Source organism: Neopsephotus bourkii, unplaced genomic scaffold (genome assembly GCF_033783945.1).
Source record: "Neopsephotus bourkii isolate Nb327-2 ecotype Australia unplaced genomic scaffold, CSIRO-AGI_Nbou_v1 NB_1468, whole genome shotgun sequence".
NCBI lineage: Eukaryota > Metazoa > Chordata > Aves > Psittaciformes > Psittacidae > Neopsephotus > Neopsephotus bourkii.
Window position 1 is genome coordinate 74405 of NW_026901945.1, and position 263632 is coordinate 338036.

At 57.2% G+C, this 263632-nt stretch overlaps 12 protein-coding genes, 2 long non-coding RNA genes and 1 pseudogene across 26 annotated transcripts; 4 read left to right on the forward strand and 11 right to left on the reverse strand.

The window, feature by feature from the left end:
* Positions 1–11760: 11760 nt before the first annotated feature.
* LOC133220704 (growth factor receptor-bound protein 14-like) lies at positions 11761–22325 on the reverse strand (annotated as a pseudogene).
* Positions 22326–23859: 1534 nt separating this feature from the next.
* LOC133220668 (uncharacterized) lies at positions 23860–26210 on the reverse strand. Its single transcript, XR_009727773.1, has 2 exons — positions 25466–26210; positions 23860–24674 (listed from the first exon to the last, which is right to left on the reverse strand). It is a non-coding gene; the product is annotated as an uncharacterized LOC133220668 (long non-coding RNA).
* A 4813-nt stretch (positions 26211–31023) lies between these two features.
* Positions 31024–35663, reverse strand: LOC133220669 (uncharacterized). Its single transcript, XR_009727774.1, has 3 exons — positions 32947–35663; positions 32514–32641; positions 31024–31315 (listed from the first exon to the last, which is right to left on the reverse strand). It is a non-coding gene; the product is annotated as an uncharacterized LOC133220669 (long non-coding RNA).
* A 3991-nt stretch (positions 35664–39654) lies between these two features.
* HDAC8 (histone deacetylase 8) lies at positions 39655–100074 on the reverse strand. Of its 2 annotated transcripts, XM_061368986.1 has the most exons (12): positions 100070–100074; positions 54174–54251; positions 53677–53729; positions 52551–52681; positions 50487–50628; positions 47634–47746; positions 46496–46573; positions 45966–46074; positions 44095–44267; positions 42983–43077; positions 41204–41309; positions 39655–39942 (listed from the first exon to the last, which is right to left on the reverse strand). In XM_061368986.1, the coding sequence occupies exons 2-12, from the start codon at positions 54249–54251 to the stop codon at positions 39920–39922; spliced, it is 1101 nt and encodes a 366-aa protein (XP_061224970.1). In that variant the 5' UTR covers positions 100070–100074; the 3' UTR covers positions 39655–39919. The 2 variants fall into 2 exon arrangements, with proteins under 2 accessions (XP_061224970.1, XP_061224971.1); XM_061368987.1 differs by lacking the exon at positions 100070–100074 and having other exon boundaries at positions 54217–54266.
* Positions 56364–76805, reverse strand: PHKA1 (phosphorylase kinase regulatory subunit alpha 1). Of its 2 annotated transcripts, none has more exons than XM_061368930.1 (32): positions 76642–76805; positions 76317–76475; positions 75731–75778; positions 75035–75203; positions 74576–74658; positions 74377–74457; positions 73874–73972; positions 73612–73758; positions 73240–73293; positions 71493–71615; positions 71295–71390; positions 70555–70662; positions 70276–70354; positions 69711–69845; positions 68585–68694; positions 67837–67981; positions 67534–67612; positions 67022–67101; positions 64923–65099; positions 64485–64579; positions 64141–64280; positions 63846–64002; positions 63600–63679; positions 63328–63406; positions 63111–63240; positions 62649–62750; positions 62337–62467; positions 60857–60901; positions 60477–60647; positions 59314–59367; positions 58979–59179; positions 56364–58766 (listed from the first exon to the last, which is right to left on the reverse strand). In XM_061368930.1, the coding sequence occupies exons 1-32, from the start codon at positions 76717–76719 to the stop codon at positions 58593–58595; spliced, it is 3609 nt and encodes a 1202-aa protein (XP_061224914.1). In that variant the 5' UTR covers positions 76720–76805; the 3' UTR covers positions 56364–58592. The 2 variants fall into 2 exon arrangements, with proteins under 2 accessions (XP_061224914.1, XP_061224915.1); XM_061368931.1 differs by having other exon boundaries at positions 62337–62452; positions 66926–67101.
* On the reverse strand, positions 80301–82544 carry BMP15 (bone morphogenetic protein 15). Its single transcript, XM_061368925.1, has 2 exons — positions 82065–82544; positions 80301–81622 (listed from the first exon to the last, which is right to left on the reverse strand). The coding sequence occupies exons 1-2, from the start codon at positions 82375–82377 to the stop codon at positions 80847–80849; spliced, it is 1089 nt and encodes a 362-aa protein (XP_061224909.1). The 5' UTR covers positions 82378–82544; the 3' UTR covers positions 80301–80846.
* On the forward strand, positions 85671–96820 carry SHROOM4 (shroom family member 4). 5 transcript variants are annotated; one of them, XM_061368933.1, is made up of 10 exons: positions 85673–85896; positions 89205–89356; positions 90475–90606; positions 91132–93118; positions 93635–93696; positions 94101–94694; positions 94955–95377; positions 95453–95636; positions 96013–96285; positions 96361–96820. In XM_061368933.1, the coding sequence occupies exons 1-10, from the start codon at positions 85771–85773 to the stop codon at positions 96628–96630; spliced, it is 4203 nt and encodes a 1400-aa protein (XP_061224917.1). In that variant the 5' UTR covers positions 85673–85770; the 3' UTR covers positions 96631–96820. The 5 variants fall into 5 exon arrangements, with proteins under 5 accessions (XP_061224921.1, XP_061224917.1, XP_061224918.1 ...); XM_061368934.1 differs by having other exon boundaries at positions 91174–93118; XM_061368935.1 differs by lacking the exons at positions 85673–85896; positions 89205–89356 and adding an exon at positions 89378–89809.
* Positions 99706–120295, forward strand: DGKK (diacylglycerol kinase kappa). Of its 3 annotated transcripts, none has more exons than XM_061368946.1 (30): positions 99706–99994; positions 100971–101215; positions 110104–110214; positions 110327–110407; positions 110578–110682; positions 110863–110995; positions 111123–111229; positions 111616–111741; positions 111864–111966; positions 113745–113907; positions 113998–114106; positions 114213–114352; positions 114465–114543; positions 114938–115029; positions 115236–115335; positions 115594–115831; positions 116093–116191; positions 116301–116400; positions 116767–116874; positions 117068–117164; positions 117232–117339; positions 117519–117632; positions 117796–117930; positions 118007–118173; positions 118308–118425; positions 118511–118597; positions 118691–118807; positions 118881–118986; positions 119458–119588; positions 119893–120295. In XM_061368946.1, the coding sequence occupies exons 1-30, from the start codon at positions 99739–99741 to the stop codon at positions 119965–119967; spliced, it is 3750 nt and encodes a 1249-aa protein (XP_061224930.1). In that variant the 5' UTR covers positions 99706–99738; the 3' UTR covers positions 119968–120295. The 3 variants fall into 3 exon arrangements, with proteins under 3 accessions (XP_061224930.1, XP_061224931.1, XP_061224932.1); XM_061368947.1 differs by having other exon boundaries at positions 119461–119588; XM_061368948.1 differs by lacking the exons at positions 99706–99994; positions 100971–101215 and adding an exon at positions 106067–106367.
* TSC22D3 (TSC22 domain family member 3) lies at positions 105269–225815 on the reverse strand. Of its 3 annotated transcripts, XR_009727776.1 has the most exons (4): positions 225460–225815; positions 212406–212457; positions 211404–211853; positions 105269–105278 (listed from the first exon to the last, which is right to left on the reverse strand). XR_009727776.1 is itself a non-coding variant. In XM_061368990.1 (3 exons), the coding sequence occupies exons 1-3, from the start codon at positions 225780–225782 to the stop codon at positions 211608–211610; spliced, it is 621 nt and encodes a 206-aa protein (XP_061224974.1). In that variant the 5' UTR covers positions 225783–225815; the 3' UTR covers positions 210802–211607. The 3 variants fall into 3 exon arrangements, 2 of the variants coding, with proteins under 2 accessions (XP_061224974.1, XP_061224975.1); XM_061368990.1 differs by lacking the exon at positions 105269–105278 and having other exon boundaries at positions 210802–211853; XM_061368991.1 differs by lacking the exons at positions 105269–105278; positions 225460–225815 and adding an exon at positions 212650–212835 and having other exon boundaries at positions 210802–211853.
* On the reverse strand, positions 120481–126548 carry CCNB3 (cyclin B3). 3 transcript variants are annotated; one of them, XM_061368980.1, is made up of 12 exons: positions 126434–126548; positions 124204–124322; positions 124041–124124; positions 123763–123881; positions 123190–123271; positions 122766–122864; positions 122536–122628; positions 122161–122298; positions 121546–121701; positions 121135–121284; positions 120839–120969; positions 120481–120702 (listed from the first exon to the last, which is right to left on the reverse strand). In XM_061368980.1, the coding sequence occupies exons 2-12, from the start codon at positions 124294–124296 to the stop codon at positions 120630–120632; spliced, it is 1218 nt and encodes a 405-aa protein (XP_061224964.1). In that variant the 5' UTR covers positions 124297–124322; positions 126434–126548; the 3' UTR covers positions 120481–120629. The 3 variants fall into 3 exon arrangements, with proteins under 3 accessions (XP_061224964.1, XP_061224966.1, XP_061224965.1); XM_061368982.1 differs by having other exon boundaries at positions 120839–120988; XM_061368981.1 differs by having other exon boundaries at positions 124204–124311; positions 126434–126533.
* LOC133220705 (uncharacterized) lies at positions 124523–129557 on the forward strand. The gene is made up of 3 exons (XM_061368997.1): positions 124523–124565; positions 125145–126569; positions 129553–129557. Exons 1-3 carry the CDS (start codon positions 124523–124525, stop codon positions 129555–129557), a joined length of 1473 nt encoding a protein of 490 aa, XP_061224981.1.
* Positions 130072–138295, reverse strand: LOC133220692 (protein eva-1 homolog C-like). The gene is made up of 8 exons (XM_061368977.1): positions 138130–138295; positions 133955–134154; positions 132546–132669; positions 132231–132383; positions 131962–132105; positions 131774–131845; positions 131330–131419; positions 130072–130725 (listed from the first exon to the last, which is right to left on the reverse strand). The coding sequence occupies exons 1-8, from the start codon at positions 138209–138211 to the stop codon at positions 130340–130342; spliced, it is 1251 nt and encodes a 416-aa protein (XP_061224961.1). The 5' UTR covers positions 138212–138295; the 3' UTR covers positions 130072–130339.
* Positions 140012–146922, forward strand: LOC133220673 (chloride intracellular channel protein 2-like). Its single transcript, XM_061368938.1, has 6 exons — positions 140012–140313; positions 144154–144263; positions 144652–144777; positions 145123–145229; positions 145562–145743; positions 145915–146922. The coding sequence occupies exons 1-6, from the start codon at positions 140257–140259 to the stop codon at positions 146074–146076; spliced, it is 744 nt and encodes a 247-aa protein (XP_061224922.1). The 5' UTR covers positions 140012–140256; the 3' UTR covers positions 146077–146922.
* Positions 156408–159902, reverse strand: LOC133220706 (uncharacterized). The gene is made up of 5 exons (XM_061368998.1): positions 159352–159902; positions 158230–158408; positions 157982–158135; positions 157483–157607; positions 156408–157313 (listed from the first exon to the last, which is right to left on the reverse strand). Exons 1-5 carry the CDS (start codon positions 159677–159679, stop codon positions 156408–156410), a joined length of 1692 nt encoding a protein of 563 aa, XP_061224982.1. The 5' UTR covers positions 159680–159902.
* FAAH2 (fatty acid amide hydrolase 2) lies at positions 163975–171739 on the reverse strand. The gene is made up of 11 exons (XM_061368940.1): positions 171548–171739; positions 171354–171436; positions 171040–171173; positions 170620–170829; positions 170090–170209; positions 169613–169748; positions 168113–168230; positions 167659–167778; positions 166625–166736; positions 165600–165794; positions 163975–164962 (listed from the first exon to the last, which is right to left on the reverse strand). The coding sequence occupies exons 1-11, from the start codon at positions 171737–171739 to the stop codon at positions 164787–164789; spliced, it is 1596 nt and encodes a 531-aa protein (XP_061224924.1). The 3' UTR covers positions 163975–164786.
* Positions 225816–263632: the final 37817 nt, after the last annotated feature.

Genomic DNA, 263632 nt, shown 5'->3' on the forward strand with positions numbered 1-263632 from the left:
AGGAATCTGTGGATGAAGCACTCTACAGACAGATAGAACAGCCTGGGCTGTTCAGCCTGGAGAAGAGAAGGCTGCATGGAGACCTCATAGCAGCCTTCCAGTATCTGAAGGGGGCCTATAGGGATGCTGGGGATGGACTCTTCATTAGGGACTGTAGTGATAGGACAAGGGGTAATGGGTTAAAACTTAAACAGGGGAAAGTTTAGGTTGGATATAAGGAGGAAATTCTTTCCTGTTAGGGTGCTGAGGCACTGGAATGGGTTGCCCAGGGAGGTTGTGAATGCTCCATCCCTGGCAGTGTTCAAGTCCAGGTTGGATGAGGCCTTAGGTGGCATGGTTTAGTGTGAGGTGTCCCTGCTCATGGCAGGGGAGTTGGAACTGGATGATCTTAAGGTCCTTTCCAACCCTAAGTATTCTATGATTCTATTCTATACCTGTCTCTGAAATAATACTAGGCCTGAGAAGTAATCACATTACAAAACTAAATCTGAAGAGGCTTTAATTAAAAGTGTATTTTTTGTAATTTCAAATTGTAATTATATTCAAGGTTTAAGTGTTAAATATATTAGACTGTGAAGAGTTTTACAAGGTAATCCTAATACAATGGGCTTAGGCACCGCATGTGTTGCATCTTCAGTACACTTTATGAAGAGCTGCTTTTTCAATGAGCTTTAAAAAACACATTTGCATACCAGCAGAAAAGGTCAGTGATGTGTGTATCAAGGCAGCAAATGAAGTATCACAGTATTATGTTATGATTGCCTTCCACAGACACACAATAACAAAACCATAGTTACCATACTATGCTAATGCTTCCATATACATGACCTTGTCGGCTAAAGCACTCTGTTACTCTGCGCCTCTGGTCCCTCTTACTCCGTAGGCCTCTTTCACCTTCTCACGAGCTCCAACAGGAGAACAGCTGGGTTGTCTGACAGCCAGAGAATCCAATCAAGCACGGGCAGGAGGGCCTGCATTCGGCGTGATGGTCCATCTCCAAGCACTACTTTGCACTCCAGTCTTTACCCCCGTAAAGATACCCAGGGCTAGGACCTGAAACATCATAACAAGATCAAACCTATTGGGCAGCAAAGCATCATGACAGAGATGTCTCTTTCAATACAAGCCCCACTCCACTCAAGTCTTTGTTCAAGGATGCAGCAGCATCACCTCTCTTTCAAAACACAGATGTCAAAAGTATTTCTAACACTATGGTCCAAAATTCGACTTGCTCTACAAAAACTGTTCCCTTCAGCTCAAATGTTACATGTTTGGTAATCTCGAAAGACTGGCCGACTGGTAGCTATATTGGAATTATTACTCTGTGATAAATAATAAACAAGCTAGAAACTGGCTGCAAATACACTCTCACCAGGTTTTCAGCACAGTGAAGTTCACTGGATTTACCTTTAGCTGTAAGTATTGTAAATATTGTAAATTCATAAATACTTTTAGTGGTACCTTTATTTTTTAAGGGCAGTTAAGTTGATTCCCTCCCCAAATCTGGAACAATCCACAGAACAGATCTCTTTGCCTCTATGTCAGAGACTGTAGGTATATATATATCTGTAGGTATATATATATGTAGGTATATATATGTAGCCATATATATATATGTTATGCACTACATGATACTTTCTGCATGTTTATACGTACCACAGCCGAGCAAGTGACACTTCAGCTCTGTATAATGATGTAGATTTAGTCATTAGAGGTAAAAAAGTCCTTTACAATATTACAATAGTAACAGCACAACTCAATACAACTGATCAGCTAGAATTGGCTTTACTGATTTTTCACTTTTTGGATATGATAATCCTCAAATAGCATTCAGAAATATACTGCAAAATATTTATTCATTTTATTTACAAATAAAATGTGCAGTTCAGCTTCTTATCCTCACCACAGTAAATACAGTTTTTTATGTGATGTACAGCAACTAAGAGGCATTCAGAGAAAAAAAAGTTAATTTTAAACCTAAGAACAAAGATCTTCCCTTCAGTTATATTTTTGTAGAGGTTACACAATATCATTTTTATTGTTTTCACTTGAAAAAGAAAACCCAAAGGAATCCCAAGACAACACTAAAGAATTTCATAGGAATGAAGGGTTTTTTAAACCATAGAGTTAAGTTCGTTGTGACAATCACAAAGCAAAGTTCTTATCTATATAGAATTTAATTATTATTCTTTTTGCAGCTTAAATGTAGAATCTTTACAATGCAATGCTTTTTTTCCCCTTCTTACTATACAAATTGCCTCTAAGGGAAAAAAATAATTCCAGTATCTTCCTTTCCCTTTGATGAAACAACAGGTGCTTTGGTTAAAGAGCAGTTCATGCACAATAATGTTTTAACTTGCAAGGCCGTATTCCTTTATCAAGCTGATAGAATTCCACTAGCTGGATGAGATCAGTAAATCTGGTATGACCATCACCAAGGGTGTAGAACAGCTTCCCATCATCTTCCAACTGTAAAAATGGAAAAAAATAAAAACAGAATAAAATTGTCCATTGCTATGGTGTTCCTTCATGCTTGACATACTTGAGAAGCCTTCTTTGTAGACCAAGATATTTTAATCTTATGACTACTGAGAGAAGGAAAAATACAGTGATCATTCACAGCAAGATCAAAAATGCACAACAGAAAGATAAAGCATTCTTCAACTTCCCCTTTAAGTTAGGTGTGTGCCTAAAGGGAAAGAACAGTGAAATAAATACAATTATAAATAATAATCTTTCCTCATTATCAATACTTCCTTATGTCTTGCTTTGGAATGATACCTGGAGTTTGCACGAACACTGAGTTTCTACAGAATGACAAGAAACAGCCAAGTTTAACTAACTACTACATTCTATGCAATTTATTTTGTGAGACGCACACTACTTCCTTTGTGTACAAGATGCTGTGTGCTACCAGAGAAACTGCCCATTGCAAAAGTAACATGCTTGAGGTATCAATATATTCTTTGTTGCAGGAGAAAGAACAGCTGCAGCTCCAAATGCGTGTATTACTGTAGATACAGGAAAGAAAGAAGAAACTGAGAAACATTGCTCGAAATGTTACCTTTGACTTTCAGATGCTTAAAAATTCACAATCAGTATTTCCCCATTCTAGGTCAGAGAACGTTAGCTCTTGCCTAGTTTGTATGGCACTGCTGACTTACTTCCTCTACTGCTGATACATCTAGTATCAGGAAGCTTCAGTGCAACAGTGACTGACTAGTACTAATGTAAATTCAGACAGCAGTGAACAGAAGATACTGAAGCAGGGCTAGTGCAGAGTAGCAGATGGTATGTGAGGGAAAGATGCAACTATCCAACTTGAGCACAGGGGAAAGGAGAAGATAGAATTAGCTCTCTTGTAATTAAGATTTCTCACCTGAAGCAGCTGTTCAACTGCTTACAACTTACAGCTCTTTACCCCTTTCTATCACATCTGGAAGCAGTTCGCAATTTCTTCATTCTCAGACTTGGTCAGTCGAGGTCAAACACTGCTAGTTAAGGAATTACCACCGTGTGCATGTGCAAATTCCTGTGCTCCAGCTAAGAACCCGAAAATGGATTATCATCCATTGGACTTTCTTATGCATGCATTTTCCTTGCCAACACAGTGAAGACAAGGAAGAGTTGACAATGCAGATGTCTGTTGAACAGGATTTAATTTTCAGCTTTTCTTAGAAAAACAAGAACTTCATTTAGAAGATCAACAGCAGCCTCCCCTCAAAAAATGTTTTTCTGAACTCCTTAAAGAGTATTGATCTAGTAAAAAGAGAACATGCGATAAGTCTGGGTATTGAGAATGGCATGAGGGTACTGAATGCAACGGCAAATTAGATGACAGAAAGGAACTGGAATGTGTCTATTTGGTGAACTAACAGGATCCATATTTACATTCTCTCTCCAGATTAAGTTGTTCTCATTACAGATATTTAGTTTTTCCCCTGGTAACTGGCATAGGAGAAATCACTTTACTTTAAAAACAAACAAACAAAAATCAGTCCTTCAGGTAAGACAGGTTTTGCATTGAAGTGGAACAGGTCATCTTGACTATCACCATGGAAAATCTAACCCGTCTGTATGTAAAAACAAGGAATTGCATGCTCCTCCAAAGACCCTACAACAGGAGAGCAAGCTTTTAGCATGCATGTATAGGATTAATTCCTCAAATGCACTGCTTCCATCTGAAGAACACAAGAATTGACTGGATAATTTTTCTGAAGAGGAGAATCATCCAGCTGAGGGAGAACTGAAGATAACGGCAGCTTCTGGCTACATCTGCTCACTTTCCTGATAGGGAAAGAAAAAGTGGTCTCTTAAAATTGAGAGTTAAATGACATCCCAATGCAGTAGAACCACACAGTATTTGTATGGAGTTCAGAAGGTTTTCTAAGCAACACAACACTTATCCCAAAGTAAATACAATCAGTAGCACAGAGATCTTACACTTGGGATTCTAATCACGGAGCATACACTGATGCTCAAAAGGAATGCAGGACATAGCTGTCACATTTGGATGAAGGGCCCCTCCATTGTTTATTCCTAAATGCAATAAGAATCCTGGGCAATTCTTGTAATGAACATTGTTTCACTCCTTTCCTCCCCTGAAATAGTGCTTCAGTTTTATTCTACAGGACCTTTTTAGGGAGGATATCAGCTAAAAGCCCTAGGTATGGCATACGGAAATTTGGTGAATGATAATATGGATCACCAGATCAGAAGCAAAACAAATGCCACTACACTCATTTCTACTGAGAAACAGCAAAGTATCACAGAAACTTCAGGAGGAAAAAATGTGGAGGCTAAAATATTATGTGGTCTGAAAGAAAGTTTTTTGTGAAGAGACAAGAAAAAGCTATAGGTCTGCTCAGCTATGTGGCTAAAACACGTAACATTGAAACGTTTTTCATCTCAACAGATGCATCCTGCACAAAACCCAGCATAAACGACCTCAGAAAAGAGTGGAAGAGATGGTGAAAGCTGGCCATTCCAGTAGGATAACTGGATGATACTTTCAATGAAAACTGATGGAAATAGGATATCAATTTAGGAAAGTTTAGCTTACCTCTGAGTAGCTGGGCTAAATAAGGATATCAATTTTTTTTTGCTAAAATTGTCCCTTTGAAGAAGACTTGGCCATGAATATACCACAATAACATGAATGAAGAAGAGAGTATTGACAGAAACTATCCTGGACAGATGAGTCAGATACGCAGACACACACACAGCATAGGCAGGCCACGTAAACAGATGACTAAATCCAAACTCTGCATGTATCAAAAATTGAACAGGTAATAGGACCTTTATTAATACAAGATTTTTTTGCCATCAGGGCTGCTTCTGTTACATTTCAAATGGATTTGTCTATTTCTTGAAGGCACATTTTGGGATTTTGCAATACTAGTCAAGCTTTATAGCAGGTCAAACATCAAAGCTCACGAATGTTCAGCTCTACTCAAAAATACTCATTATTTTTAGTGACACGGGTATTACGCTTACATCTTCCGTATAACAGCAAATGAAAAAGAAAAATCCATCAATATTCTATCACCATTATCAAATTGTTTTGTTTTACAACTGTATACATAAACTGAAATATTTACTGACAGGTACAATCTGAAAATGCTTTATTTTTCATCCTGACTCAATGACAATACAAAAGTTCGGGGGTTACTTTGGCTACCACATACCAGGAATACCCTAAAAGAGATTGAAAACGTTCACAATGAGGGCACTCTGGAAACCCTTTTGCAAACATCCAGTTTGAACTGTTGTAATTCAGCAAATTGTAATTATAGCAAGTATTAGTGAAAAGCAAAAATAATATTAATTATGTATGTCATTATTTTAATCAGTGTTTCTTTGCAAAGGTGTCACTGGAAATATTCCTTAAATTCTTCTGCACCTTGTCTTGCTATGTGACAAATATGCATTCTCAGAATGAATGATGCTGTAGGTGTTAGTTTTTACACTGCACAGAATTACAATGCATCTATTCAGACAGAAAAGCACCCTCAAAGTTTGTGCTTTGAACAAAACTTTTGTTTGGACTCTGACCCAACTATTGTGTGACTGCATAACCTAAATCACAAACGTTATAGGGAAAATGCAAAAGATGGCTTAACAGGAAGTTTACAGAAAGGGTAATGCAAGACTTGCAGAACAACTTTCACGTCTGGCCAATATTCATAAAAGCACACTCACTTCTGCACATCAGCACAATTCCCACGGAGACACAGACACACTCTGCTCACTTCATGGCGTCATTATTCAAATCACAACACTCTCAATGGTTAACAGTTGTCACTGCAAATAGTTCACTGAACATGTATTCCAACCAGGTTATAGAAAGACATAAATTTGCCACAATCCTGGTATAGGCTAAGGATGATTACCAATAAGACACAGCTTTCACTGAGTCACTGCGTTTGGAATATCAGCTGAAACCAGTCTGGAGGACAGAAGGAAGTACCTGATTCACAGCTGTGTAGTGGACAGAGTCCAAACTGTATTGTGCAGGTCCGGAACAGATACAGCTAACGGATGTACCAAAGAAGGAAATGGAGGGACAGCCATTGAAAAGCTTGCGACTCTTTCAGGTCACAAAAGAAACAGGTAAGATGGACTTGCATGTATCAACCATGCAAGAACTAGTGGCCACCTACTTTTGCACAACCACATACCAGGAATGAGAGCATAACTGCTATATGAAAAGATTTCAGGAGAATAAAGCAGAAAAAGGTGTACAGTGGATTTTCACTAATGGCATGGATGCAAACTACTAATTTCATCCTCAAAATTTTTAGGACTTCTATTTTTACAAGGTAAGAAAATACCTGGAATTAAGAATTTTGGGGACCATAATCATAACTTCCATCAAAATCGCCATGCATTCTAATTCAGAGCTCTGATACTAATTTAGCCATTAAAGAGGGATAATATTTTTTTTTCCTCTTCTCCTATGAAAGCCACTGCAGAACAAACCTGTTTTGTTCTGTGGGTCCCATTTTAAGATTTAAATATAAAGATCCCACTATTATGCTACTTCCTCAGTCACTCCAAATGCCACTTAATTAACATTTACTTCTATATGTAAGCTGGAGTATGATCTTTCTGGTGCAATTTAGTCTTTGTTTTAATTCAGTGAATGGCTTCAGTAGATGAACTGCTGGTGGTAATGACTGCACACGTAGCAAATGTAACAGACCTTGAGGTTTCCATAGGGACGATGTGATACCTCATGACTGCCTGCATAGATACTGGTAAACCGTTGCCCTGCTCACATCTATTACTTGCTCCTAAGCTTGTTTGTGTCTGGGATTGCTGTAGCTGTAGCAAGATATCGGACTTAATCTGGTTTTAGGTGGGTATTCAAGGCAGGTGCCACATCTTCACTTCAGAACCTGTTTATGTCCAGTCTGCAGAAAAGTCTGCTGCATCTTGCACAAAAGTAATGTAATTCAATGCACATTAACAATGAATCAAAATATTCCCAGGCACTATGCTACGCTGATGCTAATGTTCTGAGAGGCACCTTTGCATCAAACCCAAACTCTTATTTTCCTGCAGGCAGGTTGTACAGGCAGAGAATCGGAAGATGTGCATTTGCAGGGTGGAAAATTGAGACAGACATAAACCTGTCTGCTGGTATGTAGGATGTTATGAGTTTGGGAGGCATTGGCACTTATCTTAAGGAAGTTTGCCAAGCTAAGCTCCATTTTGATGCTTTGTTTCATCCAGCTTCAAACAGCAAACCTTATAGTGGAATAAACCAATCAGATTTTCTCCAGCAGGGAAGTTACAGGTTAGAACATGAACAAAAATGTAAAACTAGGGGTTGGAACTTTCCCTTTGGAACTTTCCAACCCTAACTGTTCTGATTCTATGACTCTACGTTAAGAAAGTCGTGATTATTTTGAAAATGAGAAGGTGCAATGAATGTTGTGTGTCGTTTCAGTTCTAGAGTGATGCCATTAATGATTAGAAAGCAAATAAATCTGACTTTGTTAGAGCACCTTCTAGCAGGACCTGGCCAGAGGGAGCACCCAGGCCTGGCCAGCATTCCCAGCAAATTCAGAATGAAACAGGACAATGTATTTGCCCTGGTAGCCAAGGCCAGTGGCATCCTGGCTTGTATATCCAACTAAATAGTGTGGCCAGTGGGACCAGGGCAGCGATTGTCCTCCTGCACTGGGCACTGGTGAGGCTGCACCGCAAATCCTGTCTTCAGCTCTGGGCCCTCAGTACAAGAGAGACATTGGGGTGCTGGCACGGTGCCAGAGAAGGGCAATGGAGTTGGTGCAGGGCCTGGGGCCCAGGTGTCATTGGGAATGGCTGAGGGATCTGGGGGGCTTAGTCTGGAGAAGAGAAAGATCAAGGAGGACCTCATAGCTCTCCACAACTGCCTGACAGGAGGTTGTAGCAAGGTGGGGTTGGTCTCTTCTTCAAATGAACAAGCAACGGGACAAGGAAATGGCCTCAAGCTGCACCAGGGGAGGTTTAGACTGGATGCTGGGAAAAACATCTTTACCAAAAGGGTTATCAGGCACTGAACAGGCTGCACAGGGCAGTGGTGCAGTCACTGTCCCTGGAGGTATTTGAAGATGTGTAGAAGTGGCACTGAGGGACACGGATTAGTGGTGGTCTTTGCTGTGCTGTGTTAACAGTTGGACTTGATGATCTTAAAGGTCTTTTCCAACCTAAATGATGCTATGATGATGATACTTGCCAACTCTGCATGCAGCAAGAGCGCACAGCAAATACAAGAACAAATAAGCCTTCTCAATAGACTCAGGCTCTCTTAACAAGCCCTTTCTCACCACCTAGTGGCCTTTCACCCTCTCCAGGACATAAATAAAAACGTTCAGAGCACAGTTACACAGATCCTTCCCATAAACTTGAATCTTTTGCATGTTTGTCATTAAGGACCGGCATTTTATTTTAATTCAGAAAAATGACACTATAAGAATGTGCCACTTCGCAGATATCCAAAATGGAGTTGCCAAATGCCAGTACTGGGATCCACATTAAACAGTACACACAGTAGTCACATTGGGTAGGAAAGAAAATGCAGGTTGATTAGGATTTATATTCCCATTCATCAGTTCTAAAGTTAATTTTCTTACTTTTTTCCTTTTTTAACACCAAAGATAAGCAACATTTGTTCTCCTTCTCATAAAAAGATCTTTACGCTTTTCTAACTTTATCACAAGAGACCTACTTTAGTTGTCAAAGTACCTTTAATAACTTTATTATGAAGAAAGGGTTGTAGTTCACAGAATATTAGAAATGTTAGTTGGAAGGAAGCTTTTTAGACAATGCTGGATGAATCCAAACAACTACTCCTTCATAAACGTACAAGGAATTCTCTGAACGACCAGTTGCATTTGGTGATGGGCCTTTTGGTAATGCTGTTATCCCATTCATCAATCAGTTTGCAATCCTGTCAACCATTTGTCACTGAAATGTTTTCAAATGCCCTTTTGGGGCTGAAGTATGAAATCTACAAAATTGCTACATAAACTTCGTTAAGAAATTTGGCTCTACACTGGAACAGTAGATCCAAAAACTTCATTCCTTCACAGCACACCTTAAGACTGTTGCTGTTCCTTCTATTGGGTTATTTGAATACTGATACTACTGTATATCCTTTCTAGAATAGTCCCTTTGTCTTCTATAAGCCATTGTGAACAGACTATTTGTTCGTACACATGGTATTAAAGAGGTCCTGTGACCTCTGTCATATATGCAGGGTATCTCCCTGCATGGGATCACCTCAAAAGGCTCAACATGGATTATTTTCTCTGCCCCACCCTCTGCCACCAGAAACTAAAATCTTGCTTGCATAAAAAACTTCTGTATTTCTGGTGATAATTAGTTCTTTCAGCTTGTCAAAAAGCATAGCATTTGTCACATTTGTCACATTTGTCATGACTTCATTGTAACTCCTGAATACGGATCTGACAGCATGAGCGCTCGTAGTACCATGATCTCATCAATTCTAGACATTCCATACAAGAGTATCACCCTCACCAAAACCATGCACACCTATTAATAGATCCAAGGATATAACATAAAGAGCACCATACTAAACTAATGTGAGCAAGGTATTTGCATGCTCATCTTGAACACCATTGCTCTTTACTTGCCAAATCTACTGGGTTTCATTTAACAGTGTGTTTGTGTGTACCCACTGAAATACACTGGAAGATTCGTCAGCCCTGGAATTATACACCACTCGGAAATACATGTTTGAGTCACCTCCATATCCTGTCCCTCTCATGTAACAAATACAAAAGGAATGCAGAGAACAGAAGCAGCTTCAGGATCATTAGACAGACTTAAAAATAGGAACCCTTCCATGGAAAAAGAAAGAAGTCTTATTAGGCATCCTTACTGAGTAGGACTCACTTTCCATTGCCTTTTTTTCCTAGAGCCTTTCCTACAGATGTAGAAAAAGGTATTACCATGTACTTCATCTAAAACTGAAGGAATTTAACCAGTAATCTGATGTTACAGGTACCTAACTGGAAACAGACTCAGAGAAACTTAAAGAGTTTTAGGCAATTACTCATTGAATGAAGGAGGCCCAAATTTACATTTAATACAGAGTAAAGATAAAAACATAAAAATGAAAAACAGGAGGATTTGAACATAAAGTACTTATTTTCTTTGTAATTTTTAAAAATCAGTATTTAAATGAGTGTAGTGGTTTAAACCCAGTCAGGCAGCTCGTTCACTCACTCCCCCCTTCTTGCCCTCCCCCTACTCCTGGAGGGACAGAGAGGAGAATCGAAAAGAATGCAACTCCCACGGGTTGAGATAAGAACAGTTTAGTAACTAAGGTATAACACAAATCACTGCTGCTGCCACCAATAATAGTAATGATAAAGGAAATAACAAGGGAAGAGAATACAACACCTCAGCACCAGGCGACCGATAACTCGCCCCCCCAGCCCGACCAAACACCGACCGATACCTCCTCCAACCCTGCAGTCCACCTGCCCTTCTGGATAACTCCCTGTTACATCCCGGGCATGACGTGCTGTGGTATGGAATACCTCTTGGGTCAGTTTGGGTCAGGTGTCCTGTCTCTGCTTCCTCCCAGCTTCCCTCCTCCCTGGCAGAGCATGAGGCTCGCAAAGTCCTTGGCCAAACCAAAACATCTTTGTTCTCAGCTCTGTTCCCAGCCCGAAAGTCAAAACACAGCACTGCACCAGCTACCAAGAAAGAGAAAAATGACTGCTACTGCTGAACCCAGGACAATGAGAGAGAAAAAAAAGTCTTATCCTAACATTTATTATTTACCTTTAGGGGATAATATGATTTTTTTTAAGTCATTTTATGAGGAAAAGCACACATTTTTCAATGGCTGTCCCTGCACAGCTCATCTCAGAATAACATTTTCAGGCTTTTTTTTTTTTTTTTCATTCTGTCATCACTAATTAGAGATACAAAAGACACTGATGCCAAAGTTGACAGTTCGCAGAGAATATTGTGCAAATACAGAGCTCAAGTGCCTGGCTCTGAGCGGACATAAGTAACCGCCAGTGACAGAATCAAAGTGTTAGATCACCATTTTATTGCTTCCAGAAGATATAAACCAGAAACCAACTGATCCCCAGATAGCCCTATATAAAATAATTTTTACTTCTATCACCTAAGTGCAAACTCTTTTTTCTCCCATTTCCCTCCCTCAGTAAGAAGTACATTAAAACTGTAGCTTTTGACTAGAAATGTGTCTCAGAAGAGTTATGTAAAGAATTAACTTAGTCCATGCTGCAAAATAAGTCTCTGAGCCTCTTCTCTAGGTAGTTTATGACGAAACCACGAATGAGATCTGTGTATAGCTATAGAAATAAAGATCTTTAAAATATGTTTTGCCTTCATTGAAAGAACCAGCTACTGCATTTCTCTGGCAATTAACTCACACATACCCATGTTAGACATGGCAATAGGACTACCGTGTGGGTTGAGTCATAAGCAACCTCTCCTCTGTATGAGAGAGAAGCAAAAACATGATTTAAAAGCTTTATTTTTTTGTTAGAAAAACAATCAAACAAACAAAAAGAACCCAGAAAATACTATCCTGGTAAAGCAAAGGGATTGATACCTCCCATACTCATCCTTCTTCAATGGCAACTTAAAGGGCTTCTGTTGAATTTTCTGTAATTCTGCTTCTGTGTCCTGAGAAATCCATTGCTACCAAAGAACTTTCTGAAATGCTTCTTTGCAACAAAGAAAACTAGATTCAGTTTGTTCATTTTTTAAAACATCCATCATTTAGAAGTCAGCTTCTGATAAAACATTGTGTTTTGTAAGGGGTGTTTCAAGTACCTGCAGTGTTTTGCGTCAGAGCCAAACTCATTTAACCCAAGGGAGCATTTGCAATTCCAGTGCTGCTTCAAACTGCAATTCTAGAATCTGGCAGGAGAGGTCATCTTTTTGCCTTACTGCAATGGACAATAAGTGCACCAATTTACCCAAAACTCTATTTATATATTTAACTATAACAAGCCCTTTGCACGTCAAAACAGGTCAGGAAATTGTGAAGTTGTCCAAGTAACAAAAAAAGGAGAATATAAAAATTCTTATACATAACCATCAAATCAACAAAGACTTGGAAAATTTCATTATAAATTTCACAAATTTATATATTTTTAATATAAATTTTCACTCAAAAGTTTACTGGATTTTAGAGACTTAACAACTGTAGATCTGTTATACTTTTTCTCCTCGTGAAGATCGTTTCTAGCAATAGAATAAAACCACCAAAGTTTGACAAAACAGTCTTAAAATGCACCAAAATATTTCCCAGAAACCAAGATCTACAAAATCAAGTTTAATACAGATTGTAATGGCTCGAAGGTTGGTGGGCATTGGAGTATCAAAAGATTAAAAGAACATTCCAGCATTGTGCAAGTTAAAGTAACATCTGGAACACAAGAGGCCCAGATTTCTGTAGGGCTAGCAAAGCTTCCCAGTCCAAAACCAAAGCAGCTCTGTTTTGTTCCTGTTTGGTTAGAAGCGTGAATGTAACTAGAAATTACAGCTCACTGTAATTCTTGACACTGTAATCTAAGGTCTGCCTGAGTAACTGTAACCTGTAAAGAACTTCGCTAAAGTAAAAAACACAGGTGAAATTAGGGAAAACATTTGTTTTTAGGAGAGTGGAGAGAACTCCTTGTAGCTGACATGGTTGTGAGTCATTGAGGAATGTGAAACATGGAAGTGGTTCCCCTGTGAAGTATGTTCCTAGCTTGTGCACTTAATTCCCAAGTTTATCCAATCTGCTGTTTAATTCATGAATTATGCACAAGCAGAAAAACAGTGCCATGCTTAATATTGGTTACAGATTCTGCCTGTATTAGAAGCTATGTGAGGTAAAAAGCATGCAGTGGCGTAAGAGAAGAGAGAATTGGTAATGGCTCCAAGATCCACTATAAAAGCAGCAGCTGTCTACTGTAACATCTTCACATAACAGGAAGGGAAGACATGGTCTATGCATTAATCACAATTTTGAAACCATGCTCATTAGCAATATCACTGAAAACTATTTTTTTTCATACCTTTAATGGCAAATGCATGTTTTAGGCATTTTAACAGCAAGAACTACATTAAAAGCTCAAAAAACCCACCATAAAATCACTGTCACGATTCCTTGAAACATGTAATTTTTACTCAATTTAGCCAACAAAAAACACAAAAGTGATACAAATCATCAATGAAAAGGTCTGAAACCAAATGACTCATAAAGAACTGGGATAACATATTAAGAAAAGGACAGCCTGATCCATTCCCAACTATCTGACTGAGGAGATGGACACACCATCTAGTATGGGCTGCTGTCCTCCAAAATCCAGTTCTGCCAAATTACAGTGTTCCTCCGAAATACTCCGAAGTATTGCATCAACTGAAATTCATCTCAAGTACTTAACATTTCATATTTAAAAAAAATGGAAGTATTACTGTACACCAAAAAGGATTTGTTACAGCTTTCTTATTCAGCACTTAGAGAATGTGTATCCTTAAACACTTTGCTCCTTTTTTAATGCATCTATAGTTCCACTGCTCTGTTTCCAAAATTCTCTTTCCATTCTTTTTGACTGCGATAATAAGCCAATGAACTCTCAAAAGACTCATGATGTGACAAAGGGAAAAAGCCTCTTAACTGGTCTGAACTACCTGATTTGCATTACGTAATTAATTAGCTCTATAGTCAACCCTGACAGCCCTAAATATGTCGGCAAACATTTGCACATGCAAAGATTTGCAGGACCAGGCCAGTAGTACAACTGACACAAGTTACTTCAAAATACCACGATGGCAGAAACATGTATTTATTCATGGAGCTACCATGGGACATACCAGAGGTGTTACATTCAAAGGGCTGCAGCCACTTCTACCTTGATATGATTGCGTGTAATGCTGATACAGCTGCGTCCCATACTAAAACCAGAAAATAACATGCTTAGCATTTTACATTATAAACCTAAGCCAAGTAAATTGCTTTTCCCAGATGTAAATGATTGCACATGCTTTTGTTTACCATTAAAACTCAGGGACAAATGCTCTTAGGATAAGCAAATGCACATTATCATCATTGTTGCTGCTGTCTTTATAAAAGTACACTCCGCATTAAATACTATCCATTTAACACGACAAATGACCTACTCCTATTTGGTCACACATAGACACGTTTTAAAAACATTCTTGTGTGTTCCTGCTGGTTTGTTCAATATTAATCAACAACCTCAATGACTTCAATATGGTTGCACACAAGCATATGCTTATAGTTAAGTATTTGCAGGACTGAGGCTTCAAGGCATCATCCCATGCACTACAATTATTTTGGTAATTTGGTCTCCATTTACTGGAATGAAATACAATAAGCTTTCACATTTCAGAGTAGAAAATGGAGATCGTGATTGCATGGGAACCTAGATACTCCTCTACCACAGAGTATCAAAATTTCAGAGAGGAAACCTAAGCAAGAAGCTAACTCCACACAGAAAAAATACCTTAAGCAACTGAATTGCTGTCATCCAACAGGTCCTACTTTGTTCATCATCTGCACAGAGCTGTTTCAGGTCTCGGGTTCCTCCTGATTTGTTAGGCTAGATGGCCACAGCACATTTTGTTAGCATTAATGCGCATCTTGAACACAATACCTGTTGAAAGAAAAGCCACTAATTCTCCTATTTTATAAGAGAGAGCTGAATATTGTTTTCAGAAACCTTAAAGAATCTTCAGCTTACCTAAAAAATGTGGTTTACTTTAATATGTATCCGAATAATAAGCTTGTACCTTAAAGCAGTATCCACGATTTGTTGGTGCTCCAGAAATTTTTTTGCCTGTCAAAGACATGTATGTATCACTGTGGCTGAATTCACAGAAAAACTGCAGATGCATTGCCTCCTAAAAAGAAGAGCAGTGTACTATAGTTAGACTATTTTTAGCCAGCCCCTCCAGATATGTCCCTCAGGACATGGAGTAGTTATCCTGCTCCAAAATAGTCTTAACATACTGTAGTTTTAACTCTGACATCATGAAATCTAGAAAGAGACAACTCAGCATTGATTTCATAATGCAGAGAAAAACCACATCAAACTAGTGAAAGAGTTCATTCTTCCATAGAGGGAGAAAAACCAAAGTACAAGTGATGACACTTCTGGGAAAATATCCGCTAAATTCAAGCCACAATAATATTACAGTAGGAGTCAAGTTTTGAGAGCTCTATGCATTTCAAACATCAAAATAAAAGGTACTTTCATAATCTGAAAACTGTCCACTACTATTTCTGACCATTATCTCCATCCTCGAAGATGAACTAGGTTAAGCAAGAAAACAAAAGACATTTGCTGAATGATACAAAAGCAGCTCAATGATTACCCTGGCAGTTAACATAGAAAATTCAGAACAAGAAAAAACTTTAAGTGGTTTACGTAAAAGGTGTCTCAACTCCAATGTATCCTGTTTAACATTATCAGGTTTAAAGAACTGCCACCAAAAAGTTGAAGTAGTAAAATGGAAAACTGTACAGTGACAAAATGTGAGAACTTGCAAAATCTTCCTGTAAAATCCCTTCATACACAGGGTTTTTTTTCTTTTACATAATGAAGTAAGAAAACCCCTTTTCAAAGCACCTACTTACACTTGAGCATTTTAACTACTAGTTGAAAACTCATTATAAAAGAGTACTCTGTTAACTGACTGGAAAAAAATATTGATCTGAATGAAGCAAAGTTAGGCAAAAAGAAATTACTGTTTCTAAGACAATACTTTTCCAATTTTATATCGCTCTACATTTTACCTATAATAAATATTTTTTCCTTTTTATCATTGTAAGTTGAAATTAATTTTTTTGTTATTAGAACAGATTTTAAATACATACACATTTGCTCTAACTTCATTATGTTATTATGTTTTTCTCCCCTTTTTTTTCCCCTTACCTTAGATGTACCTTCAGTGGAAAAATAAAGGCCGGATCTTCTCAAAAGAAAGTACAGTTCTTTCCAGGATTTTTTTCCCCTGCTGCTTTGCATGCAAATAACCATGAAGCTCAGGATAGGTTCTGGAGCTTAGGAACATCTGAAAGAAAACATCAGCTATGCATTTTTCCTTCCACCTGAAACCAGCTTTCTATTTCACTAACATACTCAGACAGAACTAAGGCGAATAAACCCGTAAATCCAGTATCACACCACGGTAATTCAATTATGATTGCATCTAATCCCATTAAGAGTACTTCTGACTTAAGATGTGTAGAATGTTACACAACTCCAAGGTATGCTAAGTAAGTTACATGTTTATATAGAACATACAGTTTGAAATGCGAGCATTAGTTATGCAATATGGTGACTTCAGCAACAAAACCAGTGTTAAGAAGTACTGATCCCATGCCTCAGACCCTATGTATATAAAACTGCAAATGAATGCTACCAACAGATGAAGAAGAAACAAAAAAAAGCTACCTCTCCTTCCTCCTGTGTTACAAATGAGATAAAGGAACCGATCTGAGCTAAAATTAATTCAGCAAAGAAATTGCAAAAACTGAATCACAAACCCATGCGGGTCAGGTAGATGTTAACCATTTTCAAAAGGAGGAGACAAAGAAGCGACCTGAAGTGATGCCTGAGCAGGAGCTTTAGGAGCCAAAACTGGAAGTTGGGCCAATCATCAAGACAGCTGCTCAAGATATTCAATGGCTTTGCTTCAGCCATTTCAACCAGACATTGTCAGTGTTGCCTAGCAAGATACTGTTATCTTAGCAAAGACCAAGTACACAGTTTTACTCAGTCTGCAGAAAAAAACTGCAGAAGTACCCATTAAAAGCTGGCAATCACATTAACTTTATGTTAATTCCATTAAATGCATTCATTTTTATTAGTCTTCTTCCAATAAAACTGCTCAGAACAATGACTCACATCTAAGCATACTAACCTAGAATCCTTCAATTTCCATATATGCAAAGGAACCAATGTCATTACTAAGCTCTTCAAGGAAAATTGCCCCAGGCTGGTCTGTAGTATCATAAATTCTATCTAGACTTGTATAGAAGTAGGAAACAAAGGGTTTTTCGGTTGATATCTGCAGTTTCCACTGCTGCATTTTCCTCCTGTCCACTGCCACTTCCAGAAAATCTGATTAGAGGACACAAAGCAAAAGACGACCGGGCAAGAGACGGAATGGCCAGTACAGGCCTGCAGCAAAATAATGAAATGAATGTGATTTTGGATGCACACCAAGTTCTTTAGACACTAAATAATGCAGTTCAACCAAGAAACACAAGGTTGCTTTCACATTTATTGTTTTCCTGTTTTGCAGTCTAAATTCAGCTGGTGTGAATGCAGTAACATGGGCAGGCTTCACTTGACAGGGGAGTGCCCTAGCTCACAACAAAGAATGCATTTGCATAGCTTCACTGCTGTTCACCTGAACAGTTACATTACAGTAAGACTAGGTACATCTGTCTACAGTGCTGCTGGCACACAGCTGTGTGCAAATGCAGTTTAACCTATTTCAGCCACACTGAAGCAGAAGGGTAGGTTCTGGTAGGTGTTCCAGTCTGATAATCTCCCCATTTGCCATGAATGAACAGGTTCACTGATAGCAAATATAAAGGCTGAGCTGAAGAGGTATTTTAACTCCATAAACAAAGTCAAATGAAAGTTTTAGGAAAATCTAAATGAGTCAATCTACATAAAAAAAAGAACAGCATCTTTTTAGGCTTTAGTATCTCTGCTTAACACAAAAGGAGTGCTTGGCTCGCAGCCTGCACAAGTGTCTTTCCCAGGATTTCTGCTCTAAGAGCTTCAAACCAGAAGTGCTGTCATGAAAAACACTTTTCTTACTCAGCAGACCTAACATATTCTAACAAATATGGCTTCTAAATCTAATAGTGACACACTTTTTTATTAGGCTATAGGTCAAACCTCTCTTTGGCACACACAGACATTTGGTATAGGGTAGACCTAGTAATTTCTCTTAGCATATGCTAAATGGACAGAGGACAGGTAAACTGGTTTTTGTGGTTTGATTATTTGTTTTAAGGCTGTTCAGATGTTCTGACTTAAAGCCATCAGCCAAAATATGCACTTTCAATGAAAGTCAAGAAAAACATATTTGAAAAATATTTTACTTGCTCACTGCTCAATCCACAAAAAACTGTAAAAGTATCAGAAGTGATTTTTTTAATCACTTGTAAGCACTGAGCTGTTAAAACTAATGTCTCTCCTGATACTTGACCAAGCACATCACAAATAATAACCAAGACTGTTAACTTGTCTTAATGAAAATTTCCAAGGATATAGCGACTGGCTGTAAACAACTGACCCAACAGCTTCTGCCGAAACGTGCGTGACGACCGCACAATTCACAAAGGTATTCTCTGCCTTATGCCTCCTAAGTTTTATTGAACAAAATACAATTAAAGAGACAATACATCAAAAAATAGCAACAGAGGAGCGTTCACAACAGATTTTTCCATCTATCAAAATGGGATGTAACCATTGCCTATTTAGAATGTTTCTTAATCTTACCCACAAGCTCTGCACATTCGCTGTATATCGTATATGGGCAAGAGCACCTAAATCAAATGTTTATGTTAGACTGCAAAATCTACTTGCTATTTGGGTAGCAAAAGCGAACCCATTTTCATTAGATATGCAGCATCTGTAGAAATTAAATCTTTTTTATTTAGGTTTGTAAAAACTATTTACATAATCTAGTTCTGTATTTGTCAATTATATTTAATTTGAAACATTTTAAATCCATTTGGGGTTAGCTTAACCTCCTGACTAAACATCCATTTTTATAAGGATATAACTTTTTAATACAGAAGAATGTCTTGAGAATTATTTGTTTAATGTTTTTCATTTACTGGCGAATGCTAAAGTAGAATTTATTATATAACTAAAAAACCCCTCAACAACCTAGCTTTAATATTTCTTCTAGTTTTACCTTAAAAATCTTGTGTTATTATGTTGCCTTTCCAACCAGTCTTTCTCTCCAAAACTCACACATAGGCTTGTCGTCTTAAGACCAATGAAAGTTCTTCTATTAATTAATTTTTCTAGTGACATGCAAACAAGAGCGATGAGTATGTTTCCACCTTTATTACTTATTTTTCCCCTCTTTGGGAAGTAAGACGATGATCCCTGATATGGTCATTCTGTGAAATTATTTCCACTGTAAATTTAAATCTTGTGTCCGCTTAAAAGATGACTGAGTGACCTACCTTTTTTTCCCCAAAGGCTACAGTAGCCTTCAAGCTAACAAATTATACTAGTCAGTCTAAATTTTCTACTCATTAATTTTAACCATTTAAGCCTTTTTTTATATCCAGTTGTATCACATTACCATTTCCTCATTATTCTACCAATGCCTGCTGTTAAGTATATGCCAAGTACTGCAGCACTCCACCTTTTTAAGGAAACAGGGTCTTTCACCTGAAATACCCAAGAAAGCCATTAACCGTTTTCACTTCATCTTCTGTTTTGACGCTCCATGATTCTGAAAGAATCCATAAGTTTCCAAGTGCAGTCATACAGTAACTGCCTGGAAGGGACACACCACTTCATATCTCGCAAGGGAAAAAAATATTAACCATATTTTGAGTTATTCAAAACCTAGGAACAGATCCAACAGTGGCAAAGAAACGGGCAATGGGAAATTCAAAGCTATGCTGGCTCATCTTCATTCAAAGATTACATACCTGTAATATCTCAGAGTGGCTTATAGCTGCATGGGCCTCACTTGGAAAAGGTATCACATGATCTGGAAAAAAGCTCTCTAACAATAACAATTTGTGTCAAAGTTCAAGAAAAATAAGTATAAAACTTCCTATCTCTTTTAGATGTAAAATTGAAGCTCTCCATGCCCTGCAAGACACTGCAAATTCTCTGATCCAGTAATTCACATTTGCCTTACTACCATTCCTAAACTTGTGGAATCTGATAAATCATTTACTGAAAACCGTAAAGATTTTGAGAAAACATCAGCAGTTTCTGGAAGCAAGAGGGTTTCCTACACCAGCACTTGGCCCTTAGTGCTGTTTTTCTAGTGGTAATTTCTATTGCTGCTGACGTGTAAGAGTGGCCTTGGGGTTCAGTGTGCTGCAAAGCAGGAGCAATATATGCCAACATTATTTTCTATTGCTTTCCTTACACTAGAAACCCAGCAAACTGTTTTTGGAATAACTGCCAGTCATAGAGAATAAATCCTCTCAGCTTTTACCTAACTATCCACTTTGTGTATGAATATCAGTTAAATCCGACTGTATCAATATGGTATGGCTAAAAGTCCACATTTAAAGTGTTTATTTCATTATCAAGGTAAGCTCAGGGGGTACTTTATGGATAGACTTGCAGCTGGGGAGTTCAATACAGTCATGCAAGTATGAACCAGCCAAGAATTTGATCATTACTTATGAAGTAAAGGCACAGCTACAGGTTGGGCAAAGAAGAGATTCAAAGCAGCCCTGTGGAGAAGGACTTGGGGTGTTGGTTGATAATTAAATGAACATGAACCGGCTTCAGTGTGCGCTCCCAGCCCAGAAAGCAACCGTATCCTGGGCTGCAGCAAAAGGAGCGTGACCAGCAGGTCAAAGGAGGTGATCCTGCCCCTCTACTCTGCTCTGGTGAGACCTCACCTGGAGTACTGTGTGCAGTTCTGGTGTCCTCAACATAAAAAGGACATGGATCTGTTGGAATAAGTCCAGAGGAGGCCACGAGGATGATCAGGCGACTGGAGCACCTCCTGTATAAAGATCAGCTGAGAAAGTTGGGGCTGTTCAGCCTGGAGAAGAGAAGGCTGCATGGAGATCTCCCCCAGTATCGGAAGGGGGCTACAGGGATGCTGGGGAGGGAGTTTTCATTAGGGATTGTAGTGACAGGACAAGGGGTAATGGGTTAAAACTTAAACAGGGGAAGTTTAGACTGGATACAGGAAAGAAATTCTTTCCTGTAAGGGTGGTGAGGCACTTGAATGGGTTGCCCAGGGAGGCTGTGAATGCTCCATCCCTGAGGGTGCTCAAGGTCAGGTTGGACGAAGCCTGAGTAGCATGGTTTAGTGTGAGGTGTCCCTGCAGGGGGGTTGGAACTTGATGATCTTAAGGTCCTTTCCAACCCTAACTATTCTATAATTCCATGATTCTAAGTTTTCTCAAGGCCTGGACAAGTTTGAAGCTAATATTCCCTTGACCATCCGATGTCCAGTGACCTACATTTCTAATAAAAATGAACTACTGGTAGGGTTGCTTCATATCAACAAAGCATCCCTGCTACACCTGGGTTCACAGTACCCAGAAGAATGACTCAACAGAAACAGTAAGGTCTCTGATCAACCACAGTTGCTTATGCTAGTCATAGCTGCATGTCTGCCACACTCCACAGCTGGTTCCATGCACTGGTTAACCAACACACTTCTTTGAAAGCTTCTCAACTAACCATTGACTGTCTCAAGCTTAGAATTTTTCACTGGTGCAATGATACCTCTATGTTGGGGAGTACATGATCTGCCCAGAGAAACACAGGTGGAGAAAGAAAAAAGCCTCAGATCTCTTGCATCTTTTGTTAACTTAATATTTACCTTTTCATCCTTTTCACAGGTAGATAATTTGACTTCCCTTTCACTTTTCACCTTTCAAGTCCTCACACATTTCTGCTATTTCTCCCTTTGACATCTGAAACGAGCTGGCTTTACAAGAGATAGCATTAGGAGCGACCCAAATGCACCATGCCTTTGAGCAACCAGATGGTGAACTCCTCCAGCTGAGCCAGGGCTGCTTTCACGGCCTTGCCATCAGCCACGATCTGAACCAGCAACATTAACCTTTGGCCACATCCTTGAGTTACAAGTTGTCTCTGCTCTCCTTCCATTCCTTACATACACTAACTCTGGCTTCACTTCCACTTGCTCATAATAGGCTACAGCTGCTCACAGCCTTTTGTGTCATCTGTCATTTAGCTGCCGCTGTGAGAAGCTGCCATTGGGCAGCACTGGCCCATAACATCTGATTTTCACTTTAACAATAAAACCCATCTTTGCTACAGATGCCCCTCCTCACACTGCTTCATTTCATGTTTTGTTGTCACTTGATAGAAACTTCACTCAATTTCAATAACTTTATTTTGTTGCAGGTCTATATGAAAACTTTAATAAGTTAAGTCTATGTCTGTATGGTGTTTATAGCTGAGATTAATTAACAGTTGAGCTAGTGGAGAGGCAAAGATGTGTTCCTTGGCCTCCCTCTGCTCAGCTTTGGGCCAAGGCAGGGGAGCAGGCCTGCTGTCCTGTGGCTGGTCACTGCACTAAGGTGGTCATGTGTTGTCAGAAGCCCCAGCAGAAAGAGGCGATGCTTAAAGGCTGGTAGTTGCGAAGCAGAGCAGGAGAGGTGGGCAGGCTGCTTTACCTTTCCTGGGCGGTAGTCTGCTGGCCCTGGCTTCCCTGTTTTGTCTCCTCCAAGGTTGCTTTTAATTCCATCATGTATATGGGAGCCCATTTTTTGTAGACGTCCAGTTCCACCTTGGGGAATGCAGCAGGACCTGGTGTCCGTAAGAGAGATACGCGGGTTGCTGGGTACACAAGTGTTCTGCTGACAGGCAGGCTACTCCACAAAATGATCACACACTAGCTGTATAAGATGCACAGTGTATTAAACAAGCACACTAAAGCAAACAAGCATAGTAAAGCGAACTGGGTAAATATTTCTATACAGTAAGTTAGTACAAGACAAATTGTGTATATGTATGTAAGTAAAGTACAGAGGACAATTACCAATGCATCAAATCAATACTGCATAGAGAGAACAGAGATTAAGAAGAAAGACATCACTAGTCACCACTGAACCATCCTCCCAGCACACACTTCAGCTGGGAAGCCCCACTGCAGCTGATGCTGGCAGTCTCAGGTAAATGGGAAAGTTCCTATGATGTCCATCCACCCATAGGTGAGGCCTTGGAGTCAGGTACAAGAGGCTCCTGCTTTTATACCCTTAGAAACACAAGGGGCTTTATGCCAGCTCTGCCACTGTTTACTCGTGGAGCCGTGCAGTTTCCCATCATCTCAGTGTTGGCCACACCGAGAGCACTGGCCAGGCACTCTGGTGTGCCCAAGTGGGAAGCTCATAGAACAGCTGCACCCTCATGGTTTCCTGCCCCTTTCCGACAAACAGTCACCATGAACATACACACATGGACTCTGCCAAATTCACTGTGACAAAACCACACTGTGTTATGTCTCTCAGTCAGGAGAGGGAATCAACTCTCATCTAGGCTCCCATCCATTACACACTCAGAGCCAAATCCAAGCAGAGGAGCTGTATGCACATGGAGATGAAAATGATAATGGAGGTAAGAAAAATAATATCAAGAAATATTTTGTTTTCACAACATAATGGAAAACAACAAAAATTGTCTTCCTGATGTAGACACTCAAGTTTTCTACTGCAACTGAAAATAATCTGAACAAAACAAAACTCTCTTGGAGCCAAGACTACCCATTTTCTAAGAGCCTTCTGAGCTTTCACAATGGCACACACAGTCCTGACTTCCACAGGAGGAACCCAAAGGTATGCTTCTGTTTAGCTGGACATTTGTGATGGAGGATCTGTGGGAGTATTGGCCTTGAATATCCCATGAGGGAGAGAAACTCTGCTTTTATAGCAGGTACACAGGGCTATGACTTCAGTTTTCCAGAGAAAAAGAATGTTGTGCTCTGATTTGATTAACCCTAGTGTGATTGATGGAAGAAGCCTCAGTGTCTGTATTTCAGGCAGCTTTGCTTGTACAAGTCACACAGTGTTTCTGGTGAAGATTTCATGAGCCACACGCCTGACAAATTACTTTGCCCTTTTAAATAGAGAAAGAATTCATTTCACACAGTATCTGCAAACTGTGAACAACACTCATAAGAAGAGGAGTTGACCTTACAAGGTGCTGTGCTTATTCAGCCCTGCAGATAGAAGAGATCCTTCAAGTCTGTGCTGTGGGCCCACTTCAGGTTTTAGTTAGGCCGTAGTGCCTGCCCATCACAAATCCATGGATCTTGGTGACAATTCATTTTCAACTATGGTACAGTTCCCTCAGGAGATCCAGTATCAATATCTCCAGATGTCTCTATAGACTAGTGCCAGTTTGCTTAGTCACTGCACTCACACAAAACAGCAAGTCCAGTGTCTGCAAGGAAAAGGATTCTTATCCCCCTGAGGGTGCCCGAGCACAGTCACTGTATCTCACAAGTGAGATTCCGCCAGAGCTGAGAATCACGATTCTGCTATTTTGATGGTTGCCACCAAATAGTTCAGGACTGCCTTTGCACATGCATCAGGACTGCCAGAAAACAACCAGTCTGGGGCAGCGCCTATAACCTATCAATTGTGGACATGCAGTGGCAGTTGGCTCCTTCTCACACACCCCTTCCCCTGACAGGAAGGGCTGATGACAGCCCTTACCCAGGGCCCCATACCCTTGGGTAGGGAGTATTCTGGAGGGTAGATTTTGTACAGTTAAACTCACCAGCACTTTTGGATCACTGACTAATGCTGCACTTGAGCATTTTGGGCATCTCCCCACTGCCCCAGTCCTGCCTGCCCATCTGTGCTAAGGGCTTACAATCAACTGAGGGAAGCAGAGTAATGAGGATGTATTTAAGAAACTTAAAATGCTCAGTAATACTAAGGCCATAGAGGGTAGAATCACAGAATAGCTCCCTACTGAACACAAGTGCACGTGTCCTGTCTTTCAAACTGCTACCTCCTGTGCTCTTCAAGATGTCTTCCCGAGCTTACAGAGTTTACCTTTAATGCTGATTTCTAGTCAAGGTGGTTTGAATCCTACTAACCCTTAAAGCTCTCACAATGTAATTACAGAAACACAAGCTGGATCAAATTATTTTTAATGAAGTCCTCTTTTAGAAACATGCATGACAGGAGGTAAATTGCTCTTTTGTTAGATTTACTCTCTATTACCTTTATGCAGATGTTGGTTTGACGACGCACCTGTGGAGCTGTTGGTGACTCCCATCCAGTGCAAGTGGGTGTATTCACTGGCAGCAAATGTCTGTATTCAAGACATGGTGCCATCTAAAGAAAAAGCCACATCACATCATGTCATTAAGGCTATCACGAGGTTTTTAGTAATTTCCTGGTTAGAGTCTGCAGCAGCAAAGTCACTAGAAACAGAGCAACTGATAGCCACAGCTGCTGGTACGGATCCTTACAGATCTCAGCTACTGAGAAAATATGAAGACAACTGGAAAGAGTAACTTTACTGACAACTAAAACTAGTCCAGAAACGTACTCAGTTAGTTCTCAGTGAAATTAAAAAGCCAGAGAGAAGATAGTTAGAGGCACCAGTGCAAAAACTTGGTGCTCTTACATATATGCCCACACCTGCCATGATTCAAGGTTTGAGGCATGATGGATCTTCTGTAGCTATGACACAAGCAGTAGTTACTAACTAACTGCACTACCTAGCACTGGAACAAGATGCATATGGAGGTCCTGAAGATGCAGTGGCTGTTGCTGAAGAGGAACCTGAATTTGGTCATTTTTCCTGACACTGGCAAAGGAAACACAATTTACTTTTCCAGTCTTACCCTTACCAACATATCTGGCACTTGAAGGAATCTCTGTTTCATTTTGCCCATCATTTCAGAATTACATCCAGTGCTAAAGGTATTGAACAAAATCACAGAATCCCAGACTTGTTTGGGTTGGCTCCTTAATTAAATGTGCCCTCCTAAAAATTATGAAATGCAAACAAAAGTCTCAAGGCTCAAAGTTTCACATGAACACATAAGTAAGGTTATATAAATATATATACCATATATATTTATGGTATGGTATGCAGTGGTGCATGGTTACACAGAGCAGGCCCTGTCTCCTCCTGTTGAAACAAGAAGTTCTGTGGAAGGAGAGGAAGACAAAGGGATGGTATCCCTCAGCCGTGGCGTGTCTGGAGGTTTGCACAGGGACAGGGGAATTGGCTTCAGATCCCACAGCTTTGACACAGTCTCAGAATCCAGACCCAGATAGCCAGAGATGATGTTCAGTTGTGATCCCAAGTACCATCAGTACCCCAAGCCATCCGAACTGCACGTGGCAAGTGACCCCTGTGGTGCTCAGAGCCACAGACTTTCTTCAGAACAAAGGTTTTGTTACACACATTTCAGCACCTATTTCTGATACGGTTCTCCATGAAGGAATATATAGGTAGGTTCTTTTGAAGCTGGTCTCAATCCAGTTCAGCCCGGTTAAGTTAATGTAGCTTGTCCCAACTAGTAGTACCTCTATTTACTCATCTGAAAGTGACACTGACCTCTGGATAAACTGCACATTGGCTGCTAAGAATCAGGCAGGGGAGTTACAAGCAAGGATGTAATAAAATCCTAATATTCTCTAGGGCCAGCATGCTAAAAAGCTCTGCCTCACCAATATGTAAAGATGCTCGTGAGCTCAATGATCTAACACAGTTACTTGAAGATACAAAGCAGAGAAAGCAGATTTAAGCAGTAAACTACTGCTCTACTAATTTAGCTACCAATAGGGAGAGGCAGTGTTTCAGGCTATGCGCCATTCATCACCAGTTAGTGTCTGTGTGCCTGCTAATAGAGTAGTACCAGCAGCAGGAGTAGTATCTGACAGGTATTTGTTCTCTCTTGTGCCCCTCCTTCCCTTGGGAGGGACGCATAGCCTGCAGGCTCTCTTGTTCCAGCAGGATTGCTTTAAATACACTGCCCTTGTAAGAGAAAGCACTGAAGCACTTTTGAAACCCAGAAGTGATGACATTTGTGACGGGTCACTCCACAGCCTCAGGTCAGACTCCAAGAAAATGCAGTGACCTGAATATAAACAGGTCTACAAAAGATGCACAGAGTTATTAATCTCATTTCTGGGGCCCTCAAGGAGGGGGCATAAACAGACCGAGAGAGAAAAATGCCCCTCCTTATCTTCATCAGGTCTTAGTTATTGCCTTCTGCTTCCCCATTGTGAAAACTGAACACACGGGAAGTAGAATGCTAGTAACACAAGCCTTTTACACTCTTATCAGTACTGCGACTGCATTATGGCCCCTTACACATACACTAGTTGCTTTGCAGAAAAAGTAGATTTTTTGTACTATACAAAGAAAGAGAATTCTGATTACTTCTATGGGCAACATATCTAGAGGACATTTAACAAGGCAGAAACTGTAGCAAGACAGCGACTGAATCTCCTGAACACCCATTAACAGATACCACGTTTAAAGGGCACTTATTAAATGCTAACCACGTTCGCCTCAGCTGCAGGTGCGCTCTGAAGTCTTTCTGGAATCCAGTATCAGAAACAGCTAGGTCAGATACAGGTATTCCTTTAAGATGGTCGTACTCACACCAACAGTGCCAGATGCCTGTTAAAAATCAATCAGTATTGTCGTGGTTTAACCCATCCAGACAGCTTTCACTCACTCACTCCCCCCCTTTCTTGCCCTCCCCCTACTCCTGGAAGGACGGAGAGGAGAATCAGAAAGAATGCAACTCCCACGGCTTGAGATAAGAACAGTTTAGTAACTAAGGTATAACACAAATCACTACTGCTACCACCAATAATAGTAATGATAAAGGAAATAACAAGGGAAGAGAATACAACACCCCATCATCAGGCGACCAATAACTTGCCCCCCCCCCCAGCCCGATCAAGCACCGACCAATACTTCCTCCAACCCTGCAGTCCACCTGCCCTTCCGGGTAACTCCCAGTTACATCCAGGGCATGACGTGCTGTGGTATGGAATACCTCTTGGGTGAGTTTTGGTCAGGTGTCCTGTCTCTGCTTCCTCCCGGCTTCCCCTCCTCCCTGGCAGAGCAGGAGGCTCACAAAGTCCTTCGCCAAACCAAAACATCATTGTTATCAGCTCTGTTCCCAGCTGAAAGTCAAAACACAGCCCTGCACCAGCTACCAAGAAAGAGAAAAATGACTGCCACTGCTAAACCCAGGACAAGTATCAAAGGAGCAGTTTTGAAGAGTGCAAAGACAAGGTTGGGGTTATTTAAATCTTTGACAAGTGAAGTGTTTTCTCCTCAGCATGTCAGGGAAGCAAAACCTGAGCACACGACACTAGCCAGCTATAACATCACATCTACAGAAAAGAAAGATCAGTACAAGTGAATGCGGACTAAGTACACTGGGGGTAGATAGTTCAGGTTACTACATCCGGGACTAAGTATCAGAACAGCTGGATTCTTACTAAATTTCACTGCCATTTAAGCCCTTCTCATTTAACTGCATCTAAACCTAGGCACCACCTCTCCCAGCTACAGCATTTAACTGATGTAATCACTTACTTTCCTTCCAAAAATTAAGCAATAAGGAAAAACAGCCTCAGAGGCTGGAGGATTACACCTACCATAACCTATAATCGCAATCACGCCAAAGATGAAAATCCAGAAGAGAATCCCAGCTGTGAACCTCCATAACACAAGGAAGAGCAGACTCACAATCACTGCGATGAACAGCCCACTAGAAAGACGAGAAACAGAAACCCACCGAGAACAAGTGTGAGCACCTTTCTTGCGTGCCTCTTACTCCAAATGAGGGTCACTTCATCACATTTAGGAGAATGGTTTGCAAAAATGTATTTCTAAATCTTCCTTATGAAATATTTCCTCGTGGCTCTCTGCTGTTAGAAACAAACATGATCTCACCAAACACAGCCAGAAATGTTTGTGCACACCAGGTTCTCAGGGTGTCTGAACAGGACGAGTACAAGTCTGGTTTTGTCATTACACTGGCTCACCAACTCACTGCCTTTTCCAGGCCATGGCCTAGTCTACAACACACAAACGGGAGAAATGCCTGTATGCGGAGGTTGCTGGTTTATGTCCTCCATTTAAAATCCCTGCTTGCACAGAAACAATATTAGGAAAGAAGCATTTGAGGAGCTTTCCTAGAAAAAAAGAATTCATTTTAGGAGGAAAACCAGTGACTCTTTCTAGCCATCAGAGTAGAAAATTATCAGGGCATAGTGATGCATGAAAAGAAGCTGTTAAGAGCCATCAGTGGGACCCCTAGGAAGGACATCTCCAGTGTCTTTATCAAGTCTGTGGTAAGGAAATGTTTGCTCTCATTTCACATCTCCAGTGTCTTTATCAAGTCTGTGGTAAGGAAATGTTTGCTCTCATTTCACTCCCAGAAAGCAAGTCAGAAAAAGGAAGGAATGACTGCAAAAGGCCTTTTTACTCAGTGGGTTTCTTCTAAAGCAGTGTAAACAAAGCAGTGTGAACAATGGTTCCATCCAACCCAGATCCAGCTCAGACACTTCCCAGAACATTTCATTTCTCTAGAACTTTGAGGTGTTACATCAGAATTTTGTATTAGAACAGACTCAGAAGAAATGAAACCCTCTTCTTGCCTGTGGTCAGGAACTTCTCTTGTGAACGTTCCCAGTTTATTTAGCCAGTGACTAAAGATAACAAACAGATCAGTCTGACCACAGACAATCAGAACCGGATGTTTTGGGCAAACTAAGCCAGATGGGCAGGGGGACAAGAAAAGAACATCAGTTTATGTAGTTAAACCTTTGTAAACTGGTCTGAAGTCCTAGCACTTTAAAGGCTTCCCAGCATGATGTGTTTTCCCTTTCTGAATGGCTTGTTTGAAATTCAGAACGTATTCCTCAAAAAAAAGCTGCTGTTTTGCAGTTCCTGACTCTTCTCTAAAGCACTTCAGTTACCTTTACCTACAGTTAGCTTCAGATTTACACGAGTCCTAGTAAACAAAACTGAATGCATGGTAACAACTGTCCTTAACAGAGTGGCTCCCTTCAACTGAGCCTTGAAAGTAGCAGTTCTCCGGGAGGAAGATAAAAACAACAGAGCAATTCCATATTTCATTTTTAATCCCACCTCCTTTCACCATCAGGCCTTCACTCTCATCACCCAAACTCTGGCACTTTAATGCGTTTGCCCAGAAGTCACTGGATGCATGCTGTCACTTGGTGAAATGTGTGAGGAAAATTCTGCCCAACTACTTTAAAAGTAACAAGAATTCCTTATAAAAGTATCCTATTTGAAAAATGGAAACTGGCTTCAGGACTGAGAAACTCTGTTTACAAAATGGTCAGTTCTCTCTCCAGCCCATCTGTTGAGCAGTATCTCCTTTGTAAGAGTCTGCACTATAAGCCTGATTTCAGTAAAGGATCTAGAGAGAACTGCCATTTAGGCACATATACTTACATGCTTGCGTCAGCAAAACAGCTACTTCTTTTGTTTTGGTGCTGCATTTTTACTAATTGCTCATTATTGCATAATAATTTCAAGAGAAAGCTAACTCTATTCAGTAGTTTTTGTTCTTTAAGTTGCTTTGCCTGCTGCACTGGACTGATGGAGTTAGATTGGATATATGTATTACAATGAGTTTACATATTGCTAGTATCAATTTGGAAATTGGGATGTGTTTTATATAGATACTAATGACATTTAGCAACTGCAATTGGTTTCAAAGTCTCTTAAGATTTTTTAGGTTTGGAATTACCACGCTGATGGGTCCTGCCTGGTAGGATATTAAAAAGCTACTCCAGACCATACTGTATGCATGTATGCTCTGCTATCCTCACCTCATGTACAGATCCATAACAACATTACAGCAGAGTTTAAAAGCAGGTTTGGTAACAAACACATACATGATCTGTTTTTCAATTCCCTACACACTCCAAAGTGAGTTTGGAAAAACATAAAAATACCCATTAGAATCTTACATTAAAATCCAGTACCAAGAAATGGCAAAGTCTTCAGAACTTCTTACTCCAACTGATCTTGTATTCAGGACACTACTGATGCTGCTGAGAAAAGACAAACCAGAGCAAAGGTTGCTTTAGACAGAAAAGCAAAATGTATTTAAACACCAAATAGGCACAGTGAAGGAATCTGAAATATCTTTGCTAGTCGTGAGTATATTACTATTCTTCAACCCCAGTTCCATGACCAAGCCAACATCAACCACCGTTACCCCAAATCAAAACAACTGTAAAAATGTCCACATGACACCTGGAAAAAGCTTTATTAAAAGAGCTTTATGAGTATTCACTCCTGCCAGATAAAACTGACCACTATGTCACAAGTGCATACTATTTGGATCTGCAGTGCACCAAGAGCCAAACAGCTGTCACTCCTGAACTGCTAATAGCAGAGAAGCAGAAAACAGCTCAGTGAAGCAAAAGGACTTCTTTGAGTTATTTTCCTGTCCTGCAAAGTACTTGCCCATATTAACGTTCTCCTAAGAAGAAATGAAGACTCTTCTTATCAAAGGACAAACAATGTAGTTGCAGATGCCAGAATAAGGAAACTTCCTAAGGTGCGAGTGTTAGCACTGCTGGTAAGGTGCTAGAATGTGGTAGCCTCAGATCAAGAGTAAAGAAAAGGTACCCCTGTGCTCCAGACAGGCTGAGGATGGAGAGCAGCTGGAAAAGGGAGGCTACTGCAGCTAGTTTTCTCATCCTGGTTGCTACCCAGGATTGGAGATGCTTGCTGTCCATCTGCAAGGGAGGTGCTGTTTGCCATCAGAGCCCAGGACGCTGCCTTTTGACCTTTAGACGTGCTAAAAACAGGAGCATGCTGATGAGGTGAGATGACAAAGTACTAGGACAGTCCATGGTAGTGGAAAGGCTGCTGTAGGAAGGAAGAGCTGAGGCCATCACTGGCTGGCCTGAGTCCTGCTGCATGAGGACTTCAATTTGAACCTCCTTTATCTTTCCTTGGTACGAATTTTTGCTAGGAAAACCAAATGGAATGTTTTAAAAACTGACAGTCATTCTGAGGCACACTAACGCTTTTAGCTCCTTGCTCACTTCTGCATACCACAGTGATGGTCTTCCCTACTGGTACTTTGCAAGTGCTCAGGCACAGAAACCATCTACCAGCAAGTCTTGTCTGGGTACCCTCAGCCATCTGCTGCAACAGGTTCTGATTTGGTTTTTTTTCAAGTCTAAATTATTTCACAGTCTCAGAATCCAACATGTAAGCACTTAAGAAGGGTAAAACCTGCTTTGCAGCTTCCCTGAGATTGGTTGCATTTCTTGTTTTCCCTCTTCCACCTTTGGATGTAGTCTGATTTGCCATGGCTAGCACACCATTCCTCATGGACAAATCCAGGAAGCATCTCTTAAGAGCTATTCAAAATACCAAAAGCAAGCAGGAATGTTCCACCTCACATCAAGCTCCACTTTTGTCACTTGTGTTTTGTGACATATTTAAACAATTTCAGAGTCAAGGTGAATTGCTTTTCAGCTGATTATCTAATGGAATGTTGACTTTGAGAACTCTTGCAAGAGCCATTCTATTAAACATCAGGATCTTTTTGTCCCAGCTCAGGCACGGTGAGATCACCGCTTTCAACTGGAGGTTCTAGGTGCTCCCAAAGAACAACAGTAGTATCTGTAGCAGCTCAAGAATTTGTAATGAATGCAGAACTTACTCTCTGTCAGTATCTGGGCAGCCTACAGAAACTGCAGCTTCTTCTTCATGAAGAGTATTAGCATCCAAACCAATACATAACAGCAAGTGTCAGCTCCTCATATGCCAGGTTAGCTCCAGCACCAGCCGCTATCCCTAGACATTCCTGGAGAGGAAGCAATGGAAAAAAAGACAGAAACTATTGGTTAGACAGAGGGAGGAAGAAATTATAAAAGAGACAAGGACAGATGTTCACATACTCATTTACATTGCCTTGCTCTTTGCTGCACCACTTCCTCGTTTTCATTCCAAAGGGAAGCACAGGTCAGTCCTCCTGCACAGCTGTACTTCACCTTTATCTACCAGTTCTGCACTTTCCATATCAGGTTCCAATAAGCACTGATGCCTGGGCTCAATATTCAGCCTGGAATACCTACCCCCCAGTTATTCTCAGGAAATAACTAACATGTCTCTTTTCCTCCCTCTCTCATCTTCACCTCTGGCTGCAGCCTAAAAGAAGATACGAGCTTCTTTGCAAATGACTTTCTCTCTTTTGGGTCAGTACATCATTTTTCATACAGATTTTTAAATTTTTATCATTTAATCCATTATTTTCTCTTTTTGACAGCCTGTGCCTGCTTTACACGATCTCTATTTTAAAGCATGGAAAAATAAACAGCAGGTCCTTATTTGCAGGAGCTTCTAGGTCAGCGACAGATACTCCTGAGCTCTGAGACCTGTTCTTGTCTACTCAGAAATACCTGCTGACCATAGTGACAAAACCATTTCTGTCCCCTTAATTCCTCTGCCTCCCTGCATAGGCAGCACTACGTGCAGCACTGAAAAGCAAGTTAAGCTGTAACTGGGCTCAAGACCACCTGAACTTCAACAGCTGCCCACATGAGTGCTCCTACAATCGTGGCATTTCCTTCACGCCAACAGGTTGGGTTGGGTTGGGCGCTCACATGTTTTGGAAGGCACAGTTTGCACTGTAAAGCATTTCTTATCAGTGATGATTCAAGAGCAAGAAAGAGCTCAGCTTGACCCAATCACACTCCAAGTGTCCATGGATGGCTCTCTAGGAAAAATAATGATAAATCTTTATACTCTCAAACTGTTTAAAACTGAACGGATGCCACTGCCAGGTAAGAGCCAGCTCCTTGTGATCTTGCCACAGAACACTTTTCAGGCTGGAATTGCGATTTCATGTGAACGCTTACAGTCTGCTAAGATGTGTGTAAGAAATAGATCCATTCATGAGGCCTGCTTGGAATGATCACCGAAGGACAATCTTCACCATGTACGGCTTGAGCAACAGACTAAAAAGGGGAAAACCGGGAATGCTGAATACAGAGCAGAATTAACTACATGGGTTTTGCTTCCCACCCACTCTGAGAAAATGCCCCAAACTGCACTCTGTAGCCTCCTCCCCAAACCTGACTGCTGGAGCTGAAAGACATATTCATAATGTGAGAATCCAGCCTCTCAATGTGATCTGGGAAAAGACTATTCTTTACTTTCCTAGTGACAAAAAAGAAAAGACCTCTTCACTTTGGATCGGCAGGTGAGGCAGTAATGACTGGGCGATTGCTCCTTGCCTCCCCCTTTTCTCTTGAAGAAGAGTAAGAATTTAACACAACTAACATAGCTGAATTGCAAGGTGGTTTAGAGATGGGAGAAATAACACAGTACATTTGAGTCCAAAATCAGTTCCGTGAAAGACAGATTTCTTTTCCTAGCTGAATTACTGAGGAGCTCTACATAACACAGGAGCTTTAAGAACCGGTTTGAGACACTCTGCTCAACTGCTGTGGAGTACTTAAGTACTAAAGGATACTTGCCACAGCACCGCAACCACATGGAAGTATTCCATCACCTCCTGATACGTACAGACCTTGCGAGGACTGTTAACACCAGGCTTGCAGAACTGCTTGAAGTAATTCCACTGATCGGGTTTGTATCTGTAGGAAGCCTGAACACAAATGTAGGTCACAAACCTGCCTGGGCACTTTGAGACACAAAGCTGCAAGAAAAGAAGGGTTTGAAATACCATGACTTAAACAGGCACACTCTGTGCTTAAAGACGTCACCTTTGGGTGACAGACACACTCTGTGGTTCAGAAGAATGCTATCTTTGCACAACCTCTGAAACTAAACCGCTGCAAACTGCTGTTGTAGTTAAACAGTAAGTTGGGGTACCAGAGAGTTCTGAAATCGAACCCTAAAAGGACATAAAGAAAGAAGGAAGAGGAAGGGACCTGCTGGACACCTGCACAGACAACACACAGCCAGGAGCCTGTCAGAGCACCAGGACAGTCTGGAAACAGGAGACCTCCCCAGAAACAAGTCCTGGAACATTTTCAGTTCATCCTCAAATAACCTCCTGTGACACCACACTCATTTTCAGCTGCACGCAGTGACCACTCAGGTCAGCCATATTCTGTCCTGTAGGGTGCTGGACGCACAGGCTGGGCACCGGGCCATCCACAGCTGTCTCATACATTAAAAGCACTAGGATTTAAAGGGCATTTGTAAATCTTTAATGAAAGAAACTCAGTGTAATCTTTAGACGGCATAATTTTTAGACGGCAGAAAATTCTGTGAGCAAGCCTTAGACCAACTGCTCCCTCACGGAAGGCCTTCAGCTCGATGGCCAGGGCAAATCAGCAGCAGAGCAAGTAAAGATTCTGCCTGTTCTCAACAGGCTGAGACTTAAAATCATTCAGCATAAACAGAGAAGCCCTAAAGTCACCAAGTCTGGTAACTCGATGCGCCTTGCAACACAGATCGAGATCAGGATCAGCTCCCTCACAACACTGTCTCTGCACCTAGAATAGGAAGCATTCATGAAGAAACCTGATGACTTCATTGGAGCAAGGCAGGTCTCCAAACCGGGGGAAACCAGGAGAGCAGCAGCAGCAGGACAGAAATCCTCGCTGACCGTCTCAACAGAAAAGCTGTAATGCGCTGGGTGGGCTCCCCCAGGGCACAGCTCACCGAGGTCTATTTGCAGAACAAAAGGAGAGCAATGAGCCCTGCCCTGCTGCGGACCTCACTGCTTTCCTGGAGAGAATTTCAGGCTCCAGATCTTTCAGCATCTTAAAGCTACGGTGAACAGTCTCATTGCCAAAAGAACTGCAATCTTAGAATGGAAACGAACAACAGGGAATTTCTTGGCTAGTTTCTAAACGGGTATTTCCATCTTCTCCCCTTTCACTATCAATGAAGATACAGCGTGAATTGAGAATCCTCTGAGTAACTCATCCCGGTTTTCTTACTCCCCCTAGTACCGAGCACGACGTGCTGTGCTATGTACGGAATACACCTTTGGCTAGCTCAGGTCCGGGGTCCTGTTTCTGCTCCCTCCCGGCTCCTTGCGCCCATCCTCACCGGCACAGCACGAGGGACCCAAAAGTCCTTGACCGGGATAAGTGCGACCAAGCAACAACTGAAACATCGGTGCGTTACCAGCGTTATTCCCAGAGTAAAGGCGAAACTCAGCGCTGCACCAGATCCTAGGCAGAGAATTAACCCTGCTGCAGCTGAAAGCAGGGCAAAGGCAGAGAGACAAGCACAGTGGCAGGGGGCAGGATGCCGGGCCAAGAACCTCCCAGGCGCCTCAGACTCATCAAGGGAGATGAAGCGCACTGGGGGCTCCTGACCCGGCTCGTCCCCGGCAGACCGCAACCCTGCCGCACCGGGCGGCCAGCGGGCAGGAGACGCCCCTCTGCGCTCGCTTAAGGGACGGACGGACGGACGGGCTCGCTCGCCTCTCCGATAACCCCGGACCCCCGCTGGGCTCGGACCTCACCTGCTGCCGGGACCCTGCCTGCCGCCATGCTGCTCTAGGGGGCTGCGCATGCGCACACCGAAACGGCAAGCCGGAAGGACCAGAGTACAACGGGGAGCGGCGGCGGCCACTGCTCACAAGGAGCCAGCAACCACCACGTGACACCGGCCACTTCCGGGAACAGCAGCGGGGACAAAGGGAGCGCCACGGCTCATGCGCGGAGCCCAGGCTGCAGTACCGGGCTCTGCGCACAGGTGGCAGCAGCGAGAGGCGCCAAGCGTCACACCCGCACCCCCCCACCTGCCGTACCGAGTTTTGGGGGGTGTCCCCTCCACCATCCCCCCCTGCCCCAACCCCTGCAGACCCAGAATCGGGGGTTTGGGAGTATGTTGGGGCCACCGCAGCACAGCCCGTCATGGAAAGGTCTTTTGGGGGGCACCACCTCAAATCAAGCTGTTACCCCCCTTTCTTCAGAGGACGCTCCCATCCTCTACTCACCTGCTCCTCTGCCGAATCATCGCCAAGCACCGGCCTTCTGTCCCGGCACCTTAGGCTTAGCAGTGTGATAAACACATAAATGTATTGGCTTTTGCAAATCACAGGTGTGGTTATGTGGACATAACTGTGCCAGTTTACAGCAACAGAAACAAAGCTCGCTAAAGACACAAGATTGGACAACAAGATAAAAAGGGCCAGAACTCTTGAGCAAAACGGAGTCACACAGCAAAAGAATTTGTAAAGGTAAAAGAAAAGGGGAGGGGGGCTGATACAGTAAAAGCTAGTGCCTGAGAAACAGAGTTAAAGTACTTCTAAAGTATCTTTAAGTTTTAAAGAACAATGTTGGTGCTGTCTGTGGTGAGATGACAGGATTGAGTGGCCCCACTAAACATGAATGAGTTATTTCACACCATCCTCCTACTTACCAGTTAGTTTACAGACAGAGCCTCCCAAACATCGGCTGGCTTGGGATACTCCTTGTCTGCCCATCCTGCAGGAAGGTCACACTTTTAAATCTTTGCTAGTTATCAGAACTACAGATATGGCTGGTTTCAGCTAGTTGTGATTGCTGGGGCGTCCAGGTGTGCCAAAGGTGAAAAGCACACTGTGAGGAAGACTGCTTACTTCATCTTGAAGACCCCTACTCACAAGAGGAAGACTGCTTACTTCATCCTCAAGAGCTCTGCCCACAATCACCGCAGAGCCGTGCACAGACGCCAAGAGGAGGGGACTTGTGATAATAAGTTCCGGGAGTTAGTTATAATATCCCCTGCCTATACATGGGAATTATGACTATGTAGGTGACTAATGTAATAGTGAAAGTATATAAACCTGTAACAAATCCTAACCGCTTGCGCCCAGTGCTGTTGCTTTTGCTTTATTGACTTTGTCCCTCAATAAAACCTTGTTATCTTGTTTAGAGGAGTGAGTTCATATCTCACAGCGGCAGGGGTGGGCGTTTGCACTTGGAGAGCTGGTTTCTGGGTTGGCTGAGGGTGCTCCCCAGAGAGCTTTGGCACAGAGGGACTTTCACATGGCTAAGCAAGGGTGGATCACTACGCTGGCAGCGCTGTTCCCAAGGACACCATGGGCAGGTGATGCCCAGCAGCAGCTTTCTGTCCTGCTAGCACCTTAGGCTTTAGGAGCAGGGCTGGATGTTTGCACTTTGGGAACTGCTGGTTTCAGTGTCATTCACAACATTTGAAGGTGGTATGGGGGCATTTTTAGAAGGTTTTGAGCTCAGGTGGGGGCAACTTGGGCTGTTTGTGCCTAATTTGGGGTAATTCCAGCTGTTTGGGGGCATTCTGCGTGAATTTTGAGTTGCTGTGGGGACTTGTGAGGCATTTGGGGGAGTTTGGGGCTATTGGGGGGCTGGTTTAGGACAGTTAAAGCCACTTTGGGGGTCATTTGAGCTGATTTACAGCTATTTGGGTGGGGTTTTAAGCAGTTTCATACTCATAGAATAGTTAGGGTCACTGTAAGGTTATCTAGTTCCAACTCTCAATATATAATAGCTAGGGGTACACTTCAAAGGTTGGGGGATATATGTCAGGGGTCAGAGGTAAGGGTCAAAATATCAAAGGCCGGGACCAGATTTCAAAGGTCTCGTGTTAAGTGTTAGCGTGTCATATGCCATGGATCACAACTGAATGGCCACAGCCCCCCGCCATCACCACCACTATCGGCAATACAGTTTTGGACACAGGACAGCAGCACCACCACAAGAACCCTTACAGAGTCAGGGGCTTTCCTTAACCCAACGGTGGTGTTTGAATGAAAAACAAGAGATCAAAACAAAACCAGGCTGCAAGTCCCTTTGTCTTCCTATTTATTCCAGCATATTCTAGTTAAAGCCACAGGAAATACGCCTTCCCACAGTGACCAGGCATCTTTAACAAGAAACACCACAACAAAAACGCTCTGCAGGCCCAGTGAAGGAGGGGACAGCTGCAGCAGAGGCAGGTTTCACAGCCCAAAACCCCATCCGCGTGCGTACCTGTCCCCTTGCTGAGATGTGCGCAGCAGCTCTCCTGGGGCGTTCATGCAAGATCTCCCAGGACAAGAGCTGCCATGCTGCCCTGCATCTCCCTAGATGCTCTGGAGAGCATCCCTGGAAAACACCATGGCCACATGTCTGTGCTGCATTAAGCACGGAATGCATGAAGTGCTGTGGAAAAAGAGCACCAGCAGGGCAGTGCAGCGCAGGAGGAAAGGGAAGGGAAGGGCTGAGGAGTATTTCAAATTCTTTATTAAAAAAGAAGTCCCAGTTAAAAACATCCTGGCTGGGCCCCTCTGTGGGCAGAGGCACAGGCTGGGCCCCATGTCCTGGCCGGACCTGGGCCTGTCTCCAGCAGGGCAGTGCAGAGGCTGTGCTCCTGCCCCCAGGGCAATGCAGTGCTGGGCCTGGGTCACAGCTCTCTTGAAAGTGAGAATGAACTGTGGTGTTGAAGAAGGCAAGAGGAAGGAGCAAGGGAGGCTCTGCAGACACTGGAAGCCTGCAGGTCTAGGGCCCAGACTCCTGCCTGGGATGAGCCACAGTGCCCATGGTGCATAGCAGCTTTTCTTCTTTGGAGAGAAAAGCATCACCAACCACCAGTCATTTCTTCCAGATTTCCCCAACAGCCACGAATTTCACCAGCTGCTCACATAAACACACCACGCTCCCCACAGGAAATGCTCTTGCAGAACCCTGAACCTTCCTTTTCTGCTAAACAACGTGCTTCAGGTTCCCTGCAAATAAAATGAGGCAGAAAACGGGATTTCCACTGATGGTTCAGCCTGCCAGGGGCAGTGGTGCACCCCTATGCCTGACAGCCTGGACAGCCTCAGTGCAGCCCCTGCTCACCTCTCTCTCACTTTTCAGAGGCTGCTGCCCTCCTCCCATTCAGACTTGGGCAACTGCCAAAGGGAGATGCTGCCACCACTGCCCACTACAACCTCCAACTGGCCTGGCTGGATACATGGGCCAGCACTGGAGGGGCACACACTCACCCCAGGCTGCCTTGTCCTTCCTCTGTGCCGGATGCACTGCCAGAAGCGTGCAGCACAGATCACTCCCAACTCTGGAGCAATGCTGTTCCTCCTCTCCTGGACAGGTCAGGGAGTGTCCCCTCCCTAGGATCAGCCTGTGCTTGGAAATGTACTACTCAAGACACCCACAGCCACGGCATCTCCTACCCACCTCCTACTCTGCTTTGAATACCAACACATCACAACATCCAGAGAGTGGAAAGGGCTGCAGAGACCTGTCTCCCTACCTCCAGCTCCTCCTGGGGACAGGGGCAAGACAGATGGGCAAGGGCATCGAACAAGGCTGGCAGGAGCTTGCTGGGCTCACCCAGCTGCCTACCCTCAACTCCCAACAGCTTTCAATCTCCTGCCTGGCTAGGAGATGCATGGAGATCAGGTGGGGAACCATCCTTGCCCTCAGGCAACGCCCAGCCCTGCAGGAAGCTCTGGGAAGAGCAAGGCAGCTCTGGCTCTGCCCCAAGGGCCAATGGAAGGATGCTGCAGAAGGTGGCCCCAAGGACACTACACATACTCCTACCAAAGGCAGAGCAGGGGCTCTCATTAGGCCTGAAATAAAGGAAAAGAATAGCTGGGGCTTTGTGGGACCTGGGGCAAAGCACTCAGCATCCTGTCCTCAATTCCGCAGCAGCCTGGTGCACCAAAGGGCTCTGTCACCTTATTAAAGGGGGTTTGTTTAAAAGTAAGGTCAGGTTTGTGAAGAACTGGTGACACTCCCAGTTACGGTGAAAGATCATACTTGAAAAATATAATCATCATCCTATTTGAAGTCACGACAACCAAGTGAAGTCCCCAGTGACTGGACAGGGAAACACTGGCAAGTCAGCCTCACCTCCGTACCCAGTCAAGTGAATGTGGTCCATCTTTCTAGTCTAGTTCTAGAAGGACTCCAAGGAGCTTTCCTGCCAGCTCTCTCTAAGACAACTGTCGGCCTGGAGCAGGAGCATTGCCTTGGACAACTCACCTTTGATGGAGTTAATGATTTCTTGAATTCTCTGTGGCTCGTTGCGGTCTGGTCTGCAGCTCGGTGTGATCTCCAGCACGTAATCCGGACCATATTCTGTGAAGAACTGCAAGGAAGAGGAGAGCAGAGTGAGTGTAGAGGTCTCTGGTGGGCTGTGGCTGTGAGAGAGTTCCCCATGGGGACCCATTTGTAAAAGGAGAAGAGCATTTTCTCCACCTGAGGTGCACGTGTACCTTAACTGTGTCAAAGAGGTGCTTCTGCAGCATCTGTGCCCGCTGGAAGTTTGCAGCCACTATCAATTGAAGGGCTTGGGAAGCAGAACTCTGTGGTGCAGCCAAAAGCAGCCAGATGTCTTTCCCAGTGCTTTATTAGGCAAAGCTGGTGACACTCATTTTACTCATGGCTCCCTGCAAACCCGTTTGTTTGGGGGGGAGGTTTTCTATGAGCAAAATTCAAGTGCTGCCTATCAGATCTCCTTTCAGATGTCCACCCCACCTTGCACAGTGCTGCATTGGCATGACTGTCAAGCACTTGGAAGAAGAAAAATCGAGAGTTCTTTAAGGTTAATAACTTGTCTTTCCAATAGTGTGCAGGTGAGCCTGAATGAGAAAATCTGCAGCACATGGACTCTACATGGTAATGCAGAATCCCAAATCACTGCCAGCAGGTTCATTTCACAAGCACACAGCACTGTCCAAAGACGACGACACACTAGGGTTGAAAATTCAGTGCTGAAGTTGCAGTAGGTCCTGTTGCTATCCCTGGAGCTTCACTGCATGGAGAGCTAGCCTGGACTTTGAGCTATTGCACCAGACAGGGACATTCACAGAACCACAGTCTCCCAGGTGATTAATGATGCACAGGGCTGATGTTTTCTTTAAGGGTGATATTGGAGGTGGCAGATCTGGCAACCCAAGACTGACATCTCTGCATTAGCATGGGCATCAATGGCTTTTCCAAGCAGACCTCAACATGCCAGTACTGACAAGGAAAATTAAGTTATTTAAGCACACCTCTCAAAAAGCATCTTGTAGCTGTAATAACCAGTTTATATAATGATGAATTTTCAGTTTCAATGCACAAAAATGCTTTCCTTCCTCATGCATACTGACCCATGAGATCCTTAGACGAAGGCAAACCCATAATTCTGCTCTGAGTCACTGTAGGCTGGAACTGCTTTGCCCATGCAGGTTTGTTTCTGTCGGGTCAATAACTTTGATCTGCATTTTGAGACCTATTATGAACCTGTAGCTATTCCATCTAGATTCAGGCTAGACTGTACCTCTCCAACCAGCTGCCCAGCCCCACTCAAGACAGGAACCGAGGCAGCTCATGTGCAGTCGTGATCAGTACCTGGCCCCACTGCAGCACCCACTGCAGCACTGATGGCAGCGCTGATGGTCAGAACAGCTGCAAAGCTACTCCTGGTACTTCCTGTAAGTTTATGAAAGCAGGACTAAAACATAAAGCCCTCATACAGGCCTGGCACACAAAACACATGCATATCCAGAAGAGCTCTCCGAGCATACAGGTAACTTCCTTTCCCCAGCTTCTCCATAATTATCACAGACTAGAAGTTACTGGCAATCCCAATTCCTTGTGAAAAGGTGCAGACAGCCCCAGGGTTGGGACCAAGCACCCGCTACATTGCTAGGACAGCGCATTATTGTTACAGGAGTGTCTCAACAGAACAGTATTGAGCAGCAAGGAAGCCACTTGGATTAGGGAGAATAACTCAGCTCTTGTGCATGGAGAAGGGAGGGTTCATCAAAGCTTTACCTCGTGATCAGGGATCTCGGAGGACAGTGTTCTCCCAAGGATGACCCCAGTCAAGTATGTCCAGCAGCGAGCTGTGTTGGCAAGGTTGTAGCCTCCTGTCTCCAGCAAGATTTGTGATTTTCAAGGGGGGAGAGTGGGAGAAGAGGGAAATTTTACTGAAAGGAACACACAGTTTACATGAATTCAGCTTGCTCCATCCACTCAGGCTATGCCCTGCATGTTGCATCCACTGGCTACACAAGGCCAAGTTGGAATGACACGGTATGCAAGGGCAGACCTCACAAACTGAACCCCAGTTACACTCAGCATGGCACAGGCCTGGGTCCTCCAGTCATCAGCTCAGACCCAGCATGAGCTGCCAGCCCCATGTGTTGGGCTCTCTCCTGGCAACAAGGAGGGGGGATCAAAGGCAGCAGAGAAGGAAGTGCAAGGCTAGCAGTGGATAGGGGGGATCCTTGCTTTATAATGCCAGCCTCCAACCCATAAAGCATGATATACATGGCAGGCCATTCGCTGGTGAGCTCTTCAGCCATGTCATGTTTGAGAGGATCAATATGAAGCTCATTGGTACAACCTGGCACTCAGTGAGTTTTGTTGATCTAAATGCTGTTGTATAAAGCCTGTCCTGCTGGATAAGCAGCTGGTGATGCAGTATGACAGAGCTAAATCATCTTTAGCCTTCAGAGCCCTGCTGCACTGCTCAGGCAGCCAACCTGTTTCCCAGGTCCCTGCTTAAGTAAATCATTCATTGCCAGATGCCCAAGGTAAATTTGGGAACACAGTGCTCGCTTTCAACGAGAAGCACTGAAGGACTGATGAGCAAAGATGGGAATCAGAGGTGCCATTGAGAAGCCAACGTCAGTTCATCTCCAGAAGGGCCAAAGACCCTTTAAGTCAAGATCTGAGGATCAGGATTAAGACTGGCATTAGCCAGCATCAAGGATTTCAGGTCTGTGTGAAGACAGCACGGTGGCACAGGTCACTCTCCTGCCGCTGCCTGCAGCCACCCTGCCGAACTCCAGCCAGAGCTGAGCTCAGGACACCTGCCTGAGGACAAGCCACGGGACAAACCCATCTTCCTCATGACCAAAGAGCAGGACAGGCACACTCACCTCCTCCCAGGACGAGGGTCGCCAGCTGCCACTGCAGGACATACTTCAGGCACCTGCCCACTCCCTCAGGCGTCATGTTGAAAGAGCACATGGGATCCCCAGCGATGGTGTCTGCCCCCAGCTGCAGCACAACTGCATCCGGGTTGAACACGGCGTACACCTCCTTTAGCACACTGCAAAGAGAAGCAGCAGCAGGGGTTACTGCAGACACGGCTCAGAGGGTGCTGGTGGTATGCTCTGGTCCCTCAGATCAACCTATGCTTCTCAAGGTTTCTGCGTTCTCTGCTCCCACCCCCTCATACAAGTTATGCTCCCTCTGCTCCCAGTCAGCCGCCTGGCTCTGCTACTACCCTGCAGACAGTTTTTGCTCTCAAAGCACTCTGATGAAGGCAAAAGCATTACTGAGAACACAGGGAAGGGGGATCTAGTCCTGATCAGCTTAGTGGTAGCATCAAACCACAGGTTTACATCAGCTGCCCTGAGTTGAAGGGCTGCAAGCCAAACCCAGGGGCTTTTCTCCCCTGTAAAAGTCACAGTGAAAAAACAGGTCTAGAGAAATAGTAATCCTGAACTCTCAGACACCTCTCACCAGGGCAAGATGAAGAAAGGAAGGCTCTGTCCAGGTTCCCACTCTCCTCTCTCCAGTATGGCTGAAGGCAGAAATACATTTTCCCTGGCTCTAGTGAATGCTCAGGTGCCTTGAGACAGTTCATGAGCAGTATTCTCTCTTGCAGAAGGCAGTTGGGCATGTCAGACACTTGACTTTGCTCCAGGTTTTTAGCATTATGAACACCACAGAGATAATAATCCTGTTTGCAGCACGGCGCTCCAAAGCCCAAAATACAAGGAAAAATATTGGAGAAAAACATGGTCTTTCCACAACAGTGTCTTTATCTTGCTAAAGTAGAAACAGATGTGAAAACAAAACAAAAGCTGCTTGGGAAACACTTTCAGCTCAGGCCCGAGCAGATCTCCCACAGATGGTCAGGGTTCAACTCCACAGCTAAAAGGTACTTGCCCTGCTTTCAGCTGCAGCAGGGTTAATTCTCTGCCTAGGATCTGGTGCAGCGCTGAGTTTCACCTTTCCTCTGGGAATAACGCTGGTATCGCACCGATGCTTCAGTTGTCGCTTGGCCGCGCTCACCCTGATCAAGGACTTTTCAGCCCCTTGTGCTTTGCCAGTGAGGAGGGGCACAAGAAGTGTGAGGGAGCAGAGACAGGACACCAGATCTGAGCTAGCCAAAGGCGTATTCCTTGCACACCACACCACGTCATGCTCAGTCTAGAAACTGGGGGGAGTTACCCAGAAGAGATGGGTCGCTGCTTGGGTTGGACTGGTCAGTGGGTGCTGAGCAATGATATTGGGCATCACTTGTTCTTCTCTCAGCAGGGTGTGGGGTTTATTCCTTCCTCTCTCTTCATTTCCCTTTTTAACTAGCATTATTTTTTACAAGAATTTAATTTTATTCACATTACTAAACTGTTCTTACCTCATCTTACAGGTTTTTACATTTTTGCTGATTTTCCTCCCCATCCCACTGGTGAGTGGGGCAGAGCGAGCCAGCAGCTACCAGCTGGGCTTAAACCAGGACAGTCCTTCTCAGTCTCTCCTTAAACACACAAGGCTGACCCATGACAGAGACCCTCCAGACATTCACAAATGCCTCTGTATGTTCTGTTTGCTTAAGGATTCACACAAGACCTCCGAGACCCCTTAAGATCAGTGTTCGCTGCAACCAGAATCTCTAACGGGGGAGATCCTTCCTTAAGAAAGGACCATAACTTAAAATAGTAAAAAAAAAAAATATCTGTGCGGTCTATGTTCTATAAAACCCCATCCAAGTAAACCAAAACAAAGCAAGAGGGCTTACGTTTCACAGATCTGGTAATATCTCTCATCCTGAATGCCATCTTGAATGGGTACATTCACGCTGTAATAGCGACCTTTCCCCAGGCCAACATCTGTCACATCCCCAGTGCCTGAAAAACAGAAACACTCCATGGTGAATTAGGGGAAGCAGATCAGGAGCAAGAGAAATGTCTCAGGTGAGAGCAGAGAGCCCAGACCTTTGGCATGCTCATGGACAGGTCCACCTCCCACCACCAATAAAAGGAGGGGCTGGGTGGACCGGGTTCTCACCCCCTGCCCAATTCTGTTGTGCAACTTTCACAGGTGTGCAGGTGGCCACCCAGCAGTGGCTCTGGCAAGCTCAGCTACAACCACAAACAGGGGAATGTCAAACATATAGCTCCCCTTCTTTCCTTCTTCTGGGTCAGCAGCAGATGGGACCTGTCTTTGCTGGGGCCTTGTCAGTGATGATCAAGGTCCTTTCCAACCCTGACCATTCTACAGTTCTACATGTGAACTGAATTAGCACAAACCTCCTAGTGTTCAACTTGCCTGGGAAAAATCCTGGTGAGAACTTATGCAGAGAAACAGTCATTACTTTTGAGGTGAAGCTAAAGGCATCTTCAACTCCTATCAGAAAAGGAAGAGAAAAAAGCTTTCATGCATCATTCATATAAATGACAGCCACTGGATAAATGAGCCACTTGATAAACATGCCACTGCAAACAGAGCAAGAACAGAACAGAGAAAGCGAAAAACCAGATGTGGCTCAGGAACTCCACCCTTAACCAATGGAGATCTGAATTTGACTGCAGCAAAGGTCACAACTGAAAAGAATTTGGCAGGCCTCATGCTAATCAGTACTGGTACTGAATGGGTCTCAAGGCCTGAGATCAGTGCCCACATTAGCAGCACTCAGGGTCTGCACTGCTGGGCCTGCCAGGCGGGGGGAGGCAGCTGAGCAGGGATGCCTTGGCCAGAGCTTGGCTTCAATTAGAAACAGAGCACCCAGGCTCTCTGGCTTTTCCTCAGCACTGCTGCAATGAAGTCTGCCTTTTCTTTTCTTTAAAGACACATTAAAACAGTTGGGGTGGGAAGGGAAAAAGAAGTAACAGGAAACCTAACAGAAACCAAATGTAGGGGAGAAACAGAGCAAAATGAGACACAACATAAAATTCACAAGAGCAGGAAACATTAAATGATGTTGAAATAATGCTTCTGAAGGAGAGACTGATTCCAGCATGGCCAGCACTAGCTTTCATTTTATAGCATCAAGAACCCTTTTAAAACCACCATTTACTACTGCTTCCCTCTTGCACTGGTGGTGTCAATCAATCAAACACTGTCAGCAGTTGCTCTGCCAGAAGGGGAGACAAGGGACTGGGGGAAGTTCTTGCTGGAGAGCCATTAGCACAGGGGATTACTGGGACAGGAACATGCTGTTTGTTGCCTTAGGTACAAGACTTCTGCCCAAACCCTCAAGAGAGGTCTGATGAGTGGCACAGGGCAAGTCCATAAGGCAGGACAAAGCAGAAATGGATTAAGGGAACTTGACTGCAGTGAAAGGAGTCAAAGCCACAGCTGCTGGAGCACATACAGCCCCACTGCACTGACATGCCTTGATTTCTCCCATTCCACCCCCCAACCCAGCGATGCTGCTGTGCTGTCTGCAGCCTGCACTGGTCTTTACCATCCCCATGATGCAAATCCAAGTCGATATAAAGGACACGGTCAAATTTCTGGCGCAGCCGCAGGATGCCCAAGACGGCGTCATTCAGGTAACAGAAGCCAGAAGCTTCATCTCTGTGGAAACAACATCCGTGAGTTTGCATATTGTCAACGCACCACTAGTCTGATCTTGGCATTAGCTCCATTCTTTTGCAAGTCTCCGCCCTGTGGGTGCGCAGAGGAGTATGAAGAGCCCAGCCAAGGCCCAGCACAAACCAAAGGATGGGTCAGAAACAGCTCCAAGCATGGCTGGGGAGCACAGAGAACATGACTCCTTGTGCCAATGGCTTCACAACCCTGGGCTGGCTAGCAGCTGGTAAGGCACTGTCTGGCTCTGCCACAGGAGGCCTGAGCCATGGAGGGCTTGGCCTTGACCATCTCACTATTGCACAAATAAAATCTCTGCTTTCTGCAGCCGAGGTATTTTAAGTAAGTTCAGAGCCACCCAACTCCAACAGACTCCCTCCCCACTGCTACCTCCCCTCCCTCTGCAGCAAGAGAACAGGCCCCTGGACAGCCCTGCTTGGCCCTTAGGGTATGGAGGTTAAGCCTCTTCCCAAAGCAACTTTCTCCCTTCCTCCCCAGGAAAACACAAGCAGAATACCCCATAAGGCAGTCCCCCACAGTGCAGCTCCTGGGCTAAGCCAGACGACAGCCGCAACAGCTAAAAAGAGGACAGATACTGCATGGAAAGATCTATTAATCCCTAACATACATCAGGGGGCAGCTTCCATACCGCTGGTATCACAGGAAAAAGTGTATTAATCCCTACTCCAAACTCTCTTCTAAGTCAAATCCCCAGCACTGCTTGGCAGTAGCCCACTGCACTCCAAGTCAGCCCTGGAGAGCTGATTTAAACCAAAGCTTTACACTTTGCAACAGGAGTGTCCAAACCCCCATTCCCCAGGCTCAAAGACTCCAAGATCTGAGATGTGCCTCTTGGAAATGCTTCCTGACTTTCAGCCACAGCATTCCAGGCATTTCCTGACACTCAGCAAACAGCTGGAAACATTGAGGAGCAGGTATGAGGTAGCATAAGTGCACCTGCTCTCACTCCCTGCAACTGTCACAAAGCACAGATGCTTCCCATTGACTCTGTTCATTTACAGTGATGATGAGAACTGAGATGCTAGCAGGTACTCTGGGAATCTTTCTTAACTGTGATTACAAACCACACTCCTCCCTGCCTTCCCAGCCTGCAAGAAAGCAAAATGAACTACATCATGCCTCAGGCACTCTCTCCATGACATAACACACTCACTCTTTCAACCTTGAGGCCAAACAGAGCATGACGCCAGCTCAGAGGCTGACCAGCATCAGAGCTGGAGCTCAAGGAAAGCACTTGGGATTTCCCCACCCCAGATCCACACAGCAGAGCTCAGGCAGAGGTCAAGAAAAGGCACCAACTCAGCACCTTGCCCTCTGCCTCAAAGGCACTCCAGGGAACTAAGCATGGTGACAGTGGTTACCATTCCTACCTTCAGGTAGATAACTAAGGCACCAGACAGCAAGTCTTTTTGGACAAAAGGATATGTATTTTGCTAGAACACAGGTCCTAGCACCACACACCTGCAGCTCAGCATCAGTCTTGCTGAACCTTCACACTGGACTGGCACCTACCAAAGCTGCTGCCTGCCCTGAGCATCCCACACTACCTCACTGGAGTGACTGGGAAGGCTCCTTTGAGATCAGCAGGTATGCAGTGCCTTTTTTAAACACTGTTTGCATCCCACAATAGGGGTAACAGCACAGCTTGGTGGCAGCAGGACTGCAAAGGTTTCTTCTGTTACAGGCATTTGATGAACTGTGCAATGAAGATGAAAGAGAAGATTGTTAAAAGCCTGTGAAGAGCTTCAGCTCCTTCCCCAAGCTGCAGCCAAACCCATATTCAGCAAAATGCTGACCACGAAGAAGGCCCTGGTACAACATCGGCACCGCTGGTAGTTGCACCCGCTGCTACACCTCTGCCAGGTCAGAAGAGTCACTGGAGCAAGAGCAATCTGCACACCCACGTGCAAGTCGTCAGGGTAAGACGTGATTCCTGCTGATTTCTGGGGCTCCGCAGGGAAGAGAATGGTGCTGCAAAGGCCAGATTGCTGGGGGCAAGGAAGGGTGCCATCCTGTCTGCATTTGCAGACAGGCCTCATATTTTGGGAGATGGGGGACATGAGTTAAAACATACAAAACAGAGGCCACGGAAAAATTATTTTACCACTAGAGAACCACACAATCCAGGGATGAAATTTTTACTTCCTCTCCTGTTGTTCTGAAGTTCGTTATTAACATCACAGATCAGAACAAAAAGCTACCCACAGTGCATGGAGAGAACAGTGGTCAGTTCTGCACTGCTTCAGACCTCTTGTTTAAGAAACCAAAAGGCCACACAGACCAATATAGACAATGTGTTCCCATTCTCTTCCAAGTTAGGAGTGACAACACACATTTACCTCTCCACAGCCCTTCTCTATGGAGTTTGTAAAATCAGTTCTCACTTGAACTCCAAGAGATAACCAAGTATCCACAGATGTCAGGACACCTCTGAATCTATCTGCCCCAGACCTGCACTGCAGTCCATGATAGCATAAGGACTGGGCAGTAACATGCCTACTCTCAGGCCTCGGCCGTATATTCTGCTTCTTCCTGCAGAGTATAGGGCAGAAGGCTACCTCCTGACCTTCTTCCCTCACCCCTCTCACATCCTGCTTTCTCTTCCAGCTGGATGGTTGCAGCCTGAGGGTTCAAAGGGAAGCTGGGAACTAGGAGCAGGGTTCACACACTGGCTGAGAAAACACAAGGGAAGAGATTGTTTTCTTACTTCTTTGCATGATGCCACCCTCCAGGCCAGTTAATGGCTACCTTGCACTTGCCATCCAGCAGACACTGGGCTGCAGTGATGGTGGCTCCTCCCACAGCTGCCGCATACTCAAAGATCCCTTCAGTAGCTGGACAGTCATAACCTGTGGGCAGGAGTCCGTGTGTCAGACACAACAGGCCTCTTCCTCTCCAGGAAGCACATTTGATCTTTTTTGAGCTCTGTCTTTAACCACTGCTCTAACTTTCTGTACCAGGCACAATGAAAAAGGCATAGCACAAACTCCTGCAGCCCAAGATGGTCGACAGTGGAGCAGATCATAGAATAACAGACTGGCTTGGGTTGGAAGGGACCTTAAAGATCATCCAACCCCCCTGCCACAGGCAGGGACACCTTCCACTAGAGCAGGTTGTTCCAAGCCCCACCCAAGCTGGCTTTGAACACTGCCAGGGATGGGGCAGCCACAGCTTCTCTGGGCACCCTGTGCCAGCGCCTCAGCACCCTGATAATAAAGAATTTTTTCCTAATGTCTAACCTAAATGTACCCCATTCTACTTTAAAATCTTTCCCATTGTCTTGTCACTACAGGCTTTTGTAAAAAGTTCCTCTTCTAGGTTTTCTGTAGGCCCCCTTTAGGTATTGGAAGACTTTTATAAGGTCTCCCCTTCAGGAGCCTTCTCTTCTCCAGGCTGACCCAGCCCAGCTCTCTCAGCCTGGCTCCACAGCAGAGCTGCTCCAGCCCGTGCAGCACCTCTGTGGCCTCCTCTGGATTCACTCCAACAGCTCTACGTCCCTCTGTGTTGTTGCTCTAGACAACACATGATGAACTGACCACAGCCCTCATTCCCCATCCCCTTGCATTGCTTAAGGCAGCAAAAAAGCTGTGAGTGAAGTTGAGCCTAGGAGGAAGGGTGGATGAGAAGGACTGTAATTTCAGTTTTGTTTTCAATTCTCACTGTCTTACTCTGTTATTAATTGCAACAAACTGAACTGATTTCCCTAAGCTAAGTCTGTTCTGCCCATGATGGTAACTAGAGAACCATCTTGCCTATCTTGACCCATGTTCTATTCCATTGTATTTTCTCCCCTACCCTATTGAGGAAGGAGAGCACAGTACCATGGTGGGCACCTGGAAGCCAGTCAAGGTTAACTCACCACAAATATCAACAATCAAAACATTTCCTTTCACTCAGATCATTCAGAGCTGGGTCTTGATCCGGCTTGTGATGTGTGTGCCTGGCTAGCCCAACCTACTGGCCCCTCACATCCATCTTGCAACACCACTCTCAGTTCTCTGGCTACCCTAAGAGAAAAGCCATGGCACAGTCCCTGATGTACATCCCCCATAGAAACAAGACCTCCACAAAGGAGACAGGCCTAGGTAGACTGCAGGTCTACAGCTAGATTATGATCTTCACCTAGGCCAACAGCAGCCTCCCTGAAGCTGCTCCTCAAGCAAGGCATAACTCCAGGGCTGCTCCTCTGCCTCCAGACAGACCAGCTTCAGAGACACAAAGGGTAGACCTAGGGGAGACCCATGAGATCAGTGCAGAATGTGTACCGCTGCCTCAGTGCTGGGTCACTCCTCCTGCTCCTGACACTAAGAGTACACAGAGCCATCTTGCCTGCTCTAACTACTGCATTGTTCAGGATGTCTTAAGTGCAGGCAGGTGGCAGCCCTTGTTCAGGAGGTAAGCAAAGTCACCCAGAAAACACCCGGACGACTCTGGTGCCTGGCTGCAGCTTCAGGCCATCTATGTGTCCTTCACCACAGCAGACTTGTGGAAGCCAAGGTCAGCAAGTCAGGGCCTTCTGTTCTGCCCGAGATCCCAAAAGCAGCAAAGGGACTGGCTCCCGTACGCAAGGGATCGTGTGAGGCTGACAGCACCCTCTGCTGGCAACAGTTGAAAACGCCAGTCTGACAGGGCTCAGCAGCACCCTATCCAACAGCGTTTCTCCCCAATAAACAGCCTACCTAAGCTCAACCCTCTGTCTAATCTCAGCGCCAGCGCTAATCTCCTGGTCCTAATACTCAGTTAATCTCTCACTGAAGATACATATCCTTACCCAGTCCATATTCCACGGACTCCGGATGGTCATCATCTCCCTCCTCACTGACCTTCTGCAGGTGCTGCAAGTAGGCATCTGTGTGGAAGCTGGCCATCTCCTCCATGGAGGCCACTTTTGGCTTGACTATCCTAGGCAGAGAGGAGGAAAGGAGCACATTCAGGACAAGACGCTCCAAGGTTTGTCAGGAAAGCCTAGCTTTAACGTCCTCAAACAAGGAGCCTTCTTTTGCCAGCTGCTGACAAAGCAAACAAAACTCCCGCCTCCTCTCACACCAGACTATCATTTGGAGTGAAGAAGCTGATCAGCTGAGCTGGCCTTTCCCCCAGCATGGCACTATCTGCTGTGCCTGTCCCAGTGAGGAACACCTGCAGGTGCTGCCTGCATTAACCTTGCCACTTTGCTTGAAGGTTTTCTTCCTTTTCTGCCTGTTCTCCCAGTTTAAGCAGTGCCCAGCACATCCAACACTCTGGTTAAACACACAGGAAAGAACAGAGTGACAACGGCTGGGCCCAGCCCAGTGCTGCAGCAAGACATCAGCCTGCTGGGTCAGGAGGCTGAACAGCAGCTCCACCTCTGTCCTCAGCAATTCCCACATCACCTTTCCCTAGTTGTGGTGCTTTGCAATCTGCCTAACTAAATCCTGTGACCTGTAGAAGCCCCCTCCAAGCCTCAGGCCCTGGGGGCAGCTGCAGGCAACAGAGTTGCTATAGGAAGAACACAAGAAGCTCCCAGCCTTAGGCTAGCCCAGTGGTGAGCACTTCTAACCCTATGCCAGGGCAAACAGCCCTTTGGGTCCACCTCTGCAATGGCACCTACAGATGTTTCCAAAGCGCACTTTGCAAAGTGACCAGAAAGAAAAAAATCCCTTAAGAAGTGTCCACAGGCACCTCTGGCCCTGCTGGACTGACGTGTGGGACTTTCTCCATTTGTTTTGTCCAATTTTCCATAATTATCACAATCTTGTCCAGGTATCAAAACTCAGACTTCCTTTATATCCTACAAATATACACTGCCAGGCTCCTGGAATCATTCTGTCGGCATGGGCAGCCCTCGAGCTACCCAGTACCTTCCCCACCTTAGCAGAGAAGAAAACATTCCCTTAACAGAAAAGGAGAGTACTTACTTCATCTGGTCAAGTAAGGCATACGCTTCAATCAACGAATGCACCATACTGGCCTAAAGAAAAGAAGGAGTAAGCCCGTGAGCAGCTCCGCGCAGGAGCCGGCAGCAGCGCCCGGCGCAGAGCCCCCTGCAGCGAAGGCGTAATCAGGACTTCCCCCAGGAGCAGCACGGTTCGGACGGCGCCAGCCTGAGCCGGGCTCTGCAGCTCTGCGGCGGGGCGGGCACCTCGGAAGTGCCTCCTGTGTGTCCCGGCCGCAGGCGGTGCGCGGATTGAGCCCGGCTCTCCCGTGCCCCACATCGCCGCTGCCCCGGGGCCTGCGCTGCGCCCTCCCCGCACGCTCCCGCTGCGGCCAGCAGCCTCCCCAACACCCCCGGGCCTGCCGGCGGGACTCCAGGGGTGCCCTCCGACCCCAGGCCTCACCCCTGCGGTCCCAACACCCCCCCCGGAGCCGGAGTCCCCCAGGGCCCCGTTACCGCCACCCCCGGCGCGGCGCTGACCCGCTTGGGCACTTTGCAGAGGGAGTCGCAGAGGGCCACGTACTCCGGGCTGTACACATACACCGGCGCCGCCGCCATTCGGGCTGCCGCGCCGCGCCGTACGCGAGCACGCCGAGAGCGGCACTTCCGGCCCCGGAGCACGCCGAGAGCGGCACTTCCGGCCCCGGAGCATGCCGGGAGCTGCAGTCCCTGAGCGGGGCCCGGCGCGGGGAGCAGCCGCCCGCTGGCCTCGGAGCCGTTTTACCGGGGTGTCCTCAGCTCGCGGTGCCCGTTCCTTACAAACGCAGCGCCGCCGTTACGGGAGGCCCTCGCCCGAGGACGCAGCCCCGCTCCCGGAGCACGGCCGGGGGACGCTGCCGTTCCCTACTGGCGCTGTCCGCACCCCACCGACTCCCAGCGCATCCTCCTGACTTTACTGGGACAGGGAGAGAAGCCGGGCTGGGGGTTGCCCGTCCCCCGCTTTCTTCCCCGCCAGGCTAAAGGTGGCAGCTTAAAGGAGAGGAGTAAATGGGAGCGAGTCGACGCTGGGTACAGCAGGCAAAACCCCTCCTTGCCCACCCCACCTTCCCAGGTGCCTCTGTATGACAGGTACGATGTGCTGGATGGTGGAAGGCAAGCCGGTGGATGGTACAGATAACGTTCCACCTACCCCAGAGGCATTGCCAAGGTCAGAAAGGCCTAACCCCTGTGTCAGGACCACCTCCATGAGGAAGAAATGGTGTCTTACAGGGTCAGGTGATTCTCTTCTGAGGGCAACAGAGGGTCCAGTGTGTTGGACAGACCCTCCTCTTAGAGAAGCCTGCTGCCTCCCTGGGGCCTGTGCTAAGGACATCACTAGGAAACTTCCTAGCCTGGTATGGCCCTCAGGCTATTACCCCATTACTGCTCTTCCAAGTGAGTGGTGATGAAGCCACAACACATAATCCAAGGGCAATCAAGAGACTTCAGGGCCTTGGCACTGTTGGTAATCCGGAACACAGGTTATTTGTAACTCTGCCATTCTAGTGGTAGGCGGTGTGTCCAGAAGTAACAGATGCAGTCTATTAACACCTAGCTCTGTGGCTGGTGTCACTGCGACAGTTTTAGGGTATTCAATAACGGGATGGCCTGCACAGCACCAGGCCTGCTGACGTAGCATGGGATTCACCTTTCGGCGAAGGGGTCTTTGTTTACAAGCTAGTGGGGCTGACTGATAGAGCTTTAAACTAGACTTAAAGGGGGAGTGGGATAATACCAGACAAGCTGTCTGATAACGTGCCAAAACTAGGGGGCTGGCAAGGACCCTCAGCCTGTTGCTCTCAGACAGGCTGGGTACACTGCAGCACACTTGGAAGTCTTAAGCACAAGCTGAAGTAATAGGAGCCAAGAGGGAAATACCAGGCAAAGGAAGGTGACGTGACCAACAGCCCAGCTGAAGTGCCTCTACACCAAAACATGCATCAGGGGCAACAAGGAGGAGCTGGAAGTGACTGTGCTGCGAGAAAGCTGCAACCTGGCTGCCCTTACTGAAACTTGGTGGGATGAAGCCCACCAGGGAAGTGCAATGGCTGTCAATGGCTACGAGCTGGTCAAAAGGGACAGGCCAGGAAGGACGGGCAACAGTGTTGCCCTCTACATCTAGAAATGGATAGATTGTGAAAAGCTGCCTCCGAAAAATAGGCATGAGCAGGTTGAAAGCTTACTGGCAAGAGCTGGAGACCAAGGCAACAAAGGGAACCTTGTGGTTCTGCAGGCCATGTTGTCAAGGGGAGCCTGTGGATGAAGCTTTCTGACTGCAGCTACAGGAGGCATTGCACTCACAGCCTTTCATCCTCTCAGGGGACCTCAACCACCCCAAGAGCTGTTGAAGAAGCTGCAGGCAACTGTATGGGGTCTGTGTGGCAAGGGCCTGGTAGTGGGGACGGGGGTTACAGGGTGGATTCTGTAATAAGTTGCCAGAAGCCTCCCCCATGTCTGGGAGAGCCAATGCCAGCTCATGTTGGAGGAGTTTGTGGAGGACTGTTTCCTATGGGATGGAGCCCATGTCAGAGCAGGGGAAGAGCGTGAGGAGTCCTCCTCCTGCAGAGGGAAGGATGCCAGAGGTGTGATGAACTGGCCATAGCCCCCATTTCCCATCCCCCTGTGGCAATGCAGGGGACGACGTAGAGAAAATAGGAGTAAAACTGAGCCCAGAAGATGGGGGGAAGGAGGTGCTTTGAGATGTAGGTTTTATTTATCATTATCCTACTGTGATTTGATTGGTAATAAATTAAACTCATTTCCCCAAGTCAGTGTGCATTGCTTATGACAACTGGTGAATGATCTCCCTGTCCTCATCCTAACCCAGGAGCCTCTCATTGTATTTCCTCTCCCCTGTCCAGCTGAGGAGGGGAGGGCCAGAATGGCTCTGGTGGGCAGTGGGCACCCAGCCAGCATCAACCCAGCACAGCAATTCAGGAGACTCCTGGCGCGCATGGAGGGTACCTTCTTAAACCATAGAATAGGCAGCCCTATACCCGAGGGGAAGCAATACTGGATCTGATGGTCACCCACCCGAGTGAGCCAGTTGGTGACACTGACACTGGAGCAGCCTGGGCTGCAGTGCTCTCACACTGGCGGAGTTTGCAGTCCTGAGGGATACAGGTCAGGCAAAGAGTAAAAGTCAGGACCCTGAATTTTAGGAAAACCACTGCCAGCTGCTCAAGGGATTGAGCTGTGTGACCCCCTGAGACACTGCCATCAAGGACAAGGAAACAGAATTGACAGGTCTTTAAGGATGCTTTCCATAGAGCACAGGAGCTCTCAATGCCCATGTGTGAGAAATCAGGAAAGGAAGGCAAGAGCTGAGACCTGGTGCAAGAAGGAAACACACAGGGAGTGGAAGCAGAGACAGGTATCCTGGGAAGGGTATAGGGACACTGCCTGCCTGTGTAGGAATGGGGTCAGGAAGGCCATGGTACGGCTGGAGATGAACTTGGCAAGAGACAGAAAGAATAACAAAAGGTCTTGCACAGGTATGTCAGCCAGAAAAGGAGGGTCAAATAAAGCGAAACCCTCTTGACAAGTAAGACTGGTAAACCAGTAACATAGGGTGAGGAGAATGCTGAGGTACTCAACAGTGTTTTTGCCTCAGTCTTCACTGGCAACCTCTCTTCTTTAAATTAAAAGAGGGTTTATGTGTGGTCTAAGGAAGAAAGGTTTTAAGATGATGGTGGTGAAGAACACTAGCACAAGTTGCCCAGAGATGTGGTAGATGCCCCGTCCCTAGAAACATTCAAGGCTGGGCTGATTGTGGTTCTGAGCAACCCGATATAGTTGAAGATGCCCCTGCTCCTTGCAGGGGGTTGGACTAGACAACCTGGAAAAGTCCTTTCCAACCCAAACTATTTATGATCTTATAACCTCACTCACCCTGCCACTCTGTGGTGTGTGTGTGTGTGTTTCCCATCAGTCTGACCACACTACCCTGTGCGGGGTTTGACCTGCAGGATAGAGCAGAACTGGGAACCGCTCTTAAAGTCACAACCCCTCTCCAGTGCAAGGCTGCGGGAGATGGGGGCAGAAGGCAGAGCTGGGCATTCACAGCACATTTGTGATGGCACAGCTAACACCAAACTGAGCAGCCAGCTAAAAACTTCTTTACAGGACATGTATGAGGTCGGGAGCCTGTGACTTGGCCATGAGTGACACTGCCAGAAGCAGAGAGGGCATGGAGGGGCTGCCACCAACAAGCCCCAGCCAGAAGCTCTGTCCTCACAGCCCGGTGGTAACTGGGATCTGTTACCACCTTGGGATGCTCCTGGCTCCCACAGCCTCCCCAGCTCTGTATACAGGACCCCTGACCCCATCTTCGGTGAGATGGGCTGCCTACTTCCAAGCAGCAGAGCTGTGGCTGGGTTGGACCATTTTGCTTTTGGGTGTGCTGGGGGAGAGGCTCAGGGGGTACCCTGTATTCCTCTAATTAAGCTGTTCCACCAGCAGCAGGAAGAACAAGAGTTGCAGCCTACGCTAGTGCAAACCCTGCAGATCTGGAATAAAAAGCGGCACAGAACAGGTTAAAAACGTAAGATCTGCTGGAGGCATCTGCAGGGCATGCTGCAGCACTGCACACACGCCTGGTGAAGGAGGCCCTTTCCACCTCCCTCAAACACATGCACCTTTGGGGGCGATGGCCCAGAAGGAGCTGTGCAGGCAGACACTTGTAATGCAAGCAGGCCTCGAAGCTCAGCCTTTCCCCACCAGCCCAGGCTGCACACAGCTTAGGACCACGCAAGCTTCCCACAGAGCTCTTCAGGAGAGCAGCTCAGACCCCACGAGGGCAGGACCAGGAGAGGAGATGGCCACACGGGCTGCCTGCAAGCTACCTAATGCCCGTTTTTATAAGCTCTATGAAACAACCCTTCTGCAGTATCTGCAGCCCAGAGTGAGGAGCTGTGAGCGCTACTGCATGGAGCAGCCATCGGCGGGCAGTAAGTCGTACACGTACATGGCCACCGACTTGGACAGGTAGGTCATGGTGCCGAACCGCCCACTCGGCGCGCTGTCGTACAGCAGGCTGCAGATGCCTGTCGTGGGATCCCTCTCCAGCATGTGCTCGTCAGCGCCCAGGGCTTTCTGCATGTTAGACAGGGAAGGAGAAAGGAAGCATGAGGACTAAGGCAGTGTGACACAATGGGAGGAGTACGCTATGTATTTGCTGTGCCCCGTGAACACAGTGAGGGCAACAGGCAGGACTGTCTGCATGGGTGACTGCTGCATGGCTGTAGGGAATGCAGCCAATGGCCCTGGGTACAACCTGTGGCTCCTGTGTGAGGCCTGGCCCTTACCTGCTCCTCGTAAAAGAGGTCGTTGGCCATATGCAAGATCCTCTCCACAGCTATGATGCCACCAATGGTGTGCACCTCCATGTCCACCAGCATAGTGAGCACTAAGATAGCCTCCACCAGCAGCTGCCTGTACTCTGGCTGGGGCACACGGTTGAGGACCGACTCCACATGCACAGCAAACTTTATTTCCCCAGGGGTCATCTGTGAGGAGGGAGAAAGAAAGGCACCTGCAGGACCCTATCACCAGCAGAAGTCCTGAGCAATGCTGGGGGCTTGCACAGGGCAACCCAGCACCAACCCATCTACCCTGCTCACACCTCACATAAACCTCCTACCTCTCTGGTTGTTGAAGAGGGGAGAACAAAGCCCTCCACAGAAAGGCCATGGCACTGCAGGACAAGGAGAGACCACGGTTATGGCATTGAGAAGCACCTATGCTAGAACACATAGGGCTGGTCCACCAGCTCACTCTCCCTTGTGCACTGGTGCACGCTGCCCACACACGCTAGCTCCACCTCCTAACTCCTTGCATAATGTCCTGGGCTCAGCAGTAGCAGTCATTTTTCTCCTTGGTAGCTGGTGCAGTGCTGTGTTTGGACTTTCAGCTGGGAACAGAGCTGATAACAATGATGTTTTCATCTGGCCAAGGACTTTGTGGGCCTCATGCTCTGCCAGGGAGGAGGGAAGCTGGGAGGAAGCAGGGACAGGACACCTGACCCAAACTGACCAAAGAGGTATTCCATACCACAGCACGTCATGCCTGGGGGGGGGGGGGGGTGGGTGGGTGTAACTGGGAGTTACCCAGAAGGACAAGGGGTCTCCTGGGTGGGACTCGTTTTTTGGCAGGTGGTATTGTATTCTCTTCCCTTGTTATTTTACCATTGTTGGTGGTGGTGGTAGCGGTGGTGATTTGTGCTATACATTGGTTGCTGGACTGTTCTTGTCTCAGCCCGTGGGAGTTGCATTCTTTTGATTCTCCTCCCCATCCCTCCGTGAGCGGGGAAGGGGGGAGCTCCCGGGGTGGGGGACGTGGGCCTCGACTGCTTCCAGCCCAGCACCACTCACTGGGAGTGGGTGCACAAGCTGTCTGGCTGGGTTTAAACCACAACACACAGCATCACTCCTTCCCCACCAGTTCAGCATCAGCCAGAGCCCACACACCACACCCCCCCGGACCCACACATAGCATGGGGCTCTGCTCCCCAGCTCACCATGCCAAGACAAGCTGTGCCCAGAGCTGCATCAGCTGCAGCTCCAGCCTCCCTCTGCCTGGCTAGTGGCTAAAGCCATTATCCATTACTGTGCCAGGCTCAGCACAGTATGTGGTAGGTCCTGTGTGCCTAGAAGGCAGCTTTCCAGGGCCAGGCTGTCCAGGAAGCGTGTATCCACACAACATCAGGAACCATCCTCAAGTACCTTGCACGCTGCCCTAGCAAGGCTGGTGCATGGGACCCACAGGCTCATGTGCATGGAGGAGCCGGCCAGGCACCCAGCTCACCTTCTGCAAGACCTTCCAGACCTTCTGGTAGAAGCCCACAGGGACGCGGTTGAGGGCCCCATCCAGCCGCCGCCTCCGCTGCCACTGGCCCTGGCGGCTGTCCTTGCTACCCTGCTCTTCCAGCATGCTTGAAAAGGAACCCTGGACCAGCAGCTCCGTATGCCCAGGAGACTGGGCCAACACAAGACAAGGACCACAGAGACTGCTGTAGACTAAATACCCACAAGAACACAGCCTGCTGCCCAAGAGCTTGTGCTCCCCCAGCCTGGCTCCCACCCCCCACCACAGCAAAGCCACCCTGCAGCACCCCCAGCACACAGCTCCTTTGTGCAGCCACAAGCAGGTCAGACCCACGCATGCCGCCAACAACCACCAGTTACCAGAGAGGACTTGAGGTCAGCGTCCCCAGACTGCAAACTGAGGGGCTGGAGGAGAAAGGGAGAGACCAAAATCAGACTGTACCGGAGCAAGCAAGCCATGACAGCAAGCAGAGCAGCAGCAGCACAGACCAAGCTCAGGTCCCAGGGCCTACGCTTAGCTGGAGAGGCAGTTTCAAAGGGCAAACCTGCAGGAATTTGCATGCTAGCACCAGAGGGGAAGGGCTGCACCTCGCAGGGTGGCTGCAAGGCCTCCGCACACTGGTGCTGCAGTGGCAGCGAGCTCGTGCTGGTGGGCACATGGGAGCAGGGCTGCTACTGTTCTGCTGGCTACTGGCATAGGTAAGGTTTGGTCTGAGGCAGACCAGGGGGCCAGTAGCAAGACCAGCCAGTAGCAAGGTTGCTACTGCCTGTGGATGCCCCTCCTCATCACATACATGGTTCCTCTTGTAATGCCAGGTTTTCCATTGCTGCAGACTGGACATAAACCTGCTGCAACAGCCTGGCCCCTGCAGGCCCTGTCTTTTTGGGACTAGAAGTCAGGACTTGTCCTGGGCACATGCTAGGCTACAGAGGAAGTCCTTGTAGCTGGGCAGGAGCTTCTTCCCCCAGAGAAGAAACAGCTGAGGAGACTACAGGCAGGACGCAGCAACCACCAGTGAGCTACTAGACAGGGCCACTGCTGGTCATTGCACTGTAGTATCACCCCATCACGCTCAGCAAGTTTTAACAGGTATAATGGAGTCTGTTAGGCCACAGCAATGGAGCACAGATCCCAGCTGGTTCTAATGACAACACACTATCTAAAGAAGCCTTCCTCCCTGCCAGCCCAAATATGGCAGCTCTCACACAAAGGGGGAGCTCCCCAAAGGCTGTGGAACAGTGCCAGCCCTGGGCCCCACAGCACGGTGAGCAATGCCAACCTTTTCCCAGGGAGCCAGCCTCCCTTCCAGTCCTGAACACAGCAACCCTGCACCTCCAGAGGCGCAGCCAGCTCACTGCTGCAGCAGCTCGCTCAGGTTTGCTTAGGAAAGCTGGCTAACTCATGCATGCTCGAGAGCTGCCCTAGTGTGTGGCATAAGGGGCAAAAGCTGACGGTGCAGGAGGACCGGGGGCATCACCTTACTTCCAGTCAGAGAGTGCCTACGCTTGTCCAGCTGCTGCAAGAGAAGGAGGAAAAGACGTTTCTGCTGCTGAAAGAGGCCCACCAGGACACCAGCAACACCTGGGACTCTGCGTGGTCCTTCCCACCCCTGCACTTCCCAAGCACTCCTGTGTTCCCCCTGTCCTACTCGCTCTGCCAAAGAAATCCCAAGTCCCGTTAACAGGTTTGCTCCAGTTCTCCCCACAGAGCAGAACTGGAACTATGGAAGCACCTGTAAGCTCTCTGAAGCCCAGGAGCAAGCTCCTTCCTGCTTCCCCATCGATCCTGCTTGCCCTGCAGCTGTTCCTGGCAGGAGCAGCCTGCACCACCTGCCCTCACCTGCTTGATCTCACTTTTCAGCCTGACGATGCCGGAACGCTCGTGCTTGGTGGCCCCAATGGCCCCCACCTCACAGATGGAGATAGCAGTGGTGAGCGATGAGTCGACTGATCGCACTGGAGAAGAGAGGCCTGGAGTGGGTACCGTGGCGCAGGGCACACACATCCCCTCCTCTGCACACCCTCGCCCTCTATCCCAGCCAGCACCAGAGACCCCTGAGCACAGCATACAACTGCTTCAATTCAGGCCACACTCAGCACCAGCACCCAGCTTTGCCCAGAGATGCTCTCTCAACCCTGCTGACAGACTCACCACTCCTTTCCACCCCAAACTCCTTGCCAGAAAGGATGTGGTAGAGGAGGCTCTTCATGTCTGATGGGCTGAGATTCATCAGGTTCTCAGTGGCTTCTCCAGCTGGAGAGAACAGAGTTGGGATGTCATACCCCACTTCACAGCCCTCCCGAGACATTTCTACCCTGCACACCATTCTGTCAGCAGGGGAAGCACTGGTACAGGAGCTCATCCTCCAGGGACACACACCAACTCTGGGTTTTGCCTACACCAGAAACTCTTCCCCATGCCAGCCCAACACACGACTGAATACAGACTGAAGTGAAATCACCCAGCTGTGCCTGAGAACAGTCCCTGGCACTGTCAGCGCAGGGTCTTGCCCTGGAGCTGAGCTGCCCATTTTTAACAGCACTTCTCTTCCCTGCTGATGGGTCCCGGTTGCAGCAGCACCCCCCAGCTGGGTGCTGACCCCACTGCACGTACCCGAGCAGCGCAGGGAGTGCGCCAGCTCTGTCGCCATCACCTGGATGATGAGCCCGATGCGAATGCGGAACATCTCAGCGAAGAGCGCGGGCTGCGTGCGCATGTACATGGCCAAGTACACCATGATCTCCTAGAGGGGAAGGGGCAGGTCACTCCACTGCTCTTCACCAGGGCAGACAACCCTAGGCCAGGGTCCTCTGTCACCCTGGCCCATCACCTGGGTGAGGACAGACACACTGAGGTTCTTCTCGCTGGCTTCATCAATAAGGTGAACAAGCTCCTCATAGGGGATCGGGCTATGGAGGGAGCAGAGAAGGTGAGAGGCAGCAGAGTGAACCCTGTGTCCCTTCTGGTCCGCGCTGCCCAGAGGGGAGAGACGCAAGCTGGGGATGGCCACCCAGAGCCGCTCCTCCCACAGGCTTCCAGGGCAGCAGGTCCACATCCAACCCCAGGCCAGAAGGCGCCAGCAGAGAGAGAAACCACACTCACGCCGAGATTGTCTTCTCCCGTGGTTCCGGGGGCAGCCCCACTGTCAAATGCTTCTGGTGAGACAGGAGGTCAGTACAGGCCTGGGGACAGAAAGGGTCACCCCGGGCATCACCAACAGCTCAGGGCTTGGGCCTCAGCCCAAGGCAGGGTGAGACAGAGCAGACGCAGGTGCAGTTTGCCTGCCTGCTCTGCAGCCTCCTCCCCGACAGAGCTCAGCCAGCTGGAGGCCAAATGCACAGTTCTTACCTCATCCAGAGCTTCCACCTTCTTCTTGAGGATGCCAGAGATGTAGCGGATCAGGGCCCACTGGCGCGTGTCCCCCACCCGCATGTACAGCTCAGTGAGGAGCTCCTTCACTGTGGGGCCAGGCTCGCTGTCAAGCCCTGTGTGCCACTCAGGTCCTCTGCATTGAAGGAGATACTGGGTTACAGCCAGCAGCTTGCCCTGAAGCAGCCCTGGGCTCTGCAGGTGGGGATGACTGCACGGCTGGGCTGTGCTGTGCTCTGCTCAGTGAACCTGCAGCACTCGCAGTTTGCCATACTTGAGGATGTGGAGCATGTAGAGGATGTCCGCTTGCTCCTGCAGGGTGGGGCAGACACGCAGCTGGTCCACCAGTGCCTTGCAGTCCACGTTGCCATCCTCATCGCGGGGTAGGTTCATCTCCGCATAGAGTGCATGGCTCTGAAGGAAAGGAGACCCATGTTCCTGGTTAGCACCACCAGCACCCCACACCAAGTGCAGTCTGGCTGTGGAGCTGAGGATATTCACCCGTAGACATTCCCCCTCACCAAACACTAACCCTTCCCCATGCAGCCCCACAGCGACCCTCTGGCTCCAGCTGAAACGATGGCACTGCTTGGCCACCCTGAGAGGAACACGGCTCACCTTCCCATCCACATCATGCTGGTGGGGTGAACCCAGCAGCTTGACAGACTGCTGGGATGCCTGGAAGATCTTGCTGGGGACATACATTCCAACATCTAAAAGAAAACCAAGGTTGGTGCAGACACTTCCCAACCCCAACCCACCTCGCATCTGACACACTGCTCCCCTGTCAGCTCCTGCAGAGAAGCAGCCCCATCCCACCATGCTAGAGGAACACCACAGGGAGCTGTCATTGCTTATCATTCAGAATGTTCCATAAGGAATGCACATGCACCAACTCCAAGACACTCCAACGGCCAGGACTGACATGATGGACATAACGTGGGCTTCTTTTCAGCCTATGGGGCCCAGGCATTGCACAGCTGGGAAAGCTCCCAGAGCACCTCAGCCTTACCCCTGGGCTTGACCAAAAGTGCAGAAGGTGCTGGAGTTACTCACTTTGGATGTGAAGGTCCCTGGCCTTGGATGCCAAGGACATGAGGTCACGGGTAGTGTGGACGGCAGCGCGGAAGCGGCTCAGGCCTCCCCGCTGTGCGGTGGGAGGCAGGTTCATCTGCGGAGCTGTGCGCTGCAGCAAGTGGTCCAGGTACTGAGCAACCTCATCATATGTGTCTGCTGAAGGGGAGGCACAAGAGGGGGCTCAGATGCTTTGTGCCCCAAGCCCAAGAGAGCTCCCGCCTGCACCTCCGCGAGGGCAAAGCTTTGCTGGCTGAGCACAATAACAACATGGGGCTGGTGTCTGAAGTCCCACAGCCATGCCACCCCTGTCCACTCTGCTCCATTGCCTAGGGCACTGCCTGACCGCTGGGCTCCCTCGGAGTCCCACCCTGGGCACACAGCGTGTGCTGGGTCTGAGCCTGCCCCAACCCCAGAGTGCAACCCTCGTGCTTGCTCCCTCCAGGGGTGATAGGGGGAGGCACAGCCAGCGGCAGCCTGTCCATGTGGAACATTTGGGAGCACCCCAGCACAGCAGGGGCCTCATCCAAGCAGGACTCCAGCATGGGAGCAAGGCAGGGTGGGTTTTACAACACAGTTATTTCTAGTTAGAAATTACCAGTTATTTCTAATTAGGAGTTAGAGAAGAAGCTACAGCTCCTGCCTTGCTCTTTGCCCAACCTACAGCAGCTGCCATCACTCCCAATGCCACAACAGGAGCACAACGGTCCACTGCTTGTTTCCTGCACCATGGATGAGGGTGCTCAGAGGCCACCTCTCTCCCCAGCCAGGAAATAACAGTGATGAGAATGTCCCAAGGGGGAGATGCCCCATGCCAAAGCAATGCAACACAACTAAGAGCTGTTGAGTGCTTCCAGCCAGTGGGCCAGGGCAAAGCCATGCTGCTCTCCAGATGGCAGATGAGCTCTGTGCTGTGTCCTTCCTCAGGAGGCGAGATGCAGACAGCATCAGAGGCCCACATCACAGCATTCCCTTTCCATATCTGGCAGGGATGCCTTATGACAGTGCCTGAAGGAAGAGTCCTCCAGACGTCAGGCTCAAGAACATCATCCTGCCTGGCTGCAGCATCTGAGCACAGGGAACACTTAGAATTAAGCATTTTGTAAGTGCTCTAGAGAGGCTATGCAGGCCCCATCTCCCCTTGGGGCTGCGGAGAAGCAGACACCTCGGAGAAGCCCAGGTGCAGCCTACAGGGAGACTTCAGGCAAAGCGAAAGGAGGGCAAGAGAAGTGAGCAGAGTCACAGTGGTGCAGACACTGGCTGCAGAAGCAGCAGAGGCAGAGCAGACTGATGGGAAGGCTGGGAAGATGACCAACACTAGGTAACACAGGAGGATGTACCCAGGCCTGTTTGCAAGGGAAACTGCAAACCTTGCACCCACCATGGTCTCAGGACAAGACGGGTCCATCACGCTGTGGTGGGCCAAGGCTCTCTGAGACACCATATCCACAGCAGCAAGACCTCAATTTGGCACCCACTGGAGCAGCCCTGCCTAGAGAGGGTCAAAGGCTTTGGGAAAACAACATCTGGATTGCTTAGAGACATGGTGAGTCTGCCCCACCATCTTGGGCACAGTCCCATCCCTTTCTGCACTGTCACTGGTGTACCAAAGATCCTCAGCCCAATCTCCTGAGCAGAGGCAAGTTGCCAAACCTGTGTCTCTTCCCTAAGCAACAGCCAGACCGGCTGATTCCAGAGCATCCTCCATGCTCTCTATGTCCACAACAGGTTCAGCCCTGGCTGGCTGGGAAACCCCCTTGGGTGAGGCTGCATGAATTCACCTGGTCCCACCCCACTGGTGTCACCCTGAGCATCACCCAGACAAGGTTATTGATGGAGGGTCAGATGAGAACAGAAACATGGTGAACACCCAAGTGTATGAAGAACGTGGTGGCAGGTGCTGGCAGGGTGGTGGGGTGTTACAGCTTTACATGTGAGTTTGGCATGTGCTACACCACAGCAGCAACTGGCCTGTTCCCCCTTACCATCCTCTGCTGTCTGCAAGCCATGCAGCCACTCCTCGGCCTCTAGCTCCTCAGAGCTGCCAGTGCTGAGCTCGTAACTTTTGGCAAAGACCTTACCCTCTGGCCCAGGGTCCATAAAGCTGAGGTGTGTTCGGCACGACGTTGTCAGGAACTCCGACAACTTACCCGTCTGGATCCTGGGCGAGAGGAGGGGAGGTCAAACAGAGAGGAAGGGGGGAGCAGTGCCTTTGGCTTTGCCTTCTGGATACAGGACAGGCCCTTTGACAGGGAGAGATGCACTTGCCCAGAAGCCTACTATGCCCCCACGCCTGCTGTAGCTACCTATAATTCCTCCAGCCACAGGCAGGCATGAAAGGGCTGCCCAAAAGGTACTAGAGGGATCCTGCAGCCATGTCTTAGTGGCATAAAGAGATGTGAACTTTCACATCTCCTCTGTGTGTTCCCCCCTGCACACGGCTGGGAATGTAGACCAGGGGTGCACTTACAGGCTAGCACACACCAGTGTATTCTCCACAGCTTGTTCCCAACAGCTGATGCTCAGGCCCAGCAGGTACCCTCATAAACAGGCTCTTGGGGGCCACCAGCCCCCTCCAAGAAGCAGCACTCACCTTGCACCACCGAAATACCCGTCCTGCAGCTTCCGCAGCATCACCAGCACTGTGGGGTGCACACTTTTGCCGGATTCATCTGTTGGGGACAGAGTCAGAGGCAGTCAGGCTCTCCCACTGCTAACCCAGTGCAGCTCCTTCGAGCAGCAAGCTCTTCACAGGATGCTCCTGGCTCTTTACAGGGTGCTTCTGGCTCCTCCAGCCCCACTGTTACTGACACAACTGCCCACCCACTTCCTCATGCATGGGCTCCTTCCCAGGGCTGCTCTAGCCAAACGCCTTGCAAGGTTGCAGGGTCTATACCAAGCATGGTGTGGGAGACGAGGAAGGTGATGGTCGGCCGCCCAGTCATCCTCCAGCGGCTGCAGAGGTACGAGAGGTCTGTCCTCAGCATCTCCACAATCATCCGGTTGTCAAGAGCCAGGTAGAACTGCTGCTGGTCTATGAACTGTGCGGATGGGAGGGGACATGAGCAGCACCACCCACATCTTCCCACAGGCACTCAGCCAAGCCAGCCACACAGTGCACCGGTGATCCACTGTACCAGCAGCGTGTCCTACCTCACCTGGTAAGCATCAGTAGGGCCTAGAAAGGCACCCTCAGCTCCCAGGGCAGCTGCTGGCCCCTAACAACTACAGCGAGGTAACACCACAGCTCAGCAGCAGTGTCACACAAGCCCCACACAGCCACCGGTCTGTGCTGTGCCCATCCCAAGCAAAGACGCACTTCCCACAGTGCCAGGCTTGCAGCCCTGCACATCCCTGCACCATGCTGGACACAGGAGACAGAGGGATCCCTGTCCTGCCATCAGCCTCTTCCCAGTGCTCTTGTCAGGGTAAGCAGAGATTTCCACCCAACACTGATCACTGGAAGGCTGAAACCATCTCCTCCCAGCATGCACATAGCCAGGACCACCAACTACTGCTCCACAGCACAGAGCTGGGGCTGCTCCAGGCTGTTCAGAGGGTGTTGGGCAGCCCCTGAGCACTCAGCCAGCGGGGAACCCTCCTGCCTAGTTCCACATCTCCTGGCAGCGGGGAACGGCACCCACCTGTGGGGTGAATGTAAAGATGTTCTTCCTGATGTTGTAGAGCTTGGAGGTCCCAAGGACACCCATGTGCCGATAGGGCCGTCCTGTCAGGCACATCTTCTTGTTGCGGCCTAGGGGTCCAGGAGGAGGAGTTTTTAGTGAAAGCCTTCTCATGAAAGGGATACAGCAAGCAGAGGCAGGCTTCTGTGCTCTCAGCAAGCAGGAAACAGCTGGTTTGTGCTTGGGATACCCCAGGACCTTGTGTTGTGCTGGCATGGCTCAAAAGCACAGTGATGCTCTACGCCCCACAGCCCTGCCCGGTGGATAGAGACACCAGGCCCTCCCCAGGAACACTTGCTGGAACAGGAACAGCCTGTCCTGGCTTCCACAATGTGCCACACCTCTGGGTTTTGGGGTATGCTGGAAGCTGGGGCAAGAGCAGGGGTTCCCCCCTGCACATGGCTGGTTCCCCAAAGCCCAGAGCTCTGGAAACATTCCCATTGCTCCTGGAATTACTCCCAGAGCCCAGGGTGATGCAGCAGCAGCATCACCCCTAACTCACGTCAGCCCTGGCAGCTGCTGAGCTGTTCCCCTGCTCCCTTTGCCCATGTTACACTTGGCATTTTGGTGGCTTAAATTAGCCCGTGCGTGCAGGCTGTGGTGGGTCAGGTTCCTCCTCTGGCCCAGGCCACGTCTCCAGCTCCACACAAGCCCTGTGCCCAAAGGGCTGCTGCACCAGGGAATGGCCCTGCCAACCCTCCAACAGCGGCCACCTCGCCTCAGCTACAGGCTCCCAGCAAGCCAGGAACTGCCAGGGGACCTCCTCTGGGGTCTGGCTTGCTTCCCCCATTGACATCTGGGACACATGAACAAAAGCTGGCTCCTGTCCACACCAAGTCCATCCTATAACCCCTGCCTGTCCGGGGGTGACTGTGCAACTGCAATGCCAAGGGTTTATCCATTTTAGAATTACCCTGCATAGCACTGTCTGACACCCCAGTTCCCCTCGGGCCCAAGTTCCTCTTTACCAGGCCAAGGAAAGGGTAGCAGAGCCACCATTAGCTAGGCATTGATGAGCAGCAGTGCCAGGGTATTGGACAGACCCTTCTGCACCCCTTTTTCTGCAGGAGCAGGGAGCCCAGCTTACCCAGCCGGGCGTAGATGTGGCTAAGGATGCGAGCAGGCTGCACTCGGATGGGGTAGACATCTGCCACAGTCTCCACGTCAATGTCCTCCTTCCTCAGGGCAGCCTTGATCCCCTCTGTCTCTGCCAGGATGCACACTACAGAGGGAGGAGGACAGGTTCAGTGTGGCAGGGACACCAGAGTGAGGAGTGCTGCTCTGCACCTCTGGGGACATGCATGTGCTCTGTCACAGAAAGGCGGCTGTTTGGGGTCTCTTTGGGAACCACTTCCCACTGCAGAGGTCTGCCTTGCTTTACCTGACACTCTCCCCACCCAAGCCTTCTGTCCTCAGTGGCTTTCCAACCTTTTGAACCTGTCTGCAGAGGAGGCTGTAGCCAGTGGTGTTCCCCTGGGGCAATGCAGGGTGGAGCAGAAGGACTTAACCCCATCTTACACCCACCTTGCCAGGGCTGAGACCTGCCCCACTGGCAGCCACCCAGCCAGCAGAGCCAGCCCCATGAGCTCCATGCAGGCAGAGTCCCCAGGCCTGCTAGGCACAAGAGTTTGAAACCAGGCCCTTTCTCTCACCTTGGACCACCACATCAGGCTTGGGGACAGTGGCAAACCGGCGGTTGAGGGGATCTATTTCACCAGGAGCTAGAAACCCCTGAGGAAGAGGTATGAGGAGATCAGCATTTCATGCGCAGGGTAAAGGGGGTGATGCTTACAGACAACGCACCTTTTAGAGGTCCTGCAGGGTGGAAGTGACAGGTTCCCCATGGTAGGTGGCACAGGGTGGCAATATTTGCCCTTTCAGAGCTCAGAGCCTTGCCCCGCAGCCCCCCCTCGCATTAGGGATGACCATACCTCAGCCATCAAGCAGCCCAGGATGTAGAGGGACTGCCCCCACATGAGTGGCAGCTTGCCCATGGGTATCCTGTCCACAGTGTGAGGGTTTCTGTACTCCTCGTCCACCTGGAAGGCAAGCCAGGAGGTCAGGGAGGGATCCCCATGCACAGGATGCTGTGAATCATCATCATTGCATTTCAAAGTCCAGCAGTTCCAGGCTTAAAATAAGAACCTGTGAAAGCATTTGCCACAGAGGGCCCAAAACCTCCCAGCTATGTTCCTCGCATCTTCTCACGATTGCCCTAGGCACCCGTGCCAGACACCACATCAGCTGCTCAGTATTTTGGTTCCCAAGATGTTGAGATATCCCTCTGGAATGGCTGACATTCCCCAGGAGCACTGGGGCAATGCTCCAGATGCTACAGCATCGGGGCACCAGGAGGCCATCACTCTCAGCCCAGGCTCACACATCCTCAGCACCTCCTCAGCCCAGGTCTGTGTGTCCTGAGCTCTCAGAGGACTCCAACTCCAGGCTGCACCCTGTCAGCACAGCAACTTGTGTACAGGGGAAAGAAATGCTTTTTTTTGGGGTGGGGGGGTAGAACAGCAGGTTGGGTTTTGGTTGGTCGGTTGGTTTTCTCACGGGGTTTCCATGTGCGTGGAAGCCACCATGTGTGAGTTAACGAACTGTTAAAATATGATCGTAATTACCTGATGCTGAGATATTCCCATTCCCACTGTAGCTCAGGCCCACTCACCTTATCTGGTGGGACACTGTACAGCTCCGGCACCAGGCGTACCCCATTCTTCCCCTTGATGAGAACCCCCTCGAGGGCTTCCCGGTACTCCTGCACCTGAGGAGAGAGGAAAGGGAGTCTGCCCTGGGCATGGCTCCCTGCACGCCTCCTTTGCCAGGGCCTTCTTTCCAGCAGCATGGCAGGTCCTGCCTCCTTTACCTGCTCCATGTTTCCACTGAAAATCCCATCGATGATCAGGTACGCCCAGAAGAGGGGCCACTCACACTCAATGTTTTCAAACAGCTTCAGCTCTGCAGGCTCGTAGTAGCCGCGGTTGGGGTCCTGCAGGGAGGGTGACAGCGGTGAGGGTGGTGGGTGGCAGGATCCCTTCAAACAGGGATCCTACTCCCCCTGAGGCCCCAGCCTCAAAATGCCCTCCCAGTGCTCTTCTGCAGGTGATGGCTGAGAGAGCCAAAAAGCAGCTTCACCTCCAAGCTGTGTTCTTGCCATCAGGCATTCTCTCCCAGATCCCTGCACTAATGCCACCGGGACTCACCCTGCCTGGGCAAAGGGAACCTACCCTGGTCCCCAGGAGAGCACCTCAGAGCCCTGTACAACAGCACATTCCCCTTGCTGCCCTGGGGACACTTGCATCCCCTTCACCTTGCCTGCTGCCCCCTGGCCCCTCAGCCCCTGCCTCTTCCAGCATCATCAGGGCTTGGGCTAGAGAGCAGGAGCCCAACCAGGGGCCCTTCTGCCAGCGCGTAGGACTGCAAGCCTGGCACAAGGGAAGGGGTCAGGATGGAGGTACCTGCCTGTGACAAATCCTCCCACCCCAGATGTGTGTGCTGTAGTGTTCCAGGGGACCTATGACCATCGACCTTCCCTGCTGCCTGCTTTAACTCTTCTGCAAAGAAGGGAAACGGTGGTGGCCTTAGCTGACTGTCGGGCAGAGAGCACACGGGGAGTGTGTGTATTCTATAGTGCCTGCACAATGGCCACAAGCTCCCAAACTCCAGTTTGACTCCAGGCAGCTGCAGTGCCTCTGCAGGCAGCACTGCCTTTCCTGCCCCTCACAGCTCCCCAAAAGCAATTCATGGCTTTGCACTCTGGCAAAGTTTGAGCGGTGGAAAAGTCAGACTGGAGATGCTGCTGCTATTCCCTGGCTCTGGAGAGATGCAGCCACACATGCTGCCTATTATGGTCAGGTCTGAAGAAGCACAGCAGAGGAAAAGCATTTAGAGACACATGCCCAGAGGAACCCCAGCACATAATGGGCCCAATGGGTGATGATTTAAGACCTCTAAGTACCGTTTCTTGGTTCTGTGGTTATAAAATCAGGACATTGCTTATAAAATTGTCCTGGTTTCCCACCCCAGAGCAGCAGAAGAAAGGCTCCACTTGCTTTGCTGCGAGCCAAGTGTGGTAGTACACAAGCTGCTTTCTGTCCCAGGAGAGGCAGAAGCACGGCTGTGACCTCCAGTGCTGCTGCAGAGCCAGGTGCCAAGATGCACACTGTGCCTGTGCAGTGCCAGTGACTGTACAGTGTTGAGGGAGGAACACTGCAGTCACCTCCACAGGCCTCCGGCCTTCACTCAGGACTTGTGCAGCCTGGAAAGAAGTGGGGAAAGAGCCCACCTTGGCAGGGCTCCCCCATGGGGCATAGTCCCACCTTGCCCAAGCCTAAGAGGTACATACTGCCAGGTCCCAAGATGCAGAGCCAGCCTCTGCCCATCTGCCATGGGCACTGACAGGATGTACCACCTCTGCAGTGGGCTCTGGCATTTTGGGAATGCCTTGCCCAGACCCATGACACTGCCTGGGGCTGCTCAGGGCTCTCATCTTCCCCGTGCTCCTCACCATAGCCTGCACATTGCACCGGGGGCGCTGCAAACGCAGCTCACACTCCTGATGCTTGGCACTGCTGTTGGGGGTGGGGCGAGGGGGCAGGGCTGAGCACACTCACCTCTTTGGGGGTCCTGTATCCATCCCGCAGGAAGCGGCAGCAGCCGTAGCGCCCCTGGGAAAGAGGGAGAGTAGTGCTTAGCAGGAGGAGGAACAGCGTGAGACACCTCGTGCCTTCAGTGCAGAAGCAGGGGTGGTCCTCCTCCAGCAAAATACCATCTCACTTCTCACCTAGAGCTTAGGCACTATGACCACAGCCTAGGGCCACAGCACACAGGACTCACTTGGCACACCCTGGCCACAGGTCATGGAGACTGGGAGAAGACACAACCCAGCACCTCACCCCTGAGCATGTTTTTGGGGAGAAAAGGACTACAGCAGTTGGGACTGCAACTGACCCTGGGGAGGACAAGACAAGGGCAGAGACACTCACCTGCAGTTTCATGATGATCTCTTGCTTAGTGATCTCCACCAGCTCACTGTCCTCCACGGCAAACGCTGGGTAGGAGATGACAGAGAGCACACTGGCATCAACTTCCTTGGATGTGGAGGCCCTGGGCAGCATCGAGTGGAGGATGGACTGGTTGGAGGGGAAAGTAGGGGTGCTTAGGTTCCCAGGCCAGGCATCATCTGCACCGCAACCCCAGCAGATCACAGCTCATCTTGCGATGGCGTAAAGCCCATGCAGGTCTCACCTGGCAATGCTGGACCTCATCCGACAGCACCCTTATCACAGACTGTGGGCCTCCCTTTGCTCCAAAGAGATCCAACTCATCCAGTGCCTCCAGGGCAGCCTGCAAGCAGGATGAGACCCAAAGCAGCAAGTCCTGCATCACGCTGCTCACCTGAAAGCACTCTCAGCCTGTGCCAGCCCCTGTGTGTGCCACACTTCCGAAATGTAAACAAACACAAACCCTGCTGGGGCTGCAGAGCACCCCGTAAGAACATGACTGTATCTCACAGGCCCTGGGCATTTCTGCCACACACCCCAATTAACTTCTCACTCCTGGTTCAGGCACAGCTTGGGCAAGAGGAGCAGTTTTATCCCAGCACACAAAGTGAAAAGCCTTCCTCCTGAGGAACTATCACTGCTTGGGGAGTTGAGCTTCAGAAGTTAAACATGCCCAGTCCTCACTACAGAAAAGCAGCATGGGGTCACCAGTGCTCTCTGGCACCAGCACCTCTCCCTCCAGCTCACCTTGGCCATGCCGACAGAGCTAGCATTCAGCTCGGTGATACCCTGGTTTGTCTTGTCTCCACGCTCCCATATCCCAAAGTCCTGTGCAGAGGCAGTGGCACATTGGAGTGGGCAATAGCTCACAGCATGCTCAAAAAGACAGCTCAAAAAGGCACCAGCCCACCACCTGCACCCTCCTTCCCCAGCACGGGCTACCCACCGCAGTTTTGTAGGCTGCTTCAATGTAGAACACGAGGTTCTGGATAAAGTTGACTTCATCCAGGCTGTGGATGATGTGGAGGCCTGAAGCAGGGGGAGCAATTCACATTAGTTGCCCCAAGCCCACAGGCAAGCCTAGGAAGGGGATGTGGTGACCCAAGCTGGCCCCTGTGCTCCTCACAGCACGCCTGCCTCAGAAGAGTCACATCCCAGCTGGCCCTCATCCTTACTCCCACCCTGCTATGGAAGCTTTGAGGCTTCAGGCAAACAGGGCTCTTAGACAGACAGACACCAAGGGGCCTAAATCCACACTGGGTGCTGCAAGTACAAGAAAAGAAGGAAGTCACGGAGGCCACTGCAGCAGCTTGGCACCCAAGAAGTTGCACCCAAACCAAGAACATGGAAAAGTCTGGGAGATAAGTATGCTCAAAGCTGCAATGGTATCCCCCAATAGCATCACCTGAGGCTGTCATCTGCGCCAGCATGAGCAGGTAGAGAGAGGTGGCATCCATCTGTAGGTGACCCCACTCATGGTCCCCCACCACAGTGGCACAGGTATGGGTGTTGTACTTGGCATGCAGGCAGTCCTTGGTGCTCTGGCTGTACTTGAACGCCTCCACCTTGTCCACCTTGCAAAGGGCAAGGAGATGCAGGGATTCGTGAAACCCTGTCTCCAGAGAGGTCTACCAGCCCTGGAGACAAGGGCTGACCATGCATCAGCCCAGCACGCCTGGCAGAGCAGAAATCCTACAGCCCCCAGACTGAGCCCCTCCACACACCATGGGCATGTGCCAACCTAGTGCAGGGTTGCAACCATGGAAGGCCTGCAGACATGGCTGCACTGAGTGCAGTGAAAAGGGCCACAAATGCTCCCAAGGAGAACGGCTGCAGAGTCCCAGCACCAGCTAGGCCACAAAAGAAGGGAGCAGGTGGCAAAGGCTCTGCTGGCCACCAGCCCACAGCACTGGGACTTCCATCCCACCAGGGACAGATGCCAACTCAGACTTTTATTTCGAGAGTTGTTGGAAGGAAGCCTCCCCTCCGCTCACCAGTGAAGGCTGGGGAGAGATGGCACAGTTGGGACTGACAGTCTTTGTAGCAGAGCTGGGCTTTGAGGGGACCACTTGACACTTGGAGGCACTCCCCAGCCCCCTACCTGTCTCATCATGCACTGGAGCAGCCCCCGCATCAGTTTCACCACGCTCTGCAGGAACAAGGAAAGCAGCCTTGTAAATCCCCACGTGGCCGGCAGAAGCCCTGACTCAGGATCAGCTGGCTGCTGACCTTTGTGGAGCTCTGGAGTCTGTAACTGGAGCCCCTGCTCACATTTCCAGGGCCCCTTCGCCTTAGGCAACAGCACAGGGAAGCATGATTTCTTTGCCTGCCAGCAAAGCCAAGCTATGGTACAGGGGAACAGAGAGCATGGCTGCAGGATGCAGCTTGCTAGCCTCTGGGAGAAGGACTGCACCCCGAGATCACCCCAGAGCCAGAGAGCTGGACCCTCTAGCTGGGCTCCACTGTGCTCTGATAAGAGGCTCTGAGGACCTTTTCTACTGTGTGTCTTCCCCTGCGCCTAGGGCCAGCCCTGTCCCCATCCTCACTGCATAGCCTCCCATGGCCCTTTGGTCCCAGAGCCTGGCTGTGCCAAAAGCAACCAGCCGGCAGGTGACAGCTGGGTCCGGGTACCACCAGTCAGACTGGGCGGCCGCCACAAGCCCTCCCGCCCGCCGGCTCCCTTCTACCTGCTCCAGCTCGTAGGCCTTGGCCTTGTCCTCGTCGCGGTCCGCATTCTTGCGGTAGGCCAGGCCCAGCCCCCAGACGGCCAGGATGCTGTAGACGTTATCCCGCACCCAGGCATCCCTGTGGTCGGCGCCGGCGGGGAGCAGGCCCGTCACCGCGTCCTGCAGAGGGAGCAACACCGAGGGGCCGCGGCCCGTTTCCCAGTTAACCACGGCCGATGCGGCCAGCGGGCTCGGGCAGCAGCGCCTCAGGGCCGTGAGCCGGCGGGGGCCCGCGGGGGGACAGGGTCCGCCTGCCCCAACTCCCTGCCCGGACACGGTCCCGCACCTGGTGCCGGAGGATGGTCTGCTGCACCAGGCGCGCGTACCCGTCCAGCCGCACGCCCGAATTGCTCCGGCTGCGCATGGCGCCGGCTTCGGCGGCAACACCGGCCGCGACGGACAGCGGCACTGAGGGGCCGGCCCGCGCTGCTCCGGGTCCTGGCAGCGCCCCGCCTCCTGGCACCGCCTGCTCGTTGCCGCCCCAGCACTGCCTTGAGCACCGCGGCACCGTAGGAGCGGCCTCCCCGTCTGCGCCGGTCCGCGCTCTCGGTCCGCGCTGCTCAGCGCTTCAGGCCGGCGGCGGCGGTCCGGGCCCGCCGGACGCTCACTACGGAGCGGTCAGGACCCAGCTCCGGGGGTCCCCGGCGGCCAGGCGGTGGGAGCGGAGGGAGGCGGGCGGACACCGGGAGTGTGCGGACCCAGGGACACGCGGGCCAGGGCGGGTGCAGGGAGGGACAGAGCGGAGTATGGCCAGAGACATGGATGTGTGCATCAGTGTGGAGAGGCACACAGCGGCATGGACATGTACACCTGCACATACACCTACCGGCGGAAACACGTGCATCCATGCGCACACGTGTGTACACACCTGTGCATGTGTACTGACTCGTGCACTTCCATGAGTACACAGCACATACACACGTGGCACATACAGGCCTCCACACATATACACATACAGAGACAGGAATACATCCACATGCACACATATGTACATTCACATGTGTACACACATATACATACCCACGTATACACACACATGAATAGACATACGTATACATGTGTAGACATACATACACACAAGCACACACACATTCCCATGCACATACATAATAATATGCATGCACATGCACAGACATAGGCACATAGGTACACACCTACATGTATAGGCACAAGCAGATGTGTGCCTATGCACAAATACACACACAGGCACATTGGCAACGCAGAGGTGCACTGGGCTCCTGGGGGTTCCCAGCATCCCTCTCCCCATCAGGGCAGGTGGGGGGCAAGCGAGGGCTGTAGTGGACTCAGCACCCACTGGGCAAGAGGCAGGAGCCCCTGTGCCACCCCATGCCACCCTCGGGCATAGGGTAGCCCCTGTGTAACCTGTTCATCTTTGCACAGGCAGGGCAGGAAGCTGCTGGACACAGGCAGGGAGCAGCGGGTTTATTACCTGCATGGAGCATCTGGAGTGTCTGAGCCACAGCAGTGCCCCAGGGGCTCTGTGGCACAGTCCTTCCCCAGGGCTGCCAGGGTACATGTGTCTGCTGAGGAGCCCTGTCCTGGCAATAAATGCACTGTGCACTCTGGTCTCCGGTGGCCCCAGTGCAGGGTGGAAACTCCTGGGGCTGCTGGTGGCTGTCAGCACTTGCACTGTGGTGGGGCACAGCGCCCGGCCCTGTGGGGCAGAGTGGCCATGAGCACTGTGCCAGAGTCCCTGGGGAGAGGCATCTCTCGGCTGGGAACAAAACTGGCTGCTGCTGAGGCTTGGCCATGGGGCTGCACAGGCTGGGGCACTGGGATGGGGACACAGTGGGCCTGGGGTGGCTGTAAGGTCCCTGGTCTGAGGAGAGCAGAGAGTGGGGTCATGTCCCAGGGTGGAGAACTCCCGAAGCTGAGGAGGCTGAAGGGATTGGGGTACTTGTGAGGCCCCAGGGATGGGGACACTGGGGTACATGGGCAGGTGCCAGGGCTGGACACAATGTAGAGACAGATACGTGTGGTCCCAGGAGTGCAGGTGAGGCTGGGCAGGGGTAATGCAGGGGACAAGCAGGGGTCCCTGCTCACCTGCAGGCCCTGGTAACACTTGAGGCTGTGGTGGCAGTGGGCACCCAGGGGTCTGCTGCCCACCGTCCTCCAGATGGGTGTCATGCGGGGCAGCCGGGGGGGCACTTGCCCCTTGTCCCCACCCAGGACTCCTGCAGCACCCAGGGGCCAAGGCTGCCATGGTGCTGTTAGCTCTAGCAGTCAGTGCTGCTGCTGGGCACTGCTCCTCCAGGTGACAGCCCTGCACAACTATTTGAATGGCCACAGGTGGCAGGATGGCCCCATGTCACCCTTCCATGACCCAGAGGCGCCCCAGGGCACCAAGCCGGGAGCCCTGCACCCTCTGCACGGCTCTGCCCTGACAGCCCTGGTGCTGGTACTGGCACGATGCCGCGGTCAGCCAAGGACAGTGGCTCTTGCAGGTCCTCCATCCCTTTGGCAGCACAAGCCCCACTATCAGTGTGGAGGAAATCACACTGCTGGTGCAGCCCCTCAGCACCTTCGGGTGCCCAAAGGTGTCCAGCCCAATGGGCACGAGAGCCCACCAGCACAGTGCATGCAAGGACACAGGGCTGGGACAAAACCCAGTGCTCATCTGCTTCTGGTCACCCAGCAGGTTTGAGCGATGCTCACAGCAGGCCCGGTTACAGGTCTGAGCCACGGGCAGCACCAGGCGCTGGCATCTAGTGATGTCCAGGGCTGGGAGGAGTATGCCCAGCTCCTGTGCCTTTCCTCATGGCTTGCCTGGATGAACCCACCGCACACATTTAATGACTGACAAGGGAAAATCTTCCCTCTGGGGTCAGGTCCAGGAGCATCCAACAAAGCAGAAGTGGTTTCCCTCCGCAGGCCTCCTGGCAGGATGTGTGCCCAGAGGCAGGAGACGATCACAGGGCTCTGAAGCTTCTCAGTCTGTCAAGATGGGAAAGAAACTCTGGAGCTGGCGGGTAGGGCAGGAGGCTGACCATCACCCTTCCCCACAGCAAAGACCCACAGGTTGAAGAAGTGCTGAAACATCCCCACAGAGCTTGGGACAGAAATAACAGATGGTGCTAGAGGCCAAGAGCCACAAGACAAGGATGCTGAGCCAGTAGTGCCATCAAGCACTGGGGACAAGGATTACTGCTGCTACCCATGCCTCACTGCTCAAAGAAGGGGAGCTTTGCAAACATGGGGTGTTGTGCCCTGGAACAGGCAGGTTTGCCTGCAGACACCTTCCCCAAATAACCCTGGCAGCCAAACGCCTTGGCCATGGTGTCAGACAGCCCAGAGGGATGCAGCACTTTGGTCCCCCAGGACCTGCCCCATATAGGGGTACAAGAGGATCTTTTGTGCCCAGCCACACCACTGCAGCTGCCTGCAGCCAGATCTGGTCCTCCCTGACCCAGGGCAGGCCTATGGTCCAGAGCAACCCCTTCTGCTTGAACCAGCTGGGCTTTAACTCTTGCACACAACAGGGATAAGCACCCACCCTCTGCAGCACAAGCACAAGGGTGGCTGCACAGCAACACAGTCTGCACCAGCTAGCCAGGGGGGGAACCCGCTGCACCCCAGAGACAGAGCAAGAGCAGGCCAAGATGGTCTTTAGCAAAATCCATCAGTTTATTTCTTTACACAGTCAGCAATAAATAGAGGAAAGCCAGGTGGCTGGAGTGCTGGAAGTGCGACCAACCCCTCCAGGAACAGGCACGAGCTGGGCGGCCAAGCCCCATGAAACAAGAGTGCAAGAAGGCAGAGAGACACCGCAACTGGGGGCACAACCCCTGGGATAGCGTGAGACTTGAGCCCTGCTAGAGGGCAAGCTAAAGAGGTGAAGGACAGGATCAGGGTGGCAGAGGAAGCAGCAGGCAGAGCCTGCACAGGCAGCTGCCCGACCCCAGCACTGGGAACAGAGCTCTCACAGAGCACAGCCACTGGGCAGGAGATGGGTCCCCCTCCCCACCAAGCCCAATTCCCAGCCCAGTGAGATGCAGCTGCAGCTGGGACTAGACAGGATTGGGTGCACATGAGGTGGGAAGGAATCCCACAGGCAAGACTGCATCAGATACTGATAACACCAGCTTGGTGCCAAGCACAGGAACATCTGGGCTGCTCACCCTCCCTGCCCTGGGTCCACCAGAAGATCCCCAGCCACGTCTTAGGAGCTTCATGCTCCAGTTCAGGGACACAGCTCTCCCCCGGGAGCATCAAGCCAAGCCCTCCCGCCCCCCAGAAGCGGGCAGCAGCCTTGGGGCTGCAGGAAGGACAGATGCCACAGGGCAACCACCCTATCACAGGTGCCTGCCTTTAAAACACTACAATTCACATAAAACTGCCATGGTAAAACCTTCCTGCAGAAGAGTTGCCACGCAGGGAAGGGAGACAAATCACCCCAGGCAGAGCAAGACAATCCCTGGAGTCCAGTGTGGCAGGGTCAGGCAGAGCCTGGGGCAATGTGCCCGGGCAGCATTACCGGCAGGTGCAGGACTCTGCTATCATGTTCTCATACTCCTTGTAGAGGATGCTGCCATCACGCTCGATCATGAGAACGCTGATGGGGCTGTAGCGGTAGGGGACGCAGGAAGGCCAAGGCACATTGGCATCCACCAGCTGATGGACAAAGCTTTGCACCACAGCATGGTTGGGCGCGTGGTAGTCGTGGCGGAGCAGGCGGGGACAGGCACCCTTGCAGTAGCGCGGGTTGTAGCGATGGGGAGCAATGATCCAGTGGTCCCAGCCCAGCTGGGCGAAGCTGACGGGGAAGGGGCGCAGAGAGCAGTCACTCTTCTCCCCTTCCTGCTCCTGCAAGTAGCCTGGCAGGTCGTGGGCCAGTATCCCCGTGTCACGCCGGTGCCGATGGGGCTCTGTCGCCAGAGATGCCAGTCCAGCCTGGGTGTCGTTGAGGTAAAGGAGGAGGAAGGGGTGGCTGGGGACTACGGGGGCATCGTGGCCACTGGCCCGGCCGGCACGTACACAGACGTGCCGCAGTGCCAGGCTCCCTGCGCTGCCGTTCCCTGGCACCAGGTACGGGGTGACATCCGCTTCGGCCCAGCCGCGGCGGGGGCGGGCGACAGGGCTGAGCAGCGCCCCGGGTCCGTTGCTAGTGTCTGAGAGCTCCAGGGCACAGAGGAGGCGACCACGGGCCAGCGGCAGGCTCGGCAGGTACACTACGATGGCTCGGAGGAGGTGCTCGGCCTCAGGCTGGTCCCCCAGGCGGTAGGTGAGGGGCTGTACGTACCAGCGACCTGGGGGGAAGCAGCAGTCAGCGGCCCCGCTCCCGTGGGGCACAGCAGGCACTGGCCCGGCACAGCCCCCCCCCAGGCAGAAGGGCTGCACCCAGCAGGGAGCTGCTGCCGCGGGGCTGTACGGAGACCTCAGCAGCCAGCAGCTGTGTGCCACAGCCCCCCTGCCGGGTGAAGGGCAGAGAGCGCCTCGGGCAAGTCCCACCCTTTGCACCGACACCGCTGCCCAGCAGGGGAAGGGGAGAAGCATGCGGCGCTGGCAGTGCCTTGCCCATCTCACCCCTAGGACCCCCTGCCAAGGGGGACCCCACAGTGGATGTGCCAGCCCTGCCTGGAGCACTGTGAACAGGGGGAAGGAGGCAGGCAGCGATACCCCAGGGCTCAAACCCACTTCACCACCTCTGCTAAGCTCCCACCCTGCCCTTGGTGCCTGCCTGCCCCTTACCTGCCCAGGGCTGGCCCCCATGGGGACTGGTCCGGACCAGGCGGATGGTGTTGGTACCCAAGCTGCGGCGGGGTCGTCCCTCGCTGTCAGCAGCGCGCCGGTACAGGCTCAGCATGTAGTGCAGGGGTTGCCCACCCGCTAGCCCTGCTTGCCAGCCCCGGCTGCCCGGTGCCCGCGCTTGCAGGGCCTGCAGGAGGGGCAGAGCAGGGACGGCAGGCGGGGCGCTGGGGGACAGGGGGGACCAGCTTGCAGCCCGGGAAAGGGGCACAGCGAGAAGGAGGAGGAGGCTGGTGAAGTGATGGAGCAAAGCCATGATAGGTGTAGGGGGAGGTGGGTGAGCAGGACAAGGTGAGGCTGGTCAGCAACAGGATTAGGGGGAGCCTGCAGTTACGCTTCTCCCATGTAGGGAGGCAGAGCTGGTTGCTGGCACCAGAAAAAGGACCCCAGGGTGCTACCAGCTGCTTCTGTTGTTCAGAAACAGAAGGGGGAGGGGGAGACGGGGGACAACACAAGGATGCAAAAACGGGTGCAAATTCCAGACTAAAACCCCGACCAGGGCAAAACCAACCCGGCAAGCGCCTGGCCTTGGGGCGGTAAAGGTGCTGGGGCAGGGAGTGGGGTGGGGAAGACCAGTTTGCTCAGCCCACCTGCTTCTGGCCAGCCTCCTCCTGCAGGGTGAGAGCTCCTGCCCCAGGGGTCCATTTTAAAGGCACGGTCCCAATCAAGGTTTAAAGGGCCAGGAGCATCCAAATCCCCAGGGGAGTGGGGCTGGAGTCTGGTGGGACGATCTGCTAAGGTGAGAGCCCCCTGACCCATGCCGACTCTGGCAGCGGGCTCAGCACCTTTGTGCCCGTTGCTGCAAGCTGGGAGACACTGCCCAGAGCAGGCACAGAGCCTCGGTACCTGTGCCTAGGCAGGCCCCATGGCACAGCCAGGCTGCCCAGTGCCTCACTTTCCCCAGTTGAGAGATGGGCATCAAGCCCACAGCACACATAGGTGGGCAGAGTTACCAGCAGCGATGAGTGCAGCCAGTGGTACCCACACTGTGGGCATCACCGCGCAGCTGTGCTGGGCTTGTCTGTCCCAGCTCTTGCTGGTACAGTATTTGAAGCATTACCCATACGGGAGACGTGTCCACCCCAGCTCTGGTGCTGCAGTGGCCTGGTGGTGCTTGCCTGAGGCAGGCTCTGGGGTCACAACGTGGTGCCCCCTGCAGAGCGGCGGGCATGGTGCCCTGCTCCTTAGGACACTGCGGCTCTACTGCTAGGATGGAGGGAGCCGGGCAGGGTGGACACATTGTTTGGGAACCACTGGTGCAGGCAAAGGGACATGGGGGGAGTGGGAAAAGGGATGTTGGTGTTTTCCCCCCTTTCTGGTACCAGGCAGGCACAGGCAAGGGCTGGCATGACTGTGGGGTGCTGGGATGGGGAGAGGGCAGAAGTGCTTAATGGGGTGTGAGGCCACGTGAGAAGCCAGGGCACAGTGCCTGCAAAGCCTCACGCTTGGCTGGGCAGCACTGGTTACTCATCAGGGAAAGGGCAGGGGGGCAGCGGAGCCTGAGGATGGGAAAATCCAGGCATGGCAGGAAGCGGCCATGAGTGAGGGGCATGGCAAGGGGGAGCGGAAAGGCTAAGTGGGAGGCATGGGCAGTGCAGGAGGGTCAGTCCAGACAGTGCAAGGCGGGCCATATATCCTTGCTGACTGGGCTCCAGTACCACAAACAGCCTGGGGACTGCCCTGACCCCCTGCCCTGGGACCCTGTGGCACAAGGACGGGACACATGAACTGGGCTACCTGCAGCTGGGCTGGCCAGGGTGCAGTCAGGGTTCAAGGCTGGCACTGGTGGACTAGGGCTGACAAGAAAAACTCGAGGGACCCTTCCCATGCTGGAGCCAGGCAGCCTGAGAGGAGGTGGCCAGCCTGGCACCACAAGCCCACCCCCCTGGGCGCCCAGCCAGCCCCCAGGCAGCCCGGGCCACGGGCGCTGCTGGCAGCACAGAGCTTTCCGGGCCGGCTGCTCTGTCTGGGAAGGAGATGAGTAAGAGCCGTGGCCCCAGGCGGGAAGGGGAGGAGCGGGACGCCTGGGCTCCCCGGGGAACTGCTGCTGATTCACTCCCACAGCCCCAGATGCCGCTTGCCGCCTCCTTCCCCTGCCTCAGTTTCCCCTCCTGGACCAGGGCCTGGTGGTGGAAAGGCAGAGGTGCAGCATGGCCACACTGTCACACACAGCCCCCGGAACCTGGGGGGTGCAGCATGGCCACACTGTCACACACAGCCCCCGGAGCCTGGGGGGTGCAGCATGGCCACACTGTCACACACAGCCCCCGGAGCCTGGGGGGTGCAGCATGGCCACACTGTCACACACAGCCCCCGGAGCCTGGGGGGTGCAGCATGGCCACACTGTCACACACAGCCCCCGGAGCCTGGGGGGTGGTGGTGTGGGGTGGGTGGGTGTGGTTGGTGTGGGGTGGGGGGTGGTGTGGGTGGGGTGGTGGTGTCAGCCCGGAGCCTGGGGGGTGCAGCATGGCCACACTGTCACACACAGCCCCCGGAGCCTGGGGGGTGCAGCATGGCCACACTGTCACACACAGCCCCCGGAGCCTGGAGGGGCAGACAGGAGCTGGCAGCGTGAGCTTGCCTGCAGCAGCAGGGCTCTGGGTGCCAACAAGGGTGCCAGTGCCAGCAGGGAGCAGCCAGGTGCTGTATCACCCGACCACCACCCGAGCAGGCACCCCTCATCCCTAAACGTTTGGCCACACCACACCACCATGCTTGGCTGAGCTGTGCCAAGGCAAGCCATGCTGTGCCCAACTGAGTTGTGCTGAGCTGGCCCCAACGGTGCTGGTCCCTGCTGGCACCATATTGTGCTGCTCCAGACCAGCTCATGCTGTGCTGAACCGTGCCAGGCCAAGCTAATCCAGGCCAGACCATGCTGTGGTGACCTGAAATGTGCCAGCCCTGCTTGTCCGTGTCAACCCAAGCTGAACTGCACTGAGTGAAGCCTGAGCAGGCCAAGTAGAGCCAAAGCAGGCCAGGACACTGGTTGTGCCATGCTCTACCGAACTGAGCTATGCCAGCCTATGCCATGCTGAGCCGAGCCATGACAGAATGTGCCAGCTGATCTGAGCTGAGCTGCACTGAACCATGCCAGGCTGATCCATGCTGGGCCAGCCAACCCATGCTGTCCCTTTTGCCATCCCATGCTAAGATGAGCCAAATTGTGCCAGGCTGTGCCGTGCCACGTTGCACTGCACTGAACCGTGCCATGCTCGGCTGCGCTGAACTGAGTCAAAACCTGATGGCCAGGCTGTGCCAAGCTGAGCCAAGCAGCTCAGTACAGGTGCCCGAACAGAGCTGTTCTGTGCCAAGCCAAGCTGAGCAGCACCGTGCTGTGTTGTGCCAGTGTGTGCTGAAGCCATGCCATGAGTTGAGCTGTGCTGTGCTGAGCTGTGCCGTGGCTGGGCTGAACTGAGCTGCGTTGAGCCGCGCCGAGGCCAGCCAAATAGAGCTGTACCTAGCGGTGCTGTACCGTGCTTCACCGAGCCGTGCCGTCCCCCCGCGCCCCATTGGCGGCAGCGGGGCAGCCCCGGTGCCGGGCCGGCTCCGCCCCGCCCCGCAGCTCGGCTCCGCGCCGCTCATCCCGGGCGGGCGGGGGTGTTATTTCCTCTGCCGTGCGGTGCCGGGCCGGGATGGGGCAGTAGGGGCCATGGAGCGGGCCGAGGGGCGGCCCGGCGCCCCCCAGTACGTGCATGTGCAGCTGCAGGGGGGCGCGCCCTGGGGCTTCACGCTGCGCGGCGGGCTGGAGCACGGCGAGCCCCTCATCGTGTCCAAGGTACGCGGGGGCTCAGCGGCATTCCCCGGCCAGCGGCCTCTGACCCGTGGCGGGGCGCGGGGGCGAGGGGAGAGACGATACCGGGTGCGAGGCAGCGCTGGGGCACGGGGAGCCCCGGCCGGGGGTGTCGCGTGTCCCGTGTCTGCGGGGCCGGGCCGTGGTGATCACCCACACCCACGTCCCACCCGCAAGCCGTGGGAGAGAGCGGGAGCGGGGCCGCGGGGGTCGAGGGGGCGGAGGGACAGCCCAGGCCCGGCGGCAGGAAGAAATTCCTCCGGCACATCCGTTGGGCTGACGGCGGCTCCCGCGGCCCCCCCCGTCCCGCTCCCGTCCCGCAGAGTTCAGCCGGGGCGGGGCGGGGCGAGCCCCCCCGCTTGTGCCCGTCCCTTTTGGGCACCCGCGAAACGCTTGGGCAGGGCCGTGCCAGGACGAGGGGTGCTGGCATCGGGGTGCGGCGCCGAGCGGGCGGCGCAGGGCCCGGCCGTCCGGGTCCCTTCTGCAGTCAGGAGCGCGGAGAGCGAGGGTGGGGCCCCACGGCCGCGACGTCCTGGCCACGGAGGGGGTCAGTGACTGCCGTGGCCTCGCCGGGACATCGCCCTCCCTGCAGACCCGCTAGGAGCCCGGCAGCACCCGGTACCCCACCAAGCCCCTGCAACCGAGTGATTTAGCTGCCCGCCCGCCGGTGCCACCGTCCAGCCGGGGCCAGGGTGCTGGCGGGGCCGGGCTGTTCCGCGGCCCCGGGGCTGCCTGCCCGCCTGCCCCGAGCCGGGCTGGCTGCCCCCTGGGGCTCTCCACACCCTGCGCCGGGACGCGAGCAGCGTGGTCTGGCTGGGGAAGCTGGAAAAGTGGCTCCGGTCCCTGCCCTGCGCCCGGGGTGGCACTGCCGGTGGGCGGGAGCTGGGGCCCTGCGGGGGCCCGGCGGGGGAGGGCCGCCGCCGCCCCCCGACCGGCTGCCGCGTCTCGGGGCAGTGGGTCCCGTTGGGTGTCCTGGCTGCTGGAGGAGGGAATGGGACGGGGATGCGCCCACAGCCGCTGAGAGCTGGCCCGGGGGGGGGGGGGGGTGCCGCCCCCCGCGCTCCCCGGCCGGACCGCCGCGCCGCGTGTGCTCTGCAGACAAAGGGGGCTTGTTTCAGCGCTCTGTGCTTCCAGGGGAGGATCCCCCGGGGAGCCCGCTCTGCCGCCGAGCCCCGTGCGAGGAGGGGGCAGCCCCCGCCAGCGGCGCGGGGAGCCGGGGCCTCGCGCCGGAAGGGGGAAGGGGCTCCCGGTGTTCCCCGGGACCGTTCGGGCTCTGAGCCCGCGTCCCGCAGGATCCCTTCCTGTGGCAGATTCCCACGGCAGCGCTGGTGTCGGCTGCGGGCCCTACGCGGGGCGCTCAGCAACACCCCCCCCCCCCAGCACAGGCTTCCCTAGCCAGGCACACTGGGAGCATGGATACAGGTCTGAGGGGGAGGCAGGATGGGTGCAGTGCAAAAGCTGCCGTGGCTGTGACTCCTTGTAAAACAAGTCCCTTCAGGGGCAGGCAGATAGTCCTGAGCCAGCTGGTGCCCACCATTAGGGCCCAGAGTGAACACGGGGGGGTTGGTGACAGGGAAGTGCTCAGGTCTGGCCCGGCTGCCTGTGCTGAGTTCACTGGTGGCAAAGGCAGAACAAGGGTCTGTTTCTGTCAGATTAAGCTCCTGGTGAGCGATGCCAGGGCTGAACTGTGTTTGTCCTGGCACATGCAGTGATCCAGACACGGGTGCAGCCCGGGCAGTGTCCTGCACTTGGGGGGACACCCTTCACAGCTGACTCAGCCCCGTGGCTGGGGCAGGAGGGATGGGGTTGGCATGTGAGCGGGCAGGGGACAGGGACTGCGATGAAGGTGCAGCCTGCTCTGCCCCCTGCTCTGCCAGTTGGTGGGCAGCAGCATGGCAGGAGTTAAACCCAGGTGCTCCAGCAAGTTCATGATGGGACCAGGAGCCCTTGCAGGCATCTGGGGCCTGTCCTAGGAAGGCAGCCCCAAGGCTGACTTCTGGGTGGAAGAGCAGCCTGCACAGCAGGCACGTTGGGCTCTGCCCAGCCTGGGCATGGCATTGCAGTCCCCAGGTGCCTGAAAACATGGGAGAACTGTGGGGTACTGGGCACAGCCTTGCCACGTAGAGCCATGGGGCAGTGCCAGGATGAGCCCCTTCCTGGTTCCCCTGGTGCCCTGTTGCCCACGGACAGCAGGATACCCCCTGAGCCCTGCCCTGTGCAAGGGCTGGGACAGAGTGCCTGAGGGCACATGCATGATGGGGGCCTGCTGGGGAGCTGTGGGTGCCCCCAGGCATTGAGGCCTGGCTGACTCCCAGGCTGGGCTGCAGAGATGGTGCTGCAGGCACTGTCAGCAGAGCTTGTTTCTCTCCTGTTTCTTGGGATGGCAGGGCAGGGTGAGGAGCCTGTGGGCAGGGTGGGCGCAGGAGTCTGCACGTGCCTGCATGTGGCCAGGCCAGCTCCTCTCATCACGCTGCGGGGGGCTGTAGCATCTGTCCAGGTCAAGCTCCACATCCATGCTAGGCCCCTGGGGGGCAAAGGGCACCTTAGGTACCCTCTGCCACTGCCATCATGCAGCCTAGCAGCTGGGATTCCTTGCCAGCCTTCTGGTTTGAGGGGCTGGGCATGGCAATGCCCGGCCATCGGGAGTGGCAGCGTGAGCAGCAATCAGTGCCAGCACTTGGTACTCTGCCTGACCTGGGGGGCACTGCTCATCCCAGGGCTGCCTGCACTGCACCTACCTGCTGGGGCAGAGGGGATGTGCTGGGGGTCCTCCGTGCTGGCAGCACCATGGCCCTGTGTCTCCCAAGCTGTGGCAATACAGGGTACTTGGCTGTGGGTGCTAGGATGGAGTAAGTGCATGCCAGAGCCGGGCACAGTTGGTGCTTCCCCTGTCGCTGGCTCCCTTGGATGTATGCGGTGTGCTGGCATCCTTTGGGCATTGAATTAATTGCGGGTGCTGGGGCAGGGCTGACACAGGACTGGGAGCAGCAGCGGGGGGCTGGCATCCACATCGTACAAAGGGCCCTTGTGCTGCCCGTGCCTGCGGGGGAATCTGCTGGTACGGGACATTTTTCTTCTCCCCCTTTTCCAGTGCCTTTTCCTTGCTCAGAAACTCATGTGACTGGGGCAGGGGGGGGAGCCCAGTGCTGCAGATCCCTCTGCAGTGCCTGGGGCACAGGCACCCCCTCTCTGAAGCCCCTTTCTCACCTGGCACCCAGCAGCAGCAACAGCAGCGTGCTCCCCAGCTTGTTCTGGGGGTTCTGCCCTCCCTGACTCCCCTCTCTGTTGCCCAGGTAGAGGAAGGGGGCAAGGCTGCCCTGTCCCACAGGCTGCAGCCGGGTGATGAACTGGTGAACATCAGCGGGACGCCGCTCTACGGGTCTCGCCAGGAGGCTCTGATCCTCATCAAGGGCTCTTACCGCACCCTGAAGATGATCGTCCGCAGGTTGGCGGCGCTGCGGGTGGGGGGGACGGGAGGGCGGCAAAGCTGGGGGGGGCATCCCCTGTCTGGGGAACCGATGGGAGCCCGGCGGCGCCCTGCGCTGAGCTGGGGCGTGGGGCAGCCCCATCGTGGCTGCAAGCACCCCGTGGTGGGGTTGGGGTTGGGGTTCCCCAGGCCCGGGTGCTGCCCGCAGAGCAGAGGCAATGCAGTAGGCTTGCCAGCCGCTGCCTGGGCGGTATCCTCGAGCTTGGCCGCTCCTCTCCCTTCCTGCCTGCCGCCTGCCTGCTGTCTGCCTGGGAAAGGAAGGGGAGGCAGGGCCAAGGCCCTGTAGGGGGGGGGGGCCCCCCCCTCGCTCCCCCTGCAACCCACATCCACTCCCTGGCTGCATCCCGACCAGGCTCCAGATCCAGCAGCACCCAGGGGCTGGGGCAGTAGCGGGGCTCAGCATCATCCATGGTGAGTCTGGGGGCTCTAGGAAGGAGGGACCCTTGTGCTGACCCCACAGCTCGTCACTGCCACCCTCTCCGCACATCCGGCAGATGCTGGAACAGCACCGGGTGCTTGGGAGGGTACAGGCGGTGGTATCTGCCTGCACATCTGAGCAGTGGCAGCGGACATTGCTGTCTGCAGGTACTGGGGTACTGGAGACCCCCATGACTGCCTGGCACAGGGACTGGGAGGGGCCTGGCACAGGATCCCTTCCCGGGGACGGGATGTGGCTGGCGCTTGCTGCAGATGCTGAGGGACAGAGGAATGAGGAGGGAAGGTCAGGCTCGCAGTGGGGTTGCAGATGTGGCCTCAGGGGCCCATGGATATGTCGGGGACCCTCACTCTGCAAGGGCATTGCCCGTGGGCTGCACTGGGGCCACGTCCTCAGTGCCCCATTGGTGCTGGCAGCGGGGATGCTGCAGTCAGGGGAGCCCCAGCAGCCATAGGGAAGCCGCGGGATCCCCCTGCCCAATGCTGGGGGCTTACAGGGCTGGACCCTCCTCACCGCCATCTCCCCTTGAGCAGGCGCTGGCCTGGGGGGACAGGAAGCCCCGTAGGAAGTGACTTCAGCCCCGGTTCCTCGGCCCGGCTTCCTCCCCATTCTTGTCCTCTCCTGCTGTTGCTCTTGGCAGGAGGAGCGTGCCCGTCCTCCGGCCCCACTCCTGGCACGTGGCCAAGCTCACCGAGAGCCGCCCCAATGCCCCTGCCATGCACTGCCCTGCAGATGCCTTCAGCCTCTCCTGGCCCTCGGGCTGTGATGTCAGGTGAGGCTCCGAAGCCACCCATGGGGTTCCCACGCAAGGGAGGGGGTGGACAGGGCACTGCTTGGGCTGTGGTGGGGGTGTGGGACGTGAGCTCGCTTGCTCATTCCACACCACTGTCAGGCATCCGTCCCCTGCGTCCTGCCACGGCGCTGCCCTTTCCCTGCATGTTTACTCCTCCGTTCCCGGCAGGAAGGGGCGGTGGCTCTGCTGGGGCTGGCCAGGAGCTGAGTCCTGGTGCCCCACACCCCTGCCAGAGTAGACAGGTCCCAAGTGGCCAGAGCCATGTATGCCATGTCCCTATGCCCACTTCCCCTGCCCGAGCCAAGGCAGCCCTAGCACTGCCCCGAGCCCGGAGTGGAGGGCAAGTTGAGGCTGTGCTGGCCTGTGCCCCCCCATCCTGAGGGAAGAGGGGATGTGGTGGTGGGATGTTGTCTCCCCGGGATCTCATACCCATCAGAGGGGCTAGTGGGGTGCTGGGAGGGGGGCAGCAGGCACCCCTAACTCCGGCATGGGGCCGGGCAGCAGTGAGCTGTCCCTGCAGTGGAACCCGCTGTCCCGGCACTGCAGCACCGACCGGAGCAGCTCCATCGGGAGCATGGACAGCCTGGACCAGCCTGGCCAGGCCTACTATGAAGGGGACCCCTCACCCGTTGACCAGGGCATGTACCACAGCAAGAGGGACTCGGCCTACAGCTCCTTTTCCGCCAGCTCCATCGCATCGGACTGTGCCCTCTCGCTCCGCCCCGAGGAGGCCACCTCTGTTGACTGCAGCCTCCAAGCCCCCTGCAAGGCCCCCGACGGGCGCTACCTGACCACGGGCTCTGAGCCGCCCAGCAGCCGGCACCCAGAGGCCTTGCGGGTGCCTGTACCCCCTCAGCCCCCCGTGAGGAGGGACAGCCTGCGGGCAGCCCCGGCTGCTGGAGGTGACCGGCGCCGTGCTGCGGTGGCAGCAGACATGCTGCACGTCAAAGGCCGGTGGATCTCCGACACCTTCCTCTGCCAGCGGGATGGGGAGGCAGAGGCGGCAGGCAGTAGGACACCGGTGCCGTACCCCACGAAAGACCGTCTCTCTGCTGACCAGTATTACATGCTGAGCTCCCACCCAGACCGGTGTGCAACTGAGCTGCTTGTGGGGGAGAGTGTGGAGCCTGGGGATCGGCTGTACCCGGATGGCAGCACGCACCGAGTGCCAGATATTGTGGCAGCAGGTGACAACCCTCTGCTTTCCCCGCTCAAAGGCCACATCCTGCACCGGCACAGTGCTCCCGAGCAGCTCCTGGCCTCCCAGCTCCACTCCCTTCAGGTGGGCACTGGCAGCGGGCGAGCCTCACCGGCCTCTGATGGGCACCGCTGGACCCTCTCCCCGCTGCACCCCGAGGGCAGCCGGCCAGGAGCTACCCAGGACCCACAGTTCTGCCCAGAGTCCTGCTGCCGCCTCCCTGCGTGCCGCTGCTGCCCGGAGCTGCAGCGAGCCTGCGGGCAGGACGGGCCGGGAGCCAGCCCCGTGCGCAGCACGGAGGGGCCGGGGGAAGAGGAGAGCCGGGCTGGGGGCCGGCGGGCCGGGGGCCTTCCCCGCCGCTCCTCTCAGCTGCGCCGCCGCAGCGACCGCTTCGCCACCAGCCTGCGCAACGAGATCCAGCGGCGCAAGGCCCAGCTGCAGAAGGGTCGCGGTGCCGGCGCCCCCCCGCCCGGTGAGGAGCCGGTGGAGGAGGCGGAGGAGCCCCCCGAGGGCAGCGTGCCGGCGGAGGGACCCCGCGCCCCGCCGGAGCGACTCAGCCCCGCGCCGAGCGAGGGCGGCAGCAGCCCGGGCCGCTCGGGGGACCGGGGCATCTCCAGCCCTGACCCGCTCCCGGTCCCCAAAGGGCTCTCGTCTCCCGAGCGGCCGGTGCCGACTGGCCGGGGCCTCTGGCGCTGGTCCCCAGAGCGAAAGCTGCCGCTGAGGCGTTCGCCAAGCGCCGGCGAGCTGGAGGGCTACGGGCAGGGCCCGGCAGCCCCCGGCTCCCCGGCACGGGGCGGGGATGAGGCTGTCCTCCTGCCCTTCGCCGACCGCCGCCGGTTCTTCGAGGAGAGCAGCCGGCCGGCGCCGCCCCGGCACGGCAAATCTGCGGCGGGTGAGCCCGGTGCCTTCCAGCCCGCGGGGCTCGAGCGCAGCGACCCTCGCCGCCTCCCCGTGGACCAGCCCTACAGCGCTCCCTCGCCCGGCCGCCCTGGCTCTGCCTCTGCCGGCCCCTACGCCGAGTGCTGCCGGGAGCAGCCTCCCTGCTACAAGGCGCTGGGGAGGCCGGGGGAGCTGGAGTACGTGCGAGGCTTCTCCTACCCCTACGGGGTCCCGCTGCACCCTGAGCCCTGCCGCTACTGCGGCGGGGACCCGTGTCCCCGGCCGCTGCCCCGTGGCCACGCCTGCCGCTGCCACCCGCAGCCCTGGGCACGCTGCCCCGACTGCTGCTGCCCGGCGCTGCGCCCCGGACGGGAGGAGAGTGATGCCTGGCCCCCCCGGAGAGCCTTTGCCCCGGTGAGTGAGACCCTGGGGCTGTGCCACGAGCAGGGCTGGCACCACCCTGCACCTCTGCAGCATGACCCTGGGTTGGGATGGGGGCTGCTGCGCCCCCGGGGTCCCTGCAGACCCCCTGTGTGCCTGCCGTGCCTGGGTGGGGATGGACCAGGTGGTGCTGGGGAGGGGGATGCTGACCTCACTTTCAAGCTCCCTCTACTCCTGTGTGTCAGAGGACTCTTCATCAGGGACTGCAGGGATAGGACAAGGGGTGATGGGTTCAAACTGAAACCGGGGAAGTTCAGGTTAGACAAAAGGCAGAAGTTCTTGATTGTGAGCGTGGGGAAGCACTGGTTCTGATTGCCCAAAGAGGTGGTGAATGCTTCATCCCTGGCAGTGTTCAAGCCCAGGTCAGAAGTACCTTGAAAGATGTGGTCTAGGGTGAGGTGTCCCTGCCCGTGGCAAGGGGCTGGAACTGGATGATCTTGAGGTCTTTTGTGACTCAAACTGCTCTATGGTTCTGTTTCTCCCACACAGGAATTTCCTCTGGATGAGTGGGAGCCACCAGCAATCACCAGGAAAGCCAGTCAGTCCATCAGGTGAGCACACGCTGCGTGCTGCTCTGACGGGATGTGCATGCCACTTGGTGACGATCTCTGCCAGTGAGGTGTGGGAGCTGCTGGGGTTTTGGTCAGTGCTGTACAAGGTCCTTCCCTGAACACCCCAGCCATAGCTGTGCTGTACCCTGCAGAGCTGGGACACGTGCTGCCTTGGGCAAGCAGGTCCAGGGGCTGTGAGGAGGTGCCTGAGGCAGGGAAAGGGGTCCGTGCTCAGGGGTCTGGAGGTGTTTCTGGGGGGGCTATGCCCAGCATGGGGTCATGGGAGAGCCTGGGCTTTTCCTGCCAGCTGGTGGCTGGTAGCCGAGGCAGGGCATGTGCTTCGGGGGGGGGGTGGGGGGGTGGTGTGACTGACTTGGGAGATCGGTGCCCCATTCTCTCCCCAGTGAGCTCTCCCACTACCAACTGGGCTTCCCAAGGCTTGGCCCCTTCCACCCCTGCTTCGAGAGCAGCACTGAGCCAGAGTGGCTGCCCTGCTACCGGGCCACTTCTACACATGATCTGTCGTGGGATGGTGACCGCCTGACCCGATCCCCTGAGAGCCCTCCAGAGCCCCTGCACCGCCCGCTGCGAGGCAGAGCCTTCTCCGAGAGCCACCTCAACCTGGAGCCTGCCAGCCCCCGCAGCCGCAGCCAGAGGGACCTGCTCCAGGCCAAGCTGGACCCTGCTGCCATGCCCAAAAAGAAGGGTCCCCCGCCTCCCCGTCCACCACCCCCCAACTGGGAGAAGTACAGGCAGCGCCGGACATCCCAGCGCCTGCCGGATGGTTCTGGGCACAGCTCTGCCTTCACCGCTGCCCCAGTGCTGCCCCGCAGCATCACTGAGGCTGCACGAGAGCGTTCGCAGAGCCTCACCGGGGAGCAGGGGGGCCGATCCCGGGCTCTCGCTGCCCGTCCCCCTGCCCTGCCAGGTGCCTGGCCCCGGCCTGAGCCTCCCGGATCGCTCCAGAGAATTCCTGGGCCTGATGCTGAGATTTGCAGGCAAGTGGCACCGTGGCGCAGCAGTGGGAGCGGGGCTGCAGGTTCAGCCTGGGCACGGGGGGTGCTTCTGGGGCCATGGGGCCGTTTGAACCCTGTGTCAAACCATCCTAATCCACCCCTTGGGCCAGGTTGTGGGATTTTCTTGGGGTACGGGGTGTTCCTGACCTCTTTTCCTGGAGTGGGAGCAGTCCTGCCTGTCCCCTTGGCCCATGGGTGGGCAGGGGAGCTGATGTGGGTGCTCCCGTGTGGGATGTTGGCAGGGCGGCAGGGGCCGGGGAGGAGCGGCTGAAGGCAAAGCACCCCTGGGAGATGGAGGAGCAGCCCCAGAGGCTCGGCCGGAATCAGGAGCTGGACTGGGTCAGCCCCCGCAGGGTGGGTGAGCGCTCCCTGCCCCTGCATGGTGACTCCAGCCCTACCGCCCCCAAGGCTCCTAAGTCCAGCCCTGGAGTGGCAGAGGGGGTGGGCTGCCAGGGGAACCAGCCCCAGCCCCGCCGTGTGGACTCGGAGGAGTTGCTGTGGGATGTGGCAGGCAGGGACCGCTCTCTGGCTGGCATCCTGGCCCCCTCGGCCCCTCCTGGCACAGCCACCAAGGTGGTGGGTGATGTGCTGGTGACGGGGCAGCGGCAGGCCTGGCAGGAGTGTTTCCAGCAGGACTGGCACATGGAGACCCTGGCGCAGGACAGGTAGGGATGGCGCGGCATTGTGCTGAGGATGGGCTGCACCCCACCGTCCCCAGCGCTGAGCCCCTGTCCCCACAGGCAGGGCTTCGAGCCCATCTCACCACCCCCTGTGAGCGCCGCCAGCTCCGCCTGCTACCCAGCGTATTACAGTGCAGGAGGGGGTAAAGCCGAGCCACTTGGCAAGGTGAAGGAGCTGCCAGAGGTGGTGGAGGGGAGCTCTGAGGAGGAGGAGGAGGCAGACCATGAGCTGGTGGAAAAGAAGGTAAAGCGGGTGCTGCTGGGAACGATGTCCTCAGGGTTTTCCACTGCTGTTGCCAGATACTTGCAGGGACCGGGGCATCATTGGTTGCTTGTTGGAGCCGTGGGCATTGCTGGATGCTTGTGGGTATTTGGGCCATTGCTGCATGCTCACAGGGGCTGGGATGTTGATGGGTGTTTGCGAGGACCTGTGGTGGCGTTGGGTGCTTGTGGGGCCTGGGAGTGTCAGGAGATGCTCATGGGAACCAGGGGCATCACCAGATGCTTGCGGTCTGTGGGGCCCAGTGTGGATGGCACCCTTGCACCCATGTGCCAGTCCCCCAGTCTCAACGGGGGTGTCCTCCATCACCCCTGACTCCTTCCTTCCCTCCCTCCGGCAGCTGCAGCTGATTGAGAGCCTGAGTCGCAAGCTGGCGGTGCTGCAGGAGGCGCAACGGGGGCTGCAGGAGGACATCAGCGCCAATGGGGCACTGGGCGAGGACGTGGCTGCGCGCTTGCAGGCCCTCTGCACCCCGGGGGAGTTTGACAAGTACCGCCTCTTTGTGGGTGACCTGGACAAGGTGGTCAACCTCCTGCTGTCCCTCTCCGGGCGCCTGGCCCGGGTGGAGAGTGCCCTGGGCAGCCTGGGGCCGCATGCCTCTGCTGAGGACAAGGTGGGCACAGGGCAGGGGGGTGACTGTGGGGCACGAGGCCAAGGGACCCCACCAACAGTACCTGTTTGCCCACAGGTGGCCTTGCGGGAGAAGCAGCAGCTGCTGGTGGCACAGCTGGAGGATGCCAAGGAGCTGAAGGAGCACGTGGGGCGGCGGGAGGAGGTGGTGGGTGCCATGGTGGCACGGTACTTGCCCGCCGAGCACCTCCAGGACTACCAGCACTTTGTCAAGATGAAGTCGGCCCTCATTGCTGAGCAGCGGGAGCTGGAGGAGAAGATCAAGCTGGGTCAGGAGCAGCTCCGGTGCTTGCGTGAGAGCCTCAAGCAGGGCCCCAAGGACTGCTAGCCCCCTGTCCAGCCTCCCCCCCAGGCACTGGTCCCAGCTTGCTGCCAAAGTGGATCTGGCCTTGCAGGGGCTCTCCCTGCACCCGTCCATCTGTCCAGCCCCTGTCTGTTATTTATTTATCCAGTTTACAAAGCAGGGGAGCTGGTGCCAGCTCAGGCACTGGCGGGGGGGGGTGTGTGCCACTGAGCTGCTCTGGGTTCTGTGGCCACCCAGCAACCTGTGTCCCAGCAGGACCAAATGGACAGATCCTTCTGCTCCCCCGTCTACCGTGTGTTCACAGGGCTCCCTCCACCTTGTCCTGGACACCAGTGCTTGTCCCGTGGCTGATGCTGCACCACGTGCCTTAAACATCCCCACAGGGTGCCCCGAGCATAGCCATGCAGTGCCTGGAAGGGTTAAACCATCCTCACTCTTCCTCCATCATGTCTGTTTGTCCAGCTCTGTCCATCTGTCCGGTGGGAGCTGGAGGAATTTTGGCCCCCCCAGCATCCTTCTTCCTCTCCATTGTGTCCAAAACAATGGCCTTGGCCAGCAGGTCCTTAACCCGATCCCCACCGGCCTGAGGCACTGCAGGTGGCCAAGGCTGGTGCTGGTGGGTGTGGTGCACACCTCACCCCGGGGACACCGTGGTGGGTGCCCCTGGAATGGTGTCCTGCCAGGGGATGGGATGCCAGGTGCTGCAGGTATCCGCTGCGACCAGTGCTGTGGGCGCAGTGACTACCCGGCATCACCCAGCCCTTGCCTCCAGCCTCTGCCCTGCACCAGCAGGAATTAATAGAGGAAAAAACACACTGATGACGAAGGGGGGGGCCTGTCCCCCTGCTCTGGGCTGCAGCAAGTGCAGGGAGCGCTTGGACCTCACCCTGAGTCACCCCCTGTCCTGTGCTGCAGCAAGTGCAGGGAGCGCTTGGACCTCACCCTGAGTCACCCCCTGCCCTGCTACTGCCTGAATGTCCCCATGGGATTGGAAGATGCCTTGATGCTAATTTTGCACAGGGGTTTCATGCAACCAGCAGCAGCTTGGGGTGGGGGAGGGGGAAGGAAGCATTTAGGAGATGCAGGGTGGCCCTCAACCCCTTTCGGGGTGGCCACAACTGGGCAGCCCAGCCCCAGGGTGCAGGCAGTGCCCGTGTGTGTCTGCTCTGTGCTGCAGCAGCCCTCCACATCACCCCCACCCGTCGAACACTGCGCTCTGCACGTAGGTGGGGGGTCCCCATCGCAGCGCCCCTCACCCCTTTGCCTGCCCAGGGATAATGCTAGGACCAAAGCACACGCTCTGGGGCTGTGCTGCCCTCGGGGGGCGCGGGGGCTCTCCGCAGGTCACTGCACCGGGGTGGTACCGCTGTCGGGTCCCTGCCGCCTTCCGTCGTGCCTCGGAGTAAAGGCGCAGCCGCAGCTGCACAAGTGCCGCGTGTCCCGCCTGGTTTGTGGCTGTGTCTCCAGTCAGTGGCACCCCAGCTGCCGGTGCCGCCGGGCAGGGTGAGCCGAGCCCCATCGAGCACTGGGGACCCGGACATCCCCGTGGCACCGCAGGTGCCGGGGCAGGCGGGTCCTGTGCACCCGGTGGGTGCTAGCAGGGTGTCGGGGTACGGCTCAGTGCTGGGGCCCCCAGCGGCACGGAGAGGGCTCACGGCGCTCGAGTGAGAGCCCTCCCAGCGCTGGAGCTTCGGAGGTGGCCCGAGGAGGGGCGGAGGGGGCTGGGGGAGGGACAGGGGCCAGCGGTGCAGGGTCAGAGCTGGCCGCTGGGTGGCAGCAGCGCGCGAGCGCGCCGGCACACACGTGGGAGCGCAGGTGCGTGTGGGCGCGCGCGGGCGCGCGGGCGTCGGAGTGCGCGGGAACAGGTGTTGGCGCGGGAGCCCGCGCCCGGGGTGACCGCACGTGCATGTGCCCAGGCAGGCCAGGGCCTTCGGGGAGCGTCTGGTCCCAACCCCACCTCCCACTGGAGCAGCTTGCTCCAAGCCCGTGTCCAACCTGGCCTTGAGCACTGCCAGGGATGGGGCAGCCACAGCTTCTCTGGGCACCCTGTGCCAGCGCCTCAGCACCCTCACAGGGAAGAGCTTCTGCCTAAGAGCTCAGCTCAGTCTCCCCTCCGGCAGGTTCAAGCCATTCCCCATGGCCTGTCCCTACAGGCCCTTGTCCCAAGCCCCTCTCCAGGTTTCCCTGCAGCCCCTTTAGGCACTGGAGCTGCTCTAAGGTCTCCCCTTCAGGAGCCTTCTCTTCTCCAGGCTGCCCCAGCCCAGCTCTCTCAGCCTGGCTCCAGAGCAGAGCTGCTCCAGCCCTCGCAGCATCTCCGTGACCTCCTCGGGACTCGCTCCAACAGCCCCACGCCCCTCTTGTGCTGTTGCCCCAGAGCTGGATCAGGACTGCAGGGGGAGTCTCCCCAGAGAGCAGCAGAGGGGCAGGATCTCCTCCCTGAGCTGCTGTTCATGCTCTGGGGATGCAGCCCAGGACATGAAGAGGATTCTGGGCTCGTATATGTTGTGTACAAGTGCGTGGAGGTGCCGGTCTGTGTGCTCATTCATGCCTGTGCATGCCTGTGCATGTGTGATCATATGCACGTATAATTGCATGGAGGTAGTACTCCTTGACTGGGGTGTGCGTGCCTGTGCATGTGTGGGCATGTGCACATATGTGTGCATGGCAGCAGTGTGTGCACTCACTCATGCCTGTACACATGCAAGTGTGTGTCTGCGTGCATGTCGGCACATGTATGTGCACAGCAGCACATTTCCTCACCCATGCCTGAGCTGTGCGTGCCAATGCATGCATGAGTGTGTACACATGTATGTGCATGGCCACAGCGTGCGTGCCACCCATGTGCTTGCCCTTGCCAGTGCGGGTGCATGTGCTTTCCCACAGCGGGGGTGTGCATGCTGGTGTCAGTGTGCCATATTCACACATGTGGGCACAGCAGCCGTGTGTGTGCTCACCCGTGCCCATGCTTGTGTGGGTGCTCACAGTGATCACGCATGTGTCTGCCCGTGCCCGTGTGAGCGCGGGCTCACGCCTGGCCGTTCACACGTGTGTGCATGGGCTCACCCCGGCCCGGGCCGCGCAGTCCCGACTGTGCGCGGGCGTGTGCACACGCATGTGCGCGCGGCAGTGCCTATGCTCTGCCATCCCCGTGCCCGCGTGGGCGCTGCACACGTATGTGCGCGCGGCGGTGCGGGTGCCCGCCCGCGTTCTCGGGGCCGTGCGTGGGCCGCCCGCGCCGCCGCGCGCACCGGAGCAGGCCGGGGCTTGTGGCGCAGGGGCAGGGCCGGGGCCGCCCGCAGAGGCGCATCCCGCGGGGCCAGGGGGGCTGCGGGCGGGAGCCGGAGCAGCAGCGACCTTGCACGAGCGGCGGCGGCGCGGGGTGCGCAAGGTGTGTGCGCGGGAGGGGCGCGGGGTGCGCTCCGCCTCCCCCCTCCCGGGTGTGCTGCGGGATGCTCGGCGGAGACGCGGCACCGGGCAGCCCCGAGGTTGCGGGGGGGAGGGGGAAGGGGGGGCCGAGGCCCACATCGAGGCGGGTATGCCCGGGGTCGGGGGGGCGGCAGCGATGCGGTGCCCTCGCCTCCCACCCCCGGGAAGCTTGTTGCTGCGCGGGGACACGGCAACACGTTTGCCGGCAGCCGCGGGGCGGGGGCGGGGGGAGTGCGGAGCTGGGGCCGCATGGGGCCGGGCACGGCGCCGTGGGGTGTCCCCTGGCCAGCACGGCACTGGCCAGGCTCACTCGCCCAGGTAGGTGCCTCCAGCAGCCCGGCCGCAGCCCCCGTGGCGGGAGGGGTTACAGTGGGGTAATGGCTTCCCCTGCATGCGGGGAGCCCCGCGCCCCCACCCTCTATCCCACCACACCCGCAGCCACCTGCCTGGGACCGGTGACCCCCCGGCGTGGGGCCGGGAGATGCTCCCAGCCGGTCCCGGCTGCTGGAGTGAGTGGATGGCAGGAGGCAGATGCTGCTTCTCATGGCCCTCCCCACCCCGCCTCTCCCGATCTCCCCTGGCCGCTGAGGGCAGTGCAGCGGCCCGGGAAGGGCACCAGATGGGGTGCTGTTGCAGGCTGCGGCAAGGGTGGTGCACCCCAATGGCAGGGCATAGGGTGGCCACAGTCTCCCACGGTGGAGAAAGGAGCGGTGTTGGCATGCCGGGCAGGGTAAGGGAGACTTGGGACGCTGAAAAAAAGGCGACAAAGGAAAACTTTGCTGCAAGGAAGCCACCGAGTGGCGTTCCTATGCTAGGAGGTGCCTTCTACCATGATTTTGAGGATTGTACCTCCCATTTGGCCAAGCCATAGAGGGCGAGGTGCTGTGCACCCTCTTTCAGGGCTTTTCCTCCATATCCGTGTGTCCTTGTCCTCCCAGGGCTGTGTCAGGAGCCAGTGGAGCCAAGAGCCAAGCTGGGTGGGAGGATGGCTGAGAAGCTGGTGCCTGGGGACCTGTTCCTGAGGAAGACCCGGGAATCGGTGTCATCCCTGGACTCGGACAAGCTGGCGCCCATCTCACCCGAAGCAGGCGGCGAGGAGTCGTCTGACAGCGAGGGCGAGCAGGAGGACAGTTCCCACAAGCTCATCCGGAAGGTGTCCACCTCGGGGCAGATGAGGAGCAAGGTCAGGGGCAAGGGGCTGGCTGGCACAGGGGTCCCTGCTGAGATCGGGGATGCCTGTGTGTGTGTGTGTGTGTGTGTGTGTGTGTGTGTGTGTTTTGCCTGCCCTGGGGTGTAAACCATTTCCAGGCACTTGCTGCTTGCAGCCCACCCCCATCCAGTGCCCAGGGCAGTGCCGGGAGGGGTCTGGCTCCCTGTACCCAGGGAAGGGCAAATGGGAAAGGTGCAAACCCCATGGTTGCAGGGTCAGCATTGGTCCCCTGGGGCTGTGGAGCACAGATTTTGCATCACTGTTTGGGGACAGGGTCTCCCATACCTGGACTGCCCCCCCCCGCCCCCCCCCAAAAGTTGCTTCCATCCCATGTTTACATTCTCTGGTTTCCCCCCACCTGCCGTGGGGAAAGGACTTTCTCAGGAAGGTTCTGGCCCATGGATGCCTGGGGGCGAGGCTTCAGGCTGTCACGATGCTCCTGGGGTGGTACACCCCGCTGCACGCACCACGTGTGCAGGGCCTGGTGGGTGGCAGAATGGAGCCGGCATCTTCCCCAGTGCCCCAGATTAATTCGGCTGTGCCAGCTCCCCTGTGGGCCCCAACCACGCAGCCTCCCCTAGATCTGGTCCCCTGTGGTGGTTTGCTGGGTGGATGGGGACACCTCCGAGGTCAGACATAGCACACTTTTGCCTCCTGGCTGTTGGCGTGAGGGCAGCTTGTGTTGTGTGTATGTAGGTTGCTCAGATGAACCTATTTTCATAGGCCCTCCAAAAATATGGGGTGCAGCGCCTGCTGGACAAATGGGAGTGGGTGGCTGTAGGTGTTCCCAGTGGGGACAGTGAAATGGATAGGCACCTACTGCCTGCAGTGCAGGGGGAGATAACCTGGGCTGAACGACCGGGCGGGAACCGTGCAGAGGAGGAGGTTTGAGGGGGGGCTTTTTGGGGAGGGGGAATGAAGGCACAGCATGGGAGGATGCTCTGGGCAAGCGGTCGCTTTGCATCGCCCCCCGGCGGGGAGGCTGCGGTGTGAGTCAAGGTGGTGCCTGCAGTACAGGGGGTCCCGCACTGCAAGAGCGGACTCTTGCCCTGGGAGCATGGCAGAGCCGCCACACCTGGCTGCGTCCCCAGCCACCCCCCGGTGGGGTTTTGGTGGCTGCACCGCCCCAGGGCTGGGGGGAGCCAGGAGCGCTCCTCGGGGGATGTGGCTGCAGAGCTGGGAGCAGCCTCGGGCTCTGGATGCTGCGGGCATGGAGGGGGCAGCAGGGCTGGAGGGCCGGGGGATGCGCTGTGTCTATGGCAGGCTGGGGCTGCTCAGAGCTGGGGCGAGCTCCCCCCGCCGGCTGGCCCAGGCCTGGCTGCTGTGCCCAGTCTGGGATACTGGCACCAGGGGGACAAAGGGCAATTGCCCAGGAGTGCGGAAGTCACAAGCTCCCAACCCGGCACCGTGGGGTTTTCCACTTGGCAGGGGACGTTTCCAGAGACCCACTGATGGGGGTCTCTTGATGAGTCCCTCCAGCTGCTCAAGGAACGTGCCTCAGTTTCCCCTTCTTTTGGAGCAGGCTGGCACCCCCTCTGTGAGCTCTGCCCTGGCTGCCAGGTGGGTGCCATGGACTGTGTCGTGTGAGGGACACAGCGGGAAGTGGGGCCGGTGGGCAGGGTCCTGGGAATGCTCGGGGCCGCGTGTGAGCTCTCAGCACACTCCTGGATGGGCAGCAGCAGCCACTGGAGTTTGCCACCCAGCATTTGCCATGCCAGAGGGATTTGCTGTGCTGCGGAGCACAGGGGATGCTGCAGGGAGCCATTGATGCCAGGAAACCCAAGAGAAAAGGGTGGATGGCCAGACTGTGCGGCAGCAGGACAGGGACACAAGCGTGTCCTGAGCCCCCAGCCCCTCTATGGCACTGGTAGGTCCAGCCCCACTGGCTGGCAGGGTGCAAGTGGAGGCAGGCTGAGCTGGTGGCTCCCTGCCCACTGCTGCCCAAATCCTGTCTGCTGCTGGCCATTAACCATGCTGGAGGTGATGCCGCCAGCATGCTGGGAAGGCCGGCAGTGTGATGGATGGGCAGGCAAGGAGGACTCATCTGGGTTAATGGCCATGGAGCTGGGAGAGAAAAGAGAGGAGTGAGAACTGGGCAGGGCTGAAAGCAAGCTCTGCATGTGCTGTCCCCCCCACCCTGATCTAAGTGTTTTCAGTGTCAGGGTTTTCCCTGCAGGTCGCTTTGCCTTGGTCCGGATGGGCAGGCTTGCCAGCCTGGCTCCTTGCTGGCTGGGCTCCTTCTTTCCCCATGGAGATGGGAATCTTGGGATGCAATTGCTGCTGCCACCTGGGTTGGGATGTCCTTGGCTCATGCTGTGCCATGTCACACATGCTGCCTGTCCCTCTGGCTGTGGCCACTGCTGCCGCTGGAGCAATGGGCAGCACGCGTGCTGTGGCAAGCACCGTTCTGAGCTGCTCCCATACCCCTGTGCACTCACACAGGGCTGGGAGTGGGGGGACACCATTGCTTGCACCCCAGAGACTGGGGCAGGTACCTAATTAGCACACAGTTAATGAGGGGGAGTCTAGTGCCAGGGCTGCAGCTGCTGAGAGATAACCAGCTACCGGCTGGGGGGAAAGAGCACAGAGTGGCAGGCTGGCCTATTTTTGACCAGTGGTGGTGGTTGGGGTGCTGCCATGAGAGGGGGGTGGGAAGGGTAGGGGTCCTCATCCCACTGCCCACCCGCACTGACTGCTGATGAGAGCAAGCAGCTTCCCCCATGCTGGGGTCCTGCCCAGCCCCATGGGGACAGGAGCGGGTGAGGATCATTTTGGTACCTGCTGAATCCCTCATTCCCCGTGGCCCCCTTCCCACAGCTGCCTGTTCGCCCATCCCCTTCTCAAGCCTCCCCATCAATCATGTCTCCCTGCTCCACACCCCCAGCTTGGCTTTCTCCAGGCTGCAATTTTCGGGCTCCACGGGGTGCTTTGTGCTGGCTCAGCGGAGGCGGGAGGCCATTGTGCTCAGTGACAATGATAGCTGCCAGGCGCAGGTGCCCCCACCGGCCTGAATGGCCCCAAGACGGATGGGGTCCTGCTGTCTCCCCCTCTTCCTCCTCCTCACCGCAGCTGGGGGCTGCCAGTTGCCTGCGCCAGGATTTGGGAGCATAGGGGCAGAACGGGGGCTGTGCCGTGGCCCAGCGCTGGTCCTCCTGGGGCTGGGCATGGAGGGCAGAGGCAATGGGAAGGAGGATGCAGTGCTCCGGGTGCAGCACATGGGTGGGGGGCACATCCTGCCCGCGTGGGCCAGGCGAGGCTCCCGATGCTTCCTCGGCACAGGCTGAGCGGAGGCAGGAGCAGCCCGGAGGCTCTGCTCGGCTCTGGCTGCGGGGAGCTGCCGTGAGCATCTGCTCTCAGGGTGCCTGCACCAGAGCCGGGGGCCTCAGGCACCAAGGGGTGCACAGGCGGCACGTGTTCCCCTGTTCCCGGTGCTGGGGTACATCGCAGCACGTGGTGGGGCTGGGGGGAGATGCTGGGGCAGATCAGTGGGGCGGTTGGTACCCTGAGGCACGAGTGCTCCTGGTCCCTGCTGCAGGCACTGCACACCCTGCATGCTCAGGGTGCTCCAGGGATGGGGCGAGCAGTGCCTGTGGGTGTCGGGGTGTTGGGGTCTGGTAGGGTGGGGGCCTGGTAAGGCCGTGCTGCAGAGCCCATCTGTGGGGAGGGCTGCCTGCCAAGGACCAGATCCTGGCCAAAAGACAAGGAAAGCAAAGCAGGGCCTTTGGGGCCAGGCCCGGAAGCCTTCCTGCAGTGGGAGGGTGGCACATGGGTCCTGGGCAGTGTATCCTCCTGGCTTGACACTGGTGAGGGACTGAAGCACCCCTCATATGGGGAGAGACTGGGAGAGCTGGGACTGGTCAGACTGGAAGGAGGCTGGGGCTGAGTGGTCTCCAGCGCTGTGGGTAGGTGTTTGGAGGGGAGGGTGCAGCAAGGAGGGAACAGGCTGTTTCCAGTGGTACCCAGTGATGAAACCAGGAAATTGCATGTGGACACAAGGGAACACTCTATGGTGAGATTGGTCAAATGCTGGCACACACTTCACAGAGAGGCTGTGGAGTCTCCATCCATAGAGACACTCAGAACCCATGAGCTGAGCATCTCTACAGTGCTGGGCAGCTCCTGGTGAGCACCCCCAGCTCCAGCACCAGAGCTCCCTGTTCCATGGCCAGCTGGCACCAGAGCCCATCTCCACCCCAGCCATGCCCTGCATTGATCCCTGGCTGGTGGCATGTGTCCTGCCAGGGACTGGTTGGGATTCTGGCTGGTCACTGGGTCACCCCACACAGTGGGACCATATGGCAGGGCACAGTGAGGTTTCCTGGGGCCGAGGCTCATGGGGAGGTTGCAGGGGGGGCCAGGCTTGATCTCCCTGATCCGAGCTTGCCAAGCCAGTGCCTGGGGTGCAGAGATAGCCCCAGCGCTGCCCGCCAGCTGCTTGTGAGGCTCCCCAGAAGCTCTGCCCTCTCCCGGCTCACACTTCCCATTGTGTGAGCACTGCCCTCGCCTGCTGGTGCTGGTCAGGGCGGCAGAGCTGAGGCAGGCGCAGGGTGCCCCCGGCAGGATGCTCGGTGACCAGTGTGGCTGTAGATAGGGAAGCACAAGCTCGTTTCTAAAAGGCAGTGGAAGGGTGTGACTGCTGGAGGATGAGGGGCAAGGGGGGGGTCGCCCTTCTTCTGGGGGCTCCTTCCTTCGCTCCTCTCCTCTCCTCCTGGTTAATCTTCCATGCCCTTGTGATGGCCTGCGCCGTGTCCTGTGGCACCGCAGAATGGCAAGTCAGGACTGGTACTGAAATTTACTTCCAAGGATCCCCCCCCAGCGCTGGGAAGGGGGATTTGGGGTCCCGCAATGGCAGCAGGTTACATCCTTGAGAAGTGCAGATGCTGTTGAGCCTGCAGAGCCATAGCACCCCCAGGCACTGAACCCCCGGAAGAGGTCTGCTGTATCTGCAAAGCCTGATAAGGTTTCCAACTGACTCCAGCACACAGGGTGCCCAGCAGACGCTTGTGACCCCACGACTCTGCCCTGCTGCCCTGGCCCTGGTGCAGGCTGAGGGATGAGCTTGTGCCTGGCGGGCTGCTGTGCTTGAAGCAGGGCAGCTGCCTGGGATGATGCTGATGTGATGCAGGTCAGTGCATTGGTGGGTGTTGGGTTCCCCTTCCTCCTCCCTGGGTGAGGCAGCGTGCAGCCATGTGGCCAAGCAGATCCCATCAGGAGTGGTGTAGGGCTGCAGTCCAGGTGGGGAGCCAGCGTGGTACCCACCAGCCATATGTGCCAGCATTCTGAGTAACAGTCTTCTGGCTCTGCTCCAGCAGCTCCTTTGCTGTCCAAGCTGATCCCAGTGGGAAAACCCTCTTGGCCCAGCTGTGGCCAGACCTGGATGCACTACAGGCTCTTCCCGGGAGCGGTGGCTGCAGAGCTGGGACAGTGGGGTTGGGGTTTGAAGCAGCATCCCAGGGCCGAGGGAAGAGCCAGTGCTTAGGGGTGCGCTGTGGCCTGGAAGGAGCCCTGCTGGGGTGCGGTGCCAAGCATGCAACCAGCAACCAGCCCATGATGTGTTGGCCCCTGGGGACCAGCCCAGGCCTGGGGGCACAGTGCTGGGAACCTGCTGCCCTCCTGGGGTGCTCTCAGCTGCATACCTGCTGAGGCCCCCGTGCCACTTGGTCTCCACCAGCTTTGGTAGAGCAGGAGGTGGCGTTTCCATCCCTGCCTCTGCCACCTCACTCTTAAGTCTCTGAGCCCCACTGTTACTGGCAGCCAGTGGTTACTGGTAACCAGGGCTCAGCCCCAGGCAGGGAGGGTTCCCGAGATGGGGCAGGGGAGGGCTGGGGCAGAGCCCCACTGTGAGAGCTGCCCTTGAGCTGGTGCCAGGCAGGTTGCCCATGGCTCTGGGCACCAGTGTGGTGCCTCTGGGATGGAGCCAGCGCTGGCTCTGCTGTGGCTCCCCGCAGTGCTGGCTGGGGCTCGCTGGCTGTGAAAGCTGTGTCTGGGGCGAGCAGAGGGGCCAGGGCTCGGTCTGGGGCATGGGGAACACGGGGCCGTGTGGTGCCCAGCGCAGAGCTCCCACCACAGTGCCTGGGGGCTCTCGTGTGCCTCAAAGCTCTCCAGGAGGAAGAGGCAGCCTCTGCCCTATGCTACGGGTGCAAAGGCTCCTGCTCCTAGGAGCTATAGGGTACCCGATAGCCACTTGCTATAGGGGATTGTGTTAGTGTGGTGACCCTGCGGGGCAGCCAGCACAGCAGGGCAATGCCACCCCGTCAAGTCCCACCCGTTGCTAACCAGAGCGCTGGCCTTTGCCTTCCCCTCCCTTTTCTTGGTTGAGGAAGGGCATCGCCAGGCTCGCTCAGTGCTGCCCCCGCAGCCGGCCGGCTCTGACGGTGGCCTTGGCACCCTCCCCGTCGCCAGTGCAAAAAGAAGGGATCCAGCAGAGCTGAGCCACTGGGGAGCTGCCCTTGGCACAGGACAGGCGCTGCCAGCCGAGACACGGGTGCAGTGAGACCCCCGGACCGCCCCTCAGGCAGCGTGAGTGCCCGCCAGGCTGCCCGGCTCGCTCTGGACAGGGGAGCTGCCTCCTGTTCCCCACACTGGTGCCGGTCCAGCCAGCACTGGGGGGAACAGAGCCTGGGTGGGCGGCCAGCCGTGAGTGTAAGGGGCTGTGCAGCGCGATGCTCTGCACGGTGGAGCAAGGGGGCTCGGGCTTTGCTGCCATGCCTGGGGCACCCCAGGCATGTGTTGGGAAGCACTCAAGGGTGGATGTGGGGAGTGGCGCCATCCAAGCTTCTCTGCACAGGTTTGCCACCCCATAGCAGGATGCTGGTGGTTAGTTAGTCTGCACTGGGGGAAACTGAGGCACATCCCCCCCATAGCCACACCACTGCGGGCGTCATAAAACTCCAACGGGTGTCCTGGTGGAGGTGGTGGGACTCTGCCTTTCGGGCTCTGCACTATCCTGGGGCTGCTGCAGTGCTGGCAGCCATACCCCTGTCCTGGGAATGGCTAGCACTGTGACTTCCTGGGCCTGGGAGAGGTTTTTGCTGTGCTGGCTGCCAGAAGGAATTGCAGTAGCAGCACTGCTGGGAGCATTTCAGCTCCGGCCCCTCACAGGAGGTGATGCTGTGTCCCCAGGCAGCGTTCCTGGCTCCATCCTGCCACCCGTGCGGCCTTGGCCCCAGCTAAAGCTGAGTTCCCATGCCCTGCTGCTCCTCATCATCATGGGCTCTCTAGTGCCTCTTCTTGCTGTCACATGCTGCCTGTCCTTTGCAGCAGCAAAAGCAATGACTGTAGCAAACCCAGAGCCTGTGCCTGTATCCACTGCATGGCAAACAGCAGCGGTAGAAGTGGTATTTGTGGCTGGACCCTGCCCTGTCTCCTCTCGACATGTGGCAGGGCATGCTGGGGTGCATGGGTTGTATGTGGATTTGGGGGTCACAGGTGGACCCCGTGCAAAGCTGTGTTCCCCTTGCTGGCTGTGTTGCAGCCTGTGCTCAGGGCCACTCTGGGCTCACCATCTCCATATGCTCTCACAGCCAAGGGGCTGGGAAGGCGATGCATTGGGTCGCTGGGGTGTGCTGGCACAGGGAACAGCAGGGCTGTTTGAACCTGTACCTGGGCACAGCAGTGCTGTACCAGCACTGGCAGGCAGCGTGGGCACCAGTCAAGCCCTGCACCAGTCCTGGGGGACAAAGTGTGATAAAGGATTAAAATGTCCCTCTCAGAAACTGGGGCTGCAGGCTGGAAGGGAGCTGAGGGCATCCTGGTGCATGCCCTGGGGGGTCTGCAGGGGAGCTGGGCACCTGGGGGAGTCAGGGCTTGAGAAGAACCCCAGGTGGGGTTTGGCTCTTTCGTGACCTTGAAGGCTCCTGCTACTCCTGATGCTTTGGCCATCACATTAGAGCTTTGGGTCAGTGGGTCAGTGCTGAGGCCAAGGTGTGCTTGCAGGCTGGTGGGTGCCTGGGGGCTGCCTCTCGCAGCACGCAGCCAGGCACAAGCGTGCAGAGGGCCAGGACCACTGTTCTCTCACGATGCCCTCTGTGCCCACTGCTGGTTTCCCTTTAACGCGCCTTGGCTCCAGCACAGCCGCTGTGGCTGATTGCGGAGGAGCAGCGAACGGAGCTGCCGGGGGCGTTCCGAGGCGATACAAAGACAAGGCGCTGCCAGAGCATCTCTGCCACCCGCTCGGCACCGGCACTCGCCGCACACTCATAGCTGAGCCTTGTGAACACCCCGAGGGGAGGGGAGGGGAGGGGAGACCCCGGCCCGTGCCGCAGATGGGGAAGGCAGAGGCCGATGGCCGGGCTGCTCGCAGGGGGTGCGCTGCCTGCCGGGGCTGCCCTCGGCCCTGCCTTGTCCCCTGCGGGGCCGGGCCGGGCTGGGCTGGGCTGGGCTGGGCCGGGCTGGCCGTACCCCGGCTGTCTGCTCCCTGCCCAGTGCTGGGGTAACAGCACCTCCAAGACAGGTGCTGTCCGGTCTGCTCGGGGGCAGTGGTGTCCCACGAGAGGCGGCAGTCCCAGCTGCAGCTCTGCACTTGGCTTCTGGGGAAGGTAGAGAATCCCCCAGATGCTGCTCTGGGGATGGGGAGGAAGCAACCAGCAGCGGTGGCGCTGTGCTGGTGGGGACCTCCAACTGGCAGCACTGCCGTGCCCAGCAGCATCCTCCCATCTCACAAGTGCTCAATGCCCAGGGTACAGCAAGCATCATTTACTCCGCTACATCCAGCAGAGTGTCTGGGAATGCTAGCGTCCTAGCATCCCCAGAATGTCCCATTGCTGCTCTGGGCCCTGCTTAGCTCCTGGGGACCCAGGGACTGGTGGCACTGGGTTGGGCGGGGGTGGCTTCGGGTGCTCACGATCCTGTGGTCTCTGCAGAAGAGTGTGAAGGAGGGGCTGTTGCTGAAGCAGACAAGCTCCTTCCAGCGGTGGAAGCGGCGGTACTTCAAACTGCGGGGCAGGACGCTCTATTACGCAAAGGATGCCAAGGTGGGCTGGGGACATGCTTCCAGCTTGCTCAGCCAGGGGCTCTGAGGCTGCGAGCCCCGGGAGGAGCCCAAGTCCTGCCTGGTGGACTGGGGCACCGGTCTCTCCCCTGCAGTCGCTGATATTTGATGAAGTGGACCTCTCCGATGCCAGCGTGGCTGAGACCAGCACCAAGAACATCAACAACAGCTTCACGGTGAGGCAGGCACAGGGCTGCTGCTTGGAGCCTGGCAGAGCCATGGGGCACCCCACAGCATAGCCCTGTGCTCCTGGAGGTGGCTCTGGAGGCGGCATGCTGGGGTTTGCTGGGGGTGGCTGGCTGCATGGTGGCTTTGCACGGGGACATGGGGACAGTGGCTGCTGCAGGTGATCACCCCATTCCGGAAGCTTATCCTGTGTGCGGAGAACCGGAAGGAGATGGAGGACTGGATCAGCGCCTTGAAGTCTGTCCAGAAGTGGGAGATCCATGAGGTGACGTTGGCAAGGGGCTGCACTGGTGCTGGTCTGCAAGCGGGTACCTGTCAGGAGCCTTTGGCTGCTGAACGGGAGCTGCTGTCCTCGGTGCAGCTGCGGGGAGTACAGGAGCGGGGAGGGAAGGAGGGAGTGCTGGGGGTGCCATGGGACTGAGGGGCAGGGCCGTGCCCCACACAGGCCACACAGTTCAACATGGAGCACTTCTCGGGCATGCACAACTGGTACGCCTGCTCCCATGCCCGCCCCACCTTCTGCAATGTGTGCCGTGAAGCGCTGCCAGGGGTCACCTCCCATGGCCTCTCCTGTGAAGGTCAGTGCTGGGGTTGGGCTGGGGGCCCCCTCAGAGGCTGGCCTGGAGCAGGAGGGATATGGGGTGATACCCACTGGCCGCCATCACTGGCATCCCTTGGGGACCATCCCTGCTCCCCCCCACTCAGTCTGCAAGTTCAAGGCACACAAGCGCTGCGCTGTCAGAGCCACCAACAACTGCAAGTGGACAACCTTGGCCTCCATCGGCACTGACATCATCGAGGATGAGGATGGGGTGAGCTGGGGAGCCTCCGCAGGGGACTCCAGCAGAGCTGGCCTTGTTGTGCCCCCACATCGGGGTCTGGGGGACCCTGTCACCAAGCTGTCCCCTGCACTCTGTGGCCTCTGGGCTTGGCTGGTGGGGACACGGCCCAGGGACACCCCCTCCACCTCCCAGCATCCTAAAGGATAAATCGCTTTCCATGTCTGCCACCCGCAGACATTTGCTGAGGACGGCCCGGCCCTGGTCCATGCATTGGCAGCTGCAGGGCAGGGATGAGCAGGAATGGGGGGGACCTGGAGCTGCCTGGCCCTGCTGTGGGGACTGTCTCCTGGGTGCTGCTGTCCCTCGGGCATAGCGGTAGCCGGTGCTGTGCTGCCGGTGACCCCTCTTTTCTGCAGGTGGCCATGCCCCACCAGTGGCTGGAGGGGAACCTGCCTGTCAGTGCGCGCTGTGCTGTCTGCGACAGGACCTGCGGCAGCGTCCGGCGGCTGCAGGACTGGCGGTGTCTCTGGTGCAAGGCCATTGTAAGGATGTGTCCATCCCAGTGCCCACCCTGCCCCTCCTGGGTGCATCACTGGGAAACAGGCTGGGGGCTTTGGTGCCACATCCCGTAGCTCTGCTGATGCACTTGTCTCTGCGTCCCCAGGTTCACAGTGCCTGCAAGGAGCTCTTTGGCAAGAGGTGCCCTCTGGGCCAGTACAAAGTGTCCATAATCCCACCGACCGCCTTGAACAGCATCGATTCAGACGGTGAGTCATGGAGAGGATAGGGCTGGGCTGTGGGTGGAGGGGGACAGCTTGTTTGGGACAGGACTGTGAGCTCTCTGAGCCTCTCTACAGGCTTTGATCTGTGGCACTAAGCCTGCTTTCCTGTGGGGCACCAGGAACATCACCATCAGTAGGCTCCAGAGTCAGTGTCCATCCCAGCCGCACCTCTGGTTTAAGGGTTGCTTGTTGCCCAGGTTGACTCTCACAGTGGCCCTGACCGTGGTCAGTGGCACCAGCCCTGGGGCACTGATGTGGGGTGCCCCACTTTGCACCCCAGTGGTTCAGCACCTCACAGGGCAGGGTGAAGTCCTTGCTTCGGTCATTTCTTCGTGTCTGAACCTCGTTGAGTTATTGGTAGTGCAAAGCACAGCCTCTTCCCCCCCCCCGCCATGGCTGGTGCAGGGTGCTGGGGAGAAGCAATGTGCAGCCCTGGGGTTGCCCCCTGCTGTTCCCACAGCCTCTCTAGAAGGCCCCAGTAGCCTCTGGCAAGTGAAATCTGTTCTGCTCCGGATATTTCCTTCCTCATTCTTTAATAGTTTTCACTGCTCTCCTCAGCTGGTGGCTCATCTGCTGCTCCTTACTCATCGGGTGCTGGCAGGGGAGCCATCACGCGGCTTCTCCTCCGGCTCCCAGGGCTGCTCGTAGCTCATTGCAGAAGCATCTCTGCCTGGTGCCTCTCCTGAGGCTGGTGTGGCTGCCATGAGCCCAGCTTTGCTGCAGAGCCATGCCATCACGGTGTCCCTCACCATGCAGTGGTGTCCCTCAGCACGGGTGCTGCTGGTGCAGGCTCCTCTGGGCAGCCACGCTCTGACTCAGCAGCCCCCAGTGTTTCCCTTTGCCAATGGCCCCATTCAGCTGGGCTGGGAGCAGAGATGGGGCCATGCCAGGCCGCGCTGGACCAGCCGGTGCTGAGCTGAGGGATGCTGCTCCCAGGCGGTGGAGCCAGCGGGGCTCCCAGTCAAGGGGCTCCCAGTGGGGCTGGTGCTGCTGGCAGTGAGGGCTGATGCAGGATCCCTGTCAGAGGACTACCCGGTGTGCCAAGGGCACAAGCCAGCGGGCACTTGCCCTTGCCCCGGTATGGCCAGGATGGGCTGGAGCAGAGCATGGCTGCGAGCCAGTGCTGAGCCTCCTCTGCATCAAACACATTTTGTTCCCCATCTCATTTCTTTAAAAGCATGATTCTGGCTGCCAAGCTTCCTGAGGCTTCTGAGTCACCCCCACCCCACCGGAGCCTGGCAGAGCTGGGGGTGTCAGCAGCCCCCCAGGCTCTGGTTGGTCCCCTGTGGTCATGCCAGCTGCTAGTGCCACCTCTGGGCGCACCACTCCTGGTGGGAGCATGTCCTGCTCCCGTCTGGGTTTGCTGGGTTGGTCGCAGACAGGCTGTTGGCACAATGTGGAACTGGCTCTCCTGTGCACCCACTGCCACTGCCCTTTATGGAGCGGCAGCCCAGGGATGTGAGTCAGCTTGGTGACACATTTGTGCCTGAAGGGATGGTGATGGAGCAGGAACCTGGTTTGGATCTGCCCCAGCCCTAGCCTTGCCCATCCGTAGCTCCATCCCTGTTCCCATTCACAGTTCCACCTCTGAATCTTCCACACCTTGTCATCCCCTGGGCAGCCCCAGTCGCTGTCTCTCCTGCCTGACCCCAGCACCCTGCAGGGGGGTGCAGCACAGTCAGGGCTGTCCATGTGGCCTCTGCTCTCTGGAGGCAGCTCCGTTAGCCAGGGCTGGGGCTCATGCACTCTCAGGCTCGCTGCAGGTTTCTGGAAGGCCACATGCCCCTCGAGCTGCTCCAGCCCACTCCTGGCCTTCGTCAACTCCAAGAGTGGGGACAACCAGGGTGTCAAGTTCCTGCGCAAATTCAAGCAGTTCCTCAACCCAGCCCAAGTGTTCGACCTCATGAATGGGGGCCCCCACCTGGGGTAGGTGCTGGGCTGGGTGGCGTGGGGTGGCCGGTGGGGTGCTGCAGGCACCCGGCTCCGCTGCAGCCCTGTCTCTTCTCCCTGCACCAGGCTGCGCCTCTTCCAGAAGTTCTCCACCTTCCGGATCCTGGTGTGCGGGGGCGATGGCAGCGTGGGCTGGGTGCTCTCCGAGATCGATGCCCTGGGCCTCCACAAGCAGGTGAGTGGGAGTGCCATGAGCCAGCCCCAGCCCCGGGGCACTGGGAGCGATGGGCACAGCTGTGGCAGGAGCAGCTCTGAACGCTCCATCCCGTCCCTGTCCGCAGTGCCAGCTGGGCGTCCTGCCCCTGGGCACCGGCAACGACCTGGCGCGGGTGCTGGGCTGGGGCAGCCTGTGCGATGATGACACCCAGCTGCTGCAGATCCTCGAGAAGCTGGAGAGAGCCACCACCAAGATGCTGGACCGGTGAGCGTGGCACGGGGCACGTGCTGCTCTGCGCCTGCCCAGCGCTGGCACCTCGCGTGTCCCCCTGTGTGGCGCTGGGAGGTGGCGGGCAGCAGCGGTCTCTGCTCGGCAGGTGGAGTGTGCTGACCTATGAGGTGCCCAAGCAGTGCTCCCTGGCACTGAAGGAGGAGAATGGGGACTCCAACATCCAGGTGGGCACCAGGAGCAGGCAGGGTGGGATTGCACCGGGAGGGCTGAGGCCGGGGGTCCCTGGGGACCAGGGCTGAGGGGGCTGGCTCCATGTGGTGGTGACGTGAGTCTGGCGGGTGTCAGCCTGGCAACTGTGGTGCCTGGGAGGGCAGCAGGGTGAGGCAGAGCTGGCCTGAAACCGGCAGGTTGTTCTGGACTCATCCCTGTGCTCCACCTCACCCCTTGCCTCAGTTTCTCTTCTGCTGTGGCTGAGCATCCCTTGTGCCTGGCAGTGCGGGCATGGCAGAGCAGGGCTGTTCGTCCCTGCTCCAGGGCTGGCTGGGCAAGGCTCTGCCCTGGAGCAGGACACCAGGCTGGGTGGCATGGTTCCAACTGTCCTCTCCTGTCCCACCCCAGGCTCAGATCTCCCACTACGCTGACTCTGTTGCCTCCCACCTGGCCAAGATCCTGGAGTCAGACAAGCACTCGGTGGTGATCTCCTCTGCAAAGTAAGGAGGGGGCTGGCGATTGGGGTGCTGGAGACCCCCACTGTGTCCCCCGCAGTGCTGAGCCCCACCACTGGTAGCACCGGTGCCAGGCAGATCATGCTGGCACTGCCAGCCTAGTGCAGGGGGGCATTACCCTGGGGCAGCCCCCCTGGCTGTGCTTGGCTGGGGCATGCCCCTTCCCACCTTCCAGCTGCTTCCCCTGGCAGGTTCCTCTGTGGCACCATCAATGACTTCGTGGCCGAGGTTGGGCGCGCTTACAAGAGGGCAACAGAGAACAAGCAGGAGGCAGAGCTGATGGCGCGGAAGGTGGGTGCAGGGGAGGCGGCCGAAGGACAGGGTGATGCTGGGGGGCACAGCCCATGCACTGGAAGGGCTGGTGGGGTCTGCTCTGGTGGCCGGTGCCCTTGCTGTGCATGCAGCAGGGTGTGCTGTGCCTGGGGTACCCAGTCAGGCATGCAGCGCCTGGGCGAAGATGGGGTGCCAGCACTCAGGGTGCCCAGGAAGCACCCACCCTGCTGGGGAGATGTGGCTTGTGCCCGGGTGCTGAGCTGGCGCATCCTGCAGTGCGCCATGCTGAACGAGAAGCTGGACTCACTGGTGCGGGAGCTCAGCGAGGAGGCTCAGGCTGTCGTGGTCCCTGAGGGGATTGCACAGGCCACTGCTGACACCAAGGACCAGGAGAAGGGTGGCGGCTTCAACCCCAGCCCCGTGCCCCGCATCTTCAAATCCAAGGAGCAGCTGATGCTGCGGGCAAACAGCCTGAAGAAAGCCCTGCGGCAGATCATCGAGCAGGCGGAGAAAGGTGAGGGGCAGCCAGTGGCTTGCATGGGGCTGCAGAGCCCCCCCAGGCTAGTGCCAGACCCCTGCCTTGGTTTCCCCTCTGAACACTTGAGGTGGCAGCAGTGCTGTGCAGTCCAAGGGCATCAGCCCTTCTGCAGTGCTTGGCCTGGCCGATGGAAGTCCTCGGCATGGGGCAGAGCGCCCAAGGCTGACCCGGGGAGGGTGCATGGGGAGGGCACACAGGGCTGCCCAAACTCACTGTCATGCCCCTTTTCACATCCAGCTGTGGATGAGCAGAACAAGCAGACGCAGGCCTACCAGGGCAGCTTGGGCCCCAGCAAGAACAGTTCAGAGGAGCTCAACAAGGAGGAAGAGAGGCTGAGTAAGATGCCAATGGGACACGTGTTTTTTGGGGGTGGAATGGGGGTGCGCTGTGGGATGGGCTCAGAGCAAGAGCCAGTTCAGCATCTGCCTGCTCTCTGCTTGGCCAGGCTCCCGGCAGGAGACGGTGACCTCTGCATCCTCCTCTGTCATCCTGGACCGGCCGGACAACTTCGGCAGCTTGCAGTTCCCTGAAGACCCCAGTGTCCTGTGAGTCTGGGGCCATGTCCCACTGGGGACCCTTACCCACCCTTGCTCCCCATTGCTGGGAGGGAGCACAGCTGGGACCATGCTGCCCCTTGCCTGTGGCCACTGGGGCATCCTCTGCATCCTGGTGCCCAGGCTTCCCTTCCTGGTGCAGGATCTCTTGCTGCCAGCACGGTGGCCAGCACTGTGCCCACGCTGGGAGCTCTGAGCTGTGGGTGCTGGCTTCAGTCAGGCTTCCCGGTGCCAGCCCCTCCCGGAGCTCCCACCGCAGCTCCAGCGGGTTCATACCGTGTCCCCTGGTGCCAGCCCCGCAGATGGCTGTGGTGTGCAGCTGCCACCCAACCCGCTTACCCCATCTGCTGCTTTCAGCCACTTCTCAGAGAAATGCGTCATGAATAACTACTTTGGCATCGGCCTGGATGCCAAGATCTCCCTGGAGTTCAACAACAAACGGGATGAGCACCCCAAGAAGTGCAGGTTGGCTGGACCAGCCCTGGAAAAATATATGCCTCTGGTTCTTGGGTGCCTGCAGCAGGAGGGGCTATGAGGGTGCCAGGAGCCATGGGACTGATGTTGCCTGGCTGGGGCCCCCTTCCTGCAGCAGGTTTCCCACCTGCACCCAGCAGAAGGGAGCTCACAGCCCCTCGCACTGCCCTGCTTCACCCTGCAGTAGCCGCACCAAGAACATGATGTGGTACGGGGTGCTGGGCACGAAAGAGCTCCTGCAGCGCACCTACAAGAACCTGGAGCAGCGGGTGCAGCTGGAGGTATGGGTCTGGGGCACAGGGAGTGGGGGGGGGGCAGCGGCCCCCCAAGCTCAGCCCTCTCTTGCAGTGCGACGGGGTGCCCATCTCGCTGCCGAGCCTGCAGGGCATCGCGGTGCTCAACATCCCCAGCTACGCAGGGGGCATCAACTTCTGGGGAGGCACCAAGGAGGACAACGTGAGTGCCAGGGCCGTGGAGCTGGGAGAGGGCTGTGATGTCCTTCCTGTAGCCTGGGGAATCTCAGAGCCCTCAGGCAGGAGCCTAGGGTGTCCCTGCCTCAGGCACACACACAGGGGGAAATGTGGGTCCCAAGACGAGCCCAGTCTGGGAGTCTCACTTGTACTGGTCCTCTGCAGAACTTTGGGGCTCCATCCTTTGATGACAGGAAGCTGGAGGTGGTGGCCGTCTTTGGCAGCATCCAGATGGCCGTGTCACGGGTCATCAACCTCCAGCACCATCGCATTGCACAGGTAGGGGCAAGGGTCCCTGCAGGACCCGCGTGGTGCAAGACACGTTTGGGGCACCAGCTGAGCTCCTGGCTGGCACTGGCACTGCACTGGGAGGCTGCGCAGCAGTTGAAGCCAGTGGGGCAGTGCTGGCTGCGCTGCCAACCCCAGGCTCTCTGCCCCGCAGTGCCGTGTGGTGAAGATCACCATCCGGGGGGATGAGGGTGTCCCTGTGCAGGTGGATGGAGAAGCATGGATCCAGCCACCCGGCATCATCAAGATCCAGCACAAGAACCGAGCGCAGATGCTGACGCGGGATCGGGTGGGTGCAGCTCGGCGTTGCGCTGGGGCACAGGGGTGCAGCAGGCTGAGTGAGGGGCCATCTCCACCCCTCGCAGGCATTCGAGAGCACTCTCAAGTCCTGGGAGGACAAACAGAAGGGCGAGAGTTACCGTGCGGCTGCGCGGCCGCGGCTCAGCTCCCAGCAGTCCATGGAGTACCTGACGGAGGAGGAGAGCAGCCTCTTGCAGCAGGTCTCGCGGGTGGCCGAGACCCTCATTGCCAGGTCTGGCCGTGGGACAGGTGACGTGGTGGCCATGGGGCAGGGCAGATCTGCTGCGGCGCGGCCACCCAGAGCTCCAGGGGTCTGTGTCCCCGTGCCCGGGGAGCCCCAGCAGCTCCAGCCCCTGTCTCCCACAGGATCCATGAGGCAGCCAAGGCTCACAGAGCTGTGGAGCAGGAGCTGGCGCACGCTGTCAACATCAGCTCCCTGGCACTGAGCGAGGCCCTCTCCAACAGAACCGCAGGCACTTCGGAGGTGAGCTGGGGCTGGGGGTGCGGGACAACCTCTGCCCAGCCCGCCCGGGTCCTGCCGCTCATGGGGCACCCCTCCCGGCCCCCAGTTTCTCAGCAGGAGCGTGGCTGTGGAGGTGGTGCTGAGCATCAAGGAGCTGTACACCGAGACCAGGGCGTTCCTGGAGGCGAAGGCGGTGAGTGGGGGTCCGCGAGCGCCCTGAGCCCCCCGGGCAGGAGCCTGCGCCCTGGCACGGCAGCAGAGCTGGGCACAGCCCCTGTTCCCACAGCTGGACTCGCCGCAGGAGGAGGAGGCGCTGCACGGGCCCCTGGGTGTGCTGGGCCAGGAGCTGCAGCGGCTGCTGGACATCCACTGGCTGGGGCCCATCGCCCACCCCGCTGAGGAGGTTGGGGTGCACAGGGGCCGGGAGAGGGGTGGCCCGGGGGGGGCAGTGCCCTGCTCAGCCTGGCCTCTTGCAGGAGGGTGCCGGCAGCACCAACAAGGGCAGCTTCAAGCTTCGCCTCAACATCCCCAAGCCCAGGAAGGACAAGGCACAGAAGCAGAAGACCAACAGCGTGCTCCCAGGTAAAGCACGTGCAGCACATGCTGGTAGGGACCCCTAGATGCCATCGCCTTCCTGTCCTGGGCATGCTGTGGAGATACCCTCTGGGAGGGGGACAGGGCATGTCCTGGCTGGCTGGGGATGTCCTTTGTCACCAACAGCCCCATAGGCCTTAGTTTTTCTGCTCTCGGACATACGGAGCCCCCTGGCCCTGTTACTCCACCACCAGCGCAAGGGGCAGAAGGGGCTGCGGAACAGCTCAGCCCTTTGGGTAAGTCTGTGCCCCAGGGCTGGGAGGCTTGTCGAGGGGGACGTGCTGAGATGCTCTGCAGGTAAGCTAAGGAGAGGAGGAACCTGCTGTGGCTGCAGCCCTGCCAGGGATGGAGGAGGGATGCTGGCTGCAGCCTGCCCCACCGCTGCCCTCAGTGCATGCCCTGCTGGACCCTGCTGCCTCACCGGCACCCACCCACCTCTGTGGTTTTCCTCCCTGCTAGCAGACAAGTGGGGCTCCGAGGAGGTGGCAGCTTGGCTGGAAGCGCTCGGCTTAGGGGAGTACAGAGACATTTTTGTTCGGCATGACATCCAGGGCTCTGAGTTGATCCTGCTGGAGAGGAGAGACCTGAAGGTACAGCCCTTCTCGCGCACTGCTTGCTTGGCTGGCATGCAGGGGGTGGGAGGAGGGAAGCAGGCTCGCCCTGGACATCCAGGCTCTGAACACCCATACCAGGATCAACAGCACCATGGCTGCTGCTGCACGCAGGCATGGGGACCTGCCTGTAAGAGAACAGAAGGCTCCTAGCAAGGACTGTGCTGGGGCAGGGAGCATGGGGAGAGCTGGGCATTGCAACCTCACCCTCCACACTGCAGCTTGCCCGCGGCAAGGGCTGGTCCCCTATGAGCACATCAGCAGCCCTCTCTCCTCCCTGCAGGACCTGGGCATCACCAAAGTGGGCCACATGAAGAGAATCCTCCAGGCCATTAAGGAGCTCAGCAACCCGCCCTAGGCCATGCTGAGTGCTGTCCCCAGGGAGCAGGGGTCGGGCAGGGGGAATGCAAGGTCCCTGCTGTGCCCTGTGTGTTTGGAGCAGCCCTGCTTGCCTTGCTTTGCCTGTTCGTCCCCCAGAGTCCCTGAAGCCGCTGCTTCTCCACAAGCCTGTGGGACTGGAACCACTGGAACCGAGGTCTAACCCCCCATCCAGGCCCTGGCAGCACCACTAGAGGAGCTGGGGCTGCCATGTGTGTGCCTGTGCTGGGGCCAAAGCAGAGATTCCCCTTCCCCATGTGGGTATTGAAGCTGTGTAAATATCTCGAGAAGAGACACTCATTGCTGCTGCTCATGTAGTGTCATTACTGAGGGGTAGGCAGGGGGTGGGGGGGACCCTTCCCTCCTTCACCCCTCAGCTTCCTGCTCCCCATCATGCAACAAGCCCCTTGCCCTGCCCCAACGCAGCAAGGGGAACTGCAGCGTACTCCCCGTCAGCCCTGCTCCTGTCCCAACACCAACACGAGCCAGCCCATAAGACAAACACATTATTTTATTCACAACTACATGAACTTTCTTTTTTAATCCCACTCCCTCCCCTTTAGTTAAAATTCTTCTTTATGTACATGGTGTTCCTTCGCAAGAGAGCACCCAACTATTTACAGGCTATGTACAGAGACAGGGCTAGCAGCTCTTCAGTATCTCCTCCAGCTTCAGCATATCCATGGGGGTGACCTTGGCAACCTCAAAGAAGACCCTGGAAGGAAGCATGTTGGCTCAGACCTCAGCTACAGCTCCACGCATCAGAGCCCCGAGGTCCCTATGGCACACAAGGGCACGGGGTTGTGGTGGTGCCACCGTGCACAGGGAGGGCAGAGCCCCGTGACTCGCACCTGTGTGAGTACTTGGTGCGCACGGCCTTCAGCTTGTCCCGAGGCTGGTATGTGAGCAGGAAATTCAGCCTCTTGACCAGAGAGTGCAGGTCCTGGCAGCGGTACCCACTGTAGTACTCCAGTGTGGGGGTCTGCAAAGTGACAACAGGGCTGGGCACTCTCAGCCATCATCCTCCCTCTCCAGCCCCCCCAACCTGAGCATGGTCCTGGAGCATCACCCGTGCTCCATCCACTCCCGCACCCCACGGTGCCTCCCCGGGCACCTTGGCAGAGCATGGGGCTGAGTGGGCACTTACCCAGCCGCCGAGATTCTTCATGGTGAGCGCCAGCAGCAGGCAGCTGGCAGCCAGCTTGGAGGGGCTCTCACGGGCATAGTCGTACTCCTGCAGGGTCATCTCGCAGAGGAAGCGGGCCAGCGTCAGCGTCTCCATGGTGGCATGGGCACACTGTGGCCAGGCAGGCATGCAGGGAAAGGCTCAGCCTCTACAGCAATGAGGTTTCCTCCCCCTTCTCACCCTTTCCAGGATCTAGTGTTGCCTCTGGGGTACAGGACACAGATTCCACACCCCACCAGCATCCTCACACCTGGCCCAACCCTTCCTTGTTGCGAGCCCTGGGCCTCAGGGATGCATGTCACCCCCTGGGAAGCCAGCACATGGGGTGTCTGGAGGCACTGTGCAACCAGCCCACCCTCCTGCTGCACCCACCTTGGCAAAGCGCCGCAGGAAGCGGTAGGGGATGGGGATGTTGATGTCGAAGTTGAGGGCGGTGAGGATGCTCATCTCCATGGCAATGAGCTCTTCCCGCTTGTAGGCATCATCACAGATGTAGAGAAAGTCATCCACGCATGGTGGGCACCGCTCCTGTGGGGCACAACCACTCAGCACCCTGACAGGGCTCAAACTGGCACTACCCAGGAAATCCTATCAACCAGTCTGCAGGCCCTGTAAGGGCTCATGCCCTGCCAGACCCCAAAAGGACTGTTACAAGACCCAGTGGGGCTTGTGTGTCACCTGCACTGCCCCAGCCTGTGGCAGTGACTCGGGCTCTTGCTTGCCTGAGGGGAGCTTGGGTGTCTTGGTAGTGTCTCCAGAGCAGAGAAGCCAGGTCTCCAGTGACACCAGGAGACAGGATCCAGCCCATGAGGACTGCATTCACAGCCCTTTGGCACAGGAAGGGTCAACACAAGGACAGGCATGCCCCCCCAAGCTGCTCCCAGGGCAGCAGCCTGGCACCACAGGGACCTGGCCTCCTTCAGTGACCTGTGGGGATGAGGGAGGCCCAGCACCCACTCCACCCCAGCACAGCACATGAGGAGTCACCTCAAATTTGCAGGCAATGAGGATGGCAGTGGATCCAATGAGCTGCAGCTTGTCTCTCATGCTCACCACCTCTACCAGGTAGTGGTCCACCAGCTTCACAGCCAGATAGAGCGTCTCGTGGTTCAGCTCAAAGTTCTCCTGCAGAGATGGGGGCAGGAGGGAGGTGTCAGGCAGAAGGCACCCACACCCCCCCCCCAGTTCCATGGCAGGGGCCAGAGGCTCACCCCCAGCCTGGGGAAGGGCAAGGTCAGCTCTGAACTGGGGACACCCAAGGGAGCCTCTGCCACCACACTGTGATCCCCCCCATCCCCCCCAACCCAGGTTGGGACAGACCTGCAGAAGGCCATGCCCTCTCCTCATGGCCTGGTTACATACCTGCACCTCCACCATCCAGTCCACCAGGATGGCACGCATCTCCCCGCTGATGTCTGGCTGCTTCTCCATGTAGTCAGGGAGTATAAACTTCTCCTGCCAAGGTACTGGCTGTCAGGGACTCACCAGGCACCAGCACCAGCACTCCTGTCCCATGCAGGCCCCCACCAGAGCCTCGGGGCAGCAGGCAGCCCTGCTCATGCCAGGGCACTCCCCAGACAGGCATCACCCACCTCTCTTCCCCTCATGTACTCAAAGATGTCTTTGGCGTACTCGGCGTTGGCATAGGGGTCCCCCAGCTGCTCCTTGTCAATGTCCTCCACAACAGGCACCTGGTGGGACAGAGCCAGCGCTCAGGGGATAACCCCAAGCCCTGTGTGTGCTGGTTACTCCTTCGGGACAAGGCTGCAGTACCCCTGGCCCCCATTTCCCATCTGCCCCCTTCACTGCAGCCCCACCCTACCCTTTTCCATAGAAGGTCTTTTGAAGACAGAAGGTTTGGGGGGTTACCCCAAACCCTCCCCAGCTTCACATCACACTGCCCAAGTGCCCTGGCATCACCAGTGGTAGCCTTAGACCAGCACCATCAGGATGGGATGGGACTGGGGCCATGCTGCAGCCCAGGGTCCATACCCTCTCCTTGGAGGGATCCAGTACCTGAACAGGCACCAGCTCCACTGGCACAGAATCCTCCTTGGGTTCTGCAGGAGCCTCTACCAGGGGGCTTTTCTTCATTGACCTGGACAGGACAAGAACATGAATCATTGCTGGGAGGAGGCCAGATCTCCTGCCTGACTCTCCAGAGCCCCTTGCTGCCTGAGGAACGGTCTAAACCACCCCTAGAATGTCCCCATATTGACTCTTAGAATCATTTAGGTTGGAAAAGACTTTCAATGTCATCCAGTCCAACTGCAAACCTAATGTTGCCAAGTCCACAGCTAAACCATGCCCCCGAGTGCCACATCCATGTGACTTCCAAACACCGCCAGGGATGGTCAAGCAACTGCTTCCCTGGGCAGCCCATTCCAGTGTTTGACAAGCCTTTTGGTAAGGAAACTTTTCCTAGTATCCAACCTAAACCTCTGGCATAACCTGGAGCTGTTTTACCTGTTGTCTGCCCTCCCCATCTGGTTCACAGTCTCCCCTGCCCAAAGGAAGTCACCACCACAGCTTGTTCTTCCCCATGGGAGAGATCCCCTGGTCCCAGTCCCCTCTCCTCTGGTTACTCACTTTTTCAGGTTGATCTCGTTGTTCTCGGCCACCCCCAGACCAGCATGGGTTTTCTGCACCTTGTTCGGTACTGCTTTCACAGCCTCCTTCTTCCCTGCCACCACCTGGTTCTTGTGAGACTGTTTGGGTGAGAATAGGGGCATACAGAGGGCTGCCTTGCAGGGAGACCTCTCCTCCCACAGACAGGACATGGGACACCCCCCAGTCTGTGCTGGAGTTGGTACCCAGCCCCGCTCCCTCGGGGGGCTCAAAGGGGGTACCAAAGCAGAAGCACTTACATTGGTGATGTCCCCAAATGCTGACCTCTTCTTGGGTCTACCCTGGGGTGAGGATGGAGACCTCTTGGCCTGAGAGCTCTCCTCCTGCAATAGAAGCTGTTTGAAATGACAGCCTGCTGCCCCAAAGGAGACTCCCACATCCCTCTCATGGCTCAGGACTCACCTTGTCAGGGTTGGCATTCTCTGCAGCAGGACCCATCTTGCCTGCTCGGGGCTGCTTGGTGGTCACCATCTTGGCATTGCGTGTCAATGGCATCCTCTCCCTCAGCCTCTACAAACAAGCTGGGAGTGGAGCAGGACTTAATGCAGGCGGCTGCCCAGAGACACCCTCACAAGCCACAGCACTTGTCCCTTCTTGGGGTAGTGCAGCAGGGACAAGCACCGACACCCTCCCAAGCATGGCAGAAGGTGTTCTGGGGGTGCAGGGAAGGGCTGGTATGCTCTTCCCAGGGGAAAACAGGACACGATGGACATGTTGCCCCATGACCCCTGCCAACAGCACCCTGCTGCTAGCGGGGCTGATGTGTGAGAGACAGTGCACAGCTCCCTGCATCTCAGAGAGGGATACAAGAGCTCCCACTGCTTTACCCCCCACCCCAAACACAGGGTGGGTACGTGAGCTTAGGATAACCTCCACACTCCAGAGGAGCAGAAGCCCCCAGGACAAGGGTGCCCAGCGCTGCCCTCCCTCAGGGAGCTGGGAAACGGGCCTGCAGGGGGATACCGAGTCCATAGAGAGCAGCGGTCCAGCACCCTCGAAGGAGGAAGGGACTCAGCATCCACCCCTAAGAGCAGGTCGCACTGCCCTGCAGCCCAGGATCCCACACAGAGCCGGAGGTCCCCTCTCCTGCAGCTCCCGAGGGACTGCGGGTCCCAGAAGCCACCCTCCCCGGCAGCCGCACCGCACTCACTCCCCCCGCAGCCGCACCGCACTCACTCCCCCCGCAGCCGCACCGCACTCACTCCCCCCGCAGCCGCACCGCACTCACTCCCCCCGCAGCCGCACCGCACTCACTCCCCCCGCAGCCGCACCGCACTCACTCCCCCCGCAGCCCCAACGCACTCACTCCCCCCGCAGCCCCAACGCACTCACTCCCCCCGCAGCCCCAACGCACTCACTCCCCCCGCAGCCGCACCGCACTCACTCCCCCCGCAGCCCCAACGCACTCACTCCGCCCGCAGCCCCAACGCACTCACTCCCCCCGCAGCCCCAACGCACGCACGCACCCGCAGCCCCAACGCACGCACGCACCCGCAGCCCCAACGCACGCACGCACCCGCAGCCCCAACGCACGCACGCACCCGCAGCCCCAACGCACGCACGCACCCGCCCGCAGCCCCAACGCACGCACCCGCCCGCAGCCCCAACGCACGCACGCACCCGCAGCCCCAACGCACGCACGCACCCGCAGCCCCAACGCACGCACGCACCCGCAGCCCCAACGCACGCACGCACCCGCAGCCCCAACGCACGCACGCACCCGCAGCCCCAACGCACGCACGCACCCGCAGCCCCAACGCACGCACGCACCCGCAGCCCCAACGCACGCACGCACCCGCAGCCCCAACGCACGCACGCACCCGCAGCCCCAACGCACGCACGCACCCGCAGCCCCAACGCACGCACGCACCCGCAGCCCCAACGCACGCACACCCGCAGCCCCAACGCACGCACGCACCCGCAGCCCCAACGCACGCACGCACCCGCAGCCCCAACCACCCCGCAGCCCCAACGCACGCACGCACCCGCAGCCCCAACGCACGCACGCACCCGCAGCCCCAACGCACGCACGCACCCGCAGCCCCAACGCACGCACGCACCCGCAGCCCCAACGCACTCGCTCACCCGCAGCCCCAACGCACTCGCTCACCCGCAGCCCCAACGCACTCGCCACCCGCAGCCCCAACGCACGCGCCACCCGCAGCCCCAACGCACTCACCCGCAGCCCCAACGCACTCACCCGCAGCCCCAACGCACTCACCCGAGCCCCAACGCACTCACCCGCAGCCCCAACGCACTCACCCGCAGCCCCAACGCACTCACCCGCAGCCCCAACGCACTCACCCGCAGCCCCAACGCACTCACCCGCAGCCCCAACGCACTCACCCGCAGCCCCAACGCACTCACCCGCAGCCCCAACGCACTCACCCGCAACCGCACTCACTCCCCTCGCAGCCCCACCGCACTCACTCAGCCCCACCACACTCACTCACCCGCAACCGCACTCACTCCCCCCGCAGCCCCACCGCACTCACTCAGCCCCACCGCACTCACTCACCCCGCAACCGCACTCGCCCGCAGCCCCCTGCCCCCCGCCCTCACTCCCCTCACTGCCCTCACTCCCCTCACTCCCCTCACTCCCCCGCAGCCCCCCGCAGCCCTCCGCACTCACCCGCAGCCCAGCTCCACGCCGCAGCCGGCCCCGGCTCTTTTGAAAGTAGCAGTTCAACTGCGGCCGGCCAACAGTGGCCGAGCGTCCTCCAATCAGAGAGCGGGGCGCGGCCACGCAGCCGCCAATCGGCGAGCAGGTAAGGATGCGGTTGCTAAGGGGCAGGACGGCAGCATTTAAAATTCACCCCAGCCAACCAATGGAAGCGCGAGCCGGCAGCGGGGCGGGCCGGCCGGCCTCGAGGCGGGCGGTGATTGGTGGGACGCGTTGCCGTTTAAATGGCCGCGGCGCCGCTGGGGAGGTGTCATGGTGGCGCTCGGGCTGAGGTGAGGCTGCGCTCGTGGTGGTGCGGCCGCCGTTCCACGGGCCCGGCGCGCCCCGGCGAACCGAGGAGCGTCCCTAGGAGCGTCCCTGGCTCTGGGGGAGCGCCCTCCGCAGGCACCTGGGCCCAGCGCTTCTGCAGCGGGCTCGAGCCCTGCCCGCAGCCGGGCCGGCCCTGCGGCGCGGGGGGGGGGGGGGGAAACGGGGTACCCTGGGCTGGCCGAGAGCCGGTGAGCCGGTATTGTGAGTGTGTGGTTCGGTTCGCTTAAAGAACACGGTCAAAGGCATCGACAGAGCCGTTTCAACGCGATGGCGCGGTTTGTTGGGTGCAAGGTTCGCAGTTACTGCACTGCAGGGTCACTTGAACACCGACTCAAACCTCCCGAGGCACAAACCAGAGCTGCCTCACTACGAGGTTAAACAGCGCACCCGTCGCTTGTCACAGACCTGCTGCTGGTGAAAGCAGGAGGAGCTGTGCGGGTGTCCCGGGCAGATCCATCACCCGCAGCCAGGCAGGGCTGGCAGCAGCAGTCACCAGTTCATTCCCGCTGGGTGAGCTCTGAGGGCTGCAGCACGCTGCTGCGGATGCAGCATGGAACGGGACATAAGGGGGTGCTATTTAATATGTTGGCCAGGGAGAGAGCTCCTTGCCCCCCAAACCCTTGGCAGGTTCCCAGCAAAACCTTCCAGACCACTAAATGTAACCCAAATCCTTTGGGATAATCCCACACCCACACACTGCTGTTGCTGGTGGACCTTGCTAGGGAAACATCCCAGTGCCAGAATTCAAAGGGACTCAAACTTGCTGCCCAGGGGCTATGCAGGTGGGATCAGTCCTTTCTCCCTGCAGACAGGGGCCATATACAGGCAGCTCTGCCACATCTCTAGCAGAAAGACCTGGGGCTGCTGATGGCCAGGAGCAGCAGAATGGTTTTTGGGTGCTCAAAGGGCTTGGGGGGGGGGGGGGGGGTTAACCTGGTTTAGTTGTCTTGCATTCAGCAGTAGCAGTCATTTTTCTCCTTCTTGGTAGCTGGTGCAGTGCTGTGTTTTGACTTTCAGCTGGGAACAGAGCTGATAACAATGATGTTTTGGTTTGGCCAAGGACTTTGTGAGCCTCCTGCTCTGCCAGGGAGGAGGGAAGCTGGGAGGAAGCAGGGACAAGACACCTGACCCAAACTGACCAAAGAGGTATTCCATACCACAGCACGTCATGCCCTGGATGTAACTGGGAGTTACCCAGAAGGGCTGGGACTGCAGGGTTGGAGGAGGTATCGGTCGGTGTTTGGTCGGGCTGGGGGGGCGAGTCACCTGGTGCTGAGGTGTTGTATTCTCTTCCCTTGTTATTTCCTTTATCATTACTATTATTGGTGGTAGCAGTAGTGATTTGTGTTATACCTGAGTTACTAAACTGTTCTTATCTCAACCCGTGGGAGTTGCATTCTTTTCGATTCTCCTCTCTGTCCCTCCAGGAGCAGGGGGAGCTCAGAAAGGGGGGGAGTGAGAGAGCGACTGTGTGACTTATGGCTGACTTCGTTTAAACCATGACAAGTCCACAGATTTCCGGTGCCATCAGTCCCCAGAAAGGGTCAGGGCTGCTGCAGCTCCAGCCCATCCCATTTCCCCCTCATCCACTTGTCCTCTCAAGCCCCAGCTTCAGTGGTGTAGCCGCTGCTCTCCTGGCCTGGGAGCTCCCTGAAGTTTGCTCACTGCTGGTCTGGAATCCTTGTGGGATCCAGGTGTCTGCCTCTCCTTGCGCATGTTGGAGCAGTATGTCCTCCAGCCAAAAATATGCATCAGGTTCATACTTGCCAGGCAGAGCTGAGACACATCCCACTGCTGATGGAAACACAGCGCATCGGCCTGTGGGATAAGATCTTCAGCCAGAAAACCTCCATCTAGGTTTGCCTGCGGCTCTGCAGGGGCTTGGGCAAGCTGCCTCCTTTGGGGCAGGTCCATGTCTGCCCATCCTGTCCAGGCTTGGCACGGGAAGCTGGATTTTCCAGTCCCCACAATGCTGCAGGTCCTCAGGAGGCTCCCACTTGTGGGAGCTGCAGCTCGCACCGCACGTGCCACAGGGGTACTGGAGGAAAGGTGGGGGAGCAAGAGCTGGACCCTGCAAGGCAAACCCTCCAAGCACAGGCGCAAGTCTGTGGTCTCCGTCTTGCCCATCATCTCAGGATGCTGGAGGCCAGTTTGAGGCCAGAGCCACCCAGGCTCCCCTTGGGCTCTGGCATCACTCAGCAAACCCCCACATCAGGCAGGATACAGGTCCTTGCCCCCCCCCCCCCCACTGGAGCAGGAGTGTGAGGCTGCTGCATAGCCACGGTGCTCAGCTCTGCACCAGGAGAGCATCCACTGCTGAGCACAGTGCGGCTCCAGTGCCCCCCAGCTCCCAGAGACCACCAGCACCAGCTGGATTAAGGGGTGCACTGATGTCTCCCCCAGCCCTCTCTTGCTGTGCCCAGCCCAAGCCCTTCATGTGCACTGATGGACGGGGAAACAGGCCCTGCAGTGCACCAGCTCAAGACCACTGGTGCCTGGAGTGACCCTACTGGGTGGCATCTGGGTCGCTGCTTCCATGCATCCCCTTCCTGCAGCACCACAGAGCCTGTGCTGCCTGTTGGAGCTGGAGCAGCCCCCAGGCCCAGCCTGGCTCTCTGCACTGTGGGACTGAAAAGCCCCTACGCACAGCATCTAGGGATGCTTACAGAGAGGCTCAGGCTCAGGAGGAGGAGTGAGGACAGGGAATCATCATTCATGGGATCCACATGAACCGTTTTTCCCCCCTTTCCCTTCCTCAGGCTAAACCCTTTTCCTTTCCCATGCTAAAACAGGCCCAACTTGTTGCTCCTTATGGCCCAGCACCAGAAACACAGGCAGGAGGCAATGAGCTCTTCTGCATAGGGAAGGCTGAGCTTTGCCACTTCCTTTTCTCTCCATATACACCACCAATGGCAGGGGTCAGGGAGGGACATTGCTGTACAAGCCTTTGTGTTTATTTACTGGAATAAGCACCAGCGAGTTACCCCCAGGGCTCCCTTGCCAGTGGAGGAAGCACAAAGGAAAGCCTGGAGCAATGCATGGGGCAGAGCACCAGCCCTGTGCTGAGCTCCCTGGGGGGACCAGGGCCGCAAGGCCCGTGGCATGGGAGGGCTGTGCTGGGTGATGTTTTCCCACCAGCTCTGCCTGCGCCCTCCCTGCATCCCCGCTGTCAGCATGCAGCCCAAGCACTGCAGGGTGTTGGCAGCACCAGGGGTGGAAGCAGCAACATCCAAGAAGGAACAGGAGTAAACAGCCTGGGAAGGCTCAAAGCAGGTTAGTGCCATGCTTGCAGCAAAGCAGCCAGCGGTCCCCAGGGCCAACCTGCAGCCCTTCAGCACACCAGGGACTACCTCTTACCACCCCTGGGTTAGAGTTTTCCATGCTGTTGGAGCAGTGAATTGATGGCCACACCGGGGCCACTGTGGCCCTGCTGCCACTCGGGATGTCCACTCACCCTGAGGAGCACAAACTCCATCTCTCCCATGTTTGATCCCACTCAGCCTCCACCTCCCCCCACATTGCTCTCCCTTCATTTTCCTCCAGTTCTCATTTGGTGGCCGATTTGATCTTGTGGATGGCATATGGGCTCGACTCCTTGGGCATCCAGATCTCCTCCCCGCCTCGGCCCTGGTGCTCCACCGCTCCTTCCATGGCTGCCGTCAGCTCAGGGCTGAAGATGCTGTCGGTGGCATGGTAGGTGCGGGTGAGGCGGCGGAAGGAGGAGTCCGAAGAGCTGTCGTCGGGAAGGTCTTCATCCTGCTCATCCTGAAGCTTGGTCCTGCCCAGCTCTGAGCTGCTGCCCAGCTCTGGGTCCCTGAGAGCCTCCCCCACCTCCTGGAGGAAGGTGGTTTTGGGGCTGACAATGCACAGCAGGAGCATGAGGCCTCCAGAGACCCCACAAAGAAAGTAAAGACCAACTTTCTCCGGGACGCCTGGGGGGTGAAGAGCAAAGAGAGACACCAGGGTACAAACTGCCTCTGAGCCTGCAGGTACCAGTGCCTGGGAGCCCCCCACTGCTGGGCATATGTGCAGAAGAGGAAAGGAGCAGGGTTGCCCTCAGCACCCAGGGCTGACTGCCCCAGTGAGAATGGGAGCCTCACTCAACATCAGCACCCACCAGTGTCCCAAAATGCCCCTTTTTCCATAGGAAGCCCCCATTGGGATGCAGGGTAGGGAGAACAGGCAGAGGAATTGTCTTGCCAGGGACTTAAATGAGCTATTTCCCCTGGCAAGGGAAAATCTGTCTGCAGAGCAGTGTTCTCCATCAGTGCCCCCAGAGACAGGGCAGGAAGGAAGGAGACCCAGCTGATGCCAGTCAGAGAAGGAAGGTCTGCGGGCAGGACCGCAGCAGCACTGCAACCACGGGTGCTGCAGGACCCCGGCGCTCATTCCTCTTCTGAGCTCCTGTCCTTGTGCCCCAGACCAGCATGAGTGCTCAAGCCAGGGCTGAGTGGGGGCCACCATGGGACCTGAGCCACCCTCCCAAGCCTGTTCCGCTCCCCCAGGTGCTGCGTGAGAACTGGGGAGTGCACGTACCCCAGAGGTGGGCAAAAGCTGCCAGAGTGCTAGTAAAAATCATCCGGTCTTCCCGGAGCCTGGAGAACCTGGGCCCTTTGTACCAGCCACCTGCAGTGGACAAGGGGACGTGAGCTGAGGCACAGGATGCTCCCCAGTGCCCTGCTGCCGGCTGCCTGCCCCCATCACCATGCCACTCTCCTTCCTTGCTGCACAAGTGCTTCTCTGCCTGCAGGATGCTCCTGCTGGGTCCCCCTCTTCTCAGCTCCCAGTGACCACATCCCTCCAGCTGCTCAGATGTGGGCACTGACTGATGGGTGGCGTTAGCCATGGGACTGTGATGCTGGGGTAGAGCTGTGGGATGTGTGCCAGTGGTGGGCACCATGGGCACAGACAGGCCAAGAAAGGCCTGGTTCACCCAGGCATAGACACATGGCTTTTGACATAGCCTCCCCCTCACGATACCGTGCATGTAGTCCGAGAGCAGGAAGGGGTCCGAGGTGTCAGGGCCCACCTCCTCCAGCAGCTGCTTGGGCACTGCAAGGAGAGCACACACGGAGCATCACCACCCAGCAGCCCCACACCCTGCCTGTGTGGCACGGGGTTGCAAGACAGGGGCTCCCCAGTGACCCCGGCCCCGCGGTGGCTCTCACCGCAGGTGTAGGACACTCGGAGCTGTTTCTTTGTGCCAGGGAGGCATGGATCCCTGAAAGTGGCCTGGTCAGCAGCCACTGTGCAGTTCCCCCTGCGGTGGCACTTCCTGGAGACCCTCCGCAGGGCATCCGGAGCCAAGCACTCTGCAGAGAGATGGGGCATGGACCCATAGGCAGACCTGCCTGTGGGGCAGCCCCATGCCATACTTGTGCCATGCTCTCTGCCCGCTTCTGTCCCTGTTTCTGTGGCTTGACCCATTCTGGCATACCTATATGGGGTCCCGCAGCGTTCAGGGCATCGCACTCCGGTTTGCCCCGCAGGAATCGCCCATAATTGGCAGAATAAATGGCCAGCACGGATTTTGGCCGGCACTGCAGCCTCAGCTTGTCATTTTCACACACAGTTTTGACCCGATGGTTCCCTGGGGAGTGACACCACGGAGTGCCCCATCACATCCCAAGCCGCAGTGCTGCAGGAGGGCCGCAAGGTGCAGGAGCATCTCAGCTCTCCTCTCTGCCCTTCCCAAGCAGCTGAGGATGGGGAGAGGCCCCGACAGCATCGCCCAGATCCAGCTCCACCTTACCTGGCCGGCACTTGTAGGAAACGATGAGGTACTTGTGTGTGTCTGGGCACGGGTCTGGCCCAAAGACTTGGCTGTGCACCGAGAACTGGCACCACTGCTGGTCCTGACACTCAGCCAGCAGCTTCTGGAGGGCAAAGTGGAACACACAAGGAGGTGGGTGAGGAGTCCAGAGTTGCGCTCACCGCCTCGGTGCCACCACCAGGCTCAGACACCTCCTCTCGCAGAGGTGCCCCATGGCTGCTCCATCCTAAGCCGCACCCCCCCTGCGCCTCATGTTGGCTCCTGAACCAGCCCCCTGCACCCACACAGAGCTTTCTGCCAGCACAGTCGGTGTGCGCCGTCACACAGCCCTGTGCAACACCCCTGCACCCAGATGCGGCTCTGTGTAAAGCACACGTGCAGCCAACAGGCACTGGGTGCCCACCCCATGGCTCTGGGCTCGGGCAGCCCGCAGGGCCGTTATCCCAGCCCCCAGCATCCCCCTGGGAAGAGGATTGCCCTGCAGCTGGGATCCCACCACCCGCGGCGAGGGCGCCCCTGTCTGTCTCTCTGCTGGGTCACATCCCCCATCCTGTGCTTGACACATAAGCTTGGGAGACCGTGCAGCGTGATTTGTGGGGCCAGCATGGTCCAGCTCGGCCCTTGCAGAGCTCCTGGGACACGCAGGATGCCAGGAGGGGATCAGCAGCTGGAGCAGGACAGGGCAGCAAAGCCTCATGAGCTCCTAGAGCAGGGAACCGGCCCCTCAGCTCTTGTTCCTCTTCTCAAACTCCGCGTTCCCCTTCCCCACAGGCACCTGCATGCATCTGCAGTTTTGCAGGTCCCACCTCTAGCAAGGAGCTGGAACCCCAATAGAAAAGCAGCACATGACACGATGTCCCCATCGAGGGACCCCTGCTGCCCTCTCCCTGTGTCCTGCCTGTCTTTCCTTCCTGTGCCAGCTCCTGCCACCCACAGGCTCTCCTTTGGGCCTCCTTCATGAACCTGCTTCCAGGGGGCTGCCAGAAGGACAAGTGATTCTCCTGGGCTCTGTGCTGACCCCTCTTGGGCCTGTCCCGCACCCCAAGCCTGCCCCGCAACTGCCAGGACCCAGCCCAGCCGCCAGGGCTGCATCCTGCTGCATCCTGCTGCATCCTGCTGCATCCTGCTGCATCCTGCTGCATCCTGCGGGACTACTCGAGCATCACAGCTGAGGACAGAGCAGCGCCTCCTGCCTGCCCAGCGACCCACTGCAGAAGGCCTTACCCACCCTCACCTCCCCAAACCCCCCCAGGAAAGGATCCCACGGGTGAATCACGATGCCGATGGTAGCAGCCTCCCTTGCGGTACAGCTGCCCAGCCAAAGCAGGCAGCCCAGTGACCCAGGGAAGGAGCTGGATGGGTCCCGGTCCCCGAGCCCCTGCCCTTACCAGGTGGGCTGTGGTGGACACGCATTCAGTGCTCTCCTGGGAGTCATTGCCCGGGCTGGGGCAGAGGTTGGGGCTGGGCACGCGACGCCCGTAGAAGGCTCCGAGGATGCTGATGGTGGTCCTGTGAGGGCAGACGATGAGGAGCTGCTCCCCATCACACGTGTGCGTGGTGTGGTTCCTCAGTACTTTGCGCAGGTACCCTGGGTGGGGAGAGAGCACAGTGGCATTGGCCAGGGGGATGCTGGAGCACAGCGGTGATGGTGCTGAGCTTCTGGCAGCTGGTGGCAGTGGGGACACCCTGGGCTGGGCACTTACAGGGCAAACAGGAGCAGGGTGGACTCACAGCAAATCTCAGATCCAGCACTGCAGCCAAGGAGCTGGGAAGCAGCGTGGAGCAGCTGAGCTGGCTAGCAAAGGGAAGTGAAAGCTGGGGCCTGAATGACAGGTCAGGAGAAAAGAGAATAGAAGAATCCCATGAAGGTTTAGTCAAAGGTTTAGAGAAAATCAGGTTAGATGTGGAGACATAGGGAAGACTGTGCCAGGGTGAGCCAGGGATGATCACCCAGAGATGATTGCCAGAGCGGGGAGAGGAGGATGACCAGTTGAGCAATGTGGACATCCATAAATCCATGGGTCCGGATGGGATGCACCCGCGGGTGCTGAGGGAACTGGCTGAGGTCATTGCTAGACCGCTCTCCATCATCTTTACCAAGTCTTGGGAAACGGGAGAGGTGCCTGAGGACTGGAGGAAAGCAAATGTCACTCCTGTCTTCAAAAAGGGCAAGAAGGAGGACCCGGGTAACTATAGACCGGTTAGCCTCACCTCCATTCCTGGGAAAGTGATGGAACACCTTATCCTTGGTGCCATCTTAAGGCATATCAAGGATAAGAGGGTTATGAGGGGCAGTCAACATGGCTTCACCAAGGGGAAGTCGTGCTTGACCAATCTCATAGCCTTTTATGAGGAAATAACACGGTGGATGGATGATGGTAGAGCGGTGGATGTGGTCTACCTTGACTTCAGCAAAGCGTTTGACACAGTCTCCCACAGCATCCTTGCGGCTAAATTGAGGAAGTGTGGTCTGGATGATCGGGTAGTGAGGTGGACTGTGAACTGGCTGAAGGAGAGAAGCCAGAGAGTTGTAGTCTATGGGGCGGAGTCTAGTTGGAGGCCTGTATCTAGTGGAGTGCCTCAAGGGTCGGTACTGGGACCAGTATTATTTAATATATTCATCAACGATTTAGATGAGGGAATTGAGTGTACTATCAGCAAGTTTGCTGATGACACTAAGCTGGGAGGGGTGGCCGACACGCCAGAAGGCTGTGCTGCCATCCAGAGGGACCTGGACAGGCTGGAGAGTTGGGCGGGGAATAACTTGATGAAATATAACAAGGGAAAGTGTAGAGTCCTGCATCTGGGCAGGAACAACCCCAGGTTCCAGTATAGGCTGGGGAACGACCTGTTAGAGAGCAGTGTAGGGGAGAGGGACCTGGGGGTCCTGGTGGACGACAGGGTGACCATGAGCCGACACTGTGCCCTTGTGGCCAAGAAGGCCAATGGCATCCTGGGGTGTATTAGAAGGGGGGTGGTTAGTAGGTCGAGAGAGGTCCTCCTTCCCCTCTACTCTGCCCTGGTGAGACCTCATCTGGAATATTGTGTCCAGTTCTGGGCCCCTCAGTTTAAGAAGGACAGGGACCTGCTGGAGAGAGTCCAGCGCAGGGCAACTAAGATGATTAAGGGAGTGGAGCATCTCCCTTATGAGGAAAGACTGAGGGAGCTGGGTCTCTATAGTTTGGAGAAGAGGAGATTGAGGGGTGACCTTATTAGTGTATATAAATATATAAAGGGGGAGTGTCACGAGGATGGAGCCAGGCTCTTCTCAGTGGCAAACAATGAAAGGACAAGGGGTAATGGGTACAAACTGGAACACAAGAGGTTCCACTTAAACCTGAGAAGAAACTTCTTCTCAGTGAGGGTGACAGAACACTGGAACAGGCTGCCCAGGGAGGTTGTGGAGTCTCCTTCTCTGGAGACATTCAAAACCCGCCTGGACACGTTCCTGTGTAACCTTATCTAGGTGTTCCTGCTCCGGCAGGGGGATTGGACTGGATGATCTCTTGAGGTCCCTTCCAATCTCTAACATACTGTGATACTGTGATGCTTTCTGTGACAAGATGTCAAGCCATGGGCTGGAGCAAGGAAGGGTCCAGCGGCCTCTCCAAGCTCCCGCAGTTGTCTGCATTGATGTGAATGGGTGTAAGCCACCAACTGCTGACCCCGGATCTCTGCCAGAGAAGCCCAGTGCATTGATGCAAGCCTTTCCAATGGGAACTGGCCCCTTCTCTCCCTGAATTCTCCCTTCTAATCCTGCCTAGGTTGTGTCACAGACCCCAGTCCTCAACTGTGGAGTCCTTGGAGGGACTCGCATCCCAGCCCTGTGCCAGGGTCCAGGGCAGGACACGCACCCCAACCCTATCCTGCACTGTGTCAAACTCCCCCAGAGCAACACAAGGAGGTGGGAGCTCCAGCATCCTGCCCCATGCTTCTCCTGCTGTCCCTCTACAAACCAGTGCCAGCCCCAGCTGCACAAAGGGCCCCTTTCACCTCCCTTGCTGCCATGAACCCTCTGTCCCCCGCTGCTGGCATCCCGCCCCAGAGGCAGCCAGGGATGCAGCTGGGAGCTGCTGGGAGTTAATCGGGGTTAATCTTTCTCCTTGCAAGTGTGGGATGAGCAAGGGGAAGGGCCGCAGCCCTGGGCAGGTGAGCCCTTGCCTGCTCCTCTGAGTGCTGGAGGAGAGGAGAGAGGAGAGGCAGAGGGTGGATGGAAGTAGACAAGCTCTCTTAGCCATATCAGAGCCCCAGTGAGATGCAAACGTGCTCCATGGAGGGCACATCAGAGCTGGATCAGCCCCTTGGGGTGCAGTGCCCACATGGAGGGGGCAGGACAAACCCTGTCCTGCACCTCTCCCCTGGTCAGTCCACATCACGGGGTGCTGTGGGCCTCGAGGCACAGGGGTCTCTCTCTGCCCAGGACCCTGCCATCCCCGTCTCCTTCCCCTGCACCCATGGAAGCAGCAGGTCCACTCTCGCTGCAGCAGGCAGGCTCTTGCACAGGCTCTGGAGCCACTTGGCTTCAGGCTGGCACCATCTCCAGGTCCACCTTCCTGTCACTGAGGCAGCTGGTGCCCGGGGAGTTGGGGTATGGTGGGCTGAGGGACACGGGTGATGAACAGGGGGAGAAATGGGTTTCCCCAAGTGCAGCCTGCCCTGCAGCAGCCTCCTCCGCTGCTCCATCCCAACCCTCTGGGGCAGCGAGCACTTGTGAAGATGTTTTTATCTGGGTGAAGCCATGGTGAGGAGGCTGCAGGCAGAATGTGAGTGATTTCAGCACGGCTGACTCAGTCCCTGCCGGTGCGGCTGTGCCGTCAGCTCTGCCCAGATGAAATCACATCCTCCTCCTCCTCCTCCTCCTCCCCAGTGCCCATGCTGCCGCTCACCCGTTCCATGCTGGATTCTTGGGGGTTAAGTGCTCCTGGGCTGGTTCGTGCCTGCACCCTCCTCACTATTCCAAGTGCTGTGGCACAAGAGATCCCAAACTTCCACCTTGGCCACCAGTGCTGCCCTTGGGAGAGGGTCTGGCTGTGCCCTGTGGCAGTGCACCTTGCAGCCTCCTCCTCATGGGTGGCTCTGGATGGGGATCACAGCCACCAGTTCCAGCCAGGAACTGGGCAGAGCTTCAGCCCATCTTTGCCCTCTATTTTTCAGTGCAGCAAAGGCTTGCAGGGAAGTCCTGGGTACTCCAGGAGTCTTCAGCTTCACACACCACCCAAGACCATGAGCATCACCTCCGTGCATGGGGGGCTCAGGAGAGCTGGGGACTGCCTTAAGATTTGGTGTTTTGTATTTCTGCCTCCACACTGTCCAATGGAGCGCAGCAGCAGCAGTGCAGGGAGCAGCCCCCTCACTCACACCAGGGCTGTAGGGTACACACAGTGGTTTTAGACCCAGCCCTGCCTGTGGTGAGGATGCGAAACCCCAATTTCTTTTTGGCAAACTCCCTCTGGCCTTCACCACTGGTGCCTCACTTGTCCTGACCCCACCAACCTGCTATTGCCTCACCCCCCCTTGCACCGTCCCCAGCATCCCTCACAACCCTGCCCGTGCCCCGACTCACCAGAGAGCTCCGGGCTGGCCTCCAGCCCCGCAGCCAGGCAGAGGAGGACCAGGGCTGCTGCTGGCCCCACCGGCCGGGCCATGGCACAAGCGCTGCTGGCTGTGGTGCGGTCACGGTGGCGGCTGGCTCCAGACCCGCAGCACGGGGACAATGGCTCGCTTCTGTGCCCTGCTGTCTCTGAGCCTGCTCTGTGTGTGCTGCCAGTGCAAGGGGCTGCTCTGGTCAGCTGGGGCACGCTCAGCACAGGGACCCCCCCGCGGGGAGGGACGCGTTCCCAGAGGCACAAGTGGTTCTGTGCCTTGGCACCACTGTCGCTGGCAGCCAGCAGCCCCTTTCCCGCACGCCTTTGTTCAACACAGGGGCTTCCAAAGTGCCTCGTGCTTTTGCACTGGCATGGTGAGGCAGGAGTCCGGATGTGTGTGTGCTGTAATCTCCATTTTGGCCTTCTGAGGAGGAAGGGAAGGGCTGCCGGAGTGCCTCCTTTGCGGAAAGGGCAAACACCCTCCCTGCAAAACCCACTGCGGGCAGGGCTTCTTGCTGCTGCCCTTCTGCCCCTGCAGCCCCGGATATGGGGCACTTCGACCTCCCAGAAGAGGGCACCGTGCAGTGCCCCGCAGCACGGCAGCTCCGTTAAACCCCTGCCCGCTGCCTCACTGGTGGCTCGGGAGGATGCGCCCGGCTGAGGTCAGCCTCAGGCAGCAGCCGGCAGTGCCAGGAGCCGGCGCGCTCCTGCGGGCTCAGCGCTCCTCTGGCTGGGGCAGCAGCGGGGACCAGCACACATCATCCATAGCGGGGTGCAGGCAGGAGGATGGGCCCTGGGGGTGCTGCCGTGGCCGCACTTGGCTCTCCCAGTGCCGTTAATTCACCCCTCTCCCTCACTGGGCAGTTTCCTGACCCATCAGGGGCAGTGTCCAGTCCTCCAAATGCTTTGGCGGGGCAGAGAGAAAAATGCCTCCCAGTTCCTCCCTCCCCGCCCAGCCCATGGTGTAAGCACCGCTCTGGGCTGCACAGCAGGACCAAGGAGAAACATCTCCCTTGGGAGCCTGCACAATCCTCCCCCAGCACGATTGCTTCGGGTGGACTCTTTCTTATCGGGGCTTGTTGAGTTTTAGGAAAGCCTGAGCTTACCCAACAGGGGGGGGCGGGGGAGGGGCTGAACTGGAATCTCCATTTGTGTAAAGCTCGGTACCAGTCACAGGGTCCCAGGGAGTGAGATGGGACTTGCCCAAGAGAGGAGTTAAGCCCGTGGGTGCTGGGAAGCCGCCTCCCGCGGGCCCGCCGCCAGGATGATCTGACACGGAACACTGCCCTCCCATCCCGGGGAGGAAAGCAAGTGGTCCTCCTTCCTGTGACACAGCCCCGATTCCAGGAACAGGGGGGGCCCTGGCGGGGCTCAGCCCTAGATACCTCCCATCGCCCCGCCACGCACCGCCCCGGCTGGGCTGGGGCCAGCAGCGCTCTGGGGCTCCCGCTGCGCCCTGCTGGGCTGCTCTGCTCCGCAGCACAGCTGAGGCCTGTGCCTGGCTCCTTCCAACCAGGGGTGCTCGGAGGAGCCCCCCATGGCGGTGCTGGGGAGCTGTGCTCTTGCTCCTCGGGAGGCAGTGGGAAGGTGACAGCTTGGTTCACCCCAGAGAGAGAAGTGGCAAGAACTGGGCTCTGGGGTCTGGGCGCCAGGGTGGGAGAATGGCAAAGGGGCAAGAGCAGAGCATGAGGAGTGACGGGAGGGATGCTTCCCCTGTAGAACCCCCATTCCCAGCTGGCAGCGAGGCAATGGCAGCGGTGCTGGGGCTGCCAGCCCAGGGCTCCGAGACACAGGAGCAGCGCCTGGGCGGGTGCGATAGACTGGAAGGGGACCCGTGAAAGCATCCAGATAGACCCGTGCTGAGTCACAGCTGGGAGGCCTCACAGCTTCCCCCTCCCCGGCGGCAGGTCCCGGCAGGCGCACACCCCATTGCTCCTCCCCGCTTCAAAAGGAAGGAAAGGGCAAGCCCTGGCCCTCCGCGAGCGGGTGTGAGCGCAGCCAAGGTGCTCAAGCCCTCAACCCTCTGAAAGCCCTTTGTGCTGGTGCTCCACAGAGGACGGACCCACTCAGCGCAGCAGTGAGCGATCCCTCCCCGCGCCGCTGGGATGGAGAGTCGGCAGCACAGCGCCACCGAAGAGCCTGAGATCGAGCTGTTCGTGAAGGTGGGTCCGGGCGGGGGCGGTTGCTCTTCGGCAGTTCCCTGCAAGCTCATCCTCAGCAGGCTCCAGCTGGGTGCGGGTGCTGGGAGCCTGGGAGCATCCTCACGTCTCAGGAGGCTGGAGACGGGAAGCAAGTTTGGGATCACTGGCCACGAAGGCAGCTGAGCAGGTGCCCCAGGGAGGGCACCAGTGCAGGCACCAGCGGGTGTCACACCAGCATCCTGCAGGATGCCCCTGTCTCTTACCCTGGGAGCAGCACTGCTGGCAGCTGGTGTGAGGGGGGAGCGGGCACACATGCACCTCTCATACCCAGATAAGAGGAACCCCCACCAGGGAGCAGCGAGTGGGAGGGCTGAGCAGCCGCCTCGGCTTCCGCAGGCCAGGGTTGTGAAATGGAGCACCCGGCCCTGGGAGCCAGCAGGTGCCACGGTGGGAGGGATGGGACGGCCTCACAGAGCAGGTCCGGGGGTTACTCGCTGGAAATAGGGATATTCCCTGTCCAGCAACTTTCTGAACACCTCCCCAGGAACATTTTAACACTCGAGTTCGAAATACCCACAGTGGTGTGCAGGAAAAGAGGAGCCAGCACTGGTGCTGGTACCCACATGCATCACCAGCGATGCCAGCGGGGCTGCAGGATATACTGTTAAGTGGCAGTGGCCAAGGGGAGCGAAGCCCCCCTGTGCCACCACACTGAGGTTTCAAGGGCAGTTTCCTTGTCTTGGTGGGCTCCACTCCTCTCCCGGGCAGCTCGGTTACTGGAAGCACTGCAGAGGCTGGGCACCCAGCAGCACTGGGCACTGTGGTGCTCTGCTTGGGTAGCACTTGGCAATACATGTTGGAAAGGATCACCTGAGCCTCTGTGGGAGTGATGGCCCCATCCCTTTGCCAGGACTGTGGCCATGGCCATGCTTGCCAGGCACTGAGCTCAGCTGAGCCAGATCCAGACAAGTGTATTTTCTTGGTGGAAGTAATGGGGGTCTTGAATTCCCGTCTTGTTCCCAGGGGTGGCCAGGGAGATGTGGAGAACGACACGAGGTGACTGCGATGGCGGCAGCACGCTCCAGGGGCTTTCTGAGGGAAGGGAAACTGAAAACAAAGCAGCAGCATCCTCAGGACTTCCCCTGTGCCTTAATTTAGTGCAAAAACCCCCTTCTGGCTTGTCTGCTAGCAGACAAAGTGATGCTGTGCCTCCTCCTCCTCCCATTCAGCACCCAGTTTTACCAAAGTCACCTGCCTATGCCATCACGCCTTGCACCTCACAGGGCCGGGGTCTGTCCTGAGACAGCCATAAATCATGGGGGGAGGCGGTCCTCCTACAGCCACCTACCTGCACCCTGCCCCTGCCTGGCTTTCACTCTGGCAGATGCTGTGGTTAACTTGGTGAGAACAGGAGGGGGTGAAGCAGGTCCTGCATCACCTTCGGGTTGGGGCAGGAGGTCCCCAGAGGGCTGGCGATTTTTTGCCCTGCCGTGGTCCCCATGAGAGCATCATCCTGTGGCTGTGAGGCTCTCCCTACCCCTCAGCCCCACAAGGCGTTTAGCTGCCCCATGGCTGCTCCCTGGGCTTTAGGGTGGCTGCAGGAACTGTGGGCAGGTCCCAGTGGGTGCTGAGCACCCTGCAGTGCCTCAGGCACACAGAACTGCTCCCTCCTCCCCCTGTGTTTCATGCTGTTTCACTGAGGGGGAAACCACAGGAACTGCCAAGTAACTTTGGGGTTTGACGCAGCTTCGTGAGGCCCCAGAGAGCTGGCGCTGGAAACCTGCCCCTCCTTGGAGGTGCTGCACCAGCCGGGCTGGCTTTATCCATCATCCAGAGGGGGAAAGAGTGGGGAAGGTCAGCCCGGAGGCTGCCGGCTCTGCACCCTGCTCCTGGGGGTGGAAGCAGGGGCAGAGGCTCTGCAGAGGCAGAAGCGAAGGGTGATGACTTCGCTGGCACCGCGGGGGGAAGCTGCTGGGGAGGACAATGTGTGGCTGCGAGTGCCCCCAGCCCCTCTCCCTCACTGCCCTGGTCCCAGCGCTCTCCCCAAACCAAAGGAGCCTGTTGGTTATAAGCTGACCCAGGACACTCCTGAGCGGCAGCTTCCCAGGAGCATTTAATAGCCAACAAAAAGCCTCCTGTGTTCATTCAGCTTCACTTCTGGGTATATCCAAGAATCTGTTTCTTAGTCCCCATTTTCTTTCTCAGGAGCATCATTTCAGGACAGCTGAGCATAGGAAACACTGGTTAAGAAGTATTTTCATTCCCCTGGAAGGACTAAAGGTGTTGGCATGGTGGAAAAGCAGACACCAGACGCCAGTACATCGGGGGGTTGGTTTGATCAGGTTAGCATCTCCTGTAGGGTGAGTTTGGGGCTGGTGCCTCTCTCCTGGAGCAGCCAAGTACTCCACAGCCCACAGGTTTCTGCAAGGCACTGAAGTGAAGCCCAGCAGAGCCAGGCGCAGGTCTCCACACCTTTGCTGATGAAGCATCCCCGGCCAGCGTGTCTTTGGGGTCCCAGTGAGGTGCAAGCTCTGGAGCCACCCCCAGCTGCCCCCCCTGGATGTCACCGCTGCTGCTTGACTCCTGCACCCCAAATCCTCCCAGCTCCAATCCCCCTCCTGCTCAGCCCCTGCGCTCCAGCTCCCCGCTGGCCTCGAGGCTCGTTGCAGAGCTGGGGTCGTGCCTCCCGCCGGCTGCCGTGGGAGCAGCATCCCCGTGAAGGAGCTGGCGTGGCCGCACTGCCCCTCCTGCCCCAGCAGGACGCCGGGCGCGCATCGTGCAGGGTTTGCTGCATGCGCAGCTGCGGAGCCGCTGCCTGCGCTTAACGGAGCCGGGTTTCCTGTGAGCCATGTCACCAACTTCCCTCTCTCAGCAGCGGCTGTGCCCATTTTCATGCACTGGCTGGGGGGGGAGGGAGGACGGGACATGCCATGCCCCATTCATCTTGGCAAAACTCCTCACGAGGTGTCTCGATCCCTTTCACAAAGGGTATTTTCAGCTGCTGTGTAGCAAGGGAATGGGCTTTGCTCCACCTGCTGCTGCTTTCCATCAGGATTGCCGAATGGGCATCGTGCGGGTGAGATGCTGATGAGGGAGCCCTGCTGGGACACAGGCAGGTTGTCCAAGCTCCTTGCTCCCCCACTGGTGTTTGACCCCATCCTGCTCACAGAACAGCCCCTCAAGCACTGAGATGCTGCAGCTGTGTCCATGCAGAGGGGTTGAAAGGGACTATCTGCACATGACCGCAGCTTTAGGAGCTAACACACAGCTCTGTTCCCCACTGATGCTGCTTGAGGTGCCACCACTGGGCAACCCTGCCACCCCTCGCCCTTTCGCCCCGAGGCCCAGGAGGCTGCTTGGGTGGTTCTTGGCCATTATCAACCCGGGGGAAATCACGCCTGGATTTGTTAAAGGCACACAGAACTGGAGGCAGGCGCTAGCAGCACATGAAAACAAACTGTTCTTTTCCTGGCAAATATGAGCACATTTCCCTTCTCACTGCCCTCTCCAGCCTGGCCTCCGGGCCAAGCGGATCCTCCCTTCCTCCCCATCCACCGGCAGCCACTCTCCACCTCCTTCCCCTGCCTCCTCCTCCTGCTGGCTTTATCTCACGTTTCTGGGAAGGGTCTGACCCCAGGCATCCTGAGGATGCTCTCCTATCTTCCCAGCAGCAGCAGGGTCACGGCTCAGAGGGATCCTACAGCGGAGCAAGCCCCGGTGCTGGGCCAGGTTCCTACAGCATGGGTGCGGGGGTGCCAGTCCGGTCCTCCATGTACCTTCCTCCTGAGGCTGGCTTCGGAGGTTCTCCACCTCCAGGCATCCCACTGGCACTAAACCCCCAGTTCTCTGCTTCCCCTGCAGGCTGGTCTGGATGGAGAGAACATCGGGAACTGCCCCTTCTGCCAGCGCCTCTTCATGGTGCTGTGGCTGAAAGGGGTCAAGTTCAACGTCACCACAGTGGACATGACCAGGTGAGCAGCTCCACAGCCCAGTCCTGGGCCAGCAGTGGGGCAAGACACCCCTGCTCAGCTCCATTCCTCCTATCCCACAGGCAGCATGCCAGAAGGATGGGGTGACAGCGCCCACCATGGGGTGCTGCTGGGGGGGCCAGCACAGAGCTTCAGCCACGTGCCAACCTGTGCGTGGAACAGGAACCCCTGTGGTCCGGGTGTGGGTACAAGCATGAGGGTACAGGGCAGACCAAGAGGCTGGGAAGCACTGCTCAGCCCCCCAAACCCAGCTGCGCGTGAAAGTGGGGATGCTGCCGGTGCTTGCCCCCATCCACAGCCTGACCTCAACCCGGCCCATTCAGTGTGGGAAGGCCACAGGCACTGAACCCACTCGTTTCCCCCGCTCCAGGAAACCTGAGGAGTTGAAGGACTTAGCACCGGGCACCAACCCACCCTTCTTGCTGTTCAACAAGGAGCTGAAAACAGACTTCATCAAGATTGAGGAGTTCCTGGAGCAGACCCTGGGCCCACCCACGTAATCTCAAGCTCCCTCTTTTCCCTCTGGGGCCGCCAGGCACGCTGCAGCATTGTGCAGTGCTGGGCAGACTGGGAAACCAAGGAAGAGCACTGGGAGGTGCCCAGGGCAGTGCGGGACGGGGCTGGCTCCCACCCGGCACCTGGCTCCGCAGGGACACGGATGGCAGTGCCAGCGGGCTGCATCCCCTGGGGAAGACAGTGGGTTAGGCTGCGAGGGGAGGGGGCTGGGATGGGCTGGAGTGGAAAACAATGGAAGGAAAGACTCGGGTCCCTTGGCACACAGAGCATAACTCACCTGGGAACCTTCATCCTTGCCCGTACTGACACAGGTGTCTCTTTGAAGGTATCCGCGCCTCACCCCCAAGTACAAGGAGTCCTTCGATGTGGGGAGTGACATCTTTGCCAAGTTCTCAGCGTACGTCAAGAACCCACGCAAGGAAGCGAATATCAGTAAGAAACACCATGATCTGCCTTGCTGGGTGGGGAGCTGCTTTTGTCTGCATCTGGGTGAGGTTAACCTGGAGGTGAAGGATCCCACTGCCTTCCCCACCAGAGCTTTCCTGCTGAGCAGAGGTGTGGGCAGGAAGGGTGAAGGCAGCCCCAAGCTCCATGGGGTTAATGGTCCCATGTGCAGGCGCCGGGGAGAGGAGTATGGGTTGATGCTAGTGGGGTCTCCTGGGAGCAGAGGCTCTGGCCAGGGTGCAGTGGTGTGCAGCACTGGTGTGGCTCTGTGGGCACACCCGGGGCACTGGCTCACGGTGCCTGTCCCCCTGTGTACCCAGGCTTTGAGAAGGCCCTGCTGCGGGAGTTCCAGCGCCTGGACGTTTACCTGAACACGCCTCTCCCTGACGAGATCGACCAGGACAGTGTGGAGGATGTCACCGTCTCCAAGAGGAGGTTTCTGGATGGAGACCATCTGACGCTGGCTGACTGCAACCTCCTGCCCAAACTGCACATCATCAAGGTAACGGCACAGTGCTGGGGCTGCAGCGGGGACACGCACCCCAAGGGGAGGTCACAAGGAGGGGGGATGCAAACAGGAGCTGGGTCTCCTGTATTTGTCCCAAAGATGAATCCTCCCCAGGCCCGTGAAGTCTCAGCCTCCTCCTCTCCTCCCCTCCCCTCTCCTCTCCAGACTGCAGCCAAAAAGTACCGCGACTTTGAGATCCCGGCAGACATGACGGGCGTGTGGCGGTACCTCACCAACGCCTACGCCTGCGACGAGTTCAGCCACACGTGTCCTGCGGATGAGGAGATCGAGCACACCTATGCCAGCGTGGCCAGGAAGATGACCTAACCCGCAGGGGACACCCCCCCCCCCAGACCGGAGGGGCTCACAGCACTGCTGCCCCCTGCCCTTCCGAATAGTGCCTTGCTTCACACCGCTCCTCCTTCCGCTCCTCGGGCAAGGACCCATCCCTGCGTGGTCCCACTGCAGCCGCATCCCTGCTCCCCGAAACTGGCCTCGTGGCCTGTGCCTGTGTGTCATGGGCAACGGGGAGCGCTCGCCTGCCTCAGCAGCACTGTGCGGAACAGCAGCTGAGAGATCCCCCCTCCATGGCTCGGCCAGCTCTGCCTCCCCAGCCGCTGCTGCAGCTGCTTTGCCAGCCCTGCGCAGTCCCAGCCGTGCCATAGGCTCAGGAAGAGGTGTCCCAGGGTCCCAGCACACCTCCTGGGCTGGAGCTGTTGGAGTCACCCTTCTGCACAGCACCCCACAGCCTGCGTTTGGGCAAGCCCGTTTTTCCACCACAGCATCCAGACTCCATGTGAAGAACCGAAAGGCTCCATCCCCAGTAGTTTGTTGCAGTGACACATTGTTCTCACTGCTCAGGTGTAGTAACATGCATCCTACTGCCCATTAGGACATGAAGGCAGGTGGGTGGCTCTTGGTGTGAGAGTGCCAGGACCTGTTGTGGAAGGGAAGGGGGGTGCAGAGGCATGTAAAGGCCTGAGGATGGAGGGCTGAGGATCAGGGCATCCCTTCCCTGTGTACCAGAACCCAGAGCCATGTGCTGCTTGCTGCAAGGTCCCATGTGGCTCCTGCAAGCTAAGAAACCTCTCCCTGTCTTGCAAGATGCTGCAGGAGATACAGCCGCGTGCACCTCAGTCCTCACCAGCACGTCAGGTGCCTGACTGGCTGATGGAGGCATCCATCTGGTTTCCACATCCTGCTAGCAGACAGCCCAAGAGGCAAAAGCTGCTGTACAGAGCGCTGTGTCTGTCGGAGACATGGGGGCAGGTTTGATGCTCCCTGGCTCAGCACTGTGCCCCCCTGTCCGCTGATGGATGCATAGAGGAATCAAAGCCACTGCACAGCCATCACTCTCCATCCTGTACCTTCAGCTCCCCAAGGGCTCCTGCCGGTGTCTGTGGGCTCAGCCAGACCCCCTCCCTCCCCTGGCCAGCCCGTGGGCAGAACAATACTGTACAGTGAGCACGGGGGGTCCTGCGGGGCCACAGCAGAACCCCTTGGCCCTCACTGCCACTTCCCTCTTTGCACTAAAAGGTGTGTCCTTGCAAGCCTGCCTCTCATAGCACTGGGTTTGGGGACTGGTTTTGTTATTAATGGCATTAGGTTTGTTTGGGTTTTGTAATCTAAGAACAGCAATAAACTTTATTTTAATACGCCTCGCTTGTGTAGTGTCGGCGCGAGGGTCGCAGTCACCAGGCACGGAGGATGCTGGGCAGGGAAACCCTGTCCCATGGGAACAATGTCCCCTCGGGGGGCACATGCATGGACACGGGCCCTCACCCTGCACGTGGCGCTGGGGGGATTCAGGGAATGAGGAACTACAGGATGCTGCTCTGGCTTGAGGGGTTTATTCAGCTCCTGCTGGCAGCTGGCACATACCTGCTAGGCCACAGCGGCAGCTCTGCCTTGCCAGGAGTGCTGGAGGGCTGCTCTATGGGAGAAGCACTGTCCTGCACCCCGCATCCTCACGGCACTCTTCCCCTGCCCCACAGCACCCCTCCTGTGCTGCAGACCCTCCCCGCTCTCCCAACACGGGATCAGAGCCCCTTCCCAGCTCAGTGCAATCAGTCCAGCAGGGTCGGGGTGGATGGAAGATGCTGGGATCGCGGTGGCAGGATGCGAGTGACAGAGCTGCTCCTGGACCCCTCACTTGGTGACACAGTATTTCCAGAAGCAAGCTGGGAGGGAAGGAAAAGAAACCCGTGCAAGGGGATGCGGCAGCACTTGGCTACCGCTGGAAAGTTTAAAGGAAGGGAGATGTCCATCTCTTCTCCCATCTCTTCAACTGGCTTTGCAGTCAGTTCTAGGAGCACAGCCTGGGAGCTGAATGCCTCAGTTCACAGGCACCCTCTACCCAAGTCACGAGCATCTCCACGTCAAGCCCGGCCCCTGCTTGCCCCGGCCCCTTTGCAGGTTGTCCTGGTTTCAGCTTAAACCACGACACAGGTCAGTGCAGGTGGCCTGGGGCCCAGGACCTGCTTGGTGCTGGGCACTCACCTCTCTTGTTGGGCTGTGGAGGGGCCTGGTCTGTCTGGGCAAACCCCTGGCTCTGGAGATTGCCCATGGCCACCATCTTCCAGAGGAGTGCACCAAGGTCTTCACCCTGCTGTGGCACAGCAGCCCCATCACCCGTGTGCTGTGCCCATGTGGCAACAGCAGCCCTGAAGCCCTGTTCCCCCAGTGCTGCACCAGTGAGGGAAGCAGCGTCAGTCCCCAGTGGTGGCCAGCAGTGATGGGGTCTGCTGGGACCTGGTGGGGAGCTGGCCCAAGGGAGTCCCCTGAGCAGCCGTGTTCCCCTGGGCTGCCCCCAGGCCATAGGGGCACCTCCACTCACCAAGGGTCCAGGGACATCCTCCTGGAGAGCGCTTTTCTCTCCTGAAAACAATGAAAACCAATGCTGTGAGCACAGGGGGCTGTGGATGTACGGGGGGGGGGGGGGGGGGGGCAGGGGCCAGGGGAGAAAGGACATGGCACCACTGCCTGCTCCTCTCCATCTCCCCTGGGGCATGCAGCCTTCAGCACTCCTTCCCCCTGGATTCAACCCCTCACCTATCCAAGACCATCCTGGTGCTCCCACACCAGCCCCATCCATGGGTCCAGCTCCCTGTGAGCTCTGCCACTCACCGTTGCCATGAGCTGCTCTCTGGTCGTGGCTCACTGCTTCCCACGGTGCAGGCAGAGCCTGGTCCAGGCTCTTGGATGGCCGGAGTCCTGCTGCAGGCTTGCTCTCAGCCATGAAGCCACCTGCGCCGTCAGCCAGGCTAAAATCTGTTGTCTTGAGGGCTGGGTTCAAGGGGGACAAAGTGGCTCATTGGAGGTGGGTTTGTTCCCCGCGCAGTGGGATGCAGAGATGCAGAGCCTGAGCATCGACTGCTAGTCCCAGGAATTGCACGCAGGTTTTCTGAGAGGGACTAGGGCACATCCCCTCACCTGGCTATGAGTCCAGCCTGGGCTAAGAGCCAGAGCGCTGCCTATGGCACTGTGAGCATCACCTCAGCAGAGGTGATGGATCCCTTCCCTCGCCTTGCAGTGATGCTCCTCCTAATGCAGCCCGGGACACTGCTGGCTGCCTTTCCTTCAAGGGCACATTGCTGTCTTGTCACCTTGGCATTGATCAGAAAGCCCTGGCCTGTGCTGGAGCCTGGGGATGTTCCTCCCCGGGGACAAGACTCAGCATTTCTCCCTGCTGAACAGCACAGGGTCCCTCTCAGCCCATGTCTCCAGCCTATCCAAGCTCCTTGGGATGGCAGCATGACCCTGTGGTGTTATCAGCCACTTGTCCCAGCTCTGTGCCAACTGCTGAGGGTGCACCCTATCCCATTGTCCATCATTAACATCTGAATGAAGATGTTAAACACAGCAGTTCCTCTTACCAACCCTTGGGATGCACCACTGGTGACTGGCCTCCAGCTGGACTTTGTGTCACAGATCACAGCCAGCTTTCAATTCCACCTGTCTAAGCCCAGCTTTGTCACCTCGCCTGTGAGGGTGATGTGGGAGACAGCGCCACCGGCCAAGGCACACAGCACCCACTGCCTGGCACTGCCTCCAGCATGGCTGCAGCAGGCGGTGGAGAGGGTCCTCACCAGCCCCCAGCATCCCCCTTGCCACTGAAGTCCCTTCTGAGGGCAGCTCCAAGCACCCCTGAGTGGCCTCGCTCAGCTGGAGAGGGCTGAGCCCAGATCCCCGTGTCCCAGGCAGCACTTTGGGGGGGCACAAGCAGGAATCTCCCCTTGAGTGAGTGTGTCCCCTGGCAGGCTGCACTGCACTGCACTGATCTCCCCTGGGTGAGTGTGTCCCCTGGCAGGCTGTCTGCACTGCACTGCACTGCACTGCACTGCTCTCCCCTGGGTGAGTGTGTCCCCTGGCAGGCTGTCTGCACTGCACTGCACTGCACTGCACTGCTCTCCCCTGGGTGAGTGTGTCCCCTGGCAGGCTGTCTGCACTGCACTGCACTGCACTGCACTGCTCTCCCCTGGGTGAGTGTGTCCCCTGGCAGGCTGTCTGCACTGCACTGCACTGCACTGCACTGCTCTCCCCTGGGTGAGTGTGTCCCCTGGCAGGCTGTCTGCACTGCACTGCACTGCACTGCACTGCTCTCCCCTGGGTGAGTGTGTCCCCTGGCAGGCTGTCTGCACTGCACTGCACTGCACTGCTCTCCCCTGGGTGAGTGTGTCCCCTGGCAGGCTGTCTGTACTGCACTGCACTGCACTGCACTGCTCTCCCCTGGGTGTGTCCCCTGGCAGGCTGTCTGCACTGCACTGCACTGCACTGCACTGCTCTCCCCTGGGTGAGTGTGTCCCCTGGCAGGCTGTCTGCACTGCACTGCACTGCACTGCACTGCTCTCCCCTGGGTGAGTGTGTCCCCTGGCAGGCTGTCTGTACTGCACTGCACTGCACTGCACTGCTCTCCCCTGGGTGAGTGTGTCCCCTGGCAGGCTGTCTGCACTGCACTGCACTGCACTGCACTGCTCTCCCCTGGGTGAGTGTGTCCCCTGGCAGGCTGTCTGCACTGCACTGCACTGCACTGCACTGCTCTCCCCTGGGTGAGTGTGTCCCCTGGCAGGCTGTCTGCACTGCACTGCACTGCACTGCACTGCTCTCCCCTGGGTGAGTGTGTCCCCCGGCAGGCTGTCTGCACTGCACTGCACTGCACTGCACTGCTCTCCCCTGGGTGAGTGTGTCCCCTGGCAGGCTGTCTGCACTGCACTGCACTGCTCTGCTCTGGAGAGGCGTAATTTCAGGTCACCACAAAACCAGGCATTAGGCACATGGCTACAAGCCTGGCATAAGTCCCTTGCTGTCTGAGTGTATTTAACTGGAAACCAGCTGGTGTGTTGGGGCTTTCCAGCATCTTACTCTTCGACCCATCCCTCCTCCAGTGCCCGTCCGTGCACAGCCAGCGGGAAGCTCCCTCAAGCTCCAGAGGCTGAGCAATCCCAAGGGCTTGGCCTTGAATTCCCTTTGCCTCAGGCATGTGGGCAAGCGCTGGAAGTCCCCGAGTCAGCCAAGAGCAGCCCCTGGGCAGGCAGCAGCGCCCCTGCAAGGCCACTTGCAGAAGTGGATCACGGGGCTCAGGTCCCGCTGTGCTTTGGGACTCCAGCTCTGCCCAAGCTGCAGCGAAGCCGCAGCACACGCTGCAGTCAGGCAGTGCCATGGTACCAGGTCCCACGGCTGCTGGGTGGGCTAGCACCAGCCTTGTGACGTGAGGAAAGCTCACCCAGTCCACCCAGTGTGCTCTGCTTGCTCGGCACATGATCTTCAGCTCCCTCATCTCCTGCAGGGTGTCAGAAGAACACATGGCCGAAAGGATGCTTTTTATGCCCCAGGCTGGCTGATCCCCAGGGAGAAGCTGTCTGTCACCCCAGGGTACCTGGACACATCACCCAAACTCTGCCGTCCGCACATCACAACAGCCAAAGCAACCCCTTGGGTACAGGCTGGTCTTCTGTCCAACCTGGTCACACTAGTATGGGTTTAACCCTGCTGGCCATACACTGCTCCTAAGAGCACTGGCGAAATGCCTCCCCAGGTCAGGAGGTCTTTCTGCCCTAGGGAAGGGGAAGCTGCACTGCTGTGCACGTCCACAGAAGCCAAGCCTCCATGAAACACTGGATAAGAGCCAGTGTTGAGTGCAAGCACAGGGACAAACCCCACCCGGCTTTCAGGTGCTCTTACCTTGGGCTCCGTCGCTCTCAGGGTAGGCAGGGTAAGCACTGGTGCAGCACGCCCCCAGCAGTAGTGCCAAAGTGACAACCACCCTCTGGGGAGGCATCTCCTCTCCTTCTCCAAGCCTAGGAAAGGTCACAGCTTCCTGGGAGCCTGCAAGGGAGGGAGTCAAGGTGGTTCTCTTTTATGTCCTCCACCTCTCTGCGATCGATCCGCTCTCATCAGGTGGGTTGCCTTTGCTGCTGGGCTGGCCATCCATCCTGAATGACAGGCAATGACTGTCCTTGCTCTCCATCCTGACGGCGCGGGATGACTGGCCCTGCTCTCCCCCCGCTTCGGTCTCTGCCACTCTAGAAGGAGGATGTTTGATAAATGCTTGACTGTGTTTTCACAAGCTCCACTGCTTACCGTGGCTGTGCTGTGCCAGGGAGGGGACAAAGTGCCATGCAAGGCTCAACTATGGACAGGTTGGGTCTGGAGGAGGATCAGAAGAGAACACAGGGCCGATATCTGGACAAAACATGCGGATCCCCACTCCCGTTTTGCATGATCTTCCTCCCCATGAGTTACCGTGTTTCCTGCTCCTTTCACATCTCATGGCAACACAAGGGCAGTGGCAAAGGCTTTGTCCACCTGAGCATCCTCAGGGGGTGCCCCAGCCCCTAGTGACGAGACCCAGCAAGAGACAAGCCTCACCCTCTGCAGCCAGCAGCTGTGGAGCAGCTCAGAGAGGGTGGTGGAGTCTGGGTAGTTTGGGCTTAAACACTCATTTTCATTTCTGCAAGAGCAAAGGGGGTCAGGGATGGAGGCCCTGCAGCTGGCGTCCCACAGCAACGGCCATGGGGCGAGGCCATGGAAAATGGCTTTCCTGAGAGAGTAACACATCCTCTCTAAACATGTGGGTACAGAGCAGATTCCACATGCTCCACATGTCACCAGGGACCTGGCCCAGCTCTCTCCTGTCCAGGTTTCTCCAGTTCCCACCTGAGACCCCATCTTATTCACCACTTTCAACTGACTTTATTGTCAGTAAACTGGAATAGATTCTAATGGAATCTCTGCCTAGAAGGCTTAATTCAGAGAAAGCTGGTGGAAACTGCTCTCTTTGGTGGCCTCAGCCAGGAAACCATTGCTATGACAGCAGCTTGCACCCTTGCTCATAAAGTGCCATGCTTCCTGAGACCAGTAAGGAGGAATCTGGCAGACACAAGAGGATTTTAGGCTCTCAGGAGCTGAAAACCAACCTGGCAGAGCAGTTTGTTTGGTGCTCTTTCCTATCCACACCAAGGCTGGGACTTGGCCAGGCTGAGCAGTACCTGCTTCAGAGGTGCCATAAGGAAAGTCCCTTTGAGGTCTCAGTAGGAGATTCGTGTTCCTCCATCTCTTGTGTCCTCTCCTTGTGTGGGGTGGAACATCATGGAGTCTTTCCTGTGGAACGCTGGAGAGGACGCTTGGGAACCTTAGCACCTGTCTGTTAAACACGAGGCTGACCACGGCCCTGCTGACCACAGAACAGGGACATGGCAGCATCCGCATGCCCAGGCACCGGCTCTCATTTCTCATGGAGTGGTTGAAGGTGCATTGACAGGAGATCATTACTTCTGTCTGCAAACCCCTGCCTGTCGAGCACAGATCAGACCAGGAGATGGATGAGGTGAAGTGGTCATCCATCCTAACTGAGTGGACTGCTCAGCTGGGACCTTTCTCCTAACAGAAATCCATACCTAGCCTATTTTCTAGCTGCTTCCATCCCCTGGATGCCAGTTTCATGCCACGTAATGAAAACTCATGGAGACAGGGTCATTGCTTCTGCTCTCAGGACACAGGCAAGAGGCACGGCCTGGAGAGGGGCAACACAGGGAGAAAGCCTGGGTACCCTGCCAAACTGAGTGCCAGAGCACTGGAACAGGTTGCCCAGGGGGGTTGTGGAGTCTCCCACATTGGAGATATTCAAGGCCCGCCTGGACAAGTTCCTGTGTGATGTACCCTAGGTTACCCTGCTCTTGCAGGGGGGTTGGACCAGATGATCTCTTGAGGTCCCTTCCAACCCTTGGGATTCTGTGATTCACACGTGCATCACAAGAGATGATGTGCCTGCAGCCCAGAGGGCAGCTCTGCTTGTGCTGTGCATCACCTGGTGCATGAGCTGTCTGTGGGGGCAGAGAGCTGCAGAGCAGTGTGCCCCCAGCAGCATGGGGGGACTGGGATGGCTCCGAGCTGTGCCGCCAGCCCATTCCTTGTCCACAGGCCAAAGACCCCCTGACCTATGCATCAGGAGGATGAGGAGCACAAGGCCCGGCCGTATCTCAAGGAACCTGCCTGGGAAGAGCTGGGGCAGGCTGCCGGCCTCCTCCATCCAACATTCTTCCTGTGGAGCAAGGGCAGCTGGTGACAAGCTGATGACACACAGCTCCTTCAGCAGAGAGCGCATGGATGCAGGCGCATGCAGGAACCAGGCATGGGCTTTCCCAGACCAGCACGTGCAGCGGAGGCAGTTTTGCAGCCTCCCAGCCTCAGAGCTTGGCCTGAGACACCGCTCTCTGCCTCTCATAGCTTTCAAAGGCAAATAGGGTTCTTCCTTGTCCTGGCAGCCTGCAAAATAGTAGACCTCAATTTCCCCACATCGCTTCAGGAGCTGCCAAGTCCCTTGGGTTTGTTGGGTGCCGTTTCCCCTGCGGCAGCTGCAAAAGTCCCATTAGCCCCAACACAGCAATTTTCCACTCTCCGATAGTTGTATAGGCTGGCAGCTGTCTGAGAATTAGTAATAAGAAATACCCCCTTGCATAGCCCTAACCCGACTGTGCCTAACGCAGAGCTGTTCACAGCTGCATTCGTCTCATCACTTTGATATGGGACCGGCAGCAGCGGAGCGCAGAGCAGGCGGGAGCAGCCGATTGATCGCGGTGAGTCAGAGCTCTCACAAACCTCCGCAGCCAGCGCTCGGCATCGCTCTGCGGCCGCTGGCCTCAGGCAACACCGGGAGCAGCCCCGACCCCCGGAGGGAGAGCGGGAGCCGGATGCGTGGGGGGCCCAGCCAGGAGTCCTGCTGCACTGGTTTGCCTGGGACCTGCCCCTGGGCCCGGCTCCAACCCCTGCAGTGAGCATCACATCTCCTTGCTGTGGCGCAGCAGAGCCGCTCACACCTCTGACATGAAGCAAAAACCCCCTCTGACATCCACTCGGAAACTTCGGCTGCTGAAATGTCACCTTGAAATGTCATGTTTGCCTTTTCCACCCTGCGTGCACATCTCTGTTTCATACAGAACGGGAACATCTCAGCTTCTTCAGCCACCCACCATGCTAGGGTGAGTCCCTGCTGCCAGTGAGAAACTCGCCTGAATCACCCGTGGGGATCCAAGCGCTGCAGCTCAGAACAGAACTGGTTGCTTTTACCTTGAAGGCCCTGGCAGGATGCTACAAAAGCACTGGCTGTGCCCCGGCCTGAACCTGGCATCCAGCAGCTGCCCTGCCACAAGCAGTGATCGGTGCTGGAGCTGGAGCCCCCGTTTTCAGCCCATTACAGAGAGAGAGTGAAACAAACTAGAGAAACCCAGAGCCTTGTTTCAGCTGAGCCTGTGAGGAACTCGGCTGGCAGCAAAGAGCTTGTGGTGATAGCACTCATGCTCCTTCCAGCAGCTCCTGGGACAACCTCCTTCCTCTTGTCAAAATGCAGCCCAACCTATTTAATGCACCACATCTCCTCACATGTCTGTGGGTCAACCCACCTGGCTGGACACCCACTGCCCCCCAGCGCCATTCTATCCCTCCCCTCCTCAGATAGACAGGGAAGAGTGAATACAACGAAAGGCTCCTGGGCTGGGATAAGCACCATGCTGCCTGGCACTTGGAAGAGGGTTTCCCTTGCCACAGGCACAGCTCCAAACTCACCCTGAGACAACTGCAGGACAGGGCTTCTCAGAAGAAACCTGTCCCAGTGCTGGCGGGCGGGATCAGAAACCAGCCCAGCAGTTTATAGCTGGAGATCCAGCTTTTTCCCACACAGCAGCCGCATACAGACCAGCTGCAGGTGCAGGTTTCTCCCAGGGAAACCCCAAAGTACTCTTGGTGCCTCTCCCAGATGCTCCTCAGGCAGGGCAATGGTGGTTCTCTAACACACAAAGAACAAGGAGAGGAGCCAGTTTTCCATAGCAAATTAGTGTTATTTAAAAGCCAGCTCCGGTGCATCAGGATTTTCAGACAAGAAAATAAAAGACCTACTCTTTCAGCAGAGGTTTCTATGTAAATACATAAATCTGCACTAGTATATATACTGGACACACACATACACACATGTAGATGGATAAATGGATGAAAGTCTCGAGCTTCAGCTCTGGGCTGTATTCCTCACGCTTTGGTTCAGGAGCACCAACACCCCATAGGGCAGCTCTGAAGATCCCGATGGCACCGGCTCATGGCAGCCCGGGAGCTGCCGCAGCTCTGGGCTCGCACCATCGAGGCTGTGGCAGCTGCTGGAGCCACCTGGAGCTCTACGGGTGCCGTGACTGAGGACAGAGCTGCTGTGGCTCCCAGGTTGCCGGGGGACGCGGCTCGTAGCCACAGACAGCGGCGGGCGGCAGGCGGCGGCTGGCCCCCTGCTCCGGGGCACCCTCCTGCCCGCTGCCGTCACCCGCCTGCGGGGCAGCCCCACGGACACGCAGGGGCTGGTGGGGGGTGGCGAGCTGCCCCCCATCCTCCTCCTCCTCCTCGTCCTCGGTGGCCGGCAGCTTCACGGAGCTGAGCGGTACCCAGCGGTCTGCCAGGCCAAGCCTCTCCCGCTCATCCTCCTGGCTGGGGCTCCTGCCTGGTGTGGGCAGGGGAAGGCAGCTGCCTGCTACAGGGGCTTGGAACTGGCATTTAGAATAGAGCTGGAGGTGCAGGGAGAGCCAGGTCTTGGATGTCTGGTATTCCCTGTCACCTGTGTAGCCGTCTGCCACCAGTCCCACTGGCTGCTCCAGCACATCATCACCACTACGCTTTCCATCCTCCTCCAGCGGCAGTGAGACCTGGCAGCCCAAGACCTGCTCCAGCGCAGGACGCAAGGCACAGGACGGGTCCCTTCCCTCCCAGCAGTCCGGCCCAAACCCGTTGGCACAGTAGCCACCCGTGTTCTGGGAAAGGCTTTCCGTGAGGAGCTGCTGGGCTGCGGGTGTCTGCTCGGCTGCAGGCGGCCCATGGGAGCGGTGAATGGGCAGCAGGAGCGGGGCGACAGAGTCCTGCTGGAGCTCGAGGGTGGGAGCCCGAATGGTCACACTCAGCTCCCTGTTCAGGAGACCCTGCTGGGAAACAGAGTCAGCCTCAGCCTGCAGGGACTGTGCTGGGCCACAGCTCCTGTCACACCGCTGCTCCCAGGCTATGCCCCAGCTGCCAGAGGCCATGGGAGGCTTCTCACCTGCCTGGGGACACGAGCAATCCCTGCACAGAAGCCAGGGAGAACAGGTTGGGCAGCGGTTTTGGTGGTGCAGGAGGCAGAGGGAAGGAGGTGCTGAGCCCCCCAGAAGTGCAGGGGACCCTGCCTCAGCCACAGCACACGGGGGGCAGAGGGAGGAAGCGCTCTTCACTCACAAGTGTTTTCGGGAGGTGGGTCTCCAAGGGACTGGGGAAGAGAAGCCGCAGGAGGAAGTAGAGGCCGGACACAGTCAGCAGCAGGAAGATGCCACTCAGGACAACAAGGAGGACCCAGTGAAAGCCTGTGAGGAGGTCACAACAGGCTGAGGGGTGGAAAGACCCCTTCCTGCATCCCACCCAGCAAGCATCCCCCTAGCCTGCCCTATGCTCGCATCTCCACAAAGCTCCTGTGGCAGGCTGTTGGAGAAGATGAGGGGCAAGCCCAAGGGGGACAATAAGAGAACAACTCTTTTCCCTGCCCATGGCAGGGGGGTTGGAGCTAAATGGTTTTAAGGTCCTTTCCAACCTTAACTATTCTGATTCTATGATCCTATCTCCCATACAAAGGTCCCCACAGGGCCACCATCCCAGCTGGAGTGGCTGTGGGGGTGACCCACAGCTCCATACATGCCCATGCCACAAGCGGGACCCAAGATGAGCTGGGGAGAGGTCCCACCTCCAGTGTCCGTGGCAGTCACCACGCACTGCTCGGCCTCCCGGCTCCGCTCCCGGGACATGTCTGAGGCCAGCGTGCGGACGCAGTACCGTGTGCTGGGCTTCAGGTCTCTGAACGTGCATGGAGCCTCCTTCCCGCTCCGTCTACAGGGCACCTGCAAGCAGAAGGGGTGTGGGGCTGAGCCAGCTGGAGGTGGGGTCTGGGCACTGCTCCCCTTGGCACCCCACTTGCCCATCCCCAGTACGTACCTGCTGGACCAGCATGTCCCCTTCGTACAGGCGCAGCCAATACCACAGCTTCAGCAGCACTCGGTCAACCGGCTTCGGGGAGCCGGTTTTCCTTCGATAGGGAGTGAGCGGCATGATGATACTGACACTGAGGATGTCACCCTGGAGCAGGCAGGACAACCTGGGGGGTCCCACAATGGCTGTAGGGAGGGGAAGAGGAAACTTAAACCCCCCAAAACAAAAGGCAGCATCTTGTTTCCCTAGAAATGATGGTTTTCTGTTTGACATCCCTCTCCCAGCACACAGAAACCTCCTCAGACCTGGCCTGATGGCACTTTGTGCTGTGACTGAAACCAGCTCCAGAAACAGCCACCACCACATCTTTGTGATGCTCAGCGTGTCTCTGGTCACACCAGCACAGGCCATGGCTGAGCTGCTTCTTGCTGCTGAGTGCCTCATCTTGAGCCACCAGATGATGGCTGGAGACTCACTGTGGAGTACAGCAAGAGCTCCCCCAGCAAAGTGCAGCTGTTTCCACGGCAGCTGGGTGCAGGAGGGATGGAGAAGCAGCCACCCTACATCCCATGTCAGCTGCTAACACATTCTGTTCACTGTGAGAACACCTGGGGGAAGGTCTGCAAGTTTTCCTTCCTCCAAAAGACAGGCAGGTTTTTTTGGCCAGGACAGCCAGCCTGTGGCTGAGAAGAGGCATGGGCCAGCACCTCACACACAGCCACGGCAGACAGAGCTGGAACACCCAGCACCTCCCAGAGCCATGGCAGAGACAAACAGGGGATGCTTCTAAAAGGCAAAGCCTGGAGGGGATCCTCCTTCCTACCCCATCTTGCTGCATCCTGCACAGACCCAAACTCTCACAGTGCCTTGGTGGCCTGGAGCCTCCCATCCATGGTCATCACCTCACTGTGCCTCGTCCTCTGCCCCCTTGTCCTTCACCCAGCCCTTCTCCAGCAGTGCTGCTCCCATCCCCTTGCCTGGTTAGGGCTCTTGGCACTTTTCCCACCAGTATCCTCATTTGATTTCCCACCGTGTCCCACCAGCCCTCTCCAAGGCCCTCTTTCCCCATCGGTCCCTTGGGAAGAGCAGGAGCCCAGCTGAGTGAAGGAGCTCCTTACTGGTCCTTACTGTCTCTGTAGAGCTGCAGCTCGCGGGAGTAGGCCCACTCAGAACGCTCGCCTCCAGCTACTGCTCTCACCCGCGCCCAGTAGATGTCATGGATCTTGTCAAAATACAGCTCACACACCCAGGAGGGGCCGGTGCTGTTCCCCCAGCAGGCACCTGCATCGATCCACTGGGAGGTTCTGCCCATGGAGAGAATGCAGGGATGTCTCCTTCCCAGCAGCTTGTTAGCCAAAAAGGAAGGCTGCCCATCCCATCGGAGGGGGAAGCGTGGCAGAGCACCGACACCGGCGAGCAGCATCCTGGGCTGCATTAGGAACAGGCTTATCAACATGGTGCAGTGAAGAAGATGGAAAGTTCTCAGTGGTGCCCAATGAAAGGATAAGAGGCAGCAGGCTCAGGAATTCTGCTAAACAGGAATTCTGTTTAGGCATATGGGAAAAACAAACACACCAACCTAAACCCCAGTGCAGCTCCTTTTGGGTTTCACTGGGGGGGTGACCAGGAAAGGGAACAGGTTGCCCTGGGCAGGCTGTGGAGGCTTCATCCTTGAAGGTGGTCAAAGCCCAAAGGACCGGACCTGGGCTGACCCTGCCCTAGCTGTGCCCAGAGCTCGCTGCCGGCTCTGCTGTGGGCTCACTGGGGGGTGTTTACTGCCAGATGCTGACCCCTGCCTCTAGGACGAGCCCCTCACCTACCTCCTCCTCCACTGCACCTGGAAGGCGGCCTGGAGCGCAGCAGCCCCGGGGTCCGGCTCCCACTGCAGCCGCACGTGGAAGTTCTGTGCCTCCAGCCTCACATCCCGCGGCGGCAGCAGAGCTCCTGGGGAGGGGAGCAGGGCTCAGGCAGCGCCGCTCACTCCCACTCCTCGGCCGGTCACTGCCTGCCCGCGCCGCACACAGGCACCGGGGGCCTTCCCCCCCCAGCACCCGGCTTCTGTCCTGCACAGGCACACACCGGCTCCGTGGGCCTGGGTGGTGCCGGCTGCCAGCGTGATGCTCAGCTCTCACACGTGTGAATCCTGCACACCCCGCAGCATCCTGCCTGCACACCCTGCAGCGTCCCGCACACCCTGCAGCATCCTGCCTGCACACCCTGCAGCGTCCCGCACACCCTCCAGCGTCCCGCACACCCTGCAGTGTCCTGTGCACCCCGCAGTGTCCTGCACACCCCGCAGCGTCCCGCACACCCTCCAGCGTCCTGCCTGCACACACACCAGCGTCCCGCACACCCTGCAGCATCCTGCCTGCACACCCTGCAGCGTCCCGCACACCCCGCAGCGTCCTGCACACCCTGCAGCGTCCTGCACACCCTGCAGCGTCCCGCACACCCTCCAGCGTCCTGCACACCCCGCAGCGTCCCGCACACCCCGCAGCATCCTGCACACCCCGCAGCGTCCTGCACACCTTCTAGCGTCCTGCACACCCTGCAGCGTCCCGCACACCCCGCAGCGTCCCGCACACCCCGCAGCGTCCTGCACACCTTCTAGCGTCCTGCACACCCCGCAGCGTCCCGCACACCCCGCAGCATCCCGCACACCCTGCAGCATCCTGCCTGCACACCCTGCAGCGTCCTGCGCACCCCGCAGCGTCCCGCACACCCTCCAGCGTCCCGCACACCCTCCAGCGTCCCGCACACCCTCCAGCGTCCCGCACACCCTGCAGCATCCTGCCTGCACACCCTGCAGCGTCCCGCACACCCTCCAGCGTCCCGCACATCCTGCAGTGTCCTGTGCACCCCGTAGCGTCCTGCACACCCTGCAGCGTCCCGCACACCCCGCAGCGTCCCGCACACCCTGCAGTGTCCCGCACACCTTCCAGCGTCCTGTGCACCCCGCAGTGTCCTGCACACCCCGCAGCGTCCCACACACCCTGCAGCGTCCCGCACACCCCGCAGCATCCTGCACACCTTCCAGCGTCCTGCACACCCCGCAGCGTCCTGCACACCCTGCAGCGTCCCGCGTACCCCGCAGCATCCTGCACACCCTGCAGCGTCCTGTACACCCCGCAGCGTCCTGCCTGCAGTGGAAGGCTCTGACACCCCAACTGGTGACCCTGGGGTTTTCTTTCCCATTACACCTTGAAGACCACTCAGTCCTCTCCTTCCTGCACGTGCCTTCTGTAGGCCTGAGAGTTGTCCCCATGCTTCTCTCCCCCTGCAGCCAAGGCCACCCCAGACCCCTGTGGCAGCTCCAGACCCCAACCTACCCCCAAGCAGGGTACAAGCAGCCAGGGACAGGAGCAGTCTCAGCGCACAGCTCATCCTGCGGCACGCTGCCCATCTCCCCAGCTCTAGGGTGCTAGGCTGGGTGCCAAGGGGAGAGGACTGGCGAGCTGGAGCACTTCTGCCATCTGCAAACACGCCAGGCAGCCGGAACCTGGGAGCAGAGGAGATGTTTTGTTTCCTGAAGCAGCGGCTGCAGGCACAACGTGAATCAAGTGCCATGGCAGAGTGGCAGGGGACACCCTGGGATGGGGGAAGCAGCAGCAGGGCAGGTGACCCAAGGGCTGCGGTGGGAAGCGGCCTGCAGGGACAGTGGGTAGGTGGCACGCACTGCCACAGCACCCTGCATGTGCCGCAGGACACTGCTGCACCCAGTTGGTGCCCCTTGGTGTTCAGTCTGCCCCTAAAGGCAACAAGAAGCCCCCAGCGCAGACCTAAGTTCACGTGAAGCACAGTGCAGGCTGGTCCCCACTGGGCACTGGGAACATGGCCCCGGGGTGTTCCTGTGGTACCCTCCCATCCTGCTTCCTCGCCCTTCTCTCAAAACCCGGCCACTCCTTACCTGGGCCTTGCCTCACCTCTCGGCTACCAAGGGATGGTTTTCCCTGCTCTGGTCATTGACAGAGGGAGAGACACGTGCAAAGGCTCTGAGACCACCAATGCCATCCCCTGGCTGTGGGACACACCTCCTGGTGAAGGCACGCAGCCTAGGGCCACCTTCAGAGGCAGCCAGGTGGGAGCACCCCCCTGGCCGGACTGAACATCCATGGGACTGGCTCACTCTCACTTGCTGCCTCTTGCTTTTCCTCTGTTACGCTCTCTGCATTAACCTGATGACCACATCTGCCTTGGTGGGTGTGCATAAAATGCTCCATGTTTTCTGTTCCTTGTGAACAGTTAGAGCTGGAAACAAGGGAATGGGCGAGTGGGAATGGGCAACTGCAAACTGCTGTCTTCAAGCCCCTAGGAGAAGCCTCGGCAACGCCAGAGCCAAAGCATGGGCAGCAGGCTGATGGCTTCCCCTGCCCCAGTGCTGGGGCACAAGCCGTCCTAACGGTGCAGCGGGCTCCCAGCGGAGGGCACAGGAGGGACAAGGGGCTCCCAGGACAGTTCCTGGGACTCGTGGAGGTGCAGAGCAGCAGCAAGTCTGCTCCCAAGGGAAATGCAGGGACCTGGCTGCCCCTGCCATAGGAAAGGCAGCACTTTCACAGGAGCGAGGGTGGCTGCAGGATGGCCCCTGCTGACCCCAGCGCACTTGTCCCCATCCTCTTTGGCCAGGGGGAAGGACGCAGCACCCTCCCCGCGCCTCGGTTTCTGTACAGCTACGGCTTTAGCTGCCACCCTGCCGGCTGAAAGGGCGGAGGTTAATCCCCTCTGCTCAGCGCATCGCTTCCTTCGCCTGCATCCCCATGGCCAGCCCGAAGCAGCAGGGACCCCCCTTACCTGGCGTCACGGAGCTGCTCATCTGGCCCCTGGGTAAGAGGAACCTGAGAGCGAACACGGTGACGCCGCCGGTGCCCACCGCGCTGCCGAACGCCCGCCCTCAGCTCACAGCTCCGCACCGGGCACCCCCGGCCCGGCTCCCGGAGCGTTCGCTTGGAGCATCACCGGGGTCCGCTCCTCCCGGCCCGGGCTGGGGGGCTGCAGCCGTCCCACAGGACCCGGGGGTTCGTGCCCTTTCCTGGATCAGGGTTTTCCTTCCTTCCTTCCTTGTAGGTGTCTCTGGCTGCAGGCTCCCGGCGGGCGGGGCTCGGCCAGCTCAGCAGTGCCCTCTGCGAGCGCATGGTGAGACACAGCCCGTGCCCAGCACCCACCTGTGCCCAGCGCCTGCATCCCCTATGGCAGGGACCAGCAGACAGCAGCACAGGGACCTGGCCAGGGCAGACACAACCCAGGACCCCCACACAAAGCCAACACCGGGAACAGGTTTTAATCCTTGCCAACTCGCACTGGAGGCTGGGCACACAGATCTGGCACCCCACACCCTGCTCTGCCCTGCAGACCCCAAGGAACCCACACACAGCTCAACATCCCCCTGCGAGTCCCAAGGCTTTGGCAGCCCATGGGGAAGAGAAAGCAGCAGGGACCCTGCTTCGCAAGAGCACAACAGTGCGGCCCCTCTGGGACTAACAGAGCCAGCGACAGCAGCACAGCCGGAGCTCGCCAGCACCCTCAGCTCTGCTGTAGGCAGCACACACAGGTTCAGGCATTTCAAACCGAGAGCTCAGCAGTGGCCAAGTGCCACCCCTCGGGCAGACACCAGGCCCCCCGCTGCTGCTCCTGTCCTGCACGCAGTGCTGGCAGCATCAATACATCCCGTGGCGCAAGCGGAGTCAGGGCCAGTGCCCAGGGGCCAGCAGCCCCGCAGCAGGACAAGAGCCATGGGGAACAAGGACACACAGCAGCAAACAGGACAGGCTCTTTAATACCACCCTCACTGAAAACCCCTTTCACACGCTGGCTGCCCACTTCCCTGCCTGTGCCTGGGGCAGAGGCCAGGCAGCTCAGGAGGGCAGGGTACTCCCATCAGGCTCGGTGATCCCCTGGGACACAAGGGGGAAGGTGACACAGGCAGTAGCTGCTTGAGGCCTTTCAACACAGAGAGGAGCATTTCAAGAGCTCTTCCAGTGCTGCCAAAAGCCACAAGAGCAAAAGCTCCTTCCCCCTTTCCCACCAGCTACACCCTGGGCAGAGCCTGGCACTATCCACACCACAAAGCGCTGTCATGAGGTGTGTGAATGGCTGCCACAGCACCCCAGGCCCTCTCCCTTTCTGCTGTGAGGGTGGGGGAACCCTGTGACAGCCCAGGGAGGCTGCAGGGGCCAGAAGCCTGCAGTGCGTGGGTGCAGTCCCAGGCCTGCAGGCAGGGTAAGGCCAAGGAGGCCGGGTGCCCCCAGGGAACCCCAAGGGGTGGCGCTGGGTACTTGCCCCTGAGCAGCACCTCATCTCCCCAGCCTTCACCTCAGCATCCTCAGTGCAGGAGGTGGAACAGGGACGGGCACTTCCAGGCCCAGGAACACCGTGTCAGCCTCCAGCACCAGCGCCCCAAGGGGCCGTGGGGAGGAAAGGTTTCTCCTCTGGCAGCTGCAGGGAGGGACTGGGGGCACTGCCAGCCACTGCCAGAGGGTGCGGAGCCAGGAACAGGCACCAGTGCCCACCATCATCAAACTGGGCACCACTGTCTCTGCCCCTGCCTCCCGCAGCGCCAGGTGCCCAGGCTACACCTTCCCAGGTAAAACCCATCCTCCAAAGGCTTCCTCCAGGTACCGGGCTACTGCCAGCGTCAAGTGGTCGTTGTAGGGGCCTGCCACCAGCTGGATGCCCAGCGGCAGCCCCTCGCTGCTCAGGCCCAGTGGGCACTGCGTCACTGGCAAGCCCAGCACATTGAAGATGGCTGGAAGAGAAAAGATGACATCAGAGCAAGCACAACCGGGGTCAGTCTCTCCCTGGCTTCTCCCACCCCAGCTGCTGTCATCCATCACTGGGCTCCTGGGAGCGGGGCCTTGCCAGAGCACTGCACATCACTGGTGTTAATGCAGCATGTTTGCAAACTGTACCTACAGGTGATGACACACTGATGTGTCCCTTGCTGTGGCATGCCAAGATCTGCTTTGGGTCAGGCCTGCCCCAGGCACTGTCCTTCCATCACTCCAAAGCCAGATGGCATTGCAACACCACTGCATCAAGCTCGGTGGCAGGAAAGCCACACAGAGAGCCCCAAGCTGCACCCCCAAGAGGTGCAGCAGCTCTCATGTGGCTGCTAAACTCAGCAGCTCTAATAATGTGAGTCCCTCCTTCTGGGCAGACACACCAACCAGACCTGCCCCACTGCAATGCCACAGAACTGTAAAGCATGAATATAAACCTTGCTGCATGTTCTGGTGCAGCGAAACACCTCTCTGTGCTGCAGCACCCACTGGCAGGGATGGAAACACTCTGGGTAAAACAGCAGAGCATGCTGCTGTGCTGCAGCAGGGAGGATGTGTGCTGCAGCCCTGCCTGCACCCAGCAGAGGGGTCGGAGCTGCTCACCCGTGTAGGCGAAGTTGAAGGGCATGCATATGGGGGAGTTGTGCCTGGGAGCTATGGTGGGGTGTGAGGGGTAGAGAAGCACCCCGTCTGCCCCCAGCAGCGCCTCCATCTCCTCCTGCAGGCTCTTCCCCATGCTCACCAGCTTGGCATTCCCACCAGGGTTGAGTTTCATCACCTTCTCCGTCAGCCCCAGGGCTGGAGAGCAAGGCCATAGGCAGAACAGAGACAGAGCACCGTGGGTAAGCAGGCTATGAAGCACACTGTGTGGCCACTCGCAGCACCCCCCAGCCCTCAGTAGAGCCCCCCTCCCCTAGTTCCCCCCTTGGCAGCTCCAGAGCGGATTGCCCCTGCTCTGCAGGCAGCAGCTCTCCAGCTTTGCCTCAGTGCTCACAAGGCAGCAGCACAACCCCCATCAGGGTTCCCTGGTACACACTGCTATGAAACGAGCCCCGTGCAGACCCCTGGCTGGCTCCCTCTAGGCTGCAGCGGCCCTGGCAGGGCTCACAACAGGAGCCAGCCCTGCCTGCAGCTCTGCTCTCCTCACTGCTTCTCTCGGGATATTCAATCTCATTTGCCATCACAACCATCAGCCTGAAGCTGCTCCATATGAACCCCAGAGTCCCCTCCCGGGGTGCTGCAAGGGCTCTGCTTCCATTCAACAACTTAGAATCATAGAATAGTTAGGGTTGGAAAGGACCTTAAGATCACCAAGTTCCAAGCTCCCTGCCACGGGCAGGGACACCTCGCTCTAAACCATATCACCCAAGGCCTCGTCCAACCTGGCCTTGAACACTGCCAGGGATGGAGCATTCACAACCTCCCTGGGCACCCATTCCAGTGCCTCACCACCCTAACAGGAAAGAATTTCCTCCTTATATCCAACCTAAACTTCCCCTGTTTAAGTTTTAACCCATTACCCCTTGGCCTACCACTACAGTCCCTAATGAAGAGTCCATCCCCAGCGTCCCTATAGGCCCCCTTCACTTGCCTGGCCCAGCACTGTCCCCAGTCTCCCCAAGGCTCACCAATAGCTGGCAGAGTGTGGGAAGACATCCCCACGAGCCACTTCACCAGCTCCCACAGCGGCCACACCGGCTTCCCATGGTCCCCCAGCAGGTCCGTGAAGAGCTGAGCCTCCTGCAACACAACACACCACAACACACCACCCCACACCACCACACCGTAAGCAGCCCGAGCAGTGTGCTGCACCAAGAACAGACTGGCAGGAGATAGCAAAACCTCCTGTCCCATTATCCTGATGTGAGCTGCTCCCATTGCACACTGGAGCTGCCCATTGGGAGCGTTACATAGCTCCAGCACCCATACAGAGCAGATGCAGCAGGAGCATCTCTCCATGCCAGAGACAGCAGGAAGGGGACCTCATTCTGTAAAGCCCCCAAAGCAGCCCCTTTCAGTGCCCCTCCGCTGCCACGAGGCAAGGGTTGATGCTCCAGGTAATTGTCTCCTGGAGGCATTCGCTGCTGTTACACATGGCTGTGGGGCCAGAAAAGAGGAGGCAGAGAGGGGGCAAGGAGCACCCTCCTCACCAAGGTGGGCTTGGCTGGCACTTCATCTCCGCCTGTGTGGCAGGAACAAACAAGGTACAACACCCCTGAGAGTTTATGCTACAAAACCCTTCTGCATGTACAGAGTGTGGGGTGGCAGCTGCCATTCACCCCCAGGCCTGCTTCTGGAAAGCTGCTTATTCACTGCCTTGGTCCCTGCCTCCTGAGGGGCATTAACCCCAGCAGAAACGTCAGGAGACACAGCCCAGAAGCAAGAGCCAGGCAGGACGGTACCTGCTCAGGTAGCACCTTGCATGGAAAAAGTTAGTGTGCCCAATGGCCTCTCCCTCCCGAAGTCACACTGCTCCTCTGCAGGGAGCCACACATGGGAAAGCAAAGGGGAAGGGGTGGTGTGGCTGGAAGGAGGCTGAAGGAGGATGCAGGGACAAACAGAGCAGCGAGAGCCCTGGGGCTGGGAAGCCTCAAGCTCTCCCCAGCCAGTCCCAACCAGCCAGCTCTTCGCTGGTGCCTTCAAGCTGTGCCTCTTGACACACCTGCCCATCGCTGTCCTTGGATGACATCATGGCTGACCAGATCTGGAAAGAATACTTCATCTTGTGGATGGCCACGTGCTGGACCCGGACCCCCAGCTCCCTCTCGAGGTGCTCCACCACCTAAGGGGAGAGGAGGAAAGGTTTGCTCCTGCAAGGATGTGATGTGCTGTGGTCAGCCCATGGGAACTAGGGACAGCAGGGAGCCCAGGGGCAGCTTCTCCCTGCTGCCACACAGGGGATCCCACAGCTCCTTCCCAATCCCTCTGCCCTGAGAAGTGGGGCCTGCTCTGTCTGGTAACAGTGTTGGGGCTCACCAAGCGCCCTCCCTGACACCCCCAGCGATGCTTCAGCAGGAGCAGCATCCAGATGGCAGCCCTGGGAAAGCCATGGACACACAGGCATTCCTTCGTCAGACGACATGCCACAGCAGGAGACAGCCTCCGCTCCCTCCTACCTTCTTTTGGGCCTGCAAGATCTCCTTGTCCACAGGCGACACGAAAACGGACCCACTGTCATGATCCATGCAGAGGAACCTTATTTTTTCCAGTGACACCTTTTCGTTCAGCCTCAGCCTAAATGAGGGAAGGGAAGAGAATGGCACTCTACTCACAAACGTGGCCCTGGCTCCCTCCCACCTGCCAGGGCTGCTCATGCAGCAGTTAACATGTCCTTATGGCACCCGATCTGGCCTCAGGCCACCTGGCTCTACCTATCAGGACAGCCCCTGAAGGCACTCGGGCAGCTGCTTTGTGTCACACAGGCATAGCTCACCTGCTGCTCACTACCCCATCAGCCCCAGCTACTCCTGCGTATTTGCTGCTGTTCGGAGAATCCTCCCCTCCAAGAATCATAGAATAGTTAGGGTTGGAAAGGACCTTCAGATCACCAAGTTCCAAGCCCCCTGCCATGGGCAGGGACACCTCGCTCTAAACCATATCACCCAAGGCTCTGTCCAGCCTGGCCTTGAACACTGCCAGGGATGGAGCATTCACAACCTCCCTGGGCAACCCATTCCAGTGCCTCACCACCCTAACAGGAAAGAATTTCCTCCTTATATCCAATCTAAACTTCCCCTGTTTAAGTTTTAACCCATTACCCCCTGTCCTACCACTGCAGTCCCTAATGAAGAGTCCCTCCCCAGCATCCCTATAGGCCCCCTTCAGATACTGGAAAGCTGCTGTGAGGTCTCCATGCAGCCTTCTCTTCTCCAGGCTGAACAGCCCCAACTTTCTCAGCCAATCTTCATACGGGAGGTGCTCCAGCCCCTGATCATTCTCGTGCCCCTCCTCTGGACTTGTTCCAACAGATCCATGTCCTTTTTATGTTGAGGACACCAGAACTGTACACAGTACTCCAAGTGAGGTCTCACAAGAGCAGAATAAAGGGGCAGGATCACCTCCTTCGACCTGCTGGTCACACTGCTTTTGATGCAGCCCAGGATACGGTTGCACCCTGGGACTACAGTTGCTGGCCACGGCCAAGGCTGGGACTGCACCACAAGGGACATGAGAAACAAAAGTGGTAATAGAGGAAGCAGCCCCGTACAGGCTGCAGCAAGATGCAGGACCTGCTTGCTCTGCCCCATCTCCACTCTGCTCCCTCCTGGTGCATGCATGTAAACAACTGCTTGGCTGCATGGACTATAAGGAGAACAGAGCCATGGTGTGGGATGGACAACGCACCATTAAAAAACAGGAAAGGAACACGTAAGAGCCCAAAGAAAGGCCAGTCCCAGGAGGAAAGGACTGTGCTGGGCAGCACTGGCCAGGGCTGCCTGTCCCAGAGCATGCGGTGGTGGAAAGGGCAGCCCCAGGTCCTGCTGGAGCCAGGGGAGACGTAACCAATGAGCAACCTAGGTGTCACAGACCTCTCCTTACCCCTGCACTGACCCCCTGTGCTGGCCAGAATGCAGCTAAGACCAATTGAGCAGCTTGAAGCAGAAGGAGCAACTTACTTGTCGATGCTAGGGCCAGCCATGACCCTCAGCATGAGTTCCAGGTCCTCCGCATAGCGGCACATGGGCCCCGTGCACAGGAAGCTGGTCCGAACCCCCTGAGCGTTGGGGAACTGGCCATCGTTGGGCACCACCCCTGCAGCAGGGAGGGATATGCTAGGATGCTCCCAGCAAGGAGCACAGGGCAGGGGAAGGTGGAGAAGCACTCAGCAGCAGATCCTGGCCTTGGGAAAGCATCCCATGCTGAGGATGCAATCCCAGAGGTGAAACACCTCCCGTGTGCCTGGCGTCCCGCCACCAGACAGCTTCCCACTGCCCAAGGCAGGCTGCTCCATGCAAGAACCTGCCTGCTCCCAACAGCAACCCCACCAGGGCAAGCACAGGTGTGCTCAGAACAGGTTCCTCCGCACCCTCCATTCTGCCTCCTGGCATTTCTGCTGCGGAGGAAAGCAGAGGAGATCCCTGTGCCCGCTCTACCTGTTGTGGGCTTGTGGCCAAAGATTCCATTGAAGAAAGCAGGCATTCGGATGCTCCCACCGATGTCGGAGCCCACGCCTGTGACAGAGCAGGCGGCTGCCAGGACACAGCCCTCCCCGCCTACATGGGAGAAAGCACAGCAGAAAACACGGGCTTACAGAGCAAAGCAGGAGCATCTCGTGGTGCCTGCTTCCCTTTGCCCACAGATAGGGTGGGAGCTGCATTGGCTTTAGCCATGTCTGGAGGACAGCTGGGCAACACGTGCCAAAGTGGTTTTCCTGCCAGAGTGCAGCACCAGCGTTGCTATTTGCATGTAGAATAAGGTAGAGTGAGGCCAAGCAATGCTGGGAGTAACGGCTATGAGGTGCAAAGCAGCAACACCTCCAAATGGCCCATTGTACTGCCCAGGAAAGAGGCCCACGAGCTGTGCAGGAGCCTGACAGCAGGCCAGAGTGACCTGCAGAGCACTCAGGAGCTCTTCTCCTGCATTTTACTATGCCAAGAGCCCATGCTGAGGTGCTGGAACTCACCGGAGCTGCCACCCACGATGCGCTGCAGGTCGTAGGGGTTGTTGGTCCGGCCGTAGACCCTGTTGCTGGACTCGTACCACATGCAGAGCTCACTGCAGTTGGTGACGCCCAGCGGGATGGCACCAGCCTGCTTCAGCCGCGACACCACCGTGGCATCCGAGGTGGCGACCACGTTCCGGCGGTTGACCAAGCCAGAGGTGTTGGGCATCCCTGTGGTGCCGGGGTCAGCAGGCGGAGGGAGGCATCAGGGCCAGGAGGCTGCAAGAAGCAGGTACCCAGCGAGGGCACCCGCAGCATTTGGGGGCTAAATGCGAGTGCAGGTAAAGGGGGTGAGGATATGGAAAGGGAGCAGGGAAAGGGATGCTGGTTCCCTCCAGGCACCCTGGGGAGTATGTGCCCTAGAAGCAAAGCCAAACCCACCGTGCAGAGAAAAGGCCTCCTTGACGGTGATGGGCACCCCCAACAAGGGGAACTTCTCCTGCAGGCAGTCATCCCCAGGGCCCTCCGAAAGCAGCTGATCGACCTGCCGGGCCTCCTGCAGGGCCTCCTCAAACCTGGAAAGGAGCAGCCAGTGGGGATGCGCCAGCCTCGAGGGACAGGCAAGCAGCAGGCGCCTTGGCAGGCACCGGGGAACCGGAGAGGAACCGGAAGAGGATCCGGAAGCAAGAGAGGCCGGCAGGGCCTGTGGGAAGGCTGCAGTGGCGACCCGCTCGCCCCCCCGCCCCCGTGCTTACCGGTCCTTAACGACGGCGTTGATAAGGGGGTTGACTTCCCTGATCCTCTCCACGTACGCCTCGACCACCTCCACGCACGTCACCTACAGCAGCGAACGGAGCGCGCACCGCGGTCAGACGCGGGGGGGGGGGGGGGGCGCTCCGAGGGTCCGGGAGCAGCAGAACGGGCACCGGCCCCGCTCCCCCCCCCGCACCTGGCGCGCGCGGAGCCGCTCCGCGAGGCGCCGCGCGGGCAGCAGCAGCAGCGGGTGGCGCGGTGGCGGGACGGCGCGCGGCGGCGCGGGGCGGGCGGGGCCGGGCTCCACGAGCGCGAGCAGGGCCAGGCACGCGCGCGACAGCAGCCGCAGCAGCAGCGCCAGGAGCCGCTCCGAGCGCGACAGCGCCATGGCCGCCCGCGGACACGCCCCCTCCCCGCGGACACGCCCCCCGCCGCCGCCGCGGAAGTGACGACATCACGTCGCGCCGCACGCGTCTCCGTGGCAACCGCGCCCCCGCGCCGCCCCAGCGCGGTACCGACCCGCCGGACCCCGCCTCCCCACCGCAAAGCGCCACCCGCTCTTGCCGTCCTTTCGCTTGTCAAACACCGAGCTCCACGCCCGAGCTTTCCCCGAGTGAACGCGGCCGGTAACGTGAGTTTCAAACAAGCACCGCGGTTTTCCCGTCGCTTGATCACGGTCCCTGGCGGCCCAGGGATGATCCCAACGCCCCCCGGGATGGAGTTCAGGAGCCGTTGCTTCTGAGGAAACAAGTCACGGCTTCCAGAGCAGCGCCCGAGGTGCCCTGCGGCGGCCCTCGCCTTCCAGAGCTGGCAATGAAGTGCTCAGTGAGACCCGAGGAGAAGAGGGGATCGGCTGCTTGTGAAAGCCCTTTGCGATGACTTCAAAGGCAGCTGGCAGCATTCGCAGGAGCGTGCTCCCCCCGGGGTGCTGCGGTGGCCTCTGCCCCATACAGCCTCGGCTGGAAGTAGAATGGAAGTCGCCTTGATAACAGCGCTCATTTTACAGACTCGTATCCGAGAGGCCTGGTGCCGGCAGGGAGAGCAAAGCAGCACAGGGGATGCTGCTCTCCCTGCCTGCCCTTCCCTACCCTAGGAAAACAGAGGAGGCTGCTCCGAGGGTCAGTGACCGAGCTCCTCTGCTCCTCAGGCGGGCCCTGCCAGCTGTGAGAGGTGGGGGAGCCCCGTACCCCACAAGGACAAGGGAAACGAGTGCAAAGGTGGGTTCAAAGCTGCTTTTTCCATTTCCCTGGTACTGCTGGAATACTTGTGGCCTTACTGGATCCTTATGTGGCCTTTGCCTTCCCCCCACCCCCAACACCGAGTGCCCCCAGGTTACAACACAGGGACAGGTTGGAAAGGTTTGTGTGTGCCCTCACCCTCCCCGGCGCCTGCACATCTGAGGCTTGGCAGAGCCCCGGGTCACCTGCTCAGAAGAAACTGTAAGCCAGGGCTTGCTAAAATGCAGCTTGTGAAATGTGGCAGCGTCGGCAGTCGCCAGACCTGGCAGTAGGGGTGATGAGGCTTCCTCCGGGCTTAGGAGTGCCCTGGGTGTCAGCTGTCTCACAGGTTTCTTGCAGAGCCAGAAGGGTGGAACGTGTCCTCTGGGAGAAGGCAGGGAGGGAACATCCCTCCTAAATGTAATCCCAATGCCACTTCTGCTGTTTCTGTCCCCAGTCTCTCAGTGGGTTTGCTGTTTCACCCCCTCAAGTCCCGGTGCTTGGCTTCCTCAGCTGCTCAGGAGGTTCAGCAGGGATCTTCCCCCAGCAGCCCCACTTTGGCCTCTTGTTTACTGTGCAAAGTTTCTCCCTTAATCTTTGTCTTCAGCTTGCAAGAACAGAGCTTTGAAACTCAGGCCAGATCAGCTGCCACTGATTCGGAGAAAACTCCAGGAGCAAACTTGCCAACAAAGTTTTCAAGCTGACAAGCAGGTATTCTTTATTGCGGCGCCGGGAGACACGGGGGATAGCTCCTCCTAACGTGTGTCCCCAATTGCCACTCAAGCCATCCTTTTATAGTCCCTGGGCATACATGCATATTCATGAGGCTACGTATGGATTACATCACTTTCCAGAGAGTTCCCCGCATGCGTACAGAATTGTGGTGGTGGTCTCTGAGGGTCCTTTACTTCTTCCAACAATCTTCATCACTTCTGGCAGCCTCTGAAGCACCGCAGTAGATGCTCATCCCAGTTTAATTGGTTCGTTAGCACCAGAGACATAATAATCCTCCCATCCTCCTACTTATCCGTTAGTTTAACTGCAGCCCATCCTGGACACCTGCAGTTCCCAGATACTCCTTATCCCTGTGTCCTGTTCTTCCTGACTGTTTTTCTTGAAACTGTGTCAACTATAAGGATTGATCTTGTGAGAATTCTCAGTACATTCTCTAGCTGTACTCTATTTTTTTTCTCTATGTATCATGCACATCAATAATTTTCCATTGCTACTGTTACAAAGCCATCAAACTTAACATCACTTAAAACTAATTCTAAAGGTTTCTATATTCCATTTTGTGATTTTGTGCCCCTTTGTCACACCACGTACTTGGCAGGAGTTCCCTGTGTCCCCGCTCATCCCGCTGTAACCGGTGCTGCCCAGGCATCAGCTCTTGCTGTTTCTCATTAGGTTGAGCTGGTGAGCTTTCTGGCATCTGAACCAGAGCAGTCACCAGAATCCATGGTAGCCCAGTGGAGCTTCATTTCCATGCAAAATGGAAAAAATGGGATAGAAGGTGCTCTGGAAATGAAGCATTAAGATCTGGAAGCCAGAGGTCAAAAAGACTGAGTCTGCTTTTCAATTACCCGAGCCAACCAACCAAGCAAACACCACACACACACTGAGCAACCAGCTCATTCCAATCTGATTAGAAATTGAGCAGCCAAGAGCAAGGAGGTTGGGAATATGCAACACAACTCCCACATCCAAACCGTCCCACCACCTCCTCCTGAGGTGCACCACCTGCTAGAAGGAAAACAATGATTCAGGGCCTTGCATTCCGTGAGTTATGCTTGTTATTATCCCCAGTTGTTGCACTGTTACCAAAGGCTTAAAACCTCATGAGAGATTGGCAGGAAAGCACCAGGAGCTATGCCATCAGTAACCACTGCTGGGGCGGGAGCCACCACACAGGCTCAAGGGCTGGGGGGAAGCAGTGAGTGATGCTGATCAACAGTACTGTGTTCTGGTGCCCCCCACTGAGCCATCAAAGCTTTTTCCCAGAGCGGAAAAAACACTTCTGTGAAAGTAAGGAAAATGAAGCACAATTCTTCCCTTTGCAAAATGAATCACTTAGAATTTATCCTTAAAACAAAGCTTCAGAAAAAACGAGTTTTGTGTAGAACAGCACCGGGGGGGGGAAAAGCAAAGGGACGTTTAAAGGGTTCTGATTTAAACAGAACTCAGGTGCTTTAATTCCCAGCTGATCGCAGGAAACGCCAGCATTTCCAGGTGGTTCATTGGAGCCTGCTTTTAACCAGCTCCACCGCTGAGGGATGCTGTGCTCCCGTCATTTGCTTTATGCTGAGCTTGGCCGGGTTACGCCGCTGTTGGGTACCTCCCTGTTTACCCCAGGGCGGGGGAGAAGGTCTCGGCCATTGCCGTACCCTGCTCTGCAGAAGCACTCGCAGGCCCTGGATTGCACACGGGAAGGTCCCAGGAGCCCCCCGGACTACACAGGATGGCCCTGGGCTGCTCCTTGGGCACAGAGAGGGGCACTTGGAGACCCCTGGGGCACCCGCCTGTTTCTGCAGCCCTCAGCGGAAGCCAACGCTTGCCCAAGGGCCAGGATAGCCCCGGTGTTTGTGAGGCTCCGGAGCGGAGCTGGGTGCTTTGGGGCTGAGCTCCAGGGCCGTGCCGTGCCGTTCCGTGCCGTGCCGCGGGAGGTCGCTCCGCCACCGCCGGTCGGCGTTCGCGGCCCCTGCCCCGCAGCGCCGCAGCTGCTCCCGCTGCACGGAGCCAGAGTACACAGTGTTCACCCCGCGGTTGAGCAGTGTTTGTGCATGCCTCGGCTCAGCCGGCCTGCCTGCCCCGCACCAAGCCTGCCGGGGCTTGTGCCATGCTCGCTTTAGGAGCCCAATGGCCTTCCCTGGATGTTCCCACTCCAGGAACCCTTGGGCTCCGTCCCCCCTGCTCCCCACGAGGAGCTTTGGCTGCTGCCCTACAGCCCCTTGGTGCCGAGGGGAGCTGCTGGCCCCTTTGACGGGCTGGGGGGGTCCACACTTTGCTTCTTTACCCTGGGGAGGTGACACCCACCCCATGACCCTGCTACACCCCTTTCCCACTTGAGCAGGGCTTTGGGTGCACCTCGAGATTTCTGGAGAAGCTAAGAATCTGCTGGGCTCCAGGGTGCCTCCAGCAGTGTAGAACACCGTTCCTAACAGCGTGCCTCCTCAACACCCTCCTGCTGAGCACCTGCTGATCCCGACCATGTACACCACCATGGGTAGGGTGGGCCGTCTCCAGAGCAAGCCAGGGCAGTGGCAGGGATAACGCTGGTTTCCAGGCTGGCCTGATGGCAGCTCTGTGTCCCTGGGATGTGCCTGCTTCCTTCCCTGCCCGAGGGGCTGTTTGTGCTGGTTCTGCACATCATCAGTTATGTGGGGACAGGCTGGCTCTGCCGCCCCGTGTCATCTCTCGAGCAGCCCATGCAGTCACCAGTCTATGCCTGCACAGCAGCCTCACCCAGATGTGCCCTTGGCACGTTCCTGCTGCAGCTCCTGCTGATGCCTCCATCGGGGAGGGGGGGCAGGCGCTGCGGGGCTGTTTCCCAAGCTCCGGTTGCTCCAGGAGCGCGCTGGCCCGGCCCGGCCCGGCCCTTGCGAAACGTGTTGACAAACAGCCCGGGGCATGCCCAGCGCCGCAGCCGCCAAGTGCCGGGCACAGGGAGCGCCCGCGCCCGCGCCCGCGGGGATTTTCCATTGCTCTGGCAGTGGATCCCCCTGCCGGGGCACTGCCGCTTGTCCCACCGGCCCCTGCTGGCCCTAGGGACCTGCCCTACAAGGGCAGCCTTGCACAAGGCAAGGCAAGGGGTGGTTGGGTTACCTCGGGCATCCTACAGGGCTGGTTGGGGTGCCACTACCTCCAAGGTGACCCAACCACCCACATCTCAACATCGGGCCGTGCCTGTGTCCTCGGGTTGAGCTATTACATAAGCTCGCTCTCTCTCGCCCGCCCTCCCTCTCTTCCTTCCTCTCTTCCCTCTCTTCCTTTCTCTTGCTTTGTTTCTGTTTCTTTTCTCTTTCCTCTCGTTCGTCTTCTCTTTTGCCACCTCCTGGACATGCTCCTGCTGCCACCCTGGTGCCCCTGTGCCCCTGCCTTGGGCAGTTGGCTGGTAGCAGCAGGACTGCAGACACTGTGACCCCCTGCCTGTGGGCAGGCCTGCACAAAGCCCATGTGCATGAAAGGGACCCATGCCCAGGGCAGACACCATCACCCCATGTCCATCAGGGTGGATAGGGTGTGCAGGGAGCAGACGTGCTGTGCTCGTGTGTCATCTATATATAGCTGCACTTGCCAGGCACTGGGCCTGTGCTGACCGAAGGACACAGTCAGATCATGGTTTTAATGCAGTGTAATTGCTATTAATACCGAGCTGGTTTTATGTGGGAAGGAGTCAAGCTTTGGGCACACTGCTACCGTGTTGTGCCCACAGGCACCCTGTGGCTCATGTGCAGGGACGTGGCGAATCCCTGCAGCAGAGACAGCACGGGGCAGACCCTGCCTCCATTGGAGGTGGCAGGAGGAGCCCTTTGTGCTCCCTTTCTCCCCGACCTGGCTCAGGACCATCAGCTCCCCTGTAGTCAGAGCCACCCTGGGGCTGCTCCCTGCTGCCGTACCCAGAGCAGTGGCAGTATCTTTGCTGTGGCCTCAGAGAGGAGGTTGCGGAGGAGGAAGGAAGTTTTCCATTGTTTCTGTGCACAGAGGACTGGTGGTGCCCCAAACACAGATTTTCCCACCAGGTAGAAACAATTCCCAGTTCACAGGTTTCCCCCCAGGGCTTCCGTGTGCTCAAGTGCCATCACTTAGAACAGCCTTGGCAGGCACCCGCTGTTGCCTGCTCTGTGTCTCACCCACAAGGTGAATACAAGTGATTAACTGGGGTTTTGCTGCAGGGTCAGGTGGGTGCTGTGGTTACAGGATGTCACAGCCTGGGGTGCCTCACACCGTTCTGCACCCGGCTGTTTCCCCCACACCGCTGTGATGGAGCAGCACCACCGCTTACCCTGACACCGGTCCGGACCAGGCCCCACCATCCCTTCCCAAGTACCTGCAGTGCTGAATCAGGGCACGGTGGGATTCAGACCCAAGCAGCAGTGTGGAGGTGGGCTGCACCCTCAGAGGGTGCTGCTGTGAGCACTCATGGGGAGGGGGCATGTGCCCCCTGATGCTGTGCAGGGAACCTGGTCTTTGGATGGGGCTGGGGGCGAGAGGAAAGGGGAATGCGTGGTTTGCTGCTGGCAGCAGATGGCTGGGACCAGGGGAAAGGCTGTGTTCTGCTCCTGGCATCATGCAGGCAGATGCAAGGGCAGGCAGGGGGTGCTTGGTGCCTTCACATTCTCCACTGGGGAGAGACAGAGCTTGGGCAAAAGGCATCAGAAGAGGCAGCAAGCCTCGTCCTGCCGCTCGATCCTTGGACATGCTGTTCTCTTGGAGCAATGATAAGGGCAATCAATAACAAATCCAGGGACACCTGGCTTGCAGCCAGTGGCCTTCGGGAGCAGGGTCACTGGCACAGGCGCTCCCTGCAGCACCGTGGTGGCGGATGCAGTGTGGGGAGTGCTATGGGCTGTGGCACCAGCACCCCATGGTGAGCCCCCCACCCCGGCTGGCACCCCCACATGCACCGCCGCAGCGGCTCACACACCCTTAGGATGGGGACGGGGCTCTGCAGGTGTGGAGGGATGCATGTGCCCACCACTCGCCATGGCTGGAGCCTCTGGAGCAAGCCCCCCACTTACCCAATGATTTGCATCTACAAACGCCTGTGTAAACCCCTCACCGGGATCACAGCTGAGCTCGGCACGATCCCGATAAGGCAAAGAAAACAAACCCAGAATTCCCAGCCCAGCTGGCCGGGACTGTTTGGGTCTGTGACGCGGGTTTGCAGTGCCCTTGCGAGCAGCTCCAGTGCTGCGTAACAGCCTAGAACGTTCCACCTGGCCCAGGGCCAATGTAGGCGTCTGTCCTGCAGCAGCTTCTGGCTCTTTCTGGGCTTCTTGGAGCTGCAAGTGAAGCTCAGAGCGCTGCAGTTCCACAGGGGGAAGAGGGCTGTGGGGACACAAGCTGTACCACCACCACCTCCTACCCCAGCCCCATGGGGTGGCACACGTATTCTAGGGGTTGCAATCAGAGGACCCCAACCTCAGGCCAGACTCACACTGCCTGATGGAGATTTAGGCTGTTTCTGTCTTTGCTGCCCATATGGTGCTTCCTTCTCCCAAGCACAGCCATGGCAAGGGGTTCAGGGTGTGCTGTTATGTGCCATATCCCCCTGTTTGGGGACAGGGCAGTGTCACCCCCACTGGTATCAGGGAGGCTCTGCCATGGCACTGGTGCACCACAGCAGTAGTGGGTACTGTGTCACTCACACTCTCACATGTAGGATCCCACAGGGGCTGGTCCTTGTCCCAAGCTTGAATGTGGTCCTGGGTGACCCCAGCTCTGCTGCCCCATTTGGCATTTCCTGAGCTGCCACAGCCACATCTGACCTGCTCATGGCATCCTGAGCCCTGCACATCTCCATCAGCTTCCCTTGATCAGATGTGCCTCTTTCTGCCTCCCTATCCCCATCTTGCCCCAGGCTGCAGCAGGACCTGGCCCTGGGGAGGAGGATCTCCCCTGGCTGGGCTCTGGAGAGGTGAAGGCTGTTGCTGGCACGGTTGGGAAGACATGGGCATCACAGCTCCCTCGGGGCACGGCAGGTATTTGGGTACCATGGCTGGCTGTGAGGAGCTGAGCTGGCTCTTGGGTGTAGCATGGGGTGCTGCAAGGGATGTGCTTTCCCCACCCGGTTTGGGGAGCCCTTCTCCCTCCTGGCAGCTCTTGCCCTGCACATCTCCCCTCTTCCTCTGGGCACACAGAGTGAGGCACCTGCTCTGTGGCAGACCCGCTGAGAAATACCTAAAAATAGCCCAGAAGTACTGGAGGGGGAAAACCAGCTCTTGATCCCACAGCGAACAGCAGAACCCGCTGCTGCCCAGCACAAAGGAGAGAGGGATGGGGAGTTAAAAACACCATGTGCTTGCAGGGAGCCATCCCGGGCCACTGCGCTCCCAGCCTGGCCAATGCATTCCCAGCACAGGCCAGCACGTTCCCAGCTCTCCTGCCGGTAGCCATCACCGTGGGCTCGTGGGAACCATGCTCCTGCAGTGTGTCTGATCCTGCACCCCACGGAGCTCCCATCCGGGGCAGCGCCAAGCCCTGTCCTGGTGTCAGCGGGATGCACCATTGCTGCGAGGCCAGGGACAGCGGCCTGTGCCCCGGGGAGCCGTTCCCTTGCAGGGAGCAGCAGGATGCAGCTAGTCCTGATGCACCAGGAGCACCCGGCACTGCTGAGCACCAGCCTGGATGCTGGCTTGGGGCAGCTGCCGGCATGGGGAGAGGGGATGTGGCTGGGGAAGCCATTAGGGTGAGGAGCCCGTCTGTACATGTCCCCTTCCCAGCCAGTCCCAGCTCCACACGGTTCGCAGGCTCCTTGTGCAGCAGTAACGGGAACAGCCCATCCACTGCTGCAGCACCTGAGCCCAGCCTGCAGGATTCAGTGGTCCCTTGCGAGGTTTTGGCATATGAATGGGCAACTTTTCATAGCAGCTGGGGAACTGGCCCCTGCCAGCTTCTGGGTACCTGTGGCTTTGACTTGGAAGGCGCTGGAGGCAACCAGAAAGCAGAGTTCTAGAAAAGCTCCTTCCCAGGCTCCCATCATGTGGATCCAGCACATCCCAATGCTCCTGCATCACACAAAGGCCAGTCCCCAGCTTGGGAGCAGCCTGCTTAAGGTGGCCAAAAGCTTTGCTGGGTCCTCCCCCCCATGGAGAGCGGTGGACCCAAGTGCTACTGATGTCTGGAGTCTCTCTCCTGCTTGACCTCAGATGTACCTGCACTGGAGGAAGCTCATGCTGCCCATCTGCCACAATGGAGGCTTATCTTGCCCCACTGCTCTGCTCCTCCAGGGAGCCATGCAGCCTGCGTGGCACTGGATAGCTCCCCCAGCTCTGCTGCTTGTCCCCAGCACAACGGCAGCTGCATTCCTCAACGGGGCTGCTGTTTCTAGTGTCCCGCCTATGGGAAGCAATTCCCGGGCCCGCAGGCAGGACTCGGGCAGCTCTGCTTTCCCACACAGGGCGGCACAGCAGAGCTGCAGCCCTCGTCTGTCCCCAGAGCTGAAGCCTGAACCTGCCCTCGCCACAGGCAGCTTGAACACAAGCCCTGAGACCACATGAAAGCACTTGAGCCTGCAGCTTTCTTGCTGCCTCTGATGTTGGCTGTGCCGCAGTGTGCTCGGTGCGGAGCTGTTGAGGTTGTGCAGCTCCCCAGGACACCCTGTCCCAGGTGAATGCAAACCACAGCGGCTGCCACAGAGCCTGCCCTCCCCTTTAAACCCTGCTGCGATGTGGACCCTGCCATTCCCTCCATTGCCTGAGCCAGTCATGAGGCTTCCTTGGGCAGCCCCTGCCTGGGCCACTGTCCACAGCCCTGCCCCATGCGTGTGACCGCAGCCTGAGTCACGATGTGGTGCCCAGTCACACTGCAGTGATGGGGCACGATGTCCCAGCCCCCCATGGCTCTCAGCCACCAGGCACAGTGTGTGCGACCAAGGCAGGAGGAGCTGTGGGTCGTGGTCAGCCTTGCTTGTGTCCCCAGTGGGGCAAGCCCCAGCCTGAGCAAGTCCGCAGCATCCTCATCTCTGTGTCCACTTGGCTTCTGCTCCATCCCTGCTTGTCTTCCCTCTGCTGCAGCTTTTCTGGTCTTCCTCTCCCTCCAGAGCATCCATATCACTGCTTTCCTTCCCCTGCCACTTCTTTCGTTCCCCACCTCTCCACCCCACCTCCCGACTGGGCCTGCAGCATACCCTGCTCCTCATCTGCTGCTCTGTCCCAGCCTGGAACTGTTTCATCCCCAGCAATCCGGCACTGGGGAGGGGTCTTGGCAGACTCCATGATGGGGCGAACCCTGTGCCAGCTGTTCAGCCTCAACTTTGTCCCTGTAGTTGTTTGGAAGCTCCTGGTTGGTGCTGGGAACTGGGACCCTGCATCACCAGTTGAAGTGCTCCAACAGCTGAAGGGAGATGTGGTGCAGCCCAGCAAGGGATGCTGGTACCCAGCAGTGGAAAATGCCTTTTGCTTTGATCCTGTAGGGGTGTACCCTTTAGTGGGGTGGGCTTTATGCCTCCTGAGGGGATGATGGAGCTGTGGATCCCTGCCCCAGTTCAGACCCAGATGCCCATCCATCATGGCCCTGTAGCTCTGCTTCATTCACTTCACTTGGGTGCAGAGGAGCAGAGCAGCCTTGGGCTGGGGGGGTTTGTGTGTCTCATCGTTGCTTGTTTTTGCCTCGTGGCACAGAGCTCTGTGTGCCTCCTGTCTGCACCTCCTGGCACCTGGGAAGCTGAGGCACAGCACTGTGTGTACCAGGGAGTGACGCCCTCTGAGGGTGTGTGTGGAGCCTCCTGGTCCCCGAGTGGGTGGCACCAGAGCACTGCAGCCCCATCCCCTCCTTGCCTGGGGAAATGAGGCTGCTCAGAAGTAACTCTGACCCACTTCCCAGTGCTGCCTGTTGGCAGAGCCGGGCCGGCACGTTCCCTGGCACACGGCTCACCACGGCCTCGATGGCCTCGTACTCTGCCTCTGTTCACAGTGGCTACGTGTCGGGCAGATAAGGGCTGTGCAGGGGGAGGACATGCCGCGGGTGGCACAGCACCGCTGAACCCTTGATCTTTCCCCAGCATGGGCGGTGATGGCTGGGACCAGGGTGGCTGGAGCAGGTGCTGAGTGCAGGGTGGATGAGTGCAGGGTGTAGCCCAGTGGCAGCCCTGCCACCCTGCCCATAGCGTGCCCAGGGCCAGGAGCATGTCCAGGAGGTGGCAGCAGCCCCTCACCGTGGTGCCAGGCCTAGGGTGCAGGACTGAGACCCCTGCAGAGAGGCATTCTCACTGCTCTCGTGCCTTCTCTGGCAGCAAGGAGGGCACCAGGGCGGGAAGGCAGAGCTCAGCGCAGGGGTTTGGCCAGTGCATCGCAGGTGAGGGCCAGGGCCATGGCAGTGCTGCAGGGTGCTGCTGCGAGCAGGCACAGCTGGGCTGTGGTTCAAGCATTTCGCCGTCAGCCCCTGCGAGGCATTGTGGTTTGAGCAGTGGCGTGTGCACGTCGGAAAGAACAAACTGTTCGGCCGCCAGCTCCTCCAGCTTCTGCTTTCGAAGTTATCCAACAGCCCAAACAAACAGAGGCAGCGCTGGCTCAGCTGCAGCGCAAGGCAGGCACCAGCCGGTCACCATCCTGCCACAGAGCTGGGCCATCGGGGGGCAGCCCAGGGGCTGCACTGTCCCATCCAGCACCGCTACACGCTGCCTGGCCCGGAGCAGCTGCCTAGGCTTCCCTCCCCTTCGATGGGGGTGACCGGTCCCTGCAGCAGAACAACCTCCATGGCTCAAGGGCTGACAAATGGCACGGGATTGGGGTGCTGACAGCACATCCTGGGGTGTGAAGACAGGGGGGGAAAGACTGGCACAGAGATGCTGCAGCCAACCTGAGTGAAGGAGGGGAGCACTGGTGCACCACCCCTGAGTGCTTCAGTGCACCCCAGGGCTCTGGGGATGGGTGCAGGACGCTGGAGTCCCCCCATACATCAGCTGTGCACAGGGACAGGGATGAGTCTTGTGTCCCTAGACAAGGTGCAGGACCAAGACGCCGCCAGCTTCAGGGTTGCAGGAGGTGACCACAAACAGTGCAGAAAAGGGGAAGCCATGCACAGAGCTGGGCAGCAGCAGAGAGCCCGGAGCAGGGTCCCATGGGTGGCCCCTTCCAGAAAGGGGAAGCTGCGGGCTGCAGCCAGCCCTGAACAGCAAGGCTGTGCGCTGTGCCTTGTCGCACAGGCTGAATTCACACGCAGGGCGCAGTGGGTGGGGGAACAGGGAAGGGGTGGGAGCCCTGTTGTGCATCACAAGCCCTGTTGCGTAGCATGAGCCCTGGGCCTTCCTTCCTGTGCCCGCGGCCCGGGGTATATAAAGAGCTGCGCTATAATTACCCGGGGCGGGCGAGCAGCGCTCGCGGGTGCCCAGGGCAGGGAGGTGCCAGCTCCCGGTGCTGCCACCTGCACCAGGGGAGGCTGCGGCTGTGGGTGCGGTGACAGGGGCTGTGCAGTGGGGACAGGGGCTGTGCAGTGGGGACAGGGGCTGTGCAGAGGGGACAGGGGCTGTGCAGAGGGGACAGGGGCTGTGCAGAGGGGACAGGGGCTGTGCAGAGGGGGACAGGGGCTGTGCAGGGGGTGAGGGGACAGGGGCTGTGCAGAGGAGACAGGGGCTGTGCAGAGGGGACAGGGGCTGTGCAGAGGGAACAGGGGCTGCAGGGGGACAGGGGCTGTGACAGGGGCTGTGCAGAGGGGACAGGGGCTGTGCAGGGGACAGGGGCTGTGACAGGGGCTGTGGGGACAGGGGCTGTGCAGAGGGGACAGGGGCTGTGCAGAGGAACAGGGGCTGTGCTGTTGAGGGGTGACAGGGGCTGTGCAGAGGGAGACAGGGGCTGTGCAGAGGGGACAGGGGCTGTGCAGGGGACAGGGGCTGTGCAGAGGGGACAGGGGCTGTGCAGCAGGGAGACAGGGGCTGTGCAGGGGGACAGGGGCTGTGCAGGGGGGACAGGGGCTGTGCAGAGGGGACAGGGGCTGTGCAGAGGGGACAGGGGCTGTGCAGAGGGGACAGGGGCTGTGCAGGGGGGACAGGGGCTGTGCAGAGGGGACAGGGGCTGTGCAGAGGGAACAGGGGCTGTGCAGGGGGGACAGGGGCTGTGCAGAGGGGACAGGGGCTGTGCAGAGGGGACAGGGGCTGTGCAGAGGGGACAGGGGCTGTGCAGAGGGGACAGGGGCTGTGTGCAGGGGTGTGAGGGGACAGGGGCTGTGCTGAAGAGGGGACAGGGGCTGTGACAGGGGGGACAGGGGCTGTGCAGGGGGACAGGGGCTGTGACAGGGGCTGTGGGGACAGGGGCTGTGCAGGGGCTGTGCAGGGGGGACAGGGGCTGTGCAGGGGGGACAGGGGCTGTGCAGAGGGGACAGGGGCTGTGACAGGGGCTGTGCAGAGGGGACAGGGGCTGTGCAGAGGGGACAGGGGCTGTGCAGAGGGGACAGGGGCTGTGCAGAGGGGACAGGGGCTGTGCAGAGGGGACAGGGCTGTGCAGGGGGACAGGGGCTGTGCAGAGGAGAGGGGCTGTGACAGGGGCTGGAGGGGGACAGGGGCTGTGCAGGGGACAGGGGGTGTGCAGGGGAGGGGCTGTGCAGAGGGGACAGGGGCTGTGCAGAGGGGACAGGGGCTGTGCAGGGGGGACAGCAGGGGGGACAGGGGCTGTGCAGAGGGACAGGGGCTGTGCAGGGGGGACAGGGGCTGTGCAGAGGGGACAGGGGCTGTGCAGGGGGACAGGGGCTGTGCAGAGGGACAGGGGCTGTGCAGAGGGGACAGGGGCTGTGCAGAGGGGACAGGGGCTGTGCAGAGGGGACAGGGGCTGTGCAGGGGGGACAGGGGCTGTGCAGAGGAGACAGGGGCTGTGCAGAGGGGACAGGGGCTGTGCAGAGGGGACAGGGGCTGTGCAGAGGGGACAGGGGCTGTGCAGAGGGGACAGGGGCTGTGCAGAGGGGACAGGGGCTGTGCAGGGGGGACAGGGGCTGTGCAGGGGGGACAGGGGCTGTGCAGGGGACAGGGGCTGTGCAGACAGGGGCTGTGCAGAGGGGACAGGGGCTGTGCAGAGGGGACAGGGGCTGTGCAGAGGGGACAGGGGCTGTGCAGAGGGGACAGGGGCTGTGGGGGGACAGGGGCTGTGCAGAGGGGACAGGGGCTGTGACAGGGGCTGTGCAGGGGACAGGGGCTGTGCAGAGGGGACAGGGGCTGTGCAGGGGACAGGGGCTGTGCAGAGGGGACAGGGGCTGTGCAAGGGGACAGGGGCTGTGCAGAGGGGACAGGGGCTGTGCAGAGGAGACAGGGGCTGTGCAGCAGAGGGGACAGGGGCTGTGCAGAGGGGCTGTGGAGGGGACAGGGGCTGTGCAGAGGGGAAGCAGGGGCTGTGCAGGCAGGGGACGGGGCTGTGCAGAGGGGACAGGGGCTGTGCAGGGGGGACAGGGGTGCTGCAGAGGGAACAGGGGCTGTGCAGAGGGGACAGGGGCTGTGCAGAGGGGACAGGGGCTGTGCAGAGGGAACAGGGGCTGTGCAGAGGGGACAGGGGCTGTGCAGAGGGGACAGGGGCTGTGCAGAGGGAACAGGGGCTGGGGGGGACAGGGGCTGGCAGGGGCTGTGCAGAGGGGACAGGGGCTGTGCAGAGAGGACAGGGGCTGTGCAGGGGACAGGGGCTGTGCAGGGGACAGGGGCTGAGCAGGGGACAGGGGCTGTGCAGAGGGGACAGGGGCTGTGCAGAGGGGACAGGGGCTGTGCAGAGGGGACAGGGGCTGTGCAGAGGGGACAGGGGCTGTGCAGAGGGGACAGGGGCTGTGCAGGGGGGACAGGGGCTGTGCAGAGGAGACAGGGGCTGTGGCTGCGGTGACAGGGGCTGTGCAGAGGGGACAGGGGCTGTGCAGAGGGGACAGGGGCTGTGCAGAGGAGACAGGGGCTGTGCAGAGGGGACAGGGGCTGTGCAGAGGGGACAGGGGCTGTGCAGGGGACAGGGGCTGTGCAGGGGGACAGGGGCTGTGACAGGGGCTGTGCAGGGGGGACAGGGGCTGTGCAGAGGGGACAGGGGCTGTGCAGAGGGGACAGGGGCTGTGCAGAGGGGACAGGGGCTGTGCAGAGGGGACAGGGGCTGTGCAGGGGGGACAGGGGCTGTGCAGAGGGGACAGGGGCTGTGCAGAGGGGACAGGGGCTGTGCAGAGGGGACAGGGGCTGTGCAGAGGGGACAGGGGCTGTGCAGAGGGGACAGGGGCTGTGCAGAGGGGACAGGGGCTGTGCAGAGGGGACAGGGGCTGTGCAGAGGGGACAGGGGCTGTGCAGAGGGGACAGGGGCTGTGCAGAGGGGACAGGGGCTGTGCAGAGGGGGGACAGGGGCTGTGCAGAGGGGACAGGGGCTGTGCAGGGGGGACAGGGGCTGTACAGAGGGGACACGGAGGCTGTGTGAAAGGAAGAGGCTCTGTGCAGGAGCTGGGCACTCCTGCATGGCTCTCCTCAGGGCCGGGGGGCCTGTGGGTTCCACCAGGCAGGTCCAGGGCTGGTCCCCACCACTGTGTCTGCCGTGCACCACTAGAGAGAGGCTGGTGCAGGGAGAACCCTCTGCAGCCTTTTCTGTTTGCTTTGCGACCGTTTCGATCTGTGTTGTAAATCCTGCTCCTTTTCCCAGGGAAGGAAGCCCCTTGCTCCCTGCTCCTGATGCTTCTGGGAGGTGCCTGCTGGGAAAACAGGACAAGCACCAAGGGTCCCATGCCCCTTCCCAGTGAGGAGAGGAGTGTTCTCCTCCAGACTTTGATCTTTACGAGATCTGAGCCAGAGGCACTCCAGGCTGCATTCTGATGGCACCAATGTCCATGAAGGTGCCTGGAAGATGCTTCCCTTGACTGCACTAGCATGTGTTCACCGAGGGTGGGAGGTGAGGAGGATAAGCAGGTAAGGGGCAAGGCAAGGCTGAGAATTGCTGGGTTGCATTGCAGAAGTGCTCATATAGGCAGAGAGGCAAGAACAGAATGAGTTTGGAGATGGTCTCCTGGGGAAAGCAGAGATGTGTGTCTGGTATAGATGGTGGCTGTGTCCCTCTGGGGTACACTGGGCTTTCTGCTCCCACATGATATGGGTCACATCAGGCTAGGCCAGGCTGAGATAGCTCTAGGTTGGGCTGGGATTTGTGCAGCTAATGGCAGCAGTGAGCTGGGAATAAGGTGCTGAGACACTGCAGCACAAATACACCCAGGTCATTGCAGCAGGCTCCGCCAAGGGCTGGCTGTAAGATGTGGAAAGTGCCTGGGGTTAGTTTGTCCATCTTAGAATGCCCCCCTCCTCCAGTGAGCAGTGTTTGCTTTCACCACCCTGCCTGGTCTCCAACATAGACAAACACTGGGAACTTTCCACATCCAAACCAGCAAACCAAGAGACACAAGAGAAAACATGATCAGATTTAAGGGAAGGAGGAATCTTTCGCTTCCTATCCAGAAATAGCTGCTTTTGAAAGCTGGACTGGCCACAGAACAGTCCTGGTAGCCTGCCTGGGCACGTGGTCTCTGATGGCCGGGCTGCAGACGCAGGGAGGTGTTCTGGGGTATTTCAGGGTGCTTTGGAGCAGACCCTCACCAATGAAGAGCTCAGTGGTGGTGAGCGCAGGGCTGAGGCTGTGGGTAAGGTGTCAGTGCTGCCTGCCACAGCAGCGCTGTGATGTGCTTCATGCTGTAGCCTGGGGTGGTTTGGGCTGGCTCTGGCCACCCTTGAGCTGATCCTCTGGCCTCTGGCTGTGGGTTCCTGTTCCCTGGTCCTTGCTTGAGCCACCCACACCTCAGGAGTGTTTTCAGCCTGAGCCCCATGCTGTGGCATGGGAGGGACCTGGTGCCTTCCAGGAGCTCAGGGGGGTTGGCAGCACCCCCCTGTCCCCACCACTTCCCCCCCTGCTGAGCACCGCTGAGAGCAGCCTTCAGCCAGGGGCAGCAGAGCGGGTCCCGAGTGCTTTATCAGAGACATCAGGCGCCGGTGGCTCAGGTGGTTCAGAGAGACCCCTGCCCCTTGTAAGAGATGGGGACACAGGCTCTGGTGTGGGTGGATGCAGGCGCAGGCACAGTCACTGCAGACCATCCACAGCAGGGGCAGAGCAAGTGGGACTGCTGGAGCCCCAGAGGCAGCACCGGCTCCTGCTGAGCCTGCAGCCCCGTCTCACCTGCGCTGCCCCTCCTCTGCTCCGGGGAAGGGCAAAGCCAGGATTAGCTGTTCCCAGCACATTCCAGGTACTTACCTCGTGGGACTCCTGCTCCGGAGACCTTTGCTGATGAAAGACAGCCCTGAAACAGGCGTTTGGCTGACGAAAGACACAGTGGAAGTTGCCAGCGGAGCAAGCTCCCTGTGCACTTGCATCAGGCTCCCGGGTTTCAGCGTGGTGAGAGGCACGGCCAGACCCCATGCCCTGCAGAGCTCCTGTTTGTCCCACAGACCTGCCCTCAGGAGATGAGGGAGCTGCCACCATGGTCTGGTTCTGCTGGGGAGACTGTGCTGTATCTGCACGCACGGGTACCTTGGGGACAGGTTTGCTTGGGTCCACTTCCCCACATGCAGGCTGCCCTGGGATGCAGGACCTGCGGCTGGAGGGCGGGAGTGAGCAAGAGGGGAAGGGGAGGATGCTGGAATCAGCACAGGACCTGATGTGGCTCGGAGGGGCACCGCGCTGCAGCACCAGCACCAGTTCAGCTGCACACCTCCCTGCCCACACAGGCCTCTGCTCCACGGGCACAAGCAGAGGGTGAAACTCTCCCACCGCAGTGGTGCCATCCTGAGATGCCCCCTGTAGGCGCCCAGGCTCCGCTCCACAAACTGGCTCACAGCCTGCAGGGGTAAAATTGCTTTAGTTTTGGAGCACACCATGCCCATAGGGTGCTCTTCTCAAGCAGCTCTGGTGAGTGCCGAGTGTTCCCTGTCAACAAGCCCTGCAGTGATAAAACATCCCTGGAACTGCAGCAGTTTGCCGAGCAGCCAGCAGCGCATCAGGCAGCACATCAGGCAGGTTCTTCCCATCCCTGCATCCCTGCATCCTGGTGTCCCTGCAACCCTGCTGTGCCCCGCAGCCTGCTTCCAGAACAATGTGCTGACCTCAGCCATCCATCACTCTGCTTGTCAGGTGATGGGGAAAATGGGGAAATAGGGAAAACCACGGACACTGGGCAAATTGTTTTCCAGTGTCTCCATCCAGCTTGGACCATGCAAGGAGGCTGCAGGGACCATGTCTCCTCCTCAAGAGCCTCCCCATGCTGGTGCAGCAGCATCTGCCCATCTCACCCATAACCTCAGCCTAGTACAGAGGGGCTGGGTGCAGGTGAGCTGCCCCCAGACCCAGTTTGCCTGGGGCACATCACATACCCAGGCCTTCCCCAGGCTCACAGGTTGTTTTCTCCCAGCACGGATACCTCTGGGCTTGCTCATGGGCTCTGTTTTCTTCTTTGGGCAGAGAGTTGTGCCAGCAAAGCAAACCTTCCTCCTTATCCCTCCCCTTTCTGACTGGTTCAGTATGGATCTCATTTCACCACATCCCAGAGCAGGGCTGGGTTCACTGCTTGCATAAAGCTGAAAACAAGGGGTGAGGCACTGGCTGTTGGCAGAAGAGTGTGTCCACCCTGCAGTGCCCATGGAGCATAGATCAGTGCGCAGGCCTGGCTGTGCAGGGTGCCCGAGACCTTCCCAGGCTCTTCCTCAGGGAATGGAAGACTGGGGAACTCTCCCGTGGGTGCAGCAGGGGTCCAGACAGGGCAGGGAAACCACAGCTGGGCTCGGCACTTTGCCTGCAGTGCAGGCTGAGCCCTGGGCTGTGGCTGTGGGCACCAACAGCGTGGATGCATCTCCTACCCCCTTCCCTTGGATGCTGGCTGCTTCTCCTGCGGCAGCCCCTTGCTTGGGGATCGCTGGTGCCATGAGATCTCACAGCCTTCCTGCAGGGGATCACTGGGGTGAGGGCCAGCTACAGGCTCGGGTAAAGGGTGGCACTGGGGTGACAGTGGGGCTCCTGCAGCACCCCATTTCCCACCACAAGCCCTGGGTCTCCCCTCTGCCCACCTGGCTCTGCAGTGCCTCTCATGCCTCTTCTCTGTACACTGCAGTTGTGCAGGATGATGAACGAGGTGCCACGGAGGGACCTGCACGGGGACCTCTCCAGTCCATGTGGAGCCTGGGTCCAGCAGAGCTGATTCCAGCCCAGCTCAGAGCGCTCCAGACTGGGGCTGGGCTCTTCCAGAAGCTGCAGCACTGGCTCCTTCCCAGCTGCTCTGGCAGCACCAGTGGGCAAAACTGGTCCTGCCTGGCCATGGCTGCACCCTGATGCTCACCCTCCCATTGGAAGGAGCTGGCCAAGACTCATGGTGGTGATGAGGACACTCTGTTAGCTCCATCTCTGCCCCTGGAGATGGCCAGGGCTGCACATGGGACCTGGCAGCCTCCTGCCTTCTCATGTGCTGGTCCATCCACACAGACCTTGCCTGGCGTAGCTCTGGGGTGACCTGGTTCCAGTGAAGCCCAGTTCCATGGCCCAGGCCGTGCCTGGGGACAGTGGTGTCTGCAGAGCTGGGGATGCTCTATGGCTCACAAAGACCTTGCTGTTTGTGGAGGACTCGCACCACTATTGTCCCCCGTCCTAGATTTAGCGCCGGCTGCACACACTGCTCGTCTTTCCAGGTCAGTGAAGAGGCCTTTGTGTGCCAACAGAAGTAGTTCTATCCCCACACAGGGTCTTTCCCTCACTCCTCAGATCACGCCGTTTGTTTTCACTGGTTTGGACCAGAGCATGAAGCATCTCCTCACGTGCACACGTCCTCCCGCCAGCACTGCCAGGCAGGGACAGATGTCTCTGGGTCATGGCAGTGCTGGGGCAGCACACGCTGGCTTTGGGCCTCGGGGTGTGGGCTGGGAAGTGATGCTCCGGTGTCCCCCCAGCACAGCAGCACAGCAGGAAGGGCAGGATGAGCTTTGCATCCTCCACTTGCACTTCCTGGCAGAGCCACCTGGCTGCACCTCAGTGGCTGGGATTATCCCCGTGTCTCAGTGGGATGTGTGGAACAGCAAGGGAGCAGGACCAGGTGCAATCGGAGTTGATGGCAGGGGAGGGTAGGGGGATAAGGCAGTGACAGAAGGGCAGGCTTGGGAGGAGGCCAAGGGACAGGTTTCTGCTGGCAGCAGGCAGAGGGCTGGGAACAAGGAAATCAGCCTGGTTTGCTCTCACTGGATTCAGGGACAAGGAACCCTGGTGCATTGTCCTTCCAGGGAGCAGATCCCTGGGGGCTGGAGCTGGGGACTCAAACGTGGGTCCGCACATGCTGCCTCTACCCAGATCCCAGGGGATCCACACCTCCATGGGAGCGTGCGTGTCCATGTGTGTGCCTGCATGCCCATGAACATAGCTGGATCCCGCAGGATCCATGCGGGAGGTGTTCATGCAGGCATGCTCCCCGTCCACAGCTCAGAGCAGTGCCGGTCGCTGCAGCAACACGGTGCTCTTCTGTTGTGCCTTCCTCCTCAAAGCCCAGCATTTAATCACCTCAAACCCCAGGAACATCACTGCTTTCTCTCCAGAGCTCAGCTCATGCCCTGTGTGGGATGCGAGGAGCTGCGGGCACACGGTCCCCTCTCTGTGCACTCCCGTTGCTGTGGCGATGCGACAGGATGTGTCGCTGCTTTGGCAGTTCCTATGTGATGGAGGGCACTGGTGGGTTGCACCAAGGAGGAGAAAAGACCCTTTCCCGACATCAGCCACATGCACAGCCTTCAGTGGAGAGAAATCCTCTCTGCTGCACCCAGGCCTGGCTCATCCCCTACTCTGGGATGTTCCCACAGCCCCAGGCTGCAGCAGCACCTCTTGCTCCATCACCCCAGGTCACCCCAGGGGAACAAACACGCTCATCCCCATGGAACACTCTCTGGGGCACCCGGCCACTGCAGCACCCATTTTCCCTTCCCTCCTGCCTGTTTCCTAAGGTTTCTCCCTTATTTCAGCAGGCAAAAGCAACCACCTTCATTGCAGCTCCCCTCCCTCCACAGATCCCAGCTGTTCTTCCTCTTGTTTTCAGCCAGCTACTCTCCTGGAGCTAAAAATAACAAGGAATTTACAGCCCTCGACCTTGAACTCGGCCAAGCGCCGCTCTCCTGCTTTGTGCTGCATCAGCAAAATGCTCCATGGCTTGTATTGGGTTTGCCTCCCATCTCTGCACGTCCTTTCCCCTGGGGGCACCGCATCAGCTACAAGTGATGGTGTGAGCTGGTTAAGCAAGGGGTGAGCAGTGCCTATGGGCAGTGTGTGTTCCCAGAGCCCAAGTCCCCACACATCATGGGATTCGGTCCTTTCAAGGCACTCATTTTCACCATCTCTCCAGCCACATTTCCACTGTGGAGGTGTTTAGCGTGTATGTGGAAGCGTTTCCAAGTGTTCCCCACCATACTTGGGAAAGCAGGAAGCGCGCTTGGTCTGTGTCATTGTCTTTAAAAGGGAAGCTGAAATTGCTGCGTAATCATGGGACTCCTGTAGCCAAAGGCCTCAAGAAGGACACCCCACCCTGACCAGCTCCATCGGGTTTGCAGAGCTCACTGCTATTTCAGTGACATTACGAGCCTCTGTGTTCATCTGCTGTCAAACAGGACTCTGGAGCCTGCTTCCCATGCCAGACAAGGGTCACATCCTCACGGATCCCTTGAGACTGCTTCGGTCTGTGCTGAATGAGGGCAATGTCCAACCCTTCCTCGCTTCACCTCACCCAGCCTTAATGCCTCGCTCTAGCTCCTGCAGACCTTGCTCCCGATGTTGACTGTGCCCAAACACTGCATGCAGCCCCACAATGCATAGCAAGCACCCAGGTCCTGCTGGATGGAGCACTGGCTCTGATGTCCCTTCCTTGTGGGTGCTGCAAGTGGCTGCCCCGTTGTTCCCCATTTGGCTGCTACATCCCTGCTGGTGTCAGCCATCACCATGGCCTCAGGTGCCTTCAGGTCCCCTGTAGCTGACCCTGCTCCCACCTGGTTTTACCCAGCAGCAACCAGCATCCCAAGGGGTGGCCGCAGAAGCTGTGCCTGCCTTTTTCAACCACAGCTGCTCCCCGTGCCTGCTGCCCTCGCTCCTGCTTGGCCCCGAGGAACCGGGAAAGGGGAGCTGGAGTGCTCCGGTTGTGAACCCAGTGAGCCAGAGAGCGCTGGGATCTGGCACTCGAAGGCCAAGCAGCATCCCAGCCCCCTGCTGCGGGCAGGGTCCAGTTAAGAGCGCTGCTGCTAGTGCTCAAGGGATGATGTTTGGGCGCTTGCTGCCTGTGTTTTCCTCCCGGAGCAGAGGCTCTGCACACAGGGAGCAGGAGCTATTCACTGTGTTCAATAGATGCATGGGCTGTTTCTCAAGCGAAGGCTGAGTGTGTGTTGTGCCAGCTCTGCTGCCAGCGGGGAGCCTGCCAGGCCTCAGCCCGCCCATGGAAACAGCTTTAGTGGGCAATAAACTGGGGATCAAGAGCAGCAGCAGTGGCACCGGAGCAGCCCCATGCCTGAGGCCATGCCTGTGCTGCCCTGTGTGCTGGCTGTTGCTGGAACCGGTTGTGGAGCCCCAGCTAGAGCAGGAGGTGGCTGGGGCCCACCCGGGGCTGTGGTTGGGGATCCTGAGCCGGGAACTGGTTTGCTGGGGGAAAGGAGCTGTTCCTCCTCAATCCCATGTCTTGCAGCATCTGGGTTGGCAGCGGGGAGCCAGCAGCGTGCTCAGAGGGAGCTGGGGCACTCCCTGCAGAGGAGATGTCCTGTTGGATGGGGACATTCAGGCCACACGCTCCATGAAGGATGCATTGTCAGGAATTGTCAGGATTTGCCATAGAAGCTGGAGGGTGATCCATGGGATCACACCAGTCCCTGGGCACCAGCAGGGAGAGTGGGAAGTACCCACAAGGCGCAGTGCCTATTCCTGGGACAGGGAATTCCCTTGGGTCCAGCTGGGTCCACCACACCTCTGGGGCCACCAAGGCCGGGCTGGGGTTACCTTCCGCTGAGGACAAGCCTGGGAGCTGTTCTGCTAAAGTGGCATACAATGGTTCCTGGTATGTTCCTACATGGGATTCATCTTCAAGCTACAAAAGAGGTTGCAACCTTCCAAGAAATGTGTCTGTGGGAAGCTGCCCAGTGGGAAGGACAGACCCAGCACATCCTGCAAGGAGGGGAGCTTGAAAAACAGCTCGGAACAAAAAATGACTCTATATATATATAAACATGCTGGTAGCAGCGCCAGCTCCAGCCTGGGCTCCTCCTCTGCTCTTGTTTTGGATCTTTGATTGGGAAACTCGCTGCTATTTACAGCCCTCCCCTGTCCCTGCAGCGGTTACTGCTGCTGATGCCTTCCAGATGCTCCTCGCAAGCCTGCAGCCCGGCCTGGCTCAGCTCAGCCCTGAGCTCCAGCATCGCTGGTGCCACCAAGCCTGAGGGATGAGCTCCAGCATCACTGGTGCCACCAGCCCTGAGGGATGAGCTCCAGCATCACTGGTGCCACCAAGCCTGAGGGATGAGCTCCAGCATCACTGGTGCCACCAAGCCTGAGGGATGAGCTCCAGCATCACTGGTGCCACCAGCCTGAGGGATGAGCTCCAGCATCACTGGTGCCACCAAGCCTGAGGGATGAGCTCCAGCATCACTGGTGCCACCAGCCCTGAGGGATGAGCTCCAGCATCACCGGTGCCACCAGCCTGAGGGATGAGCTCCAGCATCACTGGTGCCACCAGCCTGAGGGATGAGCTCCAGCATCACTGGTGCCACCAAGCCTGAGGGATGAGCTCCAGCATCACTGGTGCCACCAGCCTGAGGGATGAGCTCCAGCATCACTGGTGCCACCAGCCTGAGGGATGAGCTCCAGCATCACTGGTGCCACCAGCCTGAGGGATGAGCTCCAGCATCGCTGGTGCCACCAAGCCTGAGGGATGAGCTCCAGCATCACTGGTGCCACCAAGCCTGAGGGATGAGCTCCAGCATCACTGGTGCCACCACCCCTGAGGGATGGCTCCAGCATCACTGGTGCCACCAGCCTGAGGGATGAGCTCCAGCCCTGGTGCCACCAAGCCTGAGGGATGAGCTCCAGCATCACTGGTGCCACCAAGCCTGAGGGATGAGCTCCAGCATCACTGGTGCCACCACCCCTGAGGGATGAGCTCCAGCATCACTGGTGCCACCAGCCTGAGGGATGAGCTCCAGCATCACTGGTGCCACCAAGCCTGAGGGATGAGCTCCAGCATCACTGGTGCCACCAAGCCTGAGGGATGAGCTCCAGCATCACTGGTGCCACCAAGCCTGAGGGATGAGCTCCAGCATCACTGGTGCCACCAGCCCTGAGGGATGAGCTCCAGCATCACTGGTGCCACCAAGCCTGAGGGATGAGCTCCAGCATCACTGGTGCCACCAAGCCTGAGGGATGAGCTCCAGCATTGCTGGCCCCAGCAGCTCTGCTCCACAGGGCAAGTGTGAAGGGACGGGTATTCAGAGCAGATGGGACTGAGCAGCACCCTCAAAGGATGGAGCAGCAGCTACCCTGCATCCCTGTGTCACAGCCTCCATCCCTGTATCCTCATCTGCCCTGGAGCTGCTTTCTGGACAATGAAAGCAGCTGCAGTTTGTTTGAGTTTGTCTCCCCTTGCCCCTAAGGGACAGGTATCTGGCCCATGTGCAGCAGACTGGATCTACTACCAGAGTGCAGCAGCATCTCAGGTTGAGCTGCACCCACAGAGCCCAAGGTCCTGGTTGCCTGTGTGCCCCCTGATTGCCCTCAGGATGGCAAGAGCCCACTTGGCTTGGTCTCCAAACTGCCTGCACTGAGCTCTTCTTCCCATGGGCAGCCCTGATGCCTCCTGAAGCAGCTTGGCATGGATACTGCCTTCCATAAACTTGGAGCCTCGCAAAATCACCCCCCTGCCTGACCCTGCACAGGCGGGCTTTGTGCTGGAGATGCTTCCCATCCACATTTCTGTCTCTGAGGCACCTGTGGGGCAGACTGGGGCTGGGTGGAGAGGGCTCTATCCTGTCCCAGCTGCTTTGAACCCCTCCAGAGAGCTGGACATGAGGAGTTGAAGCATGGACACAGTCTTGGACCTCATTGATGGTGCAGTCACCCCAAAGGGGCTTCCACCATGGCTATGGCATCGATCAGCCATGGGCAGTTGTGCACCTGAGCTCACTTCCCCCATTTCCCTGCTCTGCACCAGTCCAGGTCTGCCTGCAAACCCGGGGGGCTGGCAGTGTGGGGCTGGCAGGACATGGGGCTGGCAGCATCACTATGCGTGGGGCTGGGGGCACAAGCACAGGGCAGCACTTGGAGCTGAGGATGCAATGGGAGGGGTGATGGAGCAGATCATTCCACAGCCACATTCATGTGTGGACCTAAGTAGCCCATAGCTGCGCTGCCCAAAAGGACCCTAGCATTGCTGTGGGGCTTGGCTGCTCCTGTGCAGGCAGTGCAGGTCCGTGGGAGGTCCCTGCTCCGCATCACGCCCCGTTGACGTCTCTCCCCACCTCGAAAGACTGAATGAGCTGTGGGGTTCCCATGGAAAATATGAGTCTGGGCTTCCCTGTGCAGTGACTTTGTGGTGACTCAGTGGCTGGTAACCAGGGCAGCAGCACACAAACAGCAGAGCAGCAGCAGTGGCCGCAAGGGGATCCTGGCCAGGCCAGAAGGGGGTTCATGGACCTGGTGGCCCCTTTGCTGGTGATGCTTCCCATCCACACTGGGGCTTTCTGAGCACCCAGCCCTGGGCTCCGCTCAGCAGTGGGGTGTGGGTCCAGAGCCTGTTTGAGATACCCCAAGGGGAAGGCATCCTGTGGCACAGGGGAGTGAGCCAGAGGCTTCTAGGAGCTGCCGCTGCCACCGTGTCCCAACATGGACCGAGCGGAGCTCTCCTGGGACGGTTCCTGGCATTCCCAGGCAAGATGCTGCAGCCTGGGCGAGGTTTCTGTGCAGTGCCTTCGGCTGGGTGCTTTCAGTGAGTGGGAGCAGTGGAGCAGCTGTGGCCTGTGCTCCTTTCCCTGCCTTCTCAGGAAAACTGCTCCTGAAAAGACCCAGGCCACAGCCCCCAGCCCTGCCCCCCCTCCCCGAGTCCTCTGTGCCCAAACCATTGGCTTCTCAAATGCCTTTAGCAAGTTCTCATGCTGGGAACTGCGCGAGAGGGGTCCTGCTTGAGTTCCCATCCCTGACACATGCAGGGTGATCCGCGGTATCTGCCAGGGCAGCGCTGGAGGGATGGGGACGCCCCATCTCCAAACCTGGGCATGCTGAGCGTGCCCTGCACGACACCCTGCTCCTGATGGGTGCTTCAGGAAAGCAGGAGCTGCCCAGGCACGGGAGAGGGTGATGGAGGGAGTCACGTCCTCATCCCGGCTGGTGCTGGTGCCGGTGCCGGAGGTGCTGAGTCACGCAGGAGCGGCTGGAGCCGCGGTCACCAGCAGACGTGGGGCTGCTGACGCTGGCTCACCCCATTCCGTGGGAGGAAGCAGAAGGCACCGAGCTGTCACCACAGCAACAGATGTTGTCCTGCACGGCCCTGGGAAAACATGTTCCTACGGGATGCGCTTTGTTGTGCTGATCCCTGCACTGTCCCCTCTCCCCCTGCGGCACTCCCACACCTTCCCCAGGCACCAAATACGCTGAGTGGGCAGTGAAAGGTTATTCTGGGACTCCTTGACCTATTTTGGGCAGTGGCTGTGAGACACTGTGGGCAGGCAAGAAGGTTTGTGCTCTCAAGGAAGGGTGGATGGGGATGGCCATGGCAGAGCAGGGTGGAGGGAAGCCCAGGAATGTCCACAGGAATGACTGGAAGGAAATCCCGGGAGCAACCCAGTGCTTGGGGTGGTTCTGCGGACCCTTCCCCTGCAAAAGCCTGAGTGTCGAAGGGGGATGTGGCTGAACACAGTGACGGTGCCTGCCCAGAGAGTAGGGGCAGTTGTGCTGTAGGCACCATGGCAGCGTAACCCCCAGCCTCACCCTGCCTCAGTTTCCCCACTCATCCCATCCCCATCCGTGCACTGTGTGGGGAGGAGGGCGCAGGCTGGGGGCACTAAGGCAGAGCAGGGGCAGAGGTGGCTCAGGGGAGTTGTTCTCTCTCTGTGGTGGCCCCGGTGGCACATCCAACCTCAGAGCCCTGGGCTGGGACAGCTCAGCAGCAGCAGCAGCAGGAGCGTGCTTCCATGGTGCCCTGTCGTGTCAGTGCAGATGCTCAGCACGCAGCTTCCCGCAGCCCTGCGAGCATCCTCCCGGCTGCAGCACCTGATTCCAGCACCTGGGACTCCTGCATTGCTCCTGCCACACTGCCCAGCACTGCTGGGCCTCACTGAACCTGCGCTGCAGCCCATCACTGCAGCTGCCCAGCGCTGGGGCTGCTTCGGCTCAGACGCTGTTTGCTGCTGCTCGGATGCTTCCGTCCGAGTGCTGCCCCAAGCGCTGCTTTGCTCAGCCCCTTCCCTCCTCTGCTCCGCTCTTCCTGCCCTCAGGGACGGCGCCGTTTTCACTTTGGGAGCACCTGGCTGGGCACAGCTTCCAGCAGAGCTCTGCTCAGGGCAGGCTCCTGCTGCGGGGGAAGGGATAAGCAGAGGCAGAGGAGACTGCTTCAGTCTCCCTCCTCATTTTCCTTGTCAGGCCAGATGTTGCGTGGCTGAGAACCAAGTCATCTAAAGAACAGTTTGTCTTTACCGCAGGAAGTCAACACTTGAGAGCAAACAAACTGCTAGGATGGAGACTGTAGTGCAAGAATGCAGAGCAAGAACCATCTCTCTGGGGTCTGCAGGCAGCAGACGCAGTGCATAGGCTGTGAGCAGAGCCCTGGGATGGTGCAACTGAAGGCTGGGGAAACCCAGCGCCCGTGCCCACAACAACCTTCCCCTCTGTGCTTTTGCTTCCCTTCCCACTCTGTTTCAGGCTTCTTGGTGTCTGGTGTCTGGATGCAGACAGCCACCTGGAAGAGCCCAGAGACATCCATGTCCCTCCCTCCCTCCTGGAAGGCAGGGTGCCAGGGGCTGCTGGCATTGCCACATGCTGGGGGCAGGAGGAGAGCAGTGATCTGCTGCTCAGCCCTGGGGATTTTCACACTGTGTTTGCTGAGCTGCCAACCCAGGCAGGCCGAGAAGTGGCTCCGTTTCCAAGAAACCCCAATGGCCTGAGGTCCATGGGCACGCATGTGATGGGATGGTGTCAGCTGAGAGCGCTGGTGGCAGGATGGGTACACAGCCATGGCACAGCAACGGGCAAGGGACTGCCGAGCATCATGGGGAAGTGTGGAAAGGAGCAGCTGCTGGTCTGGCTGTGGGGGGGTGAAGCAACCTGAGGTGACCTGTTTGTGGAAGCACACCTGGATCTGCTGCTGCCTCCATGTGAGCCTGGGCATGTCCCTTCCCAGGGCTCTGCCATGCTCGGCACCGGTCCAGGAAGCTGCAGCTCTGGAAGGAGAAGCTGTGCCTGGCTGGTCGCGGCAGGACCACAGGAGTGGGCGCAGGACCATGGGAGAGGATGGCAGAACCATGGGAGGGGGTGACAGGATCAGCCACGCACTGGGGGCACTGCATGGCCTCGGCTGCCCCCCCGCTCCCGCTCCGGCTGTGTAAACAAGTCCCGGGAATGAGCATCTGAGTCATCGGCTGGCTCAGAAACACCCAAACATGGTAACGGGCCACAGAGCAGCTCCTCAGCAGAGCCCGGCTATAGGACCCGTTGTGGCAGCATCGCAGTGCCCATGTGGAGCCAGGGTCTGCAGTGGCCTGTGCCAGGGGATGCAGCAGCCGCTCCCAGGGCACATCCAGCTGGAGCCATGGCTCACCCAGGCAGAGCCATGCGCTGGCCTCAGGCAGCCCTGCAGCACGCTGCTGTCAGGTACCCTGGGCACAGAGCAGGACGGGTCCTGCCAACGCCGCAGCACACGCACAGCACCGGGCACACATCCCGCATCAACACCTGCAATGTGAGCAGCAGCTTCAAAACATGTCCCTTCTCCAGGGGGGGGAGTGGGGTACAACAGACACAACCAGGATTAGCTACAAGGCAAATGCCTGAAGAGACCAGCTTTGAACACAAGCTGAGCCCTGTTCTGCAAGGCTTCCTTCAGCAGCAGCACCGCACTGCTGGGGGTGGAAGCTTGTTGGGTGCCTCTGGGCATCTTGGTCTGGAGACCCAGACTTTAGAGGGTCAAAGCAAGGTAGGGGAGGGTCCAGAGTGGGGTCCAGCTGGCTATCTGCAGCTTCTGAAAATACAGGGCACGGCACATCTCGGCTTTCAGCCCAAAGGTCCTCCCCGCTAGGCCTCCTTGCTTCAGGCTACTCAAGCATCTTCTGTGGGAGCTTTTAGAGCTGAAAGTTGGGGGATTCCCAAAAGAAACAAAGTTAGCAGCAGCAGCACAATGCCTGTTCCCAGGTTTATGGCTTCAGTTAAAAATAATCAGTCCTGGTGCAAAAAATAAGCTTGAAACAGGAAGAAAATGTTCTGGGTTTGGTGTGTCTGGGAGCTGAGCCCTCCTGGAAGTGGTTTGGGCTGGAAAGTACCTGCAGCTTCTTCCTCAGCCCACCCGGGCACTGGCTTGGTACATGTGGGTACATGCATTTCCTGCTTCCAAACAATCTCTGCCCAAGACAACTGAATGGGATGAGGGGTTCGGGGTTCTTGGGTGCTTTTGAGGGCTGGCTCCTACCCCAGGGCACCTGCATGGATGCAGCCTGGGGATGGGCACGCTGGCAGCCAGACCAGCGGCTGGCTGGGCACCTGTGTGCTTCAGGGGCACTTCCTGCTCCTGCCCAAACCCTGCCAGCCCTGGAGGATCAAACCCGGCCCCAGCCAGTGCCTGGATTAATGAGGATTACAGCTTCCCCATGGTGCAGCCAAGCTGTACCCAGAGCCAGGCTCTGCTCTGCCCAGCACTCACCTACCAGCAAAGCTGCCGTGCTCTGCAGGCAGAGGGGACCTGGCAGAGGTGACTGGGGTGGACTGGTGCCTCTGGGATTCAGGACCAGGGAGGTCGGAATGCAGCTGGATAGAAACTGTCTAGCAGTGCTTGTCTTTCGACAGCACGCGCATTTGTGCTTTGGGATGCATCAGGAGAGCATTGGCACTGCTGGAGGCTGTTTTGGGGAAACAGAGAAGCAAACATACTGTTTTAACAGCTCTGCCAGGGCAGAGAGGTGACAGCCTCTGTGATTTGAGTATCAGTGGAGTGCCCAGCCCAAGGCTCTGGTGAAGGGTCCCTGTGCATGCTCACGTGTCCTCACACTCATGCTCCTTCCCCCATTAGTGTGACATGTCCACCCAGGGCAGGGGGGACGGCTCCTGGGAGAACCTGCGGCTGCAGCAATCCCCTTATCCTAATCCAGGCCCAGCTCAGAGCAGAGATTTGCAGTGTGGGCTCAGCAGGACCTCCCTCCCCTCTGGTGCTCAGCACAAGATGTAGGATCACTCACGGCCACATTACAAGAGTGGGGCAGAGCTGGAGCTGGCCAGAAATGCCACCAGGATGCCCCTGGGGCTCAGCCCTGCAGGGGACAGCAGTGCCCTGGCCCTGATCTCTGGACCTCTTCACTTCCCCTCCCCAGCAGCCCGAAGGAAACAGCAGGCTGGGATGTCAGGACAGGCAGGCGGCACGGAGGGAGCATTGACTCTTCAGCTTCCTGAAGGGAGCAAAGCCCTGGGCTGCTGACTGGAGGCCAGACTGTCGGGCTCAGCTCCCTGGCAGCACCAGGTCAGGCTGCAGAGGTGCTGGCTCTAAGCCGCTGTCCCTGTCCCTCAGCAGCCCGCAGCCCAGACCTGCTCACCACAAAACCCCTAACTTCAGGGTAACCCATCCATTAACAACAGCGTTTGCTGGAGCGGGAGGGTGGCTGGAACCTGTCCCTGAGGGGCATCCTCCCTGGCAGGGGCAGGGCTCAGGAAGGTGACACAGCCCTGGCTGTGCTCCAGTGACACCCTGCTCGGTGCAAGGCCAAGGGATCAGAGGGTGCTCTGGGGCTCTCAGTCCATCTCCAGCACTGCCTGTCCTGTTCATCCTGGACACTGAGGCACCGCAGCCACAAAGCAGAGCCCGCCCGCGCTGTGGGTGCCCTGGAGAGGGCAGGCAGACCGCAGGGCCAGCGCTCGCACTGGGGGTGTTGGTTCCCTTCCCATGGCGCTTCCTGCCCTTGGGGCAGCTGTTTCTAAGCGAAACAAGGGCGGTGCGGGTGCCAGCAGTGATGCAAGTGTAGCCAGCAGCAGCAGTGATTGTTACTGTTGTTGTTATTGTAATCACAGTAATAACAGTAATTACTCCTCTGCCGGAGCCCGGGGCAGGCAGGGGCTGGGTGTTCTGCTGCCTGCAGCCGGACTTGCAGCCCTTGGGGTGCGTGTGGGACCAGGGCTCAGGGGTATCGGCACCGGGGACTCCCACCCCTCCATCTGCCACCGGACCCGGATTCCCACCCGGATTCCCATCAGGGGCAGCCGAGCTGCTCACACCCTGCTGCTCCCTTTCAGCAGGGTCTTTCCTGCATTGCTGGAGCCTGAAGGCAGCCCAGAGCCTGCCCAGGGGCAATGAGGCTTTGGTCCCTCTGTGCATATGCCCGGAGGCACATATGTGTGTGTGTGTGTGTGTGTGTGTGTGTGTGTGTGTGTGTGTGTGTGTGTGCTGCTGCACACCAGTGTAGGACTGCGAGAGTCCCTGGGACCTTGGAGCATCCTCCCGTTGGACAGCACAGGTCCCTGCCACTGTTCCTCTGTCCTGGGCTCATGGGAGCCCAGCTCCGGTGCCCGGGATGAACACCTCAGCCCACCTGGCCACTGTCCCTTGTGCCTCCGGCCACCAGCAAAGGCCCTGCCTGCAAGTCTTGCTTTGCCACCCACTGCGCTCCCACTTGGATGCTCCCATCCGTATTCCCTGCTCCACACCCACCCCAAACCCTGAGCATGTCTTACACGCTGGGACTGATCCCCAGCAAGTGGAAGGGGTGTTTGGAGCCCGTTTCCCTGGCAGAGCCAGGGCTGGCAGGTCCTGGAGCCCCAGCCCCACGGGGCCCTGGTGCTGCTTCCCGGGCTTCTCAGCCGCTGCTCAGCCAAATCCTCTCTTTGTGCCTGGCCGGGGGTGGTGGGAGCTGAGGCGAGGAGGGCTTTGATGTGCGCCTCCGCTCGGCGCCACGGCTCCTGGGCACAGCAGGGCTGGCACCGGTGGGCCCCGGCCCGGGCGGCGGCTTCAGAGCCGCCTCCTGCTCACATCCCAGCACGGCGCTGCCTTGTTTTCGCCTGGCAAGGCCGGGGCAGCCCCCGGTGCTTGGCCCCCGCTGGGATATGTTCCCAATAAGGCTCCTGAGGAGCAGCGGGGCCAGGGGCCGCACCGCGCCGGGACTGGAGCCATGTGCTGTACAGGAGAGCAGGTACTGCCCCGGGATGGGGGGGACAGGGGAACCCTGGGGGCGGCCCAAGGGGCTGTACAACTACAAAGCCTCCGGCTCCTGCATCGCTGGAGCCGTCCAAGAAATCGGTTTAATTGGGAGCCTCCATGGGAGGAAGTGGGTCCCGGGTGGGAGCTGCGGCAGCCGACAAGCAGCCACGGTGGCTGGTGGTCCCTGGCCGCTGCCAAGTACAGCCCAAGGCATGGGAACTGGCCAGCAGCACTGGTGTGGGGCTGACACTGTGATGGAGCCAGCCTGGAGAGACCCCGCTGCTCTCATCCTGGGACAGGCTCTCTACAGAGGTCCCTCCATGCTCCAAGGAGCCCCTTCACAGCAGGACAGGACAGCACCACAGCTTGGACCTCTCCATGGCCCATGCTCACACTGCTCATGAGTTGCAGGGGTCTGACCCCCACACTTGGCTTAGCCCAGGCTGAGGGGGACATGAGTGAACAGGGGAGCTAGAAAGGGACCCTTGATGGGTGGGCTTTGCCTGCTGGAGTGCCATCCTCTGCACAATGCATTCACCCTAGCCCTGCAAATGGGCATCCCCAGCCCTGTGGTCACCCCAGCGAGGGAGGTTGGGCAGGCAGATCCCAGCCTGGACTCTGCCATTTCCCTCCTTGACACTCAAACTTCCCACAGTCCAAAGGTCTCCTGCTGGAGAATGAGTAACAGGGTGCCGCAAGCAGCAGCCACTGGCCCAGCACTGGCAGCTCCTGCCCCCCAAAGCCTCCCCTCCTGCCCACAGGAGCACCTTCCCTTGGCACCAGCCCAGGTGTGGCGGCCGCATCACCACACAGCCTGTGTCACCCCGATGCCCTGCCCCACGGAGTGCTTTGGGTTGCTGCAGGGAGGGCAAAGGCACCTGAGGGATCCAGTGCACCCAAGAGCATCCTTCCCGACCAGGCTTGAGCTTCCTCCTTAAACAGCGCTGAGTTTGCTGCTTAAAAACGGGACAACACTGCTGTGGCTCACCAGGATGCTCCATGAGCCCCGGTCATGCCTCTGTGACCTCTTTGACAGGAGGTTTAGCTGTGTTTGGCTTAAAGGTGGCCAAGGACTACCTCTGACCTTGCCAGTGCATCTTCTGCTGTAGGGATAAATGCTCAAAATGATTGAGGGGAGAGCACAGACATGTTCAAGTGGAAATTTCTCCAGGCGCAGAGGGGACAGGCTGGAAATGTGTTGGTTTGCACTGCTGTAAGTACAAACAGAGCCCAGCACATCCTCCAGGAGCCTGGTGGCTTCTTATAGGCCACATCTTGCCACCTCCTCTGAGCCTTGGGTGCCCCTGGTGCTTGCTGCAGTGAGCGGGACTGACATGGCCTCGTGCCTGGGCACCCCTTCTCCCAACACCAGTGAGATTCTGCAGGAAAAATGAAGCCCCAAAATCATGGCAGGGACCCTGTTGTCTCATCCCACAGCCCGGGAGGTCCCACAGATGTGGGAGATCTGCTTTGAAGGCAGCCCTCAGCCCTGGTGGGGTTACAGCAGGCAGCAGCACCAGGCAGAGCCTGGGCAGTGGCCAGTGCTTCACTGGCCATGTGCAGTCAGCGGGTGCAGGGGGGCTCACACACAACAACCACTGCAGCATCACCCATTGCAGCCCTGCTTTCTGCCCATGCCCCTGCCCCAGCAGCATCTCCTCACACTGACCCACGGCTGCGATGGGAACAGGGACGAGGGCTGGGCCGCTCTGGGGTGTCTCGTCTGTCCCCTGAAGCAGGTCACCCTGCAGCAGGTCACAAGGCAGTGGGGTGGCCTCACTTGCCACCAGCTGAGTCAGCAAAGGCTGTTGTGGGACCGGTGGGAGCTGGCACCCTGCCCAACCGGGGCTGTTTGTGTTTGTTCGGGCTGTTGTGTGTCCATTCCTGTGCTGGTGGCTCTTGGGCAACCTCCATCCCGGGTAATCATTGACAGGGCTGGGAAGGCTGGGGCACAGACAGGACAGACCTCCAGCCCCAGCCAGGAAACCTGGGTGCTGAGCTCAGGGGAATTTTCCATGGCACTGTCTGGAGATAAACTCAGCACAGAGCTGACCCCAGCATCACCCACAGCGAGGTCACCGGTCAGCCCCCTGCCCCGTCCCGCAGGCAGTACTGGGTGGCAGCGGGATGTGGAGGGACAGGATGGAGAGCTCAGCCTCCCCAGGATGCAGATGCACCCTCTGTTGTGCCCTTGGGCTGCTCCCAGGCGCAGCGCTGATGTTTTCCACTGTGGGCAGAGCGATGGGCAGTCCTGGGGCAAGGGGGACAGGCTGAGCCCCTCATCCTCCGGGGACCCGGTGCCTCCTTCGAGATGGAGACAACACCTCTTTGGCTTGTGCTTGCTGCAAGCCCCAGCAAAGCCTCCCAGAGCCTGGTGCCTGGGTTTCCCACACTGATTTTCCAGGGTATTATGCTGCTCCTAATGATCAATTAAAGCAAATTGGCCAGTCCCGCAGGCCCCTAAATCCTGGCTAATCCCTGGCACCTTCCCTAACTCCCACTGCTCATTCATTATGTGGCAGTCCCCTGGGTGGAAGTGTTTACTCCAAGCGTGGCTCTTCCTACACAAAAGCCGCCTGGGTCCCTGGGCTGTTTGTCTGGGTTTGAGAACTTGCTGTTTCTAATTGTTTTATTTGCTCCGGTGCTGTTTGCTCTGAATGAGTCTCCCTTTCTTGGCAGGAATGAGGAAGTTCACTTTCTTGGGAACATTTTACTGCTTAGCAGCCTCCTTATGGCCTCTCATAGATCCCATTAACCTTGCAAGGGAGCAATCACAACAGCTCTGGCATGGGCAGTCAGGAAGAGTCTCAGGTTTTCTGTGTGTCTGGTGCAGCTTTCCCCCTCCTGCGTGACCCAGCCGGTTTCCTCCTTCCTCAGCTCCTCTTGTAACAGATGCAGTCATTTGACATCACCTCCCGTTTAAAGCAACTCTCATGCCATCTCCTTCCCTCTCTTCTGCTCCTCTGTGTTCGGCTCCTTGAGGCTCCATCCTTCCTGTGAAGCTGAAACCCTTTTGTGCCTGTGCAGCAGCAGCTCCCACCACGGTCCCAGCGCTGGGAGGTGTCTATCCAGAGGGCTGTCCCAGCACACAAAACCACCTCGCTGTGGGGACAAGGCTGGGGCTCCCATGTGGTGATCCATAGCAGGCTGCAGGCAGATGGATCCTCTCTGGGCTCAGTGAAAGGACAGCGGTGCTGCAGCTCCCCAAGCACGACACCCCTCTGCCACATGCAGGGATCTTAAGGGACAGCTGGAAGAGAGCATTTGACCAAGCTGCTGCCCACAGGCCACCAACCGTGTAGGTGGCCAGTGATGCTGTGGTCCATGAGGATGCAGGAAGGACACCTGAGGGTGCAGAGGAGGACCCACCCCGTCAGGCCCCCCGAGGCAGGCAGGGAGAGGTGCGGTGCCCAGGGCTGGCAGTGCCGCTGCCTCAGCCCAGTCTCTGGTGCTCCCAGCACGCCGGGGCCGCTGCAGCCCCGCTGCCAGGCAGCTGTTGCTGTTGTTTCACTTCCTGACACCGGCAAACACCGGGCGCTGGGCAACCACAAACCACCGGGGAACGTGGGGTACCCCCCTCAGCACCCCTGCCCTAGGCCTCCGCACCGCCAGCAGCCCCGTCCCTATGGCACGCAGCCCCTGCCCTCAGCAGCGGGCTGGGCTCCTGCTCCAGCAGGTCTCCATCCCACCTCAGTGGGGCTGTGGGGATGACAGGGGTGCCAGTGCAGCGATGGTGAAGGGCACGGCTGCAGTGTGCCAGCACTGGGCCGGTTTGCCAGCAGCAATGCCAGAGCCTGGTCCTGGCACAGGTGTGCTCTGAAACAGCTCCCCTTCAGCCTCATTCTGGCTCCCCACAACCCCATCCCCAGCTGGGAACCATCTGTAGGAGCATGGGGGCTCCACCTGTCCCTGTCCTGGGGAAAGCAGCTTCCCAGGGGACCAGGAACACTGCAGAGGGGAAACTGAGGCATGGCAGGAAGGCAGGAGCTGCCGAGCTGCAGGGAAGGAGGTGGGGTGCACACAGAACCCCGGCTCTGAGCATCCCCCCGGCCCTCAGCCACCTCCTGGGCTCCTGTGCAGCCCTTGCCGACCCTTGCACAGACTCCAGGCAGGTCTTGCTCCTGCCATGCACAGATCCCCACTGCACGGAGCCACCACTTGCTCGCCGCTGGCAGCCAGGACTTGTGCTGCTCTCCATCAGAAACCTGTTCTGTAACACGGCTTTCTCTTCCCCAGGGGTCCCAGCCAGCCTGAAGTGGGCTAACCCCAGCCTGGCTAACCACGGTGCTGATCCGGATCCATGCGGGGAACGATCTGGGCTTCCTGGGCTGCATGGAAAATCCCAGCCACTGGTTCATCTGGAGGCTCCCGCGGGGCTGGGCTGGGCTGGGCTGGGACACAACGTTCAGGAGCAGCAGGAACACTTGCATAAGGCCGACTCCTTTGGCTGCAGCTGTCTTCCCACATGGGTTCTGGCAATGCGGAGCCCGGTGGGAGAGAGCAGGAGCGTGCAGGGCTGAGGGGAGTCACCCCACATACACCTGACCCCCGGGTGGATCTCCAAACCGGAAAGAGGGAAAGCGTTTTCATCCCAGCCCCCTTCCCCTTCCATCCCCATCTCATCGCCATCCCTCACTCATCCTCATCCTCCCCACACCCCCAGCCCATTCCCACCCCACAAGAGCCCTGGTCCAAGGGGAAGGTGTGGGTGCGCAATCATCCTCCTCCCAGCGCCCCATCTGCACAGCCGGGGCAGGTCGGGGGTGCCGGGTACGATGTGGAGCCGGGGGGCTGAGCCGGGCAGCCTCACGCCGGAGCCCGGCCCTGCGCGGCCGCTTCGGGCTCTTTCCAAACCAGCGCTTTCTTAGAAGCTTCCTGCTGTGGCCCTTGGCCCTCGGAGCGCAACCGGCACAGCGTTAACCCCGCAATGCCCACGGCCCCGCCGCACGGCCCCGCCAAGCAGGGCAGGGGGAGCTGGGGCTGCTCCGCCGGTGCTGCGTGCGCTCTGCCTCCTGATGGAGGCTGGTGGGGGACCTGGGGTGCCCTCAGCGCCCTCAAACCCAGGCCCTGGAGGCAGAGAGCCAGGGAGCTCGGAGCCAGGGCACAGATGGGCCCTAATCGCTTTGGGGGCTGCACAATGTACCCCATCCTCCAGGGGCTGGGGGACGTGGCATACAGACAGAATGGGAGGTCTGGGAAGGGTGTTTCCAAGCCTTTTCCATAACCAGAGGGTCTGGGAAGGATACAGGGTGCCTTTGTGCACTGTAGTGGTGTCAGAAGACCTCCTACAGCCCCAGAAGCAGCAGTAGCTGGGGAGCAGGCTCTGTGCATGCCAGGGATGGGGGGCAGCCCCTTTCCCATGGCTGCTGCACCCCATCTGTGCTGGGTGCTGGGCCCAGGGGTTCAAGTCCTGCCCCAGGAGCAGCTTCCAGCACAGCCCCGGGGCTGGGCTCAGCCCTGCAGCTTGGCAGTGGCTGTGCCCACAGCAGGGTGGCATTTCTGGTGCCATTGGCTGGCACAGTGTCACACCACGCCAGGGGCAGGCTGTGGAGGGAGGCTGAGTCAGAGCAAGCGGTTTGGGATGGTTGGGTCTGATGAGCAGGGTCTGCTGGGTGCCATCACCCCCTGCACAAGGCATGCAAGGACTGCGGGGCACCCCAGAGCCATTGGGAGGGAGCAGAGGATGAGACAACGCAGCAAACAGGGCTCCAGTCTCTCAAATGCAGCTGTGTTTGAGGTGCAGCAAGGCCAGATAGGGCACAGAGCCATCACTGCAGCCCAGACCTTCCCCAGTGCAGAAGGATGGGCAGAGAACAGACAACTCCCCAGGAGCTGGGAGCCCAGGAGCACCCCAAACATCCCCTGCAGTGAAATGGGCAGTGCAAACACAGCTGGCACCCCCCTGCCCTGGGGAGCAGCCCCTCCTGGAGGGGCTGTCCCACCCTGGGACTGGCAGCACTGGGGGTGCCCCTGCAGCTTGCTGCAGTGCCTGCATGTGCAAGGGACGTGCATGTACATGGTATGGGGGTCTCTGAACCTGCTTGTACACACAAGAGTGCAGCAGGGAAAGCAACCACACACAGTATTTGCACTCAAGCTGCCTGTGCGAGGCTGCAGCTGTGTCCCAGCACCGGGCAGGCAGGACAGGGAGGGGAGAGACACGGTAACGGTTTTGAGCCTCACAGCTTGTGTTTTGCTGTTTATGTGCTGTTTCCAGGGCTCCAACCACCCAGCGCTGCCCAGACTCACTCTGGGCGGGGGCTGAGCCACCCACATCAGGGCAGGGATCTGACATACGGTGAAGCAGCAGCAGCAACACGGGGCAGCAGCAGTGCAAAGCAGCACTGCCAGCAGAGCAAGGCACATCAGCTACCCCAGGCCTGGGGCACTTCCAGCCCCTTCACTGCACTGGGGACACCTCCAGCTGCCCCAGGAGTCACATCCAGAGTATGAAGCCTCAGAAGACACTGCAGCTTAAAGCATCCTGCCAGAGCAGGGCTCTGCTCACAGACCTCCTGGCACCCAGCAGCCTTAAGAGCTCACCCAGACACCATACCCACACACCACCCCAGAGATGGAAGGGGTCCCTTTTTCCCCCTCTTCTACCTGCCCCCTGGGGTTGACTCCAAGGCTGGCTGTACCTTAGGAGAGCACTGGGGCACCCCCAGCCCCTGTTCAGCTCTGCTCTATCAGCTGACACATCCTCTGACCCTCACACCATGTTCCATGAACAGATCAATGAAACAGCAGAACAAAAACACAGAGAATGTGCAGAGCTGGGTGTGCAAAGGGCTCTGTGCAGCCCGAGAGCAGCCTCCTCCCTGCTCACACCCCTGGTCACAGCCATGAACCCAAGGACAGTGACCTCTAGGCTCGGGGCTCCTTTCCCTACTGCATACCTAGCCCCTTGAAGGGACCTCCTGCTCACATCACCAAAAGCCCATCTTGGCTGAAGCAGAGCTGTCCAGAGGAGACTGATCCCCCAGCAGGTTTGCAGCAGTGTGCTCACCAGTCCCATCCCAGCAAGCCCCATGCCCCAGTGCCCCAAGCTATCCCGTTCCTGGCCACACACACACAGCTTAGGGCGCACATTTGTATAAAAAGTAAAGTTTATTGCCATTTCTACCTAGATTTACACAACTGTGTTACCACTTGTGACGTCAAGAGAGACGTCCCGTCGCTTCCCAGGGGGCTGGCCAGGGAAGGTGGGGAGCAGAGGCCAGCTCCCGGAGTGCAGCCCCTGTCGTGGCTCTGCTCCACAGTCCGCATCCTCGCAGGGCTGCCGCACGGCTCTAACACAGTGGATGCCAGGGAGGGTGAATCTATCCCCTCCTTTGTTCCACCTGCAGTGCTGGCCACCCCATTCCAGCTGCTCATGAATCCAGTCCTGCCTGGAACACCCCAGCTGCAGAGGTGGGCATGGCTGGCCCAGGGCACCCCACAGCCTTGTGGGCACCACTCATGCACGTGTTTATACAGAGATACAGCTACAAACGATGCCCGAACTAATAACCAAGCTTTTCTCCTTGTAATCCCCACACTGATGTGCGTACAGCCATGCACTACGCTGCAGCTGCCACCACTGGCACTGCTCAGGTCAGGTCGGGGTTCCAGCACGCTTCAGGGTGGCTGGTGGGACAAGCCTGCATTGCTCGCTGAACAAGGTCTTCCTCCAACATCGGGCTTTGCCAGACAGAAGCACCCCCTGCACGGTGCAGAGGCACGGACGCGGCGCACGCTCCTTCCATCCCTGCATTCCCATTCACCTGCCAGCAGCCGCCTGGCACTGCCGGGGTGTTGCGATGCCCAGGTTCCCATCAATGTGCCCTGGCACACGGCGGTGGTTGGGTCTCCCCACAGAGGAGCATCCCGGTGCGGGACGCGCTGCTGGCTCCAACGGCCGGCCAGGGTCACCCGGGGGGACACGGCTCCGTGCCGGGGTCTGGCAGTCCTTCGTGTGAGATGAAGGTGGAATCAATTTGGCAGGAGATTAAGTAGAAAGAGTTCTGTGGCTCTGCCCACCCCAAGGACAGAGCCACCTTACACCGCAGAGCCCCCTGAGTGCTGGGCTGGGGCAGCCGCTCCGGGGCTCTGATCCTCGGGGCACAGGACCTCGGTGGGGAGCCGGGACTGGAACTTCTCCAGCTGCTCGGGGCTCGCCAGGGTCTTCAGGAGGCTGTTCTCACGCTCCAGCTGGGAGTTCTTCTCCAGCAGTTCTTTAATTTGCTCTTTCAGGACCTCCACTTCCTCCCGCACTGCATACATCAGGTGATTTTTAACCAGATCCTGCAAATGGCCGTTGGAGGGAATGATCATCCACTGATCTCCTGAGCACTATGCCCTTGGGCTTTCGCACATTCTGCCACTAGCCAAGGGCCGCAAAGGCTTTTCCCAAAGGCTGTCCCCCCCCTCCGCATCCTCAGCACTCTGGTGTAACCCCCCGTGGCCAGCATCCACAGCATCCCTCAGGTCCCCTGTCTCCCAGGTCTCACTGCCTCAGGATGCACCCCTCGGGGGTCGGGCAGGCTGCAGTTCCCTATCACCAATGCGACCCGGCTCGGGTACCCTCACAGCCCTGAGGGTCCTGCCCAGGCCCCCCCGGCTCCCTGCGCACTGCGGCGTTACCGGAGCCAATAAGCGGAGCAGCCGCGAGGGCAGACAAAGGAGCTGCTCTGCCCAGCAAGCGGCTGGGGAGCCAAGACCCTCCTCTGGAGAGCGAATCCACCCGCAGAGCGGGGAACGCCTTCGGACAGAGCCCCCAGCACCCATCCCGGGAGTGAGGGTCCCCTCGGGCAAAAGTGCCCGGGGAAGGTGGGGAGGATGGGCACTGCAGCTCACCATTGCCTGCTCGATCTTGTTATCGATGGCCACCACGCTGGCTCCGGAGGCGCTGGAAGAGAGCAAAGAGGACAGTGTTAGCAGCAAAGAACCCCCTTCCCGGGACACCCCCACCCTGCCTACACCGCACCGGCGCTTCTCCCTCATTGGGGAATCAATGCATGTGGACACCTCCCCTCCCCATTCACCCCATCTCCGGCGGGAGGGATACCGATACGACGGCCGGTACCGTGGCTGCCCCTACCTGTTATCGAGCTTCACAGAGATCACGTCGCCCCCGAGCAGGGAGGAGAAAAAGGAGATGGAGAAGTTGTGGAGCTGATAGACAGCCACCTCCATGGGGGACTGGTACATGCCGGTGCTCATGGCTGCGGAAGGACCCCAAACGAAGTGCAGACAGCAGACGCACTGCGGCTCAGCCCCGCCGCTCCGCTTATATCCCCCGGGTCCGCCCCGTCGGGCGGTGCCAGAGCCAATGGGCCCGCCTAGCGCCCCACAGCGCCGCGTCCGGCGCCGCACCCTGTGCTCCATTACTACACCCTGTACCCCCGTACTGCACCCCGCACCCCGCTACCGCGCCTCTGTGCCTCCCCGTTGCACCCCAGCGCAGCACGGCAGCCTCTCACTGCAGAAATTACCCCCCCCTGCATAGTGTCCTCGCGTCCGTGCTCCCCTTGTTTGCTGCGACCAGAGTACTGGCGCCCCAAGGCACCAATCCCTGCACGCCTCATCTCCACCTTCCTGCGCTCCCCAAGTAACCGCGATAGGGGTTCACCCGTGGGGGGGTCTGCTTAGGGGACGGGAAGAGGAGGAAACACTTTGAATGTGGGGTGCGCGGGCCCGCAGATCCCACACCGCAGCGCAGGGGGGGTGGCAGAAGAGAGAGGGGCAGCCACGGGCTTGCAAAGCGAAAACGGGAGCGGGAAAACAATAGGGGCGCGCAAAAGAAACCAGTGAGCGAACCACAGCCCCACCGCGCAAATCGAACCGGGTACAAACCAAACAGGGTTCAAAACAAACCGGGTACAAAACAAATCGGGTACAAACCAAACCGGGCACAAAACAAACCGGGTACAAAACAAACCGGGTACAAACCAAACCGGGCACAAAACAAACCGGGTACAAACCAAACCGGGTTCAAAACAAACCGGGCACAAACCAAACCGGGCACAAAACAAATCGGGTTCAAAACAAACCGGGTACAAATCGAACCGGGTACAAAACAAACGGGGTTCAAAACAAACCGAAGTGCAAAACAACCCCGACCCCGCCCGCCCTTGCGTAACCCCCGCGGCAGGGGGGCGGACTCGCGGCCAGGGCCGGCAGCGCCGCCGAGCGGCCGCCGTGCGCGTTGCACACGCGTGTGCGCCACAAGCGGGTGCCCCCCCCCGCACCACGCCGGACCCGCGCCCGTGCCTGTGCACGCACGGAGGGGGCAGGCGTCCAAAAGCACCCCCGGCAGCAAAGGGGGAGCTGGGAGGCGCTGCCAACCATGGGCGATGCCCCCCCTGCCCCGCCGCCACCTCCGGGGCTTATCTCTGCCCTATGGACCTGGATCTGGAGCTGGACCTGCAGCCGGACCTGGACCCATCAGGACTTTGAACAGCACCTGGTGGGTCACCTGCTGCCCCCCTTCCCTGCGGGGCTGATGATGAACCAGACCCCCCAAGAGAGGCCACACCACAGTGCAGCATCCGCAGAAGCGCTAGTGCACATGTGCCCCAGAGGTGCTGCAGAGGACCCCAAATCCCCTGATCCAGGGGGTGCTGATGGGGCCAGCACTTGGCTGGTGGGTGCAGGACAGGGAGAGGCCTGAGGAGCCCCAGCGTGGGGGTGCTGCCAGTCCCTTTTCTCAGGGAAAGGGCTAAGGGGGGCTGAGCAGTATTTCAGCCTCAGAAAGGGAAACTGAGGCACAGCACAGCATGGCTGCTGCTTAGAGCACATCACTTCCAGCTCGCTCTCCAGCAGTCATACCCCAGCTTCCCACGGCAGGATGAAAACTGCAGTGCCTTGGGCGTTGAAGGCCACAGGCACCCCGGCTGGGACACTGCTCCCCATGAACCACAAGCTGGGCATGTGTGGGTGCCTCAAGACACACCGGTTTGATGTGGGGATGCGAGAAAGCATCTTCTCCTCTTTGGTGGGGACACTGCCCATGGGATGGCTGTTTCTCCGCAGGGAGAAGCGTGGGACTCACTCATCCCCCTGTCTGCAGGGGGTGATGCACATCCCGTGTGCCAGGACCAGCCTGGCCCATGCATGGCAGAGAGCGGGCTTTTGCCCCTAGCCCCGGGGCTGGTGCGTGTCCCCCCCTGCCCGCGGCCAGGCCACACTCACCAGTCCCTCCTCCTGAAGAGGCTCGGGGAATACGGCGGCTGGAAGGCCATGCCGGGCCCTGCGACGCGGCTCCGGCCCCTCTGCTCTCCGGCAGCGCTGCGGCAGTGCCGCTGGTGGCAGGGACGGACGGGTGCCGGCCACATCCCGCGGCCACGGGCACGGGGTAAACAGGGCTGCATGACCTCAGCCGTGCTCAATTGGCTCTTTCAGGGCCCGACGTGCCACCCCGAGCCGTGGGTCCGAGCGGAGAGCGGGGGCCGCCCCCTCCACGGGCACATAAAGCCGCTCTCTGTGCGCCAAAGCCGGGGTGGCAGGCGGTGGCCAGGATGACAGCCCCCGTGACATGGGTCATGGCTCTGTCCTCGCGGCTAGGATGAGCCCAGGCCACCCAGCCCGGGGGGGGTCGGTGGCTCAGTTGCCTGTTGGGGCTCAGGGATGATGCCCGTCTCACTGCACTGAGGGCAGGGGATAAAAGGGGACGCATTTTCTCTTCCACAGTTGGCACGTCACCGGTTGTGCCACCTTCTGTCTCTTGCAGAGGTGGCCAGACCCCAGTCTGCCCCTAGCTCTGGCAGCTGTGCCTCAGTTTCCCCACCAGCTGTACTATTGCATCCCCAGTCCTGCTCCAGCCCTTTTCCCAAAGGAAAACTCCTCTTAGTGCCAGTGCCCAGGGGCTCCAGGATGGACAGACTGGTGCCTGGCTGGTGGCTCTGGCCCCGTGGCTCTGGGTTCCCAGGCCCTGCCTGACACAGTGCTGCAGCACTGAGGGCTGGAGAGAAGCTGGTGATTTCCACGGCTGCTGGAGCGAGAGCTCTGTGCTCCAGGAGGAACCCGCTGCAGCAGTGCCAGCTCCAACACTTTTCCCAGGGATCTGGGACTACTGCAAAAACAAACAGGAGCAAGCGGCCGCCTCCCCACCGCTCTCCTGGGGTGTTTCCCAGCCCTGCACAGCCCTGGCCACGGCCATCGCTGCTGGGGCCGCGGGCTCCCTGCATTGAGGCTGGGAAGGATGCTGCCCTTCCACGTGAGACCCCGGCGGAGGGGCACTTTGTAGGGACGCACATTCAGGGGGCTCTGCGTTCCCTTCCCAGTACTTGATTACCAGGGAGTCCCCAGGCAGGAGCAGCAATGCTGGGCACAGGGGATCCCAGACCACCCCCTGCAACCCCTCGTCCTGGCACCCACTCTGGGTTCATGGCTCCTGCTGCAGACACTGCCGCTGGGTGCCCACGAGCACAGGCACATCTTGCAGCCAGCACACACACACGCACAGAGGCAGGTCCTGCATGCACATGCACATGCACGTGCACACCCTGTAAACACAGGCACACCCACACCATGCACATGTGTGTTCTCTAGCCCGTATGGGCATGCTCCCTACACACAGATGCACCCCCTGCCTGCACTCACACGCACTTGTGCATGCACGCACCCTACAACCCCCACTCCTGCATGCACACCGGTGCATCCTGCACATGCCCTGCAGATACCCCCCCCCATGTCAGACTGACAGCCAAGCACACCTGCGTGTGCACACATGGTCTCAGCGCTGCTCTGCAGGAGCACCTCAGCTCTGCCCTTGTGCACTCTGAGCCCATGGGGCAGCCCCACTGCAGCCCCAGGGTGGGAGCAGCAGCTCACAGCTCTCCGCTGCACCCTGCTCTCTTGCTCGGCATGCCCCAGGGATGCGCTTGGAGCCCTGTGGGCTGTCCAAACACCTCCCACAGCAGCGGAGTCCTGCAGGGGCTCCAGCTGGGTGCTTAGCGGTGGAGGAGCCCTTTCCCAGCCCCCTGTGGCCTCAGCAGCCGCCTGTGCTGGGCTGCTGGCCCCACTCCAGTGGGGATGCTGGTGGCCACTTCCTCTCCCACCGTCCCACTCCTGCTCCTCCAGGTCTGGCAGCAGCAGGGCAGAGTGAGCAATGCCCTCCCTCGCTCTTCCTGAAGCACAGGGGGCCATGGACTTGCTCTCTATGGCACCAGCAGACGTAGTGATGGGTGCCTTGGAGTGGGCTGAGCCGGAGGGGCCAGTGGTGAGAGCTCCATCCCTGGGGCAGCAGCACAGCAGCTCTTGCCTTGCATGTTCAGCTACGGGAGGTTCATCAGGCTCGTGCCTATGGTTATTTTGGGAACAATAAGAGCAGCCGTGACAGGGTGTAATTGTGACACCAATTGTTGCACTCTCTGGGGGAAAAACCCCGTGGCTGTCATTGAGCAGCTGGAGAGCTGCTGGCACTGGTGAACAACGAGTGTCACCCCAGCAATGGCCCTGCAGGATACCCCAAAGCTGTTGTACCAACACCTCAGCCACACACAGGCTGTGCCCCCGCCCGGGGGATCCAGCCCCAGTGGCTGGGTGATGTTTAGCAATAACCCCTCCCCTGCAACAGGACTTGGGGGGCAGAGCTGAGCCTGGCTGGAGCACAGGATGACAAGGGATGGGATCACCTCTCACCCCCTGGCACCCCACATCAGCCCTGTGCTGTGGGTCAGGGGCACATCCCCACAGCCCCAGGGATGAGGCGCTGAGTGCCATGAACTGAACCTGCACCAGGCACTGCGGAGCCACACACTAAAGGATGCCTTCGCTTCCTCCATGCTCGTAGCAGCTGGAACAGTGGCTGCAGGAGCCGTGCTGGCCCCTCAGCCTCTCCCCCTGCTCCTGGCCACTCGCTCTGCTCCGTGGCAGCGTTCCTGGCTTGCTGGCTCCCAAGGACTCAACTCAATGGGAGGAAGGCCCTTCAGAGGGTCCGAGGCGTGGGAAATGTTTATTGCCTGGCCCCAGAGATGCTGGAGAGCAGCACAGGGAAGGCGTGGAGCCAAAGCTGCCCAGGCTGCTCCACAGAGCCAGCTCTGCAGCTCCCAGGGTCACAGCAGAAGGGAGAGGAAAAGCCACTGCTTGCAAACACGCAGCTAAGAAAACTTTGCCTTCACAGCCTGAAGGCCTGCAGCTGTGGCTGTGCAGGCCAAGAGGATGGGATGCCAGTGCTAGGGCCAGCCAAGCCCTGCAGGACCTGCCCGAGGGGTGGCCGGGCACATGGGTGATGGCTGGGGCTTGGAGCCCACAGTGAGAAGGGCTGAGGTTTGTGGAGCTCCGGCACTCCCAGCCTTGCCCTGCAGCACTGTCCTGGTGCTGGGCAGAGGTGCCTGGGCTGCCCACAGGCAAGCAGGTAGCTGTGTCACCTTGGCAACCCCTGCCCAGCATCCCAAACTGTGCTCAGCCGGCAGCTGAGCAACCGGGAGCCCTGGGACACAGGGGCCTGGTTCATGCCCACCGGAGCCTTGGAGGGCTCATAAGTCCAACAAGCCAGGGCACATGCGGCTCCAGAGCAGAGGGAAAACCCTCTGGGTACATCTGTAAGTGCCCAGGCAGGCGCACAAGCAGAGCCAGTGCTGCCGGCCTCCCCAGAGCCAGTCCCGGGGGACAACAGAGCAACGGGGAGGGATGGAGGGGGCAGCCACGTTTGCGGCGCTGGGGAAGCCTGGGGAGGGTTTGCAGTGGCCGGGCTGACGGGGAGCCCGCATGATCCTGAGCACACCGGGCAGAGCAAGCTGCTGCGGGCAGCACGGCCGGGCAGGGAGTGCCGGGGGCTCCTCCGTCCTGCAGGGCGGGAGGAGGACGGAGCCCTGGCACGCTCCGTGTCCAGCTGCTGGGCTGCTTCCTCTGATAAAGGTGCTTGGCTGTACTCCCAGTTCTGGTTTTCTGGCGAGCGAGTGCACCCCCAGCCTGCTGGGAGCTGTAGCTTTGCTCTCTCCACAGCTCCCCTCTTCTTCCTCCTGTGCCCCCACCTCTCAGTGTGAGCTGCCCCCCAGCAGCAGCATGGGGAGGGGACGGCAGAGATGCTCTGACTCGGGTCACAGCCCTCCCCACGATGCTGTGTGTAGGAAGACACCAAGGCCTCAGCTTCCCTGGCGTGCTGGGCTGGGAGGGAAGAGGAAGAAGCTGACCTGGCTATTTCCAGCACTGGACCACGCAGCCCAACCTCCCGCCTCGCCTGCTGGTGACACCAGCCCCAGGCTGCTGCCTGCCCAGCTCAGCAAACCCGGGCACCCCAGTGCTGCCGGTGCAGGGTCCCCCAGCCACACCGTGTCACTACAGCACAGCCCAGCAAACCCCATGGCACAACCACTCGCACCGTGGCCGGCACAGTCAGGGGTTCGCGGCTGCGGGGACTTGAGGGTTGAGCCTTCAGCACAGCTCTCAGCACAAATCTGTCAGCAAAGCTGCCTCTCACACCCCGTGGGGTGGAGCCCCATAGATGAACCCCATGCTATCACCTCCCTCGGCTGGCCATGCCCTGCCCCGCAGGGCTCCTGACAGCCCAGGCTGTGAACTTCAGACCTGTCCTGTCCTCGTTTTGCCCTGCGCTGTATCATCTTGGGCAGTCCCAGCTGGATCATTCGCAGGTCTTGGCTTTCCCTGGTCCAGTTTCAGGGAACTGGGGTCAGAGTGGATGTGACTGTGATGCTGAAGGGACCCCCCCCCTCCCCCTGACAGCACGTCGGTGCCCCAGAACCTTGTAGCTTGGGGTGTGCAGGGGGCACAGCCCTGGCTCTGCCCCCCAAGCTGCTAGCTGGTGCAGCACCAGCTTCCCTGGAGATCCCCAGCCTGGCTGAGGAACCCCAAGGCATCTGCCGAGATAAATCCCAGCCCGCGCTGGAGACGGGCGTGTGTGTTCGGCAGCCTCGGCAGCAGCAGCTCCTGCCCTGCAGCTCGCCCATGGGAAGGGAACGCGGCTCCTTGTATAGCGCAAGGACAGAGACTGGGAGCTGCGAGAGGAGCTCATCGGGATCCGCGCAGCCTCTCCCAACCCAGACTAATCCACGCCCAAGGAAACCCCCAAATCCTTCACCGTCCCCTGTGGGCAGACACAAGGCGGGGGGGGTGAGGAGCGAGCCTGAAGCCGCTCCGTGCCGGGAGCAGCCGCCGGGAGGTCAGGCAGGGACAGCTCCTGGCAGCCGCGTTAACACCGCGCTGGCCTTTGCGAGGAATCCCGGGCACTTGGAGCCGGGACGCTGCGTTACCTCGCCGGCATCTCTGAACAATAACAACGCCAAAGACACCCAGCTGCTGGTGGGGATGTACCTGCGGTGCTGCCGTGCCTCGGGTACCTGCCCTTGGCTGCCCTTGGCTTGTGCCAACCCCTGCGGACAGCCTGAGCCTGTCCCCTGCCTCCGAAGCAGCCAGAGCTCTCCTGCTCCACACCACAGGGAATCACTGGGATGGTTTCACTCAAGGTCATGGGAATGTCCTGTCCTGCCCATCCAGGCAGAAGGGCTGGACCCCACCTGGGCCTGGGGCATCAGGGACAGCCCCAGGGCTTCTGCTCTGCCCCCAGAGTTGTTCTGCAGCAGAAGTCCCTCAAACATATTCATATATATACATATATATATAACTATGCAACTCCAAGAACACAGGATGACAAACTCCTGTCCCGAAGCCAGCAATGCGTGGCACCTGGATAAATATAACTCAGAGCTCATGGGTAAAGCATGGCTCTGGGACAGGTTGCAGACTTGAACACTTCTCCAGCCCTTGCCCTACAGCAAACACCTCAGAGGACCCTTTGCCCTCTTCAAACGGGGTCTCAGTCACTTCTCAATGGCAGGATCTGCCCCTACACCCATACACACGCATCCCCTGGCTGTGCCAATGCATGCCCTGAACCCTCCATCCCACCCAGGTCTTCTGCCTGAACATGGAGTCGGGTTTAACCCACTCTGTGCTGGGAGGTGGCTGGGGCAAGGAGCACTCCAGGGGCACAGGGTGCCCTCAGAGGCACTGCCCACGGCATCCATGCCTGTGCTGTGTGCCCAGTGGGAGCTGAGATGCCACCTGGACTGTAAGAGGCTTTCCCACAGGCCAGCCCCAGCCCCAGCCCCAGCTCCCAGCTGAGCTCAGCAGCACTGGCCTCAGCACCATCAGGCCTGTGCCAGGGGACTGGAACATCATTATCTTTAAGATCCCGAGACCGTTCTGTGGTCCTGTGGTGCTGGACCCCTGCAGCCCACTCCAGCTCCAGCCTCTAACACACTGAAAGTTCAAAGCTTGAAATAAACCCTGGCCAGCATTCCCCGTCCCTGGCTGTCCTTGGGGAGCCTACCCCCGTCTGCTCGGAGCCGCACACATGTCCTGGCAGTGCCCAAGCACTCGCAGGAGCCCGAGGACAGGTTTCTGTGCAGCTGCTGTTGGCATCACCAGACTCCAGCTCAGCTCTGCCAGGCCCCCTGGGCCATAACCTTGTGTGTGGCCAGGGGCAAATGACTTCATCCTGTGGGGCTGGGGGGGCTGAGTGGGGCTCTCCTGCACACTGGGGCACACTGGGGAACCTCCTTGCTGGAGGGAGCCGGTCTCACAGGAGCAGGCAGGGTCAGGCACGGTGCCTGGTGCATGCCGCACGGTGCATGGTGCACGGTGCATGGTGCATGCCGCACAGTTCATGGTGCACAGTACCTGGCGCATGCCGCACGGTGCCTGGAGCATGCTGCACGGTGCCTGGTGCATGTCGCACGGTGCATGGTGTATGCAGCACAGTGCATGGTGCATGCCACACAGTGCACGGTGCATGGTGCACAGTGCCTGGTGCATGCCACACAGTGCACGGTGCATGGTGCACAGTGCCTGGTGCATGCCGCACGGTGCCTGGTGCATGCCGCACGGTGCCTGGTGCATGTCGCACGGTGCCTGGTGCATGCCGCACGGTGCCTGGTGCATGCCGCAGGGTGCATGGTGCATGTCGCGCGGTGCCTGGTGCATGGTTCCTGGTGCATGTCGCACAGTGCATGGTGCATGCCGCACGGTGCCTGGTGCATGGTTCCTGGTGCATGTCGCACAGTGCATGGTGCATGCCGCATGGCACCTGGTGCATGTCACACAGTGCCTGGTGCATGTCGCGCGGTGCCTGGTGCATGGTTCCTGGTGCATGCCGCAGGGTGCATGGTGCATACCGCACGGTGCACTGTGTGGTGCACACTGCTGCCAGCCCTGCTGAGCACAGGGTCCTGCAGCCCAGCCCAGTGCTGCTGGGCTTTTCCGGCAGCAGCCCTGCGAGGCCATCACTGCACAGGCTGCTGGGCCACAGGGAGGAGGCCTGGGCTGGCAGGATCCCTTGATGGAGACCATGGTGGGCACAGCAGAGCGGCTGTGGGAGGCTCTGGGCATGCCAAGGTCAGCCACTCCCTGGAGCACCGGGTACTGCTGCTGCTTGAGCCAACGCTCTGGCATCTCAGCGCTCTGCAGGGCTCAGCAAACCACGCAGGGACACGGGTCAGGCCTCGTGCAGCCGGGTCCCACAACAGCAGAGCAGGGCACAGGTGCCACGGTGCTGAGGGGACGGGAAAGCCTTGCTCCCAGCCCCCTCCAGCCCTGCGCTCTCTCCCCCGTCTCTCTCACGCTCACGCGTGCTCCTGCGGCCCCACTCCCGTCAATGCCTCCTTGTTGCTCCAGCCCACTCGGCAGGCAGGAATGTGCTCCTGGCCCCCACCCTGCGATGCCCTTTGCAGCCTGGCTCCAGCTCCTGCATCACTGCTGCAAAGTGACACCCCACCGACGGGAACAGATGGTGCCATGCCACAAATGCCACCCTGTCACCGCTGCCCGGGTGGCTCTTACCGCCAGCCTGACCTTGTGGTGGGACCTTGTGCTGCCCAGTTCCTCCTGCCCTGATTTATCCTTCCCCGGCCTCCCAGTACAGCACAGTGCTCCCCTGCCTGCCTGCGATGCCCTTCGCTTGCCCAGGACCCGGGGAAGGTGGCCCCCAGCATCTTTGATGGCTCAGACCATTGCCCACACTGGGGGAGCAGCAGGTCCTGCAGCACCTGAAGAGGGGCAGGGGTGTCCCCTTGGCGCCTGGAGGCATAGGCTGGCCAGGCTGCTGCTCTGTTTTACTGAGGAGGGGCTGGGCAGGAGAGCTGGCACGGATTGGACCATGTGGGCAAGCAGGTTGGTGCATATCTCCTGTCCCCACCCCAGAGCCAGGCGGGGCCCTGCCTGAATCACACACCAGCACGCACTGGGAGGATGCTGCTCCCCCCGCAGCACAGTTCCTGTACCCAATCCCACACCACTGGCTCCCCTCGGCCCCCTGGCCACCGGAAGGTGCCATGGGGCTGCTCTCCCCATCCCATGTTCAGGTGGGCTCATGGCTGGGTCGCAGATGAGCAACCTCAGGGTAATGCTGTGGCAGACCTGCCCCCAACACTGGTGTTCACAGGAGGAGATGCATTGCCCAGCCCAGCACGGTGGTAGCTGCCCTCCTCACACCTGGTGTTTCCACACAAGCTTGGCCCCTTTGCACTGCTGAGGTCACCCTGGAGAGCAGTTCACGATGCCCACCTGAGGGCAAAGAGGGGAGAAGCCCTTCCTGAACAGGGTCCCTCCCAGGCATACCCTGAGCAGAAGGGCTTCTTGAAGCAGCACCAGTCCTGTAGGAATTGCTCTGGAGCATCCTACCCTGTGCATCCCTCACAGCATCCCTGCCTCTAGCAAATAGCACGGAGAGCCACCTGGCCAGGGGAAAATAACAGAGCCAGGCTGGAAATGCTCAGTGTAGGTCATCCAGTATCCCAGCACAGGTCTGACCCTGCCCTACAGAGCTGAGGGCTGCGTGCAGCATGGGCTGAACTGTCTCCAGCAGCCTCAGAGCCAGGCTCGGACTCCACATGCAGCTGCTTGATCCCCCTGTGCCATGCGTGAGCGTGTGCATCCACACAACCTCCTCCTGTACCGGTGTCAGAGCACACCAGCTATAACAAAGGGCACAAATCTGCTTGGGTTCCCCAGTGCCAGCAGCAAGGGTGACCTTATCGGGCCTGTTATCGGGGTGTTCCTCTGGCACCCACAATCCTCTGTTTGCATGCTATCACATCTTGGGTGTCTTGGCTCGCTCCCCAGGGGGAGAAAGTTCAGGCTGGAGCAAAACAACAGCACATGGAGGTGTGGGCACCCCTGTCAGGGCTGTGCCACTGCAGTGAGGGCACCGGTCATGGCTGTCATAACAGGGAATGCCAAAGCATCTCAGAACACAGCACACACTGGGGTATGGAGGATGGGCTTGGGCATGGCAGTGAGGAGCACTGAGGGGAGAAACCCTGATCCCTGGCACCTCTGTGTGCTCCTGACCTCAGCCACCGGCCCAATGCTTGTCAGGAGCATCAGGGGTCCTGCTCCAGCAGGGGTGAGTTCCAAAGCAGCAACCCATGACCAGTGGCCCCATCACCACTGTGGCACTGTCACCACCTTCCCAGTGAGCAGCCTGGGCACTGGCTCCCACTCCAGCGCGTGATGGGGACAGAGTCTCACTTCCCCTCCCCACCCTGACACCAAACACCCGCAGCCTCCCGCAGCAATGGGAAACCTCGGGCTCCGCTTCCCTCCCCGCTGGGTGGGTTCAGGGCCTTGGCGAGTGTCCTGGCTCCTCCTTTCCCACCTGAGCCGCAGCTCGAGTTATGCAAGTGCAGGAGCAGCGTCTCTGAGGAGCCGCAGTGGGAGGCATGCATGGGGTGGCCCCATGTGAGACCCTCACTGCCCCACGTGGGTGCTTGCACACGCATGCACAGCTCAGGAACACACCTGTGAGTGCATGTGCATGCGGGGAGGGTGGTGGGTGTCAGCAGACATGCAGGTGCTGCCGTGCACGCGCTTGCATGTGGCCACACCACGAGGAATGAGGCCCAGAGCCGCTGCCTGCTCAGCCAGGCACATACACACTGGTGGCCACGCATCTCCTCTGCCGTGGGAGACAGGATGTGTCCCACCTCCCGAAGCTCCACAGTGCTGGTGCTGCCACGCTGCAGCTCCCTGCGGCCCCCCAGGTCCAGCTTGGCAATCCAAGGCTGAGGTGTGTAGCCCTGGGCCTCCACCTCGCTGCTCCCCATCGTTCAATCAGCCCTCCAGGGTGCTGGGCACTGGGGAGCAGTGAGGGACCCTGTGCTCCTGCCTTCCCAGCCCTGCCAGGGTAAAGCCCAGCTTCCTGGGCTGGATGAGGCCAGTCCCAAGTATGTCCCAATGCCCGAGCACTCGCAGTCCCGTCCCACAGAAGCCTGCTCTGACCTAAGCAGGGTCTGCTCTGTCAAGAGCAGAGTTGCTTTCCAGGGGTGGGAAATAGCACCCAGGCCAGACCTGTCTTCAGTCAATGTACTCTGGAGACAGGGAAGCTGCTGAAAGAGCAGGACGTATCAGCAGGGCTCTCGTGCTCTCTACCCAGTTTCTCACTAACTCTAAAGGTGGCTTTCGAGGCAGCATAACTGCTTCCCAAGGAACGAGCTGCCCCTCTCCTAGCAGGACCAAGAGGACAGTTCTTGTTTGACCCTGTATGCTGTCCATGACCCTGCAGGCAACGTCTGTGCGGACAAGATGCAGCCAGAGGGATGAATACAGAGTCCAGGGACCAAGATGCGCAGCAGGAAGCTGTTGTCACTGCCGCGACTGGGACAGAGCAGGGCACCGAGAGGCAGCACCGCTGCTGTCACGGGGCAGAACCACCCGGACCTGCACCCGGGGGCTGGCACCACCCACGGCGGATGGACCGCCCCGCACCACCACGAGCCCGCTCGTGCTTCTCCCACCCTGGGATCCCCCAACGCTGCCGTGCCCCAACCCCAGTGTCAGGTCATAGGGGTCCCCTTGACCCTGCCAGCCCCTCGCCTCACCCCACGATGCCAGCCCTGCTCCGACTACAGGGGGCAGCCCGTCGGTGACACGGTGACACGGCGACACTCACCTGTGGAAGAGCAGCAGGATGGAGAGCAGGGTCTGGTCGATGTTCCTGTTGCAGATGCCCTGGTTGAAGAGGTAGCAGGGGTCCCGCACGACGGGCTCCAGCGAGTCCTGGCGCATGATGGAGCTCAGCTTGTCGGTGTTGAGGTTCTTGCGGACCAGCTGCTCCTGCAGCTGCCGGAAGCTGCTGACCGTGGGGCTGCCCAGGTTGTTGTTCTCGCCGCCAGCCGCCTCCTCCAGCCCACTGCGGTTGGCCAGGTCCAGGCAGCAGCTGCAGCAGTCCAGCCCCACGGGCGACCGGCACTCCTCCGCGGGCGACGAGGACATCCCGGGTCCCCCCGAGCCGAGCCGAGCCGAGCCGAGCCGAGCCGAGCCGAGCCGAGCCGAGTCGAGCCGAGCCGCGGCGGCGCAGCCGGAGCTGCTCCCGGGGCCGCTCCCGGAGGGCGAGCGGCGGCAGGACGCGCCCGGCTACCGAGCGCCGCACGGCCCGGCCCGGCCCGGCCCGGCCCTGCCCGGCCCCGCCGACCGCCCCGGCCCCGCCCCCCGGCCCGCCCCGCCCGGTGCCCGCCCCGGCGGGACCCGCCGCGCTCAGCGGTCCTGCTCCGGCAGCACCCCCTGCCCCACGCGGGGGTCCCCGCCGCTCCTGGTGCCCTTCGGCAGCCCGGAGCCGGCAGCGGGGCCTTGGGTTTGGAGACGGAGCGGCGTGGCCCGGGAGGGGGTGTCAGAGGGTGCAGGGGGTGTCAGGGACCCCCAGCCCTGCTCTGAGCAGCCTGGGAAGAGAGAGAAGGGACTCAGGGGGGCTGGAGCCCATCCCCGGCCCCCCCCCGGGGTTCTGCTTGGGCATCGAGAGCCTGAGCGATTCGGGAGCAGAGAGGGAAAAGAGGGAAAAGGGCAAGGCTCTTCTTCCTCCTTTCTTCATCCTTTCCACCCCAGGATGGTTAAACAGTGGGGGGGGGGGGGGGGGTCCTGGGAGCATGGCCGGGAGCTGACTGACCCATAGCGGGAAAAGGCAGAGGTGGAACGTGACCAAGCAGGGGGAGATGTTTGGATTTGGCTGCAGGGTGCTGGGGGTACACAAGGGAGAAAGGGAGTTTCTGCGGGGGGGGGGGCATGTGGCTCCCTGGCACTCCTGCATCCCACTGGGAGCATCCCTCCCACCAGTGAGCTGTGCAGTGAGGGGACAGCAGTGGGTCTGAAGTGCACGGAATTGCCAAGAAGAGAAAGGCCAGGCTAGAATCTGGCAGGGCAACAGCAACAGAAGCACCAGGACAGCAGGACCCCGCCTGCAGAGCGGCGCTCACGTGAGGTGTGAGCAGGGCGCTCACGCTGCTGAAGGCAGAAGTGTTCGGTAAACATTTCTGTTCCCTATTTGGCAAGAAGGAGGAAGATGCATTTGCATCACATGAGGATGAAGCACTTTCCAGTGCGTTAGTAACCAAGGAAGGCACGAGACAGCGTCTGCCACAGATAAACAGCTGTAAAAGTGGCCAAGGAAGCCTTAGACAGCGCTTCTCCTTTCCCTTAGGGTCCACCCAGCAGCCCTGGCGGTGGGATGGGATGGGAACCGGTCCAGCCAGGCGGGTGGCACCAGCAGGGGTCCGGGGGGTGACTGGCATTCCTGGGATGGGGATGGGACGGAGGGAATTCCTGAAGGAGTGGCTGCCCACAGGGATGTCCCCTCTCCCTGCGGCTCCGCTGGGTGCTGAGGGCTGATGCCGAGTTGCTTCCTCACCCCTCCCACTGAGCCCCTCGGGAGGGAAGGTCTCTGGGTGACCCCTCTGATGCTGCTGATAGGGTGTCCCTGGATGCTGCTGGTGGGGGGGGCCCTGGCTATCCCCACTGCTGCCAGGCCCACGGGAGCAGGACGGCGCTGGGGTTTCTTCCTCCCCCGGCTGGAACCCGTCCCCGGCAGCAGGGCCGGGGGTCCCCCTGGGTCGTGCCCCACAGCGAGCCCTGCGGGGCGGGATGTGGGGCGGGTGCCCGCGGGAGCCGCGGGGGGCTGCTGCCATCCCGTGGCCACGGTGGGAAGGACACGTGGTCAGGGACTGGTCCCCTCCCGCCGCTCCGCAGCCCGTACCGGTGCCCCCGCCGTGCCCGGGGCCGCGGCTCCTGGGTTGGCTGGCTCTCGGTAGCCGGTCCCCAAGGCGACGGGACGGGGCTGCCCCACACCAGCCGTCAGCTCCTCTCTCCCCATCACATGTCACGGGCTGCCACGTTCGTGCGTGCAGCAGTGCAAATACGCAAACGTTCAAACATGCGAGCCACGACGGGCTGCCCTAAGCCACCGATCCTGGAGGCATGTGTTGGGATGAGGCCATGGCCCGGAGCGGGCACCCAGCCCCGCTGCCGGCAGCGACGGCTTAAAAGTAGGTTTCCTATGTTTAGCTGTGGCCTTTTTGTGTCCCGCTGTTCTCAGGGCTGGGACGCGCCGGTTTCTGCCTGCAGCTCGTTCCTCAAGGGCGATCGGCTGCTCCGTGCCCTGGGCGAGGTGCCCTCACCCCGACACAGGCAGAGGCTCTGCCAGCCCCGGCAAGGTGAGGTTGTGCAGGGCTGGCGCAGAGCTGGGGAGCAGGGCACGGCTCAGTCTGGTGCAGTGCATGCAGACCACGTCGCCCTCTCAGCTCTGAAAGGGATTCCCTTCTCCTGGCTGCAATGTGGGGTGCTCTGCTCCCGCCTCAGGGCAGGGATCCCCGCCTTGCCCCTGCTTCTCCTGCTGCCCCCAAGCTGAGGGGTAATGGGCTGGGAAGGAAAGCACAGGGGGAAATGCACAGGGATGTGGAGGAACGTGGGCTCAGCCAGCGCCGTGCCAGCCGTGGGCACAGGGCTCTCTCTCTGCAGGGAGCCACATGCTGTCTGTCTGGGAGCTGTGAGCTGCAGGGTCTATCCACGATCCACAGCCTATATTCCTAGTGCAGGGCTGGGGCATCTGGGAGAGGAGATTGCACCCTGTCGTGATCCCAGGGTGTATCCAGAGCCACCCCTTCTCATGGAATCCTGGAACGGTTTGGGTTGAAAGGGACTTTAAAGTTCATTCAGCTCCAACCCCTGCCACAGGCAGGGACCCCTTCCACTGGAGCAGCTTGCTCCAAGCCCCTGTGTCCAACCTGGCCTTGGAACACTGCCAGGGATGGGGCAGCCACAGCTTCTCTGGGCACCCTGTGCCAGCGCCTCAGCACCCTCACAGGGAAGAGCTCTTGCCTAAGAGCTCAGCTCAGTCTCCCCTCGGGCAGGTTCAAGCCATTCCCCTTGTTCTGTCCCTACAGGCCCTTGTCCCAAGCCCCTCTCCTTGCAGACAGATTCCTGCTGCAGCTTGGGTCAGTGCCAGGAAGGGCTCCAGGCACAATCTGGCCATGCTGCTTTCCCCATGCCTTCCCCACTGGAGCTTTGGAGGGAGCTGGCTCATGGGGCTGTTCCATCTGCCCCCAGGACCCCCCAGTTCCCAGCACCCATGGAGTGCTGACAACACCCAGCACTGCCAGCAGCTGCTGTGCCACCACACACCAGCTATGGGCATGGTTGGCATCACAGCTAGGAGCAACCGGCAGTGCCAGGGCTCTTCCATCTGGGCTGGGCTATTCCATGCAAGACTTCTCAGCCCTTTTGGAAGGGGTTAAAGTCAAACCGGCTTTCCCATGGTGCTGGTGCAAGCCTGGGAATGAAATCTCAAAGTGGAGGGGTAAAGCTGTAGCACAGCAGCTTTGTGCTGCATCTGCTGGGGTGAGCCCCCATTGGCATCAGCACCTGCTGGCATCAGCGCTCACCGGCACTGTTAAACTCCCCTCCAGCTCTGTGAGGTGCCCAGCAAAGGGGCAGGAGGAGCTTCAGGGATGCACTGGGGGTTCATGGGATAATGGTGGCCACCCAGGGGCGTGGGGTTGCTGCTGAGCCTGGCAGAGTGCTGCTGCTGCTCATCCTGCTCTCTCTGTGGGGCATCCCTGTTCTCCAATTGGATTTGGCAGTCATGGCAAGTATCAGGAATGTCTCTTTTTTTTGGTGGCATTTGAAAGAATGTACAAATATTCACCAAGACATTTATGTTTTTTCCCCTGGGACTTGTTAGCTGCTTCTGATGGCAATAAACTCCAGTTTGGGGCATTTTGAATTATGAGCAATGCTTCTGGCTGGGAGTCCATCTTACAAGCCCTTTCAGAGGGAAAACACTTGCCTAGATAGAAAGGCCCAAGTAAAAAGTGGTTTGTGCACACTGAGAAGCAGCTTTGTGACACCCTACAGGAGACCCCGTTGTTGCTGTTGATTCTCCCTGTGTCTGCTGGTGGAGGGTGAGCCAGGTCCCCGGAGCTCATCCCGACTTCATGGTTCAATGCACCATGCTGTTGAAAGGTGGGAGGGCTGAAGTCTCTCTGTTATATACGATGTGTCAGCTGAAAGCCCCCCCTCCATTATAGGGCAACAAGTCCCAGCATCTGGAAGCTCGAGACTCTGGATGCAGATCCCACTGAAACCCCTGGCAGCCAGAGGAGCCTCCCCCCAGCCATCACCTGGCCTGTGCTCCTGGCAAGCTGGACCAGCCAGGGCCCCTTGTCTGCTCCAGATGATTCCCTGAGGAATCCCCCACCTACCTTATCCCATGGCTGGGGACTGCCCCCTGTTCCTTGCTGGTCTCTCCTGTGTCCAGTTGCTGGGGTTGGAGGAGTGACACAGCAATTCAAGATATTAAACCCAATGATCCCTGCAAAGCAGTCCACTTCCCTGGGAAGCCCCTGCACTTGTGAGATAATTTCACCCTACCCTCATTAATTTATGGGAGATATTAGAATTATCCAAAGGGCAGCAGCAGCACAGCCATGGTTGTAATTTCCAATCCCACCTTTAATTAACGCTGGCAATGGGCTGCTTGGGAGCTGCTGCACAGCAAATCCCTGCCTCAGACCCTCACTTGAGTGACCATGGAAATGAGGGCTGTATTAATATGAATGAAGTTGCATTATGTTCAATTGGGTGTGGAAGCTGATCCAGTCATGCTCATTGCTTGTCCAGGAAGTGCCAAAATCGATGCAAAGCCTCACTCTTGCCAAGTTTTCCCATGGTCGGAGGATGGAGCTGGAGGCTGCCCAAACGTTGGGCACCTCCAATGAGCTGAGCCTGTTGTGAGGATCAAACAGGGACAAGGGGCCCTGCCTGCCCACCGGAATGCCCCGGGGTGATGAGGGTGCACCCAGCCCATCACCAGCTTCCAGGAAAACGGGGGGAGCTCCTTAGAAGCAGGGCACTGTGGAACCCTCCTGTGCTGGGCAGGACCTTCCTCTTCCACCTCGGCCATGTCTGCAGCTACCAAACAGAGAGGGCTTTGGTCAAACACAGCTCAGCTCTGCCACCCGTGACACGAGGCCCCCGGGGCGAGCACGGGTTTCCCAGCACCAGCAGCACCATGTGCTTGGGAGTGGTCCAGCAGCAGTCTCTCCCATGGATGGATCTGCCCGGGATGGGTCTCCCATGGATGGATCAGCCCGGGATGGGTCTCCCATGGCTGGATCTGCCCGGGATGGGTCTCCCATGGATGGATCTGCCCGGGATGGGTCTCCCATGGATGGATCTGCCCAGGATGGGTCTCCCATGGCTGGATCTGCCCGGGATGGGTCTCCCATGGCTGGATCTGCCTGGGATGGGTCTCCCATGGCTGGATCTGCCCGGGATGGGTCTCCCATGGCTGGATCTCCCCGGGATGGGTCTCCCATGGCTGGATCTGCCGGGATGGGTCTCCCATGGTGGATCTCGGGATGGGTCTCCCATGGTGGATCTGTGGGTCTCCCATGATGGATCTGCGGATGGGTCTCCCATGGTGGATCTGCCCGGATGGGTCTAGGGATCTGCCGGGATGGGTTCCTGGTGGTCTCCAGGATGGGTCTCCCATGGATGGATCTGCCGGGGATGGGTCTCCCATGGATGGATCTGCCTGGGATGGGTCTCCCATGGATGGATCTCCCCAGGAGGGGTCTCCCATGGATGGATCTCCCCGGGATGGGTCTCCCATGGCTGGATCTGCCCGGGATGGGTCTCCCATGGATGGATCTGCCCGGGATGGGTCTCCCATGGCTGGATCTGCCCGGGATGGGTCTCCCATGGCTGGATCTGCCCGGAGGGTCCCCATGATGGATCTGCCCGAGGGTTCCCATGGTGGATCTGCCCGGATGGGTCTCCATGGATGGATTGCCCGGATGGGTCTCCCATGGCTGGATTGCGGATGGGTCTCCATGGCTGGATTGCCCGGATGGGTCTCCATGGATGGATCTGCCGGGATGGGTCTCCCATGGATGGATCTGCCCCGGATGGGTCTCCCATGGCTGGATCTGCCCGGGATGGGTCTCCCATGGATGGATCTGCCCGGGATGGGTCTCCCATGGCTGGATCTCCTTGGGATGGGTCTCCCATGGATGGATCTGCCCGGGATGGGTCTCCCATGGCTGGATCTGCCCAGGATGGGTCTCCCATGGCTGGATCTGCCTGGGATGGGTCTCCCATGGATGGATCTGCCCGGGATGGGTCTCCCATGGATGGATCTGCCCGGGATGGGTCTCCCATGGCTGGATCTGCCCGGGATGGGTCTCCCATGGCTGGATCTGCCCGGGATGGGTCTCCCATGGATGGATCTGCCCAGGATGGGTCTCCCATGGCTGGATCAGCCCGGGATGGGTCTCCCATGGCTGGATCTGCCCAGGATGGGTCTCCCATGGCTGGATCTGCCCAGGATGGGTCTCCCATGGATGGATCTCCCCGGGATGGGTCTCCCAGTCCTGGCTCTCCCATGCTGCACGCCCGCACGTGGGCAGACCCACGTAGCTTGCGGACGCCCGTGTGCGTGCACAGCTGACGCGCGTGTGAGCACATTCACACACGCCTGCACCCGCCTGCTTGTGCTTTTCCTGCCGGGGAGGCAGGATCGGGCCGGGATCAGGACCCAACCCCGCCGGCAGCAGCCACGGGGTGGCAGCAAGCGCCCAGCGCTGAGGCAGGAGCAGCCCGGCCCCGGCAGAAGCGCAGCACCGAGCTGCACAAGCCCGACTGCTGCAGGCAATGCTGCTCCCCGAGCCTTTGATGCTGATCATTGTAGGCTCAATGAAAGCGCACTGGGTGCAGTTCCTGCCGTGGCCACTTGTATAAGCAGAGTGGGGAGAACAGCCCTTAAAACTCAACGTATTTTCGGAGATTCCAGAGCAAATGTCTTGTCATAAGGATGCACCTTGCACAGAAGTGTGCCTTTGCACGGGTGGACACCTGGGCCTGTCCCTAGGCATTTCATACCCCTCCGGAGCTTTGCAAGAGAAAAGCAGGTCTTGGCCTGCCCAGATGATCACTGGGCTCCTCTAAGAAGACACAGGATGCTGCTGTGTCAGTTCCAGAGGAGGCAAAGCCCAACCGACTTCATGTTGAGTGGGTGAAGTCTGCAAACATCCATGCATCCAGTGAAACATCCCGGAGATGATCCTGGGGATTGGCTTCACGGTGGGGCACACAAGGAGAGAACAGGGGCAATCCAGGAGGAAGGAGCTGTCTGAGCCACGAGAGCTGATGCTCAGCTTTGCAGAGCCTCGTATTCCCACCGGGATTTTGGCTCCCGTGTGGGCTCGGGTAGGCGCTTTGGCAGCGTTCCTCTGGGGATGTCTCTAAGCCTCAGACACAAATTAACAGGCTCTGATGAACTGAATGCATGTCTGAGGGGATTAGAGAGCACTGGGAAGAGCATCACCATCCACAGCTCACGTGTGGTGCATGGGGGGGGGAATCGGCACGGTGCAACCCAGCTCCAAGTGCTGCTGAGGTGGTGGGGCTCTGGCCCTGCTGTCACTGCAGTGGTGGTGGTGGGGTAACGTTTCCAGTGCAAAACAAGCTGGGCAGCAACTGGCTGTGCTGTGAATGGCCGCTGCTGGAACAGCTGGGAATGGCTCATTGGAAAGGGAGGCCGAGCAAAGGAATAAGCAGCATAAATAGCTTCTGCAATAGATAGATAGATAAAATGAGAGTTTGTTACGAGTTTAATGTAATTAAGGTGAATTAGCCATTACGCAATGGCGAGAGGCGCACACCTAACAGCGCCCTGGGGCCTGTCCTTTGTGTGTGGCCTCTGTGAGCAGAGCTGCTGGTGATGCAGCAGCGCAGGGAGGTGGGAGCAGGGCAGAGCCCCCAGCAGGGCTGGTGCACACTTTCCCAGGCATGCAGCCAGGCCGGCTCCGACAGCGCCTTGGGAGCATGGAGCAGCTGGAGTGCAGGGTGGGAACCAAGGCAGGATGCAATGCTGTCAGAGCATCATTACCCCAGTGCAACCTCCTCTCTCTTCTCCAGAAAGCAACATGTCAAGGAACAGCAAGGCTCCAGCACTGCCGTTCTCCTGGGAGAGACATTCAAAGTGGCATCTTAAGGTTTGTGTGGTAGAGGAAAGCCTTGTAACTGGCTGGAGTCCCCAGGCAGGCTGCAAAGGGGCCTTTTGCCTGCCCAAATCTCTTCACGCAACGTGGGGCTTCATCTGTGGAGGTGGCAGGGGAGCCCCTTGGAACTGGGGAACTGGGAGGCCTTGAAGGTGTGGTTTTGGTGTTAGGAGCTCAGCACTACAGCTACTGGTCAACCCTTTCCATGTGGGATTTGGTGCAAGCTCCTTCCCCTCTGTGCTGCTGTGTGCCAGGATGCCAGAGTAATGCATGGTGCTTGGCCAAGGGATGCACCACAGGGTGCTGCCAGCGTTGGGAAGCTGGCAGAGGCCTGTTCTCATCCCAAGGAGCCCCTTTCCTTGGGCATTGCCTTGGGAACTGGTGGTGCTCAGCACGACCAGGGAGGACACCCTGTCTGGTCCGTTTGCCCCATGGGGTAAAAATAGCTCCAAAGGGTAAAAGTAGTCAGCCTGGGTTTCACTTGACATCTCATGGTGCTTCAGTGTGAGCAAGGAGGGACCTCACATCAGGATGGGACACCAAAGCAAAGGGGAAACCACAGCTGGGCTGGGCTGTGCAGCCATCGGACACATGCTGCCCTCGGAGGCTTCTCCAGGACAACGTGGAACAGGACTGTGTCTCGGGTGGATGGTCCTCTCCATGGTGTGATGGTCTCCAGCCTCAGGCTGCACCAAGGCTTTGGCCATCCTGGGCTCTATCTGTCACCAGCAGAGGCAAGCTGAGCCAGAGGCTGGTGGAGGTGCTAGAGCTGATGAGGTTCAGTCTTTGCTCTCCTGCTTCAGAGCTGCTGGAGTTTCAGTCCTGCCCATTCTCCAGCAGAGGGAAGTTCTTTGGCACCATGGCCCTCAGCACATCTGGGAGTGTTTGATGGGGTACCTGTGGAGAAGCGTGCCTGGCTGGGAATGAAGATGTTTCTGCAGTGTGTTCCTGCTGCTGTGTGCTCCCAGCATCTTGTCCTGACTTCAGTGGAGGATCTGGAGGCAGGAATGGTGGAGAAGGGCAGAAGGCAACTTTACAATCAGGAAGGGGTGTTGCTTGGATACACTGCTAAGCAACCTCAGGGCTCCTCAGGGATGAAAATAACCTTCTCCAGATCTTCCTCTCCATTGGCATCAAGCCTGAGCAGTGTGCTGGGAACATTAGCCTGCTGGAGGCTGGGATGCTGCTGTGGAACCCTGCCGAGGCCAGGCTGGAGGGGACCTGATGGTAGAGCATGAGAAGGGGGACCTGTGTGACAGTGCATGGTGTCTCACAGGGGCGAGGGCTGCCCTTCTTCACTGCAGTGCGCTTTGCCCATTAACTGCCAGTGTACAACCAAGGCAGAGCCAGGATTCCACGTCCCAGCCCCGTGCCTACACCCATCCTCTGCGGCTCAGCCCCAGCCAGTGCTCACAGTGTAACTTTCAGGTTCTAATTAGATCTCCATGAAACACCCATTTGAGATGCTTAATTTAAAGTGACAGCTCATTAATGTTATGGGCCTTTGCCACGGCTCTGGTACTTCCAGCTGCTGCCTGGGGAGCGCGCAGCTGCCGGCTGCTCTCTAGAAGAGAGCCATGGCCCCTGAATGCAGCTGGAGGCTGTGAGCCGGGCCGGTGGCTCCTGGAACAAGCCAGGCTCATCCTCACTCCTGCCAGGAGGTGCCCAGAGGAGCAGGGGCAGAGGAAGGTGCTGGGCTGGGTTCTGCCCTCGCTGGGTTGTGCAGGGGCTGAACCCAGCTCCAAGCACCATGTGCAGAGATGGGGTGTGCTCCACAGGGGTGTCTCTGCTCCTCAGGTGTGACACTGCCTCATCATGGGTTTGCCCCCTTACAAGGACCTTTGTCCCCCACTTTGGAGCGGGATTAGGGCCAAACGTTTGCTGTTTCCCAGTGTTGGCCTCTATGAGACACCTGGCTCCACTGCAGAGACCCCATAGCCATGGAAGCTTGGTGGAGCTTTACCAACAGCATCCCTGGGGATGCTCAGAACAGCCCATCCCGGCCTCCCCATACCGGGGGTGTGGGTAATGCTGGTCCCGGTCCATCCAGCCCCCACCTGCTCCCAGAACCCAGAGCCTGTGGCTGGGGGTGCCAGGGCCAGCAGTGGTCCCTGGTACAGGGATCCCCTTGCCCAGGGATGCTGGGAGCCAGCGCATGGGATGTGCTCTCCCTGCACAGCCCCTTTCCCTGTGGATCCTCCTGGTGCCTCCACCACCAGCTTGTTTTCCAGGGCCTGGCAGACCTGCAGTCTCCTGCTTTACTGCTGGTGGTGAAGGGCCTGGTATTAAACTGTGGTTGAAAACATGAATCATCTTGCTAATTAAACAGAGTTTCTCTGTGCCAGGAAATCTGTCTCTTTGTCAGGATCCTTTTTTTTTAAAGAGGCATAAATCTCAGCAAGGCTAAAGATTGGCTTCTGGAGCCTTTATCAGAGAGCGGCAGTGATTTATCCCATGCACCCTGGCACCAGAGGAGGAATAACATTAATAATGAATGTTTATTGATAAGCTGAAGTGAGCCCGAGAAGGTCTGAACACCCACGGGAGCAGCGTGCTGCAAACTGAGCATGCCTCAGCTCTGAGAAAGCCTTGCCCAGGCCACAACTGTCCATCCAGAGGAGTGAACCCAGCCACTCTGGGGGCTGGCTGGCAGCAAACAGACTCATTCAGTGGGGATCATGCAGTGCCCCAGCATGCCAGGCAGGTGGGATGGACAAGGAGCTGACACAGAGGCCACAGAGGACCAGCTCGTACTGCAGTAGATGAGATGCACCACTCCACAGTGCACTGGTTCCTGCTGGGGCCAGTTTGGGCAAGGGGTGGGTTAATGCCCGTGTCCCTCCTGAAGCACCAGGCGCTGGGCAAGCCTGGGTTGACAGAGGTAAGGGGGCCTCTGGGCAGCACAGGCCTCAGGAGTGGGATGCAGGCACCCAAGTCCCCACCCTCACCCATCTGGGTTATCACCCATCTGCTGTGGCCATGAGCCATCCTTCCTCCTCCCCTGTCGCTGGGTAAGAGGGAGGGTGGGACTGGTGCTGTCCTCGTCATAGGGCTGTGCTGGAGCCACGCTGTTTGCAGAGGCCCCAAGCAGTTAAATGTTACACTAAATCCATGCAAAAGCTACTCTTAAATGTCTTTGCAGAGTATTGGGAGAGATGGAGGATCACATTGGGATGTTCACATCACCAGGCTTGTGGCACTGCTGCAACTCCTCATCACAGCAGCAGCGTGCCAAGGGGTGAGGCTGCGCAGGGAGGTGGGAGCCAGGTGCTGCCATCCTGCCCCACACCACAGCAGTGCTGTGCCATGCTCACGGCTCAGGCTGCTCTGCCCAGCCTCTAGGAGCAGCATCACCTCTGGTATTTGTGCCATCTCCTCTTGGTGCTTCCCTGGCATTTACAGAGGAGTTACCTCGCATCCACCGACCCTTGGTCAACATTGACAGAGCCTGCAAGGAGGGAGTGAGAGGGCGCTGGCAAACAGTGTGATGTGTTCACCCATGAGGGTGTTCTGAGCTGCCAATAGCAGCAGCTGAGCAACGCAAGGAGGAGATGTGGAGCAGACCAGGGCAGCAGATACTGCACTTGGAGCCAGATGCTGCAAGGAGGAGGAAGGAAACCCAGCGCTGAACCCGCTGCCCCTCAGCCTCCTCTCAGAGCACATTTATTTGCAATCATGGCTTCAAGCCAGCTCGGCAGCACAGCGCCTCAGCAGCGCACTCAGCAGCCACATTGCCGAATGGATGCAGCGGGCAGGGAGCATCCCGAATGCTTGGTGCCCCTCTGGCAGCCGGATGAAGCTGCTCACAGCCCGGGTGCACAGAGGGGCTGTGCTGCTGCTGCGCAGTGATGCAGGACATGTGCCCCAGCTCTGCTTTTCCACCCACAGATGTGGCCCCAGGGCCCCCATCGGGTTTTCAGAGGGTGCTGGAGCAGGGGCATTGCCATCTCACAGCCTGCCCATGCCGGGGGGCTGCAGGCTCCACCAAGATGCTGCCGGCCCATGCACTGTGCTGCTGTGACTGTGCCCATCAGCACATGGGGCAGCCCATGTCCCCACAACAGCAGGAAGGCCTCTGCCCTGGGCACTGCTATTATGAAACCTACCAGCTCCATGGGGGGGTTTAAGCCAGTGACAGGAAGGAAAGAGTTTTATTGCCTTGAAAACCCTCCAGCCCCTGCATCAGCTGTAGCAGCCCTCAACGTCTCCAGTGCTGCCCAGTCCCCAAAGTGGGGAGCCACCAGGGGGGTTTGACAACCACTCTTGATGGGTTTAACATGTTTGCTCTCTGGGATACCCAGCGGAGCCACTGCCTCAGACCACATCCTGCTCAGAGCAAACAGATGCAAGTAACATGACCCACAGCTTTTGTTGGCCACTGCTAATGAAAGAGGGGCAGCTCTAAGTGTTATATTCACACGGGAGCCTTGCTGTTGTTGGGTCCCTGTGGGGATGGGGGCAGATGGGGGCAGCTTTGCTGCAAGATCAGTCCCTGCTGGGGGCAGAGCTTGTGCACACTGCAGCCACTGGGGTTGGCTCTGCCGTAGGGATGAGCTCCTGACGTGCGCTGTGGCCCCCCCTGCCCGGGAAGGGCAGCTCAGGATTCTCGTCATGCTCCCTCTTGCAGTGCAGCGTGGAGCTGGGAAAAGTGGGGCAGAGGAAGGGCACGTTGGTGCTGGGACTGATCCCCCTGGGCTGCAGCTCCAGGCCCAGCATCCCGCAGCAGCCGGAGGTGCTCGCGGCTCCTCTTGGAGTTGGGGGATATCAGAAGTGCCGTAAGTTTCACATTAATTGCAAGTTCAATGACTGTGTACATGAATATTTAACTAAACACATCGTTCATGAATATGCATGACATGCAAATGCAGGAGGGAGCAAGCAGTGAGACGGGCGTAGGCACAAGCACAGGGGAAGGCAGACAGTGGGAGGCAGAGCTGGGGCCAGCACACTCAGTCCTTGGGGACCCCCATGTCCCTGCATCCTGGAACACTGGGACCATGAGCACATGGAGCTGCAGGACTGCAGGAGAGAACCTGGGGCTGGCAGCATGTGCACTGGTTAATGGAGTAGGATGCAGGAAGAGCACATGGCAGAACAGGAGCTTGCAGTCCAAAAGCATCCTCTGAGCTGACCTTAAGTCATCAGATCTGGCCTTCTGCATCTCTTGAATGAGGACATCAGGAGGATGCTCTTCTATCTGCTGGGCTTCCATCCCCCTGTCAGTAAAGCCACCCCACATGAGTCTGGCATTCACTCAAAACCTGCTGCTGGTGTGCTGAGAGCAGAATTAACATGAGAGTGGCTGCAGTGCAGGTACCCGTCCTGCCCAACCCCAGGAGCTGCTGAGGGATCTGCACCAGCACACGTGCGGGTAGAGAACTGCAGAGCTGGGACACATGTGGGAACTGGCAGGGACAGACCAGCTGCCCTGGATGGAGGGAGGGAGGGATGGACGGATGCATGGACAGACAGAAGGACGGATGGAGGGGCTCCCTGCTTGCCCTCCTCCAGCAGTTAGAGTTGCAGCAGGGATGGGTGTGGGAAAGTCTTGCCTCTGTTTATGGCTGGGATTGTATGCAATCACCACCAGTGGGGCCAGGCTGCTGGAGGCGGTTCCTGGGGTGCTGTGTATCTGTCAGCACAGCTCTTTTCATGACTTGCAATTCCTGCATGAAATAGCCTTTCTTTCTCTGGCATCAGGCAAGCTGTGATGCTGTGGGGGTCAGGCTGCTGCTGCTTGGTGGCCTCAGTGCAGGCCATTGGGGGCCAAGGGAGCCATCTGTTGGACTCCCACAGAGAGCCCAACACCACTGGCTGCTGCCGAGTGCTCATTTTAGAGGTGGCAGAGATGGCTCCAAGGTTATTCCCGACCTGTAGCCACCAGCTCCGAGTTCAGCATCAGGCAGACATCACTTTGGTCATGTTTCTTGGTGTACCTGTAAGGATGCCAGCCAGGGCATCTGGCCTAATACGCCCCACACAGTTATTCCAGCTTCATTTGCTTCCTCTGATCCATCCACTGCAGAAACCCATGTATGTCCCCAGCACGTCTGATAGTAAAGGCCAACAAAAAGCAGTCCCTGACCTTCTCTGCTGTGGCCTCAGCATCCCCAGGCTGCCCCTTTGTCATCAAGATGCTCCCACCAGTTTCAACACTCTCACTTTCGGGGGATTTCCTCTCCTTGATGCCACTTCTTTCTTTTTCTTTTTCTTTTTATTTTATGACAACTTGTCTGATTTTTACAGTTTCCTTTCCTAAAACTGAGCACATGTGCACTGGATTTCCTTGGCCTGCACCATCCCTCTGCAGCATTGCTCCTAATTGTATGGTGGTTCCTGTTACAGAGCGGCTCACCCCTGATGCATCCTGACCCAGGCCCTGTGCAGCACTTTGCACCAAGTCCAGAGCAGCCTCCTCCCTTGAGGGTTTTAGACAAGTTTGTTCAGGGATCACCATCTGTGTCCATGAACGTTACCTCTGCCTCTGCCTCCCCCTCTCCAGCCTGGCAGGACAGGAGACAGATCCACGCGGAGCAGCTGGAGGCTCCTGCTTGAAATCCGCAGTGTCCCTAATCCTAGTCAAACTCCCACATCAGCCCCATCGTTGCTGCAGTCTGGGCTTTCCCCTGAAGCCAGCCTGGTTTCCCTTGCCTATTCATTGTGATGGTATGTCTCCCCCCAGGCTTCTTGGAGGCTCAGCGGCCTCTGGCTGCATCCACCCCTAACGCAGATCAGTTTGGACCAAGTGTCCTTCCTGCTGCCTTCCCAGCACCTTGTTTGGCCAGCCACGGTACAGCCAGGGCAGCCCCTGCCACGATGGCCCAGAGCCTGGGGCAAAGAGCTGTGTAGAGATGTAATTTTAAGGTCTGTTACATGGGAACAGCTCCCAGAGCCACATGCAGGAACCATCCCGCACCTTCTTCTGATCTGCAGAGAGCTCAGCACCAGCATCACTGCCAGAGCAGCATCCTTGTCAGACCAGCATCCCTGCTGGAGCACCGTCCCTGCCACACCAGCATCCTTGCCACATGAGCATCCCAGGGTGCAGGGCTGCTCCCGGGCAGTGCTGATGACTTGTTTATGGCACAGAAATCATTTTTATCCAGTTGTCATTTCAACCTGGGACCTTCCCAGCAGCAGCTCCAGCTCATTTTGCCACAGCACAGCAAAAGCCCGGGTGAGGCCAAGGCCAAGGGGCAGCTCTGACGTGAGGCAGGAGGTGAGCCTGGCTGTCCAGCAGCACAAGCTGAGGAGCGAGTGCAGCAGGGGACCTGGCTCAATGCAGTGACTGCTGCAGCTCTGAGCAAGAACAGGAGAGAGCCCACAAAGGCTTTGAAGTCTTGGACAATTTGTGATGGAAAAATCCCAGGCTCTGAAGCTTCCACCTATGTTTAGCTTTAGGTATTATAGTGCTGGGCTTATGAGCTCAGAAACTTGCATCCAGACTGGACAGCCAGTCCAAAGGTCTCCGTTCTCCAGAGGGAAGGATGAGTTACATCCCATTCATCTGACCCAGATGCAGTCAGACTATTCAGGAAAGGTCTTGGTTCCCTGGAAGGGCTCAGGGCAGAGCTGCTCCCCCGTTCCTCCCAAAAGTGGTTCAGAGGAACAGCCAGGATTAAAGCAGCTTAGGGAAAATACCCATCACAAGTTAAAAGCAGCTGCTTCAGCGTGCTCACAGCCCACGTTTTCCTCCTGCTGCTAGTCACTGGGAAAGGCGAGTGCCCAGGATGGTGTCTGCAGAGCAGCAGTGTTTGCAGGGATGGGATGCTGAGCCTTGGTTACATTATGGTTATGATTATCACATATGAAGTCATGCTCGGTGGGTCAGGAGGGGCTGTCTGTGGGTGCTCAATGGCTGTGCTGCTTTCCCCCTCTCCAGCCCGTTAGAGAGGGATTACTTTAGAACACCAAAAGTGCTGGACTCCAGTGAGCACCTTATATTCCCTCGAGTTAGCTCTATCTGAGCTCCCAAAGGAGGAAACCCGCCTACAATCCCCCACAGCCCCTGTCCTGAAGGGTGGATCACATCTGGCTGCATCCACCCAGGATCTACAGAGAGATGCGGTGGCCACGGTCACCTCACAGCTCCTGCCCTGCTGCCCCACAGAGGGTCTGGCTGTGTGATCCCACCATGGCCATTCCCACTGCCCCTCAGCCCCTGCCCCTGCCCAGGGCAGGTTTCTGGTGGATCATCATCCAATGGACTCAGGCTTGGTCTCAGTGTTGCTGTTGCTGTTGCCAGTGTGCAGCAGCAAGGCCCGTGCGCAGTGTGTTCCTTGGGTTCTTTCGAGCATTCTGCTTCCCTGCCCTGTGCCCCTCTCACCAGGAATCTTCCTCCCTCAGAACTGATTTAATGTCTCTGAGCCACCCGTTCCCCAAGTGCTTGGCCTCTGGGACCTCTTTTCCTCCCGATGCCGTGTCACACACAGCATTGCCAGAGAACAACAGAAGGAAATAAATGACATCCTTATGCTTCTTCAAGTAACAGCAGTTGCTCCATAAGTGATGGGATTATATTGACTCCTCTGAGGCTTAAAACCAATCTTGAAACGCTGCCACTGAAGCGCAGGCATAAAGGGGGAAAGGCATTTGCATAGAGCACGTGCCCTGCTTAGGATCTGACACAGTAGCTGCTGGTGGTTGAGGCTGGAGGGGACCCCGGGGGTCACCTCATTTGGTAGCATAGCCTCGAGCCTAGCACCGAGCCTGGATGGTCTGCTTGCATTTCTTGTCACACTGGGAGGTCTGGTTCACAAGCAGCTCATCTGTTCCCATACAGCTGCTTTCTGAGGGGGGGTCACTCAACTCTTGCACAGGTTTGACTCAGTGGTCACAAATGGTTCAGAAGTTACCACTCATGCACCAAAGAGACTAGACCTTTCTTCCTTGCTGGAGATCATTGTGCTGTGGGGATGTTCCAGGGGATGCTTCCAGCTGGTCTCCCTGCTTGACTCGATGCTACCCAAATGCTCAGGCACCCTGGGGTGATTTCAGACTGCCAGAGCTTTAATCATGGGCAGAATCAAGTCAGGTTTACAGCACAGGTGAGAGTCACTCTGGTCTGCACAAGCGCAGGAGCATGTGGCAAGGTGGATGTGACAGGGCCTGGCTGTAGCTCTACCACATTATCACTTCCATTCTGCATCCCTTGCAATGTTTTCCATTGCTTGTACCCACGTTGTCAGGACCTCCCTAATTGTGTTTCCTCACTGCAGCACCCTGCCCAGTCCTCTGCAGGGCTCAACCCAGCTGAGGAAGCAAGTACCCATGCTCAAGGACTGCAGGAGAGCCTAGAAACACCCCCTCTGAAGAGCTGCACATGGGGCAGGGCTGCCCCCTGCTCCAGGAAACCATGCCCGGGAGGGAAGAGCAGGCATCCCACGCAACCTGAGCACAGGGAGAAAGGTCCTGCCACGTCTGTGAAGGGCTTGGCATGTGAAAAGAGCACCTCTACCTCCCAGCAATGCCTCCTCCTCCCACAAAGGTCTCTGAGACCTTTCATTTAGGGAGGCAGAGCTGTGCAGCTCACACCATGGTCCAGGGTGTCCTTGGCAGGACCAAGGGCCCAGATGCAGGGCACAGACCCAGAAAGCTGCCCCGCAGAGAGGGGGCAGGAGCAGTCGCTGCACCACAGGGCTGCCAACGTGGGGCTCGGGCTGTTGTGGGGTGCAGGCAGCAGCACAGACGGTCCCACTCTCCTGCTGCTCTCTCCAAGCACCTCAACGCTCTCTTAAAGCCGCTGGCCCGGAGAAGGTGGGGAGGTTTGGGCAGAGCGCTGCAGTGGGAGGGATGGGGATGCTCCTCTTGGCCCAGCCCTGCTCGGCACCGAGCCGGCACCGGGCAAACCAACGTGGGGAAAGCAAAGCTGAACAGGGGCAGGGGCTGCGTCCCCCGGAGCAGGGCTCAGCGCTGCAGAGACAGAGCCTGGCCCTGAGCAGCCCCAGCCCCTGGGCTTGGCCCCTCCTTGCCTGCGCAGCTCCTGCTTTGTGCTGCAGGAGGGGCTCAGGTGTGTAAGCCATCTCCCTCGGAAAGGGCAACGAACACAGTGGGAACGTTTGTTTCCAAGGCATCCACAGAAGTGAAAGCAGAAGCAAGCAGCGAGCGAAACCCAAATGTTTGTGTTTTCCAAACGCGGAGGTTTGGTATTCTGTGGCAAAGCAGCGGCCCTTTCTGGGGGAGCCCAGGAGCAGCTCTTCCCATGGGAGCAGGGGGCACAGTGAGGGGCACCTCTCCTCTATCAAGTCCTCCTGCTAAACCAGGAGCATGCGGAGAGGCAGGTCTGAGATGGGGCAGTATTCCCAGCAGCCTCCATGTGGGAGAAGCTGCTCCAGCTCTGGCTGTTCCCAGTTGTCCTCACGGAGCAGCTCGTGCTGACACTTGGTCATCTTGGTTGGGTGGATGCTCTGCATCTGACTGGTCAGACATGCTGGGCACCAGCTGACAGAGGCAGCGTGGATAGACAGCACCGGGACCAAGTCAGAATTCTGGGGTTTAAGCTTTGATGTGTGTTTATCTCCACAGAATTTGGATTTAAGTACAAAAACCCGGGCAGAGGAGAACATCTGTCTAATGGTGACATGTCTGCTGCTTCCTGGGGTCGCTGGCACTGGGAGAGGTTTGATCTTTCCATTCAGGCTGCCTCTGAGCCTGCACTGAAAAGGCACAGCTCACATCTCTCTGTATTTCTTAAGCCCAGCAGATGTGCAGGCTTTGAGGCAGCATCATTCGACATGGAAGGAGGCCCAGCACCCTTTGCTTGTCCCTTCTGCTGCTTCTCACTGCCCCAGCACCAAGCCGTTGGGTGCTGGGCAATTCTCATCTGCTGCCTCAACCGACCTGCTCCCATCTGAAGCCTGTGCTGTGCTTCATGTAGGCTCTGCAAGGCCCCTGCAGCAGAGGCCAAGCCTGTGCGGGGTCTCTGAGCCCTGCTTTCAGAAACAAGCTGGGAAGGGATGTGCCAGCCCAGAGAAATCCCCATCCTTCCTGAGTCCCTCCATGGCCGGTCAGCACGGGTCACTGCGGCTGCTTCACACAGGAGCCAACCCAGCTCCATCCCTGCTTTGCTGGATTCCCTGTGTCTCCCGCTGCTGCTTCGCTTCCCAGTGTCACTAATCCTTGCCAGGTTCAGGGTCTCTGTCAGCTTCCAGAGATGAGAACCTGGGTGCTGCTGGCTGTCTTCACCCATGGCACTGTGTGAGCCTGGCCATGTGCCATGTGTTCAGTGCCACTGGCCTTTCTTGTGGACCACATCTGTTCCTCGGTGCTGTGCTTTCAGCAGCCTGAAACCTGCTGCAGGAGCTGGGAGCTAACCAAGTTCCAGCCAGGGCATTCAGCCTCCCTTCTTGTCCAGGAGACGTCTGCCTCTGGCAAACTAGAAGCTGCTTTTGCCTTCAGAGAAGATGCTGCTGAGCACGACCACTCTTGCCTGTGCCATCTGGAGCGTGTCGCACTGCTGCCCGCAGCAGATAACAGTGTTTGTCTTTTCTTCTCCTCTCTGCTTTTCCCTTTCATCTCGGCTGTTGCAGCTCTGCAGCTTGCCTGCTGTGATCAAAGCCGGCTCAGTGTGAGCTCATCTGCCTCCCGCTTCTCCGCGTGGGAATGGGCTCTGCAAAGATGCCCTGGGCCAGGTTTTCTCGTGCTTCAGCCTGAGCAAAGCCGTAGTCACCCCTCCTCATTCCCTGCAACATGCTGGCCAGCCCCAGCTGCTGTTCCATGGGGATTAAACCTGCAACAACCAGCTGCTCTGTGATAGCTGCTGCTCCTCCTGCAGAGATATGAAGCTTTTCACACTGAGGGACTCAGGCTAAAACCTGCCACCAGGAGTGATCCCATCAATCCTGCTGCTTCCCGTGGATGACAGCAGCAAGCAGACCAAGGGGAGCAGGGGGAAGCCAAGCTCTCTTGCTGTTCCAGGCTCCCCTGGTAGGTCTGCTGGAGGCAAACCCCTCCCTGCAGGGTTTCCTCTCTGGGTGGGAAACCCTCTCCTCCTGCATCCTTTCTCAGCAGCAAGCATCCTGCTTGGCTGGATCCCATGCCCCGCTCCATGTTTAGCCATGGCAATGGGAGCTCTCCTTGGACACATGTGGCTGGGATCCTTCACTCTGGTCGGCATTATCTCCCTTCCTCCTTGAAATGCTCTTACGTGTTCCCTCCACCAGTGCTGCCTTCCCACACTCCTATGAGGGCTTCCACGGGCTCAGCACATTTGCTGAGCACTAATGAGGCTTTCCCCAGTGAGTTTAAACCCAAGCTGGACTCCCAGTTAACAGCAGAGAAGCAGGAGCAAGAGTGGCCTTGGTGTGGCTGGAGCCCACACCAGAGCTGAGGGCATCTCAGGGCATCACCCAGTAGTGGGCACCGGGCAGGGGGTGCTGGGGACCCCCTGTGTCAGCACCCAGTGCTGTCGCTGTCCTCCCGCTGCTGCTGGAACAGGGGGGCCATGCAGGGACACAGTGGGTGCTGTGTTTACAGCTCCCTCCATACTGTTACCAGCCCAGTCCCTTCAGCAACAAGCACAAAGCCATTTATTACATCAATTAAACATCCACGTTGTTGTATTTTTTAGCTTGCAGAGAAAAACCACCAGCAGCACCAGGAAGGTAGTTAATTATAGCCCATGACGGCAGATTTTATATCCCCAAATTGGAGCGCGTTGTATTTAATTCAATTAGACATTATAAAACTCCCGTTATCCCCTTCAGATGTTAATAAACTCAAGAACTTACAACTCACTTTATTTGGAGCTCTCCCCACCCTGAGCTGCCGTTATTTATACGTTTCTGAGCTGTTTCTAAACAGAGCAGATTTTTATTACTTTCTGGACATATGCCCGGAATGGGCAAAGTTTCAGGGGAAAAAATAAACCCGAGAACTTCTTGTTCTGTTTCCCCTCGTTGTGCCCTTCGCTCCGTGCGACCGCACGGGCTGTGTCACAGCAAGGGGTTAAGTGCTGAGAGGGTCTGTGGACCCCACTGCAGGCTCCTCCTAGCTGCAGCACGGAGATGCAGCATCCTGCAAGCAGTGGGGGCAGATGCTGCCCTCACCCCTTCGGGTGACTCTGAGGGCTCTTCCCAGCAGCAAGTGCTCTCGGATCCATTGGGAGCTGTGGGAAGCTGGGCAGGCCGGGGCTGTGCTCCCAGCAGTAGCCAGGACAGGGCTGCCGCAAACCACCCCGCTGTTCCCATGGACCTGCTTTGGTGGAAGCCAGGCACGGCTCCACACTTCCGCACTGGGCACCCTCCCGTCGAACTCTGTCCCTCTGGTACAGCAGTGCTGAACCTCGGGCTCTTCATCGAGGTGGTTGCTGTCCTTGGGGTGCAGAGGGGAGCCCCACAAACCCACACCCTGCAGCTCCCTGGGGCTCCCACAGATGCCTGGGAATGACATTCGTGAGGTGTCAGAAGAGCGGCTGGCCAGTGAAGCAGCTCTGGCTGCTGGGCTGCAGTGTTCCGTCAGCCTCACACAGCCCATGGCACTCAGCACTCTGGGTGGCTCATTACAGACCCTTCAAAAGAGCCATTTGCTCCAGTGCAGCACTCCTTTGGCTTTCCATGCTGTTCTGAGTTGTAAGCCACAGTGAGCTGCTTCCTGATATGGGGTATCTCAGCTGTAGGGGATGAGGGGCTTGCCCCAGCCTGCGGTAAGCAGTCAGCATCTGCCACAAGAACCTGCACTGGCAAAAGGGCACCCAGTGCCTACAGGCGCTGACAGCACCTTCGGGAGATGGAGGTAATGTCCCCAAGCATATGGGGACTGCAGTGGGGGGGAGGCTCGCTCTGTGGACAGAACAGGGGTTTGCTGTATGTGTCTGGGCAGCTGGACCAGGTCCTGGCGGTGAGGCTGTGCAGACAGCCTCAGGGTGCTGTTGTGCACCCCCGTGCTCAGTGTGGTGGCTGCAAGGGGGGTCCCTGTGTGCTCATCCCCTTGGGCAGGGTGGCAGGACACTGTCTTCTCAGCAGAGTCTTTGGGAGCTGGAGCCAGCAGAGCTGGGCTCTGGTGGAGGGTGCTGGGCATTGGCAGCAAATGCAACTGCTGGAGCCAGGGTTGTTCATGCTGTCTGGAGACAATGGCTTGGTGGCTGGATACTGGAACTGGGATGAGATCCCAGATGGCCCCAGGGTGGGCTCTGGGGTGACTAGGAGCAGGCTGAGCCAAGTGCAGACAATTGTGCCCAGCAAAGCTGTTGCTTTCACAGGGTATGGTCCCTGAGGTCTGGCTGGACTTGCTGCATTTACTGGTGGGAAATCACGGTGAGCAGAGCAATCTGTGCTGGGAACCAAGGGTAAAGCCTTGAGGCAGCTCCCTGCCACCTTCACTCCCGCTCACGACACTGAGATATGTCCAGTGCTCTCACATGTGTGCCTTGGAGCTCACATCTGCCAGCATAAGCAGGCAACTGCAGCAGGAGGAGTCCTGTAGCTGGGCAGTAGAGGAGGAGGTGAGCTGGACACATGTTGTCAGACTCATTTCTGGTGATGCTTTGAACTGTTTCCACTTTGGGATGAGAAATGCCAAGCTGTGTGCTTGCAGCGCAGTGCAGGGCTGCTTGGAGACTCGGGGGCTGAAAGGAGATGGGAAAGTCAGAGAATCATTTTTGTATGCATGCTCTTTTCTTTTTAAAATCTTTTCCCCATTCCCCCGAGGCTGTTCAAAGCGGGAATCTGTGCTCTTGTGTGGCAGCTGCATGGACTGGCTCTGTCATGTCCATAACCTGTATCTCGGGGAGCTCGCTGAGGCTGGAGAGCACAACTCATCCCAGTCCCAGGCCCACTTGGCATCTGCTTTCAGGGATATCTCCTAAATAAAAGCTGACTTGAGCACAGGGGATGGGACGCTGAAGGGTGGAATAAGGTTCATCATTAGAGCAAGCCGAAGACCCAGAATAGGAATAACAGCATTTGCTGAGCTCAGCAAGTAACATTGGGCAGATGAAGAAGTCAGCAAACAGCAACCAAGACAAACATCAGGGCTGATCTGGAGCCAGGGCTTGGACAGCTGCATCTGCACTGGCTCAGCTGGCAGAAGTGAAACCAGGAGCATGGGAATGATGGGTGTCTTCACACCAGTGCTTGAAAGAGGGAAGCTTCTCTAAACTGGTTTCAATACTGGCTCCATAAGAGGACTAGAGCTGAGCAAACTCCCCTGGCCCCCTGGTTCGTTTGATGAATTCAGGCAGCAATTCTGCTGGAGATCATCAGTGATTTGGAGAGATTCCTTCATTATTAATTATTCAGAGAGCATCTTGCTGCACCAGCGCTTCTATTGCCGGGCAGTTTGCAGGCCCTTTTGCTGGCATTTGTGCTCCCTCCGTATCAACAACTAATGCAAATCAACAGGATTTTGTACTTGAGCTTGTACCTTTCCTTCAGGGCTTTCTCACATGACGAAGGTGTGACCAAGTGGACAATGTGTGTGACAAATGGCTGTGGAGCCGAGTGCCTGCGTCTGCCCCAGCTGACAGGCTACAGTGGCTTTCTGGAGTGGGAAAACCTGCCTTTACAAATACTTTCACACCTTGGGAAGGAGCTAGCAAGCTGGGAGAGCAGTGCTGGTCTACCTGGGATGCATGGCTTGAGGGAATTTTAAGTGCTGGTCTACCCGGGGAGGGTTTTTCCCCCTGGTCCACTGGTTAGTCTAATAAGAGATGCTAGCTGGCTTTTGCATGCATGGATTAAGGGATTTTTAAGACAGCAGCAGCAAATGTGTGCCTTGGCAACAGTGATGGTCCCATTGCACATTAGTAGCATGACTTTGAATCACAACCGTCTCCACTGTTCTCCACTGCTAGGTGGACCCAGGGGCAGACTCAGAAGCTGGCACCACAGAACCCACCTCTGTGTCCCTCCCAGGCATCCATCCCCACGGTGTGTGTGGTCCAGGCATGGCTTTTGCTTTGCTTTGCAAAGAGTTCACCCTGCAGCCAAATGCCCACAGCGCTGGTGAGAGTGGCTCATGGGCACTGATGTTAACGTGGCTAGGACAGGCCACCAGCCCCGTGCAGGGCTGCAGCCTGCCCCACACTTCATAGCACAGTTGGAAACCCTTTGCAATGAAAGTAAACCCCAGCATCTCCTTTCGGTGTGTGTGAAGTGGAAGCCAGCTCACGCTCTATTTTTAGCCTCCCCACAACCAGCCTCGTGAGCAGGCAAGAGGATCAGCATGTTGATGAGGAAGGTTATCGCACACTGAACCTCCTGCAGGCAAGCTGCTCTTGGGTACCAGCAGCCTGTGCAGGGGGCTCTCCCACCCCTAGCAAAGGGAATGCTCTTGGTCTTCCCTTGCTGATGAGTAAGGAGTTCAAGTCTGCCAAAGAGTCTGGTGTTGAGATCTTTTGGTTCCTCAATAGCATCATCCTGATGGAGTAAAGCAGCCCACTGTACCTGGGGATTCATGGATGTGCTTGGTCTCTCTGCTGACTTGGTTTTGCTTTGCCTTTGTCTCAAGGTTGTGGGTGACATTCCCATTGTGAGAATGAAGAGGAACCCCCATTTGGGAAGGAAATGCTTCACAGACAGTCCTGGCCCACTGAATCCTCCTGGCAGAAGATGACAAGACCTGAACGAAGCATGGCTGTGTGGCAGGGAAGGGCAGCACTTCACTTCCCTGAAATACACTACAAAAGCAGGAATAAGGCTGACCTAGATACATGAAATAACACGGTCCCTGGCAAAGTGCTGCAGCACGAGTGAGAACTGCGCATTCATCAAAACCCCAACTCGCTCACTGCCCACAGATACACACAGCCTGGAATGGGACACGTGCAGGGGTGACATGGCATCAGCACCAGCCGCATCTGGCAATGGCATGGATGGGTTAAATCCTGCTGTCAGCCAGGAGCAGTGTGATACAGGGACTTTCCTCTGGCATTACCTGGTCACAGCGACAGGTCCTGCCCTGCTTGCTGAGAGGGATGTGCTTGTTCCCTGCTGCATGGGAAGGGAACATATGGGGGCCTCACAGGTCTCTGCAGGATGGTCCACACTGCAGGAAGGTGCTGCTGGTCCCCTGGCCTGGGGTTACTGGTTAGCAGTGCAGCTTGCATGCTGTTCCCAGTGCAGCATGAGGCTGTGCCTGCTATGTTCACTGCTTTGGGGCCCACCCTGGGCTTTCCCTCCCGTGCATTGCAGCAGTGTGAGCTGGAACAAGTCTGCTCGGGTACTTTCCTGTGCCCTGGAGCGGGTAATGTGGACCAAGGAACACGGAGGTCTCTGATCCTCTTGCCAAGTGCAGAACATGCCAGGGCCGGCACAGCCCGTCAGGCAGGCGCTCCGTGGTAACAGCTCCTGCTCTGGCACTCAGGCACTGCCTCGCATCCCCACCCAGCAGTGTGGGAAACGCAACTGCTCTCTGGGCCCTGAGGACTGAGCACGCAGGGTGCTGCACGGGGGCAGTGTGAGCAGGGAATGGGAGTGGGAACCCCATTTGGGAAGTGCAAGGGATCAGTGCAGGACTCCCCATTCCCTCCCCACAGCTCCTCTGCCCCAAGCACAGTCTGCTTAAGAACTTCAGTGCCTTGAGCAGCTTCAGACCTCTCTCAAGCTCTGCCTCCTCCATCGCATTCACGCCGTGGCCTGTGGTCCCAAGCAAGCAAGTGGCAGCTTTGGGATGTCTGCCTGTGACGTTAATCAGAGTGGGAATGGCAGGTGATCGGTGAGAGAGACGAAAGGGGTTATAGCTCAGTGGCCAGCTTAAACCTGCAATGTTGAAAGGCTCTTCCAGACTGTGGCTTTCAGAGACTGTGACTCCTGTGCATTCAGGTTCCCAGCACCTGGAGGATGAAGGAGCTGACAAGCTCTGTCTTGATCCATCACTCATGTCGTGCTGATGCTGTTCAGGATGCAGCTGAAGCTGTTACTGGGGGCTGTCTGTGTCACTTGCCTTTAGCAGAGCACAATGGTGATAGTCTACAGCCAGACCCCATCCCCACAGCAGAGAGGATTTGCTCTTCAAGCCCAAGGCTGCAGCTCGAAGGGCTGGTACACGATTGACAGCTGCTTGGTGGATGCTCCAAGCATCGCCTGAATGGAGGAGATAATGGAAACAGTTGTCTGATCCCACTGATCCTCATGCCAACATGCAAACAGCAGTACCAATCGCTCCAAACCCGTGTTCAACCCCATCCTGGTGTGACTGAGCACTGAATGTACTGCACAGTACAGGCAGCTCCGTGAGGAGCCTCCAAAGGCGCATGGGAGCATGCAGCGCAGCAGCCAACGTGCTGAGCAGTGCTGCAGTAAATCAGAGCTGTGCTCAGCACCCCGCTGATGAGCTCAGCACCCCGCTGATGTACTGTGTCCCTGCTGGCAACACATGTTGCAGGTTCCTTGCAAGCTCTTGCAAGCTCTAAGCTGGGAATGCAACAGCCCCATGTAAAGGTGGTGCAGCCGGATGCAGCCAGAGGTGCAAAGCACAGGCACCGCATATTGAATGGGGAGATATTTGAGGGGGGAAATTGCCCCTATTGGAAATGTTTCGGGACCCACATGCATGCAAGAGAAGCAAACAGGGGATGGAGTTTATGCTTATGAACTCTCATTTGGGACTCCAGGCAGAGATATGAGCTAACGTGAGTTGTAAAGGAGAAATATCTTCAGACATGAACGAGGGGCTGGGGAGATGCAGCTGCCTCACGTGCCCATCCCTGTGGATGAGGAGTTTTGCAGGGTACATAAACATCATATTGTTGCTTTACAGCAGGGAATCAGTGTTTGAAAGAGACGTGATTTGTGAGAAGCTGCGGAGCAGCATCCAGACCTCCTGCTGCAGATGGAGCTCTCTGCCAAGTGCCCTGCTGTGGTCTGCTCCTCCCTGCAGCATGGGCCTTGCTTGCATGGGTGCCTCATTGCCTTCATGCAGGACCAACGTGTCCAGCTCCAGTGTGCTCTAACCTATGGCAAGGACCAGTCAGGGGGCTGGTGTGCGACACATGTGGGAGATGTGGTGTGGGCTGTTTTCCATAATGACATGGGCAGGGGGAACGCAGCCACTGCCTTGCACAAGGGACAGCAGCAGGGCAGAGAACAGGGAGATGGCACCAGACCGAGCCACGCATTGTGCAAAACCCTACTGCCTGTGAGTGCTGCTCCACAGACCATCCCAAGCCATGGGCCACCAACAACAGACCCCAGGCAAGAACAGCCCCCGGGTGGTTTTCCCACATGGTAGCTGTTGACCGCCAGTGATGAATTCACCCAGGACACAAACTTCCCCTGCTCTGGAGCTGCTTTGTTCTTCTCTGCTATGACTCGTTCCCCAGTTAGGGAACCAGAAGTATGATCCTAATAGATTTAGGCTAGGCTCTGTGTGTCACACAGAGGGGAGTTTGTACAGACAGATGAGCCTTAAAGCTGAGGAGCAGGAATCAGACATCTTTGCAGGAATTCTGACCCAGGAAGGCTTTGGTCCTATTTTGAAGGAGAAAAGGAGAGAATAACCAACACATGTCTTTCAGAGCTGCTAATGGCAGATTCCCTGAGGTGACATAGCTGGCAGTGCTCCTGTCTCACCTCTGACAGGTCCCTGTCTCCAGCTGACCATCAGCACTGGCATCTCCATGCTCCAGCAGCCAAGGGCTGGCACACGGGCCGGGGGGACAGCGGGATGCAGCAGGACACCCCCTGCTCTGCTCCCCAGCCGTTTGCTGGCACAGGTAAACACCTTCTCTCTGTAATGGTGTTCTGATCTGTGGTTAGTGATGGGTTCAGCTGGGCTGGGAGCTGCCTGCTGCAGGGCTCCATGTAGAGCCAAAGGCAGCTCTGAGCCAGGTGCCTGTGTGTGATGCTTAAGCTGGGGGGTCTTTGCCATCCTGGCATGCGTGGGTTAGTGTGAAGGCATCAGCCATGTCCCCACTTGTGTCCTTCCCTTCCAGTGGTTTTTCAGGGGGATGCACAGCAAGCACTGGCAGATCTCCACACCGTGAGGGATAATTTTATGTCCTCTTTGACATCCCCTTGGAGAGCTACATTGGCCTAAAACCGTGTTTTGATCAAAAGGCAACTGAAAAACTTGCAGAAAATCAGTCCAGAGCCTTCTGCATCTCAGGACACTGGTGTAGGGCCAGACCTGCCATCTCACATTGCATCCATGAGCCCCTGTGGTACACTGTGCTGGTGCCATGGAAGCAGGTGTGCAGGTCCTAAAGCACCCACTGAGCACAGCGTGCATCCACTGGCACTCGAGGTCAGCAGCCCGTGCGATGGCATTGCCTGGTCCTGCAGCAGGAGGGTCACATCGCTCCCACCACCAGCTGCATCTAGCGCTGGACTTGAGCTGAGGTTGCTTCATGTTGCCCTGCTCTCTGGGGGAAGAGGATCCTCTCCTGTGCAGGGGATCACGGTGCTTTTTTACTGTTGGGAGACAGGAGGGCCTGGCTGGGGAGCCAGCACCCTCTCTGCCAGCAGGAGAGAACCAGGACAAGTGTCCTCCAGGGCAGCACAGGGGAAGCACAACGCCTCCCAGGCACAGGTAGTTACAGTAAGCTCTTAGCATCAGTCCTTCACTGTGTTTCTGAAACATACCCAACAAGAGGCATCTTCCAACATGCACCAGAGTGCATGAGTGATACACAAACACGATGTGATGACAAGGGTGAGGAGTGGCAGCATTCCCAGTTATCCCAGAGGCAGAAGAGCTGCCTGCAGGGGCTACATCCAGGAGCTGTGGGGAGCTGTCTTCAGCTCTGGTCCCCACTGCTGAGTGGCTGATTGCTCAGCACTGTGGAACACGCACGTCCTGCTACACGCAGGCGGTCCTGCAGCGTCACCCCCAGCTCCTGCCCCACTGAAACCGCAGGGCATTCGCAGATGCTGTGAAATCCGTGTCTAAAGGATCTCAACTGCTCAAGGGGTTATCCAGAATGGGCTGCAGCTCCTTGCTGGGCACCGACCCACACAGCAAGGGGAAACTGCGACATGCCAGAGCACTCCATGCGGGCATATGTGATGCTCTTGGAAAAGTGGCTGTCGAGCATCCTCTGCCTTGAGGGGAGGAGGAGGAGATCAGGACCCTGATGGAGACACAGGTGCTGGAGTCAGCTCCTATCCTGGGACGTGTGGTTCACTCCTCATTTCCTTGCATCATTCACAGAGGTAAATGCACACCTTCAGGAGGCCACATCCAACACCCCTCTTGGCCAGAGGCAAAGCAAAGCCGTGGTCTATTGTGGTGTGGGGCTGCTCAGGGCTTTCTGAGCCCCACATCTCCCCACATGCAACCAGAGCAGGGTGTTGAGAGGGAAAGTGATGCCCGGGGCTCGCCGCAGCGGGACTGTATGGTGCTGGTGGTTGGAGGTGCCTCGCCAGCGGCAAGGGTGGGTTCCTGAGAGTGAAACTCCCTGCAGGCTGTAGGTTGAGGCCAGTTTCTGGGTCTGGGAGGTGCTGCAGCTTGGCCTAACCCACCCCACACACAGCCAGGCCCTGCAAAACCCATTGGGTCCCCTCAAAAAACCTTTGGCCTGTGATCCATGGGATATCCAACTCCCCCATTGGGTGCAGGAGAAAAGAGAAGGCAGAGCCTCAGCCAGCTCACAATCCCCTTTGGTTCTGCAGATACAGGGAGTGAGAAAGTCCCTCTTCTGCTCTGGTGCTGGGAAAGATGGGGCAGCTTCACAGGGGAAAAGCTCTTGCTTGAGCCATTTACATGTTGGATCTGATCACTGAACAGCAAAATGTCCCGGGAAAGGCACCAGCTGGAGGTGGGAGAATCATGCATTGATGCACAGGGACTCCGTCACCTGGAAAACACAGAACAGCTTCCCTGTGTTGCCATAGCCGGTGCTGGGAGAACATGAGCAGGATTATGTGTAGAGGCTTATCCATGTTTATGCCCAAATTCACCTTGTCCACCTCTACCTTCCTGGTACCAAGCTGCTGACAGCCGGGCAGAGCTTCAGGATGTGCTGCAGGCTTTCCCGGGAAAACACGCTTTAAAATCCTAATTGTGAGTCTTGTTCTCATCTGACCTACTCCACACCACATGATCCATGCAGCAAATCATCTGGGTACCGAGTAATTACAGCTTAGTGCTAATAAATGAGCATCAAACTCATAATTATCTGCAGAAGTTACTTGATGAATGGTTTAAAGAGCCCCACCATGAATGCAGCCACATTTGGCAGGAGTGGAGGGCTGTCCACAGTCAGGGGATGAGTCAGTGGGAGAGGCGAGCTCTGGCCCCGTGGCAGCAGGGTGAGGTTAGTGCTGCCTTCTGCACGGCGGATTCTGGTTTGCACCCCATTAGGTCTCCAGAGAGCCCCACTTCCTGGCTCCTTCAGAGCCCACCACGGCACTCTGGGCACCGGCACTGACAGCAGATCTGGTACATCCAGGGGGAGTTCTGCTTCCTGTTGTGGACAGAGAAAGCAAGAAGGAGAAATCCAAGCTGTGTTTCTGCTTCTCTTGAGGTTCCCAGACTGGGCATTGTTTAGCCTTTGGACAAGTCTCTGCGGCTAACTGGTCCAGGGGGAGTGTTGTCGACACCCTCACAATGATGTGCAGTGATGTGCAGTGATGGGGTCTGGAGCAGGCTCAGTGCATGCAGCCGCCTGGTGACACGGTGAGGGGCTGCACCGCACCTCTGCCCTCAGCCAGGGGCAGCTGGGGCTCCACTGGGTCCAGCTCCAGTTCCAGCCATGGGACAGGGCTGGGAAAGCAGCTGCGCTCCCAGGAGAGTGCTCAGCATCCCCCGATGTGATGAGGCTCCTCAGCTCAGCTTCAGCCCCTTTCCTCTCGGTGGCACCCCCGTCCCCCAGCCGGTGCTCTGTGCCCAGGCTCAGCACACTCCATCCCTCCGGACCACGCTGGGTTGTGCTGCTGCTCCCATTGGGACAGGCAGGACCTGGTAGCCTGTGGCAATGCTCTGGAGTTCCGCTGCCCACTGCAGCCGACCAAGCAGCACCCTGAGGGTGCAGGGAGGTCCCAACCTCCTGCCCCCCTGAGCAGTGACTCCCTGCTGGTAGCACACAGCATTCACACTGTGAGCGGCATTCCCTTCCTCTGGAGTTAGTGGGAATCTGTTTTCCAAGCCTGTAATCCTCTGTGGTGGATATACAGCTGAAGAAACCCACCCAAGCTACTGCAGTATGGGCAATCCAGGTACCTCCATGGCAGTTGCCTGCTGCAGGACGTGTTGTTTCCATATGGAAATAACCTGAAAATGAGGATTCCCCCCCCTTGCTCTGTTAAGCCCCGTGCACCACAAGCAGGAACTGTTGGCTGGCTGAGGAGTGCTCGGCAGTGCTCTTCCACTGACTGAATGAAACAGCATCTGAACCAGGAAGGTTCTCTGAAGGTCCTTGTAGCCCTGATTTGTGATTGTTTATTCCCGGCAGCAGAGCAGAACCCATTAAAATGGATGTGCCTGTTACGGAGCACGTTTCCCTGCTCCCTGCAAGGTGCAATTACAATAATGAGCTGCACGAGAGTGAGACCAGCTTTTCAAGCAGCAGGTCCTGTGAGCAGCTTTAGCTCCACACACCAGGGTACGAGGGGCACAAGGGTACCATGACAATGGGAAGGGCCCTTTCAGCTGGTCAGCACCATCCCCTCCCTCCCTCCTCCAGCCCCCCACGGTCAGTGGGACCTGGGGGCAGTGTCAAAGCATCCATCCTGCCCATCGCCTTGTGTCCGAGAGCACCATGCTGGAGGAGCTGGATGGAGGCTGCTGCAGGGGCCCTGCCTTTGGGGCATGTTCTCTTTAAAAGCCCCCATCCACATTCTCTTTGTGTTCATGTGTGTGCTAGTGGGAGGCCAGGAACTCACCTGGCTTTGTAAAAAGGTGAGATGTGAAAATGCTCCAGGAACTGGAGCTGTAAAATCAGTATATATATGCTCTGCAGGACCCTCATGCTGGCTGGAGACTGAGACCCCCGAGTAGGTGCACACTGGTTTCACCCAGCAGGAGCCTTTGGGAAAGCCAGGAGATAAACCACCTCAATGGCAATTCTTCAGAGCAATTAGATGTGAAGTTTTAACCTTTTGTCTCCATCCAAGTTACAAACATTTCTGTTGTGCTGTCAGCTGAAGGGACCCCTGACCTTCCGGGGGGGACCTGGGTGCTTCATCACAGCAGGATCAGCGCTGCTCTGCTCCCATCTAGCTGGGGAAGGAGAGGACCTGGCTGGCTGTCAGGTCTCTGGCAATGGAGATTCCACCACATCCCTCAGTGAAGTGCTAGCATAGCATATCACCCCACAGAGATCACTGCACACCCTGTTTCTCATCTGAACTTCTGGGTGAAACTCCCAGCTCTGCTCTCCCATCAGACCTGTGTGACATTAAAGAATCTTTCCACATCCAGTGCCAGCTCCCCACACAGGTTTCCATGGCCTGGCTGGAGTCACCCCTCCAGAGGAGGATGCACAGTCTCACAGCATCACAGCTTCCCAGAAGGGATTCCAGCAGCAGCAGCAGCGCAGGCATCCTCTGCTCTCTGCTCCTCCTGGTGTCCACCTCCTCCTCCATAACCTGGTCCTAACAGTCCAACCACAGAAGCCAACGGAGAAACTGGGAGTACAGGAGCTGCTTTGCACCCAGCAGCTGGGTGAAAAGCCAAAACTCAGTATCTGTCTGTCTATCTACAGGATAAACACTGTGAGAACAGGCATGGGACAAAAGCAAGGGAAGGGAAGCAGAAATGAAGGGAACTGAGACTCGTCTAGAGGTACAGAGCAAGTTCACCATGGGATAGGGGCACTTCTCCACCAGTACCTAATCACTGTGGTCCTGCAGACAAGTCCTGCAGCATCATTTACTGAAACTGCATGGATAAACCCTCTGGTTAAAGCATTCCCTCTGGAGCAACAACTGCTTCTCCCATGCTTCTGCTGTACTCTTCCTTTCCCTCTGTCCATCCTTGTTATCCTCCCTGTTACAGTCTGGTCAGGCACAGCCATCAGCAGAGGGTCTGCCACCTCCCCATACTCTGAGCACAGCCCTAGCTCCATCCCTCACTGCCTTTCTTCACCCTATGCTGCAGGCTCCACTATGGTGCTTGTTTCAGCATTGCTGCCTCTCCCCGAGCAGCAGCAGCAGCAGCAGCAGCAGGAGCTCACGTTATTTGGGATGAGTTTCTCTTGCTCTGATTTACAAGTTGTGGTTTCTGCCCAAAGCGAACCTGCCGCAGGGGCCCCGATGCCAGTTTCGCTCTTGAGGAGGTGTTGGCCGTGTCCCTGCTGGAGCAGGACCAACCTCCCACCCACCCTGAGCCCGTGTCCAGCTTCGCTCCGGGTTTCAGCCACACTGAGACAGAGGCTGTGTTGTTCCCGGGATGCCTGCCCATTCCCAGCTCCCAGATAACATCGCAGCTTCCCCCGCCCCAGACGGGCTCAGCCCCACACCTGGGTCTGGCAGGGCCCTGCTGCAACCTCCTGGGAAGAGCCCATGGGAAGTCAGCCCTGGCAATCCCCACAGTGGCTCTGGCTCCATGCTGCCTTCTGCAGGAGCCTGTGTCACATCCTCAGCTGGTGTATGCCCTCGGGGTGCCTCTTGCTCCCTCCTCATCCTCACTAACTGTGCGGTTCAGGAGGGTGCCTCATTTCCTGCTGGGGGTTTGCTCCCCAGCCCCTGCCCAGTGCCTGCTCCTGCCCAAAGGAGTTACCTCGCACTCCAGGAGCAGCTCTGTGTGATTGTTTCTCCTTAAACTCCCTTCGGTTCAGCGCACGTTTTCTCTCCTTCCCTTCCAGGCGCTGAGATGTGAGCAGGGAGTGATCACTTGCTGGGTGCTGCAGGGGCGGGGGAGCAGCTCCTTGCTTTCCTGGAAGGGCAAGAGGGTTTCGAGGTCCTTGGAGCACAGGTGATGGATGCTGAGGAAACTCTGAGTGCTCTGGAATGAGGCCATTGCTTTTATTCTGGTTACAAGCCCAAGCTGGGTCTTACCCATTGCATATTTGCTTTATGTAATTCCTAAGCTAGCCTAATGCTAGGTGCAAAGGCTGGCAGCTGGGTATGTGATACCTGTCCGTATATGAGGCTGCAAGGAAGTGCAAGATGCAGGTTCATGTTCAAGGACTGCTTCAAATACATGACAGTGAGGTGGGAAGCGTGGGAATGCTTCCCACAGTGTGGTGGGGTCAGGGTAGGTCCTGTGATGCCAGGGGTTGACTTTGGGTTTGGGGAGAGGCTGTTCTGGCTGCTGGAAGCCAGTTTCTCTTTTGCAAGGCATAAAGGTTACCCTGCAGCATCCTTGGAGACAGCATAACATGCTGCAGGAGCCACTGACAGTGGCCTGGGCTGTGCTGGGCACAGAGCGCAGGAATGCAGGTACCTCTCCTCCCCTTCCTGCCTGTGCTGGAGTTTGGGGGGCAGGTTCCCAGATGCAGTTCGGGATGTGCATCAGAGAAAAGGGAAGCCTCAGTAAAGACCTTCTTGGCCTGCTCACTGCTCAGCTCCTGCTGTAGTTAGTTACTAGCCTAGTCACTTGTGTGTTTGGATGGCAAGTGCTTTAGGATGGAGAGATGGAACACCTGCTGCAGCTATGGGTCCTTGCAGCTGGTCTGTAGGACAAGAGGCTGTACTGGCCCCCAGCTCGCTCTGCCTGCTCCCCATGGCCAGTGTTAGACCAGGATTTGTTCAGTGCTGCTGTTAAAAGCAGGTTCTCAGGGCTGCAGAGGTCAGTGTGTATATGGGCAATGAAGTTTTCCACCTTACACAAACTCCCCTCATGCGTATGTGTGCCAGGTACTCAATAACTACATTGTTCAGAGCAGTTTTTCCTGGGACCCTGTGCCCTTTGGTCAGGGTTTTTATGGCACAGTTCTGTGTTTGCCCTCCAAGGTGAGGCTTTAGGAGCCCTGCAGCGGTTGTGGAGATAAACCCCTGGTTTCCAGGGTGGCATCAAGCTGTCCGTAACCCATCACACCGCTTTCCTCTGCCGGTAGCCACTGGGCACTGTTTCATTTCACCAGACAGCAGCAGAGGTCCCTGCAGAGCGTGGCCCCGTTCACTAAACCAGCCCCTGCCTCGGCAGCATCCTTCCTCCAGCTCTTGGGCTCCCCTTGAGCAATCCCCCTTTGCCTGCCGCCAACAGGGATGGCTGGACTCTGGCCTAAGAGCAAGGCAAACCAGCACCTGAAATACAGGATGCATTGTAGGACATTGGGATGTGCAGGAGATGGCTTGAAACGTGGCTGCCCTTGACTGTCAAACCCCAGCTCCTTACCCAGGGGAGGCAGAAGATGCTATTGCTCAGAACCAAGGGGGTGCAAAATACTCTCCTGTGGCCCTCCTTAGAGAGCTGGGCTGGACTGAGGAAGTGTTGAGGGCTGGTTGTGTGCAGCCAGATGCATCAAGCACTGGTGCCTGGCCGCCGTGCGTGGCACCACCACCACCCATCGCTGTGCCATGGAGGGGTGTTGGCAAGTGGATGTGAAGCCAGAAGAGCTTGTTCTGCGGCAGGTGAGGCCCGTGGTTTGCTCGTCATGAAAGAGAGCTGGAGCTTGGATGAGGCTCTGAAATTCCCAGCCTCAACATGAGGTGGTGCAAAGCATCCACTTCCCATCGTGAGAGCACGGCTCCCTGTGCAGCAGCAAGGAGGAACCGAGCGCCTTTGGGGAAGAACTGGAGATAAAGGATGTGCTAATGAAAGCTGGGAGAATGAAGTCATCAAATGTAAAATGAAAAGAGATTCTTCATGGGGAATTCATCCATCCCCACTCATCCATCTCCACAGCTGCCCATCCGCTCTGTGGAAGCACTGGGGAGGGGGATTCACAAGTTAAAAGGGTTTTATTCCCCCTCTTTGCTTTCCACTGTAAGAGCACATTTTAGAGGGGGAATCCTGCTTCATAACCCTGTGTTATTTATTCACCAGGCATCCCAGGCACGCGGAACAACTCGCGTGTCCCCATTCCTCGTCCCTGAAGTGCGAATGCTGATGCATAGCAGCCTTGGGCAGCAGGAGCACCCGCGTCCCGCAGCTGCGTGTTACAACACCCAGGCAGCCCCTGTTGGGAACACACAGGTCCCCCTGGAAGGGCTGCTGAGCACTTGCCACTCCAACAGGAGCTGGTGGGCAGATGGAGCTGTTCTCCCCACCCTTGAGAACCTGACTCACTCTGGAGCCGTGAGCACATACATTAGCGCAGAGCTCTCCCTCCTGCTGCCCTGCCTGCTCAATTAAACACCACCGGAACCTGATCCCTCCGTGTTTTGAACACGCAGTACCCAGTGCCACTGTAATTGTAAATATTTGCCCAAGGTCACCTCTGACACCTCCAGCTTTTAACACAAGAGGCTCAATAATCTCATCACTCATCAGGCTGTGGGAGGGGCTGTTGTCTGCTGCTGATCTCCTGGGAAAGCTGTTTGGGCACTTCAAATATATATATATATACATGCTCTGGCACTGAGCTGTGATTTCGTGGATCCCAGCCTCCATGGGCCCAGCACCAGCTCTGTTCTAGGGATGGAGACACAATCGTGCGCTCCCCTTGATGCTCTCAGTTGTAGCTGACTCCTGGAGGGCAGAGGAAGGTGCTGAGGCTGATCTGCACCGTGTTGTACCTGCAGCTGGTCCAGCCCCCTGTGCTCCCCAGACCTGCCGGCAACTTCTCCCTCTGTGTGTCACCAGAGCAGGGGTGACATCGTGGTGCTGAGCAGCTGCCACCTCTGCATAGTCATGCTTGTTGGGGCTTATTTCTCCTTGGTGTACCAGAGGGAAGCCTGGAGGCCTCTGAGCTTGGGTCTGTTACAGTAGCTGTGGTACCTGCATCCCTTGCAGTAGCTGCTCCCTGGCTGCTGCCACGGAGCCTCCGGTAACGGAGCTCTGCTGTGATCTCCAGCATCTGCCAGCTGTTGGTGGCCTCGTTCCTGCTGCAGCCTGATGTGCCATGTCTCAGGGCTGCACATCTGTGCCATGGCTCTCGCTGCTTCACCCAGCCACCAGCGCCGGTGCTGAGCAGCCTCGAGCTGCTGCCGGCTGCCTGCTGTGATCTGCAGGCAGCACTAGGCTCGGAAAAGCAGCTTCAGTTTTCTGCTGCCTGAGCGAAGGAGGATGGGGCTGTATCAGGCCCTAATTGGGCCATTCTCTTTCCATCAGTCTGCACAGATGCCGATGACAAGGACCGGTCCCAGGACAGCCATAAACTGTGACTTGGCCGCAGCTGTGCAGGCTCCATTCTTGCTGCCAGAAAAGCAGAGATAGGATTTAATGCAGAATAAGTGGCGCATATTAAATACCCACTGTCAGGTCCTTCTAGGGAAAAGGGTTTGTGATTCCTTTGCAGCGAGTCAGGTGGGAACAAGGCTGGCTGTGTGGTGTGGTGTTGACCTCCACAGCTTGCTGGGGTACTGCTGTCTTCCTCCCCTGAGAAGTCACAGTGGGACAGCTACCATGTGCTGTGTCTGGCTGTGCGAGCGCAACACGTGTGTGTGGACTGATGATGCTATCACAGCACAGGATAGCTGCAAATCCCTGCCCACCGAACCCTCCTCCAGCACCTAGAAATTCTCTTCCCATCTCACCTTGAGGAGCCCGGGAGGCTTTTTCCTGGTGGTGATTTTAAAGAGATGGCTCAGTGAACCCCCTGGGCTGTCTTCAAATATAAATAATCTGTGCAGCACATACCCATGTTAATGAGGGATAAACTGCACTCAGCTCCCTCTGATGTAACTGCAGTGGGTACATCCATATGCACACGGGCACCCCACAAACGATGTGGGTCACCTCACGGTCCTTCCAGAGCGCAGAGGGCACCAGGATGGCCTCTGCGAGAGGGAAAATCTCCGGTGACCAACTGGTCAGTGCAGTCTGCCCCAGTGAAAACCGGTGCGCTGGGGACCCGCCGCCACCCTGCGGACC

Excerpts from the sequence above, each read along its gene's own strand:
- SHROOM4 (XM_061368933.1), top strand. The coding sequence starts at position 85,771 with ATGGAGCGGGCCGAGGGGCGGCCCGGCGCCCCCCAGTACGTGCATGTG. Across the intron at positions 90,607-91,131 it reads CCCTCGGGCTGTGATGTCAG|TGAGCTGTCCCTGCAGTGGA; the intron begins GTGAGGCTCCGA and ends GCCGGGCAGCAG. Across the intron at positions 93,119-93,634 it reads CCCGGAGAGCCTTTGCCCCG|GAATTTCCTCTGGATGAGTG; the intron begins GTGAGTGAGACC and ends TCTCCCACACAG.
- TSC22D3 (XM_061368990.1), bottom strand. The coding sequence starts at position 225,782 with ATGTCCTCGTCGCCCGCGGAGGAGTGCCGGTCGCCCGTGGGGCTGGAC. Across the intron at positions 212,458-225,459 it reads ATCCTGCTGCTCTTCCACAG|CGCCTCCGGAGCCAGCGTGG; the intron begins GTGAGTGTCGCC and ends GCTCTCTTCCAG. Across the intron at positions 211,854-212,405 it reads ACAAGATCGAGCAGGCAATG|GATCTGGTTAAAAATCACCT; the intron begins GTGAGCTGCAGT and ends GGCCATTTGCAG.
- LOC133220692 (XM_061368977.1), bottom strand. The coding sequence starts at position 138,211 with ATGGCCCGGCCGGTGGGGCCAGCAGCAGCCCTGGTCCTCCTCTGCCTG. Across the intron at positions 132,106-132,230 it reads CGCTGCGGGACCCCATATAG|AGTGCTTGGCTCCGGATGCC; the intron begins GTATGCCAGAAT and ends ATCTCTCTGCAG. Across the intron at positions 131,420-131,773 it reads GCTCTCGGACTACATGCACG|GTGGCTGGTACAAAGGGCCC; the intron begins GTATCGTGAGGG and ends TGTCCACTGCAG.
- BMP15 (XM_061368925.1), bottom strand. The coding sequence starts at position 82,377 with ATGGCTTTGCTCCATCACTTCACCAGCCTCCTCCTCCTTCTCGCTGTG. Across the intron at positions 81,623-82,064 it reads TGGGGGCCAGCCCTGGGCAG|GTCGCTGGTACGTACAGCCC; the intron begins GTAAGGGGCAGG and ends GCTTCCCCCCAG.
- LOC133220705 (XM_061368997.1), top strand. The coding sequence starts at position 124,523 with ATGACCCCTGCCAACAGCACCCTGCTGCTAGCGGGGCTGATGT. Across the intron at positions 124,566-125,144 it reads GCTGCTAGCGGGGCTGATGT|CCCCAACGCACTCACTCCCC; the intron begins GTGAGAGACAGT and ends CTCCCCCCGCAG.
- CCNB3 (XM_061368980.1), bottom strand. The coding sequence starts at position 124,296 with ATGCCATTGACACGCAATGCCAAGATGGTGACCACCAAGCAGCCCCGA. Across the intron at positions 123,882-124,040 it reads CATTTGGGGACATCACCAAT|TCTCACAAGAACCAGGTGGT; the intron begins GTAAGTGCTTCT and ends TCACCCAAACAG. Across the intron at positions 122,865-123,189 it reads TGGAGCTGGTGCCTGTTCAG|GTGCCTGTTGTGGAGGACAT; the intron begins GTACTGGATCCC and ends CTGTCCCACCAG.
- PHKA1 (XM_061368931.1), bottom strand. The coding sequence starts at position 76,719 with ATGCGCAGCCGGAGCAATTCGGGCGTGCGGCTGGACGGGTACGCGCGC. Across the intron at positions 74,659-75,034 it reads GGCGCAGATGACAGCCTCAG|GCCTCCACATCATCCACAGC; the intron begins GTGATGCTATTG and ends CCCCTGCTTCAG. Across the intron at positions 70,663-71,294 it reads ACAGTGTCCCACCAGATAAG|GTGGACGAGGAGTACAGAAA; the intron begins GTGAGTGGGCCT and ends CTTGCCTTCCAG.
- DGKK (XM_061368946.1), top strand. The coding sequence starts at position 99,739 with ATGCTCTGCCATCCCCGTGCCCGCGTGGGCGCTGCACACGTATGTGCG. Across the intron at positions 110,996-111,122 it reads CCATGGCCTCTCCTGTGAAG|TCTGCAAGTTCAAGGCACAC; the intron begins GTCAGTGCTGGG and ends CCCCCCACTCAG. Across the intron at positions 118,598-118,690 it reads CGTTCCTGGAGGCGAAGGCG|CTGGACTCGCCGCAGGAGGA; the intron begins GTGAGTGGGGGT and ends CTGTTCCCACAG.
- HDAC8 (XM_061368986.1), bottom strand. The coding sequence starts at position 54,251 with ATGGCGGCGGCGCCGGTGTATGTGTACAGCCCGGAGTACGTGGCCCTC. Across the intron at positions 44,268-45,965 it reads TATTACCAGATCTGTGAAAC|TGTGCTAAAGGAGGTGTACG; the intron begins GTAAGCCCTCTT and ends TTCTCTTTGCAG. Across the intron at positions 41,310-42,982 it reads CCGAGATCCCTGATCACGAG|TTCTTCACAGAATATGGTCC; the intron begins GTAAAGCTTTGA and ends TCTTCCTTGCAG.
- FAAH2 (XM_061368940.1), bottom strand. The coding sequence starts at position 171,739 with ATGGCGCTGTCGCGCTCGGAGCGGCTCCTGGCGCTGCTGCTGCGGCTG. Across the intron at positions 171,437-171,547 it reads AGCGGCTCCGCGCGCGCCAG|GTGACGTGCGTGGAGGTGGT; the intron begins GTGCGGGGGGGG and ends TCGCTGCTGTAG. Across the intron at positions 168,231-169,612 it reads GCTGGCCCTAGCATCGACAA|GCTGAGGCTGAACGAAAAGG; the intron begins GTAAGTTGCTCC and ends TCCCTCATTTAG.
- LOC133220706 (XM_061368998.1), bottom strand. The coding sequence starts at position 159,679 with ATGTTGATAAGCCTGTTCCTAATGCAGCCCAGGATGCTGCTCGCCGGT. Across the intron at positions 158,136-158,229 it reads GGGACATGCTGGTCCAGCAG|GTGCCCTGTAGACGGAGCGG; the intron begins GTACGTACTGGG and ends TTCTGCTTGCAG. Across the intron at positions 157,314-157,482 it reads CCCACCTCCCGAAAACACTT|GCAGGTGAGAAGCCTCCCAT; the intron begins GTGAGTGAAGAG and ends TCGTGTCCCCAG.
- LOC133220673 (XM_061368938.1), top strand. The coding sequence starts at position 140,257 with ATGGAGAGTCGGCAGCACAGCGCCACCGAAGAGCCTGAGATCGAGCTG. Across the intron at positions 144,264-144,651 it reads ACCACAGTGGACATGACCAG|GAAACCTGAGGAGTTGAAGG; the intron begins GTGAGCAGCTCC and ends CCCCCGCTCCAG. Across the intron at positions 145,230-145,561 it reads ACGCAAGGAAGCGAATATCA|GCTTTGAGAAGGCCCTGCTG; the intron begins GTAAGAAACACC and ends CTGTGTACCCAG.